Source organism: Dendrobates tinctorius, unplaced genomic scaffold (genome assembly GCF_039654945.1).
Source record: "Dendrobates tinctorius isolate UK_male_01 unplaced genomic scaffold, ASM3965494v1 ptg000086l, whole genome shotgun sequence".
Taxonomy (NCBI): domain Eukaryota; kingdom Metazoa; phylum Chordata; class Amphibia; order Anura; family Dendrobatidae; genus Dendrobates; species Dendrobates tinctorius.
The window spans coordinates 12,023,596-12,311,953 of NW_027361754.1; the positions used below are offsets into that span (position 1 = coordinate 12,023,596).

Here is a 288,358-nt window from a genome sequence, read left to right on the forward strand (position 1 = left end):
CCACAACATCTGTCCCAGAGAAGCGACACTGCAGCGCTGGTCAATCTGATCAGAAACCACAGGTGGCATCAGGTATCATTCACCTATAAACGTTATTCACCCCTTTGCATGGGCGCCCAGGGCCACGGACCGGATTAACACCACCGTGACACATCCCTCTGAGACACCGGCCCGGTACCGATTAACCCCACTGCCCTGGCTAGCGACCCACACTCCATGTCAGATTCATCTTGGACTGGGGAATTCACGATTTGACTTGATAACCCAGGCATGGTACGTGAAAAGAGCTCCATGGAGTAATCTGTAGTGTGGCCTGCCACATCCTTCACTTTTGCTAGGGGTGAAGGACACAAGGAAAGGTGTTGTTCCTGACCAGGAGCCTCCACTGACGACTCAGTGCTTTTATTTTTTGAAACTTCAGAAGAGGAGGTGATAGAGCTGGAGGCTGTGTCAGCAATATAAGCCAAAACTTGTTCCTGAAGCTCCGGCTTTAAAAGCGGTTTACCTACTCCCAGAAAAGGGAGCCTTCGAGGCCTTGTGGAGCCAGGCGATGACGCAGGCTCAACACCTCCTGCCTTAGGTGCTATTGTGCTTTTGCCACTACCAGCAGTTGCACCACCACCATCACCACCATCAGTACCAGCTGGCAACCCCCGCCCACATTCACGGCCTCTTTCACCATACTTCCTCATTTTTGGGAAAATGTACCCAAAATACCACCAGCTATATGGTACTGTAAAACAAGGTACAAGGTGTATATAGTATTGGGGAGAATTTGAATCTCCCTAGAGATTTTAAGAGGCTGAACTCTTATCTCAGGCCCACTATAGATTACACCCCAATTTAACAGGCTGAAATTGGCTGGTGTATGACAAAGTACAAGATGTATATAGTATTGGGGAGAATTTGAATCTCCCTAGAGCTATTAGGAGGCTGACAATGATGCTCTCAGTGCAAGCATGGCAGCAGGCTCCCTAATAAGCAGGACTGCTACACACAAAAGTGTGGAAAAATGAACCTTTGGTAACTGTGCAGAAAAGAGGAAGAAAAGTATTTTTGCTTTTAAAAAAGCAGTTTGCACAGCAGTGTGCAAACAACAATGCAGCTATCAGGGAGCCTTATAAGGCAGCCTAATAACCAACAGAGCTGATGCACAAAAATATAGCCTCCCCTGTCACTGCACACAAACTGATGTGCTGTACAGTGAAAATCGCTACTAGCAGAAGCAGTTTTTTTGTTCTTCTTCCCTGCCAAATGCTCTTCCTTATTCAGAATCAGCAGCAGCAACCTCTCCCTATGCTAAGATCGGCAGAAGTAAGATGGCGGTCGGCATGCATGCCCTTTTATAACCCCTGTGACGCCACACAAAGCAAGCCAATCACTTGCATGCCCTTGTCAAAGATGGTGGTGACCGCTGCCCATGTCATCGCGTTGCCCACAGTGTGCGTCCTCCATCACTGGCTGAAAATGGGAGCTGGAAGCATAATTTGAGACGCGACTTTGGCGCTCTGGTCACCGACCTCATGGCCGACCTCACGCTATGGTCGGATTTTGTTTCATGAAACCCGACTTTAGCGAAAGTCGGCGACTTATGAATTTGACCGACCCATTTCGCTCAACTCTACGACCTACACCTCGTCCAAAAATGATTGCAACCTGAATCCTCCGCCCCAGAAGAGATGGTGGAGAGGGTTATTATGGACAGGATAATAGACTCCCTGCCAAGGCAGTTGCAATCCTGAGTTTCCCACTGAGATCCCCATAATGCTGATGACCTAGTAAGCCTAGTGGAAAGGTACCAGGTGGTCGAGAATTCTGTGGGGTGGACCATCCCCATACTGGGGTTCCCAAAGCGGGGCTGACACCCAAAAGAGGGAAGCTAGAGCCACACCTGGGGGGCTTCCAAGAGCACCGGAGTTAGTATCCAAGGTCCCTTTCCATTGTGTAATTGTTGGAGGTGTCATACCCCTGGCTATGGTGTAGGGAAGGTGACCTGACGGACGGACAGACTTGTCAGAATAGAGAAAGGAGGGTTTGCACAGTTTAGACAGGTGTCAGTTACTACAGTGAGGAAACAGCTGAGAAAGTGTAGTGGACGTGCAGTACCTTGGGTTGACCATTAGAGGGCAGGGAGGAGTGTGAGCAAAGGACTTGACATCAACTTAGGGCTTAGGAAACTGTTGGTAATGGGGGGGCGGAGTTTCAGGGAACCGGGAATGATATAAATTTGACAGGAGGGTTCCAGAAAGTTCCAGTCCCCAGGGGGAGCTCCAGTGACAGGAGGACTACGACAGTTTGTGCACTGTGAGGAAAACTAAACCAGGGGGACTGAGGAGAGAGAAAGTCATGGGGGTGGTCCTGACACAAAAGTACCGCAGTATAGACGAGACACTGAGGTAAAGCATACCGTATTGAGAGAGACGACTGATCAGGAAAAGTACTGTTGGTTTACAGGCCTAAGGCGGCCACAGAGGTGGATCTGACAGGAGCGTCGAAGAGTGAAGAGGGGATGGTGCGTATATGTATGTCCCCGGTGTAAAGTACGGTGTGCGTGAAGCGGCCCTGGAAATGGAGGGCCGATAAGTGAAGTGAAGTAAAGTGCGGTGTACTTCGGAGGCCGTCAGGCGGATGGCAAGGAATAAACTTGGACCTGTTGTACCCGACACTTGCCTCATCGTGTCTCTGTTACGTCTCTGCGCGGCAAGAGAGGGACCACCCCCCAGTCCGGCCCACTGACCCTACACTTGGCGTAGTCGGCAGGATCGCCGCCGTTAATATGTCATCTTCTGCGGCAGGACTGCCCTAAAGAATGGAGAAAGACTTGGACTACACTGCTTGGATTACAAACACCTGTGGATTACAAATTACCCACCTGTGGAGTACAAATTAGGAACGCTGTGGCGGATCTGAGCTGCCAGCAGAGGATCCGGGGCGGTACCAGGTGCTGTGCAGTATGGGCTTGTTGCTTCAGCGCAGAGGAGAGGTCCAGGTGTTTGCAGTTGTTCTGAATGGACTGGGACCCCCTCCAACGTACCCCAGGGGGAAGCGGTATGTACCCGGAGGCCGACGCTCCCATATACTGGACCCTGGCAGATGGGTGGAGAGGCCTGCCATCGCCCCAACCAGCAGAGGGAGTGGCACAGAGGAAAAGCCTGGCTGCGGCTGCTTGGCGCCATTCGACTGCTGCCCAAAGGACGTTATAAAACACTGCGGGTGTCGAGGCATCAGGCGCCTGGAGTGGCGATGGTGGCAGGAGGTCGAGCTTCGCCAGAAAGCGCCCCCTCAGGGCCACGGGCAGGCAGCTGGTTGTTGATTGGAGAAGCGGAGCCTGTGCGGAACCAGTGGGAACGGCTGCCAAAGTTACCAGAGGAGAGCCTCCCTGCGGAGCCCCTGAGCCTGGAGGCTAGCCCCACCGGATGGCGGGGTGAAGAGCGGAGACTGCGGTAAGAACCGCGTGATGACGTGACGGAGGCCACGGCGCCGGGGAAGGTGAGAGTTCCCCCGGCCCCGACACTGGCTCCGCAAGCGGCCCCCACCATTCAGCCACAGCACGCGGCATCCTATGTCCCTGAGAGCCCGGCCAAGGAGAGCCATACCATATACGCAGAACTGAGCAGGGCCTCCGCTCCTGGTCCCGAACCACTCCACCCGGTGGCGCCACGCCCGGTGTCGCTGGTGCGCAGTCTGACCATAGAAGACACTGTTGCATCCCCTCTGCCGCTAGCGACAGCATCTTCAAAGGCGGCCGCTGCCCCGGCTCAGGATGAAATTGCAGGTACGGCCTACCCTGCGGCCGCGGCTGCTGTGCTGGCACTGGAATCGACTGCGGCCTGTGTGACAGGCCCTGTGGCCCAATCTCCTAAGAACATGGCCGCTCCCATCCGCCACCCAGCCCCTGCGGCTGCTGGGCCGCTGACATCATCGGCCGCCTCTGCCCCGATCTCTTCTTCAGTGAAGCCCCGCCCACCGGACTCCAGAGCCTGCGCTGTACCCTCCGTCTGGGTTGCGGAGGTTATTAAGAAAAAGAAGGCCCGGGAGCAGGAGATATGGAGCTTGCTCCATGAAAAGGGAGAGGCAGGAATGGCGGCTAAGAGATCTATGGGACGACTGGTGTATACCAACATCGCCAAAGAATAAGGCTTTATTTGGGATGAGACTGGCCAGAAACTTCATGTAAACATGACTTCCATTCGTCACGGTCGGGCTTTGGAAGAAGGAGACTTAGTGTCGTGCTACAAAGAGTACTGCCCCCGCGGTTATTATCCAGTGGCCGTACTTGCAGAGCCCCAAGGATGTGAACCCCGTAAAGAGGACTTGTGTGGACACCCTTGGTATCCCAGGAGCTCCCCGGCTGTGGAGCCCCTCACTTCTGACCACTAAAAGTGGGTTAGACTGTCGGGAGTTCGATGCACCGTTGTGCAAGTCATATGGACAGTTATGTTTAAGAAAAAAAAAAACACAAAATGTTTTTGTTGTTGTGGTTTAACTGTTGTTTCTATTTCCTTTTTCTTTTTTTTCTTTTGGTCTATGTTCCTTTTAAAGGAGAGTATTCGTAAATATGTTTGCCTGACAGAGCGGGGATACGAAGAAAAGAGGGAGTGTCCGTGTCCAAGGAAGGGGGGGGGGAAGGAGATATGCAATGTTATGTTGTTATATGTTGGTTTTAAAAGCAAAGGAAAATGAAAAAAATATATATAAAAAATGGGGTACTTGTGATATTGTAAAGTTATTTTGTTGTATAATATGCACAAGTAAATGCAACAGGTCCGGGTAAGAGAAGGTCTGAGGGACCAAAGGGAAGTGTGAGATCCGAAAGGGGTCTATGTGTAGAGAAGGTCTGGGAGACCGAGACGCCGACCATGACATGTAACTGAAAGAAAGGTAAAAGAGATGGAAGACGTGAGAAAGACAGTGTCCTAGGTCAGGTCCCCGACACCACGGACACCCCTGAAGGAGGAAGGTGGACGCCGGCAATGATCTGGTAGGTGTGAGACCTCAATCATGGCGTACCAGACAGTGGAAGGTGACAGAAGGGGAGAGTAGGGGAAGGTACATGCCATAGAGAGAATATGGGTGTACCTAGCCCAATTTGAAAGACGTTGTCATGTGGCGTGCGCGCTGGTGAGTAGCAGTAGGCTGCTCAGAGCATGGTGCTCCCAGTATGGTTCGGCCCTGCGGGTAGTGGGTTTGGCCCAACAACTGGTCCGACAACAGAGTGTAGGTGAAGCTTCAGAACGACGAAGGCAGGGATTACGATTGTCGAGGACGACAATAGACAAAGGAAGGTAGAGTGTAGGGAAGGTGACCTGATGGACGGACAGACTTGTCAGAATAGAGAAAGGAGGGTTTGCACAGTTTAGACAGGTGTCAGTTACTACAGTGGGGAAACAGCTGAGAAAGTGTAGTGGACGTGCAGTACCTTGGGTTGACCATTAGAGGGCAGGGAGGGGTGTGAGCAAAGGACTTGACATCAGATTAGGGCTTAGGAAACCGTTGGTCATGAGGGGTGGAGTTACAGGGAACCGGGAATGATATAAATTTGACAGAAGGGTTCCAGAAAGTTCCAGTCCCCAGGGGGAGCTCCAGTGACAGGAGGACTACGACAGTTTGTGCACTGTGAGGAAAACTAAACCAGGGGGACTGAGGAGAGAGAAAGTCATGGGGGTGGTCCTGACACAAAAGTACCGCAGTATAGACGAGACACTGAGGTAAAGCATACCGTATTGAGAGAGATGATTGATCAGGAAAAGTACTGTTGGTTTACGGGCCTAAGGCGGCCACAGTGACGGATCTGACAGGAGCGTCGAAGAGTGAAGAGGGGATGGTGCGTATATGTACGCCCCCGGTGAAAAGTACGGTGTGCATGAAGCGGCCCTGGAAACGGAGGGCCGATAAGTGAAGTGAAGTAAATTGAAGTGCGGTGTACTTCGGAGGCTGTCAGGCGGACGGCAAGAGAATAAACTTGGACCTGTTGTACCCGACACTTGCCTCATCGTGTCTCTGTTACATCTCTGCGTGGTAAGAGAGGGACCACCCCCCAGTCCGGCCCACTGACCCTACAATTGGACAACGGGCGGCTATGTAGACAGGGGTATGACACCTCCAACAATGCACTGCAGCACAGGAAGGCACTGCTCGTATTTTGCATACCCTGCCTGCAGTGCTGTTCCCCAAACTGAAGAGGGGCCGCAAGTATGTCCCGTAACAGTAAACGGGGTGCAAATGACTGGTCTACTGGAGTCAGGTAGTTTAGTAACCCTAGTGAGAGCCACAATTCCCCATCGGCTGATTCCTGGAAAGAGGGTGGGCATCCGCTGTATCCATGGTGACACTAAGGACTATCCTGTGGCCCAAGTGAGTCATCATCATAATGTCAGGAACACAGCACTGCACTTGCTCACTGAGCCAGTGCGCGTGTCCTGAGTACAAAGACTATGCCCAAAGATACCTGCGGAGCGGGGTCTCAGTGGTGACAATGCATGCTCCAAGCTCACAGGACCAGAAGCATGTGACTGCTGGGGGCGTGGCCTCAGCGTCACAGAGCCAGGAGCTGCAGGGAAACTCCTAGAAAGGTAACTACTGGACAATGTAACCAAGGTGCATAGCCAAAGACAGAAACCAGATCAAGACGGGTCAAAGCACAAGATAGCAATACAGTACCAAAGGGTTAGACAGAATGGATAGTCAGGACGTAGCAATAGATCAGAAAACCAGAATGGGCAATAGACGGTACAATAGGGACAAACTGTAATGGAGTAACGATAGCCAAGCCAGGAGGTCAGAACCGGAAAAGACAATAGTGCCAAAACGAGAAACGGAGTACAGAGTGAGGGAACAGACCGGGTCATACACGGGAAGCAAACAAGCAACACAGAATACACGCACACCAGGGGTAGACACACCAGAACAACAGAATAGCTGACAGAGAACCCTGGTAAAGAGTAAGTATGAATACCCCTCCCAGATCCAGAAAGAGGCCACAAACACTTAACCCTGTTCAAACCATGACACATAAACTGTGGCACCGAGTCCCATGAGGTCGGCATGGTCAAGGACCTATTGCACCCAATTATAATAGGACTGGACTTTGTCTTATTTTGGGACTTGGGAAAAGGGAGGATGTCTGTTGTCTGGACAACAGCCAGGTTGCTCCCAAAGAAACCCTGTTGCAGGTTGCAGATGTCAGGTTTTCATTTTGTGTGCTTGTTGGTGATGAGGATGAGGCAGCATCCCCTGAGGCCAATGTCCCTAAGCTGGAAGTGTCCGGGGAAACTTTGGAACTGCCCAACTCAGGGCACTGCTGCCCAGCATCGAGGTGTCATTCGAGCGGATAGCGATGGACCTGGTGGGACCCCTGATAAAGTCCAAAAGAGGACATCAATACATATTGCTGGTCCTGGATTATGCTACCCGGTACCCAGAGGCGGTACCCTTAAGTGCCTCTGCCAAGTGTATCTCTAAGGAACTGATCCATATCTTCTCCTGAATCAGGCTATCGAAAGAGATACTAACGGACCAAGGGACCCCGTTCAGGTCAGAGATCATGAGGGAGCTGTGCAAGTCCCTGCAAATTTCCCAGCTCAGAACCTCAGTGTACCATTTGTGTGTAGGTGTGGAGACCTCCACTATGTGTGAGCTTAAGACACTGACCTGAGCGGGCAGACCTGCAGTACTATATGGACTGTTTATTTTTGTTTGCTACTTTGTGCCAGAAAAGGCTTTTCGTTTGTTTTCCCATCCAGACCAGTTTATTCCATTTTAATAAACTTTCCTGGACATTTCAACAATACTGCTTCCTGTGCCTACCTCAGCCGCAGATGAGTGAGTACAGATCCCTACAATTGGTGCTAGAAGCACGGGCATGAATCCCAAGAGACAGTGTGACTGCCAATACCACATGTCCTGGGTGAAAGCGGCTGCAGGAGGGAAATCTGAAAACATGGATGAACTGCTGATTCCTACAAAGTAAAAGTATATAAAGAACCAAATAAAACAAAAAATACAAAAATATCAGAATTTGTAATTTTTTAAAATGAGGAAAATGATCCAGTTTCACGTCTGTAAATGGCAGAAGTATGTGAACCTTTGCGTTCTGTTTCTGATGTGACCTCTTGGAATGGCAATAACTGCATCCAAACGTTTCCGGTAATTGTTGATTAGTTTGCAGTGTTCCAGTAGCCTTCTGGCTTGTCCAAATGATTATTAGCAAACTGCAGACGGAAAGCAATTTTCTTTTTGCCATACACATCATCCTTCTTATGGTGGACTCATGAGAATTACCATTAGCAAATGTGAGAGAGGCCTTTAGTTGTTTAGTGGTTACCTTGGGTTCCTTTCTGACCTCATGGACTATTTTACAATTTGCTCTTGGAGTGATCTTTGTTGGTTGACCACTTACTTATGAGGCTCGTAATTATGGTCTTAAATTTCCTCTATTTGCACATAATCTGTCAGACTGTGGGACTGATGGAGTCCAAACTATTCAGAGATGATTTTTGCAACATTTTCCAGCCTGATGAGCATCAATAACGTTTCTTATGAGGTTCTCAGAAATCTTGTTTGTACAAAATACACTTCCACAAACTAGTGTTCTGAAGATCAGACTGTGATGGATCCTTACTCTTTAAATAAAAAAGGTCACCCACTCACTCCTGATTGCCATCCCATTGATTTTTACCTTCAAATGATCCACTGATCCCTAGGCTACATTCCTACAATATAGAAGTAGCAGCATTTTGGATGCATCGTTTGCTACGTCCAAAATGCTGTCATCTAGCGAACGCAGGTAAATCCGCATGTGTTCACTGATCTGTGCAGATCATCCACTACATTCTCTCCGCAAGAGAAATTGACATGCTGCAGTCCTGGAAGATGCGCGGCATGTAAGTTTCCGCAGGTGATCCGCAGGCACACATGCACAAATAGTGGACATGGTACTTCTAGAAATCCCTTTCACTATGCTGTAACCTCTGGTTGCTGCGGGTTTGATGCTGCATATAAACGCAGCATCAGACCCGCAGCAGTTCCTCATCACGGGCACGTATCCTAAAGGTTCACATACTTTTGCGACTCACAGACATGTGATATTGAGTCATATTGAATGAGGAAAACCTCATTTAAAAAATGACAAAGTCTAATATTTGTGACTCATTTGTTTGGTTTGATTCTCTATCTAGTTCCAGGACTTGTGTGAATATCTGATTTACAGTGGGTACGGAAAGTATTCAGACCCCCTGAAATTTTTCACTCTTTGCTTCATTGCAGCCATTTGCACCCCATCTTGACTGAAAAAAAGCAGAAATGTAGAAATTTTGGCAAATGTATTAAAAAAGAAAAACTGAAATATCACATAGTCATAAGTATTCAGACCCTTTGCTCAGTAATGAGTAGTGTGGTGTAGTGACCACTATATCCGCTAGGGGGCGCTGTGTGGGTGTCCCAGGACAGGCCTGCAGGCATATCCATTGTGGTAATGGGTATAGGATGCTGAATGACCGCTATGTATCCCAAGGTAGGTGGCCTTGAGATGCAGGCTCGAGTATTGATCAGCAGAGGTACTGCTGACGTTTCCGTTACAATGTGTCAGGGAAGCCTGTGTGTGTATGTGTGTAATAGGACCTTTAGTGAGGTCATGGCCATGTGATCACCTGTGGGTGTGGTTATGGACCATATAAGGTACCTGAGGTCTGGTCACATGAGAGAGAGTGCATGGATCTGATTGAGCCATGTGGAAGGTCCAGGCAGGCCTAGGTGGAGGAAGGTGTGCTACCTTCCTGAAGACCACGTGCTGAGGCTGCTGACCCGGTGAGGCCTATGTATGCTGGCTGTATGTGAGGAGGGATAAGCCTCCTGTGTTTTACTGAGGCTCCAGGACTGAGCCTGAAGTAATGGACATTGTTATGCTTGTTTTCGCCTGAGCTAAAGGCTATTCCTGTGTCTGGCTGCAGATAGACCTCTGCTATGGAAATTGCCCTGGCCTGTGTGTGAACAGGGCCTGAGGGAACACAGCCCAGCTAAGGACTGTTTATGTTGTTTTTGACTGCTGTAAAGGCTGGAAACCGTGCTTTGTTACTGTGAGGTTTATGGAGCAAATAAACCGAAAGGAATCATTTTAACTCTGAATGTGCCAGTGTTTACCTCCAAGACCTGCAAAGTGGGTAATCCTCGTCCACAGACAGTGTGGAGCGTTACAGTAGAAACATCCTTTTGAGGTAATACAGCCATGAGTCTTCTTGGGAATGATGCAACAAGGTTTTCACACTTGGATTTGGGGATCCTCTGCCATTCTTCCTTGCAGATCCTCTCCAGTTCCGTCAGGTTGGATGTGAACGTTGGTGGACAGCCATTTTCAGGTCTCTCCAGAGATGCTCAATTGGGTTTAGGTCATCTTTTTTTCTCATAATCTGGGAGTCCTTCATGTGTTTTTTAGCAAACAATATGCTGACTTTCATATGTCTTGCACTGAGGAGAGGCTTCCGTCGGGCTACTCTGCCATAAACGCCCAACTGGTGGAGGGCTGCAGTGATAGCTGACTTTGTGGAACTTTCTCCCATCTCCCTACTGCATCTGTGGAGCTCAGCCACAGTGCTCTTGGGGTTCTTCTTTACCTTTCTCACCAAGGCTCTTCTCCCACGATTCCTCAGTTTGGCTGGACAGCCAGGTCTAGGAAGACTTCTGGTGGGCCTAAAACTTCTTCCATTTAAGGATTATGGAGGCCATTTGCTCTTAGGAACCTTGAGTACTGCAGAAATTCTTTTGTAACCTTGGCCAGATCTGTGCTTTGCCACAATTCTGTCTCTGAGCTCCTTGGCCAGTTCCTTTGACTCATGATTCTCATTTGGTCTGACATGCACTGTGAGCTGTGAGGTCTTATATAGACAGGTGTGCGCCTTTACAAAACAAGTCCTATCAGTTTAATTAAACACAGCTGGACTCCAATGAAGGAGTAGAACCATCTCAAGGAGGATCACAAGGAAATGGACAGCATGTGACTTAAATATAAGTGGCTGAGCAAAGGGTCTGAATACTGATGACCATGTGATATTTTGTTTTTTCTTTTTTAATAAATTTGCAAAAATTTCTACATTTGTTTTTTTTCAGTCAAGATGGGGTGCAGTGTGTACATTTGAGAAAAACGTGAACTTTTTTGAATTTACCTAATGGATGCAATGAAACAAAGAGTGAAACATTTCAAGGGGTCTGAATACTTTCCATACCCATTGTAGTTTTAGGTCAAATCAGTAGCGTAGCTACTGGGGGGCAGAAGGGGCTATCTCCCCAGGTCCCGTCACATGAAGGGGCCCACCGAGAGTGACTGTGACTTTTTTGATAATGCAGAACACCGCACAGGAGGAGAGCAGGAAAATGCCTGCTCCCCTGCCTGACGAAGATTCTGCACGCCAGCTATCACAGTGGACAGCTGCAGAGTTTACCTCCTGGCTCCTGCAGTGAGTGTACAGTGCCAGCTACTGACCTAATGAGCTTCTCCAGGGTTGCAGTTTTGTGCACATTGGCATTGGCTCAGGCCCGCTGGGTCCTAGTGCCCACCCTGCATTGGACACAGACACTTCCTGGTGGTCATGCCTCACTGCCTACAAAGTAACCTGGTAAGTGGGGATGGAAAGTAAATGTAGATTGATTAAATGTAGGCATGTCATGGTCACTGGGGGGTGAATGTGAGAGGATGAGGGTATTGTGAGGGCTGAAGTGGGGGACAAGGCACTGGGGAGTTAATGTGAGAGGATGGGGATATTGTGGAGGAGGAGGGGCAAGGCACTCAGGGTGAATGTGAGAGGATGGGTTTGTTGTGGGGGCTGAAGTGGGTGAGGGAGGACAAGGCACTGGTGGGCTGAATGTGAGAGAATGGGGGTATTTTGAGGGCTGAGGGGCTGATTGTCAGGGTATGTGCGCACGATGTGGATTTGTGTGTGGGTCCGCAGCGGATTTGGCCCTGCGGATCCGCTGCAGATTCTCATGCGGTGTACAGTACCATGTTAGGCTATATAAATTAAAATCTGCTGTGCACATGCGGAAAATTCCGCGCGGAAACGCATGTCAATTCTTTGTGCAGCTTCCGTAGCGTTTTTACACCCATTCCAATATATTTATCCGCAGGTGTAAAAATGCAGGCGAAATCCGCACTAAATCTGCAGGAAATCCGCAGGTAAAACGCAGGTCATTTTACCTGCGGATTCTGCAGAGTCCATGCGGAAAAATCAAGGAAACGTGTGCACATACCTTTATACTGCTTTGTTAGTAGATTATATGCACTCTATTACATGTAATAATTGCTGTCTGGGGGCTGAAGATGGGGAGGTAGGGGGCTTTAGATACCAGCTGGGTCTTATACAAGTACTAGAGGTGTGCCCAATGCTATCACATCGGGAGGGAAGTGTGTGAGTGGGGTGTGTGGGTGTAGGTAGGGTAACCGACTGGGGGGGGTGACCCACTTCTTGCCGCAGACAGACACGAGACGGAGACAGAATTTGTATTCAACAGGTCCGTTTTTATTGGCCGCCCTTCTGTCGACCACAGGAATACACCACAGCAGCTTCACATTTCTCCATATACAGGCCCGGGTACCTTCACTTCTTTGATACTGTAGTCGTGGCGTCTTTCGTGGCTCTTTTCACTGTGGCTGCCCTAGGCCCATCCACCACAGCACTTCACCAGTCTGAGCACGCCGTCCGTTTGATACCCTCAGGCCGTCTTTGTCTGCGGCTACTGTCCTCTGGGCCACCCCCGTGACCGCCTCAACTGTCAGTCCCCTCTGGAGCCTTTCTACTGTCTCCTTCTTCTCAGCAGAACTTCCTCTCTGCTGTGCTCCTATCGCTGACTGGACTTTCCAGAACCTTCCCTCAGCCTTTTATACTTCCAGTCCTGGTTACCAACGTAAACATCGGGTTTCTAAGGGCTGTGTTGCCCTTAGAAACCCGATGTTTACCCTAGATACCAGCGTGCACTGCAGGCAGGGCGGGAGATGGAGGCAGAGGGGCGCACAGACCGGAGTAGCTCTGCTATCTGCTACTCCAGTCTGTCAGACCGGAGTAGCAGATAGCAGAGCTACGCCGGTCTGTCTGTGCCGCTCTGCCTCCATCTCCCGCCCTGCCTGCAGTGCACGCTGGTATCTAGGGTAAACATCGGGTTTCTAAGGGCCCCGCAGCCCTTAGAAACCCGATGTTTACGTTGGTAACCAGTGTCGCTGGTCCTGATCGCTGGAGGGACTGTCTATGTGACAGCTCACCAGCGATCAGCTAACAATGTCCCAGCGATCCCATCCACGTCGGATCGTAGGTGGGATCGCTGGGACATCGTTATGTGTAACGGTACCCTTAGCTGTAGTAAGGATTACCTGATTAGGGGCCACTCAGATTTTTCACCCCCCCAGGCTGAAACCCTAGCTACGCCTCTGTTAAATGCATGAATCATAGAGACAGAAGTTCTTTGTCTTCATTCACATTCACCACACAGAAATTACTCATCCCCTCTACGTGGTGAAAACTTGGAGGTCGTTTCACACTTTGTGGCTTTATAAATGGAGGCCACATTATTTGTCCTTTCTATAGATGGAAGATGACCGTGCCACATTGTTGCTACATACAGGCTTGGACTGACCCACAGGAGAACAGGAGAATCCTCGGGTGGGCCGCTATGCAGGAGTGGGCACCACCTTCTTATATGAGCAGCACTCGGCACAATATACATGAATCACTATGTACAAAGATGGCATCTTATACATGTAACAATCTACCCAGATCATTGTTATATAAATTGGTGACTGATGATGTCACATTTGCATGTAGCTGGTGGCCCTGGAGTTGGTTACTGGTGAGCCCTTGGCACCCCAGTCCGACACTGACTACATATCATCACATCACTGTTTCCCTCTTACTTAGCAGGTAGATATAATTGGTCTGTACCATTTTGGCCTTGTATTTAAGCACTGTCATCCACATTAGGTAAATCACATGTGTGAATATTTTTTTCATCCCCTCATAAAGGAAATCTGTCAGCAGGTTTTTGCTATGGAATCCGAGAACAGCATGATGTAGGGGCTGAGAACCTGATTACAGGTATATGTCACTTAATAGGTTGTGTGTGGCTGTTTTAATAAAATCAGTGTTTTATCAACAGGAGATTATCACTGCAGGACTAGTTGTCTCATGCCTTCTAGTCCAACCACGCCCCCACCACTGATTAGCAGCCTCTATACAGTGTACACAGAAAGCAGCCAATGAATGTGTGGCGCCCCTGAGGCTCAGTCGCCACAGAGGTACTGCACCTTCTCCTAAGGTGTAGTGCCCCACCGTCCAGGTAAGGTGGGAACTCCTTTCCACACTCCAACACTCGCACCCCATACAACAGGGTAGTTCTGCACAACCACATTGCGGCTCAGTGCTTAGAGAGTAGCAGAGCACCTTTGGTGGTTCCCTGCTTGGAACACTGGATGTACTGGGAGGTGGGTGGAGTTAGGCTATATAAAAGAGTGGGAAAGTGTAGGATTACAGGTCAGTCAGTGAGAGAAGTGAGTCTGACAGGAAGCCACTCGGGAGGAGTGAGGATCCCTAGAAGAAGGGATGGAGGAAGGAGTGCTGCAGCTGCCTCAGTGATCTGAGCCAGCTGGCACGGGAAAGGAACAGAAGGAGAAAGACGTAGAACTGCAACCTAAGCTTCCATAAGAGAGAGAAGGATCAGTACGGAATGAAGGAGTAGGAGAACAGAGAGGAGACGTGGGTTGGAAGAGGAACCCTGCCTATAGGTTCTCAGCGCAAGGCCTGGGCCCAGTCCCCGAGGTTGTATGGACACTTATGGTTCTGCAGCAGACATCGGTGGAGTAGTTGGCTGTAAATGCATTACTCCCATCTAAGACTTGGGGCACAACAGCAACCGATTAGAGAGCCGGGACTCAGGAGAAGGGGGTCCCCGAACAGGCTACAGCTGTCTGCCATACAAGTAGAGTTCTTGGGAACATCTGCAAAGAGGAACTCCAGGGTACCACGGTACTGGAGATCTTCACACCTTAAGGCGCAATAGAGGAGTCGTTCAGGAAAGATACACGTTGGTGGAGTGTTGGAGAGGAGCTTTTCATCTTGCCTGGAGGTTGGCTGAGTCTTTGACCCGGAGGACACGGCTCGGAGGCAGGCACCCTTGTGTACCGCAGACTGTGAGTAAAGCCTTGGAACTGCAAGCTTCGGTGTCCTCCATTCATTCTCGCGCCAACCCGCTCAGCACTGCTACATCTGGGTATCATCCTTTACACTGCCTGTGCCTCTCCATAACCATTACAACTACACTGCCCTGGGACACCAGCCCTGCCTGTGGAGGGCTATACCATCACTGCTGCACCACACCATCTGTCCCAGCGGAGCTGTCTGCAGCGTCGGCTTAACACCTCCCTTGCCGAAAACCACAGGTGGCGTCACAAACTATCCATTAGTTCCTTTCCATTAACTACAATTAATATATCGCCATTGACTTAGGTGCCCAGGGCCACGGACCGGGTCACCGCTGCTGTGACACATGCCCCCTGATACCGGCCCGGTACCGATTACCCCGCAGCCCTGGGAGGGCGACCCAAATGATGTGGGCGGAGTTATACACAGCTCAGCCTTCTAAGCTCTGCAAGATCTGCAGCAGATAAATTAATGATTGTATCAAAATGAAAGCAAGCAGATTAGCAAGTGAAACATTGCAGGAATCAGGGTCTCAGCGCCTACATCATGATGCTCTAAGACTGTAGGAAACTTGCTGACAGATTCCTTTTAAGGCTCATGTTTCTTTTGTGATATTAAATGCCCTCACCTTTTGGCCATCTGTAGTTTTACTTTACAAGATAATAATATTAATATTAAGAAACAAATGGAGAGGAGGGGGATTCTGCTGCAATATCATTCTCTCAATGTCTGGGTGCTGTGAGAGGGAGGAGAGAGGAGAAAAACTACATTCGGCAATTACGTCTATATAGGGGATTTTGCAACAAATCGTTATAATGGTGAGATCTCCAAATACCTTGCATTGACCTAGAGTTAAATGACATTATTGCTGCCTGCAGCCTCCACTAGGGGGAGCTCACTGAAAACTGTGTTATTTCTGAGTTTACAATGAGCTCCCTCTAGGGGTGGCTGCAGGCAGCAATAATTATATCTGCGCAGGGGATTTGGAGCTGTGTACCAGAACTCTTACCACCATAAATGTATATTAGGAAATGAATGTTGGAGCAACGTTCTACATAGAATGATTATATTATTATGGTGTCGGTGAGGAGCTGAGATCCTAACTTGTTACTAATACAATAGGACCACATTGCTGTTTACTCACCCTCACATCATAGTGGAGTTCCCTTTAAGACACCATGTTTGTTTGGAAGTCTGTATTGTACGTCTGTATTTGGGATGCAGGTGTAACCATGTCAGGTATTTCCCACCTTATCTGATGATACAAAATCCTTTTTTCAGCTGAATTTCTTCTCTAAGTCTGGGGATCTCATTAAAAAGGAGTCAGGAATATGACAATTCCCATTCACATTAAGATGCAATTTTTTGTCCCGGAGCCTCTTCTATAAATCCCAAATGCAGAAAGCAATTATTTCCTGCTGATGATTTCATTGTACGTCTTCCATGCAGCTGTTTGCTGATGTCAGCTGAAGACTCACAGATATCATTGGTTCACATCAATAGTTATTAGATGGGGATCTATCCTGAGGCAGCGTACAAGGACCACCGGCTCTCGTACCATGAAGTGTGCACAAGGTGGGCATTTGGAGATGGATGGGAGAACGTCTGGATTCCACATATCGTTGTACTTCTTAAAAATTAGTTAGCTATACTTTTTATTTTACACGCTTATATAGCGCCATTGATTCCACAGCACTTTACAGACATCACCTCTATCCCCATTGGGGCTCATAGTCTTAAATACCCATCAGTATGACTTTGGGAGGAAACCGGAGAACCTGGAGAAAACCCACCAAACATGAGGAGAACATACAAACTCCTTGCAGATGTTGTCCTTGGTGAGATTTGAACCCAGGACCCCAGCGCTGCAGGACAATGATTGGGAACAAACATCCATTGTGTTGATTGCTGCATCATGTAAATGAGCCTAATATTCATACTGATAGGGAAGGTGAGAGGTGTTCTGGGGCTTTCTCGCTTTTCCCCTCGAATAGACCTTTTATGGCTTGGCCTCACTAGTCCTTGTAAATGATTACTCACTAATCCCTACACAACCCTGACATCATTGCTCATATCTGGCACACAGCTAGTAGTGTTTCATGGACCTTGAGCTTTGGAAAGAACAGAACAGATCACAGAAATAAAAGTCATGGACCGTGATCAGCAGGGCATCGTTCACATTGTGATTCAGATGACAATGTATGTCTCTCTCTACATTGTAGAATAGAGGTAGATGTAATTCCTGGTGGCCCCAAAGATATATGATGGTTGGGGCGACAATGGTGGGTTTGCCATTATTGATAGTCCTTTGATGCATTCTTGCATGCTTGGAGTGAATTTTTATAGGACAGTGACATAGTGCTGTGGTTTCAACTAAATGAAGAGGAGCAAATCAAATTCTCAGAATTTTTCAGGATTTGATTCACACAAATATAGCAAAATGGCAGCCAGTCAATGGCTATTCAGCTAAATTTTTTATAGGGGTGGGAAGAGGTTAAAAATAAAAAAACAATTATTCTTACCTGTCATAGACCCACTCCTGGACTGTCCACCACAGCTCCATGCCCAGTCTTTCGTTCACTTCTCTTCTTCGGACATCCACACTTTTCGACTTTGATCTTCCACTCTTCATTTCTTCAATTTTCCACTTTTCTCATCTTTTCCTCTTCAACACTTTTCATATACGGTCTTCAGTCCAAGATCCCAGACAGGAGACCAAAGACAAGAAGAGTAGAAGATCAAAGAAGAGAAGATCGAAGTCAAGAAGAACTGAAGACGGAAACAAGAGTGGAAGACCTGAAGACCAGAACCAAGAAGAGTGGAAGACCTGAAGACAAGAAGACCAGAACCAAGAAGAGTGGAAGACCTGAAGACCAGAACCAAGAAGAGTGGAAGACCTGAAGATGAGAAAAACAGAACCAAGAAGAGTGGAAGACCGAAGATGGGAAGAGAAGGGTTGTCCATGGCATTGGCTTTAATGTTATGCTTTAGGCGATTGAGATACTGGTCAGTGGCACGAGATGGTTCAGATTTTAATTAGCACCCATAAATATCATAAATTGTAGTGGTGATTATCATATTGCTGTCGCTTACGCTTCTTCAATCCTGGATTTGGCTCCTTTCATATCATCACCCTTTAGTGACGGTAGCTGAATTATTGCCTTGATGAACACCAAAGTCCTATCAGAAGTCATTTTCCAGCGTGTCACCTCCTTCTATGGTGCCTCTTCCTCGCCTCGTAATAAACGCTCTGTTCTTCGCAGACCAATATTCTGTCTCTCAGCCGAAGCCCACACCGAGATAAACCATTCTGGAAAATTTCTGATGAATAAATAAAAAGAAGAGGCAACTCTGCTGAGGTCAAAGAGGCTCTGAAGATTGAAATAACCTGCGGACGGCAGATCATAAAGCGTCTTGAGGTGTATGTAGATTTAGGATTTTTTAAATCAAGAAACATCTCACATTTTTTGGAATTGTTTTCTAAAATCATGGTTAATTTGGAAATGTTGGCAAATAAGAGCTGCTAAACAATAGGACATCTTATACGTAGTAATATGGAGCATGCTGGTGTAACCAGGGATCTTCTGTATGTAATACATTTGCAGCCGATTGAACTCCTCCCTTATGGTATTACATGATGGATAAGTATCTGCTTGTATTTCTCAGCATTGAGGACATCAAGAAATGGGCAACATTTTAGACATAGTTAATTCTGACCAAATCTCCAACTTCATTTACTGAAATACAAGGGCCCTCCCCGAGATTCACTGTTCTTGTAGACCCTCGTTATTCTGCTGCTCTCCAGCCCTTTAGAAACACTCTGCCTTCTGTTACAGCCAAATATGTCACATTGTCACTTCTCAGTACAGAACACCGGATACCATTTTTCTGCATCCCACCCCAATTCCTATGTTTGTATGTATAATTAAGACGGTCGCCTTGTTTCCATGTGGAATATCTGATTTTTGGCCATTTTTCCTCCATGATGACCACTTATGGCCAGACATCTCCAAACAGTAAGAGTGTGGCTGGTCCCAATGGTTACTGCCAGTTCTGAACTGATGGCACTGCTGGCCATCTTCTGTTTTTAAAGGGAGGTATATTGTGTCTTTCATCTGCTACACTAAGTTTCCTTGGCTGATCTATGCGTTTACGATCCTCAACGATGCCCATTTCTTGATGCTTCTTTAATAAAGCTCGTTCAGAACAACCTGAAACTCCAGTCTGTTTTGATATATTTTCCTCTGAGAGACCTTGCTGATGCAGGATAACCACTTGTGTATTGTTGCTGTCCTCAGTCTTGCCATGGTGTATGACCTGTGACGTGAAACTGTCTTCCACAACCTCACGTTTTGGAGCAAAGTTTGGTTTTTCCTCACCCATTTTAAGTTCCTACACTGCTTTTTCTGTTTCAGTTAATGACTATGGTTCAACCTACAAGTGAAAATTATTATTATTATCACCTGTTTGGTATAATTGGTCACTCATACACCTGACTATAAATCTTACAAAAGAACTGATGCTTTGAAAACAAAAGGACGGTCACCAAATACTGATGGGATTTACATTTCTCTTCTGTTCATTCATTTTGCTAATTGTAGATGGTAAGCTTTTTCTCTGCTGCATTGTTTCCACACGTGCCTAAAACCTTTGCACAGTCCTGTGTATACGTACAGCTGGTATTAGTTAGACATCTTCTTGCATCCAATGATATGGATAATTGTGGGACATGAAGTGTGGCTCGGTGCTCTGCATGATGTCTGAAGATGCAAAATCTGAGCATTAAAATGTAAATGTGAATTATGTGCGGAGCCGGCTTCCATCTGCATCCTCGTGATTTATTGCAGCTTCACTCATTTTATTTCCATGGTTGGACAGAATTTCATTCATCTCCTTAGAGTGGTGTTGTGAGTCGGAAATGCAAAAAGTAGGCAGGCGGATGATTGACAAGCGGCTGGTGAAAGTGGGCAGTACCCACCGCGGCTCTTCAAATGTCTGGTCTGATGGAACCTGTATCAGCATTTATCGCTGCCTTCCATCATTATGGGGATGTTTTCCGCGGCATCTTCTTGGATTCCCACAATCAGCGACTAACTGAAAAAAACCCTATAAAAAATATAACTTTTATTAAGTAAAAGAGATAAGGTATAACAGTTAAACCAAATCTAACCAGCTGAATCTGACAATACAATCGTATGGTCAGAAAAATCTGAATCCAAGCAGTTAAAAACTGCAAAATAATATTCTAGCCTAAAAACCTCAAAAAATGGAAAAAAGGGAAATGGACATAAAGAAAATATATAAAAATTGATAAAATTAACTGTTATACCTTATCTCTTTCCAGCATTATAATAGCCTGTTTTTTACTAGGCTTTAAAATAGGGGACATCTGTGCAATTTTATATTGTAATTTTTGTACTTAATAAAAGTTATATTTTAATAGGGTTTTTTTCAGTTAGTCGGTTATAGGTAACCCTTATTCACATTATATTTGTAAGTTGATTCCCACAATCAGCTCTAGGACTAGTGCAGGGATAGCAGCGAAAACCTACAAGTCTGTGTGCCCACGTTGCGTTTTTTTTTTAAGCGTTTTTGATGCGTTTTTGGGGTCAGACCACATCAAATACGCTTAAAAGAAGTATCCCATTTATTTTAATGCATTTTGGCCTTTTTGTGCCAATGGATGCGTTTTTTACCGCTAAGGAAACGCTTAGCAGTAAAAAAAACGCAGCATGTTCATTAATTTCTGCTTAGGTCCGCGTTTTTGGCTATTTCCTATAGTCCAAAAGATGCGCGGAAAAACGCATCAAAAACGCGCGGCTTTTGCACAAAAATCACAGAAAAAAACGCGCGTTTTCTGGGAAAAAGACCTGTTTCCTAAGCGTTTAAAAACGCTACTGTGGGCACATAGCCTTACTGCTCCACTGCAGAAAGCATGAATCTCCCTCCAGTTGCACCTTCATCACTCTGCAGTTCCATCCCCAAAAACCAGGCTGTCCCCGACACCCGCTCAGAAGGCAGCCCCTTATCTCTGGATTCTGCCAAATTTGTAGTCCGGCCTTTTTTCTTGCTATATTTGCCCTCTAGGAGGACGGATGACACTAATGTCAGCATTATTGCTCCTGTAGGTGGATATTACCCAGATTTTTCATGCTCTATTAGTCAGATGAATGTCATTAGTCATGGAGGGACACTGGCTTGTACTTTTAATAAAGTGCTCTGTATGGCACTTTCATGGGGGGACACTGACTTGAACTTTTAATAAGGTGCTCTGGATGTTAATATTCATGGGGGAAACAGCTTGTACTTTTAATAAGGTGCTCTTGATGGCACTGTTCATGGAGAACACTGGCTTGTACTTTTAACGAGGTGCTCTATATGGCACTGTTCATGGGGGACACTGGCTTGCACTTTTAATAAGGTGCTCTGGATGGCACTGTTCATGGGGAACACTGGCTTGTTGTCATGGTTAGGACATGGTTAATGTCCTGTTCTCACAGGGTTAACTTTTGCCGGTCTCTCTTTGGATCTGGGAGGGGTATTTATACTCACTCCAGACTAGCATTCTCTGTCAGCTATACTGTTATTCTGGCTGTGTGTCTGACCGATCCCCCTGGTGTGCGTGTACTGCATTGCTTGTTTGATTCCCGTGTATGACCCGGCCTGTCCCCTCACTCTGAACTCCGTCTCATGTTTTAGGTACTATTGTCTTCTCTGGTTCTGACCTCCTGGTGTCATGGGAAGCCTAGGTAACTTTAGGCTGAAACCCCGGGGCCCCTGCGGTGTCCCTCAGACTAGGGGAAACCCTGTCTGTCCCTCAACCTAGGGTATACACTGAAGGTGTGCCTGCCTGGGCCTCCACCCTGTCCTTGTCTCTTGTCCAGCCCTAAGCTGAACCCACCACCCTCCACCCAGTGAGGAGACCAAACACCAGACCCCACAAATAAGTATGGACAGGGATAACGGAAATGCACCACACCGCGTACACACAGGGGAATACAGTAATGTGCAAGGGCAACCAAATAATACAACACAGGAAGGCAAAATGGCAACAATGGAATATACTACACCAGCAACCGTATGCTCCTTAGACCACCACTCCAGACCCGTATCGCTTAGCACAAGGCAAGAGCTATAGTCGGCGACGCCCATAGTCACACAGGGCAATTTAAAGACAGAGGGCGTGGTTAAGCCCTCAGCCAGAATGACCTCCTGGTTAACCCAATCCAAGCCGGATCAGAAGAGCAACCAGCGCCACTGAGAACCATGTGGTAGGATGGGGTATTACCGCTGTCTGCCGGACACCCTGGTGCGAACAGTGTCCGACATGACACCTGGCTTGGCTATTGTAACTCCGCTACCATTTGCCCCTATTGTACCGTCTATTGTCCGTTCTGGTTTTCTGATCTATTGCTACGTCCTGACTATCCGCTCTGTCTAAACCCTTTGGTACTGTTCTGCTATCTCGTGCATTGACCCCGGCTTGATCTGGTTTCCGCCCCTGTCTATGCCCCTTGGTAACTTGTCCCGTAGTTACCTTTCTAGGAGTTTCCCTGCAGCTCCTAGCTCTGTGGAGCTTAGGCCATGCCCCCAGCAGTCACGTGCTTCAGGTCCTGATAGTTTGAAGCACGCATTGTCACCGCTGCTGCCCTGCTCCACAGGTATGTTTGAGCACGGTTTTTGTACTCAGGACATGCGCACTGGCTCAGTGAGCGAGTGTAGTGCGGTGTTCCTTCCTGACACTTGTACTTTTCAGGCTGAGTTCACACGTGGCGTTTTTTTCACGTTTCCGCGGCGGTTTTAACCGCGCGATTTTGCCGCGAAAACGCGAAAAATAAGCATCCCATGCATTCCTATGGGATTCCGCAATGCTGTACTAATGCTGCGGTTTTTACCGCGGCGAAATCGCTTCGCGGTGAAAACCGCAGCATGCTCATTAATTTGCGGAATCGCGGCGATCCCGCACCCATAGGAATGCATTGTTCCGCTTACTTCCCGCAAGTGGCTGTGCACACCATGCGGAAAGTAAGCAGAACATTTGCGGATGGTACCCACGGTCCGGAGGAGAGGAGACTGTCCTCCGGGCTGTGGGTACCATATCCCTGTAAAAAATAGAATTTAAAAATAAAAAATATTGTTATTCTCACCCTCCGACGTCCCGCGCAGCCTTCCCGCTTCTCTTCACGCTCTTGTTCCCAGTAGTCCTTTGCGAAAATGCCCGCGATGGCGTCCGTTCTCGCGGGATCGCGAAGTCTCGCGGTCATTCACGCGACGTCATCGCGAATGACCGCGAGACGTCGCGATCCCGCGAGAACTGACGTCATCGCGGGCATTTTCGCAAAGGATTACTGGGAACGCCTGCGCGGGACGTCGGAGGGTAAGAATAACACTATTTTTTATTTTTTTTTTACATTCTATTTTTTACTATTGATGCCGCATAGGCGGCCTCAGTAGTAAAAAGTTGGTCACTGGTTGTGACCAACCTGTCAATCAGTTCTCCAAGCGATGCTACAGATCGCTTGGAGAACGCTAGCATTTTGCAAGCTAATTACGCTTGCAAAATGCTAGTTTTTCCGCGGGAAAATCGCGGGAATTTAAAATGCGATTTTCCCGCGAACTGGAATTCCGGAATTCTCGCAGTAATTTCCGCGAGAGTTCCGGTACGTGTGCACTTAGCCCAACAAGGTGCTCTGGATGGCACTGTTTATGGGGGACACTGGCTTGTACTTTTAATAAGGTGCTCTGTATGGCACTGTTCATGGGGGACACTGGCTTGTACTTTTAATAAGGTGCTCTGGATGGCACTGTTTATACATGCAATCTGGTTGGAATTGTTAATGGGGTACAAATATTTGGGTATTCTAGATGCCACTGTTCATGTAGCAGTAACCCCTGTTACAGCTAGGGGGCGCTGTGTGTTTTCCACAGGATACGCATGGAGGCGTATTTAGGCTATGGGAATGCATTGAGGTCACAGGCGCAGCTGGGATTGCAATTGTGAAGCAGTGACTGATGTCACAGGTAGCGGTCGCTGTGTAGTCTCCCCAGGATATGCACGGAAGTGTATGAAGGCCATAAGTGTGCATGGTAGCTGTGACTGCAATGTAGACAGATAATAAAAGTAATTGTTAGTCTTGGACATGTTAGTGTCCAAGGCAGAGGTACGAAAAACCTGCTTTGGATTTTGTGTTTGAAACAGATTGCAGTATGATAGTGTTGCAGTCTGTTCCATTCTGGACCCAGGTTTTAGATATGGCTGAAAGCTACAGGTTGCTATATTAAAAGCCTTGCAGGAAATGGTTAGTGAGTCTGAGGAGTCTCAGGTGTGTCAGGGCCAGTGAGGCCTAGAAACCCACAGCATACACAGTGGTGCTGCCATCCACGATTACTTGTGCCCGGAGGTGAACCGGAGGTAGACTGTCCTGTGCCTGAAGGAAGGACTGGCGTGTGTCACAGTTGCAGACAGGAGCATATCGAGGACTGTGTACGGCTGTGAGTAGAGACTTTGATACAGCAGTGCATGACTAAGGGAGCCTAGTCTCCAGAAATGCGTTGATATCACCTTCTGTCATTTACTGCACTGAAGATTTTATCCTCTATGTAACAATTTATGTGAATAAAATTTAATCTTCACGGAATCAGTTGAGATGGACTTTTCTCTTTTCTCTGGATGGTTAAACGCTTGTACACAGCGGGTCCGTGGTCCTGACGACGGTGCAATGCAATCACGGGTGAGCTGGAACTTTCTACTATCCCAATATTATGCCTGTTTTTCTAAAAGTTCTCCTACAATTGTCTAGTCTTCAAGATCTCTGCTTCCTATAAGTATTGTGGTCAATTGGCTCACTTGGCTGCTCATAGAGGAAGACACAAGAACGCTGTATCTTTAAATTTTCCACTGGTTTACTGAGGTACAGCATAAACCAGGGTAGGGTTAGCAACATAAATATGGCCTTTCTGACCTAACGAGAAAACAAATGGCACAGCCTGTGTTGCTGCTGTGATCCGTCCGCTCAGAAAACATAGAAAAAAAGATCAACTTTCCTTATCTGAATGAGCCAGAAAGCTGTGTATTTAGCCTCTGGACCCCACCCTTGGGTGGCGATATGGTGAACAGCCTCCCACCCACTCTTCAGATGTTCACTAAACCTAGCCCTAAACATGGTCAATTAACCCCTCTCAGCACTTAGTGTGCTGGAGCATTTTGCTAGGTTTATATCACTGAAGCTAATAACCTCAGTGACACATAGCTTCCCTCCAGTAGTTTGCCAGTGACTTTGTCACAATATATGAAAAAGATATGTAGAGACGTCAGTAAATTAGTGCTAAAAAGTCACCTGTCTAAAAGCAGAGCTTTAGGGGACAATACCTCTGTAATTTGACATTGGATAGTGAAATAGGAGGCATATGGAGATGCAGTCGGGGTGCGCAGGTTTCTGCAGGTTTCACACATGTATTAATAGTAATGGGGGAAGGCTGAGCATAATTCTCAGTATATAAATCTGCTTTCCAATTACCATCCTGATATTGCCTCTCCGACGCGCGGCCGCTCTCCATCCTCACTCTCCAGGTTACATGATGATAATGTTAGCTGGAATCACAAGATGTAACTCTCAGCTACAATTTCTGGTCAATATGTCTCACATTTCCTCAGAGACTGAAGAGCGAAGAAAGTGATTTATACCGGGAGCTCCAGCAATCAGAGAATTATAATCTCATAAACAAGAAGCAGGAGCCGCGGGAATCAACTTTTCAGCCCGGCGGCCACAAACCTGGCCTCTCGGCCGTGACGGATCCTCCGACGTAAACAAGAATGGTTCCATTCACTGACAACAATTAGATCAGAAAACTGGGTACAAATGCGCACGTCTGTGACATTAGTATATTTCTACCCAGGCTTTAAAGGGGTCTTCTGACCGCTGAGATCACCATTAAAACACAGAGGGAGACTTTGGTTCCTGCTTGTTAGCCGGTCAAGCCTCCTTTAATGGAGAGAGCTACACACAGACATGTTCACTTCGCTTCCCCCTACATGTGGAGGTCACTTTGGATTGATGGGAATAATAATAATCTTTATTTATATAGCGCCAACATATTCCGCAGCGCTTTACAGTTGAACAGTTTTAAACACAATAGTCATAAGTAACAACGTTAACAATACAATAATTAAAGCGAAATAAGATGACCCTGCTTGTGGGAGCTTACAATCTACAATGAGGTGGGGGAGATACAAAGCACAGGTTTGTATTTACAATGATGTATTTACAAAGGTGGTCCAGCCATCTTCAGGGGGTGGGGTTTAGATGGAGATAGTGAATGGGCTACACACACACACAAACATAACATGACTTTGATTACTGAATGTGATAGGCCGCTCTGAACAGATGTGTTTTGAGCGAGCGCCTAAAACTATGCAAATTGTGGATGGTCCTAATATCTTGGGGTAGAGCATTCCAGAGAATTGGCGCAGCACGGGAGAAGTCTTGGAGTCGGGAGTGGGAGGTACGGATTAGGGCAGAGGTTAGTCGAAAGTCATTTGCAGAGCTCAGCGGTCGGTTAGGCTGATAGACAGAAATGAGGGAGGAGATGTAAGGGGGTGCCGCACTGTGGAGCGCTTTGTGGGTGAGAACAAGTACTTTGAATTGTACCCTGTAATGAATTGGCAGCCAGTGTAACGACTGGCGAAGAGCGGACGCGTCTGAGTAACGATTAGCCAGATGGACAACCCTGGCTGCTGCATTAAGGATAGACTGGAGAGGGGAGAGTCGAGTGAGAGGGAGGCCAATTAATAGAGCATTACAGTAGTCCAGGCGGGAGTGGATCAGGGCGACAGTGAGAGTTTTTGTTGTTTCCATGGTGAGAAAAGGGCGGATTCTAGAGATGTTCTTTAGGTGTAAGCGGCACGAGCGGGCAAGAGATTGTATATGGGAGGTGAAGGAGAGATTGGAGTCAAACATAACACCCAGACAGCGCGCCTGCTGTCGGGGTGTTATTATGGTGCCACCCACAGAGAGGGAAATGTCAGATTTAGGGAGGTTGGTAGATGGTGGGAGCAGAAGAAGTTCAGTTTTGGAGAGGTTGAGTTTCAGATAGAGAGCAGACATGATGTTGGAGACTGCAGACAGACAGTCAGTGGCGTTCTGTAGTACAGCGGAGGTAAGGTCAGGGGATGATGTGTACAGTTGTGTGTCATCAGCATAAAGATGGTACTGAAAGCCAAATCTGTTGATGGTCTGTCCAATTGGGGCCGTGTAGAGAGAGAAGAGAAGGGGGCCAAGGACTGAGCCCTGAGGTACCCCGACAGTGAGAGGAAGAGGAGATGAAGTGGAGCCAGAAAACAGAACACTGAAGGAGCGGTCGGAAAGATAGGAGGAGAACCAGGAAAGAGCAGTGTCCTTAATGCCTAGTGACTGGAGCCTAGAGAGTAGGAGAGGATGGTCAACAGTGTCGAAAGCTGCAGAAAGGTCGAGAAGAATGAGCAGAGAGTGGTCACCATTACGTTTTGCTGTCAGAAGGTCATTGGTCACTTTGATGAGTGCAGTTTCTGTCGAATGTAGGGGGCGGAAACCGGACTGTGAAGGGTCTAGGAGGGAGTGAGTGGAGAGGTAACGGGTAAGGCGGGAGTATATCAGGCACTCCAAGAGTTTAGAGATGAAGGGGAGATTGGAGACTGGTCTGTAGTTGTTTGTGCAGGATGGGTCAAGGGTGGGTTTCTTTAGTAATGGAGTAATGATAGAGTGTTTGAAGGAGGAGGGGAAAATGCCAGAGGAGAGGGAGAGATTAAAGATTGTAGTTAGGTGAGTTGTGGCGACTGGAGAGAGAGACTGGAGGAGATGTGAGGGAATGGGGTCGGTTGTGCATGTAGTCGGACGAGAACCTCCAATTCCCCAATAGGATGGGGATTCAGAGGTATGCATGCCATGAATGTACCTCTTTGTAAAAGCCCTTCTCTTTGGATGGTGCTTCAAGGTGTGATGAGAAGGGTCTAGACTTCATCTGCCGGAAGCTCTCATCTATATGGCTTTGTTTGGTAATGTGACTTAACCCAATTCCATGGTGGGCTTGTGCCTTATATATAAGAATCAATCTAAATAAAATCTGCAGTGTAAGCATGGGGGAAAGACAGAACAACAGCCTGAGACTGGAGGTGGATTTCAGATCTGTCACTCGTGTTGGGAATTGTAGTGAAGGAGCCATAATTCTTGAGCAAGCCTATGGCTTTCTCATACTCACCAACTTTCAAGGATGCTGTTCCAAGAGATTTTTGATTGCCCAAATTTTCTTTTCCTCTCCACTTCCATTGAATGACCCGATACCCTTGGTGCATTTGAAAGCCAGGACTGCATTAGATGAAAGTACCACTCAGGTGTCACACATAAAGGAGTCTTCCTGTAGATGCTGCTTCCAGGAGGCCATCTTTTCAGCAGGACTAGGTCTCTTTTCCTGGAGCCTACCGGTCATTCGGGGACAATTAGTTAGTATGCTTTGGGGTGCCAAGTGCTGAACCCTAATACCAAAGCCATAAAAGGCTAAAAACCTCCAAAAATTAAGATTAAACAGCAGAAAAAAAGCGGTGCTGCCTTTTTTTCTGCTGTTTAATATGAATTTTTGGAGGTTTTTAACCTTCTTTTGTGGCTTTGCTATTAGTTTAGTGTTAGGGACTCGTAAGCGTAGGGACCCTGCTGCTGCTGGTGAGCATCCTGTATCTTGTAGCCCCTTTCTTGGAAGTAAGCCGTGGGGTAGGGATGGGGGGGGGAGGGCACAAGTGGTTGACCCAGGTGCAAAAAAATATTAGCGGTGCAAAATTTCAAAAGAAAGTAAAAGAAAGTACTACTTTTTTCTTTTGATATTTTCCACTTTTAACAAGTGGCATCGTGAGTGCCGAAAATCTTGGATAGTGCACATGCGCCATAATTCTGGCCAGCAAAGTTGGATCCTGTGGTGGACGGGAGATTTGTAGACTGCTTGTTCCACCACTCTTTTCTGTGGGTCTATGCTGTACAAGACAGATCCCAGGGCCGGCAACAAAATATTTTCACTGTATTGCACCGCTGGTGCCGACCTGCTCATTGTACAGGAGAGGACTACGAGGCTCGATTGTAAGACGAGTATAAATACGGTAAATTTTTTTGGGTGGCAAAAACGTGGCAGGGCTACTTTTGGAAATGGCATTCACGGGGCATTGTTACTTTTTATGGGAGCACTAATACTTTCTAAAAAGAGCATTATTTGTTTTAAGGGGAATTTTTATTTCTGTTAGGGGGCGCATTTGACTTGCATTGGGTGCTGGCATCCTCTGCTCTGTTACTGGATACGGCACGTCAGGACTTTTGTCTATTTTCTATTTAATTAAAGTAAAAACAAAAAAATTCCATTTTTCCTTTTACCGATAGAAAAATCCAATGTAATGAGAGGTTTTAGGAGTCTTTATTTGCATGAGTGAGATACGGCACAGAAGACCTGATCGCATCCATCCGTCTGTCCGTCCGCCGCCTGGAACATTACGCTGGGAGTCAATTTGAGCTTCTCATTTTGATAAACCATCCATCGCATTGTATTCATTCCTTTATGAGCGGAATATTTACTCGATGACTTCCACAGCGCCTCGTCATTCAGCCGTGTGTTATAAATGGCCTTTATAGAACTGCGGATGGGATCCACACAGGGTTCTTTATGACTGGTCTGCTGATAAAAGTGGGGAAAAATATGACCGGTTTTCCACCCCTCTGAATAGTAAAACGTGATGGTGTCCTGCAGCCATAATTTAACATTCAATTCGACTCCTTGATTTTTCTCTTATGGGGTGCAATGTCTCTATACTGGGCACAATGAGAGAAGAGATCATGTTACTTGTATAATTACCGCTGCTCGTAGATAATAAAATTACAGATGTGCACATTTGATGCCTTCATCCATAATTCGCAGAAGATAGTGAGACTACATGGTCAAATATATGGGCACCATTGCTTTTTGACAGCTACTTGGCATTCTTCCTTTTTGGCATCCCAGTCTTCTCTGGCGGCACATAGAAGGGCCCATATCATACTGTATATGGGCAAGAGTACCATAAACCACCGCCACTTAGTCTTTACTAAGACAGGAGATGACCTTCAGACGACCATAGACTCCAGAAGACAATGCAGCTGAGCTGGCGTCAATGATGCCGTCTGTCCTAGAGAACTCGTATGTTGGGGCTCGTATTGCAGACAGTGGCTTTACGGATCTTTCTCTTTATGGACTCCGTGGTTAAGGTGTTTTATGATGGCATAATTTATACGCCGTTCTGTAATTTTGGGTTCTGCAAATTTTTATTTTTGCGGATTCCAATTTTCCTCAGTGCAGCGACAAAAAAAGAAAATAATATGATCTCCCCCTGGCCTGTTCACAAGTGCTGATTAGAACTTAGAGGTCATAATAGTGATTTACGAGCACTTCAGCTTACAGAGCTTTGGCAGAAAAATGGAGGGAGGCCGGGATGGGTATGGGCCAACTTTTATAAGTTTAGATAATTCAGGATGCAAAAATGCACAAAAGGAACAACTGGTGAGGTCAGTCCTAGACCTTCTCCAAAAATACAGAGAGACGTAGGTATTCTAACCTTATAGCTAGACAGATCATTCCTAGGAAACCAATAACTAAACCCCCTTAACTGAAGTTTAGGAAGGCTTAATCACTTGGGTTCTGGATGGAAGAGATGTCATAAAGTGTTATCAAAACATACGGTGGTCATGAAAGAGCTATGTCCGTTACATGTAACACTATCAAGTCCAATGTTTGGAACACTCCTAGCAATTCATAGGCAGTTTTAGTTTTACTATAGATCATACGGACTTACCAACTCTTCTGGAATATCCAGAACACCCTATAAATAGTGGAGACCTCGGGGACCTCCAGAATTGGACTTCTGGGCAAATCTTCCCAAAAGCTTCTGAAAAAAATCTCTTCCACCTTTTTTTTGTTTTTGAGAATGGGCAGAGAAGAAACATGTAAAGGGGTAGAACAGCCACAGAGGGAGTTTGGCTGTGGTTAAAAAATTTCAAGGGATGCATTACATCCCAACTCTGGGTTTCTGCATTTCACCCTTGACCTACAATAAAAAGTGGAGACCTTCCAAACTCACGAAAGAGTTGGCAAATCTCTCAGGTGCACACAAAGTTTGCCAGAAAACTCCTCGGAAAGAATATTTCATGGATGGGGACATGGAAATGGAGTGGAGGGATGTAGCCTGAAAAGTGGTGCAACTACAGGTGAAAATTTTCCGATAACGCCTCCTATGTTCTCTCAAAAGAAATTGGCAAAATGTTAATCTTGATTTTACACCCTCACCACCATCTCTGTAGTTCTTCTTTGTGGCACCAGGTAGGTTGCCCATGACAATGTGGAAAGTTGGATGCATGATGGGATGGTTGGTTGGGGGTAACACCTGGTGAGGCCGGAAAAATGTATATCATGAGAGTGGCTTTAGGGATTGGAGATAATTCACTAAGCAATGATTTAAGTCCTCTCAACAATACGATCACCCCTTGGGAATCCATATTATAATTCGGTGGAGTATGGGTTACAGAACATTGGTAGAACTATGGTAGATATTACAAGACAGATCTTTGCAGTCAAGAGTTGATATTAAGAGTTAAATTATGATCCCTCGAGGATGCCAGGAGGAGTAGACATATTTTATGAGTCATTTCATACAGGAGGAAGCATCTTCTAATTTCATTCTTGCAGTAATAACGCTGTTGAGAAATGTTCCAGAAGTCTCATACTTCTCCCTTCACAACCAGGAACACACTCTGTCCAAAATGACCAAATTGCCTATTTATCAAAGTCTCAGTAAAAAGGCAAAAAAAAAAAACACCTATCGGCTCCCAGAGTGCAGAGCTCATAATCTTGACGTCTATTACAGTACTCCAAGTAACGTCTGCAATATACTTATCTGTCTGCCAAACTCTGGTCAAGATCCTTAAATGCATAAATTACCTGGATTTACCTACATCTTGAGGTTCTGAACAATGAATATAAATTCTGAAATAAGAAGATTAGCGGAAAAAGCTCCTCATGTAACAGAACTGCATTCACCTAGCAATCCACACAGCAGAGAAAGCCATTATCACAGCAACAGCAGGTTTTCTGCATATTTAGAGAATAAAAGTGAACATTTTAATAAGGTGTGACTCCGATAATATGTCATCTCCTCCACGAAAATGCCATAAAGCCGACTGCAATACACCGAGTGTTAGCTGTGCTGTTAGGGTGTGTGTCCTCACAGTCTGCTGACAAAATCTCACTGGCATTTGTAAGAATTTCTACATTCTAACTAAAAATATAACTCGCCCTTCCCTAAGAAGGACATACCAGTAACCATTAAGCTGTGTGCACACTTAGCTTTTTTTTGCATTTTCACTGCGTTTTTATCGTGCGATTTTGCAGCGAAAACGCAAATAAAAAGCATCCCATGCAATCCTATGGCATTCCGCACATGCTGTGCTAATGCTGCTTATTTTTCCGCGGCGGAATAGCATCGCGGAAAAATACGCAGCATGCTCAATCTTTGTGCGGAATCGCGGGAATTCCGCACACATAGGAATGCATTGATCCACTTACTTTCCGCATGTGGCTATGCCCACCATGCGCAAAGTAAGCGGATCATGTGCGGATGGTACCCACGTACTGGAGGAGAGGAGACTCTCCTCCAGGCTCTGGGTACCATATACCTGTAAAAAATAAAAATTAGTGATATACTCACCCTCTAGCGGCCCCCGGAGTCCTTCCCGCTTCTCACCACGCTCCCGACATCTTCCTGCCCCAGTAATGCTTTGCGCGAATGACCGCGATGACGTTGCGCTCTCGCGAGCGTGACGTCATCTCAGGTCCTTCGCGCAAAGCATTCACCCCTTGTGACTCACCCTGGCCACATATCGTTCATAGCCACGCCCACTGGGTCACATGACTGACCTCATCACAGGTCCTTCAGGCATTTTCACACTCTTTACAACAGTGCTTTAAACACATCCCCTGGGTGGGTTTGTAGGTAACCAGGCCCCCTCAACTCTCTAGTTTCCTGGAGACTTCTTGACACCTTGAGACAACACCTCAGCAATATCATTGCTGATCAATACGCATACATAAGTCTCCATCTCAAGGCCACCCACCTTGAGATACATAACCATCCTTCAGGATTCTGCCCCTCATCCTTTCTCTTGGGACATCCACACAGTGCCCCCTAGCGGACACGGTGGTTACTACACCACTATATATATATATATATATATATATATATATATATATATATATATACACACACACACATTGTAATACTACTGCCCCTATGTACAAGAATATAACTACAATAATACTGCCCCCTTTGTACAAAATTATAACTACTATAATGCCCCTTTCATACATGAATATACAGTAACTACTATAATACTGCCCCTTTCATTCAAGAATACAACTACTATAATACTGCCCCTTATGTGCAAGAATATGACTACTATAATACTGTCCCTATCTACAAGAATATAACTACTATAATACTGCTCCTATATACAAGACTATAACTACTATAATACTGCACCTATGTACAAGAATATAACTACTATAATACTGCCCCCAATGTACAAGAATATAACTACAATAAAACTGCCCCTATATACAAGAATATAACTACTATAATACTGCTCCTATATACAAGACTATAACTACTATAATACTGCACCTATGTACAAGAATATAACTACTATAATACTGCCCTCTATGTACAAGAATATAACTACTATAATACGGCTCCTATGTTACTGCCCCTTTCAAACAAGAATATTACTACTATAATACTGCCCTCTAAGTACAAGAATATAACTGCTATAATACTGCCCCTTTGTAATAATAATATAATTACTATAATACTGCCACCTATGTACAAGAACATAATACTATAATACTGTTCCTATTGTAAGGCAGCGCCTCCTGTTTGTGTTGGGGGACACTCACTTGGCTGCGATATTGATATGGTCAGACACAGGTTTTTTTCATAAAACAGTCCATACGGTTTATTTTATACAGCATAAACCGCACCGTAGGTCATGTTGCACATCACAGACCTAACTCAGGTGTTTACTAGTCACGCCTGACTTTCTCCAGTCACTGGGTGAACGCACAGTTCAGTAACGGAGCATTGACAGTGCACACAGTTATTTCCCTCTGTCCGGGGTTACCTCTCAGGAGCTCCTGCTCCACAGACTGACCTCCTGTCAGACCTGGTTCCTGGGGAAGCTGCCGAACTGGGATCACCGTCCTTGTGTCCAGTGCACCCACCAACAGTCCAGATCCTCAGATGGAGGGTAGCTCCCCCAAACGCAATGCCTTCAGATGCCGCAAAGACACGTTGGCTGTCCGGGTGCTATTCAGGACACATTCGTCCAGCACCCAGGCCGCCAGGTCCAGGACCTTACCGGGTGCCATCCAGGGATCCAATCCTACTCCCAGGATCTCCCAACACACTGGCCTCTAGGTCCAAAGTCTCACCACGTGCTCCAGGGATCCGGTCCTACTCCCTGGATCTCCCAACACAGACCTTCAGAGGACCTTGCAGCCTGAACCATTCAGGTACACACACTCTGCCGATGTGACCCACCCTGGTCACATTATATGGTCCGTAACCACACCCACAGGTGAGGTATGGATCACATGGTCATGACCTCACTGCAGGTCCTATTACACACACACAGCCATACACATACAGGCTTTACTTTGGGCATTCAGACACAAGCCTGTTGTGAATTCTCTCTCTGGCTTCCCTCTGGTGATTACTGAAGGTAGTGGAGCTGGTCAGATTGACAGAGGGGTTGCGAGTTCTCTTTCTTGGCTCCCTCTGGTGGTTACTGGAGGTAGTGGAGCTGATCTGAATGACAGAGGCTTGCCACCTGAAAATGAGGAAGACGATTGGAGATGTGGGGTTTCAGATTGGGATTTAAGACAGCCGACTCCCTCTATCCCTGCTGGTGATTTTCTTTCTGTGCCTCCTGAGGTCTGATTTCTCCTGCTCTGTCCCTGCATGTTCAGCTAAGTGGTTCATTTGCTACACTGTTTGCATTTGATCTGGTTTTGTCTATCTCTGCTTTGTGCGGGTCAGCCAGCTCCGGCTGGGGCTGTGCTGAATCACCGCCCATATGTTACTGCTTATGCCAGTTTGTTTTGTCCCCCGTTATATTGGTCTCTTTTGCTTTGCTTTCAGAATATACCAAAGGGCTGATATAATGGGGGTGAAGTCGTGCGACTTCAGTGTTTTTTGTGCATCAGACGTGTTGGACTTTTGCAGGGTTTTTTGCGTGATTGCAGACAGTGTCTTTCCTTTCCTGTCCTGTCTAGTCAGTGCGGGCCCCATCGTTTTCTCAGTCTATTTTTCTGCCTGCGTTTGTGTTTTCATCTTATCTCACCGACAATATATGTTTGGGGGCTGTCTATTCCTTTGGGGTCTGCTCCGGGGCAGTTTAGATTTCCCCTTTCTTGCTTTAGGCTTAGTTAGCTCTCTGGCTGTGCCGAGGCGTCTAGGATCATCGTAGGTACGCTCCATGGCTACTACTAGTTGTGTGGACAGGATCAGGGGTCTGCAATCCGCTTAGATACCAACCTCTCTGGTTTTCTGTGGCTTAGCCTGGGCCTGCTATCCTCCTCGGTGACCCATTCATAACAGAATCACCAGCCAAACTGTAGACTCTCGGGTACTCTACAGAAGGAAAGAATTTAAAAAAAAAAAGTGTCAGAATTTTTTCATATATTTTTTCCTCTGGGGCTGTAGGAGGATATTTTTTATCTAAATGGAGACTAAGCAATTGTCTGATCGTGTTGAGTAGCTCGCTGCTGAAGTGCAGGGAATTTCTGCCTATCTCGCTCAATTATCTGCTGTTGAACCAAAAATCCCTACTCCTGATGTGTTTTTTGGGGATCGGTCTAAATTTTTGAATTTTAAGAATAATTGTAAACTATTTTCTGCTTTGAAACCTAACTCATCGGGAAGCTCTGTGCAGCAAATTAAAATTGTCATCTCCTTGCTGCGCGGCGATCCCCAGGATTGAGCCTTTTCTTTGACACCCGGAGATCCTATTCTGGTTAATGTGGACACATTTTTTCAAGCCTTGGGGTTGTTGTATGATGAACCTAATGCTATTGATCAAGCTGAGAAAACTTTATTGGCATTGAACCAGGGTCAGGATTCTGCAGAGTTATATTGTCAAAAATTCCGAAAGTGGGCGGTCCTTACTAAATGGAATGACGATGCCTTAGCAGCTCTCTTTCGGAAGGGTTTGGCAGAAACCGTAAAAGATGTTATGGTGGGATTTCCTGTTCCCTCTGGTCTTGACGACTCTATGTCATTTGCCATTCAAATTGATCAGTGTTTACGTGAACTTAAAACTTCACGAGAGGCGTTGCCGCCTTACGAATGAACTTCTGAAACCATGCGATAGGGTTTTGTCTAGGGCGCAACGTCAGGAGTTTAGAAGGCATGATAAGTTGTGTTTTTTCTGTGGGGACGCCTCTCATACTATTGCTGTCTGCCCTAAATGAGAAAAGCGTTTTGCTCACATTTGTGGTGGGCAGTGTACAGCCTAAGTTCCTTTTGGCGATTACCCTGATCTGCTCCTTCCTTGCCTACATTTTCCGCTAAGGCTTTTGTTGATTCAGGAACAGCTTTGAATCTGATGGATTTGGACTTTGCTAAACGTTGTGGTTTTCCCATGATACCCTTGCGGACTCCTATCCCTTCGAGGGGTATTGATGCTACTCCTTTGGCGGAGAATAAATCCCAGTTTTGGACCCAGGTGATAATGCAGGTCGCCCTGGACCACCAAGAAGATTGTAAATTTTTGGTGTTGCATAATTTGCATGATACTATTGTTCTGGGTTTCCATTGGTTGCAAACTCATAATCCTGTTTTAGACTGGAAATCTGTGTCTGTGGTGAGTTGGGGTTGTCAATGTGTTCTTAGTGACACTCCTGTTTTCTCCACCTCTCCCCAGTCTCATGATATTCCTGACTATTTGGCTGATTTTTCTGATGTATTCAGTGAGAGTAAGTCTGCGTCTTTGCCTCCTCATAGGAGTTATGACTGTGCAATTTCCCAAGGGTCGGCTTTTCAACTTATCGGTACCCGAACATGATGCTATGCGATCTTATATCAAGGAGTCGTTGGAGAAGGGTCATATTAGACCATCCTCTTCACCTTTAGGTGCTGGGGTTTTTTGTGGCCAAGAAAGATGGTTCATTAAGGCCATGTATTGACTATCATTCCCTTAACAAAATCACTGTTAAATATCAGTACCTGTTGCCCCTGATTTCTGATTTATTTTCCAGAGTTAAAAGTGCCTGTTGGTTTACCAAGCATGACCTCAGGGGGGCGTATAATCTTATTCGTATCAAGCACGGAGATGAATGGAAGACGGAGTTTAATACTCCGGAGGGACATTTTGAGTACGTGATGATGCCTTTTGGGCTCACTAATGCCCCTTCTGTCTTCCAGTCTTTTATGAACGATATTTTCCGGGACTTTGTGGATAAGTTTTTGATCATTAATCTGGATGATATTTTGATCTTTTCCAGTGAGTGGGATTCTCATGTGAAACATGTCCGGACTGTGTTCCGGATTTTGAGGGAAAATTCTCTGTATGTTAAGGGATCAAAGTGCCTCTTTGGTGTACAGAGAATTTCATTTTTGGGATTCATTTTGTCCCCGTCTGCTTTTGAAATGGACCCGGCCAAGATACAGGCCATTTATGATTGGGTGCAGCCCACTTCTTTGAACGCTCTCCAGAAGTTTTTGGGTTTTGCTAATTTCTACCGTAAATTTATAAGTCAGTTTTCTGGTATTGTTAAACCACTGACTGATTTGACCAAAAAGGGCGCTGATGTGGTGAATTGGTCTCCAGAGGCAGTTTCGGCATTTCAGGAGCTTAAGCGGAGATTCACTTCTGCTCCGGTTCTACAGCAACCTGATGCCTCACTCCCATTTCAGGTGGAGGTAGATGCTTCTGAGATTGGTGCAGGAGCCGTTTTGTCCCAAAGAGATCCTGTGACTTCTAAGATGAATCCCTGTGCCTTCTTTTCTCGAAAATTCTCCCCATCTGAACATAACTATGACGTGGGGAATCAGGAATTGTTGGCCATGAAATGGGCATTTGAAGAGTGGAGACAATGGTTGGAGGGAGCTAAACATCAAGTTGTGGTCCTCACCGACCACAAGAATTTGATTTATCTTGAATCAGCCAAACGCTTGAATCTTTAATTTTGTGGTCTCTTTTCTTCCAGGCACTAAGAATATTACGGCAGACGCCCTTTCTAGGAGTTTCTTTGCGGATTCTCTTGATGTGACCGAGCCAACTACCATTCTAAATGAGGGTGTAGTTCTTTTCGCCATCTCACCCGATTTGAGACGTGCCCTGGAGGAATTTCAGGAGGACAAACCTGAACGTTGCCCTATGGGAAAATTGTATGTCCCTGACCAGTGGAGGAAAAGAGTAATGTCTGAGATTCATTGCTCCGCGTTGGCTGGTCATCCAGGTATTTTTGGTACAAGAAATTTGGTGAGTCAGTCTTTTTGGTGGCCTGCCTTATCTCGTGATGTCAGGAATTTTGTGCAGTCCTGTGGGACTTGTTCTCGGTCCAAGCCCTGTTCTCATTCTAGTGGGTTGTTCATGCCCCTGCCGTTGCCGAAGAGGCCATGGACTCATATCTCAATGGATTTTATTTCTAATCTTCCTGTCTCTCAGAGGATTGCTGTTATCTGGGTGATCTGTGATAGATTTTCTAAAATGGTCCTTCTTGTACCACTCCCAAAGTTGCCATCTTCTTCTGAGTTAGTGCCCTTGTTTTTACAACAGGTGGTTCGGTTGCACGGGATTCCTGAGAACATTGTGTCGGACAGACGAGTCCAGTTTGTTTCCAGATTTTGGAGAACTTTTTGTTCCAAACTGGGAATTCAGTTATCTTTCTCCTCTGCATTTCATCCTCAGACCAATGGACAGACTGAGATAACAAACCAGACTTTGGAATCTGATTTGAGATGTTTCCTATCTGCTGATGAGGATGACTGGGTCTCATTTTTGCCCTTGGCCGAATTTGCGCTAAACAATAGGGCTAGTTCTGCCACTTTGATGTCGCCCTTTTTCTGTAACTTTGGTTTTCATCCTCGATTTTCTTCAGGGCAGGTGGAATCTTCAGCCTGCCCAAGTGTGTATTCTGTGGTAGAGAGAATGCAGCAGATTTGGGACCAAGTGGTGGAGAAGTTGTCTCTCTCTCAGGAAAAAGCCCAACGGTTTTCCAACCGGCATAGGACCATTGGTCCCCGGTTTAAAGTGGGTGATATGGTTTGGTTGTCTTCAAAGAATATTCCTATGAAGGTTGCGTCTCCAAAATTCAAGCCAAGATTCATTGGACCTTATAAGATTTTGGAAATCCTTAATCCCGTTTCTTTCCGCTTGGCTCTTCCAGTTACGTTTAAGATTCATAACGTGTTCCATTAATCCTTGTTGAAGAGGTTTGTAGAGCCAATAGTTCCCATGGCGGCGCCTCCTGACCCTGTATTGGTTAAAGGTAATTTGGAGTATGAGATAGAGAAAATATTTTATTCTCGTTTGGCTAGACGGAGACTCCAGTACTTGGTCAAATGGAAGGGATATGGCCAGGAGGATAATTCTTGGAACTCTGCTTCTGACATTCATGCCGAAAGATTGGTTCGTGCTTTTCACCGGGCCCATCCTGACCGGCGTGGCGTGGATGAGGGTTCGGTGACCCCTCCTCAAGGGGGGGAGGGTACTGTTGTGAATTCTCTCTCTGGCTTTCCTCTGGTGATTACTGAAGGTAGTGGAGCTGGTCAGATTGGCAGAGGGGTTGCAAGTTCTTTCTGCGCTCCCTCTGGTGGTTACTGGAGGTAGTGGAGCTGATCTGATTGACAGAGGCTTGCCACCTGATAATGAGGAAGACGATTGGAGATGTGGGGTTTCAGATTGGGATTTAAGACAGCCGACTCCCTCTATCCCTGCTGGTGATTTTCTTCTTGTGCCTCCTGAGGTCTGATTTCTTCTGCTTTGTCCCTGCATGTTCGGCTAAGTGGTTCATTTGCTACACTGTTTGCATTTGATCTGGTTTTGTCTATCTCTGCTTTGTGCGGGTCAGCCAGCTCCGGCTGGGGCTGTGCTTAATCACTGCCCATATGTTATTGCTTGTGCCAGTTTGTTTTGTCCCCTGTTATATTGGTCTCTTTTTGCTTTGCTTTCAGAATATACCAGAGGGCTGATATAGTGGGGGCAAAGTCGTGCGACTTCAGTGTTTTTTGTGCATCAGACGTGTTGGACTTTTTAAGGTTTTTTTGCGTGATTGCAGACAGTGTCTTTCCTTTCCTGTCCTGTCTAGTCTGTGTGTGCCCCATCGTTTGCTCAGTTTATTTTTCTGCCTGCGTTTGTGTTTTCATCTTGTCTCACCGACAATATGTTTGGGGGCTATCTATTCCTTTGGGGTCTGCTCCGGGGCAGTTTAGATTTCCCCTTTCTTGCTTTAGGCTGTTAGCTCTCCGGCTGTGCCGAGGCATCTAGGATCATCGTAGGTACGCTCCATTCCATGGCTATTGCTAGTTGTGTAAACAGGATCAGGGGTCTGCTATCTGCTTAGTTACCAACCTCTCTGGTTTTCTGTGGCTTAGCCTGGGCCTGCTATCCTCCTCGGTGACCCATTCATAACACACGCCCCTGGGTAGGTTTGTAGGTGACTGGACCCTCCCATCTCTCCAAGTCACCTGGAAGCCGCCCAAATTAAAACCAGACCATCATCAGTAGATCTGCTGATTAACACATGTTCCGGCTTTCATCACAGGGCACCCACCCCTGTGATACATATTGGCCATTTACAACCCTGCCGCTCACCATTTCCCCATCACAATAAAGGAAACGCCTGCATGCATGTCCTGGGCAGCCCATACAGCGCCCCCTAGCTGTCACAGGGGTCACTGCATCACATATCCCCCTCCTGTTCAAACTTGTGGGGTTGAACACTTGTCAGAAACCAGGGGCCTCGAGACCGGGCACCCATGTCACCTTGCCTTACCAGTCGAAAGGGCCCTTTCAGTCGTCTTTGAGCGTCAGCTCCCGAGACATAGTCCATCACTGTCACTGTATCCCTCTCTGTGACCAACACATTATCAGGCTTTGTCCTTTCCCGTTTCAGAGTATATCTGTTAGGCCTCCCCTGCCCCCAGCGGTCCTTATGTCGGCCTTGAGCTTTGGTCCTTATGTCGACCTTGAGCTTTAGTCCTTATGTCACAGTCCAACTGTGTCACCAGACCCTTTTTAGTCTCCACATTTCTTCAGTATGCTCCGTCACTCGACCTTTCTCTCAATGGTCAGCTCTTCCAGTTGGTAAGGTCAGAAGTCCTACTTACAGTCGAGTCAACTGTCTGGCCTGAGTCTGACCCATTTAGTACATCACATGAGCTACTGTCCAGGTTTCTCAGTTTCGTACTGACAGTAGAACTGCCACTTGCAGATTCTCTACATTCTTGTCTTGCTGAAAGTCTTCGGCTACCTGCCATTTCATTATTTGGAGGATCACTTCGGGTCCTTATACCTTGGGTTGGAGTCGGCCGCCACCTGATGTTCTGCATCTGTTTCTTAGTCTGCAGTCGGTCCAGTCTTAACTGCTTTATCTCCTTCAGGTATGCTACCCGATATTCCAGTTGCATTCGGATGTTCCTAAGGCTTTCCACGGAGCCAACAGCAATGACTGGAACCATGTCATCTTCAACAGCTACTTGAATTTCACCAGCAGGTGGGATCCTCACTCTCTTCACACACCGATCTATTCACCATCTCCTGCATCACCCTACCAAGTCTTCGGATGACTTTCCCCACCAGATTTTTGGGTAACAGAATGATGTCTTCCACAAAGCCCAGCTGATTTTGAGCTTCCCTCGCAAGCTCCAATCGTCGATCGGCTTTCATATTACTCAACATGATCATCTGTTCCGTGTGGAGACATTGTAGATGCATATCCCTCAGGACAACCACCCGCTTCTGTGACTTCCCTTATCCGTCAGTATCACCAACTGGTTCATCTCTGGTGCCCAGTTCACACTACATGCTCTTACTGCCTTTTTAAAGGCCTCATGCACACCCTCACTGGCACACGCTTCTCGCATATCTTCGGGTACCTCCATCACGTACAGTTGTGGCCAAAAGTATTGACACCCCTGCAATTCTGTCAGATAATACTCAGTTTCTTCCTGAAAATGATTGAAAACCCAAATTCTTTGGTATTATTATCTTCATTTAATTTGTCTTAAATGAAAAAACACAAAAAGAATTGTCCTAAAGCCAAATTGGATATAATTCCACACCAAACATAAAAAAGAGGGTGGACAAAAGTATTGGCACTTTTCGAAAAATCATGTGATGCTTCTCTAATTTGTGTAATTAACAGCACCTGTAACTTACCTGTGGCACCTAACAGGTGTTGGCAATAACTAAATCACACATGCAGCCAGTTGACATGGATTAAAGTTGACTCAACCTCTGTCCTGTGTCCTTGTGTGTACCACATTGAGCATGGAGAAAAGAAAGAAGACCAAAGAACTGTCTGAGGACTTGAGAAACCAAATTGTGAGGAAGCATGAGCAATCTCAAGGCTACAAGTCCATCTCCAAAGACCTGAATGTTCCTGTGTCTACCGTGCGCACTGTCATCAAGAAGTTTAAAGCCCATGGCACTGTGGCTAACCTCCCTAGATGTGGACGGAAAATAAAAATTGACAAGAGATTTCAACGCAAGATTGTGCGGATGTTGGATAAAGAACCTCGACTAACATCCAAACAAGTTCAAGCTGCCCTGCAGTCCGAGGGTACAACAGTGTCAACCCGTACTATCCGTCGGCGTCTGAATGAAAATGGACTGTATGGTAGGAGACCCAGGAAGACCCCACTTCTTACCCCGAGACATAAAAAAGCCAGGCTGGAGTTTGCCAAAACTTACCTGAAAAAGCCTAAAACGTTTTGGAAGAATGTTCTCTGGTCAGATGAGACAAAAGTAGAGCTTTTTGGGCAAAGGCATCAACATAGAGTTTACAGGAGAATAAAAGGCATTCAAAGAAAAGAACACGGTCCCTAGCCAAACATGGCAGAGGTTCCCTGATGTTTTGGGGTTGCTTTGCTGCCTCTGGCACTGGACTGCTTGACCGTGTGCATGGCATATGAAGTCTGAAGACTACCAACAAATTTTGCGGCATTATGCAGGGCCCAGTGTGAGAAAGCTGGGTCTCCCTCAGAGGTCATGGGTCTTCCAGCAGGACATTGACCCAAAACACACTTCAAAAAGCACTAGAAAATGGTTTGAGAGAAAGCACTGGAGACTTCTAAGGTGGCCAGCAATGAGTCCAGACCTGAATCCCATAGAACACCTGTGAAGAGATCTAAAAATGGCAGTTTGGAGAAGGCACCCTTCAAATATCAGGGACCTGGAGCAGTTTGCCAAAGAAAAATGGTCTAAAATTCCAGCAGAGCATTGTAATAAACTCTTTGATGGTTACCGGAAGCGGTTGGTCGCAGTTATTTTGGTTAAAAGTTGTGCAACCAAGTATTAGGCTTTGTCTGGCCCATTTTTGGAGTTTTGTGTGAAATGATAAATGTTTTGCTTCATTCTCTTTTGTGTTTTTTCATTTAAGACAAATTAAATGAAGATAATAATACCAAAGAATTTGTGTTTGCAATCATTTTCAGGAAGAAACTGAGTATTATCTGACAGCATTGCAGGGGTGTCAATACTTTTGGCCACAACTGTACTTGAAGAGCGAAGCCTCACTTTCTTTATGGCCAGATGGCTCCTGGTTTTCCTCAGACACTTCCCTCAAGACATCTGTCATGACCGGGTGACTGTCTTGTTCAGCTCTTAGCTCAAAATCTTCCTGAGATTTACTCTCTTCAAGACCCCTTGCCAAGATGGGCATTGGCAGCCCCGCTTTGTTATCACTCGGACATGGCCACTGTAAGTCTTCGACCACCAACTTCTCCTCCTGCAGAAGACCTCTTACTGCTTCTCTGAGCACTTCCACGTCCTCCCTTAGGGTCTTATTCACACTTTGCCACGTTGACAGGTGACCTCTGAGCTCAGAGACTTCCTTCTCCAGCTCATCCACTCTGTGCGCAGCCGTTTGTCTCAGGGCCTTTTCTTGTACGATATGCTCTTTAATTGTCTTTAGTTCGGCCTGTTAATCTGCCACCTTTCGCTTTTCACAAGACCACTTTTTAACGAGGTTCTGGAACTCCTGTGCTTCCTTCTCTCCAAACTGGGCCTTGACTGCCGCAAACTCGGACTCCAGGTGGCGCACCCGATCCAACTGCATGGAGTTGGCGACTTCCATACTCGCCACCTTCAAACACTACTTCGCCAGCCGTTGACAGATCTCTTCGCGCTCTCTCCAAGTTTTGTACGTGCGCTTCTACCTGGTAAAAACTGTCAGCTCGCTCTTTCCACAAGCACATTTCCTTATTCAGTTTATCAACTTGACCGTCTAGTTTTTGGGTGATAGCGGTCAAATTGGAGAGCTTCTCCTCTTTAGCTTCTCATAGGGTGCAGTTTGTTCAGCCCCTTTCTGGCCTTTACCCCTCAGGTGACGGGAGGAAGACTTGCCACTTAGACCTGAGTCAGTCTTACTGCACTTCTATCCACTGTCGTCACCGTCTGAATGGGGGTCCCCACCACCCGATCGATCATCCTGTAAGCAGCGGTCCCCATTTCTAACGGACCCCCCTCCCAGAGCTTCCCGGTCTTCAACGGTCACACATTCTGGTAGGACTACCCGCGTCATCCTGCCTTCACCTTGTGGAGCACTGTCATTACACTGGGTCCGAGCTTCTGTCTGGACATTGTTCTCCGCCCTAGTGATTGCTAATGGCAATAACACGTCGCAGTCACCGGTTCCTGTGTTACACCCCACAGTATAGTAAACGCTCAAGTTGCTCACTGTTTTGGTGTCAGCTCCACTCTTTTTAATTACCACATTACTATCAGTCACCCTGTGGTACCCGTCAGGTGACATCATGTCCGTAAGTTGGGCAGACGCACACTTTCCTCCGGTCACCCAGACGTCAGTGTTGGGATGTGTTACTGCCTTCATGTACGCAGCTCCATCAGGAGTGAGTCCTCCATCCTCCTGCTGTAGAGGAATTCCCTTCTCCCACATGTCTGAGAACAACTTAAGAGTCCTGGCCTATGATTACCGGACAAGATAAATTCGGGACTATAGCGACATCCTGTCCTGTCCCAGACCGTCTCAAGGATCACCCTGGCCACTGGATAGTCCTTAGTGCTCCCATGAACGCAAGTGATCCCGACCTTCGTATTGGGTATTACAAATCCCTGGGGCGCCACCCTCACTAGAGTTACCGAGCTCCCAGAATCGACCAGTCCGCATATTTCCTTCTCGTTCATCTGCAGGGCACACCCACATAGCATATTGCAGGGTGGGTTTATATAGCAGACTGGACACACATAGTACACTTGCCCCTGGAAACCGTGTGTCTGCGCTACCCCTTTAACTTCAGGATGCTCCACCCCAATTTCCTGGGACTCCACCCCTTTTTGGGCAACTACTCCCTTTAGGGACACCGCCCTATTTTGCCACTCCACCCCTTTTTGGACAACTACTCCCTTTTGGGATACCGCCCCTTTTGTGACTCCACCCTTTTTTGGGCACCCATTGCTGTTTTGTGTTACCGTACCCCTTTTGGGACACCACCCCTTATGTCTTTCTGGGGCTGGTACTGGCCCTTTAAGAGGCTGCACACTCTGAACCTCTGACGTCCTTAGGGCACCTCACCAGCTCCTACTGGCACTGCCACAGCTCCCGCTGTAGCCACAAACCTCCGGCTGCCGCTCACAAGTAGCTGCTGGTGTCACTGCAGCTCCAGCTGCTGCAGAACCTCTTGATGCAACTTGCAACTGCAACTTCCACTGTGCTGTCTTCGTGGACCCGCCGATCCACAGCAACCTTCGTAACCCCGCCAAGTTACAGCCAGACACTTGTCACCTTCGTGACCCCACCGAGCCACCGCAAGCAGACTTGAGAAAAAAAAAACTTTGTGACCCCACCGAGTCACAACAAAACACCTCACACGTGCCTCCTGGATCATTGCCCACAGTCTATCACCATATGTAAGGCAGCGCCTCCTGTTTGTGTTGGGGGACACTCGGCTGCGATATTGATATGGTCAGACACGGGTTTTTCTCATAAAACAGTCCATATGGTTTATTTATACAGCATAAACCGCACCGTAGGTCATGTTGCACATTACAGACCTAACTCATAGTCCATAGCTTATCACATAAGGCTTTATCAGGCGTTTACTAGTCACGCCTGACTTTCTCCAGTCACCGGGTGACCGCACAGTTCAGTAACGGAGCATTGACAGCGCACACAGTTATTTCTCCCTGTCCGGGGTTACCTCTCAGGAGCTCCTGCTCCACAGACTGACCTCCTGTCAGACCTGGTTCCTGGGGAAGCTGCCGAACTGGGATCACCGTCCTTGTGTCCAGTGCACTATCGACAGTCCAGATCCTCAGGCGGAGGGTAGCTCCCCCATACAAAATGCCTTCAGACTCCGCAAAGACATGTGGCCTGTCCGGGTGCTATTCAGGACACATTTGTCCAGCACTCAGGCCACCAGGTCCAGGACCTTACCGGGTGCCATCCAGGGATCCGATCCTACCACCAGGATCTTCCAACACAGACCTTCACAGGCCCTTGCAGCCTGAACCATTCAGGTACACACACTCTGCCCATGTGACCCACCCTGGTCGCATTATATGGTCCGTAACCACACCCACGGGTGAGGTATGGATCACATGGTCATGACCTCACTGCAGGTCCTTTTACACACACACAGCCACACACTTACAGGCTTTACTTTGGGAGTTCAGACACACACACCTGGGTGGATTTGTAGGTGACTGGACCCTCCCATCACTCCAAGTCACCTGGACACCTCCCAAATTAAAACCAGTTCATCAGCCTTAGATCTGCTGATTAACACACGTTCTGGCTTCCATCACAGGGCACCCACCCCTGTGATACATATTGGCCATTTACAACCCTGCCGCTCACCATTTCCCCATCACAATAAAGGAAACGCCTGCATGCATGTCCTAGGCAGCCCATACAGCGCTCCCTAGCTGTCACAGGGGTCACTGCATCACACTATATACAAGAATATAACTACTATAATACTGTTCCTATGTACAAGAATACTACTACTATAATATTGTTGCTATGTACAAGAATACATCTACTAGAGTACCGCTCCTATGTACAAGAATATAACTACTACAATACTGCCCCTATATACAAGAATATAATTACTATAACACTGCCCCTATGTACAAGAACATAACTACTATAATACTGCCTCCTAGGTACAAGAATACAAGTATAAGTACTATAATACTGTTCCTATGTACAAGAATATAACTACTTTAATACTGCCCTTAAGTACAAGCGTATAGCTACTATAATACTGCCTCATATGTACAAAAATATAACTACTCTAATACTGTTCCTATGTACAAGAATATGCTATAATACTGCCCTCTATGTACAAGAATACAACTACTATAATACTTCCCTGTGTACAAGAATATAACTACTGTTACACACAATTAATATTGCCTCCTTCCACCATTATTCTGTTTCATGTGTCTATTTCTTCTTTAAAAACTTTTTCTCTAATCCTCCTGCTCTTGGACGTTATAACTTGGCTCGATAATCACTGCCAATAGGAACTTGGCACCAGAACGTCTTTAATTAGCCTTCAGTACACGGGTCTTTTCAGGTTTTGCTTTAATTGAACAAATTACAAACTGAAGAGTCTACAGTCTGTTCATTATCAAAACGATATTGGTTTTCCCAGTAACGATTTAGAGCGGCGCCACAATTGTGCTTTATAACAAAGAGTCTGGATTATCAGTCACTGTGACGGGCTGTATCCATGCATCTCCTATTCGGCTTTTCTAAAAAGTTTCCAACGCAATCTCCCTCGTGGCCAATCTTCATTCCTGGCATCTTGTATCGCCAGCTCCTCTGTCAAGATTAGGCCTTTGTTTCGAATTGTGCCAGTAAAAAAACAAAGGAGTCGGACCATCTGCTTAAGAAATAACCATGGCTCATTAGGAATTCGTTTTGAACAATAGACAATGTGATGTGTTAAACATTAACAAACATTTGCCTCGATTTTTAAAAAAATCACTTCAGAAATGATCTTAGTGGTGAATGCAGTAACGTACGTAGAAATCAAAATGCTGTTCCTTCATTGTGATGACTTTACAGTGAGGAATGGCCTGGCAGTTGCTTTCCTCTCCACTCCTTTCCGTTACCCTTGGGCCCATTTCCCCATCTTCCTGTGAGGACTTCTTTCTCCGCACTGAGAAAACATGCCACTTGGCCTAACTGAGTGTTCATTTTTAAGAGGCAATCAGGAGAGATAGCTGTTGGTCTATTGATTTCACTAACAGCTGGGCACCATATCCATTAAGAAAACTAAGAAACCAGTTGGACAACTGAAAGAAACATCTATAGGCTGACATCGTTTTAATTGGAATTCCTAATCTTATTTTTCACTGTTGGATATTTGGGCACGTTAAGAAAACCGGGCGATAATCAATATGACCCTCTTTATCTTACCCATAGCGGTCCCCCAGACTCTAGAAATCTATCTGGTTAAGCAGCAATAGACCCAATGTTCCTACAGTGATGTCTAAATAGGAAAATTTGCCCTTTAGGACTCTGAGAAAGTGTGTGGGGACCACCCACACCCGTGAGTCCACGAGAAGATACAATCCTAAGAACCCAACTCTGATCATTACAGGACAACTGTGAGGTCTAGTAGGTTGTTGGTTAGCGATACGTGGATCTGTTCAGGCTCATTTATAGAGCTCCAGGAAAGGTGTTAATAAAAAAAATATCCACCTCTTCTACATTCACATGTCAAGTATCCTACTCTTTGGTCCTCCCCTCCGCCCGGCCTCTTCTTTCCTCAAGCACTCTTTGGGCAGCTTCACTAATGTGAATATGTCTCTGACATTACAGCATGTGCCATCTGAGCCTACTTGATGGCCAAAGAGGATGTCACACACCAGAGAAAAAAAAAAAGAGGCAAGACACAGTATTTGTGTTCATGCATTACACCCTACTTATGTTATGTTCTGGGGTCTGGTGAGGCCACAGAGCATAATAAGGAACATTTGAATTGTATTGAATAACTTTGGCGCAAATCAAATTTTCTTTCCAAATTCGAGAGATCTGCCGCATTGGAATTCACTCATCACTATTTCTTGTACATTGTCCTGTAAGAAACAGACCCAAGTGATTGCTCTCCAGTCACCTCTAAGTTGAGGTTGTCTTCTGATAGACCTTCGGGTCTTCTGATTGTTTCAAAGAATTGAACCACTGGAGGATCCTCGGGTGTTCAGGGGTTGTCAACATGGCGGACTTGCCCACCAAAGTCTAAATCAGATGGAACTCAAAAATCATATAGAACCCCTATAAAACATATACTATTATTGCTATTAAAAAACCAACAAAGTGGTTCACACCACAAAATCACAAAAACCAAAACGTGCCAGAAAACCTTCACAAAGAAACACACTAGGGGATAACCTTAACTGATGCCAGGTGCACATGTAGTAAAAATAAAAACAACTGAATCACTATCTTTTGATGGGTCATATAGGGACCTTGGTACTTTCTAATCATCTTTCCTAAGTATTGTATATACCATATATCTATTGATCCATTTAAGACCACTGGCCAATTATGCCTGAACTGGTCATTTTCAGATTCTTTGAAAAAACAAATATAGGAGGTTTTCGTTTCCTCAATAATATCATCCTTTGGTTCTTGTTCAAGACCTGAGAAGTGTGGAAAGATTGCATCATCTCTTGCATTATCAATGTCACGAATGCCCAATTTCTTCTTCACTTTGGGTTTATCTTTTCGGGTATAGGGTCCCTTTAGACATAGGAGTGATCTATGTATTTTGTTAGGAGTTCCCTTATTATCTGGATAGAGGGATCCCATATTGGCTGCAGGGTTTAATCAGGGACCCTAGGGATAGTCAATGTTGAGTAGGGGCACCAAATCGTTCCCCCCTAGGGTGCCAACCTCCACAGCCAGGAAGGTATGAGCTAAGGCAACATACCAGGGACTTATAGGTTATCTCCTAGTGTGTTTCTTTGTGAAGGTTTTCTGGCACGTTTTGTTTTTTGTGTCTTTGTGGTGTGAACCACTTTGTTGGTTTTTTAATAGCAATAATAAAGTATATGTTTTATAGGGGTTCTATATGATTTTTGTACTTGATACCCTATTGATATCCTGAATTTAATATTCAGATGGAACTCAAGAACTAATATTGAGCAGTCTTCATTTTGGGGAGAAATATGCCCTTTACCAAAGCCTACAGACTAATAAATGTTGCATCAGCAATATTTTTGTAAAAATTTTGATGAATTTGTGCCAATGTAATGATATAAAAATCAGTAATTGCACTATAAAACGTAAGGAACTTTCCATAGCATTGGTTATGCAGGGTTAGTTCTCTGTTGCGGGCATTAGGAAGCGGCTATTATAGTTATGGTTGGTATTTATAACTAAAAACCCTTCCAGAGGGCAAAAAAGTTCACACCAACGAAATTCACTACAGCATTCGGGACAAGCCATGTCCGGGAATAGGGTTATCAGGATTTCTACTCAAGTCCCATAAAAATGGATGAATAAAACCATTTTCCAGACCTTTCATAGTAAATAAGGCCACGAATGCTGCATTAGCATTAAAGAAATGTCCTTGTGGAGGGCGGTCCGTGTGCTTGCCCCCGGGTTCTGCATTGCAGTGACGCCATGTCTGCTGTTGTACGCATCATCCAAGTAAAGAAAAAAATAAAAATAAAGTGCATCTGTAGTAAAAGAAAATCGCACAGTGTTGCTGCTTCTGTCCAGGGTTTACAATTGAATTTCCGACAAAAACTTTTGTTTAATACAAAAAATGTCTACAAAAAAAGTTTGCCCTATGGCGGGGTCCCATTGAGAAAAGGGATGGTTAACCCTGTTTTGAGCAGGACTATGTAAACAATGACACTCCCAGCGGCGCAAAGGACGACCACCAGAGTCGCTTTAAGGAAAGAAGTTCTGCTCCTGACGAAGGTACTGGGAGCCATGACAGTCAACAGGGCCGTGCTCACGGCTAAAGTGTACACTATGGAAATGCCAGTATTTAAAGCTACAATCTTTCCAAATTTGGCGAAAGGGGCGATGATGCAGAAGAAGAGAGGAATTGTGGCTATGACTGTTGTTATCGCACTGGACACGATGGCTACACCAACATGGTTGACGGCTTCTCTCACCCTCCATTGACGACACGCCAACTGATCCTAAAAAGGAAGACCGATAATTATTTCCTGGTTTGGCAGGGTGATTCTAAACTAAAGTCTTGGGGGGTTTTATGATAAGGGGTAATGAATATCAGTAGGCTCCCAGTTTCAAAAGCATTTACGCATGTAAAAAATACAAAACATTTCTGCAAAGGACTGAGCTTATGAATATCTTGGCTGAACCTTCACCAGGCCATCACACGCGGTCAATGAATAAATTCTACATCGCGGCGGTATATTTAATGCTTTGTTTTGAATTTCTGTACACTAATGACTTGTAATGCTGTGATGGACATTACAATCCCAGCCCATTTACAGCAAAAGGAAGGAATGTAAATTTCCTGAACGTTTGGAGTAATGCACTGAGACCGGCTCACACTGAGGCTTTGATCTGGTGAAAGTCTGAAGCTGCAGGATGGCGGGCTGGCTGTAAAATAGCAGAATAAAGATCAGAGATTGGTTGGAGGTCTTTTTAGTGTGTATAAAGGAGATTAATAAAACATATGGTATGATCTTGCTTTGAGCTGAAGGGTAATGAGTATTGGTGGACTAGTTAATAAAAATATTTTTAGAAATTTGGAATCAGTTTGTTTTCTATAATACTATAATAATGGTGCAAGAGTAATCAAACAATTTACTCGTAGGTAAACTCTGGTGTGCATATGTATATGTTGGGCGAGAGGAATAGCTTACTGTCAACTAGTTGATCAATCAACAGCTGTGTTTGGCTACCTTAAAACAACAGGACAGACTATGACATTTGGAATATCCCAATTCCTAAACTATACACATGGGAAACATATATTAATTAGATGTAGTACCGCAATATTATAGACATTCTGAAAATATAAGAATGTCAGGTAACTGGGGTGAAATATGACCCCATTGTGGTTCCTAATTTCATACTTATTATTTGTAAGATTGATTATTTGTCCACAAAAACTCTCTGAAGCAGTTATCAGTCAGAAAATGTTTTACCTAACTGATCCATAGTGGAAATGCCTAGTTGTTAAACAAACACTATCCATCAAAAGGAGTAAATAATACTGAGGAAATGAGCGGTAAGTTGTCAACAAATTAACGTCTTTGATTTTGAGTCATTTGTTTCCTCCCTAGTCTTTGCTTTAGGAGTATCCCATGATCTTATGGAATATTTTGGAACTCTAAAGCTGTGTATGCATTTTTGATATATGTCGGTCAAACCCACAATAGAAAAAAGATCTGGACATCTGCCGTTGGGTGAGATAAAGAAGAGGCATCTGAATTACAACATGCCTGATTCAGGAGAGTATGACAGCACCGTACGCTCCTCTTCCTACTGAGAACACATGCACCATGACCAAGCCCATTGAGCATGTGTAAGGGGCAGTTAGTAGATACAGTTTGGTCGGCAACTATCCAATGTGCATGGTATCCCTAAGGATGTGCAAGATCATTTTTGACCAGTCATGCATGCGTTGTATTGCATGCGTTATAAACTGGGAACAGGGAAAACCTGCAGCCAGACATCTCTCGCAATTACCGTATATACTTGTGTATAAGCCGACCCGAGTATACGCCGACCCCCCTAATTTTGCCACAAAAACCTGGAAAAACTTATTGACTTGCGTATAAGCCTAGGGTGGAAAATGCAGCAGCTACTGGTAAATTTCAAAAATAAAAATAGGCACCAATAAAAGTAAAATTAATTGAGACATCAGTAGGTTAAATGTTTTTGAATATCCATATTGAATCAGGAGCCCCATATAGTGCTCCATACAGTTCATAATGGCCCCATAAGATGCGCCATAGAAAATACACCCCATATAATACTGCACAAAAGGTTAATAATGGCTCCATAAGATGCTCCATAGAATAATATGCCCCATATGCTGCTCCATAAAGGTTATGGCCCCATAAGATGTTCCATAGATTATGCCCCATATGCTGCCCCATAAGATGCTTCATAGATTATGCCCACATAATATGCCCAATAGATTATGCCCCCATAAGATGCCCCATAAATTATGCCCCCATAAATTGCCCCCATAAGATGCTACATAGATTATGCCCCCATAAGATGCTCCATAGATTATGCCCCCATACGATGCCTCAGATTATGCCCCCATAAGATGCCTCATTGATTATGCCCCCATAAGATGCCCCATAGATTATGGCCCCATAAAATGCCCCAGAGATTATGGCCCCATATTCTGCCCTCATAAAATGCTCCATAGATTATGCCCCATATGCTGCCGCAAATAAAAAAAAATGACATACTCCCCTCTCCTCGCTGGAGGCCATGTGTCGGGTCCTGAGCAGGCGGGGACACCGGCACGCTATGGGTGACAGGTGTCAGTGTCACCGCTGGCTCAAGACCCGGCGCCTGAGATATTCACCTGTCCCCAGTCCATCGCTGCTCGTCGCTGTCTGCCGTGTCCTCTGTCAGTGACGTTCAGGCAGCAGAGGGCGCGGCGCACACTAACTACGTCACCGCACCCTCTGCTGCCTGAACATTACAAAGGACGCGGAGGACAAAGCGGCGAGCAGCGTTGGAATGGGGACAGGTGAATATCGCATATACTAACCTCCTCATGGCGCGATCTCTGCAGCCTTGCTTCTCCCACGGTCTCCCTTCCTTCAGCGGTCACGTGGTACCACTCATTAAAGTCATGAATATGCGCATATTCATGAATTTAATGAGCGGTACCACGTGACCGCTGAAGGAAGGGAGACCGTGGGAGAAGCGGGGGGCTGCAGAAACGTGCCGGGGGGGGTCAGTATGACATGACACCCCTTCTCCCCCGCCGACCCCCTGGCGTATATGACTCGCGTATAGGCCGAGAGGGGGACTTTTAGCCCCCAAAAAATGGACTGAAAATCTTGGCTTATACGCAAGTATATACGGTAAATACCTCCCTATGGGAGTGGATGATTTGGCATGTTGAAATACAATATGCCTGATCCTTCTTTCCCCATATCTCCCCTTCATTGGAGACTGGGGACACCCCCATTCACAGTCACCTGGTTGTGACGGAATTAGGGTTCAACCAACTTTCCTCTGATGTGTTCAGGCATCTTTGAAAGAGTTTTTTTGGTATCCAACCAGATATGCAAAAAAACATGTCCTGGAATAATATTTTATTTACCTCCATGAGATGAAGAGGAAGATTTTCTCCTGCCAGAAGATATCCTTCCACCAAATGAACACAATAGTCCACGGAAGATCCCACAAGTATTGATAGAGAAATGGCTTCAACTGCTCCCATCTCCCATCCCAGCCAGTACATGATTGTCACCACGAGGCACACGACACCTACAGCAGAGCAGAAGAGCTTGTCACTACAAATCATCTTAAGTCATCTGGTGCTGGGCAATGGTTAACGTGATGTTGTCTGACATTACAGATTCTCATGCCGAAGGATTATATTGGACAACTGTGTGTAACAACCATAATGTTGCCATGACAGCTTCTATAGGGATAGTTGCGTAGATTTCTTAGAGTTGGAAACACTCTTACCTCTACAGTCACCTAACTCTCCCAAAAAGTAATTGCCTACACAAACTCTTTGAGCTTATCTCTTATTGATTGGGCAGACACAGAGAATCACAGTAACTGTATAGTTTCAGCTTTACAGTTCTCTCCCTCTCCTTTCTGCATAGGAGAGATAGAAAACAGAACCATCTTCTGTTATAGACTGGACAACGCTGGAGCCACAGAAGGTGAGTAACCCCCTGGACACTGGGTTTATAGCATTAACCCTTTCAACACTCTCAACCAGGGATATTAATATTAACTATCTGACTGCCCTAGACCACCAGGGATCTGTAGGATAACCGCCATAAACAATCAGGAAAACTAGAGTTACCCTCCACACTGCCGTAGACCACCAGGGATCCTTACATTGTCTATGGTTCATCAGGAATACTGGATTTATGTTCCTCACTGCCCTAGAACACTAAGTTTAAGCATTGACTATTTCACTGATCTAGACCACCAGGGATCCTTACATTAACCCCTTCAATTCCCAATGCCACCCAGGACACTCAAATTGACTTCCAAACTTTTTAAGCCCCCAGGAAATCTGACATTACCTCTTTACTACCCTAGACCACCTGGAGTATTGACATTAACCTCTAACTGCCTAAGACCACCAGAAAAGAGTTGAGCGACTTTGGTGGTCATCCGCTCAATGCCGACTTTTATTCCCCATTGACTTGCATTGGGGTCGGGTTTCGGACGAAACTCCCACTTTTTTTGCCCTAGTCAGACCAGTTTCATCCGACTCTAATTTTGTTTCATGAAACCCGATCCGACCAAAGTCGCTCAACTCTACACCAGAGATGCCTAAATATAACTGCTGAGCATTGTACCCATGTACAAGCTCTACCCTGATTTCTCCTTCCCATCCCCCTCTCTACAGTCTTGTGTATGTGACTTCTGCTGCCTTCTTTAATCACCCTGATTGATACACTGGGGCAGAAATATCCACATGGCAGTCCACATTAAGACTACAAGCTGGCAATGCACACCCCTCCACTTAGTGTTAACATTCATAACAAATTAACAAGATCGGCAAGTAAATAAAACATGAAAATAAAGCAAAGCTTTGAGCTTGTACCGTCCACATGAAAGCCCACAAGCCCAGCAGGTACTAGTGATACAAGCTCAATCTGATTGTTGCCAAACGTTTCAACCTATTATATAAATCGAATGAAAGGGCCGCAGAACGGCACAAGAAATGCTGAACGCGCAGAACGATACTGTATATCTGGGCATTATCTATCGGAGAACATATTAGTGGATCCTCCCTTCATTTTGTTTCTGTTTGCAGAATTTACAGCAGTGACAATTTTCCGAATAAATATGACGCTCTGCTCCAGCGGCTGCTAAACAGACCCGAGGCCTCATCGTATCTGCAGATCATCGGCTTGTAATAGACCATAAAGCATCAACTGCACGAGAACCAGCGCAACATCCGAAAAAGGACACTAACCCAACGAGGCTGATTACAGACGACTATTATCCTGAAAGTAAATCATGGCTCATACCGAAGATAGTGAGCAGCACCGGGATCAGGAGCAGGATGTGCGTAGTGAAGATAGCCACCGCCGTCACACAGATGACGAGAGAGAGGATGAGTCCATATAAGGCGCTCTCTACCCCTGAAAGATGGAACGAGAATAAGCATGGTACAGCACTGACAACCTTCTGGGCATGTATCCTGTACATAAACTCCTATAATATACTCCAGAGCAGCACTCACTATTCTGCTGGTGCAGTCACTGTGTACATAAATTACATTACTGACCCTGAGTTACATCCTGTACTATACTCCAGAGCTGCACTCACTATTCTGCTGGTGCAGTCACTGTGTACATACATTACATTACTGACCCTGAGTTACATTCTGTTTTATACTCCAGAGCTGCACTCACTATTCTGCTGGTGCAGTCACTGTGTACATACAGTACATTACTGATCCTGAGTTATATCCTATATTATACCCCAGAGCTGCACTCACTATCCTGCTGGTGCAGTAACTGTGTACATACATTACATTACTGATCCTGAGTTACATCCTGTAGATCTTTTATTATAAAAATGAAAAACATAACAATAATAATAACAGAAACATAACAGGAATATCAGCCAGAAAATAATCCGCATACTGAACACTGGTCCAGCCGCTCATTCTCTCCTGTCACACATATTATACGTATATACAGAAAAATAACTAATATTAAGTACTTACACCTTCTGGTCTGGTCACCAACAAACTTTTAATAAAATAAAGAATAGCAAACAAAAACTATATACATACTTCTTTTTTTTTTTAATTTTTAAATAAAATAACCACAAACTATACAAATATACGAGGGGCGATCCAAAAGTAATGATAATCGGTTATTTCAATAGCACACAAATATTGAAATAAAATGTTTTCTTCTCTGTTAGGTACCCACTAGTCCAGGAAAAAAAAATCACTTAAATAGGCCACGATTCCCGGGAGCTACATTCATTTGAATATGAACTGCCAAGGAGTGAACATCAAAATGGAAAAAAACGAGCTCAGAGCTGTCATCAAATACCTCTGCTTGAAAAAAATGTCTACTAAAGACATACACAGCGACTTGGTGGAAACATTGGGGGACTCTTCTCCTCCATATTCCACAGTTGCACGCTGGGCCAAGGAATTTAAGCTGGGAAGAACATCGACGGAAGATGAACATCACGAAGGACGCCCATCCACGTCCCTCAATGAAGAAAATATGAAAAAAGTTGAAGAAGTTGTGTTGGCAGATCGAAGAGTGACTATCAGGCATGTAGCTGAGGTCACAGGGATCTCACATGGCAGTATTCAAAGAATCCTTGCAAAAGAATTGCATATGAGAAACGTCTCCGCGCGTTGGGTGCCAAAAATGTTAACCGACGAGCAAAAGAAGAAACGAGTTGACATTTCAATAGCAAATCTCGAAAAGTTCCAAGCAGACAAGGAGAATTTTTTGTCACGTTTTTTGACCATGGATGAGACCTTAATCCACCACTTTGATCCCGAAACTAAACAACAATCGATGACATGGAAACGAGCCGACGAACCGACGCCGAAGAAATTCAAAGTGTCAAGCTCAGCAGGGAAGGTTATGGCGTCCGTTTTTTGGGACGTTGAAGGAATTATTATGGTGGACTATTTGGAGAAGGGAGCCACTATTACGGGCTCCTACTACGCAGAACAAATAAGAAGATTGCGGGAGGATATCAAGGAGAAAAGGCGCGGCAAACTGTGGGCTGGAGTGCTGTTTCACCAAGATAACGCACCGGCTCACAAAGCTGCAGTTGCCATGGCTACCATTCAAGAAGCGGGCTTTGAACTGGTGGAACATCCCCCCTGTTCGCCAGATCTAGCCCCCAGTGACTTCTTTCTCTTTCCTCGGCTCAAGGAACACCTCCGGGGCAAGAAATTTGACGACAATAGCGACGTGATAACCGCTGTTGGGGAGTTTTTTGAGGGTCAAGATCAAGAATTTTTTTCGAAGGGAATTCTAAGTTTAGAAAAGAGATGGACTAAATGTATAGACTTGTTAGGAGACTATGTAGAAAAATAATTTATTTTTTTACTATATTCATTGTGTTTATTATTGATTATCATTACTTTTGGATCGCCCCTCGTATATACAAGACTAAACTAAACACCCCACACACAAGGCCACCATTCCCAACCCCCGTATTGACCTGAGAGCTGGTCCTGCGTCTCATGCCTCAGTCCATGTCCAACGTCCATAGGCCAGATCAGGCAGTGCCAGTGTTTCCCCAAACACTCCAGTGTCCCATAGTCCCACAAGATAAACCCACCTCCCCCCTTTTCCCACCACCCAACCTAACACCTACACCCAAATCTATATCCCTATATACAATATATACAGAAATAAACACTACAACACCCACAAATCACAAAGCCCAAGTTCAGCACCTGCAGCCCTACATCACTGTATACCGATCACAAAACAAAAATCTACAGCGGCAGCCTACCACCAGGAAAGGAGATGACCAGACTAGGGCACACTAAAAGAAAAGCCCCTCCAGAGGAGAGCGGCCCTACGTGTGCCCAGTATCTCATACTCCAGAGAGCGCACCTTCACCAGGTCACCGAGTATGGTCCTAAACACATCGTCCACTGGGAGGATTTTCCGGTGCGTCGATACTAAGCACCGTGCGTTCCACGTGTGATACCTAATCACTGCGCTGACTAGAAATAATGTGCAGCGGTCCCGGCCACCAAGGTCTCTGAATACTCCATAGGCCCACTCCGCATAGGAGTGACCGGCCAGCTGAGACCAGCCAATGGAGGCGCCCACCCTGTTGTACACCTCTGTGTTAAAGGACAATGAAGCAGGAAATGGTCCATGCTTTCCAGCACGGTACCACAATGCTCCCGAGGACAGTTCCTGTCCTCAGAGCTCCTACACTTCACATTGTCCCTCACACACAGTTTCCCATGGAAGCAGCGCCAAGCCAAGTCCCAAAACTTCGAGGGGATCCTGATAGAATTCAAAAGATGCAAACCCACCCCAAGGTCCCGACTTGGGCAATCCCTGAGCACCAGAGGCCTCTGGAAATTGGTCAACAGAACCCTATTGTCAAGGAGTTTCCCTGGCAGAGTCCTGATCTCCCACATTCCCAGACCCCACCGGCGAATTACCTTCAGAACCAAGGTAGCCGGAAGATGTCCATGCGTTGTGCGAAGATCCTTCACTTGCCCTCCTGTCTCCCATTCCTGGAAGAAAGGCTGAAACCATCCCCTACAGGAGAATACCCACGGAGGAGCCCTCTCTTTCCAGAGGCTTGCAATATTGATTTTAATGAAGGTATCCACAAGGAATACCACAGGGTTGACCATACCCAACCCTCCTAGTCTCCTCGTACGGTAAGTAACCTCCCTCTTGACCAGGTTCAGTCTATTCCCCCATAACAGTTGGAAGAACAAACTGTAGACCCGGGTCCAGAGAGACTCCGGCAAGATGCACACAATGCCCAGATAAATCAGTAAAGGGAGCAAATAAGTTTTGATCAGGTTTACCCTTTTCCTGATGGTCAAAGACCAACCCTTCCATTGGTTCACCTTCTGAGTGGCAATCTCTAGCCTGCTGTCCCAATTTTGTTTGGGGTAATCCCCCTGGCCAAATTCGATGCCAAGGACTTTTGCAGAGACTTTGCGTCCTGGCAGGGTGTCCGGGAGATCAAAACCAGGATCTCCTCCTCCTAACCAGAGACTCTCACACTTATCCCGGTTGATCTTGGACCCGGATGCCTCCGAGTAGCGATCTACCTCTGACATCAGCCACCCTGCCTCCTCGTGAGAGGAAACAAAAACAGTAACATCATCGTCATACGCCACCACCCTCAGAGTGGCTTCCGGTGCTGCCTGGTCCATCCCGATCCCGGCCACCCTCCTAAGAAGTGGGTCAATCGCAAACACGTACAGCAGGTCCACCTGGACCTGTTGAAGCGTCCGTGTACGCGAAACGGCTGTCGTCCGTCTTTTTTCCCTGCATGCCTCATGTTATCTGCCCGTCCTTTATTGTGTGACCTTTAATGGTTGAATAAAGAAACACTGCACTGCAAATCTGGGTGAGTGCCGCATCTTTTTCCTTCTTTTACAAATTTAGCATGTTTTTTCTGATGCTGAGCACCGTTATTCCCAGCAGTGTTTTACACACTGTGTGCCTGTGATTGATCCTCGACTTGTTGCTGGTGGATTAGAGCCTTGGTGCCGTTCATCTGGGTTTTCTTTGAATTGAAGACCAATAGGAGGGCCCGAGTCTCCACTTCCTCTTGGCTTTGAACACATCTGCCATGTTTGGCAGTCTGGTCTCTTGCAAAAAGAAAATGTCAGCTTCAACACGGCTGAGAAAATCAAAGGTCGCAAATCTGGCTGTATTTGAATTTATGCTGGCGACATTAATGGACGCCAGCGTCAACGGAGTGGGCACCGCCATCATTGGTGATTGAGTTAGATGGCTTTTTTCTTCCCACTCCCCTTATCCTCTGCCTCAGAGGAGGAATACTTCTTAATGACAGAGAGGTGTCCATTCCCACTTGATTTTTCTTTTTGTCATCCTCGTCTCCGGACTCTGGGCCATTCCCTCCCTCCAGGGACCTTACATTCCCAGAAGAAGGAGACTCGGCACCCCCTGTAAGCGCCGCCGAAGCCGGAACCTCACCCTCAGCTTCCTCCTCAGAGGAAGAGATGTTCTCAAGGGCTTGGAACCGGTTAGAAAGACCAACCAGAGGCGAGTCAGTTTTTCCTTCCTTAGGTACCTTGGTCAGAGCGGGAGAAGATGTTTTATCTCCCTTCTTTCTCTTCTTTTTGGTGCCGAGCTTACGCTTGTTCTCTAGCCACTGCCTATTATCTTCATCCATACTTTCATAATGGGAGGATTCGGAGGCAGTGGCAGTTTCTTACCTGTGGATCCTCCTGACCTCCTCATCCAACTCATCATCCCTCGGGACCTCAGCAGCAAGACTGGCATCCAGGACAGGAGTCACCGCAGTAGCCCGGGGCTCGCCCAACTCCCTCTCCTGTCTGCGCTTGTCTAGACGCCTCAGCTGGGCAGGCGTCTTTTTATTGCTTTTACTCCTTGGCCCCTCAGCTCCCCCACCCCTGCTAGTCCCTTCCCCAGCAGAATCAGCCTCACGGCTTTCTCCCACCGGGGTCACAACTGCATTAACGAAGAAGCGAGGACAACGGCTGAATGGGTGACCTAAGTCACCATACAGGTGGCACCTACTCTCCACCCAAGATGCAGCAAGATGGCCGATATCCCCACACAATGCACATTTCTGCACAGTGCAGTTTGCACTGAAGTGTGTGGGGTCGCCTCACTTGTGACAGAGCTTCGGCTGCCCCTGGAAGAAGACCTGGATACGATCTCTACCCAGGAAGGCAGATGATGGAAGGTGGTCAACCGTACCATCTGAACGCTTAAGTTTTACCATAAACGTCCAGGCCCCTGACCAGATACCATACTCATCGTGGTTTTTCTTTGGCATTTCCACCACTTCTCCATATCTGCCAAGCCACGTCATGATGTCATAACAAGAAAGCGACTCGTTACAAGTCATCACGGTCTTGATTTTGGCGAGACACCGCCTGGATGGCAAAGTCTCGCCAGCCGGGCTAATTTTTTGCCAACTCATAATTCGACCAGAAGAGCTCAAGCCCCTCTGGCCGAACAAAGCTAACATCAAACTCAGGCATGGAATAGGGATGTATCAAGGTGTAGATGTCAATTGCCTTGAAGCCCATCTTCAGCAGGAGCTCCACAACCTTAGACCTTGGAGGACACGCATCACTGCCCCTCCACCGAAGACGGACCACATTCCTACGCACACTACCTGGCCCGGCTGTCGGAAGGGACCACACTGTATTTCCCCCATTTTGCTCTCGGAAGGCCCCGGGGCCATGCCTCTCTATCCAGAAGGATAGATCTACCTCTCGACCCTCTACCGTTAGTGATCTCTCCCCCTTCTTTAGAGCCTCCAGGAGACGCCGCTGCAACATGCCGTCCCCAGAGCCCGGAGACGAGGAGGATGCCCTATTTCCCCCGGAGGTGACAGCGGCATAACTACTAACGGGTACTGCCACCACCGGGGGGGCAACTGGACCAGTGATCACATCAACACCAACAGTATCACTATTACCCACCTCCATAACACCCTCACACTCCACCAAACCAGCAACCACACCACTAGACAAAGAAATTTCCTCATCCACACCTCCAACCACATTCACTCCTGCTGGACCAGTGACAACAGGGGGTGGCATTTTGACCTCCGCATCATCAGGCACAAGGGGCTCAGTCTCCTCAACAGAACTGGAGGAGACCTCACCCCCGGACTTACGGGTGCCCTCCTCATCATCAGTTGGTAAGTTTCTTTGCTTCATTAGGCGCCGCTGATCTTTTGCTGCTGTGAGGAGCTGCTGATCCTTTACATCAGGATCTTGCTGACTGGCAGCGCCAGCACAGAACAGGATCTTGGGAGGATCGGAACGCCCAGCCCCAGCAGCCCCCTCACACTGCGGCCGCTTCTCAACTAAGTGATCAGCGGCAACAGCATTCAGGGGCGCCGAGGCTACCGGAGCTGCCCCTGACACTGGGCCGCTCCCCCCTCCCACTGAGGAGCGCACCACAGCTTCGTGGCCTAACCGTATACCTGCCGCGGGCCGCCCTCACTGTCCAGCCTCTCGGCTGATACACCTGCTGCTACGTCCCCACTACTACAAGCAGAGACAGAGCTCTGCGCCTCACTACCGTGCTCTGTACTCTCCCCGCGCCTTTGCACCGGATCCACAGCAGAACCTGGGCTGGGCTGGGCAACGGGGCTTATGCAGCAAGCTGACCCTGTAGCTGACTCAGGGGGTACAGGGAGGGGGGCATATACAAAACTCACCGCTTCCTGGAGCTTCGGCTTGTTCTTCTTTACCTTTTTCTTCTGGTCCCCAGGTGCCTCCTCTGGTAAATCATCACCAAGATGGAAGTTCTGAAGGCACACTGGGGACTCCAGGAGCTTGATCTCCGCCATTAGAGCCCCTCCCTGGCCGCTGTTGTCACTGTCCTCCCCAGAGCCAGCAGAACTGGGACCAGATGCCAATGTCGCCTGTCCAGCAGGGAGCTCACTGCACGTGGCCTGCGGGTGACTTTGCAGGCTGTCAGGTGGGGCGGCTGCCAGGTGGGGCTTTCTGCTGGTCATCATCATCATCATCATCCACCTGGCTCTCAGGCTGCAGCCCCATCTGCCTTTGCTCTCTGTTATCAGCCATTTCTCTAAATCTGTCCTCATTTATTAGTTTTTCTTTAAATGGTCCACTCTTCTCTCTTAGTAACGCTTTCCTCACCTCCAACTCATTAATATCCAGCTTTATTTGCTTTACCTCCGCTTGGAGTTGGGTCTTCCTGGGTCTGCAGGCACCTGCAGCTTTGGGGCTTGTGCAGCGCAGCTCCTCCTGGAGCCTCCTGATGGTCTTACTCGCCTCTTCATACTCACGGAGGTTGCTCATGACCCGGGAGGCATAGGTGGACACAGACTCTTTTGGTTTCTGCAGCCCCCAACTTTCCTCAGCGAGGTCGTCCTTACCTCCGTGAGCACTCAGCTTTCCTCCGGAAGGACCGCCATCTTGCACGCTGCTAGCAGTCTTCTCCTCCATGTTGGAAGCCTTACGGCTTCTCTGGTTCTCTGCAGACCTGGGGGGAGTAGGAGTCACATTGCTGCGACTCCTGGTGGAGTATCTCACCCCCGAGTCCTCTGATGTGCAGGCCGGTTGCTGGTTTCTTCTGTTCCCTCCCGGCCTGGATCGGGAAACAGAAGCCTGGGAGTTGGCTCCTTCACTCATCCCAGGAAACCCACCCCTCCCTGGGTAAGAGAGAGAGCAGGTCTCCGGGTGGAGAGGTGTTGATTCTCTGGAGTTCAGGAGCACACAGCAGGATCAGTGTCGACCGCACCCACAATTAGCACAATGAGCAGCAGCTGAACAGAGATGCACTCACTGTTCTGATGGTGCAGTAACTGTGTACATACAGTACATTACATTACTGATCCTGAGTTACATCCTGTATTATACCCCAGGGATGCACTCACTAAAATGCTGGTGCAGTAACTGTGTACATACATTACATTACTGATCCTGAGTTATATCCTATATTATACTCCAGAGCTGCACTCACTAGTCTGCTGGTGCAGTCACTGTGTACATACATTACTGATCTCGAGTTACATCCTGTATTATACTCCAGAGCTGCACTCACTACAGTATTCTGCTGGTGCAGTCACTGTGTACATACATTACTGATCCTGAGTTACATCCTGTATTATACTTCAGAGCTGCACTCAATACAGTATTCTGCTGGTGCAGTCACTGTGTAAATACATTAAATTACTGGTCATATATCGATGCTAAGGATATTTCCTTATCTTAAAGTTACAGAAAGTACCTTTAAGCACTAGTAGTAATGTCTGGTTCAACCTCCTTACTGATGGTTTCCTTCTTTGTTGTTAAATTACTATCACGGCGGCTCAGTGGATAGCACTGCAGCGCTGGAGTCCTGGATTCGAATCCCACCAAGGACAACATCTGCAAGGAGTTTGTATGTTCTCCCTGTGTTTGCGTGGGTTTCCTCTGGGTACTCCGGTTTCCTCCCACATTCCATAGACATATACTGATAGGGAATTTAGATTGTGAGCCCCATTGGGGACAGTGTTGATAATGTGTGCAAACTGTAAAGCGCTGCGGTATATGTTAGTGCTATATAAAAATAAAGATTGTTATTATTATCCTATGTTGCCTAGAGAAGACAATATCCACAAGATATTGGCACAAGAACAGAATTCCAGATGGGAGGCAGTGACCCCCTACTTGCCTACGATCTCCATAAAGATCTGCTTCCAGTGCTCGCATGTCTGGAACCCGTGTGTCAGCGCAGAGTCCGCGGGGAGGCGCAGCAGCTGCTGTTGTAGGAACGACTCCCACATCAAATAATCTTTATACGTCTGGAAGGAGGATTTACCCTTGTAGGTCGTCTGTGTGGAGACATGGAAAATACATTAGGTGGACATCACGTCCTCACCTGCAGCCACGACACAGGGGTGATGTTCTCTGCTGTTACCGGGAGGCTGAGGATTCTCATGAAATCATAATAGCAAGATGAATACGGCAAAAGCACAGGCAGTTCTGGCTGCTTTGGGGAGGCAGGAGATCCGCCTGGCAATTTAAAGTAGACAGCGCCCAAATAGAAGGTAAATATCGAAGTCAGGACAAAGGTGGATGCAGGTGAGGGAAGAAGTGAGGATGGGGCTGAGGACGAGGAGATGATGGAGGTGAGAGCAGAGATGAGGATAGAGATGAGGATGGAGGTGAGGATGGAGATGAGGGCAGAGGTGAGGATCGAGGAGAGGACAGAGGTGGATGGAGGTGAGAGCAAAAGAGAGGATAGAGGTGAGAGCAGAAGTGTGGACAAAGATGAGGATGGAGGTGAGAGCAGAGGTGAGGACAAAGATGAGGAATGGATGTAGGTGGGGATGGAGGTGAGGACCGAGGTGAGGATGAAGGTAAGGTCAGAGGTGAGGACGGAGGTGAAGATGAATGTAAGGGTGGAGGTGAGGACGAAGGTGAGGAAGGAGATTAGGAAGGATGTGAGAACGAAGATGAGGGTGGAGATGAGGACGGAAGTGAGAGAAGAGGTAAGAACAGAAGTGAGGGCAGAGATGAGGATGCAGGAGAGGACAGAAGTGAGAATTGAGATGAGGACAGAGGTGAGGGCAGAAGTCAGGATGGAAGTGAAGATAGAGGAGAGGACAGAGGTGAGGATGGAGGAGAAAACGGAGGTGAGGACAGAAGTGAGGAAGGAGGTGAATGTAGGTGAGAGCGGAGGTGAAGACAGAGGTAGGAGGTGAGAACAGAGGTGAGGAGAGAGGTGAGGGCAGAAGTGAGGATCGAGGAGAGGACAGATGTGAGGATGGAGGAGAGAACGTAGGTGAGGTGTGATGTGTGGACGGATGTGAGGAGGGCAGAGATAAGGACAGAGTGAGGACGGAGGTCAGGACAGAAGAGACAACTAAGGTTACAAGGAACGGAGTGAGGACAGACAGAGGTACAAATTGTTGTGTGGATGGAGGAGCAGAGCAGCTCAGAAGCCAAATATACTCAAAATAATGAATCCTAAAAGTTGTCAAAGAGTTTTCAATAATTCTACAAATGTATTACCATATTCTGTTTTTTCTGCCTCTGGGAAAATCAGTGTGGCGAGCAGTATAGTGCACAATCCCAAACAGGCAGTGGTGTACATAAAAGATAAGGGGCACTATAATCCAGTCCACATGGGCCCAGTTTCTTTGGAAGCAGGAATTCTGTATAGATTCTCACTACTATGTAAAAAAAGAGAATGGGGACGACCACAGGGGCCGGGCGCCGACTCTCCGGGGTCTTATAACTGCCACATTGTCTACTGGCAATGTGAGCATTTTACTGCATAGACTTCCAGGATCCAGACACAATAAAGGGGTTGAACACTGACTTATAGGGCTGCCTCCTCCAGTAGATGGCACTAGTGAGCATGTTATTTCCTTCCAGAAGAGAGATAATTTGCATACTTTTTTCACAGGAAGCTTCATACACAGCAGGAAAATCAGTCCCCCCAAAGACAGAAAACCCAGAGGAACATAACTTGTTCTTACAGATTCAAATGCCATAGAGATCCACTGGACCTTCCCGTCTTTCACACCCACGGCCCCATGGGAGAGCTGACCGGGGAGAAGGTTCGGCTCGGGGATGTTCTTGCATTCAGGGTGCAACATCTGAAGAAAGGAGGATATACTGTAACCTGGGGAGACAAATCATTGTGGGATACAGACAATGAAACAAGCTGGCGAAAGTAAAGGATCGCAGATTATTAAAGGGTCTGATTCGGGGATCTCACTCAGAAGAAGGGGTCAAGAAAATTAGGGGTGACTTCATGAAGGGCTCTCCAATAATGCAGAATATACTGGTGGCCATATTATGGTGTACCATCAATCCTAAGAAATATTGGGGGCGATTAAAGGTCTGCTAGAGGCCAAGCACCAACCAGCGAAGACATCAGCAACATCAGGACCAGCTCACCTGATGGGAGACACTGCGCTCCACCCGGCTTCACCAGGTCTCTGTTACTGGCTATCACCTTGCACAGTCTGCATAGATTACCGATTTCTTTAAAGAGGTCAAACTCATCATCGTAGATCACCCTGCCCTTTCAGAAAAAGACAAGAACAAGGCAGTAGAAAGATGTGAGGCACGAATTTATAGAACAGTCATATTTAAAGGGTAAATCCATGCTAAATCAATGATCGATTCAGACCAAGCAACTCCCTATTGAAAGTCTTAGACGCCTAAAAGTATATTGTAGACCAAGAGCGTACCTACGAAGGAGGCGGATACACAACTGATGTAGGACAGAGCATCCTGAAGCCACCACTAGAGGGAGCTCATTGCATACAGATTAAAACTAGTGGTAAAAATCCAAAGGCACTTGGCTCCTCCTAGAGGTGGCTGAAGACTGTGCGAATATCACTAAAGCTAAAAGTGATGGTGCACATTGCCTTTAATTAAGCGAGACAACAAAGCTATGTCACTATAGTGAAAGCAACTTCAAAGATGGCAATTGGAAATTAAGTGAACAAATGATATTAACACATACATCGCCATAACAGCAAAACCCTTGCAATTTCCACAACACCATTCTGTGGCCACCAGAACCGTCTTGTAACGGAGTATCCAGAAACATATCTGTAATTGCAGTTTACGTTTCCTACCAGTTCTCCAAGCACGTGGTTATCTGGGACTCTTGTCCGATTAACTCCGTGAATTCCGAAGACAACAAACACCATGGCCCCAGTGTCCACAAGGGGGCGGACTGCCGGCTTCCCACATGCTGTGTTCAAGCAAGGATTGAAATTTAACGTTGGAGACAATTTCTTTGGCGCGCCTGAAACAACAGCAGACAACCAGGATAACTGTACATTGCCAATAGAATAAACCTTAAACGTGAACAGCAAACTTTGAATGCCATTTTTTATTAAACAGATAACAATTTCTCCAAATCTTCAGTATAGACAAAGGGTGAAATACCAAAATTTGGGGAGCTCCCTGTATACAGAGATACATGGTAAGATCCTGTCTGCAAGCCACCACTAGGGAGAGCTCCCTGTATACAGAGATACATGATAAGATCCTGTCTGCAGCCAACACTAGGGGAAGCTCCCTATATACAGAGATACATGATAAGATCCTGTCTGCAGCCAACACTAGGGGGAGCTTCCTGTATACAAAGATACATGATAAGATCCTGTCTGCAGCCACCACTAGGGGGAGCTCCCTGTATACAGAGATACATGATAAGATTCTGTCTGCAGCCACCACAAGGGGAAGCTCTCTGTATGCAGAGATACATGACAAGATCCTTTCTGCAGCCAACACTAGGGGGAGCTTCCTGTATACAAAGATACATGATAAGATCCTGTCTGCAGCCACCACTAGGGGGCGCTCCCTGTATACAGAGATACATGATAAGATTCTGTCTGCAGCCACCACTAGGGGGAGCTCCCTGTATACAGAGATACATGATAAGATCCTGTCTGCAGCCATCACTAGGGGGAGCTCCCTGTATACAGAGGTATATGATAAGATTATGTCTGCAGCCATCACTAGGGGGAGCTCCCTGTATACAGAGATACATGACAAGATCCTGTCTGCAGCCAACACAAGGGGGAGCTTCCTGTATACAAAGATACATGATAAGATCGTGTCTGCAGCCACCACTAGGGGGAACTCCCTGTACACTCCCTGACAGAAGTTATGTCGCTTGTCCATGTTATGTAAATAAAAGCTTATAACCTGACCTTAAATTCATCCATTGGTTGTATAAATTATTTTGAAAGCTGAAACCCTTCGAAATGTGGTTTAGGTTAAGAAAATAAATTGCCATCAATGCAGAAATATTGATCATTTAATGGACACAGAATGGTCAGATTTTGGCAAGACAAAAGTTTTGTCGGTCACAGCAAGTAATGTTATATTCAAATAATTAACTTAAAATACAAATATATGTTGCATAACATTGGTGAATGAAGTTGTGGTGCTAATAGTCATATTTAATATTTTGTGTGACTTCAATGAGCTTGAAGGACTGCATCCATGCGGTTCAACAATGATTCATACAATTTATTAATGACGTCATCAGGAATAGCAAAGAATGCAGTCTTAGGCCATGTGCACACGATGCAGATTTGCAGCGTTTCCGCAGCGGATTTTACCGCGCAGAAACGTTGCATATCCGCATTGTGATGTACAGTACCTTTAAAATGAATGAAAAAAAAACGCTGTGCAGACGCTGCGGATTTTTCCACGCGGTTTTCCTGCGGTACAAAATCCGCAGCATGTTACTTCTTTTGTGCGGTTTTCTATCTCCCCTGTTACCAAATCCGCAGGGGGAAGACCGCAATGGAAAACCGCATGAAAACCGCGTGAAAACCGCGTGAAAAATGGAAGAAATCCGCAGGAAAAATGCAGGTCATTTGACCTGCGGTTTTCTTCCATTCTGCACGGAAAAATCCGCAGGGCTCAAAACTCCGTCTGCACTCAGCCTCACACACCTCCCAGAGTTCATCTAGATTCTTGGGTTTTGTCTTCCAAGCTTCCTCTTTCATCCTACCCCAAACATGCTCAATGATGTTCATGTCTGGTGACTGGGCTGGCCAGTCCTTGAGCACCTTGATCTTTTTTGCCTGGAGGAACTTTGTTGTAGAGATGGATGTATGAGATGGAGCACCATCCTGATGCAGAATTTGACCCCTTTTATGATTTGGAATATAAGAGGTAGCTAATACTTCTTGATATTTAGGCTACTGATATTGCCTTCCACCTTGCAAATGTTTTGCACACCCCCATACTGAATGTAACCCCAGACCATTATCTTTCCACCAAACTTAACTGTTTTCTGGGTGTATTTTGGATCCATGCGGGCTCCAGTAGGTCTCCTGCAGTATTTGCGGCAGCTGTGGTGTAATTCTACTGAAGATTTTTCAGAGAAATCCACCTTCTTCCACTTTTCCAGCGTCCATCTGTTTAGCAGGCTGTGGGACTTTGCAAATGCCACAGGGTTTTTTATTTGCCTTTTGTTTAGTGCTGGCTTCTGGGCACTGATTCATCCATAGAGGCCATTTCGAGACAGAATCCTACAAACTGTTCTAGCTGACAGAGGGACTTGAGGGGACCAGGCCTGTTGGAGCTCTGCTGCAGTGGAAGAGGGGCTTGCTTTGGATTTTCTAACAAACAATTGTTCCTCCTGAGCAGTTGTCTTGCGGGGTCTGCCGATCCTTGGCTTGTCAAACACATCTCCAGTCTCTTCAAATCTTTTTTTTAATTCTTTGTACTTGACGCTGAGACACATTAAAGGTGGCAGCCACCTCTGCAGTGGATGTGGTCTTCAGCCTCTTGATAATCCACGCTTTGGTTGCAGGGTGAATTTTTGGCATGTTGTTAGAGCTTAAGGTGCAGCTCAAGTGAAGGTAGAGGGTGCTGGGTTTCTTTTTATACACACCCACTAATTAACCGATCATTTACTGAGCACAGGTGAGGATATAAACTAGGATTGGGTGCATTATATGACCAGGCGACAAAACTTTTGTCTTGCCAAAATCTAACCACTCTGTGCCCATTAAATGATCATATTTCTGCATTGATGCCAATTTACTTTCTTAACCTAAACCACATTTCAGAGGGTTTCAGCTTTCAAAAGAATAATTTATACAACCAATGGATGAATTTAACGTCAGGTTATAAGCTTTTATTTACATCACATGGATAAGCGACATAACTTCTGTCAGGGAGTGTATAAATACTATAAACTGAATGCAATATTAAAGGGGCTGTCCGGGCTTTTCACATAATCTCAGTGCATATCTGGGCTGCAGAATGCTGACAATAAGTAATTTACCTTCTGTGGCCAGTATTCAGCATTTGCTAGATATCATCTCTTGCTTGTAAGAAAAATGTCCAGGGGGGGGTGTGTTCTGGCATTGAAATGAGAACTGGTCGTTTCCTCCTCACTAGTTTCACTTTCCATAGATCACTGTTCAGCCTGTGTCTGGGGGAGGAGCAGCTGGGTGGTCTGCTCTCTGCACTGAGGCTGCTAGAGGGGGAGGATTTGTTACTGTGTGAAGAGGGATAGGCTTGTTCATGTGGTCGGGGAGGGCCTGTTGCTATGGAGGGTGGGGTTGTTGCTACAGAGGGCAGGTTTTTAGTAGAGTAGGAGGAAATGACCAGTTCTCATTTCAATGCCATAACACACCCCCCGGGATGTTTTTCTTACAAGCAAGAGATGATATCTAGCAAACGCTGCAAACTGGCCACAGAAGGTAAATTACTTATTGTCAGCATTCTGCAGCCCAGATATGCACTGAGATTATGTGAAAAGCCCGGACAACCCCTTTAACCTCCTAACGTCCAATGACGGACACGCCCTCATCAAAGTCGGGACATGTCTGCTGTTTTGAATAGCTGACATGTGCCCGCAATAGGCGCAGGTGGAATCGCGATCCACCTGCGCCTATTTACTAGTTAAATGCCGCTGTCAAACGCTGACAGCGGCATTTAACCGGCGCTTCCGGCCGCTCGGCTGGAAATGCGCGCATCGCTGACCCCTGTCACGTGATCGGAGGTCAGCGATGCGTTGGCATAACAACCAGAGGTCTCCTGGAGACCTCTATGGCTGTTGATGCCTGATTGCTATGAGCGCCACCCAGTGGTCGCCGCTCATAGCAATGCTGTATTTCTGCTACATACAGTGGGAAACAAAAAAGTATTTAGTCAACCACCAATTGTGCAAGGTCTCCCACTTAAACAGATGACAGAGGCCTGAAATTGACATCATAGTTAGACACAACTATGAGAGACAAAATGAGAAAACAAATCCAGAAAATCACCTTATGGTGGAAAATAAGTATTTGGTCAGCTAAAAACCATGCAAGATTTCTGGCTCTCACAGACCTGTAACTTCTTTAAGAGGCTCCTCTGTCCTCCACTCATTACCTGTAGTAATGGCACCTGTTTGAAGTTGTTATCAGTATAAAAGACACCTGTCCACAACCTCAAACAGTCACACGACAAACTCCACTATGGTGAAGACCAAAGAGCCGTCGAAGGACACCAGAAACAAAAAATTGTAGCCCTGCACCAGGCTGGGAAGACTGAATCTGCAATAGGCAAGCAGCTTGGTGTGATGAAATCAACAATAAGAAAATGGAAGACATACAAGACCACTGATAATCTCCCTCGATCTGGGGCTCCACGCAAGATCTCACCCCGTGGGGTCAAAATGATCACAAAAACGGTGAGCAAAAATCCAAGAACCAAACGGGGGGACCTAGTGAATGATACTAAAGGGGGCTACCAATAATAAAGCTCATCCATTAGGACAATATATATACAAACCAAAAAAGAATGGAACCAAGAGCAGTAAATAGATAAAATGTATAATTTTATTGTTATCCAAAAAATTGATAAAATAAAAATTTTGTATGAATCAATCACAAAATATGAAAAAGGGAATAAGCAACCCCCAGTTACCACACACAGATGAGGGAAGGTAAAAATGGCAATATATAAAAACAATTGCATATAATAATTATAGCCTGATGGAATACTCAAAATGATATAGGCAGTATTCAAAATCTATTACCCATCACAAATAAGGAGGGGAGACGGTACAAAAATAATTATATATATACATATATATATATATACGGTATATATATATATCTTCTTGTGAAAAGACACAATTTATTCTCAGTATTTATATAAAGTGCAATAGTGCATAATAAGGTGATCCACAAAAGGACCTACAAATGAACAATAGTAGTAGATGATTATGACCAAATGGAGTGCACAAAAAGATATAAATATCATCCAGAGTTACCCGCCACAAGTGAGGGAGGGAAAAGGAGGTACAAAAAAAATATATATATATGTATGTGTCTATCTCTATATCCTTTATGTGAAAGGGTATAATTCCTTCTCATTAGTCATATAAAGTGCAATAGTGCATAGAAAAGTATATCAAGAAAAGGAACTAGACATGGAGCATAGCCCGATATCAAGTGTAGCTGCTGCCATAAATAAATCCACTAGACTGGAAAAAAATCAATTAAAGTGATCCTGAGACCAGGATCTACCATATAGTTTCAGACAAGGGGGTCGTAAACCAATGTAAGATAAAGCTGTTATCCAAAGATATTGAACCAAGACTTAGATATATGCAAAAAGTAACATAATGAGCTTGTTGCCAAAACCAATCTTTCTGTAGTGTGGGCTGCGGGACCCCAATGCACGTTTCGCTACTTGCTTCTTCGGGGGGCATAATGACCTGCACAGAGCTGGGACCATCGTAACAAAGGTTACCATCAGTAACACAATACGCCGCCTGGGACTCAGATCCTGCAGTGCTAGATGTGTCCATCTGCTTAAGTCAGTACATGTCTGGACCTGTCTGAAGTTGGCTAGAGAACATTTGGATTATCCAGAAGAGTATTGGGAGAATGTCATATGGTCTGATGAAACCAAAGTAGAACTGTTTGGTAGAAACAAAACTCATCGTGTTTGGAGGAGATAGAATGCTGAGTTGCATCCAAAGAACACCATACCTACTGTGAAGCATGGGGGTGGCAACATCATGCTTTGGGGCTGTTTCTCTGCAAAGGGACCAGGGACGACTGATCCATTTACATGAAAGAATGAATGGGGCCATGTATCATGAGATTCTAAGTGCAAACCTCCTTCCATCAGCAAGGGCATTGAAGATGAAACGTGGATGGGTCTTTCAGCATGATAATGATCCCAAGCACACCGCAAGGGCAACAAAGGAGTGGCTTCATAAGAAGCATATGAAGGTCCTGGAGTGGCCTAGCCAGTCTACAGATCTCAACCCCATAGATAACCTTTGAAGGGATTTGAAAGTCCGTGTGCGTGTAGCCCAGCGACAGGCCAAAGACATCACTGCTCTAGAGGAGATCCACATGGAGGAATGGTTCAACATACCACCAACAGTGAGTGCCAACCTTGTGAAGACTTACAGAAATCGTTTGACCTCTGTCTTTGCCAACAAAGGATATATAACAAAATATTGAGATGAACTTTTGTTAATGACCAAATACTTATTTTCCACCATAATTTGCAAAATAAATCTTGCCAAATCAGAAAATGTGATTTTCTGGATTTGTTTTCTCGTTTTGACTCTCATAGTTGTGGTCTACCTATGATGTCAATTACAGGACTCTCATCTTTTTAAGTGGGAGAACTTGCACAATTGGTGGCTGACTAAATACTTTTTTCCCAACTGTATAAGCGATCTGAGCATCGCCTCTATGTAGCAGAGCCGATCAAGCTATTGCAGCTTCTAGTCTTCCATGGAGGCTATTGAAGCATGCCAAAAGTTAAAAAAATGTAGTACAAAAACTTGGCACTCAAAAGAAAAATTGATTTGACAGTTCCTTTATTGTAAAAGGCATCCAGTTAAATATACTTCTTTTACTTCTTTAAACGTTTTCGGTCATACAATTGACCTTCATCAGAAACAGAATTTTTTCACAGTTGGTTTTAACTGGGTATATTCATTAATAATGTGGAGAAACAGACGTCTGGGAAGCAGCAGCTACTGAGAATGAAAGGACACCATTCATGTAGGAAATCACCAGACCCACGGGTTTGACACCTTGGGTTATACAGGGACCGGTAGATCCAATAATTGGTGTTGGTGTCCAGAAATTTGTACTGTAATATATTCAGGAAACTATCCTGTATTGTTTGTGACAGGCATGAATGTCCACAACTGGGTGCTGTGATTTTCCAAATGGTCTGTCCTGCCCAGGGAGGCAAGTGTGTCACAGGGAGAGTGAACGCGCTGTTCAGGAGAAGCACTGGGTGTGCAGAGGAATAGCGCTTGGTCTGTGGCTGGACGCATGTGCTGCTGGTATGAGAGACGCTGACCAGTTGTGGACATTCATGCCTGTCACAAACGTTTAAAGAAGTAAAAGAAGTATATTTAACTGGATGCCTTTTACAATAAAGGAACTGTCAAATCAATTTTTCTTTTGAGTGCCAAGTTTTTGTACTACATTGTTAGTTGGCTGGATACCCGACTTGTGCACCTCTCTCCACACTGAGTGCCGTGTTTTTTCTATTTTGCAAAAGTTAAAAAAAAGTTTTTAAAAAATATGAAAAAAATTAAAAAATATATAAAAAGTTAAAATCACCCCCCTTTTGCTCCATTCAAAATAAAACAAACAAACAAAAAAATCAAAACATAAACATAATTGGTATTGCCGTGTTCAGAATCGCCCGATCAATTAAAAAAAAGGATTAACCTGATCGCTAAACGGCGTAGTGAGAAAAAAAATCAAAATGCCAGAATTATTTTTTTTGGGTTGCCACAACATTGCATTAAAATGCAATAACGGGCGATCAAAAGAACGTATCTGCACAAAAGTGGTATCATTAAAAACATCAGCTTGGTGAGCAAAAAATAATCCCTCGCCCAACCCGAGATCACGAAAAATGGAGACGCTATGTGTATCGGAAAATGGCGCAATTTTTTTTTTATTAGCAAACTTTGGAATTTTTTTTCACCACTTAGATAAAAAAGAACCTAGACATGCTTGGTGTCTATGAACTCGTAATGACCTGGAGAATCATAATGGCAGGTCAGTTTTAGCATTTAGTGAATCTAGCAAAAAAGCCAAACAAAAAACAACTGCGGGATTGCACTTTTTTTTTGCAATTTCACCACACTTGGAATTTTTTCCCCGTTTTATAATACACAACATGGTAAAACCAATGGTGTCGTTCATAAGTACAACTCGTCCCGCAAAAAATAAGCCCTAACATGGCCACATTGACAGAAAAATAAAAAAGTTATGGCTCTGGGGAGGGAAAAATGAAAATGCAAAACCAAAAATACCCTAGGTCGTTAAGGGGTTAACACAGTATGCAGTGAGCTCTTCAGCTCCTCCTAATGGCAGATAAAAGCTCTGCATGAGAAAAATTACTATAAAAGCACAGAATTTAAGTGACATTGTTATGGGAAAAAAAAAATACAAAATACGCTGTGGAATCCATTGAATTAAAAACTGTAGTAGGAGGCACTTTCATCTCCATCTCCCAGGGTGCATGTGGGTTGTTTTGCAGGTGATTATTCCCCCTTTACTACTCTAGTCTATGCTATGAATATAGCAACAAAGTGTAAGAGAAACATTAGATTCCACTACAGATCGGGACCCCCAAATCACGAGGTAGGTGGTCTGTTTTCGAGGCTTGCTGCATAATTCCACTACTTAGAGTCCTACTGGGATATTATTTCAGCGTATTACATGTGATCACATGTAGTTTATTTTTCTTGGCCGAGGCTGCGAATACGACGGCTGATTCCCTTTGTCGTTAATGCAACGGGACACAGTTTTCGTTTCTTAATTAGCTGCTGTATTAATTTGCATAACTCTGGAGATAAAACCATATCTGTGTCTGACGGCTCGTATGTCAGCGCTCCGGATTCTGGAGGAGGCTCACATGTGGCTTATGTTGAGTCGATTAGCGAGTTTTGGGCTGCAGTAAAAGAACGTACAATTGTTGTGCTTAAAAGCTGCAACGTGGCAGAAGTTACCCTCAGGCTGGAGTCACACTAACCTGCGCAAAATACGGTCAGTATTTTACATGCGTAATACGGATGACAGACCCCTAAACAGTGCTCTGTATGTCATCCGTAATCAAGGTGTGGTCGCGTATTTTGCGCATGTGAGCATCCGTATGTAATCCGTATGGCATCCGTATGGTGAGATTTTCTCGCAGGCTTGCAAAATGGACATATAATGGAGCCCTATGACAGTTTTAATAAAGAAATGAAAGAATAGATATAGACACATAGAATGCATGTATATATTGATATATATATATATATATGTATTCTATGTGTCTATATCTATTCTTTCATTTCTTTATTAAAACTGTCAGTGTGAGTTTACTGTATAGCGCACTGAATTGCCGGCTTTGCTAAAAGACACCTGGTGCGTATTTCTCGCAGGTCACATGTGTGCTCCGTGTGTAATCCGTATTTTTTGCGCACCCATAGACTTGCATTGGCGTATTACGGCCGTAGTACGCTGACAATCGCAGCATGCTGCGAGTGGCACGGAGCGTAGGATACGGAGGAGAAATATACGGCTGGTGCGAGTGACCCCATAGAGAATCATTGGTCCGTGTCTAATGCGTGCTTTTTGCGCCTCTCACGCACCCGTATTCCTCGCCAGTGTGACTCCGGCCTCATAAGCGTGCTCAGGTATAGGATACACAGAAGTCTGTCACCTGTTCATTGGGGGCTCCAGAATCTATGGTAGGACATGTTAAGGCTTTTTTACCATACTTTAGCAGTATTTCTCCATAGAACAGCCATTTAAGAGCAGGAAGAGTAAATGTAACATCACTGGGCTGCAGTCTCATCTCACATTACTTAAGTCAGCATCATTATTTGACTCCCTTTCTTTGTCCTCTTATGCTCCTGTCTGTTAGGACTCCTGCTCTTCTGTCTTACACTACAAGCCTGCAATATTGTATCAGCAAGTTTCCTGGTCCCTTATCCTTCCTTTTGGGTGCATAGAGCCACATTCTGAGAAAGTGGGTAGAAGACTCTACAGAAATTATCCCACCCCAGCAGCATGAAACACAGTAACTTACAGTTCTACATCAATGTCCCTGAGAAGGAAAGTCCCAGCAGGACACTGCATAGATGTTTCCTGCCTCAGAACACCATCATAGAAATCATAGAATGGTAGAGTTGGAAGGGACCTCCTGGTCCAACCCCTTGCTCAAAGCAGGATTCACTAAATCATCCCAGACAGATGTCTGTCCAGCCTCTGTTTGAAGACTTCCATTGAACTAGAACTCACCACCTCTCGTGGCAGCCTGTTCCACTCATTGATCACCTTCACTGTCAAAAAGTTTTTTCTAATATCTAATCTGTGTCTCCTCCCATTCAGTTTCATCCCATTGCTTCTAGTCTTTCCTTGTGCAAATGAGAATAAAGATAATCCTTCTGCAATGTGACAGCCCTTTAGATATTTGTAGACAGTTATTAAGTCTCCTCTCAGTCTTCTCTTTTGCAAGCTAAACATTCCCAAATCCTGCAACCGATCCTCACAGGACATGGTTTGCAGACCGGTCACCATTCTGGTCGCTCGTCTCTGAACTTGCTCCAGTTTGTTGAGGTCTCTTTTAAAATGTGGTGCCCAAAACTGGACACAGTATTCCAGATGAGGTCTGACCAAAGAGGAGTAGAGGGCAATAATGACTTCACGTGATCTAGACTGTATACTTCTGTTAATATATCCTAGAATTGCATTTGCCTTTTTCGCTGCTGCATCACACTGTTGACTCCTGTTCAGTTTATGCTCTGTTAGTATACCAAAGTCTTTTTCACATGTGCTGTCACTTAGCCCTATTACATCCATTCTGAATATGCTTTTTCATTTTTATTGCCCAGATGCAGTACTTTGCATTTTTCCCTGTTAAAAATCATTCTCCTTTTGGAAGTGCATTGAGCAGCAGGGTGGTGTACTGGTAAAAGGGAAAAAAAAAAAAATCTTTTAAATCTTCTACCTGAGCGAGTGTGAACGAGCTGAGTGTGACCTGAGCGTAAGTGCGAACTGTGGTAAGTGTGTGACTTGAGATTCAGTGATTTTGGATTCAGGGAGTTTCCAAGGGAGGTATTACTGAATTGCTGTTATATTTTATTAATACTTTTTATTTATTTTTGCTTATCTTATTGTCTGGTGCAATCCCCATTAGGATGTGCTCCACTATTGCCAATGCCATCCAGTGCATGTCTTGCCGCATGTATGAAATCCTTGAACAGCTGGTCGAGGGTGCATACTGCTGTGCGAGATGTGAGCAGGTTGTGCATTTGGAAGCCCAGATACTGGATCTAAATGTGCAGCTGGCAACACTGAGATCCATAGACAATATGGAAAGGAGTCTTCTGCTCACTGAGCAGATGCTCAATGGGATAGATGAGGGGGGGATGCTAGGTTGGAGCTGCAGGACAATGAAGCAGCTAGCTGGGTGACAGTTAGAAGGCGGAGTAGAGGGAAGAGCACCAGGGAGGCTAGTCCTGATCTGGCACACCCCATTAAGTTTGCTAAGTTGGCAAATGAGGGGAGTGTTAGTACAGGAGTAGCACTGCTGCAGCAAGGCATGTCCTCTGAAAGCCGGAGGAGTGTCTGCTCCAGTAAGGGGGGAAATAGGAGAGCAGGGCAGGCCAGACAGGTTCTGGTAGTGGGAGACTCAATTATTAGGGGAACAGATAGGGCAATCTGTCACAAAGACAGGGATCGTAGAACGGTGTGCTGCCTACCTGGCGCTCGAGTCCGACACATCGCTGGTCGGGTTGACAGATTACTGGGAGGGGCTGGTGAGGATCCAGCAGTCATGGTGCACATTGGCACAAATGACAAAGTTAGAGGTAGGTGGAAGGTCCTTAAAGATGATTTCAGGGAATTAGGCTGTAAGCTGAAAGCAAGGACCTCCAAGGTGGTCTTTTCGGAAATACGTCCTGTACCACGTACCACGCCAGAGAGGCAACGGGAGATTAGGGAGGTTAATAAGTGGCTCAGGAATTGGTGTAGGAAGGAGTGGTTTGGGTTCCTACAGAACTGGGCCGACTTCTCAGTTGGCTGCAGGTTCTACGCTAGGGACGGGCTGCACCTCAATGGGGAGGGTGCATCTGTGCTGGGGGAGAAAATGGCTAGAAGGTTGGAGGAGTGTTTAAACTAGGGACGGGGGGAGGGTATTCCTTTTATAGGAGGGGAAGACAGTGCAGATAGAGTCCTGGGCACAAATAATGAAATTGGGGGGTGGGGGTGGGGTTAGAACAGTTAATAATTTAAGAAAGAATAGAGGTACAGAGAGAGATACATAAAGTGCATGTATACTAATGCCAGAAGCCTCTCCAACAAAATGGAGGAATTGGAGTTAATGTTGTTGGAACATAATTATGACATGGTGGGGATATCTGAGACATGGCTGGACGAGAGCCATGACTGGGCAGTTAATTTACAGGGCTATAGTCTGTTCAGAAATGACCGTACAAATAAACAAGGGGGAGGCGTGTGTTTATATGTAAAATCATCCTTAAAACCCATCATTCGTGATAATATATATGAATCTAATGAAAATGTAGAGTCCCTGTGGGTAGAGATAAGGGGAGGGGGGAAAAATAATAAATTACTGATAGGGGTTTGTTATAAGTCTCCAAAAATAATGGAAGCAACAGAGAATATCCTCATGAAGCAAATAGACGAAGCAGCGACTCAAGGAGAAGTCATTATTATGGGGGACTTCAACTACCCTGAAATACATTGGGGAACCGAAACCTGCAGTTCCAGCAAAGGTAATGGGTTTTTGACAACTATGAGAGACAATTACCTTTCACAACTGGTTCAGGACCCAACAAGAGGGGGGGCACTGCTAGACCTAATATTAACCAACAAGCCAGACCACATATCAAATGTAAGGGTTGGGGGTCACTTGGGTAATAGTGATCACAAGTTAATAAGTTTTCATGTATCCTTTAATAAGATGTGTAGTAGAGGTGTTGCAAGGACACTAAACTTAGGGAAAGAAAATTTCCAACGGATGAGAGATGATCTTGGTGCAATTAACTGGGACGATATCCTGAGACATAAAAATACACAAAGAAAATGGGAGACGTTTATTAGCATCCTGAATAGGACCTGTGCACAATATATACCGTATGGGAATAAACATGCTAGAAATAGGAGGAAACCACTAAATAGAGCTGTAAGGGGTGCAATAAGAGATAAAAATAAAGCATTTAGGGAATTAAAGCAAGTAGGTAGTGATGAGGCATTAACTAAATACAGAAGATTAAATAAATTCTGTAAAAAGCAAATCAAAATAGCAAAGGTTGAGACAGAGAGACTTTGCCAGAGAAAGTAAAAATAATCCCAAAATATTCTTTAACTACATAAATAGTAAGAAACTAAAAAATGATAGTGTTGGTCCCCTTAAAAATAGTCTGGGTGAAATGGTGGATGAGGAAAAAGCCAATATGCTAAATGACTTTTTTTCAACAGTATTTACACAAGAAAATCCCATGACGGATAACATGATCAGGGATAAAAATTCTCCATTAAATGTCACCTGCTTAACCCAGCAGGAAGTACGGCGGCATCTAAATCACTAAAATTGACAAATCCCCGGGCCCGGATGGGATACACCCCCGAGTACTGCAGGAATAAAACACAGTCATAGATAGACCATTATTTTTAATCTTTAAAGATTCCATAATAACAGGGTCTGTACCACAGGACTGGCGTATAGCAAATGTGGTGCCAATATTCAAAAAGGGGACAAAAACTGAACTTGGAAATTATAGGCCAGTAAGTTTAACCTCAACTGTGGGTAAAATCCTGGAGGGTTTTCTAAGAGATACTATACTGGAGTATCTGGAGAAGAATAACCTCATGACCCAATATCAACATGGGTTTACAAGGGACCGTTCCTGTCAGACTAATCTGATAAGCTTTTATGAAGAGGTAGTTCCGGACTGAACCAAGGGAATGCAGTGGACGTGGTGTACATGGACTTTTCAAAAGATTTTGATACGGTGCCACACAAAAGGTTGATACATAAAATGAGAACAATGGGGATAGGGGAAAATATGTGTAGGTGGGTTAAGAGCTGGCTCAGGGATAGGAAACAAAGGGTGGTTATTAATGGAGCCCACTTGGACTGGGTCACGGTTAGCAGTGGGGTACCACAGGGGTCAGTTTTGGGCCCGCTTCTTTTTAACATATTTATTAATGACCTTGTAGGGGGCATAGAGAGTAGAATTTCAATATTTGCAGATGACACAAAACTCTGCAGGGTAATCAATACAGAGGAGGACAATTTTATATTACAGGAGGATTTATGTAAACTAGAAGCTTGGGCTGATAAATGGCAAATGAGCTTTAATGGGGATAAATGTAAGGTTATGCACTTGGGTAGAACGAACAAGATGTATAATTATGTGCTTAATTGTAAAACACTGGGCAAAACTGTCACTGAAAAAGACCTGGGTGTACGACAAACTCACATTTAGTGGCCAGTGTCAGGCAGCTGCTGCAAAGGCAAAAAAATAATGGGATGCATTAAAAGAGGCATAGATGCTCATGAGGAGAACATAATAATTTTACCTCTTTATAAGTCACTAGTGCGACCACGCTTAGAATACTGCATACAGTTCTGGTCTCCGGTGTATAAGAAAGACATAGCTGAACTGGAGCGGGTGCAGAGAAGAGCGACCAAGGCTATTAGGGAACTAGGGGGTCTGCAATACCAAGACAGGTTATTACACTTGGGGTTATTTAGTTTGGAGAATCGAAGGCTTAGGGGTGATCTTATTAAAATGTATAAATATATGCGGGGACAGTACAAAGACCTTTCTAATGATCTTTTTACTCTTAGACCTGTGATGGGGACAAGGGGGCATCCTCTACGTCTGGAGGAAAGAAGGTTTAAGCATACTCACAGACGCGGATTCTTTACTGTAAGAGCAGTGAGACTATGGAACCCTCTGCCATATGATGTTGTAATGAGTGATTCCCTACTAAACTTTAAGAAGGGACTGGAGTCCTTCCTTGAAAAGTATAATATTACAGGGTATATACACTAGTTTCCTTAATATTGCGTTGATCCAGGGAGCTAGTCTGATTGCCGTATGTGGAGTCGGGAAGGAATTTTTTTCCCCAATGTGAAGCTTACTGTTTGCCACATGGGTTTTTTTTGCCTTCCTCTGGATCAACATGTTAGGGCAGGTTAGGACAGGATATGGGTTGTACTAGATGGACTTAAAGTCTCCCTTCAACCTTAATAACTATGTTACTATTCTGTTAGTTGCTGCCCACTGCTCCAGTTTATTTATATCCTTTTGAATTCTCTCTCTTCTCTAGTATTAGCTATCCCTCCTAGCTTTGTGTCATCAGCAAATATAATCAGTGTACCCTCAATTCCTTCATATAAATCAATCATTTATAAAGATGTTGAGCAATACAGGGCCCAGGACAGAACCCTGTGGTACCCCACTTGAGACATTCTTTCAACTGGATATGCAGCCATTTACGACCACTCTTTGGGTCCGATCACTAAGCCAGTTATGAATCCACCTAACAGTTGCCTTGTCCATTCCATACTTAGTCATTGTTTCAATAAGGATGGTGTGAGATACTTTGTCAAATGCTTTGCTGAAGTCAAGATATACTATATCTACAGTATTTCCCTGATCCACCCAGTCAGTGATTCTGTCATAGAAGGAAATTAAGTTAGTCTGACATGACTTATTAGTTACAAACCCATGCGGACTCTGGTTAATCACTTCATTGTTATCCAGGTACTTACATACATGTTGTTTAATAATTTGCTCAGAGATCTTTCCTGGTATAGAAGTCAGACTCACAGGCCTATAGTTCCCTGGGTCCACCTTCTTCTCCTTTTTGAAGATAGGAACATTTGCTCTCCTCCAGTCTTCTGTGACTTCACCTGTTCTCCAAGAATTTTCAAAGATTATGGAGAGTGGTTCAAAAATTTCTTCTGCTATTGCCTTCAGTACTCTGGGGTGTAATTAATCTGGATCTGGAGACTTGAATTCATATAGGTTAGCTAAGTATTTCCTCACTATATTTCTGTTTATAGATATCCTGGATTCTTCTATTCCTTTAATAGGACAGTGAAGATCAGTTGATGTTACATTTCCTTTCTGAGAGAAAACAGATGCAAAATAGGAATTTAAAAGGTTGGCCTTCTCAACATCCTTTCTTACCATTTCATCATTTTCATCCTGTAAAAATCCTATAGCATCTATGACTTTTCTTTTACTTTTGTCATATTTCCAAAATCCTTTTTTATTGCTTTTGACGTCTCTTGCAAGCCTTAATTCATTGTCAGCTTTAGACAATCTGATTTGTGCCCTGCAGGTTCTGCAGACAGCATTATATTCTTCTTTAGATATGACTCCCTCTTTCCATTTGATAAACATTTCTTTCTTCCTTTTTAGCATGTATTTAAGTTCTGTGTTTATCCATCCTGGTTTCCTTAAATGCTTTGTATTGTTTCCTCTTTTTGGAATTGTTAACGATTGCGCTTTGAGAATCTCATTTTTCAAGATTTCCCATCCTTCCAGGACGTTTTTGTCCTTAAGGATATCCAGCCATTGGATCCCTCCGATTCTCTTTCTGAGTCCCTTAAAATCTGCCTTCTGAAATCTAACCTTGAAGTCATCAATATCTATTGAGTTAACACCAGAAAGAATAAGACAAACTAGATGTCTTCTTGGGCTGCAGTCTGGTCTCCTTTCTGGAATAACAAGCCTTCATGTTTTCACTAATGTTCCCTGGACTCCCCATTCTTGTCTGTCATCTCATTAGGTTGCAGTCTAGTCTCCTTTCTGAAAGCCTTCATGCTTTCACTAATGTTCCCAGTACTCCCCTTTCTTCTCTCATCTCATAGGGTTGGTCTCCCGGACTCCAGACTCAGAGCACAATCCTGCATAACATTGCCATTTTGGCTGGATTCTCCAACATTGTGCTTTCATCTCCTTGTGTTATAATAATAATACAAAAAACTTTGCAGAGAAAGTGGGTAAAAATAGTGCGGATTGCTGGGAGAGAGGTGAATATAAGTGCGACACTGTAAGGCATGGGACTGTCGTAGCTAATGACGCGGCACTCACTATGCCAGTCGCATGCCTTACAGCACCGCACTTATAATAATAATCTTTATTTTTATATAGCTCTAACATATTCCGCAGCGCTTTACAGTTTTGCACACATTATCATCACTGTCCCCGATGGGGCTCACAATCTAAATTCCCTATCAGTATGTCTTTGGAATGTGGGAGGAAACCGGAGTACCCGGAGGAAACCAACGCAAACACGGGGAGAACATACAAACTCCTTACAGATGTTGTCCTTGGTGGGATTTGAACCCAGAACTCCAGTGCTGCAAGGCACTTACATTCTCCTCTCTCCCAGCAATCAGCAACATAGTGATGAAGGTTCGGATGTTGGACCAAAAAGTCAATATTTATCTTTCCTATTATATTTACGGATTGGATCGTACTCATGCAAAGCACTGAATGGAATATAGTTAGCTGCTGTTCATTTTCTTGTGTGAAATCTCACAGGGCTGCAGTCTGCTCTCCCAGACCCTTTCTTATGTAACGGTGCTCATGGCCGCACCTTTGGAGATACGAAACCCCCTCATTTGTATAAGGCTTAAAAGTTATTTTCTTACTGTATAGTTAATCTAAAAGGCATTTTGAAGTGTGACGCACTTCCTTTAAGAAAAGATCCGAACACGACTGTCTATAATAACTGAATTCAGACTTACCTTTCTCGGTGGGTACGTAAAAAAAGCCTCTGTTTGACACTTCTGACCCCAAACCAGGACACCCGGAGGCAGCAGCGCACACTCGGCCATGTGTGGGGTTTTTATGCACCAATGTGAAAAATAGTTTTCTATAAAGAGAGGAAAATAAGCAAAAAAAATGTATCAAACAAAATAAGCAAATAAAGAATTGACAGCAAACATCCCAATAGTCTGACTACTGCCTAATAAATATTCCTACTGGTTATAGGGGCAACAAAGTTGTCACTCTCCTCCCAAAATGTCAATAAAGAACAAAAACCTCGATCTATCCCTGGAGGAAATTTGTTTCTGAACCCCAGAAATGAGTGATAATCTGGGAGAAATCCTGGCAGCAAGTGTTCAATTTCTCTGCAGCACCCCCAGAGGAAAAATGGAGTATTACAATGTGCTCACTGATATTAATGGGCTTTCTGTGCACTGCAGGACAGGAGCACTGCTCCAGAGAAAGAGATGCTCCTTGTATCTGCACTCCACTCCAAATGTAGAATACTAGACATTCCCTTTAAGCATTACTCTGCAGGCCTCATGATCCAGCTCCTTATGTGACCGGTGTCCAGCAAATGGACAGATTGCAGTCACAGCTGTCAACTTATCCCAGGCCGCTCAACACTATGATGGCGGCAGGCTCGGCTTTGTGATTTCACATGCTGTAAAGTTTGCATAAATGTTTTATCAATTCAACATCGAATATTCTGCAGCAAGACATCAAAAACAGCAGCGCAGGCCCCTCATTCATGCATGTCACAAACAGCCTGCAATGTGCTATTAAAGGGGATTGCCACTGTTAGGGTAAATGAATGAATGACCAGGAGAGAATTGGGAAAAAGTTCAAGACCCTCGTCACTTTCTGAAAGAGGAAAGGTAAAGTAAAGAGGGTGTGATCAAATAAACCCAGCTAATCTATGAGCAGAATAGTGAGTGCAGCCCTGGAGTGTAATACAGGATGTAACTCAGGATCAGTAATGTAATGTACTGTATATACACAGTGACTGCACCAGCAGAATAGTGAGTCCAGCTCTGGGGTATAATACAGGATGTAACTCAGGATCAGTAATGTAATGTATGTACACAGTGACTACACCAGCAGAATAGTGAGTGCAGCTCTGGAGTATAATACAGGATGTAACTCAGGATCAGTAATGTAATGTATGTACTGTACACAGTGACTGCACCAGCAGAGTAGTGAGTGCAGCTCTGGAGTATAATACAGGATGTAACTCAGGATCAGTAATGTAATGTATGTACACAGTGACTGCATCAGCAGAATAGTAAGTGCAGCTCTGGAGTATAATGCAGGATGTAACTCAGGATCAGTAATGTAATGTATGTACACAGTGACTGCATCAGCAGAATAGTAAGTGCAGCTCTGGAGTATAATACAGGATGTAACTCAGGATCAGTAATGTATGTACACAGTGACTGCACCAGCAGAATAGTGAGTGCAGCTCTGGAGTATAATACAGGATGTACCACAGGATCAGTAATGTAACGTGTAGTGACTGCACCAGCGGAATAGTGAGTGCAGCTCTGAAGTATAATACAGGATGTAACCCAGGATCAGTAATGTAATGTATGTACACAGTGACTACACCAGAATAGTGAGTGCAGCTCTGGAGTATAATACAGGCTATAACTCAGGATCAGTAATGTCATATTTTTAAAACTGACTGAAAGGTTTACATAGATTATAGATCAGGCCCTTTATGTTCCTCTCTGGTTTATGGGTCGCTCTGGATATTACTTCTAGGACGCTGCCTATTGTATCTTCTGTAGGTTTAAGATGTGGCACACTATGGCAGTAATATTACCTTGCATAGGACTGCTCTTTATCTGCAGCATAGAAACTGAAGTCAAATTTCCATCCTCTCCGTGTGTCACACCCTGAGGAGGTGATCATCCATTTCTTGGGACAGATTTCTGTCTGCAGCCCTATGGTGGACATACAAGCTGTCAGCTTCCAGGTGTAGTTACCGTAAGGAATCTTATACACCTAAACAATGGATTAATGAAAACAAACATTTACAATGTGGCACCCTGAGATCTGGGCTCCTGAGAGCCCCACTGACACACTAACACAGGGGGCGGCACAGAGGGGGCACCGGAGCTGCGCGAGATGCTCTTAAAGGGGAACTCCACCAACTACACTGCACTACTAGTGTCCGGTATCACTGCCTGAGCCGGAGGTTTCGCGACCATTTGGATGCTTTTTTAAACTATTTTTATGCCTTGAATTTATAATGAAAGTCTCATCACACTTTGCTTCTAAAAGATCCATTTTTTTTTAATTTAGGTTGTGACAGCTCCACGTGTAGACTGTGCAGCCGCGGTGCGGAGCCCGCATGGTGAAGCTTCACCCACTTACAGTGGACAAATGGACCCACGATTAAAAAAGAAAACCTCTCAAACTTAAGGTTCATTGTGGATCTGAAATGCTGCATACCATTTTGTTCCACAAAATTAAATATTTCACCCAGACAATTATTACACTGGTTTATATGTTTATTTCCTTTGTGTGTATTGGAACAACACAGAAAGAAAAAAAAAAAACAGACATTTTTTTGTTCTGGGAGAAATACTTTATTTTCTGGAAAAAATTCAAGGGTGTCAACACTTTCGGCCATGACTGTATCTATCATCCCACATTTCAGCACCAGCTCTGCACACAAAAACAGCAACATTTAGCAGATACAAGAAGAATTAAATAATAATGCACATATTACAAATTATCTACAGAGTGTCAGGTCTGTATTCATGCACTCCACTCAGAAGGGACATTACAGTGGGTACGGAAAGTACAGTCATGGCCAAAAGTTTAGAGAATGACACAAATATTATATTTTCACATGATCTGCTGCCCTCTGGTTTTTATGTGTGTTTGTCAGATGTTTTTATCACATACAGAAATATAATTGCAATCATATTATGAGTAACAAAAGGTTATATTGACAGTTAGAATGAGTTAATGCAGCAAGTCAATATTTGCAGTGTTGACCCTTCTTCTTCAGGACCTCAGCAATTCTCCCTGGCATGCTCTCAATCAACTTCTGGATCAAATCCTGACTGATAGCAGTCCATTCTTGCAAAATCAATGCTTTTATTTTGTCTGAATTTGAAGGTTTTTGTTTGTCCACCCGTCTCTTGATGATTGACCACAAGTTCTCAATGGGATTAAGATCTGGGGAGTTTCCAGGCCATGGTCCCAAAATCTCTATGTTTTTTTCCCTGAGCCATTCAGTTATCACCTTTGCTTTATGGCAAGGTGCTCCATCATGTTGAAAAAGGCATTGTTGATCACCAAACTGCTCTTGGACGGTTGGGAGAAGTTGCTCTTGGAGGACATTCTGGTACCATTCTTTATTCATGGCTGTGTTTTTAGGCAAGACTGAGAGAGAGCCCATTCCCTTGGCTGAGAAGCCACCCCACACATGAATGGTTTCAGGATGCTTGACAGTTGGCATGAGACAAGACTGTGGTAGCGCTCACCTGGTCTTCTCCGAATAAGCCGTTTTACAGATGTCCCAAACAATCGAAAAGGGGATTCATCAGAGAAAATGACTTTACCCCAGTCCTCAGCAGTCCACTCCCTGTACCTCTTGTAGAATATCAGTCTGTCCATGATGTTTTTTTCTGGAGAGAAGTGGCTTCTTTGCTGCCCTCCTTGAGACCAGGCCTTGCTCCAAGAGTCTCCGCCTCACAATGCGTGCAGATGCACTCACACCTGCCTGCAGATGCACTCACACCTGCCTGCTGCCATTCCTGAGCAAGCTCTGCACTGCTGGTAGCCCGATCCCGCAGCTGAAACACTTTTAAGAGACGGTCCTGGCGCTTGCTGGTCTTTCTTGGGCGCCCTGGAGCCTTTTTGGCAACAAGGGAACCTCTCTCCTTGAAGTTCTTGATGATGCGATAGATTGTTGACTGAGGTGCAATCTTTCTAGCTGCGATACTCTTCCCTGTTAGGCCATTTTTGTGCAGTGTAATGATGACTGCATGTGTTTCTTTAGAGATAACCATGGTTAACAGAAGAAAAACAATGATGCCAAGCACCAGCCTCCTTTTAAAGTGTCCAGTGGTGTCATTCTTACTTAATCATGACAGATTGATCTCCAGCCCTGTCCTCATCAACACCCACACCTGTGTTAATGGAGCAATCACTGAAACGATGTTAGCTGGTCCTTTTAAGGCAGGGCTGCAATGATGTTGAAATGTGTTTTGGGGGATAAAGTTAATTTTCTAGGCAAATATTGACTTTGCAAGTAATTGCTGTTAAGCTGATCACTCTTTATAACATTCTGGAGTATATGCAAATTGCCATTAGAAAAAATGAAGCAGTAGACTTTGTAAAAATTAATATTTGTGTCATTCTCTAAACTTTTGGCCATGACTGTAGTCAGACCCCGTTACATTTTTCACTATATATATCATTGCAGCCATTTGGTAAATTCAAAAAAGTTCATTTTTTTCTCATTAATGTACACTCTGCACCCCATCTTGACTGAAAAGAAACAGAAATGTAGAATTTTTTGAAAATTTTTGCAAATGTTTTAAAAAAGAAAAGCTGAAATATCACATGGTCATAAGTATTCAGACCATTTGTTCAGACACTCATATTTAAGTCACATGTTGCCCATTTCCTTGTGATCCTCCTTGAGATGGTTCTACTCCTTTATTGGAGTCCAGCTGTGTTTAATTAAACTGATAGGACTTGATTTGAATAAGGCACACACCTGTCTATATAAGACCTCACAGTGCATGTCAGACCAAATGAGAATCATGAGGTCAAAGGATCTGGCCAAGGAGCTCAGAGACATAATTGTGGCAAGGCACAGATCTGGCCAAAGTTACAAAAGAATTTCTGCAGCACTCAAGGTTCCTAAGAGCACAGTGGCCTCCATAATCCTTAAATGGAAGAAGTTTGGGACCACCAGAAGTCTTCCTAGACCTGGCCATCCAGCCAGACTAAGCAATCGTGGAAGAAGAGCCTTGGCCTTGGTAAGAGAGGTAAAGAAGAACCCCAAGATCACTGTGGCTGAGCTCCACAGATGAAGTAGGAGGATGGGAGAAAGTTCCACAAAGTCAACTATCACTGCAGCCCTCCACCAGTCGGGCCTTTATGGCAGAGTGGCCCGACGGAAGCCTCTCCTCAGTGCAAGACATATGAAAGCCCGCATAGAGTTTGCTAAACAACACATGAAGGAATCCCAGACTATGAGAAATAAGATTTCTCTGGTCTGATGATATGAAGATAGAACTTTTTGGTGCTAATTCTAAGCGGTATGTGTGGAGAAATCCAGGCACTGCTCATCACCTGCTCAATACAATTCCAACAGTGAAACATGGTGGTGGCAGCATCATGCTATGGGGGTGTTTTTCAGCTGCAGGGACAGGACAACTGACGGAACTGGAGAGGATCTGCAAGGAAGAATTGCAGAGGATGCACAAATCCAGGTGTGAAAAACTTGTTGCATCATTCCCAAGAAGACTCATGGCTGTACTAGCTCAAAAGGGTGCTTCTACTCAAAACCGGGCAAAGGGTCTGAATAGTTATGGCCATGTGATATCTCAGTTTTTCTTTTTTAATAAATTTGCAAAAATGTCTACATTTCTGCTTTTTTTCAGTCAAGATGGGGTGCAGAGTGTACATTAATGAGAAAAAATTAGCTTTTGAGTTTACCAAATGGCTGCAATGAAACAAAGAGTGAAAAATTTAAAGGGGTCGGAATACTTTCCGTACCCACTGTACATAAGGAAAAGCTTTTTGTATCAAGAGGAACGTGTTGTTCCCACTTTGGGTCCAGAGGGAATAACTTGGTGCTCTAAATCCAAAAGCAAAATCTGTAAACAGAAACCCCCAACTTTTAATTTTTCATTTATTACAGCCGTGCTCAGCATGAAACAGTAACCTCTGTGTCCCCGACTCTCCTTCTAACAGTGTAAATGGTTGGGGCAATCCATTCAGTCTCTTGAATTTCATCACCTATGATATCTCACTGGACTAGAGAGAAGCAGCGGACCGGCACAAGTCTCCTTACCTGCCTGGATTGGTTTTTTACAACTTTTTTTTTTTTGCATCAATCATCCAAAATATAAAATGAGCCAACTGCGTGTCCATGGTTATTTATGATAACCCTATACCCATCCTGCTGTCCCAGACTCTTCTATGTGTCCTATAGGTTTTGACCGAGAGGAGACATGGATTGGCACCTGACTACAGAATCAGACTATGTAGGTTTTGTTTGTAGTCTGTTACCATGGAGACACATCAGTCAAGCCAAGGAATTGTATAAACAGAATGGTCATAAATGTTTTAATCAATACTAAATGCATAGTAGATATAATGAAGCATTAAAAAGAACTGGTTGCATAAGTATGCATACCCTTTTAGCAATAGCTGGATAGAATTTGGTTGATAACCACCACCGAAATGCTACAAAAATGCATTTTCATTCCAACCCACGGACAGACATGACAATCGGTGCAAGCTGCTTCCTGGCACAATCTCTCCATCAGTGTTATCTACATGGATGCAAATCAGTACTCGGGGTTCGGGCACACTTGCGCTGAAAGCCTGGCAAGATACGAGCTGCTTACAAGAGCTCCGCAGATTTCTGCCAAGAAAATCGTTATCCTTCGTGTCACATTTGCCTGTCCTTAAGCGTTGAAGCTAATCCTCAGGTGCTCATCCGTAGACGTGACCCCCTCGGGCCCCAGCTCTAATAATAGGTCTGCACAATGGCGGAATTATTCTAAACAAGGGAGACGCGTCCATGTTATAATGTAACACTTCATCATTCCCGGCCCGACGAGTGCGGAGAAGCAGCCGCCGGGCGGCAGCGCTAAAGAGATGTCAGTCTTTAGTAATGAGAAAACACAGAACATCAACACGACCCCCCGAGCTCAATCTGCTCATTGCCGTTTACTGCTCGCTGCGCGGATCACAGCCAAACTGAGCCCAGCAGGAGATAATGCAGAGTTTTTGTACTTTTTATTATTTTAGTTCTATGATTTATGGCAGAAATATAAAAAGGATAAATGTAGCGTGGATCAATGGTGCAATTTATGCGGAAGAGAAATTTGCCCAATATTTGATCACTTTTTTGACCTCCGACGCCCAGACCCTGAGCTGTCAGAGAGCACCTTTTGGTCCAAGATCAGGTGATCATCCTGTAATACGCAGTACAATACACCCCTCCGTAGGGGAAGCCAATCCTTCAGCTGCGATAACCAAAATGTTGTAAAAAGGCCATAAACTAGAGGAGAGATGTACAATCCCTTTAAATGTCGTGGGCCGCACAATGCTCACTCTTAACTCTTCACTTCCCAGATCTGCACCGTTTCAGCAGACTATTACGATTACCCATTAGGCCTGTTTCACACTTCCATTTGTGACCATCAGTCAAAATCCGCCGTTTTGCAAAAAAAACGGATCCGCCATTTTGTTTTGTGGATCCGTTTTTTTTCCCATTGAGTTGCATTACCGGCGGATCTTGACGAATGGCCATCCGTTGGATCCGCTTTTTTGCGGATCCGCCAAATTTTTTGCGTCCGCCGACATGCCCGGACGGAACATGCAACGTTTTTTTGTGCTGCAGGATCCGTATTTTATAGTGCGCATGCCCGGAGGAAAGAAGTCAGCTGGAAATTTAACCCTGAAATCATCTCCGGCGGCCAGAATTTTTTTTATTTCTCTCTCCCCCCCGTCAAAAAAAACGGTCCGGTGGCATCCGTTCACATCAGTTTAGCTACGGATCCGCTTTCCGCCATTTTGGCAGATTTTAACTGACACAAAAAACTGAAATGTGAAACAGGCCTTAGTGTGGGTAATCATAATGTATCGTTCAAAGCTGAATGTTAGATACATAAAGAACGATAGTTGGGCATCTGATTTCTTACCTGAAATGAGGTCACGTCATCATCCCCGGGCAGGGTAGATTGCCAGGGAGGCGTAGCTGAACCATTAAGGGACAGTCGGTAAAGGGTAGCTCGTCCTTCCCATTTACATCTGGTGACATACACCGTTCTCTGCAAATCTGGGGAAGTTACAGAGGATCGGGTGAAATTAAGCCATGTAGAAATATATGCATCAATTTCATCCTATTCTGATCCAGGAGAAGACAACACTCCCCAGGAGGTGGTCAGCCTCATATCAATTGGGGAAAATAACCACCCACCTCCAAACAACCAGAACCAATGACCCATCAATTTACCTACGGTAAAGATGTAAAGATGTAATGCAAAAGTACGTTCCACTGGGTCTCCTTGGGCACCAGGACCCTTATATTTGTACCCTTGCACCCCCTATATTCATACATTTGTAGCAAATATCATATATGAGAGATTACAACCCAACTCACCCTCATGTCCAGTGTCAGCCATGGCCATTTTGCTATTCCATGTAGCCAACGAGCCTCTCTTCTTCTTGTCTGATGAGGTACGAATATTGTTTTGGAGGCTCCGGGGTTTCTCCTGGAACAAACCTACAGCACAGACAGTAAAGATGACCATTAAGAATCCAACTCTTCATTATGAAGGGGATTTAGGGCCTTATGACCCTCAACAGCCGATAAGAGCCTTCATATATTGTCTCAATCAAGTCTTTCCGCACTACAGGGCTCCATCTCCTTACCTAAGCTCCTTAGTCTTCACAGTGCCAGGAGACCACCATCACCTACATATGATTGGTCATCCCTTTATTTATTCATATATATCTGTGCCGACTCCAATCCCTTATTGGACACTTTTTTGGTTGTCCACCTTGATGTAGACCAGAGAGTACCATTGCTTTAAGAAGTAACACTCATCACTTATATAAGGTCTTCCTTTTTTTGCTCCTCCATTAAGCTAAGTAGATATTAAGCTAACTACCACCAAAATATGGCACTTGTAAAACAGTTCTCTATCCTTCTGAGAGAAAACTAATCTGCATGTTTAGCTTGAGGCATTTCCAATAAGACTCAATAACCAGCAAGTCTCTTTAAGAAGGGCCAGTTTCTCCAGAAAGTGCATCAATGGCTTCAAATTCAACCTAACTCTGATATACACTGATGAGGGGCAATTACCCCACAACAGATGTCTTAAGATGGGGGTCCAGCTTGTCTACCTTCTGTAGTTGCGTTCTAACGTTCATTATTGGGTCAGACATTGACATTCAATGGAAGTCTTCAAACGGAGGCTGGACAGACATTGAATCCTGCATTGAGCAGGGGGTTGGAGGTCCCTTCCAACTTTAACATTCGAGGATTCTAAGGTCGCTACTTCCAATAGGTGGCACCACCTACATCGTTCCTACTGGGAGTGAGCTAGTTTGCAAGCCATTGTAGAAGAAGATTGAAATCTCCTTGAGATGACCACACTCTGATCTTCTCAAAGAAGTCACTAATATATACAAAAGAAATGAAAATTTGGCACAGAACATGGGGTCTTCTAGACTGGTTAAATCCATGAACCATTTCATAGACCAACTTTTCAAACCAAAAACATTCGATTGCTACAAGGATTTGGTGGACATTTCCATCTGGAAGACCCTTACGGTCATCAAACAGGAGCACAAATGTCAATGTTACTGAGTCCTTCAGTGAACACTTTTTTCAGAAAGTACCGGAGACCCTTTTTGTAAATTTATCTAAAAGCAGGGTCTCCTTTTAAACATAACAGTACTGTGGTTCCAATCCTTCTGCATTTACAGCTCTACTGCCTTAATGAAAAATATCATTTGTGAAAAACCCTACAAAAAAAAAATCGATATTCTGTATGAAAAATCTAAGAATAAGTGCTTGATGAAAAGTTTCCAACGTGAGGACTCTAGGGCTCGTGTCGGGTAACGTCTGTACGGCAGACTCTGGGCAGAGTGTTCCCGGCCCTGGCGCCTCTCAGAACTCATCTGCTTCAGCTCGTCTCCCTTAGGCTTGTGGTTCCCTTCATTTCACTTCTCTTATTTCCACTTTCAGGAAGAGCAGAAATTAAGTCTTCTGCCAGGAAAGGTTTTAATAAATGATGTTCTGAGTTCAAACATCTGCAGCCAGTCACTGGATATGGGTTCACGCTGGTCCATGCGCTGCCTCTTCACAGCCTGGCTGGCTCGGAGGGAGATGAAGCAAGGGGCAAGGGTCTCTCTAATGTATAGTGTGGTGCCCCAGAAAGTACATTAGATGAACCCTGTTAGATTGAGTATGAGGTTTATGAGCTCGGCGTCTCATAACCAAGGACAATGTTCAGTTCTCTGCCCTAGGCTTATATCTACAGCATAATCTCGCCAAGGCAAAAGTGGTTTGTTTTCATCCATCATCATGTGGGACAAGTCTTGCCAGAACTTCTTCTAGTGGTTTACGGACATAAATGAACCATTTATGGACATTCATCTTCCAAACTATTATCGTACACCGGATCTCTATCACAGGCTACTCATAGTCCAACCAAACATATAATTCCCCTATCGCTCTATACTGTAAAGCGCTGCGGAATATGTTAGCGCTATATAAAAATAAAGATTATTATTATTATTGCCCTGTTACACTTGACATTGCTTTTGGCATCAAGATAATTAACGTTCATGAGATCCACCATGTCACACACCAGTTATGATGACTCAATGACCATTGGATGCAGCCTATGATGATCCATCCATACTGGTATAGTATTCCTTCTCCATAGCAAAAGTGTAGAGAACAACTGACACCGGAGAACATATTTAGGCCGGGATCACACATGCGAGAAACACGGCTGAGTCTCGAATGTTAATACCCAGCACTGCCACTGACACTCGGGAGTGGAGCGTTCTGCTGCATGTATTGCTATGCGGCTGCGCACTCCGCTACCCGAGTGCTGGCAGTAGTGCTAGGTATTAACATGCGAGACTCGGCCGTGTTTCTCGCATGTGTGATCCCGGCCTTAGACTTTCTCTATGATGCTTCATCCATAATGGCACAATATCCCCTTTCCTCCATGGGAGTAGATGAAGCTGAAGAAGATCTGTTCAGAACCCCTTGTTCTTAACCCTTTATAGAGATATAGTCTTTGTTGTAGAGTAATTCCTAAAATACATTTAACAGAATGGGCTTGGCTCAATGGCACCCAAACCCAAGGAACCTGCAAGTGAGTGCTCAACCATAGAGGGTCAGAGGTCCTATCTCAAGGAACTTGCAGGTGAATGCTCAGGCACAGAGAGCCAGAGGTCCTAACTCAAGGAACCTGCATGTGAATGCTCAGCCATAGAGGATCAGAGGTCCTATCTCAAGAAATCTGCAAGTGTATAGAGATAGAGGGTCAGAAGACCAAACTCAAGGAACCTGTAGATAAATGCTTAGTCAGTTCAAGAAAAAATTTGCTTCCCCCAATGGAGATTTGCTTACACCTCTAAGAATGATGCCTACGTTCCCTTTTTTTTTATTCTTAAAGTGACCTTTATAGTCCATAACAAAGGTTACACCTAGAAATCCTCTCTGAACGATTTAGTAAACCCCAAAGTGACCAATTACCAGAATAAAATGAACACCAGTTTCTTAGATCAATGCTCAGCTTATTGAAAGTCTCTGTGGAACAGAGGAGACGTCAATACCGTTATCGGAGAAGATTATTTTTACTTCTCAGCCGGGTGTGATGTCTTCCCTGGCACCGAGCCTCAGCTTCTCTATGCTGGTGCAGTCACTGTGTACCTACATTAGATTACTGATACTGAGTTATATCCTGTAGTATACCCCAGAGCTGCACTCACTATTCTGCTGGTGGAGTCACTCTGTGCATACATTACATTACTGATCCTGAGATACATCCTGTATTAGACCCCAGAGCTGCACTCACTATTCTGCTGGTGCAGTCACTGTGTACCTACATTAGATTACTGATACTGAGTTACATCCTGTATTATACTCCAGAGCTGCACTCATTATTCTGCTGGTGCAGTCACTGTGTACATACATTACATTACTGATCCTGAGATACATCCTGTATTAGACCCCAGAGCTGCACTCACTATTCTGCTGGTGCAGTCACTGTGTACCTACATTAGATTACTGATACTGAGTTACATCCTGTATTATACTCCAGAGCTGCACTCATTATTCTGCTGGTGCAGTCACTGTGTACATACATTACTGATCCTGCACTGATCCAGAGCTGAACGTACTAAAGACGACCCTTCCCAGAATCTCCAGAGCAGGGGCACCTGCAGACCCTGGCCTTGGAGGGAATCCCCCGCTCCTCTCACACGATAGAACTTCAGGACCCCTGTAATATTTCGGTCTCCCTCTGGGCTACACAGCCGCGGCTGGAGGCCAGACTGAATGCAGATGAATGATTCCCGCTGTGCTTAGATTCTGATATATCACAAAGAGGGAGAGGAGAAACAACGTGAGTGTCAAAAAGGGGGGACACAGTCCAGATGGAGAAAGGGGCGTACAGTCTGTAAAGAGTGGGTGATGAGAGAAGCGAAGGTGCCGCAGGTCAGGGTGCCTCCATCACTATAACACATTGGCAGGAGTCTGATCCTTGCATGATCACTGAGCCACCAGTGCCAGCACTGTTACTGCCACTACTATGGGGGCACTGTAACCATTATTGGGGGGCACTGTGCCTGCCATTACTATGAAGGCACTGCGGCTGTAACCGATATTGGGAACACTGTAGCTTTCAATTTATGAGGGACAATGCATCTGTCACCACTACAGGAGCACCAAGACTGTCACTGTTATGGGGGCACCAAGGCTGTCACTGCTATGGGGGCACCGTACCTGTCACTGCTATGGGAGCACCGTGCCTTTCACTGCTATGGGAGCACCGTGCCTGTCACTGCTATGGGAGCAGTTCAGTGTTATCTTTTGAAGCTTTTTCTCATAAGAAGATAATTATAATAACACCGATGTGATTGTGTAAAACAAGGTGAAGACTCCAGGACTCCACGCCGACCACAAATATATTTTTTAATTTTAAGGGCCTCGTCCTCTATCACCCGGGCGGCCGCGCAGCCTCTGAGATCTCCCCGCGCCGCACACTTTTTAATTTAATGAAATGTCAAACCTATTTGAGTTCAGAAAAGGCAGAAAGCGTCCGTGGTGACATTCACAGTAATATGGCGCCCGAAGGACGGATGGCGGCTCTGATTGCTTATAGCGGAAGGTCATCAGCCATAGGGCGGTCCGGGATATAACGGACATGGCACACAATAAAAGGCTGAGCTCGGAAATCGCCGGGGACAACTCTAAGGCTTTGTGCACACAGTGGTTTCAGAACAGAAACTGAGCAGAACCTCCAAGCTTTAGACCCGGACTTCTTCTAGGATACATTGTAGTCAGCCCTTACCGGAGCATGTCACGCAGGATATTCCCTCCGCGCTCAGATTGTACTTCAGGTCTAGGAGCAGCTGGATATTAGTGTCCGGCCTGAAGAGGACAGGGGCTCGGCTGGCCGGATGAAGACGGGATGCAAAAGATATAGAGAGGATGAGGACCGCTACAAAAATACCTAAAAATGAGGGAGGGGCAGAATTAGTTCCATTTGCTAAAGATTCAGTTGCTTTTGTATCCCTGCAATCGCCAACATTTGAGGGGGTCTTAAAGTGTAACTGTGGTCTCAGGAGAGCCTGCTGCAGAACGTCCATATCTGCCTCCAGCTCCTCCCACTCCTTTCCCTTCTCCATAGATTCTTAAGGGCAGCAACAGTCAGCTCCCTTCTCAATAATAGGGAAAAGTGAAAGCTCAGTCCAAGAGGAGAAAGAAGCAGATGTCTCCGATAAGATAGAAGACAGAGTTTCATAATTTCATGTGTACTATTGATTTATGTAATAAAAATTAAAACGAAAGTTACACTTTAAGTCTCACCCAAAACCCACCCCCAAAATTCCTTCCATGAACACACCCACCCCAGAACATGAACACCTCCTGAGACCTAAGAATCCAGGGAAATCCAGGACAGCTCACAATTATGTCATTGCAGTTTTACCACTTAAACACCCCAGGAAAAGTCAGTGAATGAGGGGAATTTATCAAGGACTTAATACCACTTTTAGGGATCAAAACTAGTAGCAAATTTCTGCTGTGAGCTACTTCTACACTGCAAAATTTGCAATATTTAAAGGGGTTATCCACCTTTCAGGACAACTGTTCATTTTTCTCACTTAATTACACATATTATGGACTAAAAATATTTATTTTCATTAAAAATGTTGCCCCGTTTGCCTTCTATATAGACTCTGTGTTTCACTGTCTATTGCTGGCTGCAGAATGAGTTAACTGAGGATCCATCAGTGAACTCAATATGACAGTCTTATGGGGAGTTTGTAACTTTTGTATGTCTTTTTCTGAGCTCCTCTCGGCTGATTTATCACGGCAGACCACATCAACGTTGAATGTGGACGGAAACCAAGAACCTGTAAAGCCAAGGGTGTAAAATGAAACCCAATTGCAATAATGATTTTTAGCCCCAAATACATGCATTTAAGTTAAAAAAGGGTCTCCAAAAAGTGGAAAACCCCCTTTAAGCTCTGCCTTTACAAATGCCTAAAACACTCAGGAAAAAAATAGAAAAATGGCTTTTTTTTGCTGTGGTTTTGCTAAGCACTATCCATTTTGTGGCTTGGTTCATTGGACTGTTCCACCAAAAGAGCAAGACTACCAGTCAGTATGGTAGGAACCAAATGTGCGGCGCATCATAAAGGGAACCAAAATACTTGAGTGACAGTGTGTTCACCCCGCACATTCTACAACAAGTAAAATTGGGTATCCTAGATCAAAACTGTTTGAGTCTAGCTGCAGTTTTCCTTTAAGGAAAAGTTCTTCTTACCCACGGTGATGTGCCGGCCCTTATCAGACGTCCACAGGACACAATGGTGCACGACGGTGTGAAACCATTGTAGGACTTGGTCTCTTCTGTCTACGTCTGACTTCTGCTCAAAACCATCCGGTAGCACAGAAACCAGAGGAACGTCCCCGAATTCAAGAGCCACTGCAAAGAAAACATAGAAGGTTCAGAAAAACTTCACCTTGATTACATCAGCCAGAGATGGCTCCTATGACCTCAGTCACACCTGTGAAGACTTCCCTATAATGATTTGCAGCTATCCCATCGTATGGTACAGCACAGCTAACTTTCTGAGCCACTATAAAAGCAGAGGGAGGGAATGCAGCAGCCATTTTAGGGTGAATCAAGATAGTGAGAGGACGTCACAGCTCAGCAATACATATAGGGTGAGAAAGCTATAAAGCACTAAATAAATATTACAGATAGTGTGTGACAGCACCTCAATATAGAACGATCTCCCGTAGCCATATATGCTTAGGTCACTTCTGAGCTTGAAAATTATTGGATGCAGTTCTAGGAGACCTCATTCACATCTTCTCACAACAATTAGGCCGTTTTTCGATTTGCCGCAAATCAAATTTTTGGGAATTTGGCAAATTCTAAAAATTTGCTCAACTTTATGGACTAACAGGAGGCTGGGAAGACAATGGAAGCCCAGAGACCCGGACCATAGAACCATCACTATAAACCTACCTGCATCATCTTCCACTGACAATAGGGGAATGTCATCATCCAGGTACGGGACTGTGCCAGGGACTGGCCTGGAGTAGGGGTCCTGGCCTATTAGAAGATCCTCGTGAATGTCTAAGCTGTTTTTCTTCAGACATCTTTCACTGCAGCTGGAGACAAGAACAAGAACCTTTGGGGGATCTGATAGGCTGACGGGTAATCCACAGGGTGTTCTCCAAATCTGCAGCCTGAGACGTGATGTTCCAGGTATGCCCATATTTACCGGAAGAACTAACATAGGGACAAACACTACAGACCTGGTGAGGAACGAGCTCTGAGGATGACGCCATTATCACAGCTCTAACAAAACCCGACCCTGATCATTGAGGTCATTGTTTATCAGTTTTCCATAGAATCTTGTTACGTTTTTATATCTTCTATAATTCCATGACTTCACAAATCTTTACAGTTTTCATAGTGTTTAGCCTAATGTTATAGGCGATGATTGCTGGAGGTCCGATCGCTGGGACCCTTGCTGATCCTGAGAGTGATGCTCAGTAATGCGATATTGGAGTGGATGAGTGGGCCAGAATGTGTGGCGAATGGCGATAACAGAGTGCACGCTCCATTGTAGGGGTCCACGGGGGGTTTCAGAGATCGGATCCCAGCAATCAGCCTGGACTGTGGATAGGTAACTGCTTGCTAAGATTGGCAATCCGGAGATGATCACAATGTGCGGGCTGCGCTTATGGAAACGACGAGATCCGGAAAGTATATGCAAGATTTTTATATTCACAACAATGCATTTCGAACACGGTTTTATTTATCTTTTTACCTTAAGAAAGGTATCGGTCTGGCACCGAAACGCATTGGTGCGAATAAAAGAACCTTGCTTATACTCTCAGGATCGCATTCTCTCTCTTAGAAGCATACATAAAAAAACCTTCCAACACGTTTCGCAGCACAAACTGAATGGAGAAAAATCAGCATATCCAAAAGCAATTAAAACTATTATTACCCAGATGATGTAAGTATAGAATCCAGGACAGAAATATTTTGCCTTTAGAACTCATTAAAAACTTTGCCATCAGTTTTCTCCAATATGATTTAAAGAAAAAGGCAAAATTTGATTAAAATTCTCCTAACGTTTTGTGTACACAGCTCCTATGCCAAGCTATGTGTCTCCATGATGACAGACTACAAATAAACCCTGGCTAGTCTGATCCGCCTCCTTCACACTTGGATGAGACTGCTGTGCAAACACATTGCTCTGCATAGGAGCTGCATACGCAAATGGGTAGTGAGTTTTTAATCCAGCTGAAATGCACACTTGCTACATTTTTATTACTGATGCATTGAAACAATAAAAATGTGGATTCTCCCCAGGCTGTGTCAGATTTACAGTGCGTCTAGATGAGTAAGGACTTGTGCAATACTCACTTTGAATGACATGATGTCTCCAGTGAAGAGATGTGGGCTCCCCATATACCCAGCGCGGCCGGCATAATAAAAAGAACCGCTACCCAGCAACAGGAGACAATGAGTGACATGAAGAGGCCAAAGTCATGAACAGCGGGAATCTGCAGGGAGACAGGAGATGACGGTGACTCAGACTGTCACATCGCAGCTGCCTGTAAACATTCACGAGTCTGAAAGCAAAAATTCATCTTCTCTGTGAGCTGTAATCATCATCAGCAGCAGCAGCTTTTGGGTAAATCCACAGGAGTCAAAAAATTCTGCAACAAATCCGCAGCTGAAAAATCTACGCCAAAAAGTGCTGATTCTGCTCTGGATTTACCGTAGATTTCACGCTTAGTGGATGTGAAAATTTCAGTGTCCGTCAATTTTCACTGCAGATTTGTGATTGCAAGGCGTGGATGACACTTTCTATACTCATACATAATTCTGGAACTGGAATAAAGCAGCAGAATTCCAAGTGATGCAGATTTTCCAGTTCACTGTATGTGTCAATTACTTCTGCCGAATTTATCGCGGATTTCACCCTTTCCACTGCAAGGCAATTCCGCAACAAATACAAATTTTGCGACAATTTTGCAGAGAAATTATTTGCGGATTTGGTGCAGAAAAAACAGCCAGGAGCACTCATTACACACAGATTTATACAGCCACCAATGGGGGGGGGGGGCTCACTACATACAGTTATAGAACCACCACTAGAGGGAGCTCACTACATACAGATTTAAACAGCCGCGACTAGGAGGAGCTCATTACATACAGATTTATGAAAAAAGGAGATAGACGGCACTTCAGGAATAAAGAAAAAAATATATATTTTATTGTGGCAAATTAAGCCATATTAAAATCAAGTTGCCTCGCTCCATACAGATTTATACAGCCACCTCTAAAGAGAGTTCACTACATACAGATTTATACAGCCACCACTAGAGGCAGCTCACTACACACAGATTTATACAGCCACCACTAAAGGGAGCTCACTACATACAGGTTTATACAGTCACCACTAGAGGGAGCTCACTATATACATGTTTGTACAGTCGCCACTAGAGGGAGCTCACTATATACAGATTTATACAGTCACCACTAGAGGGAGCTCACTATATACAGTTTTATACAGTCACCACTAGAGGGAGCTCACTACATACAGATTTATACAGCCACCACTAGAGGGAGCTCACTACATACAGATTTATACAGCTACCACTAGGGGGAGCTCACTGTATACAGATTTATACAGCCACCACTAGGGGGAGCTCAATGCACACATATTTATACAGTCACCACTAGGGGGAGCTCAGTACATACATATTTATACAGCCACCACTAGGGGGAGCTCACTACTTATAGATTTATTCAGCCACCACTAGAGGGAGCTCACTACATACAGATTTATACAGCCACCACTAGGGGAAGCTCACTACATACAGATTTATACAGCCACCACTAAGGGAAGCTCACTACATACAGATTTATACAGCCACCACTAGGGGAAGCTCACTGCATACAGATTTTTTCAGTCACCACTAGGGGGAGCTCACTCCATAAAGATTTATACAGCCACCACTAGAGGGAGCTCACTACATACAGATTTATACAGCTACCACTAGGGGGAGCTCACTACATACAGATTTATACAGCCACCACTAGGGGGAGCTCAATGCATACATATTTATACAGTCACCACTAGGGGGAGCTCACTACATACATATTTATACAGCCACCACTAGGGGGAGCTCACTACTCATAGATTTATTCAGCCACCACTAGAGGGAGCTCACTACATACAGATTTATACAGCCACCACTAGGGGAAGCTCACTACATACAGATTTATACAGCCACCACTAAGGGAAGCTCACTACATACAGATTTATACAGCCACCACTAGGGGAAGCTCACTGCATACAGATTTTTTCAGTCACCACTAGGGGGAGCTCACTCCATACAGATTTATACAGCCACCACTAGAGGGAGCTCACTACATACAGATTTATACAGCTACCACTAGGGGGAGCTCACTACATACAGATTTATACAGCCACCACTAGGGGGAGCTCAATGCATACATATTTATACAGTCACCACTAGGGGGAGCTCACTACATACATATTTATACAGCCACCACTAGTGGGAGCTCACTACTTATAGATTTATACAGCCACCACTAGAGGGAGCTCACTCCATACAGATTTATACAGCCACCACTAGAGGGAGCTCACTACATACAGATTTATACAGCTACCACTAGGGGGAGCTCACTACATACAGATTTATACAGCCACCACTAGGGGGAGCTCAATGCATACATATTTATACAGTCACCACTAGGGGGAGCTCACTACATACATATTTATACAGCCACCACTAGTGGGAGCTCACTACTTATAGATTTATACAGCCACCACTAGAGGGAGCTCATTACATACAGATTTATACAGCCACCACTAGAGGGAGCTCACTACATACAGATTTATACAGCCACCACTAGAGGGAACTCACTACATACAGATTTATACAGCCACCACTAGGGGAAGCTCACTACATACAGATTTATACAGCCACCACTAGAGGCAGCTCACTACATACAGATTTATACAGCTACCACTAGGGGGAGCTCACTGCATACAGATTTATACAGCCACCACTAGGGGGAGCTCAATGCATACATATTTATACAGTCACCACTAGGGGGAGCTCAGTACATACATATTTATACAGCCACCACTAGGGGGAGCTGACTACTTATAGATTTATTCAGCCACCACTAGAGGGAGCTCACTACATAGATTTATACAGCCACCACTAGAGGGAGCTCACTACATACAGATTTATACAGCCACCACTAGGGGAAGCGCACTACATACAGATTTCTACAGCCACCACTAGGGGAAGCTCACTACATACAGATTTATACAGCCACCACTAGGGGCGCTCCCTGCACCTAGTTCTGTACAACTAATTGTAAACCCAATAGGAGCTATATAAATCTAAGTAAATCTTCAACCTGGGAGAAGACGTTAGCTGCATAAGCAGATGCTGTTGTCAGCGAGGTGAAGAAAGTCGCTTTCCCAGCAGTCTGTACAGTGTGGATCATCCTCTGGCGAGGGTTGCTTATCTGATTCGCCTGCCGATAGGTGTTTATAAACACAAACACATCGTCGACCCCTATAAGGGAAGCCACAACATGAATTACAGCCTTCAGTGCGTGTCACAAGCAGCGACATTTTTGAGTTTTTTATATACTGTACAACACTTAGGCCTCTTTCACACTTCCGTTTTTTGTAGTCAGTTTAAATCCGCCAAAATGGCGGAAAGCGGATCCGTTTGTAACTGATGCAAACGGATGCCATCGGACCGTTTTTTTGACGGATGCGTTGAATGCATAATTTTAAAGGAAAGGGAAGGAGAGAGAGAATTTTTTTCGTCCGCCAGAAATTCAGGATTAATTTGCTCCCTCACTTCCTTTCTCCGGGCATGCGCATTGGAAAATGCGGATCCTACAACAAAAAAAACGTTGCAGGGTCCGTCCAGCCATGCCGGCGGACGCAAAAAATTTGGCGGCTCCGCAAAAAAACGGATCCAACGGATGGCCATCCGTCAAGATCCGCCAATAATGCAACTCAATGGGAAAAAAATGGCGGATCCGTTTTTTTCAAAAACTGGCGGATTTTGACTGATGGTCAAAAACGGAAGTGTGAAAGAGGCCTTAGATGGAAGGTCTACACTGGTGACTGTGATGGGCATCAAATCATTATATGGCAGTGTTATAATAACCAGGACACATACAGCCAGTGCAGCATTTTAAAACAAGGACATGTACGGTCAGTGCAGCGTTACAAAAACGAGGACACATACGGTCAGTGCGGCGTTATAATTACCAGGACATGTACGGTCAGTGCGGCATTATAACCAGGACACGTATGGTCAGTGCAGTGTTATAATAACCAGGACACATACGGTCAGTGCGGCGCTATAATAACCAGGACATGTACGGTCAGTGCGGCGTTATAACCAGGACACGTATGGTCAGTGCAGCGTTATAATAACCAGGACACATACGGTCAGTGCGGCGCTATAATAACCAGGACATGTACGGTCAGTGCGGCGTTATAACCAGGACACGTATGGTCAGGGCGACGTTATAATAACCAGGACACGTACGGTCAGTGCGGCGTTATAATAACCAGGACATGTACGGTCAGTGCGGCATTATAACCAGGACACGTATGGTCAGGGCGACGTTATAATAACCAGGACACGTACGGTCAGTGCGGCGTTATAATAACCAGGACATGTACGGTCAGTGCGGCATTATAACCAGGACACGTATGGTCAGTGCAGCGTTATAATAAACAGGACACATACGGTAAGGGCGACGTTATAATAACCAGGACATGTACGGTCAGTGCGACGTTATAACCAGGACACGTATGGTCAGTGCAGCGTTATAATAAACAGGACACATACGGTAAGGGCGACGTTATAATAACCAGGACATGTACGGTCAGTGCGACGTTATAACCAGGACACGTATGGTCAGTGCAGCGTTATAATAACCAGGACACATACGGTCAGTGCGGCGTTATAATAACCATGACATGTACGGTCAGTGCGGCATTATAACCAGGACACGTATGGTCAGTGCAGCGTTATAATAACCAGGACACATACGGTCAGGGCGACGTTATAATAACCAGGACACGTACGGTCAGTGCGGCGTTATAACAACGAGGACACATACGGTCAGTGCGGCATTATAATAACCAGGACATGTACGGTCAGTGCGGCATTATAATAACCAGGACACATACGGTCAGGCGACGTTATAATAACCAGGACACGTACGGTCAGTACAGCGTTATAATAACCAGGACACGTACGGTCAGTGCGGCGTTATAATAACCAGGACACGTACGGTCTGGGCGACGTTATAATAACCAGGACACATACGGTCAGTGCGACGTTATAACAACGAGGACACATACGGCCAGTGCGGCATTATAATAACCAGGACATGTACGGTCAGTGCGGCGTTATAATAACCAGGACACGTACGGTCAGTGCGGCGTTATAATAACCAGGACACGTACGCTCAGGGCGACGTTATAACCAGGAAACGTATGGTCAGTGCAGCGTTATAATAACCAGGACACATATGGTCAGGGCGACGTTATAATAACCAGGACATGTACGGTCAGTGCGGCGTTATAACAACGAGGACACATACGGTCAGTGCGGCATTATAATAACCAGGACATGTACGGTCAGTGCGGCATTATAATAACCAGGACACATACGGTCAGGCGACGTTATAATAACCAGGACACGTACGGTCAGTACAGCGTTATAATAACCAGGACACGTACGGTCAGTGCGGCGTTATAATAACCAGGACACGTACGGTCTGGGCGACGTTATAATAACCAGGACACATACGGTCAGTGCGACGTTATAACAACGAGGACACATACGGCCAGTGCGGCATTATAATAACCAGGACATGTACGGTCAGTGCGGCGTTATAATAACCAGGACACGTACGGTCAGTGCGGCGTTATAATAACCAGGACACGTACGCTCAGGGCGACGTTATAACCAGGAAACGTATGGTCAGTGCAGCGTTATAATAACCAGGACACATATGGTCAGGGCGACGTTATAATAACCAGGACATGTACGGTCAGTGCGGCGTTATAACAACGAGGACACATACGGTCAGTGCGGCATTATAATAACCAGGACATGTACGGTCAGTGCGGCATTATAATAACCAGGACACATACGGTCAGGCGACGTTATAATAACCAGGACACGTACGGTCAGTACAGCGTTATAATAACCAGGACACGTACGGTCAGTGCGGCGTTATAATAACCAGGACACGTACGGTCTGGGCGACGTTATAATAACCAGGACACATACGGTCAGTGCGACGTTATAACAACGAGGACACATACGGCCAGTGCGGCATTATAATAACCAGGACATGTACGGTCAGTGCGGCGTTATAATAACCAGGACACGTACGGTCAGTGCGGCGTTATAATAACCAGGACACGTACGCTCAGGGCGACGTTATAACCAGGAAACGTATGGTCAGTGCAGCGTTATAATAACCAGGACACATATGGTCAGGGCGACGTTATAATAACCAGGACAAATACGGTCAGTGCAGCGTTATAACAACGAGGACACATACGGTCAGTGCGGCGTTATAATAACCAGGACATGTACGGTCAGTGCGACGTTATAATAACCAGGACACGTACGGTCAGGGCGACGTTATAACCAGGACACGTATGGTCAATGCAGCGTTATAATAACCAGGACACATACGGTCAGGGCGACGTTATAATAACCAGGACACGTACGCTCAGGGCGACGTTATAACCAGGAAACGTATGGTCAGTGCAGCGTTATAATAACCAGGACACATATGGTCAGGGCGACGTTATAATAACCAGGACAAATACGGTCAGTGCAGCGTTATAACAACGAGGACACATACGGTCAGTGCGGCGTTATAATAACCAGGACATGTACGGTCAGTGCAGCGTTATAACAACGAGGACACATACGGTCAGTGCGGCGTTATAATAACCAGGACATGTACGGTCAGTGCGACGTTATAATAACCAGGACACGTACGGTCAGGGCGACGTTATAACCAGGACAAGTATGGTCAATGCAGCGTTATAACAACGAGGACACATACGGTCAGTGCGGCGTTAAAATAACGAGGACATGTACGGTCAGTGCGGCGTTATAATAACGAGGACACGTACGGTCAGGGCGACGTTATAACCAGGACACGTATGGTCAGTGCAGCGTTATAATAACCAGGACACATACGGTCAGGGCGACGTTATAATAGCCAGGACAAATACGGTCAGGGCGACGTTATAACCAGGACACGTATGGTCAGTGCAGCGTTATAATAACCAGGACACATACGGTCAGGGCGACGTTATAATAACCAGGAAAAATACGGTCAGTGCAGCGTTATAATAACCAGGACACATACGGTCAGGGCGACGTTATAATAACCAGGACACGTACGGTCAGTGCGGCGTTAAAATAACCAGGATATGTACGGTCAGTGCGACGTTATAATAACCAGGACAAATAAGGTCAGTGCAAAGTTATAATAACCAGGATACATACGGTCAGAGCGGCTTTATAATAACCAGGACACATATCATCAGTGCAGCCTTATAATAACCAGGACACATACGGTCAGTGCGGCATTTTAATAACCAGGACACATGCAGTCAGTGCAGCGTTATAATAACTAGGATACATACAGTCAGAGCGACGTTATAATAACCAGGACATGTACGGTCAGTGCGGCATTATAATAACCAGGACACATACATCAGTGCGGCATTATAATAACCAGGACAAGTACGGTGAGTGCGGCGTTATAATAACCAGGACACGTACGGTCAGTGCGGCGTTATAATAACCAGGACACATACGGTCAGTGCGGCGTTATAATAACCAGGACACATACGGTCAGTGCGGCATTATAATAACCAGGACACATAAATCAGTGCGGCGTTATAATAACCAGGACATGTACGGTCAGTGCGGAGTTATAATAACCAGGACACGAACGGTCAGTGAGGCGTTATAATAACCAGGACACATACAGTCAGTGCTGCGGTATAATAACCAGGACACATACGGTCAGGGCGACGTTATAATAACAGGACAAACACGGTCAATGCAGCGTTATAATAACCAGGATACATAAGGTCAGTGCGGAGTTATAATAACCAGGATACATACGGTGATTGCGGCTTTATAATAACCAGGACACATATCGTCAGTGCAGCGTTATAATAACCAGGGCACATACGGTCAGTGCGGCGTTATAATAACTAGGATACATACGGTCAGTGCGGCGTTATAATAACCAGGATACACACGGTCAGACCGCCGTTATGTGTCCTGGTTATTATAATGCTACACTGACTGTATAATATCCGGCTCATTGTCACTGCAGCATTATAATAATCCTGCCTGTGTCGGTGAATTACAGGGGTATAAATCTGGATGGGGTTATAAAGAACCCTACGAATGTCGGTTTTGTGTCTCAGCTCTTAAAGTGAAATATTACGTTCTATCAAAGTGCAGAATATGTGAATTTTTCCATGGAAAAAAAGACAGAAATCGATGCTCATCTAAAAGCAGCTGCGTGATAAAAGTGAAATGTAATATAAACACAAAGCAGCCAGACACCGAGGATTTCACTGCGGGATCACAAATGCCAAACTCCTATTTTTTTTATTAGATTTTATGCCAGAGAATCAAAGATTACAACAAATGAAACTGCAAAAACAGAAATGTAAAATTATTCTGTGTACTGGAATATAAAGGAAAGCCAGGCAGGCCAAGGATGTCTCAACAGGCATTGTTCTGGCAGAAAGAACCGTGGAAACACCCGATAAAACACAAAGGACAGGGAAATAATGTAGAGACCGAGGATAAGAGAGAGATAGGAGGAGGGGGATGGAGCTGCAGAATCTCAATAGCAATATATGTGTAATACCTGTGCTGTGAGAGGGGAGAAGGAGCGGCAACTGAAGGAAAAGGAAGAGAGACGGAGATGGGAGGAGGGGGATGGAGCTGCAAAATCTCTATATCAATATGTGTGTAAAACCTGTGCTATGAGAGGGGAGAAGGAGCAGCAACTGAAGGAAAAGAGGAAAGAGGGAGATGGAAGGAGGGTGATGGAGCTGCAGAATCTCTATATCAATATGCGTGTAAATCCTGTGCTGAGAGAGGGGAGAAGGAGCAGAAACTAGAGAAAAGAGGGAGATGGGAGGCGGGGGATGGAGCTGCAGAATCTCTATATCAATATGTGTGTAAAACCTGTGCTGTGAGAGGGGAGAAGGAGAAGCAACTGAAGGAGAAGCTAAGAGGGGGAAATGGGAGGAGGGGAGTGGTAGTGTAGTGTAAAACCTGTGCTGTGAGAGGGGAGAAGGAACAGCAACTGAAGAAAAAGAGGAGAAGAGAGGAAGAAGGGAGGGGGCGGTGGGGGTCCTGCAGTCTCCTTGCATCATCCTCCGCTGTGGGAGGTAAGAGGGAGCAGTGACTGAAGATACAGAGGTGAAAAAAGAAGATGCTAGGTGAGAGATCGTACTGTACTCTATCTGCCAACTTGTGCTTGTGCTGTGGGAGGGTTCTACCACGGGACGCCATCTGGTCCAGTGGCAGCAATGGTAGGTCGATGTTGGGCTTGTGATGTTATTGTATGGTAGACGGTGGGCACACTTTGTTTCCCGAGGGTACACACACCATCATCCTGGTGTTGCTGTGATGGTTTATGATGATGAATAAACCGCATGGACTGCTATGTTTTGATGGAAAACCTGTGCCGGATGTGGTTTGTTCGCTGCCTAGCAAGAATCTCCTAACTAAATGACAGCGCTACCTCACATTTGGTGGAGAAAGCTATGGGCATTGTTGTAGCCTTGTTGCTGGGAGCAACGGAAGAGGACTGCAAAGTTTCGGTTGCTAAGGGAAACGGTTTCCAAAGGCGTATGTTGTAGTGCAGGCAACGCTGAGCCAGGAAGGCTGACGGTTGGGGAAGCCACTGCCCGGCTGTGGTTCTAGAACCGTGGGGCGGCCTAGTGTGTAAGGCACTGTCCGGATCGGTGAGCCCAGTGCGGCCGTTTCCCCAGGAGAAAGAGACTGGTGATTGCTATAGGGTGCCTCTGTGGAGAAGAGGTACCCGAGGACCTGTGTGGCTGACACAGGTAAGGGACAGGTGTCCGTGTTGTACTGACCGGGGTCAGTGATAAAGACTGTGTACCTGGAGGGTTCAGTGAGCAAGGTCCTGGAGGGTCAGTGTTGGGAGATTCTAGGAGAAGAGTCGCATCCCTGGAGCACGTGGTATGACCTTGGACCTGGTGAGGTGTGAGTGTTGGGCAGTCTCAGGTGGAGACAGATGTCCTGAAGAGCACCCGCTGAGCCCCTGGACCTGGTGAGGCAGGTGTGTTGGGAAACCCTGGGAGGAGGGTCGGCTCCCTGAATAGCACCCGGTGCGCCCTGTGTTGGACGGTCTCAGGCGGAGACGGTACGTCCTGAATAGCACACAGACAGGACACGTGAGGTTTTGGAGTTCTTTTTTGTGGTGTGTTTTTTCTTCTTTTTTCGACTCTGCCTGCGGTGGCTCAGTGGGAGTCAAGAAGGTGACAAGCGGCTTCCGGTAACTCGGCGGGGTTACGAAGGTGACAAGCGGTTTCCGGTGAATCGGCGGGTCCAAGAAGATGGCGCAGCAGGTGCTGCAGGGACACCAGCCGCTGTACAGCAGCCGGTGGTGTCGGTGATCGGTGACAGCAGGAGCTGTGGTGGTGCCAACAAGGACTTGTGTGGTATCGTTACGACATAAACTGTGTTGTGTGAATTGTGGTCTGAGAAGACCGGTAAAACGGACATGGGGGGATCGCGAAACGGGGTGGAGTCCCAGAAGGGGACGGTGACCCAAATCGGAGTGGTAACCCAAAAGGGGGTGGAGTCCCAGAAGGGGGCGGTGACCCAAATTGGGGTGGTAACCCAAAAAGGGATGGAGTCCCGGGAGGAGTTCAATAACCCAAATTGGGGTGGTTCAGGAAATGGCAGCACTGGTTGACTCAGTGGGTATGACTGGAGTACCGCATGTGTATGTCTTGGTTAGAATGTGGGATATCCTTTCCGGATAGTAATGATGGGCCGCAGGTGTGTACCGTGATGCTGTACCAGGAAGGAGTCCCTGGTAAGCTGGACTCAAGGAGTCAGGTGACTCTGACAGGAACTCCGCTCGTTATATCTCTGACCGAGAAAAACGTCAGAGTTCACTGCGTCCACGGGGTCATTGTGAATTATAAGGTGGACAGAGTCCTGATTGAGATGACAAAGGGGGAGTGCCAAGGTGGTAGTATGCCACCAAACTTAGTGCATACCTTTGAGAGGCGCCGGGACTTTGTCATATTTGATGATGTGGGGCAGGAGGATAGAGACGTTTCTACTGTGGGGCTAGCAGACACTGAGACGCTGACGCCCCCTAACGTGGACAGGCCAGATGTAGGGGCGACCGGAGAAAGAATGGCGTCGGATGAATTTACTGACCTGACGTCACCTGAAGGGTACCACAGTGTGAATGAGAAGTGTGTGGTAAACAAAAAAGAGCGGAGCTGACACACGGATAGAGAGTGCCTTGGGAGTTTACCGTAAGGTGTGGTGTGACTGTGACGTGTTGTTTCCAGTAGCCACCACTAGAACAGAATTTAGTGCTGTGCTGACTGAAACTCGTGACAGGACTGATGGTAACCTGATCGAGAAGATAATGGGTATAGAGACACAGTCAGAGGGTAACTGGGGGGTTCACTCGACTGACGGGACTAACCCAGGGGTACCCTTTGACGATATAATTAAAGAAGTAATGGTGCAACATATGCTGTCCAAAAGAGAACAAGAGCAGGAGATACAGTTAATAAAAAGACAGTGGAGGAACATCTCGAACGAGAACGAGTGATGAGACAAACGGCCAAGCACAGAGTGGAGGAGCTCGAGAGGGAAGTCCTGGAGCTCAGAGGTCACCTGTCAACGTGGCACAGAGTGAACAACACCTTAAGAGAGGATGTGGAAGGGCTTGAGAAAGAAGTCTTGGAGCTCAGAGGTCACCTGTCCACCTGGCAAAGTGTGAACAAGAACCTCAAGGAAGAGATGGAGGAACTCAGAGGAGTAGTTAAAAGTCTTCTGCGAGAGAAATTGGACGAAGACTTACCGTGCATGAGCGCAAGTGGTAATAGGACAGAACTGCCAATAGCCCTCGGGGAAAAGGGTCATGAAGTGACCAAATCGTGTGAAGTTGGTGAGATAAGAACTGAAGAAGACAGTCACCCGGTTGGGTCAACTGTAGTGAGGGAAGTGTCCGTGGTAAAGCTAGAGCCTTCGGTCCAGGAAGAGAGCAAGACCACAACCTTCCAGTTTGTGATTGATGTAACAGAGGACATGCAAGAAGCCTGTGCGGAGGAAGGTGTGCATGAGGCTTTCAAAGAGGCGGTCAAAGCGTGTAAGGTGCGCTGGGTACCCGAGACTCGGCAGTTGGTGATAGTATCGGACAGAGAAGATACATCAAACCGAGTAGCTGTCCTGAAAGAGATGCATCTACAATGTCTCCACACCAAACAGCGGGTCAGGCAGAGTAATGTGAAGGCTGCTCAACGCCTAGACTTAGCAAGGGAGGCTATGGATCAGCTGGGTTTGCGGAAAGATGTGGTGCCGGTACCCAAAGCTCTGATTGGGAGAATCATTGGAAGATCCGGGAAGGTAATGCAAGACCTTGTGAATATCTCCGGTGTGGTGAGAATGAGGATCCCTCCTGATGATGAAGACCAAGTATCCAGTGAAGTGGGTAGGAATCCCATCCTGGTGGTTGGCTACGTGGAGAGCCTGAGAGACTTATGGATGCTCTTGGAGTATCGAGTGGGGTACCTGCAAGAGATTGAGCAGCTGAGGCAGGACTGCCGGCGAATTAATAAAGAAGCACGGAATACCAGGTGGCGGCCGCCTGCAACCCAACAAGATGTAAGGACCCGAAGAGTTCCGCCAAGAACTGACAGGGCAGATGGCCGAAGAATGTCAGCAAGTGGTAGTTCGACTGGCAGGATGACGTTGAGGGACCGTAATTCCTGTGAGACCCTAAATGAGTCAGACTCAGGCCAGACAGTAGGCCTGTTCAAGACTGATGACAGTACCAACCGGGGGAGCTGGTCGGGGAACAGAACAAACAGAGAGAGGAAGGTGGTGACTAGACAGTGTCTGATGACGCAGACAGACTGTAACTGGAGGGTCAAAGAGCAGGACCTGTTATGAATGGGAAACCGAGGAGGGAAAAAAGACAACAAGCCAAGTCTCAGAAAACCAGAGAAGTTGGTAACTATGCAGATTGCAGATCCCTGATCTTAACTGCACAACTAGCAGCAGTCGTGGAGCGTTCCTACGTTGGTCCTAGAAGCCTCGTCACAACCGGAGAACTACATAAGCCTAAAGCAGGAAAAGAGGAAAACTAACTGCCCCAGAGCAGACCCCAAAGGAAAGACAGCCCCCCACATGTACTGATGGTGACACAAGATGAAAATACAAACAAAGGCAGGAAAATAGGCTGAGGAAACGATGGGGCCCGGCTAACTAAAAAGGACAGAAAAGGAAAGACACTGTCTGCAATCTGCCCAAAAAACCTACAAAAATATTGTCCAACACTTCTGATAGCAAAATTAACCCTGAAGTCACTAGACTTCAAAACCTATATCAGCACTCTGAAATATTCTGAGACAGAGCAAAAAAGAGGCCAATCTAATAAGGGACAAAAAGCAGATTGGCAAATACTGATTAATAGGAGTGGAATTTCAGCATAGCCCCAGCAGGGGCAGGCTGATTACACAAAAAACTGAATTGACCAACAAGCGCAAGTGAGAACAAAAGCAAAAAACAAACTTAACTTGAGAAGACTGGAAGAGAGCTGAAGTCCAGGACCTAAGAAGCAGACTGAATCACCAGCACCCTGATAGGACGTCGGCAGTCTTATATCCAGTCTGATGCTCCAGAGATCCAATCGTTATCTTCCTCATCAAGTGGCAGATCACTACCACCTAAACCAACCGCACCACCTCCTGTCACCACCAGAGGGAGAACGGAAGAGGAACTCTCAACTGGTGGAGCAGAAAATGAGTTCATGACAGTACTCCCCCCCCTTGAGGAGGGGTCACCGAACCCTCATCCATGCCACCAGTCTGATCAGGATGGACCCGGTGAAAAGCACGAACCAATTTATTGGCATGAATATCAGAGGCAGAGACCCAAGAATTATCCTCCTGGCCATAACGCTTCCATTTGACCAAGTACTTGAGTCTCCGTCTAACCAAACGAGAATCCAATATTTTCTCTACCTCATATTCCATATTGCCTTTAACCAATACAAGATCAGGAGGTGCCGCCACAGGAACTACTGGCTCAACAAACCTCTTCAACAGTGACTTGTGAAATATGTTATGGATTTTGAACGTAACTGGAAGAGCCAATCGAAAAGAACCAGGATTAAGAGTCTCCAAAATCTTATAAGGTCCAATAAATCTTGGCTTAAATTTTGGAGATGCAACCTTCATAGGAATATTCTTAGACGACAGCCAATGGTCCTACGCCGGTTGAAAAAACGCTGGGCCTTTTCCTGAGAGAGTGACAACTTATTCACCACTTGGTCCCATATCTGCTGCATTCTCACAATCACAGTGTCCACACCTGGGCAGGACGAAGATTCTACTTGCCCTGAAGAGAATCGAGGATGAAACCCAAAATTACAGAAAAAGGGTGACATCAGAGTGGCAGAACTAGCTCTATTGTTCAGCGCAAATTCGGCCAAGGGCAAAAATGAGACCCAATCATCTTGATCAGCAGATATAAAACATCTTAAATAAGACTCCAGGGTCTGGTTTGTTCTCTCAGTCTGCCCATTGGTCTGGGGATGAAACGCGGAGGAGAAGGATAACTGAATTCCTAGATTGGAACAAAAGGCTTTCCAGAATCTGGAAACAAACTGGATCCCTCTATCGGACACAATGTTCTCAGGAATCCCGTGTAACCAAACCACCTGTTGTAAAAACAAGGGCACCAACTCAGCAGAAGATGGCAACTTTGGGAGTGGTACAAGATGGACCATCTTCGAAAATCTATCACAAATCACCCAGATAACAGTCATTCTCTGAGAGACAGGAAGATCAGAAATAAAATCCATTGAGATATGGGTCCATGGCCTCTTGAGCACCGGCAGGGGCATCAGCAACCCACTAGAACGAGAACAGGGTTTAGACCGAGAACAAGTCCCACAGGACTGTACAAAATTCCTGACATCACAAGATAAGGCAGGCCACCAAAACGACCAACTCACCAAATCTCTGGTACCAAAAATACCCGGATGACCATCCAATGCGGAGCAATGGACTTCAGACATCACTCTCTTTCTCCACTGGTCAGGAAAATACAATCTTCCCATAGGGCAACGCTCAGGTTTATTCTCCTGTAATTCCTCCAGGGCGCGTCTCAAATCAGGCGAAATGGCAGAAAGAACTACCCCCTCACCTAGGATAGTAGTAGGCTCGGTCACATTAAGAGAATCAGCAAAGAAACTCCTAGAAAGGGCGTCTGCTTTAACATTCTTAGTGCCCGGAAGAAAAGAGACCACAAAATTAAAACGCGTAAAAAACAAGGCCCATCTAGCCTGCCTAGGATTCAAGTGTTTGGCCGACTCCAGATAAATCAGATTCTTGTGATCGGTGAGGACCACAAATTGATGTCTAGCTCCCTCCAACCAATGTCTCCACTCCTCAAATGCCCATTTCATGGCCAACAATTCCCGATTCCCCACGTCATAGTTGCGTTCAGATGGGGAGAACTTTCGAGAAAAGAAGGCACAGGGATTCATCTTAGAAGTCACAGGGTCTTTTTGGGACAACACAGCTCCTGCACCAATCTCAGAAGCGTCCACCTCCACTTGAAATGTAAGTGAGACATCAGGTTGCCGTAAAACTGGAGCTGAAGTAAATCTCCGCTTAAGCTCCAGAAATGCTGAAACAGCCTCAGGAGATCAATTCAGCACATCAGCTCCCTTCTTCGTCAGGTCAGTGGTTTGACAATACTAGAAAAATTACCTATAAATTTACGATAGAAATTAGAAAAACCCAAAAACTTCTGGAGAGCCTTCAAAGAAGTAGGCTAAACTCAATCATAAATGGCCTGTACCTTGGCCGGGTCCATTTCAATAGTCGATGGAGACAAGATAAATCCCAAAAATGAAATCCTCTGTACACCAAAGAGGCACTTCGATCCCTTAACAAACAGAGAATTCTCCCTCAAAATCCGGAACACAGTCCGGACATGTTCCACATGGGAATCCCAATCACTAGAAAAGTCCAAATCCATCCATCCAGATAGATGATCAAAAACTTAGCCACAAAGTCTCGGAAAATATCATTCATAAAGGATTGGAAGACTGAAGGGGCATTAGAGAGCCCAAAAGGCATCACCAGGTACTCAAAATATCCCTCTGGAGTATTAAACGCCGTCTTCCATTCATCCCCGTGCTTAATGCGAATAAGATTATATACCCCCCTGAGGTCAAGCTTAGTAAACCAGCAGGCACTCTTAACTCTGGAGAATAAATCAGACATCAGAGGTAACGGGTACTGATATTTAACAGTCATCTTGTTAAGGGAACGATAATCAATACACGGTCTTAATGAACCATCTTTCTTGGCCACAAAAAAAACCCAGCGCCTAACAGTGACGAGGATGGTCTAATATGACCCTTCTCCAACGACTCCTTAATATAGGATCGCATAGCATCATGTTCGGGTACAGATAAGTTGAAAAGCCAACCCTTGGGAAATTTACACCCAGGCATCAACTCAATTGCACAGTCATAACTCCTATGAGGAGGCAAAGACGCAGACTTACTCTCACTAAAAACATCAGAGAAATCAGCCTGATAATCAGGAATATCATGAGACTGAGGAGAGGTGGAGAAAACAGGAGCGTCCCTAAGAACACACTGACAACCCCAACTCACCACAGACACAGATTTCCACTCCAAAACTGGGTTATGAGTTTGCAACCAGGGGAACCCTAGAACAATGGTATCATGCAAATTATGCAGCACCAAAAATGTACAATTTTCTTGGTGTTCTGGGGCAACTCGCATTATCACCTGGGTCCAAAACTGAGGTTTATTCTCCGCCAAAGGAGTGGCATCAATACCCCTCAAACAAATGGGCGTCTGCAGAGGCGTCATGGACAAACCACAATGTTTAGCAAAGTCCAAATCCATCAGATTCAGAGCTGCTCCTGAATCCACAAAAGCCTTAGTGGAAAATGTGGACAAGGAGCAGATCAGAGTAATTGCCAAAAGGAACTTAGGTTGTATACTGCCCACAGCAAATGTGTGTGCAAAACGTTTCTCTCGTTTAGGGCAGACAGAAATAGTATGAGAGGCGTCTCCACAGAAAAAACACAGCTTATTATGCCTTCTAAACTCCCGACGTTGCGCCCTAGACAAAACCCCATCACATTGCATAGGTTCAGACATTTGTTCAAAAGGTGGCAGCGCCTCCCGTGTAGTTTTACATTCACGTAAACGCCGATCAACTTGAATGGCTAATGACATAGAGCCATCCAGACCAGAGGGAACAGGAAATCCCACCATAACATCTTTTACGGTCTCTGACAAACCTTTCCGAAAGAGAGCTGCCAATGCACTATCATTCCATGTAGTAAGGACCGCCCACTTTCGGAATCTTTGACAGTACAACTCTGCAGGATCCTGACCCTGGTTTAATGCCAACAGGGTTCTCTCAGCTTGATCAACGGCATTAGGTTCATCATACAACAACCCCAAGGCCTGAAAAAATGCATCCACATTAGTCAGAATAGGATTTTCAGGTGTCAGAGAAAAAGCCCAGTCTTGGGGATCGCCGCGCAGCAAGGAGATGACAATTTTAACCTGCTGCACAGAGATCCCCGATGGGTTAGGCTTCAAAGCAAGAAATAATTTACAATTATTCTTAAAATTCAGAAATTTAGACTGATCCCCAGAAAACACATCAGGAGTAGGAATCTTGGGTTCAGCAGCATGTGACTGAATAAGGTAGGTGGAAATTCCTTGTACATCAGCAGCAAGCTGCTCCACACGATCAGACAGTTGCTTAATCTCCATTAGGAAAAAAATCCTCCTACGGCCCCAGAGAAAAAGAGGAAAAAGTACATAATAAAAAAAAAATTCTGACACTTTTTTTTTTTTTCCTCTAACAATTCTCTCCTGCTTTTGAGTACCCTAAAATCTGCGGTATGGCTGGTGATTCTGTTATGAATGGGAAACCGAGGAGGAAAAAAAGGCAACAAGCCAAGTCTCAGAAAACCAGAGAAGTTGGTAACTATGCAGATTGCAGATCCCTGATCTTAACCGCACAACTAGCAGCAGTCGTGGAGCGTTCCTACGTTGGTCCTAGAAGCCTCGTCACAACCGGAGAACTACATAAGCCTAAAGCAGGAAAAGAGGAAAACTAACTGCCCCAGAGCAGACCCCAAAGGAAAGACAGCCCCCCACATGTATTGACGGTGAAACAAGATGAAAATACAAACAAAGGCAGGAAAATAAGCTGAGCAAATGATGGGGCCCTGCAAACTAAAAAGGACAGAAAAGGAAAGACACTGTCTGCAATCTGCCAAAAAAAACCTACAAAAATATTGTCCAACACTTCTGATAGCAAAATTAATCCTGAAGTCTCTAGACTTCAAAACCTATATCAGCACTCTGAAATATTCTGAGACAGAGCAAAAAAGAGGCCAATCTAATAAGGGACAAAAAGCAGATTGGCAAATACTGATTAATAGGAGTGGAATTTCAGCATAGCCCCAGCAGGGGCAGGCTGATTACACAAAAAACTGAATTGACCAACAAGCACAAGTGAGAACAAAAGCAAAAACAACAAACTTAACTTGAGAAGACTGGAAGATAGCTGAAGTCCAGGACCTGAGCAGACTGAATCACCAGCACCCGGATAGGGCGTCGGCAGTCTTACATCCATTCTGATACTCCAGAGATCCAATCGTTATCTTCCTCATCAGGCGGCAGATCACTACAACCTAAACCAACCGCACCACCTCCTGTCACCATCAGAGGGAGAACGGAAGGGGAACTCTCAACTGGTGGAGCAGAAAATTAGTTCATGACAAGGACCGATATTTTGACCGCTGGGGGTGGGGGAGGCCTAACATAGAGAGGAGGCCGTATGACAGATGGAAAAGGTTCTCTCGACCTGTGGGGCAATGTTGTGAGTTCATTTTCCCCTTCACCATTGAGGTCTGATGAACTCCCTCTTCTGGTGAAGTAAGGTAGTGGGGCTGATTACCAAGCACCTGGGCAGGATGATGATGACTGGGTGACGGGAATTACTGACTGGATATAAGGCAGCCGACGCCCTTCTGCCTTGCTGGTGATCTCTCTGAGGGACTCTAGGAGACCAGTCTGATTCCTGCTCCTCAAAGCTAAGTTTTCTGCTCTACCTTTTGCATTTCTGTTTTGGTTTTGTTTTGCATTGTTTTCCTTGATTTCTGCCATTCCCTGCTGGGGTGAGCTGAATTCCTTTTTGCTCTGTCTTCAGAAAATACCTGAGTACTGATATAGTCTTTTTGAAGCCTAGCGTCTTCAGGGCATTTTTCCCTATCAGCTGTTGGCTCTTGTTTTTGATAGGGTTTTGGCGGATTACAGACAGCAGCTTTTCTATCCTGTCCTATCTAGTTAGCTTGGGCCCCATCATTTTCTCAGCCTATCTTTCTATCTGTGTGAGTGTTTTTTCATCTTGCTTCACCGTCATTATATGTTGGGGGCTGCCTATTGCTTTGGGGTCTGCTCTGGGGCAGTTTAGATTTCCCTTTCTGTCTTTAGGCTATGTAGTTCTCCGGCTGTGATTGAGGGGTCTAAGGCACCGTAGGAACCCCCCACGGCTACTGCTAGTTGTTGTTGATAGGTTCAGGGGTCTGCAATCCGATAGCTGCCAACTTCTCTGATTTTCTAGGACTTAGCTAGTATTTCTGTTTTTGCCTCCTATGGTGACGCATTCATAACAGAATCACCAGCCATACCGCAGATCCTAGGGTACTCAATAGCAGGAAAGAATTGTAAGAAAAAAAAAAAAAGGTGTGTATATTTTTTCCTCTATATCTCTGAGGCCGTAGGGGGAATTTTTTTTTTTCTCTCAATGGAGATAAAGCAATTGTCTGATCGTGTGGAGCAGCTTGCTGCGGAAGTGCGGGAAATTTCCGACTACCTTGCTCATTCACATGCTGCTGAACCAAAGATCCCTACTCATGATGTGTTTTTTGGGGATCGGTCTAAATTTTTGAATTTCAAAAATAATTGTAAATTATTTTTTGCCTTGAAGCCTAACTCATTAGGGAGCTCCGCACAGCAGGTTAAAATTGTCATCTCTTTGCTGCGTGAAACCAGATGATCCTATTCTGACTAATGTGAACGCATTTTTTCAAGCCTTGGGGTTGTTGTATGACGAACCTAATGCTATTGATCAGGCTGAAAAGACCCTGTTGGCATTGAGCCAGGGTCGAGATTCTGCAGAATTGTACTGTCAAAAATTCTGAAAGTGGGCGGTCCTTACTACCTGGAATGATAATGCCTTGGCAGCTCTCTTTTGGAAGGGTTTGTCAGAAGCCGTAAAAGATACTATGGTGGGATTTCCTGTTCCCTCTGGTCTTGACGATTCTATGTCATTAGCCATTCAGGTTGATCGGCGTTTACGTGAACGCAGGACTGCACGAGAGGTGTTGCCACCTGTTGAACAAATGTCTGAACCTATGCAATGTGATAGAGTTTTGTCCAGGGAGCAACGTCAGGAGTTCAGAAGGCGTAATAAGCTGTGTTTTTTTTGTGGAGATGCCTCGCATATTATTTCTGTCTGTCCTAAACGAGTGAAACGTGCACACACGTTTTCTGTGGGTGGTGTTCAACCTAAGTTTCTTCTGGCAATTACTCTGATCTGCTCCCTGTCCACATTTTCCGCCAAGGCTTTTGTGGATTCGGGAGCAGCCCTGAACCTAATGGACTTGGATTTTGCTAAACGTTGTGGATTTCCTATGACACCTCTGCGGACGCCAATCCCTTTGAGGGGGATTGATGCTACTCCTTTGGCGAAAAATAAACCTCAGTTTTGGACCCAGGTGGTAATGCGGGTCGCCCCAGACCATCAAGAAAATTGCAGATTTTTGGTGTTGCATAATTTGCATGATACCATTGTTCTGGGGTTTCCCTGGTTGCAAATTCATAATCCAGTTTTGGATTGGAAATCTGTGTCTGTGGCGAGTTGGGGTTGTCGGTGTGCCCTTAGTGAGGCTCCGTTTTTTTCCACCTCTCCTCAGTCGCATGATGTTCCTGACTATTTGGCAGATTTTTATTATGTATTTAGTGAGAATGAGTCTGCGTCTTTGCCTCCTCATAGGAGTTATGACTGAGCAATTGAACTGAGCCCGAGGTGTAAATTTCCCAAGGGTCGGCTCTTCAATTTATCTGTACCCGAGCACGAGGCTATGTGATCCTATATTAAGGAGGTGTTGGAGAAGGGTCATATTAGACCATCCTCTTCACCCTTAGGTGCTGGGTTTTTTTTCATGGCCAAAAAGGATGGTTCATTAAGGCCTTGTAATGATTATCGTGCCCTCAACAAAATTACTATTAAATATCAGTATCCGTTACCCCTGATTTCGGATCTATTCTCCAGAGTTAAAGGTGCTTGCTGGTTTACCAAGCTTGACCTCAGGGGGGCGTATAATCTTATCCGCATTAAGCATGGGGATGAGTGGAAGACGGCGTTTAATACTCCGGAGGGACATTTTGAGTACCTGGTGATGCCTTTTGGGCTCACTAATGCCCCTTCTGTCTTCCAGTGCTTCATGAACGATATTTTCCGAGACTTTGTGGATAAATTTTTGATTATCTATCTGGATGATATTTTGATCTTCTCCAAGGATTGGGATTCTCATGTGAAACATGTTCGGACTGTGTTCCGGATCTTGAGGGAGAATTCCCTGTATGTCAAAGGATCGAAATGCCTTTTTGGGGTACAGAGGATTTCTTTTTTGGGATTTATTTTGTCTCCGTCAACTATTGAAATGGACCCGGCCAAGGTACAGGCCATTTATGATTGGGTTCAGCCCACTTCTTTGAAGGCCCTCCAGAAGTTTTTGGGTTTTGCTAATTTTTATCGGAAATTTATAGCAAAATTTTCTAGTATTGCCAAGCCATTGACTGATCTGACTAAGAAGGGTGCTGATGTGTTGAATTGGTCTCCGGAGGCTGTTTCTTCCTTTCAGGAGCTGAAGCGAAGATTCACTTCTGCCCCGGTTTTGCGGCAACCTGATGTCTCACTCCCGTTCCAGGTAGAGGTGGACGCTTCTGAGATTGGTGCAGGATCTGTTTTGTCCCAAAAGGATCCTGTAACATCTAAAATGAATCCCTGTGCTTTCTTTTCCCGAAAGTTCTCTCCATCTGAACGTAACTATGATGTGGGTAGTCGGGAACTGTTAGCCATGAAATGGGCATTTGAGGAGTGGAGACATTGGTTGGAGGGAGCTAAACACCAAGTCGTGGTCCTCACTGACCACAAGAATTTGATTTACCTGGAGTCGGCCAAACGCTTGAACCCTAGAAAGGCTAGGTGGGCCTTGTTTTTTACACGTTTTGATTTTGTGGTCTCTTTTCTTCCTGGCACTAAGAATGTCAAGGCTGACGCTCTCTGTAAGAGCTTCTTTTCTGATTCTCCTGTGGTGACCAAGCCTGCTACCATCTTATGCAAAGGGGTAGTTCTTTCTGCCATCTCGCCCGATTTGAGACGTGCTCTGGAAGAGTTCCAGGAGGACAAACCTGAGCGTTGTCCCAGTGGAAAGTTGTATGTTCCTGACCAGTGGAAGAAGAGAGTGATGTCTGAAGTTCATTGCTCTGCATTGGCTTGTCATCCAGGTATTTTTGGTACTAGAGATCTGGTGAGTCGGTCTTTTTTTTGGCCCGCCTTGTCTCGTGATGTCAGGAATTTTGTGCAGTCCTGTGGGACTTGCTCCCGGTCTAAACCTTGTTCTCGCTCTAGTGGGTTGTTGATGCCTTTGCCGGTTCCCAGGAGGCCATGGACCCATATTTCAATGGATTTCATCTCTGATATGCCTGTCTCTCAGAGATTGACTGTTATTTGGGTGATTTGTGATAGGTTCTCTAAGATGGTTCATCTTGTACCACTCCTTAAGTTGCCATCTTCCTCTGAGTTGGTGCCCCTGTTTTTGCACGGGATTCCTGAGAACATTGTATCTGACAGAGGAGTTCAGTTTGTGTCTAGATTTTGGAGGACTTTCTGTTCCAAGCTGGGAATTCAGTTGTCCTTCTCCTCTGCTTTTCACCCTCAGACCAATGGGCAGACGGAGAGAACAAACCAGACCTTGGAGTCGTATTTGAGATGTTTTATTTCCGTTGATCAGGATGATTGGGTTTCATTTTTGCCCTTGGCCGAATTTGCTTTAAATAATAGAGCTAGTTCTGCCACTTTGATGTCACCTTTTTTTTGTAACTTTGGGTTTTATCCTCGATTTTCTTCAGGGCAGGTGGAGCCTTCTGCCTGCCCAGGTGTTGACACTGTGGTGGAGAGAATGCACCAGATCTGGGACCAAGTGGTGGATAAGTTATCTCTCTCCCAGGAAAAGGCCCAGCGGTTTTCCAACCGACATAGGACCATTGGTCCCCAGTTTAAAGTTGGTGATATGGTTTGGTTATCATCAAAAAATATCGCTATGAAGGTGGCTTCTCCTAATTTTAAGCCAAGATTTATTGGACCTTACAAGATTTTGGAGATTATTAATCCGGTCTCCTTTCGTTTGGCTCTTCCTGTTACATTAAAAATCCATAATGTGTTTCATAAGTCCTTGTTGAAGAGGTTTGTTGAACCAGTAGTTCCTGGGGTGGCACCTCCGGACCCTGTATTGGTTGAAGGTAACATGGAATATGAGGTAGAGAAGATACTGGATTCCCGTCTGGTTAGACGGAGACTCCAGTATTTGGTTAAGTGGAAGGGTTATGGTCAGGAGGATAATTCCTGGGTCTCTGCCTCTGATATTCATGCCAAAAGATTGGTGCGTGCCTTTCATCGGGCTCACCCTGATCGCCCTGGTGGCGTGGATGAGGGTTCGGTGACCCCTCCTCAAGCGGGAGGTACTGTTGTGAGTTCATTTTCCCCTTCACCATTGAGGTCTGATGAACTCCCTCTTCTGGTGAAGGAAGGTAGTGGGGCTGATTACCAAGCACCTGGGCAGGATGATGATGACTGGGTGACGGGAATTACTGACTGGATATAAGGCAGCCGACCCCCTTCTGCCTTGCTGGTGATCTCTGAGGGATTCTAGGAGACCAGTCTGATTCCTGCTCCTCAAAAGCTAAGTTTTCTGCTCTACTTTCTGCATTTGTGTTTTGGTTTTGTTTTGCATTGTTTTCCTTGATTTCTGCCATTCCCTGCTGGGGTGAGCTGAATTCCTTTTTGCTCTGTCTTCAGAAAATACCTGAGTACTGATATAGTCTTTTTGAAGCCTAGCGTCTTCAGGGCTTTTTTCCCTATCAGCTGTTGGCTCTTGTTTTGATAGGGTTTTGGCGGATTACAGACAGCAGCTTTTCTATCCTGTCCTATCTAGTTAGCTTGGGCCCCATCATTTGCTCAGCCTATCTTTCTATCTGTGTGAGTGTTTTTTCATCTTGCTTCACCGTCATTATATGTTGGGGGCTGCCTATTGCTTTGGGGTCTGCTCTGGGGCAGTTTAGATTTCCCTTTCTGTCTTTAAGCTATGTAGTTCTCCGGCTGTGATCGAGGGGTCTAGGGCACCGTAGAAACCCCCCACGGCTACTGCTAGTTGTTGTTGATAGGTTCAGGGGTCTGTAATCCGATAGCTGCCAACTTCTCTGGTTTTCTGGACTTAGCTAGAATTTCTGTTTTTGCCTCCTACGGTGACTCATTCATAACAGGGCAAGGTGTGATGAGTGCCCGGTCTCGAGAGCCTGATGTATTGTTGTGTGCTCAACCCCACAAGTTTGAACAGAGGGGCGAGGTATGTGGTGTAGTAACCACTGTGTCCGCTAGGGGGCACTGTGTGCAGGTTCCAGGAGAAAGGATGAATGGCAGAATATTGAATGGCTGTTTGGTATCTCAAAGTGGGTGGCTTTGAGATGGAGACTTATAGGTGTGTGATCAGCAAGGTCTTTGCTGAGATGCTGATTTAATATGAGAGGGAGAAGTTTCCAGGTAACTAGAGAGATGGGCGGGTCTGGTTACCTATAAACCCACCCAGAGGTGGGTCTGAAAACGCCTGTATTAAAAGGCTATGTGAGTGTGTGAAGGACCTGTGATGAGGTCAGTGTCATGTGACCCGGTGGGCGTGGCTATAGACCATATAATGTGGCCAGGGTAGGTCACAGGAGGTGAATGCTGGGATCCGGTTGGTCCAGTGTGTGAAAGGTCCCGCTAGGAGAAGCATCTCCTGGCTAACAGCCTGTGGAGTGGCTGTGTGTAATGGCTGCCAGCACCTGTTAGTTCCCTGGAGGGAATGAAGGTCGGCTGCATGATAAAGGAACCGTGAGGTTACCCGGACGTGGGTGAGATAACTTGGGGCTAGGAAGCCTGCACATTGAATACTGCATAGCCTATATGACTATAGGACATTGCTAACAGAGGGAAACTCTGTAATGGACGCTACGCTGACTATGCTGTTAAGTGAACTGTCTGTTGCTGTGATGGTTTATGATGATGAATAAACCGCATGGACTGCCATGTTTTGATGGAAAACCTGTGCCGGATGTGGTTTGTTCGCTGCCTAGCGAGAATCCCCTAACTAAATGACAGCGCTACCTCACAATATATATATATATATATATATATATATATCATTAAAAGTACATGGTCACATTTCCGCTCTCTGTCCCTTTAGCAGCACGGTGTCAGCCTCGCCATGTGTCATCATAATCTGTGTGAAATGTCTTGTTCTAAGCAGCGAATCCAGCCCGGGAACGACACCGATCATAGAAGCTCATAGTGTCACAGAGCAATTACCCCTCTGATCTTCCCGGCGTTATCTGCTGCCAGATACATCACTTTCGAGGCTTTGTCTTCCTCCTCCCTGTTTAGACGTCGGCTGCCTCACACACTGTCACTGCTGTGCGGATGTAATGAGTCCAAACACTGAAGTCACAATCATCCTTTTACATTAATTTCACTCGTATATAATAGAAGTGTGTGAAATAAAAATAATACCGCCAAGTAATATCATGTAAATAGTATTCACATACACTCTCTGCATATTAAATGGCATACAGTGAAGAAATAATACCGCTATACAGGCAGCTTTCAGTGTTCGTGAACCCCCTGTCCACCTAACTATTTGCTTGATACACGTAAAGAACATCTCCTGATACCTGTGGGTCACCTTATACTTTTTGGGTCCTGGCATATGCCCAGTTTGCTTTTTATGTGGTGCCATACAGTGCACATATACCTAGCAAAGTAATACAGAAATGGTAAGTATCACGCAAAGGGGGCAATTGCTGTCCTTATAATTACCCACCCTAATAGACCACAAGAGAAAAGTGCAGAACATGCTGCCCAGGGTGGGAGGGCGGGTGGATTATTTGGTTCTTCAAAATTTCCAAACAAGGGAGAACACACAACTTATACAAGTCTATTCAGAAACATCAAACACTCACCGATCCCAACAATGACAAAAGCCGCCACGCCATTGAGGATTCCAAGATATTGTATTCCGAAGGCCACGTGATACAGGAACAGGGCAACGAAGCAACTCAGACCGATGCTGGCAATGCCAAAGAAGGTGAGGAACGCTGCAGGAGTTAGAAAGAGAAAGAGAGAGTGAAGTTGCGAGATTCAACACCACTAATGAGCGATTCTAGCAATCTTTAGTTTGTGACCCTGTGACACCGCCCATTAATCAGCTCACTATAGTGATTGGTCAGATGTCTGCATATCACTAAACGCCACAAACAAGTCAGAAGGTAATGGGAATAAAGGCAACAACAGAAATAAGAAGAGGAGAAAGGAGAAGATGACAGAGAAGAGGGAATAGCAACAGGAAGAGAAAGAGCAGCAGAGGGAAGAGAAAGAGCAGCAAAGGGAAGAGAAAGAGCAGCAGAGGGAAGAGAAAGAGCAGCAAAGGGAAGATAAATCAGCATAGGGAAGAAAAAGAGCAGCAGAGGGAAGATAAATCAGCAGAGGGAAGAGAAAGAGCAGCAAAGGGAAGAGAAAGATCAGCAAAGGGAAGATAAATCAGCATAGGGAAGAAAAAGAGCAGCAGAGGGAAGAGAAAGAGCAGCAAAGGGAAGATAAATCAGCAGAGGGAAGAGAAAGAGCAGTAAAGGGAAGAGAAAGAGCAGCAGAGGGAAGAGAAAGAGCAGCAAAGGGAAGATAAATCAGCATAGGGAAGAAAAAGAGCAGCAGAGGGAAGAGAAAGAGCAGCAAAGGGAAGATAAATCAGCAGAGGGAAGAGAAAGAGCAGCAAAGGGAAGAGAAAGAGCAGCAAAGGGAAGAGAAAGAGCAGCAGAGGGAAGAGAAAGCAGCATAGGGAAGAGAAGGTGCAGCAGAGGGAAGAGAAAGGAAGATCAATTAAAATAGAAAAAGGAGCATTGGTAAGAGACGGAGAAGCAAAGAAGAGAGATGGCAGAGCCAACTAAAATAAATGGAAACGTGGAAGAGAAAGGAAATAAAGAATGCTAAAAAGAAGGTAAGAATCAGAAGAGCAAATATGAGGGAAAGGGAGAAAACATAAAATAAAGGGAGAAGGAGAAGCAAAAAAATAGAAATAGAAGGAAAAGTGGCAGGAAAAGTAGAAATAGAATTGGACTGGAAATCAAAAATAGAATAGCGAAAGAAGTGGAAGGAGAGAGGGGGCAAAGTAAGACAGAGAAAATTAAGGAGGCTCAAAACAAGAATTACAGATATAATGAAGACAAAGTAGAAATAGAGGGAGAAGAAAATGTTAAAAAAAACATTAAGAGAAGGGAAAGCAAAAAAGGATAGAAGAGAAAGAGGAAAGAAGAAACGGAGAGAATAGAGGGAGCAGTAGTGGAGATAGAAGGGACCAAGGAACAAAATAATAATTACAGTTGTGCTCAAAAGTTTACATACCCCGGCAGAATTTTTGCTTTCTTGGCCTTTTATCAGAGAATATGAATGAAAACACTAAAACTTTTTCTCCACTCATTGTTAGTGGTTGTGTGAAGCCATTTATTGTCAAACTACTGTGTTTTCTCTTTTTAAGTCATAATGACAACCCAAAACATCCAAATGACCCTGAACAAAAGTTTACATATCCTGGTGATTTTGGCCTGATAACATGCACAGAAGTTGACATAAATGGGTTTGAATGGCTACTAAAGGTAACATCCTCACCTGTGACCTGTTTGCTTGTAGTCAGTGTGTGTGCATAAAAGCTGAGTGCGTTTCTGGGATCCAGACAGACTCTCGCATCTTTCATCCAGCCACTGACATTTCTGGATTGTGAGTCATGGGGAAAGCAAAAGAATTGTCAATGGATCAACGGGAAAAGGTAGTTGAACTGTATGAAACAGGAAAGGGATACAAAAAGATATCCAAGGAATTGATAATGCCAGTCAGCAGCATTCAAACTATGATTAACAAAATCGAAAATCAAGGGCTCCGTAAAAGTAAATCCACGGTCAGGTAGACCAACAAAAATTTTGTCCACAACTGCCAGGAAAATTGTTTGGGATGTAAAGAAAAACCCACAAATAACATCAGCTGAAATACTGGACTCTCTGAAAACTAGCATTGTGGCTGTTTCTAGATGCACAATAAGGAGGCACTTGATGGAAAATGGGCTGCATGGTCGAGTCTTCAGAAGAAAGTCATTACTGCACAAATGCCACAAAGTAGCTCCCCTACAATACGCAAAACAGCACAGAGACAAGCATCAAAGCTTCAGGAACTAGGTAATTTGGAGTGATGAGACCAAAATTGAACTTTTTGGCCACAACCATAAATGTTACATTTGGAGAGAGGTCAACAAGGCATATGATGAAAGGAACACCATTCCTACTGTAAAGCACGGAGGTGGATCACTGAAGTTTTGGAGATGTGTGAACTACAAAGGCACAGGAAGCATGGTCAAAGTTGAAGGAAAGATGAATTCAACCCCTTATCAGCAAATACTGGAGGCAAATTTACAATCATCAGCCCAGAAACTGTACATGGGACGTACCTGGACGTTCCAACATGACAACGATGCAAAACACAAGGCCAAGTCGATCTGTCATTGGCTACAGCAGAACAAAGTGAAGTTTCTGGAGTGGCCATCTCAGTCTCCTGACCTCAATATCATTGAGCCACTCTGGGGAGATCTCAAGCGCACAGTTCATGCAAGACAACCCAGCAATTTACAGTAACAGGAGGCTTTTTTGCCAAGAAGAGTGGGCAACTTTTATCATCTGAGAAAATAAAGAACCACATCCACAACTACCACAAAAGACTTCAAGCTGTCATTGATGTTAGAGGGGGCAATACACTGTATTAAGAAATAGGGTATGTAAACTTTTGATCAGGGTCATTTGGATGTTTTGGGTTTTCATTATGATTTAAAAAGAGAAAACACAACAGTTTGACAAAAAATGGCTTCACCCAACCACTAACCATGAGTGGAGAAAACGTTTTGGTGCTATCATTCATATTCTCTGAAAAAAGGCCAAGAAAGCAAAAATTCTGCCGGGTATGTAAACTTTTGAGCACTACTGTAGAAGAGAAAGGAGAAAAAAATCAAAAAAGGAGAAGCAGAAGCAGAGAAAGAAAGAGGAAATAAAAGAAGAAGGTGCAGCAAAGGGAGAAATAGAAAATGTGAATCAAAAGAAAAAAATTGGAGAAGCAAAAAAATTAGGGAGAGGAGAAACATAAGGAAATATAGAGGGAAGGAGAAATAAAAGTAAAAAGATAGAAAAACAAGAAGCAGAAGAGGGAATGGGAAAGAAGGAGAGCAAAAATTAATAAGAGAAGGAAGAGCAAATGTCAAAAGAGGGAGAGAAAGATGTGAAAAAGTAGAAAATGTGTGATGAGACACTGACCGGAGAAGGAGGTAAGGATATACACCAGGACGGCGATACAGCTGCTGCTGATGAAGGCCAGTAACATGTCATTATTGAATGTGGTTCTCACTTCATAGTCGAACAGGTCAGTCCCCCCGTACAGCACCTGCACTTTACTGACAACAGGAAAAATCAAAAGAAATGATACAAATAAGAAGACGCAATAGTAATATGTTCTCACTCTGAGCCGACCTGTAGCGATAAAGCAGCTAAACTGTGTGAAGATGCACAATCTACAAACAATCAGAGCCCGAGAGACATCATTTACTGCAGCAAAAACTGCCGTTCGCGGCATAACAATGTATTTGCCTAAAAAGTCCCAGAAATGATAAATAATGAATCCTCAAGAAAATGTTCCAAAAATATCTTGTACGTGTAAAACTAAATCAGAGGAACACGGTGTCAGTCTGATGTATCGCTCTGCTCCGCCTAATAATGTCACTTCTCCGATAACAATCAGAAGAGTGAGGGATTGTGGGTATTTATCTACGCGGCCCAAGGTGACTGATCAGGAATCGGATTCATACTCAGCATCATAAAGACAGAAGGAAACACAAAATGACTGGAGATATGAGTACAGGGTGGATTCATATTAAGACGAGTTATAAATCGGGAAGCTCTTTATGATCGCAGTACCCACATCCGACCAGCGGAGGCAGCAGAGAAACAAGATCCAGATTCAATTTCCTTTATTACATCTTTTAAAAATGTTTTACTGCCGCCTTTTACTGCCACTTGTTAATGGGCCGTTAGTATCCACTTAATGGCTTAGGTTTCACTAATTTATCTTATGAGCCTACTTGTGAAAACGGATTTTCTCCTCCAATAATGGTCTACAAAGAGAATGCATACATAAAGTCCGCCGTATAACGCAAGATATTGGAGACAGCGTTCGACTTCACGCTGCTAATTATTTTACTTAATCATTTATATGGTAAAGACGGCATTGTATATTTATGGTTTATTAGGATTCACTTTTAATCGTTGCTGCATTGTCTGACATTACATTTCATACTTGCTCTGTAGGATGAGGACCGCATTAAAGGGGCTGTCCTGTTCAGATGGGCTTAAAATAATAAGTTACGCAACATAGTACTAGGCTTCCATTACCACAGATGCCCCTCTGACCCCCATCTTCAGGTCTACACTTTGGTTCCAGATTCATCAGCTTTATTCAATTTATTGCAAATGCAATTCTAGGATGTATTAACAGAAGCATACAGTCTAGATCACGTGAAGTCATTATTGCCCTCTACTCCTCTTTGGTCAGACCTCATCTGGAATATTGTGTCCAGTTTTGGGCGCCACATTTTAAAAAAAGACATCAACAAACTGGAGCAAGTTCAGAAAAGAGCGACCAGAATGGTGACCGGTCTGCAAACCCTGTCTTATGAGGAAAGGTTGCAGGATTTGGGATTGTTTAGTTTGCAAAAGAGAAGACTGAGAGGAGACTTAATAGCTGTCTACAAATATCTAAAGGGCTGTCACATTGTAGAAGGATCAACTTTATTCTCATTTGCACAAGGAAAGACTAGAAGCAATGGGATGAAACTGAATGGGAGGAGACACAGATTAGATATTAGAAAAAACTTTTTAACAGCGAGGGTGATCAATGAGTGGAACAGGCTGCCACGAGAAGTGGTGAGTTCTCCTTCAACGGAAGTCTTCAAACAGAGGCTGGACAGACATCTGACTGGGATGATTTAGTGAATCCTGCTTTGAGCAGGGGGTTGGACCAGATGGCCCAGGAGGTCCCTTCCAACTCTATGATTCTATGATTCTATGATTCCTCGACAGCATTATCTACGTCATCACTTCAAAAGTGGCTGGCAGATCGATTTCCACAGTCAGCCTCATTCTCGGACTATGCATTGGTCAGTACTGACAAGGGGGCTGGCTTAGCGCTTTCAATGATCGACCAACCCCCTAGGTACTGGTCACAGAAAGGGTAAGTTCACATTAGCCGTTTTTTCCAGCTTATTTTCTGCAGCAAAACCGGATGTCTTGACAGGAAAGAAGCTGTGGAAATAAACACGTTCTCCTTGGTTTGTTTTGCAGCGGTTTTGGCATGCTAGATTTGTCTCTTGTGCACACTGATAAAGTTTAGTGTTGAAAAAAAAAGTCCTATTCTATAGAATCAGGTTTCGGCACAAAAAAATGCAGCAAAACCTGATACCTGCGTTTTTGGTGCATTTTTTTAGCATTTTTTCACCATTCATTCTAGTCAATGGGTGAAAAACACCGAAAATCCGCTGAAAAATTGACATGCTCTATGTCCAAAAAAATGTGCAAAGCACAAAATACTGATGACAAAAACCCAATGTGTGTGCATGAGATTTCTGAAATCTCAGACTTTGCTGGAACTGAAAAACGCAGCTGAAAATTAGCAAGAAAAAGCATAAAAAGCGCCCAGTGTAAACGTAGCCTGAAGCCTCTTCTGTGTCAAGAGTAAGCCAGATGTGGAACCAAGATTGTGATGAAGCAGAGCAGGAACCCCAAGTCCTCCTATAAAACGGCTTTATCTAGGGTTTGATAGAATAAAGTTTATGAACATTCTAATCTTATACCTAAGATCAACCTCAATCCAATAACATAAATAAACTTTTGCACAGGGCGTACAAAGAAAAGTATGGACCCAATAATAAAAATCAAATGAGGTCTCCTCTAAGACTGAACACTCATCGATTCCGGAAGAGGAGACATCGAAAAGTACTCACCTTCCTTATGGAAGAAAGGAATAATCTTTTCACTGGCTTCCCCCATCCTAGTTCATAAAGTAGCGAAGTTCTGCAGTTTCAAGCTGTCCATGGGTAAGGGGCAATAGGGCAAAACAAAGTTGGGTCTTAGCTGCCAGAAATGGGGTTGTTGTCTGTTTTATCTTTCTTTTGGTCAACCAAGTAGATAAGGTAGAGGGGATACAGTGTTTCATACTATCATACCCTAAGTAAAAATGACCCCAAATTCTTCCTCAATTTGCTTGCCATCCACTCCAGTCATATTGTGTCAATATAATCAGAAGGGGAACCCTGTGAAAGTTCCCAAGTCCATAACCAAGGGAGGTAAGTCTATCCCACGCTGAGCCCCTCATCTCGTAGGCTGCATAGACACTTATGTATCTATACCCCAAGACTAACCGGTACAAGACTCTTATTACAAAAAAGCAACCTGAGAGGCTGCTTCTTTCCGCTCTGCTATTTCCTTGGCTTGTCAGGCTCGTCAGGGAGTTTTTCTACTTTGTTCTGTAGAAAATTGCTGATGTCTACAGAATAGGAGCTAGAGCTAGAAATTTTCAGGAGAATGTTGGAAGTTACATTGAGACAGTCCTATTTAAGTGAATAATACAGCATCAATCCGGAGAAAAGCAGGTGAGGTCTACACTACATTGTCAGCAAGACGAGAGACGACGGAATAAAGGAGTGACATCTGTGCCGAGTTCAGGACGACTGCCAGGAATTTTACTTAGAGAAGAGTCTTTTTTATATCACAGTAACACATCCCATTATTCTATCACCTGAGTTTATAAGTGAGGATCCCTGCTGATACCAAAACTTAAGGGATCTCATAGGTTAATATAATGCCGTTAAGTTTAAAAATTGCCCCGACCTCTGTAGAGTGCTTGGACCTAGAGGCGAAGCCAAAATATAGAGCACCTGGACTTCTACGAGCAGTCTATTAAATCACTGAACTGCTATGAAAGGTCTATTAAGTTTCTGATCATCTGTGAGAAGTCCATTAAGTAAATGGCTTTTGACAAGAGGTCTATTGAGTTAATGGACTTCTATGACAGATCTATTAAGTTAATGAACTTTAGGGGTGGTCTATTTAGTTCCTAGACTTCTATTAGAGATTTAATGAGTGAATGGACTTCAACTAGAGCTCTATTAATTCAATTTACTTCTACTAGAGGTCTATTAATTCAATGGACTTCTACAAGAGATCTATTGAGTCAATGGACTTCAACTAGAGGTCTATTAATTCAATGTACTTCTACTAGAGGTCTATTAATTCAATGTACAGGGTGGGCCATCTATATGGATACACCTAAATAAAATGGGAATGGTTGGTGTTAAAGTGGATTGGTCGTTGTGGGCCAGTTGAATGGCCACCAAGGTCTCCTGATCTGACTCCCTTAGACTTTTATCTTTGGGGCCATCTGAAGGCAATTGTCTATGCTGTAAAGATATGAGATGTGCAGCATCTGAAACAATGGATATACTGGAAGCCTGTGCTAGTACTTCTTCTGCGATGTTGCTATCAGTTTTGCCAAGAGTGGGAGAAGAGGGTTGCATTGACAATCCAACACAAAGGGCAGCATTTTGAACACATTTTATAAGTGGTCATAAATAAATAAATCACTCATGAAAAATAAAGTTATGTTAAAACCAAGCACACTATTGTTTTTCTTGTGAAATTCTCAATACGTTTGATGTTCACATGACCCTCTTCCCATTGGAAAAAATAAAGTTGGATCCAAAATGGCCGATTTCAAAATGGTCGCCATGGTCACCACCCATCATGAAAAGTTTCCCCCGTCCCATATACTAATGTGCCACGAACAGGAAGTTGATCACCAACCATTCACATTTTATTTAGGTGGATCCATATAGATGGCCCACCTTGTACATCTACAAAAGATCTATTAATTCAATGGAGTTCAACTAGAGGTCTATAAATTCAGTGGACTTCTATGAGACATCTGTTCAGTCAATGAACTTCTACGAGAGATCTACTCAGTCAATGGACTTCAACTAGAGGTCTATTAATTCAGTGGACTTCTACGAGACATCTATTCAGTCAATGGACTTCAACTAGAGGTATATTAAGGCACTGAACATCTATTGGAGGTCTATAATGTCAATGGATTTTGACAAGAGGTCTGTTGTGTCAATGGACTTCTACAAGAGGTCTATTAATGCACTGGGCTTTGACACGAGGTCTCTTGAGTGTCTGAATACCTATGAGAAGTATCTACAGTGCCTGGACCAATATGAAGATCTATACGGTGTGTTGAGTTCTATGATAGGTCTGTAGAGTCTATGAGCATCTACAGGCAGCCTAGAGAGTGTCTGAACCCTTATGAAAGGTCTATAAAGTACGTGGACTGGTCCAAGAAGTTTGCAAAGTGTGGGTTGCTATGAGAGGTCTAAAGTTTGCCTCAATATTTATTAGAGGTCCTAATGGTGTCTCAACCCATCCCAGAGGTTTATAAACTACCTACAATGGAAAAAGAAGTCTAAGGAGTTACAAAAATACTGAGAGATGTTTATACTTTTAAGCCAACTCAATAGTGTACTTCAAAATCTATGAGAGGTCATAAGAAAGTCTCAACCACTAAAAGATGTCTATAGAATTCTCGGACCTATATGAGAAGTTTACAGAGTATCAGGACTATAAGAAATGGTCAATAGAGGATCTGGACTATTAAGACTAATTTAAAGAGCCAATTAACCACTAACATAGGTCTGTAGACTTTACAGAACCCTAAAATTCTATTTAGAGTTCATGAACCACAATCAAAGATCCATAGAATCAAATCAATAGAATCAATCAAAGGACTGCTATGAGTGAACTTTAAAGTGCCAGGAATACTATGAGGTCTAAAAAAAGTGTGCGGATACATGTAATTGAGGTCTAAAGACCTCCCTCCCTGACAAAGCAACATGTGAAACACGCGCTGGAGTGTGAGCTAGCGGTGCCAGCATACACAGCATGAATCCAGGTCAGTAGCTCACTGAAATTTCCACTCTGATGGTTAAGTTACTCACAGAATGAAATTTGCACTGTGTACTTTATGTTTCTTTACTGATCATGACGTCTTACTTTGATTTTTTTGTGATGGACTATATATTTTTGCATGAGTCTCTGGAATAATGGGCAAAGCAGACTTAAAATGAATATTATGTACATATGCACTGCTCTTTAAATTGAATATTATTATTTGTATTCTGCTTCCCTATATCCTTGATATGTCATACTTTTGAGATCATAATCCTTTATATATCCTGCTGTGTGTGTTGACCTGCTTCTTCTAGGTTTTATCATGTGTCTTTTTATTGTTATGACTTTTTAAATTTTCAGGTTTTTGTTGGTGTCTATATGTAATTGAATAAAATTTAATATATTTACAATTGTAATCACTCTAAGAGTTTTTATTTTTAAGTAGTCTTTTTGGTCTTTGAGGACTAAAGAGTGTCTAGACCCCTAAACGAGGTCTAAAGAGTGCCTGAACCTGTTTTTCTATAGCATGTACGAACCACTACAGAAGACCTACAGAGATTCTGGACTGATATGAGAGGTGTAGAGCATGTGGGGACCCTTATGTGAGGTCTATTGACTGATTTGACCACTATTAGAGGCCCATAAAGAGCATTGATTTCGATGAGAGATCTGAAGAGATTCTGGACACTAATGGATGGTCTGTAGAGTCCATGGGCTCTTATTAGACTAAAGTAACAGTACTACTATCAGTAGACTACACAGTGCTTGGATCTCTGCAAGAGATCTGTAAAGTGCCCGGGCCCCCATGTAAAGGGTTGAAGTATTGTGATTACAAATGTCTCCATTGAATTGATCTAATATACAACTTTTTTGTCAGAATGGATTTGAGTACAACATCTCAATCTTACCCATTGGTTTGTCGTTGTTGGAATTTCTGATTTCACCAAATTGATAGAAACCTGTCCCTCCAGAGCCACCTAACGAAAACAGCTAATCTAGAAGTCTATGATTTTAAGCCAATAGCTGACCTTTCAATGAGCAATAAGACCAAGGATAACAGACAAACCACAGTCTTCTCCACCAATATTCATCAAAGAGAATTCCAGCTAAATTCATCAAAGAGTCATTATGGTGGAAAAGTGAATCACAGAGGTCCTGCCAGCTACAAAACAATAACCAAAGCTCAGATCTATGTATAAATAAATGTTACATAGAAACAAAACCGAAATCCTGCACCTTCAACATAGAAATTCCGGATATGTGTACGTTAAACAAGTGAGTGGTAGTAATTAGGAGTCAATTCTAATCACATGAAACAAAGCAGTAATTGTCTCCGAGAACGTAAACTCGTCACAAATTTCTAAATTAACCTCGGTGATCACTTCACATTAGTGTCTTCTCCAAATCTTCCGCAAAGAAGTGATTACATCATGTCACATATAGCCAAAATTCACCGCACACTCTAATGTTTAGGTGATGCCTGAAAATCATATTTATTATAGTCTGTGGTGAAAACAGGCAACAATAGGCAATATGCAGGAAAAAATTACAGAGCGACTATACTCAATTGTAGTAGATGTTTCGACCTGTCCTAGGTCTTATTCATTACGTCGTTGTATGACAATGGAGATAAAGGTAACAGTAGTCTGTAACGGGACAGTCCCCAGAATGCAAAATAGTGCGTGCAAAACTGTATAGTCCTCAGTTCATAAGGGAAGTTGTGGTTTGCTGTTGATTGAGATAATGGCGGCGCTTCAGAGTCTTGCCCCCTATTGCTGGCTGCGGTGAATTTTGACTAATGGTCTAAGGGTCATCTGGCCGATTACACCAGCACCTCGCCACGTGACAGAGTGCAGGCCAAAACCTCCTCTTCAAAGTACACCATGTCACACACATAATCAGCTCTGCGTATCTCTCCAACATGAAGTACAAGATGATACGAAGACAACAGATATCTGAGATCAACTATTTAACAGATCAATAAACGGAAAAACAGCAACAATATATCCTAGTGCATAGGGACAGTATTATAGTAGGTATATTCTTGCACATAGGGGCAGTATTATAGTAGTTATATTCTTGAACACAGGGTGCAGTATTAGAGTAGTTATATTCTTGTACATAGGGGCAGTATTATAGTAGTTATATTCTTGTACATTGGGGCAGTATTATAGTAGTTATACTCTTGTATACAGGGCAGTATTATAGTAGTTATATTCTTGTACATAGAGGATAGTATTATACTAGTTATATTCTTGTATATAGGAGCAGTATTATAGTAGTTATATTCTTGCACATAGGGAGCAGTATTATAGGAATTATATTCTTGTACATAGGGAGCAGTATTATAGTAGTTATATTCTTGTACATAGAGGATAGTATTATACTAGTTATATTCTTCTATATAGGAGCAGTATTATAGTAGTTATATTCTTGCACATAGGGAGCAGTATTATAGTAGTTATATTCTTGTACATAGGGAGCAGTATTATAGTAGTTATATTCTTGTACATAGGGGTAGTATTATAGTAGTTATACGCTTGTACAAAGGGGCAGTATTATAGTAGTTATATTCTTGTACATAGGGAGCAGTATTATAGTAGTTATATTCTTATACATAAGGGGCAGTATTATAGTAGGTATATTCTTATATATAGGGGGCAATATTATACGTTATTTTCTTCTACATTGATGACAGTAGTTACATTTTGTAGATTTTGTATTTTTGGAATACTACTATATTATATAATACTACCTTGTAGATTCCTTTGACAATATGCTTATGTAGGAGATGACAAAGTTTTGAAACTTCCTGTGCTGCTCTTCCCATCGATCTTCCACTGAGTAGTAATTCGGTAATGGAGCGCCAAACAAGATTTCACTTCTCAAAAGCGAGCTCTTTAAGTTTTCTGTAGTGAGAGCCTCATCTACAAACCAGTAGAACTCCGGATGGGTCATTGCCAATTTTAGTGATCCTTAAAAAAAAAAAAAAAAATATTAGTCTACATAGAAAAAATATACACCTTATAGACTATAGACTTCGCAGCCAATGTATACCGGAGACGGATCACCATATTTTTGTGGAGCTCTGATGGTGCCAATATACCAGAGAGAACAGTAGAGTAACACATATTAATGAACTGGAGGGAAGCAAGCTACTTTTTGGACAATTTGTTAGAATTCTTCCTATTAGTGAACAGATCATTAAAATTTTTGCAATTTTATTATTATTATTATTATTATTTTTATATATTTTTGGTTGCCACACATCTTGATCCAGTATAACATGGCCACCATTAGCAGGTATGTAAAGCCTCTAATAAAGAGTTGCTGGGAAGGCTGGCAAGGTTTTCCTTGGTTGGGTTGATGTTTTTGAAAAACTGATCTCCAAAATAGAAGGTGAAGAGACTTACCGTGTACATTGGCCAAATCTTGACCCATTCCATCGTAGTAAATTTTTCCTCCTTTTTCAGTGGGGAAGAAGTAAGTGAGAAGAGAACTTGGAGGTGAGCAGTAAGAGTATGATCCAAGCGGTAGATCCTTAAGAACCTCATGAGGTTTCCAACAAAATTCCCGGAAGTGTGGATGATCCATGATCTTCCTCTCAATCTTGTGGATGGTCATCAAGCGTTCCTTTGTAAATATGTTATTTTCCTCATCTCCTCTGGCTAAGAAAATAAGCTCAATCCGCCAATGCGCATGGCTCTGAGTGTTAGGAGTCACGTAAACACCTGAAAACTCCTTAACGGAAGCCCCACGAGGGTGACGGGACTGGTTCATGGCAGAGGACAAGGTCATTGAAGAGTCGGTGGCTGTGAAATTAGTTCTCTTCTCTGTACTATTGTGCCATATAGAGTTCCTTTTAACCCTTATGGGATTATCAGCCTGAGATGTGTTCAGATGGAGCTGTTGAAGCTGCTCGAAGATTAATCGTTGCAACGTTTCGGAGGTGAAATCTGCTACGTCCCTCCTGTTCCTCCCCCAAGTGCCAAACTGGGATTTCAGAGCAAGAGTGAGTGCATCGAACCTTTGGGAGGACTCGTGGTTGCGTATCTCAAAAGCATTGTAAGAAATGTCAATGTCAAGGGTAGGGTAATGTACAAACATAATGATGGAAAGGACCACAGGGACTAGACATCCTAAAGCCAAGAGAAAGGTGGCACAATAAACATTTGTGAATATCCATCCCACTATGTTCCAAAATTCACAGGTTGGCATGGAATCGTATAAAGGTTTAGAAGTCCACTGGCAAGGGTTACAAATGGGTGATTTGAAGGACATCTCATCGTCTTCATCATCATCAAACCAAGCATCTTGTAACAAGGGGTCATCTGTGTCCATAGTCCCTGAAGAGCAAAGGACATGAGGAAAATCCAAATATTAATACAAGATGAGGAACATGATTAGCAAAGTAATATTTTACAAACATTACAGAGAAAATGGATCATGTATAAATGACTACATTTCTACTGCCTTCAACAAGAAGTCATCATTAATCACTTATGGCCAAGAAACTTCATGGCTTCTTTACTGGAGGGTCTAAGGATGACTTTGGAGTAACATCTGAGAAAATTATGGTTCCTGACATAATAGTTCCCCTACTAGCTTAGTCAGCGAAATTAAGAAGTTGGAGTCTGTGGTTTGGCTTACCGACTCCACAGCCCTGCCTGAGAAGATTGTCTTCAACCAAAATTTGGGAAACATAATTTTTAACCAATGTTTATGGTATTTAATGCTAATAAAACAATGGAGACATAGACGGAGTAGGGGTTCATTTTGGACAGTCACTTATTGTTAGGATGCACAAAAATAAGGCAATCATAAGGCCGATATGTCAACCAGCAATCAGCTGCTATCTGCAAGGGAACATTAAGGGAAGTCTTCAATCATCCAACAGTGCCCCCAGAGGGGACATTAAATATTACATGTAGTTTATTAAAACTGTGTAAGGCAATAGACATGCTGAGTCCTCCAGAAGATCTTTTGTTGAAGACTTTCACACTGGAAAATAAATGGGGGCTCAGAAAAAATATTGGGTCCCTGGAGCTCCAGCGATGGACAATCCATCTAGAGTGTCCTATGCAGCATTGCATTAGTCCTTGCTGTTAATGCCACCGATGTGCGCAATTGTTAAAGTGGAGTTTACATTGAATAGGTGGGACCTCCAGCTTTTTGCGCTCTGGGGCCCTCGGTAACTCATTCCAGCACTTCAAAGGTTAATTAGAAATGGCAACATTCTCGCTCCTGTATACATTTATTGCTTTTTTTATACAATTTGCCAGGGACTAAATGTCAGCCGGATTCCTGCTTTTTGCAGCTGCATTTCCATTACAGATCTCTGCTCGCTACAATAAAATCTAATCAGTTGACGCACCAGAACCTTTCCTGGCCTCCTGATTTATATATGCATTGTGCAGAAAACAGGACCTGATTTATGGCTACAATATTTTATATTTACAGATACAAGGACGCTTATCTAAATGCTGGAGGAATAAAGAAGAGCTTCTCTCTGCACCCAGAGATTCTGCAACTCTGCACAAAGAACAAGGCATTATATGGCTGGGATATGCTACATATAAAGTAACATATGGCTGGGATATGCTACATATAAAGTAATAAATGGCTGGGATGTGCTACATATTAAGTAATATATGGCTGGTATATGCTACACATAAAGTAATAAATGGCTGGGATGTGCTACATATAAAGTAATATATGGCTGGGATATGCTACACAAAGTAATATATGGCTAGAATATACTACACATAAAGTAATAAATGGCTGGGATATGCTACATATAAAGTAATATATGGCTGGGATATGCTACATATAAAGTAATAAATGGCTGGGATGTGCTACATACTGTATAAAGTAATATATGGCTGGGACTTGCTACATATAAAGTAATTAGATGTGTGCCCGATGCTTTCGCATCGGGAGGGCAGTAACATCACGATGGGGGCAGCTTTGTGGCGCTGGGGGTGGCGGCCCACCCACTTCCGTGCAGTCACAACCGGCAGGAAAGACTGTGTTTTGCGGCATGTATTGGAGATGGTGTGCGGCGTCACCAGAGGGTGGCCGCACCCAATCTCCAGCACAGGCCTCAAGCCGCGGTCTTTCCTGCCGGCAGTGACTGCACAGAGGAGGGTGGGAAGGCAGCGGCAGGATCTGGCGTGGGTAGTCAGGCGGTGGGTCCTGGCAGGGGTCCGGCGGCGGCATCCCTCTCATTACTGCCCCCTCATTACACCCCTCTCACAGCTGGCAGGAAAGACGGTGTTTTGCAGCCTGTGCTGGAGATGGTGTGCGGCGCCACCAGAGGGTGGCCGCACCCAATCTCGAGCACAGGCCTCAAGCCGCAGTCTTTCCTGCTGGCTGTGACTGCACAGAGATGGGTGGGCAGGCAGCGGAGGGATCTGGCGCGTGTAGTCAGGCGGTGGGTCCTGGCGGGGGTCCGGCAGCGGCTTTTCATTACTCTCCCCCTCATTACACCCTCTCATTATACCCCTTTCATTACACCCCTCTCGTTATATCCCCTCGTTACACCCCTTTCACAGCTTCGTGATCGCAGCGACGGCCTGGATCCGAGCGGCTGCTGGGATGCCAGCAGCGGTCGGGATCGCAGCGGCGATCGGGATCGTAGCTGCGTCCTGGATCCCAGCGGCATCACTTGGGTGTTCCAAAATGGCGATCGATGTACTTCCGGTGCGGCGCAGTGGATTGTGGGATTCGGGGACATCCAGACGGAAGTGGATGACAGACAATTTAAGGCAATTATATATATATATATATATATATATATAGATATATGGCTGGGATATGCTACATATAAAGTAATATATGGCTGGGATATGCTACACATAAAGTAATAAATGGCTGGGATGTGCTACATATAAAGTAATATATGGCTGGGATATGCTACATATAAAGTAATAAATGGCTGGGATGTGCTACATATAAAGTAATATATGGCTGGGATGTTCTACATATAAAGTAATATATGGCTAGCGTATGCTACATATAAAGTAATATATGGCTGGGATATGCTACATATAATGTAATATATGGCTGGTATATGCTACATTTAAAGTAATATATGGCTAGGATATACTACATATATAGTAATATATGGCTACAATATGCTACATATAAAGTAATATATGGCTGGGATATGCTACTTATAAAGTAATATATGGCTGGGATGTGCTACATAGAAAGGATACGGCTGGCATAATATAATATACTGCCAGGATATGCTATATATAAAGTAATACAGTATATACATAGCATATGCCATACACAAGGCATTAGGCTGGTTTCACACTTGCGTTTTTTTTCGCGGTATTTTAGCGCTAAATAGCGCATGCGTTTTTTTTTCCTATACTTTGCATGGGATGCGCTTATGTGCGCATACACATGCGTTTGTACGCGTTTTACCGCACATGCGTTTTTTTGCGGTATGCGCTCGGGCGCACAAAATGCAACCTGTTGCATTTTTTGGTGCGTCCGACTTGCCTCAAAAAAAACGCATGCGCGCGCAATGCGTTTTTTTACAGCAAGACACCCATTATAGTCTATGGGTGCGCATATGTGCGCATTGGCATGCTTATGTATGCGTTTTTTTGCACATGCGTTTTTTTTTGTTAACCATGGAATTTAGGGGTTTGGGTTAGAGTTAGGGTTAGTTAAGGGGGTTTAGGGTTAGGGTTAGGGTCAGGGTTAGGGTTAGGTTTAGGGTCAGGGTTAGTTATGGTTTAGGGTTTGGGTTAGGGTTAAGTATGGTTTGGTTAAGGGTTAGGGTCAGGGTTAGGGTTAGGGTCAGGGTTAGGGTTAGGGTCAGGGTTAGGGTCAGGGTTATGGTTAGTTAGGGTTTAGGGTTTGGGTTAGGGTTAAGTATGGTTTGGTTAAGGGTTAGGGTCAGGGTTAGGGTTAGGGTCAGGGTTAGGGTTAAGTATGGTTTGGTTAAGGGTTAGGGTCAGGGTTAGGGTCAGGGTTAGGGTTAAGTATGGTTTGGTTAAGGGTTAGGGTCAGGGTTAGGGTTAGGGTCAGGGTTAGTTAGGGTTTAGGGTTTGGGTTAGGGTTAAGTATGGTTTGGTTAAGGGTTAGGGTCAGGGTTAGGGTTAGGGTTAGGGTCAGGGTTAGGGTTAGTAAAGTCATGGTTTGGGTTAGTGTGAGGGGCCACCTAATGTTGGAAAAAAACGCAAACGCGGTAAAAACGCACTAAAAACACATACAAATGCATAAAAACGCTGCGTTTTTTTCATGCATGCTCATAAAAATGCTTGAAAAAAACGCAGCAGTTGTATGCTTTTGTATGCGTTTTTTCAATGCGTTTTTTTGCGGGAAAACGCGCTGCAAAAAAAAGCAAGTGTGAAACCAGCCTTATATGGCTAGGATATGCCACACACAAGGTATTATATCACTAGGTATTTTATATGAGGAACCTGCTTGTAAATGGCTGCTCCTAAGGCTAAGTTCACACTAGGCGTATTTGCTGCGTTTTTATGCTAATTTTCAGCTGTTAAGCACACTACCCAAACCCATTTCCCTTACCAAGGGATTGGTCACACTTTAAATATCAATGAAACATACTGATCTTTGTAGATAATACGCTACATCTAGATCAAAAAAGTGTGATAGAAACACTCATTAATTCCAATTTTTATTTCAACATATAAAATAAAGTGCCTCATACCATACAAAAGATCAAAATTTAGCGAATACAAAAGTTAAGGAACATGAAAGAGAGACATATATTGTAAGCTGCATATCAAAATTGTGCATAAATATTTTCTGCAATTTCTGTGGAATTATATTAGAAAATATAAGACAAAAAGGTATCATTGAAAACACACCATATAATTATTATACAGAGATAAATTATCCTCTTTAAATTTAGTTTTATATTTCTCAATAAAATCTTCCTTTTTTCATAGATATTGCAACAAACCGCATGGCCTAATTGGTAGTGATTCATATGAAATAGATTCAAATTAACGCTACACTACTAACAAAATAGAATAGTGGAAAACCGCATCAATTTGTAAATTGTATGCTCCGCATATATAGAGATACTCCTCTTATACCATAGAGAGAGTGCCACCAAAGTTTATCAACCTTCTATTTTGTTTATATATTCATTGGAAAAATTCCTTATAGCATAATCATTCTGCACAAAAAAGACAAAAGGCACACTAAGGCAGTTCCCGATACTGCTATGTGCTTTGCACAATGCAAAGTCTCATTAGAAATGCAGACCGAAGCAAATAGTTACAGCTGCATATACTGCCGTTGCTTTGCACATAACGCTACATTATATCACGGATCACAACCAGACATATCAATCATATTATAAATGTCTCATAAATATATATTACCTGTTCCCAGCTCTTGCCACATAAATGCCAAATGGCCCGCTAAAGATCCTAAACCCCGACGCACGTTTCCCCCTGGAGGAAGCATTGACAGCAAAAATGCTTAGTGTGAACTTAGCCTAAATGTGTCCATTCACCTCTGCATCACTGATACTTGCATGCAGTGATCTAACAGTCCAATGTGTGTGCCTCTGAAATGAATCGTCCCATGTGCCTGTACCAGAATTCATCTGATCTGCGATATAGTGAGGTCGCTCAGTGTAGACGACTTAGGTGACAGCGGCCACATGCATTGGAGTCAAAGGGGCTGGATTCTGCCGCCTCTCAAACTGTTCAGCCATGATTTCCTTATGACGTGGGAGAAGTAAAGATATGCCAGGCTGTTCGGGTGAATCGATTGCCTCACAGCTTCTCTACTGACCTGTCGATGATCCAGTCTCCATATCGGCTCTTCGAGGAATGACCTTCTTCACTATTTCACCTTGTCTGGTCGCGACATCCATTAGGGATCAGATTCGGATCTTCACGCAGAGTGAAAATAGAGTCATCTTACTGTCAAAATTATCATCTTTGGACATGACAGCCAGGTGCTAAACTGACCTAGACCTGCCAACTGTCAGTCTCACATTGGCACCGGCTCGGCACACGCGCCTCTGATGGCTCTATATAATTGATCTCGCAGCTTCCAGCTCAATGTATTTAATAACCATGAATCTATTCGAAAGGAGGCAGCGTCTCGTCTTTGGGGGTGATCCGGCCTCAGAGTTCTGCTCATCCTTGTAGTATGTAAAATAATCAATGAAACTCGATGTATTCTCTCCACTCGTAACAACGTGGCTGTTCAAATCAGGAGAGGGCTGTCTGCAAAATGCAGGATGACAGCATGGCTCTAATGAGCTCCTCCACCAAGCACAGGTTCATGGCTGCAAATTAGTCTCAGTCTTGTTCTTAGTGTCGTTTCTGGGAGAAATGTGAATTACACTTGTCGTATGTCTGCCGCGCTTCTGACACAACAGATGCTTCTAGGATCAAGGACACCAATCTAATACATGTACTGAGAAGGGAGTGCGGTATAGCAAGGCCAACATGCCTTCGGATGAAGGTCTATAGTCTTCTATGAACAATTCCGAATACCTCTCCCATAGATAAACATAGAGGAAGCACCACGGCACCAGTAGCAGTCATCTCGCATAGATACCCATACAGGGGGCACCACGGCACCAGTAGCAGCCATCTCCCATAGATACCAATGCAGGGGGCACCACGGCACCAGTAGCAGTCATCTCCCATAGATACCCATAGAGGAGGCACCACTTCACCAGTAGCAGCCATCTCTCATAGATACCCATACAGGGGGCAGCATGGCACCAATTTCAGCCATCTTCCATAAATAGCCATAAGGGGGGCACCACGGCACCAATAACAGGCCATCTCCCTTAGATACCCATACAGGGGGCACAATTTGTGGCAGAAGGCCACAATCATGTTCCAACTATTTAAATATCTCAGATTTTAACCTGGAAGGTTTCTGTGAGTGACACAGGAAACTTTTTACCCATAGCCAGACCCCTTTTTCCAGGTTGCACCCCTCCATAACAAGCGCACCGTGCACAAGAAGCCTTCTGGAATTATTGCCTTTTTTTATTTTTTGGGATGTTTTGGCACTGGCTCAGAAATTTATCAACTCTTACCCGAGTCCTCTTTTTCCAGGAGTCTTCCAGTTCTGGGCACCACATTTGAAAAAAGACAATGAAAAACTGGAGCAAATTCAGAGACGAACTACCAGGATGGTGAGCGGATTGCAAAGTATGTCCTACAAGGAACGGTTAAAAGATCTGGGAATGTTTAGCTTGCAAAAAAGAAGGCTAAGGCTGGGTTCACACGTAACGGAACTCTCGCGGAAATTACCGCGAGAATTCCGGAATTCCATTCCGTGGGAAAATCACATTTTAAATTCCCGTGATTTTCCCGCGGAAAAACTAGCATTTTGCAAGCGTAATTAGCTTGCGGAATTGCTAGCGTTTTCCAAGCGATCTGGAGCATCGCTTGGAGAACGGATTGACAGGTTGGTCACACTCGTCAAACATAGTGTTTGACGAGTGTGACCAACATTTTACTATTGAGGCCGCCTATGCGGCATCAATAGTAAAAGATAGAATGTAAAAAATAATGAAAAAGAATATTGTTATTCTCACCTTCTGACGTCCCGCGCAGCCTTCCCACCTCTCTCCACGCTCCCAGTCCCAGTAATCCTTTGCGAGAATTACCGCGATGACGTCCGTTCTCGCGGGATCGCGACGTCTCGCAGTCATTTGCGATGACGTCGCGCGAATGACCGCGAGACTTCGCAGTCCCGCGAGAACGGACGTCATCGCTCGCAAAGGCTTACTGGGACCGGGAGCGTGGAGAGAGGTGGGAAGGCTGCGCCGGACGTCGGAAGGTGAGAATAACAATATTTTTTATTTTGAATTCTATTTTTTACAGGGATATGGAACCCAAAGCCCGGAGGACAGTCTCCTCTCCTCCGGACCATGGGTACTATCCGCAACTGTTCTGCTTACTTTTCGCATGGTGTGCACAGCCACATGCGGAAAGTAAGCAGAACAATGCATTCCTATGGGTGCGGGATCGCCGCGATTCCGCGAAACTAATGAGAATGCTGCGTTTTTTACCGCTAAGCGATTCCGCCGTGGTAAAAACCGCAGCATTACCACAGCATTGCGGAATCCCATAGGAATGCATGGGATGCTTATTTTTCACGTTTTCGCAGCAAAATCGCGCGGTTAAAACCGCCACGGAAACGTGGAAAAAACACCACGTGTGAACTCAGCCTAAGAGGAGACTTAATAGCTGTCTAAAAATATCTGAAGGGCTGTCACAGTGTAGAGGGATCATCCTTACTCTCATTTGCACATGGAAACACGAAAAGCAATGGAATGAAACTGAAAGGGAGAAGATACAGATAGATATTATGGAAACTTTTTGAGCAATGAGTGGAACAGGCAGCCACGAGAGGCATTGTACTTACTTTGTCATTTGAGAACCTAGTGACCCAACCAGAGACACCCACTTTTGGGTGGCTTATAGGTAAATGACACCCCTTTGACATTGGACTTTCCCTGAAGTGCAGACTGAGGGACCACCCTGGTATTAACCATTTTACCCTTGTAAAGGTGGGCTTGGTTTCCCAAAAACAAATCCTCAGGGTCCAACATGTGATCCTTGAGCCTCATTCAGACATGTCAGGATCAGGGCAGGGGGATGTCATTCAATATAATAATGTGGCAGGAGGTCAGGGCAGGCAGCAGACAAGAAACAAGATCAGGAGACGAGTCGGAGAAAGAAGAAAACTAAGTAGACCACCCTTGATCAGAAAGAACCCTAAAATAGAAACCTAATTGGTCAGACAGAGAGCAACAGGAGAAGGTCCCTTAAGTATTCCAGAAATGGTGTTAGTTTCCGTGCAATCAAGTGGCAGCATCAGAATTCCAAGAAAAGAGAGAGTGTCAACTGTTATGAACGGTGGAACACTCTAAATAAAAATATAAATAAAGTATGTTCGCCGCTCGGGGTCCACCGTGCGGTGGATGGAAAAACCGCAGCTAGGAGATGACAGAGCACTATGGCGATAGTGTGCACAGGGTTTGATTTCACCCAGGTGCCACAAGCAATCTCTGTTGAAGACACAGAGCTGCTATAACAAATAATAAATAACGCAACGCTGAGCCTGTTATCAGCACAGGGACTCAGCGACACACAATTGGTAAAGGGTCACGGGAGTAGCCAAGACCGACTGTTAGTGTGAATAGCGTTGCTACTGCCAATGCACAACAAAAGGCTGCTACAGCAGCGCGGCGTAGAGGAAGCCGCAATATAACACCGCAGTAACGCTGGCGCGATGTTAGACGCTAGCAGGTGTTGCTGTGAAGCTATGGCATGCTGGCGCTAATACTGGCTCTAACTCAGTCCCTCACACATTCGTAATATCATAGAAATGGGGTTTCAAATGAGTCATTCACCAGATCATGCATCCATCAACAAACACACAGCCATGCGTGCCTTTTATAGCAAACGGGATCTTACAGAAGTCTCCAGAACTCTGAGCTGGACCAATGGAATCAGGAGCAGGACCTGAGAACCTGACTCCTGAACTCCAATGGGAGATTGTCCCACGAGCATGCTCAGAGGATGGAATGAAGGACTTAGCCTCCGGAGAGAGTTGCTGCAAAGCAATCCCCACTGCAATCTCTTCTGCAGTGGACAGAGAGCAGGAGACTGCAGAATGTGAGGGTCTAGATTCCTGCATAGTAAGGGCAGAAATCTGACTCCTAACATCAACAGCCAGGTGAGAAAGAGATGGAGCCAGTTGATGGACAGTGGTAAGGAATCATGAAAACACTGATCAATTAACAGATTCCTCTGCGGTAAAACTGAAAATGTAAATTCCCTTTAATGACGCCATCCTGGCAAAATGCACTCCATAAAGACATTCCTTCTGGAGTTGTTAGAACAGGGGTGAGGAATCTTTTTTCTGCTAAGGGCCATTTGGATATTTATACCATCCTTCGGGGGCTGTGCAAACTCCGCCCACAAAGTACATCCTGACTCAGGCAATAGTGTCAGGACGTAATCTTTCATTGTATAATCTTCAGTGTTCAGTAGTGAACACTGCATGTGTATGCTCACAGAGCAAGAAGAAATTAACAAGCTGGTGGCAGTCAAAATACAACTCCCTGCCAAAGCACTGCAGTCCCTTAGAATCTGCCCGGGTGCTGGACAAAAGGTCATTAAGGGCGTTAAATGGCCCTGGGCCTGAGGTTCCCTGCCCCTGTGTTAGAAGGACCTACAGAAACAGGCTGTTCTGGTCCTGGGACCTCCTGAATCACCTGGACTTTTTGCAGGAACAAGTGGTTCATTTTCTAGCAGCCCCCCACCCCCCGCAGATGAAAAAAAGTACTGCACGGCTCTAAAATAATATCAATGGGCGATATGTGTAATTCACAGACATGTGGGGTCTTCCAGAAATAGACAATATTTGTAGTCCACTCTGAATGGGGGATGTAATTTGGAATCCTGGGTTGTAATGGGGTCTGTTTACCATACCAGGCCGCCGCTTTAAGACACTGATGACTCATCCTGATTACAATATATGCTATCGTTCACACCTTGTGATTGTCATCCCCTCTCTGTAATGTCTCTATGACTAGGTTGTTGGTAATTTATGTAAATTCTTTGCACTCCCTCTGCGAACCGGCACTTGTGATGTCTCCACACCTTGCCCTTCCACACTTTTGTTCTGAGATCTGACAGTTCTACGTCAAAAGATATTTCTAGAGTCAGAACTGACTAAACTTTAAGCATTTGGCAAGAAGAACGCAGATAGTTTAGTCTGCGAAGCCAAAGAGGAAACTTTCTATTGTATTTTTTAGAAATATATAATTGATGGGTATTTGTCATATTCTAGGCTTCATATTTTCAGGAAAAATAATCTAACAACACCTCTCTACCCCAAAAAATACTCCCAGAAGAATGATTTTTTTAAGCAACAGTATATGTGGCGCCCCTGAGGCTGTTGCCACAGAGGTACTGCACCTCCTCCTGAGGTGTGGAATCCCACCATCCAGGTAAGGTGGAGACACCTGACCACACTCCAACACCTGCACCCCACACCACAAAGTAGTGTAGCAAAGCACCTTCGGCAGCTCCCTGCTTTGGGTATAGTAAAGCACCCATTGGTGGCTCCCTGCTTGGAACACGAAACGTGCTGGGAGGTGGGTGGAGTTAGTTTACATTACAAGGAGCGGGAAGAGTTTAGGATGAGTAGTCAGGAGTTGGTCAGAGAGTTGGAGAGAAGAAGATCCCCGGAGAGAGGGATAGATGGATGGAAGTGCTGCAGCAGATCCCAGTGACCTGGGTCTGCTGGCACAGGAAAGGAAGAGAGAAAGAGCAACATAGACTGAAAGCCTGACTCTCCATAGAAAGAAAGGTTAGTACGGAACGTGAGGAGTAAAAGAGAACAGAGGACATGGGTTAGAAGAGAACCCTTCCTAGAAGTTCTAAGCGCAAGGCCGGGGCCCGGTCCCCGAGGTTGTATGGATACTAATGGTCCTGCAGCAGACACCAGAGGAATAGAAGTAGTGACCACATTATTCCCACACCAGACTTGGGGGTACAACAGCAACTGGATAGTGAGCCGGGACTTAGTAGCAAGGAGTCCCTGAAGCAGGCTACAGCTGTCTGCCGTACAAGTAGAGTTCATAAGAACATCGGACAGGAGGAACTCCAGTGTAACTCAGTACTAGGAGTACTTCATTTATAGCCGCTATAAGAGGTGACGTTCAGAAAGGCACATGTTGGCGGAGTGTTGGAAAGGAGTAGTCCATCTGGCCTGGAGGTTGACTGAGTCCCTGACCCGGAGGACACGGCACGGAGGCAGGCACCTGTTTGTGCAGCAGACTGTGAGTAAAGCTTTGGAACTACATGCCCTGGTGTCCTCCACTCATTCCTGTGCCAGCCCGTCCAGCACTGCTACATCCCTTGTGCCAAACACTACACCATCTCTTACTCTGCCCTGGGACTACAGCCCTGCCTGTGGAGGGCTATAACATCATTGCTGCACCACACCATCTGTTCCAGAGGATCTGTCTGCAGCGTCGGCTTACATCTCCATTGCCGAATACCACAGGTGGCGTCACGAATCACTTATAAACTTTCACCACAATAAGCACACTGCCACAAACCCCTTTTACAATGGGCACCCAGGGCCACGAGCCAGGTCCCAGCTGCCGTGACATCTCCCATTGAAGCTCATCGGGCCCGGTACCGAGTACCCCACAGCCCTGGGAGGGCGACCCATTTTTGGCGTCATGAACATGATAACGAGACCCGATGCCATCAGGTTCTGTGTGCCTAAGGCTCAGATCTTTTGAAAATGTGCAGAAGACCTAATTTAATAGACTGTAAAATGAACACTAAAAATGGCCGCCGGCGCGGTGAAGAAGGGCGTGACAACCTGGGTGGTCCTAGGAAAAGACCGCAAACTGTCCTGGGCCTCCCCTGTCTGAACTTCTATGCGACAGCAACATGGCCCACCCCCGAGGGGTTCGTATACTGGAGGAGTAGGGAGAAGACGCCGCCCTCAGAAGGAGGGGCGAGAGCCAGTGGCGGGAAAAGAGCCCAGACAGGAAGAACGCCAGAACGCCATATTGGAAGGAGAAGGGAGGAGGCCTGCGGAGCGCGAGGAAGTTGAGCCGAGTCTCCCCGACGCAATGGCTGAAGGCTCTGACCCGGCTTCCAGGATGAACTGTCAACAGATAGAGGAGGCGACTGCCCGGTTGACTAACGAACTGCGGCTGAAGCAGGAGGCACTCTGGAAGTGGCAGCCCGCCATGAAGGGGCCTACACCCGCGGTACCCCAGTCACCGGTACAAGCCGTCGCTGCACCGGATCTTCCCCAGGCAAACCTTGTAGAGCCTGTGACCGCTGCAATACCACCGGCAGCGTCCCCTGCAATCTCTCCGTTACCACCGCCGCTGTCTGATGCTTTGGGAGCTGAAGCAGAGGAAGCGGAGTTCCCGTCTGGACCTGACGCAGCAGCGCAGGTCCCACCGGAGACCCCGTGGACCAGACAACCACAACTACCACCGCTACCCCTGTGGATACCCCTGCAGCTGCCCACCGTCTCAGGCCTGCACCAGAACCGCAACACCGCCAGGAGGCACCAGGTATGGCTGTCGGCCCTGAAGTTAGAGAAGCCACTGGACAGCCGCCGGACAGGTGGTGCTGAACTTGCTTTGGAACCGGGATATCAGTCCCCGGGGGGAAACATTTGAACCCCTGACAGTGGTGTCGCGGTCCACGGTGGGCAGGGGCCGGTCCCGGGAGGAGGAGGAAGGTACAAGGGACTACTGTCAGGAAACCATCCGCCAACTGGCAGCCGAGCAGCGGGAGAGAGAACAGCGGAGGTTGGCTGTGCTGGGCCCTGACCTGGACCGCAAGGAGAGAGCCCGTGCGGGTCACTATGGGTCCTGGGATTCGGCAGGATGGGGCCAGGTCCTTAATGTGACTCACGAACGGTTTGGCTTCATCGCAGACCCTACACGGATATTCGACCTGTTCTTTAGCCGGAGAGATGTGGAGTCTCATCTCTAGAAAGGACACCCTGCTCGAGACCTGCAACCGGGGGAATATGTGACCTTCACACGGCATGAAGGGCTCCGTGGTTGGTACGCTTTAAACGTACGCCAGATACCAGAGGATTTCCTCGCCACCTTCAGGAAGGAAAAGGCCTGCACTTCCCCGGTACCTCCCACCATGATCACCAAAACTGTGTTGGTACCCATGCCCGTAAGCCAATCTGTACCAATCCAGCGTCCCTGGGTACCAGTCACCACCCCTGCTGTACCTCAGGCAGCATCCTTGATCACTGCAATCGCATCTGGAGGACACCTAGAGCATCTCCCCTGGAAGCAGCCCAAACAACCAGCTTCCAGAACCCCAGGAGGGGATCATTAGCCATAATCTTGATTTGAACTAACTTTTGTTGCCCAGGAGGGTATTAGCAAGTTTCCATTTTTTTTTCTATTTTTGATTATGATGTTTATCTGTTGATCCAGTTGTTGCCCAGTTTGATTGGCAGCGTTTTTCATACTTGAACTGTGGAGATCATGGACGCTGAGTGATCCAGAACAGTCATTGTAAATAGTTTGCACCTCTTTAGGTGCCTTCTCTTCATTTTACATAGGAACCTTTCCCTTGGAACAAGGACTACCTCGTTATAAGGACATTTCTAGACATGATGGCCGGTCCAATGTCTATTCTTTGAACTTATGAATAATGCTTAGTATTTTTGAGCAAGAAACTAGAAAGTGATAATGTGTAGTAAAAGTATTAATGACAGATTTTATAGGGTCCAATTGAGAAAGAAGTATAGTGAATGTTTTACCATGTTTGAATAAAGATGTGAGAATAGAGTAAAAATATGCAGATGATGAATCAGACACCAGATGTCACTTAAGGGTAAGAAGAAGAAAAGTAGAAAATGTGAAAGATAACAGAAAAGCAATGTGTTGCTAGAAAATGTGTTCTGATAGTGAATTTGCTTCCATAGCACTTTGAATTAGGTAGCATAACTTTAAATATAGACAGTTAAATTGTTTGTAACGTTCAAGAAACAGTGCCTCCCACATTGGGAAGTTTAGTATAAGACATGTTCATTATGCAATATAAAAAGTTGTATGTTCCTGTATTGTCAACTTTGTTTGCTTGCAGCCCGCGGACATGCTGTGTTTAACGGGGGGTATGTGGCACCCCTGAGGCTCAGTCGCCACAGAGTTACTGCACCTCCTCCTGAGGTGTGGTATCCCACCATCCAGGTAAGGTGGAGACACCTGACCACACTCCAACACCTGCACCCCACACCACAAAGTAGTGTAGCAAAGCACCTTTGGCGGCTCCCTGCTTGGAGTATAGCAAAGCACCCATTGGTGGCTCCCTGCTTGGAACACGAAACGTGCTGGGAGGTGGGTGGAGTTAGTTTACATTACAAGGAGCGGGAAGAGTTTAGGATGCGTAGTCAGGAGTTGGTCAGAGAGTTGGAGAGAAGATGATCCCCGAAGAGAAAGATAGATGGATGGAAGTGCTGCAGCAGATCCCAGTGACCTGGGTCTGCTGGCACAGGAAAGGAAGAGAGAAAGAGCAACATAGACTGAAAGCCTGACTCTCCCTAGAAAGAAAGATTAGTATGGAATGTGAGGAGTAAAAGAGAACAGAGGACGTGGGTTAGAAGAGAACCCCTCCTAGAAGTTCTAAGCGCAAGGCCGGGGCCCGGTCCCCGAGGTTGTATGGATACTAATGGTCCTGCAGCAGACACCAGAGGAATAGAAGTAGTGACCACTTTATTCCCACACCGGACTTGGGGGCACAACAGCAACTGGATAGTGAGCCGGGACTTAGTAGCAAGGAGTGTTGTGAGTTCATTTTCCCCTTCGTCACTGGGGTCTGGTGAACTCCCTATTCTGGTAAAGGAAGGTAATGAGCCTGATTATCAGGCACCTGAGTCTAATGAGGATGACTGGCTGAGTGGAGTCACGGACTGGATATAAGGCTGCCGACGCCCTTCTGCCCTGCGGGTGATTTCTCTGTGGACTTCTAGGACACCAGTCTGATTCCTGCTCCTCTCAAACTAAGTTTTCTGTTTTGCCTGTTATCTTTTGGTTTTGTTTTCCTTGCTTTTCAGTATTCTGCCATTCCCTGTTGGGGTGAGCTGAATCTCCTTTTGCCTGTAGCTCTGTCTTCAGTATATTCCTGAGTACTGACATAGCTTTTTTGAAGCCTAGCGTCTTCAGGGCCTTTTTCACTGTCAGTCTGTTGGCTCTTATTTTCATAGGGTTTTTCACGGATTGCAGACAGCAGCCTTCCTGTCCTTTTCTATCTAGTTAGCTTGGGCCCCTCTTTGCTGTCTATCTTTCTGTCTGTGTTAGTATTTTCATCTTGCTTCACCGTCATTATATGTTGGGGGCTGCCTATTGCTTTGGGGTCTGCTCTGGGGCAGTTTAGATTTCCCCTTTCTTTCTTTAGGCCTATTTAATTCTCCGGCTGTGATCGAGGGGTCTAGGGCATCGTAGGAACCCCCCACGGCTACTGCTAGTTGTGTTGATAGGTTCAGGGGTCTGCAATCGGTTAGCTGCCAACTTCTCTGGTTTTCTGGACTTAGCTAGCATTTCTGTTTTTTGCCTCCTACGGTGACTCAATCATAACAGAATCACCCGCCATACCGCAGATCCTAGGGTACTCAATAGCAGGAAAGAATTGTGTTTAAAAAAAAAAGTGTGTGTCTATTCTTTCCTCTATATCTCTGAGGCCGTTGGGGGAATTTTTTTTTCTCTCAATGGAGATAAAGCAATTGTCTGATCGTGTGGAGCAGCTCGCTGCGGAAGTGCGGGGAATTTCCGCCTACCTTGCTCATTCGCATACTGTTGAACCAAAGATCCCTACACCTGATGTATTTTTTGGGGATCGATCTAAATTTTTGAGTTTCAAAAATAATTGTAAATTATTTTTTGCCTTGAAGCCTAACTCGTCAGGGAGCTCCGCGCAGCAGGTTAAAATTGTCATCTCTTTGCTGCGTGGCGATCCCTAGGATTGGGCGTTTTCTGTGAAACCAGATGATCCTATTCTGACTAATGTGAACGCATTCTTTCAAGCTTTGGGGTTGTTGTATGACGAACCTAATGCTATTGATCAGGCTGAAAAGACCCTGTTGGCATTGAACCAGGGTCAAGATTCTGCAGAGTTGTACTGTCAAAAGTTCCGAAAGTGGGCGGTCCTTACTACCTGGAATGATAATGCCTTGGCTGCTCTCTTTCGGAAGGGTTTGTCAGAAGCCGTAAAAGATACTATGGTGGGATTTCCTGTTCCCTCTGGTCTGGACGATTCTATGTCATTAGCCATTCAGGTTGATCGGCGTTTACGTGAATGCAGGATTGCACGAGAGGTGTTGCCACCGGTTGAACAGACGTCTGAACCTATGCAATGTGATAGAGTTTTGTCTAAGGCGCAACGTCAGGAGTTCAGAAGGCGTAATAAGCTGTGTTTTTTCTGTGGAGATGCCTCGCATATTATTTCTGTTTGTCCTAAACGAGAGAAACGCTTTGCACACACGTTTTCTGTTGGTGGTGTTCAACCTAAGTTTCTTCTGGCAATTACTCTGATCTGCTCCCTGTCCACATTTTCCGCCAAGGCTTTTGTGGATTCGGGAGCAGCGCTAAACCTAATGGACTTGGATTTTGCTAAACGTTGTGGATTTCCGATGACACCTCTGCGGACGCCAATCCCTTTGAGGGGGATTGATGCTACTCCTTTGGCTAAAAATAAACCTCAGTTTTGGACCCAGGTGGTCATGCGGGTCGCCCCAGACCATCAAGAAAATTGCAGATTTTTGGTATTGAATGGTCTGCATGATGCCGTTGTTCTGGGGTTTCCCTGGTTGCAAATTCATAATCCAGTTTTGGATTGGAAATCTGTGTCTGTGGTGAGTTGGGGTTGTCGGTGTGCCTTTAGTGAGGCTCCGGTTTTTTCCACCTCTCCTCTGTCACATGATGTTCCTGACTATTTGGCGGACTTTTATGATGTATTTAGTGAGAATGAGTCTGCGTCCTTGCCTCTTCATAGGAGTTATGACTGTGCAATTGAACTAAGCCCGGGGTGTAAATTCCCAAGGGTCGGCTCTTCAATTTATCTGTACCCAAGCACGAGGCTATGCGGTCCTATATTAAGGAGGCGTTGGAGAAGGGTCATATTAGACCATCCTCTTCACCCTTAGGTGCCGGGTTTTTTTTTGTGGCCAAAAAGGATGGTTCTTTAAGGCCTTGTAGTGATTATCGTGCCCTCAATAAAATTACTATTAAATATCAGTATCCGTTACCCCTGATTTCGGATCTATTCTCTAGAGTTAGAGGTGCTTGCTGGTTTACCAAGCTTGACCTCAGGGGGGCATATAATCTTATCCGCATTAAGCAGGGGGATGAATGGAAGACGGCGTTTAATACTCCGGAGGGACATTTTGAGTACCTGGTGATGCCTTTTGGGCTCACTAATGCCCCTTCTGTCTTCCAGTGCTTCATGAACGATATTTTCCGAGACTTTGTCGATAAATTTTTGATTATCTATCTGGATGATATTTTGATCTTCTCCAAGGATTGGGATACTCATGTGGAACATATTCGGACTGTGTTCCGGATCTTGAGGGAGAATTCCCTGTATGTCAAAGGATCGAAATGCCTTTTTGGAGTACAGAGGATTTCATTTTTGGGATTTATTTTGTCTCCGTCAACTATTGAAATGGACTCGGCCAAGGTACAGGCCATTTATGATTGGGTTCAGCCCACTTCTTTGAAGGCCCTCCAGAAGTTTTTGGGTTTTGCTAATTTTTATCGGAAATTTATAGCAAAATTTTCTAGTATTGCCAAGCCATTGACTGATCTGACTAAGAAGGGTGCTGATGTGTTGAATTGGTCTCCTGAGGCTGTTGCTTCCTTTCAGGAGCTGAAGCGAAAATTTACCTCCGCCCCGGTTTTGCGGCAACCTGATGTCTCACTCCCGTTCCAGGTAGAGGTGGATGCTTCTGAGATTGGTGCAGGAGCTGTTTTGTCCCAAAAGGATCCTGTAACATCTAAAATGAATCCCTGTGCTTTCTTTTCCCGAAAGTTCTCTCCATCTGAACGTAACTATGATGTGGGGAATCGGGAACTGTTGGCCATGAAATGGGCATTTGAGGAGTGGAGACATTGGTTGGAGGGAGCTAAACATCAAGTTGTGGTCCTCACTGACCACAAGAATTTGATTTACCTAGAGTCGGCTAAACGCTTGAACCCTAGACAGGCTAGGTGGGCCTTGTTTTTTACACGTTTTGATTTTGTGGTCTCTTTTCTTCCTAGAACTAAGAATGTCAAGGCAGACGCCCTCTCTAGGAGTTTCTTTGCTGATTCTCCTGTGGTGACCAAGCCTGCTACCATCTTAGGCGAAGGGGTAGTTCTTTCTGCCTTCTCGCCCGATTTGAGACTTGCTCTGCAAGAGTTCCAGGAGGACAAACCTGAGCGTTGTCCCAGTGGAAAGTTGTATGTTCCTGACCAGTGGAAGAAGAGAGTGATGTCTGAAGTTTATTGCTCTGCATTGGCTGGTCATCCAGGTATTTTTGGTACTAGAGATCTGGTGAGTCGCTCTTTTTGGTGGCCCACCTTGTCTCATGATGTCAGGAATTTTGTGCAGTCCTGTGGGACTTGCTCCCGGTCTAAATCTTGTTCTCGCTCTGGTGGGTTGTTGATGCCTTTGCCGGTCCCCAGGAGGCCATGGACCCATATTTCAATGGATTTCATCTCTGATATGCCGGTCTCTCAAAGAATGACTGTTATTTGGGTGATTTGTGATAGGTTCTCTAAGATGGTTCATCTTGTACCACTCCCTAAGTTGCCATCTTCCTCTGAGTTGGTGCCCCTGTTTTTGCAACAGGTGGTTCGCTTACACGGGATTCCTGAGAACATTGTATCTGACAGAAGAGTTCAGTTTGTGTCTAGATTGTGGAGGACTTTCTGTTCCAAGCTGGGAATTCAGTTGTCCTTCTCCTCTGCTTTTCACCCTCAGACCAATGGGCAGACAGAAAGAACAAACCAGACCTTGGAATCGTATTTGAGATGTTTTATTTCCGCTGATCAGGATGATTGGGTTTCATTTTTGCCCTTGGCCGAATTTGCTTTAAATAATAGAGCTAGTTCTGCCACTTTGATGTCACCTTTTTTTTGTAACTTTGGGTTTCATCCTCAATTTTCTTCAGGGCAGGTGGAGCCTTCTGCCTGCCCAGGTGTTGACACTGTGGTGGAGAGAATGCACCAGATCTGGGACCAAGTGGTGGATAAGTTATCTCTCTCCCAGGAAAAGGCCCAGCGGTTTTCCAATCGACATAGGACCATTGGTCCCCAGTTTAAGATTGGTGATATGGTGTGGTTATCATCAAAAAATATTGCTATGAAGGTGGCTTCTCCTAAGTTTAAGCCTAGATTTATTGGACCTTACAAGATTTTGGAGATTATTAATCCGGTCTCTTTTCGTTTGGCTCTTCCTGTCACATTTAAAATCCATAATGTGTTCCATAAGTCCTTGTTGAGGAGGTTTGTTGAACCAGTTGTTCCTGGGGTGGCACCTCCAGACCCTGTATTGGTTGAAGGTAACATGGAATATGAGGTAGAGAAAATACTCGATTCCCGTCTGGCTAGACGGAGACTCCAGTATTTGGTTAAGTGGAAGGGTTATGGTCAGGAGGATAATTCCTGGGTCTCTGCCTCTGATATTCATGCCAAAAGATTGGTGTGTGCATTTCATCGGGCTCACCCTGATCGCCCTGGTGGCGTGGTTGAGGGTTCGGTGACCCCTCCTCAAGGGGGAGGTACTGTTGTGAGTTCATTTTCCCCTTCGTCACTGGGGTCTGGTGAACTCCCTATTCTGGTAAAGGAAGGTAATGAGCCTGATTATCAGGCACCTGAGTCTAATGAGGATGACTGGCTGAGTGGAGTCACGGACTAGATATAAGGCTGCCGACGCCCTTCTGCCCTGCGGGTGATTTCTCTGTGGACTTCTAGGACACCAGTCTGATTCCTGCTCCTCTCAAGCTAAGTTTTCTGTTTTGCCTGTTAGCTTTTGTTTTTTTTTTTTGTTTTCCTTGCTTTTCAGTATTCTGCCATTCCCTGCTGGGGTGAGCTGAATCTCCTTTTGCCTGTAGCTCTGTCTTCAGTATATTCCTGAGTACTGACATAGCTTTTTTGAAGCCTAGCGTCTTCAGGGCCTTTTTCCCTGTCAGTCTGTTGGCTCTTATTTTCATAGGGTTTTTCACGGATTGCAGACAGCAGCCTTCCTGTCCTTTTCTATCTAGTTATCTTGGGCCCCTCTTTGCTCTGTCTATCTTTCTGTCTGTGTTAGTATTTTCATCTTGCTTCACCGTCATTATATGTTGGGGGCTGCCTATTGCTTTGGGGTCTGCTCTGGGGCAGTTTAGATTTCCCCTTTCTTTCTTTAGGCCTATTTAATTCTCCGGCTGTGATCGAGGGGTCTAGGGCATCGTAGGAACCCCCCACGGCTACTGCTAGTTGTGTTGATAGGTTCAGGGCTCTGCAATCCGTTAGCTGCCAACTTCTCTGGTTTTCTGGACTTAGCTAGCATTTCTGTTTTTTGCCTCCTACGGTGACCCAATCATAACAAAGGAGTCCCCGAAGCAGGCTACAGCCGTCTGCCGTACAAGTAGGGTTCATAAGAACATCGGACAGGAGGGACTCCAGTGTAACTCAGTACTAGAAGTACTTCATTTAAAGGCGCTAAAAGAGGAGACATTCAGAAAGGCACATGTTGGCGGAATGTTGGAAAGGAGTATTCCAACTGGCCTGGAGGTTGACTGAGTCCCTGACCCGGAGGACATGGCACGGAGGCAGGCACCTGTTTGTGCAGCAGACTGTGAGTAAAGCTTTGGAACTACATGCCCTGGTGTTCTCCACTCATTCCTGCGCCAGCCCGACCAGCACTGCTACATCCCTTGTGCCAAACACTACACCATCTCTTACTCTGCCCTGGGACTACAGCCCTGCCTGTGGAGGGCTATAACATCATTGCTGCACCACACCATCTGTTCCAGAGGATCTGTCTGCAGCGTCGGCTTACATCTCCATTGCCGAACACCACAGGTGGCGTCACGAATGACTTATAAACTTTCACCACCATAAGCACACTGCCACAAACCCCTTTTACAATTGGCGCCCAGGGCCACGGGCCGGGTCCCAGCTGCCGTAACATCTCCCATTGAAGCTCATTGGGCCTGGTACCGAGTACCCCACAGCCCTGGGAGGGCGACCCATTTTCCTAAAAAATAATAATAATAATAATAATAAAAATTACCCGACAATAAACAGAACAGTCTTGTAGAAATTATTCAAGTATTACTCCTTCACCTCTTGGCTTTCCTTAGGGCTTATAGGTAGGGCTTATATATAAGAATGGGGGCTTAGCTTCCGTGGCAAGGGAAGAAGTTTCTGCTGCAGTATGCTGCCTCCCAGAAGGAAGCAACATGAACGTGTCCAAAGAAATATGTAACATCAGCTGATCAAGAAGGATGATAGGATGATATTCTGAGACTTACTCCTTTTTAGGTCATTGTATTATGTTTTATTCCCCTGGGAAACGTGTACAGATAAAGTGCCCTTGAGGATAGGACATGCAGTTTGCTATGTAGGCAGCACGATATACACAAGAAGGAATAGACTAATATAAAGTATTGTGGGACAAGTTTTAGTATAAAAGGTAATATCTTCACTTTCATTTTTGCTTATTTTGGGGTTAGTGGTCCAGCGGGCGGTCCTACTCACTGATTGACAGCTATCTTTTCAACACCCAATGAACTCCTAAGCAGAGAGCTAATTTGCAAATTTTTTCCCAAAAACTATTTCCATATCAGCATTTCTTCTGTGAGAGCCAATAACCCTCGCGTGATATCATATAGAAACCTAATACTCACCGAGCTTGGTACTTCCCCACTGGAAATTTATCCCAACTGGTGCAAAAGAAAAGCAGGGTCGTCACTCATTAGCAATCATTTAGCTATCTGCTTTCCGTTGAATGCTGAAAGGTTAGTTGCCTTCCACCAGTTTTGATCCATGTCCGGCAAAATTTATTTATAAGCTATACTGATTCTTTTCCCACAAGCCTGTTATTCCAGTGTGCTGGCTCCAGGACAAGGCTTTGCTTCCTTCTTCTATGGCTCCCTCTGTACTAGTTCAGTTTGGTTACCAGACTACAGACACCTTTGACATCATCACCAAAGGCTTTCTAAGGCCGGATCACAGAGCTGCTTGAGTATTCAGGAGAGTGGAGCACTTAGATTTCACATGCTCTTGCCGGATTAAAGCTATATTCATATTGTGTTTTAGCATGCGATCAGTGGCTTCATCGAGGTTTATTTATGTCTTTATCCCTGAACATTTCAGTCGATGAGGCTATTGCCTATAATGATGCAGATGGAGTCACTTTGTGCCCTGTCGGACATCAATTTTGTCCATATCCGCCTATTTGAGGTAAGCACCAAGATGCAGTTGACCAAGTCACCTGATTGCACATACATCTTTGCTATTAACAATCACATTTCTGCAAGTACTTGACTGCATACTTGTCTTTGCTGTTAAACATATCCCTGCTTCTCAATACCTGATTGTGTATAGGTCTCTGCTATTAACTATATTTTTGCTGAAAGTATCATATTTCTGCTATTAACCTTGTCCTTGCTGCAAGAAACTGATTGTGTATATGTCTCTGCTATCAGCCATATTCCTGCTGCAAGTACCTGGCTGAACATACATCTCTGATATTAACCATATTCCTGTTGCAAATACCTGATTGTATATACAGTGGGTACGGATTTTCAGACCCCTTTAAATTTTTCACTCTTTGTTTCATTGCAGCCATTTGGTAAATTCAAAAAAGTTCTTTTTTTTCTCATTAATATACACTATCTTGACTGAAAAAAACAGAAATGTAGAAATTTTGGCAAATTTATTAAAAAAGAAAAACTGAAATATCACATGGTCATAAGTATTGAGACCCTTTGCTCAGATACTCATATTTCTGTCACATGTTGTCCATTTCCTTGTGATCCTCCTTGAGATGGTTCTACTCCTATTTTTTTTTGCTTCAATAAATTTTTATTGCATATTTTTGAAAAAGAAAACATATAAGCAACAACACCCCCAGTGTAGGGGTTTAAACAAGGGAAACATAAGCATAAATGCGCGTACTCATAGACTGACAATGTATAAAACAGAAAACATATCGACACTTGCATAAAAAAATCATATGAAAAGACATATATCTTCAATGCAAAGGGGCAGACCTCTGACTAAGTAACCACGGTTCCCATATTTGATCAACCTTTTTCTTGGTAACTGACGAGTGCGCCAGAGTTTGTTCATATTGACAATGTATATTGATTTTGTCCACCACTTCTCTCATGGTGGGAAGAGACATCCCCTTCCATTTAGCAGCAAAGGTGAGCCTAGCCGCAATCAGATTACTGTATGTGACACTATACCCGATATCGAAAGGAAAATCAGTTGTCCCTGTAAGCAACAGTCCCATTGATGGTGTCAAGTTAACCTGAATCCCAGTCACCTCCCTTAACAACATATTTATAGTATTCCAAAAACCAATCGCCACTGGACAGGACCACCACATGTGGCTCAACGATCCCAAACCACCGCAACCTCTCCAGCAAGCCGAAGTCTGGTTTGGCCCATAATGTACCAGTTGTCTTGGACACCTATACCACCTAAGATTAGTGTTAAGCGATACCTTCCGATATCGGGAAATATCGGATCGGATTGGATCGGACCGATACCCCAAAAATATCGGGTATCGCCGATTCCGATACTGGAAACCCATGCAAGTCACTGGGGCACAAATATCGGAATGAAAATAAACCCTTTCTTTCCTTGCACATCCAGTTCGGGAGGGGGGAAGAGTGTGGGCGGTGCGTGGGTGGAGACTGTGCGTGTGTGTGTGTGTGCGGGCGGAGTCTGTACGGGCCTCTCGGGGGGTCTGTGCGGGCCTGCCGGGGGTCTGTGCGGGCTGCCAGGGGTCTGTGCGGGTCTGCTGGGGGTCTGTGCGGGCTGCTAGGGTCTGTGCAGGCCTGCCTGGGGTCTGTGTGGGCTGCCGGGGGTCTGTGCGGGCCTGCCGGGGGTCTGTGCGGGCCTGCCGGGGGTTGTGTGTGTGTGCAGGCATCGTCCCATGGGACTACAAATCCCATTGGGCTATGTCTGCTACAATGACAGTGATTGACACATTAGCCAATGATGGGACAGTAGTAGTCCCATCATCTGGCTAATGTGTTGAATGTAAAAAAAAACAAAAACATACATACTACATACATACTACATATATACAACATTCATACATACTACAGACACACTTCATATATACTACATTCATACAACATACATACATACTACATTCATACAACATACATACTACATTCATACAATACATACATATAGACATACAGTACATATAACATAGAGTACATACTCACCATCACTTGTCACTTTGATCCCCGAAGCCAGTGTCATCTGTAAAAAAATATTAAAATAACAAACAACCAATATACTCCCTGAACCGCAGAAATCCACGAGTGTCCCACGACCATCTCCCGTGGAGAGCAGCAGCATCAGCTGATGTGACCGCTCTCTAGGGGCTCCAGGAATACAATGACGGGAGGTAGGTATCCTTCCGCACTGTATTCCTCCGCCACTGTAAAAAAAAATAGTCCCTAGTCTCACTTTTGGCATTGCTGTGTGAGAAAGTTCCCACGCAGCTTTTGCCATAAAGTGAGACCAGTGAACAATAGTAACCTCTCAGTGATGCACTGCAGGAGATCGTCGTGGGACACTCGTGGATTTCTGCGGATCAGGGAGTATATTGGTTGTTTGTTATTTTATTATTTTTTACAGTGAGATGACACTGGCTTCGGGGATTATAGTGACAAGTGATGGTGAGTATGTACTCTATGTTATATGTACTGTATGTCTATATACATGTATTGTATGAATGTATTGTATGCAGTATGTATGTAGCATGTTGTATGTATGTAGTAAGTATGTAGTATGTATGTATGTTGTATGAATGTAGTATATATGTAGTATGTATGTTGTATGAATGTAGTATATATGTAGTATGTATTATGTAGTACATATGTATGTTGTATGAATGTAGTATATATGTAGTATGTATGTTGTATGAATGTAGTATATATGTAGTATGTATGTATTATGTAGTACGTATGTATGTTGTATGAATGTAGTATATATGTAGTATGTATGTATTATGTAGTACGTATGTATGTTGTATGAATGTAGTATGTATGTATTATGTAGTACGTATGTATGTTGTATGAATGTAGTATATATGTAGTATGTATGTATTATGTAGTACGTATGTATGTTGTATGAATGTAGTATGTATGTAGTATGTATGTTGTATGAATGTAGTATGTATGTATGTTGTATGAATGTAGTATATATGTAGTATGTATGTATTATGTAGTATGTATGTTGTATGAATGTAGTATATATGTAGTATGTATGTTGTATGAATGTAGTATGTATGTATGTTGTATATATGTAGTATGTATGTAGTATGTATGTATGTTTTTTTTTACATTCAACACATTAGCCGGATAATGGGACTACTACTGTCCCATCATTGGCTAATGTGTCAATCACTGTCATTGTAGCAGGCATAGCCCGATGGGACTTGTAGACCCCCGGCTGGCCCGCACAGACCCCCGGCAGCCCGCACAGACCCCCCCAGCAGCCCGCACAGACCCCCGGCAGGCCTGCACAGATCCCCTTCAGCCCGTACAGACCCCCGGCAGGCCCGCACAGACCCCCGGCAGGCCCGCACAGACCCCCGGCAGGCCGCACAGACCCCCGGCAGGCCCGTACAGACCCCCGTACAGACCCCCTCCGATACAGGGAATATCGGCCGATACCCGATATTTGCAGTATCGGAATGCTCAACACTACCTAAGAGGCATCTTTTTTAACTGTTCTAGGTGACCAATGCAAGATGACACTCTAAGTATTTCTCTTAAACTATCCCTCCATTCCTCTGGATCCCACGTTGTTCCCATTTCCTCCTCCCATTTTAGCAAATATGATAATTTAACATCCACCTCTGGATCATTTAATACACTATAGAGGATTGAAACACCTTTGGGGCCTGATTCAGGTCGTAGGAGGAATCCCATGGCTTTGTGATTCACAGGGGGTTTAAGGAAGAGGGAGTCTGGCATAGTTTGGAGCAGATGTCTGATCTGTAGGTATTGGTAAAAAAAGACGCCTAATACTAGGGAATTTGGAACAGAGTTGATCGAATGGGATAACACGAGAGCCATCTATCAGGTTCTGGAGGGATTCAACTCCTGCAGTGGACCAGCGTTGTAAGTTAATAAAGGGGATATGCATTTCCAAAGCTTTTAAGGAAATATTTGTTAAAGGAATATTTAGAAGGCTTGAAGCAAATTTCCTCCAATAACGTATTGCTGTTGATGCGGTAGGTAGACATGGGGTGTAGTTACTAAATTTAATAGCTTCCATTTCCAACGTAAGCCGTATCGAGGTCAATTTAGAATAAAATGACTCAATCTGAAGCCACTTATGTGTCTTATCTAATAACCACCAGTCTCTAATACCCGTTAATACCGCCGCTTTATGGTAAGCATGTAAGTTAGGGGCACCCATGCCCCCAAATTCATAAGGATAATATAGTAACCTACCAGCCACTCTTGGTTTTTTATATGCCCAAATGAAGTCATTAGCTATTTTTTGAAGGGATTTAATTATCCTAAGAGGAATCTGGACAGGGATGCATCGAAAATAATATAAAACCTTGGGATGACATAATAGCTGTACATAATTCGTCCAGACTCCTCCTAGATTCTTGTATCAATTTTGAGAAATTCCTTTTCACTAATTGCATAGAATTAGTGAGGGCTATGCCTAAATATGGGAGTTCATCACTCACCCACTTAAAGGAATACTCCCGCTCCAAAAATTCTTGAATTGTGGGTGGAACCAATACAGGAAAGACCAAAGATTTAGCAGCATTTAGTTTATAGTATGAGACATTAGCAAACTCCTCCAAAGCAAGGATAATAGCACGGAAGGAGGACTCTACATTAGTACAAGAGATAATCACATCATCTGCGTATAATCCAATCTTGTGAGACACCTGTCCAACTCTAATACCTGCTATATCCTCGCCACTCCTTATTTTTTCCGTCAAAGGTTCCATGCACAAGGCAAAAATAATAGGAGACAATCGGCAGCCTTGATGTGTACCATTCGATATACAAAACGACTCTTAAAGGAACCCTGATGATAAAACTTTGGCAGAGGAATTCGAGTACATAGCACATATCGTCGAGTAAATGGGGCAAGAAGAAATGCATAGAGCAAGACAGGGAGGGGGGGGAGCAGGTGAATAAGCCCCGCCCATCGGACCGGACAGCGGCAGTTTACATACATCTGAATCGATATAAAAAAGGTATTTATGCATGAAAGGTGCGGGGTCAGGGGGAAGCAAAAGTACTAAGAGAATCCTTATGTGACACACAATTGAATGATATCATTATATCTCAAAAAAGGGGTGACAGATTCCCTTTAACCATATCCCTGCTGCAAGTTCCTAAGTTCATATTCATCTATTATTAACCCTATCCCTGCTGCAAGTTCCCAAGTTTATATACATCTGTTATTAACCATATCCCTGCTGCAAGTTCTAGACTTCATATACTTCTCTGCTGTTCCTGTGTGTGACTGCTATGTGCGACTGCTTTCCAGCCTCATCTACTACTTCCAACTTTGCTTGTCCATCTGCTGTCCTGATCCTTGTTGATGCATAAGCTGTCCATCTCTACTGAATCAGGGTGTCTGGCTTAGGCCGAGGTCAGACATGTGTGAAACTCGCACGAGTCTCGCATGTCAATACCAGGCACTGCCGCCGTCACTCCGGAGCGGAGCGTGCGGCTGCATGTATTTCTATGCGGCCGCACTTTATAAGGTATTTATTGGATCTTTGCTTGTTGTTACACCCTTTATTACCATTCAGAAGCAGCAATCCTGTACCTAAACTAGTCCTGCTCTCAGCTAAGAAGTGGATACCAGTGTATCCACTGTAGATAATGTATGTGAGATAAACATCCTGAAATCCAGACTGATACATTGTAGCAAAATAGCAGAGAGATTTCTGCAATTGTTGCTGATGTGTTTAGCTCAGTGCTTTATGAGAGAAGAACTAGAATAGAACTTGGAAAGGTTGAGGAATTGAAACAAAGATTATTGAAAAGTTACAATGATCAAGCTTTATTTACATGATCAAGGACAATCATTTTCATTGTGATGCCCAATATCTACTAAGACCACTCTATTGACAGCGCTTACACAACCAGAACCTGCCTCGATCAGCAGTGGTCTCAGTAGCTCCAGTTGCAGGTGTTTAATTGCTCAATAACCAACAGTAACATTTAAGCGTCACAATTAGCGATGAGCGAGTATACTTGTTACTCGGGTTTCCCAGAGCATGCCCGAATGGTCTCCGAGTATTTTGTAGTGCTCAGAGATTTAGTTTTCGTCGCCTCAGCTGCATGATTTGTGGCTGCTGCATAGCCTGAATACATATGAGGAATGCATTTGTTCGTCAATCTCCTCATGTATTCAGCCTGTCTAGCAGCCGCAAATCATGCAGCTGAGGAGTCGAAAACTAAGTCTCCGAGCACTACAAAATACTCGAAGGTCACCCGAGCATGCTTGGGAAAACCCAAGTAACGAGAATACTCGCTCATCACTAGTCACATTGAAGGGTAGGGATCCACTCTGGGATCCATTGGTAAGAAAAGTTACAGCTCTTGGAAGGCAGAAGAAAAAATGAAAGTGTAAAAACAAAAATTAGCTCCAAAAGTCTTAAAGATGGCGTCTGCGACAATGTAACTCTATACAAATACAGACCTGGAACCCGTCATGAGCAGCGATGGCAATTCCTCCACCTGCTCCTCATGTCAAATTTTGGAAATCTACAATTTGATAGACGCACAAAGCTGCAGTTTGTCACTCCAGAATGTGGCTTTGTGTTCCCAGCAAATAACATTTTTTTCGTACCGCTCGCTGACAAATCAGAACCGCACTAATTCAATTTCCCAGGCGATAATGGACGGCCCATCGCTCTTATTAGGATTTTTTTTTATTATTCTCAGACACTAAAAGCCTCCTTGTTCTTCGTGTTCCCGCTTTCACTTACACATCACGTTCAGCTCTATGTTCAGGTTTCTAAATCTTTCGCAGCAGCCGGGCGCAGCCGCGTGTCTCATATTGTAGCAGAACCCACCGAGCTGGAGAAAGGTGAAAAATAGCGAACGTCGTCCTGAAAATGTGACTGCTGCTGATTAAGAGATCTTATCGCTGTGATTGCTGATAAGAATAAGCAGAGCGTCGCCCCCTGGGTCCAGCAACACTCTATTTATAGGCTCCGATACATACGGCTCCTCTGTGGGGAACTGTGCAGAACAGCGGGATGTGAGCGGTGTCATTTACAATGTATGTAGTGTGTAGAGCGTGCTGGTATAACCTGGGTATCTCCTGTATATAGTTATATATGTACTAGATTGTGGCCCGATGCTATCGCATCACACCTCTTTCCATGTTAACCCTCAACACACACACTCCTCTCACCTTTCACCATCTCCACTCACTCTTTCACTCCACATACGACCCCTTCTCTCACTCCGTCTCTCATACTCACGCCGTCATCGCCGCTGCTCCACGATCCCCGACATCTTCTTCCGCCGTCGCCATCCTGGATCCAGACGTTGTCCACGCCGGCGACATGTTCTTGCGGGGACGCCATTTTGAGTATCGTGAAATCCCGCGATAGTCAAGATGGCGTCGCCGGAAGAACATGTCGCCGGCGTGGACGACGTCGGGATCCAAAATGGCGTCGGCGAAATCTCGCGAGTTTTCGCCAACGCCATTTTGGATCCCGACGTCGTCCTCGCCGGCGACATGTTCTTGCGGCGACGCCATCTTGACTATCGCGGGATTTCGCCGATCCAAAATGGCGTCGCCGCAAGAACATGTCGCCGGCGTGGAGGACGTCTGGATCCAGGATGGCGCCGGCGGAAGAAGATGTCGGGGATCGTGGATCAGCGGCGATGACGGCGTGAGTATGAGAGACGGAGTGAGAGAAAGGGTCGTATGTGGAGTGAAAGAGTGAGTGGACGTGAGTGGAGATGGTGAAAGGTGAGTGGAGTGTGTGTGTTGAGGGTTAACATGGAAAGAGGTGTGCGGTGACGTCACCGGTTACAACTGGACGGAAGTTGTTGCAACCGGAAGTTGCTTAGGGCATTTATTATTATAGATGTACTGCTGGTGTAACCTTGGTATCTCCGGCATATAATTATATATGTACAGCTGGTATAACCTGGGAATCTCCTGTATATAATTATATATGTACAGCTGGTATAACCTGGGTATCCTCTGCATATAATTATACAGTCGGGAAAAAAGTATTTAGTCAGCCACCAATTTTGCAAGTTCTCCCACTTAAAAAGATGAGAGAGATGTGTAATTGACATCATAGGTAGACCACAACTATGAGGTCAAAAGGAGAAAACAAATCCAGAAAATCACCTTGTCTGATTTGGCAAGAATTATTTTGCAAATTATAGTGGAAAATAAGTATTTGGTCATTAACGAAAGTTCATCTCAATATTTTTTTATATATCCTTTGTTGGCAATGACAGAAGTCAAACATTTTCTGTAAGTCTTCACAAGGTTGTCACACACTGCTGGTGGTATGATGGCCCATTCCTCCATGCAGATCTCCTCTACAGCAGTGATGTTTTGGGCCTATCGCTGAGCAACACAGACTTTCAAATTCCATCAAAGCTTTTCTTTGGGGTTGAGATCTGGAGACTGGCTAGGCCACTCCAGGACCTTCATATGCTTCTTACAAAGCCACTCTTTCATTACCCTGGCAGTGTGCTTGGAATTAAAATCATGCTGAAAGACCCATCCATGTTTCATCTTCAATGCCCTTGCTGATGGAAGGAGGTTTGCACTCAAAATCTTACGATACATGGCCCCATTCATTCTTTCATGTACACGGCTCAGCCATCCTGTCTCCTCCAAACACGGCAAGTTTTGTTTCTACCAAACAGTTCTACTTTGGTTTCATCAGACCATATGACATTCTCCCAATTTTCTTCTGGATAATCCAAATGGTCTCTAGCAAACTTCAGACGGGCCCGGACAGGGTGGGTCTATTCAGACTGATATTTTTAGGAAAGCTACTTCCACTAACATGCTGCTCTATGCCTCCTCCTGTTATCCTAAACTTATTTAGATTAAAGCAATCCCTACCGGTCAGTTCCTCCACCTTTTTCATATCTGTTCGACAGATAATGATTTTGAGACACGGGCGGAGGAACTGAAAATGCGTTTTTTAGAGCGTGGTTACAGCACGCATACTATAAAGCGTGCCTATAATAGGGCTAAACATGCATCTCGTAACTCTCTACTCCACAAAAATGGACACACAAATTAGGTTCATCATTATCATTCTCAAACTATGTGGGTTAGGGAAGCCTTACAGAGAGCATGGCCAATACTGAAGGTTGACCCAATTAGTGGCAAATTTCTATCTGACAGGCCAGTTATCACCTTTAGACGTGCAAGGAATCTACATGACCACCTCACCTCACCAAGAAGGTCACCTTCTAGGATAAATTTTGAACGTGGGGGTGGATGTGTCCCATGTGGACACTGTGTAGCCTGTCCCAACGTGGATCGATGTAATTATTTTGTTGAGTTTTGTTGGTACCAAAAATTTTACAATTAAAAAATGAATCACATGTACAACTAGATTTGTTATAAATTATGCCACATGTCCATGTGGTTTGATCCACGTCGGTCTAACCACACGACAATTGAAAGTTCGCATAAGAGAGCACGTATTGGGCATCCAGGCCGCAGTTGACCACACGGACACATCCACCCTTAAAACTCTACCACGTCATTTTAAGATCTTCCACCAATGAAACATTACATTGTTACGGGTTAGAGGCATTGATGCCTTGAATATTGGAATCTGCGGCGGCAATGTGTCCCAATGTTTGGGTCAAATGGAGACCCGGTGGATTGGGACTCTACAGACTATCTAACCACAGGGATTAAATGAAAATATTAGTTTACCGTAGTTCCCTTTCTGTGATCGCCTCACTGCTGTGCACATTATGGGGTTACTATACACCCTTGCTTTTTAATTTTTATTTAGTGTCTCTGTTATTTTCTTAAATGTTTTTTAATCTGTGTAGGCTGTATCAATTGTTTCCTATATCCATCTATGGCCATACATATCTCCAATGGACCAGGTATTCATCTTGGACTGCTTATCAACTGGAAATTTGCTGATATTACCAGTACTACCTGCAATGAATATATTTACATACCTCCCTGTATATAACTGTAATCTAGTATATGTGGTTGTATCCACATTTAATCTAAGGTATTTTACCTCTATTTGTATTCTATTCTTTAATCAATAATGCCATATTCTCTGGTTGTAGACTTCTAGATCTTATATACTGCAGTGCTGCACATACAGTATATTTTGGCATTTGCCTTTATGATCCTTTCAAAATATAAAAAATGTGTACAATGGAACACTTACCTTGGTTTATATGTAATTTTTCACTATACATTAGTATCCTTTATGATGCCCTGATAGCCATCTGATTATGTTGCAATTTGGATAATATGTGCATGCCCATTCTATATATGAGCATTTTGTGTGTGTATATATTCCCTTTAGATATTGTACATCTTACAACAATTCATATTAATTGATATTTCATGATAATCATTGTGGGTGCTGTTGTAGTTTTGTGTTAAATTTATATTTATCACGATATTTACATCTATTTGACTAAATTCATATGCTGTAATAGTGTTGGCCGTGTTTTGATATTTGCCCATGTATTCTTCTGCCTGTTTCCTGGTTTGCCAGCACTTCATATGGCCGACCGACAACTATTTGGCGCTTTCATCGCTGCCTCCGCCGGCTTTCTGTACTCGCAACGCACCCGGCGTCCGATCACGTGGGGCACAAGCCCAACACCGTGCGGCCCTCCAAAGAAATGCCACCCCACACCATTACTGACCCACTGCCAAACCAGTCAGCTGAAGGATGTTGCAGGCAGCAGATCGCTCTCCACGGCGTCTCCAGACTGTCACGTCTGTCACATGTGCTCAGTGTGAACCTGCTTTCATCTGTGAAGAGCACAGGGCGCCAGTGGCGAATTTTCCAATCCTGGTGTTTTGTGGCAATGCCAAGCGTCCTGCACGGTGTTGGGCTGTGAGCACAAGCCCCATCTGTGGACGTCGGGCACTCAGACCATCCTCATGGAGTCGGTTTCTAACCCTTTGAGCAGACACATGCACATTTGGGGCCTGCTAGAGGTCATTTTGCAGGGCTCTGGCAGTGCTCCTCCTGTTCCTCCTTGCACAAAGGCTGAGGTAGCGGTCCCGCTGCTGGGTTGTTGCCCTCCAACGGCCCCCTCCACGTCTCCTGGTGTACTGGCCTGTCTACTGGTTGTGCCTCCAGCCTCTGGATGCTACACTGACAGACACAGCAAACCTTCTTGCCACAGCTCGCATTGACGTGCCGTCCTGGATGAGCTGCACTACCTGAGCCACTTGTGTGGGTTGTAGAGTCTGTCTCATGCTACCACAAGTGTAAAACCACAACCAACATTCAAGTGACCAAAACATCAACCAGAAAGCATTGGTACTGAGATGTGGTTTGTGGTCCCCACCTGCAGAACCACTCCTTTATTTAGGGTGTCTTGATAATTGCCAATAATTTCCATCTGTTGTCTATTCCATTTGCACAACAGCATGTGAAATTGATTGTCAATCAGTGTTGCTTCCTAAGTGGACAGTTTGATTTCACAGAAGTTTGATTTACTTGGAGTTATATTCTGTTGTTTAGGTGTTCCCTTTATTTTTTGAGCAGTGTAATTATACACTGGGAAAAGAAAAGATGGAAGCCCATCAGATGGATGAATTAGGGTTATACAACGTAGCAGCGCTGGGGTCATGCACCAAGTTGCATTGCTGTGCCCATCAAATGTGGCATATCCCACAGCAAAGGCATCACCAACACATCCTCCCACAGACCAACTCATACAAACTAATAAAAGGGTCACCTATGAGAAACTACGCTGGCCCAGGCCTACAACACTGGAGAGGGTTTGAGCAGCCATCAAGATGCTGGTGTTTGGTTTCATCTTCCTAATGCTCTTGGGTAAATTCCTCTTCAAACAATGTAATTTTTCTGGAGAGGGAAGTCGTTTGCAGGTTCGTATCCCCCTGCTGTAAAGGGGATAGGAGGTCTGTTCAGTAGTGGACATCCTCTATTCAAGGGCCACATGTTGAGTTTGTAAAGATACAATGACTCTTGTACAGGCTCCCAATGTTCTAGAGATAGTTGATATGAGAAGATGGAATGGGCACCATTCGTATTGAAACTGGACCTGCACGAGACCAGACTGCTCTCAGAGGAGACAGATGAGGTTAAGAGATTGTCTCCAAACCATACAGGAGAAGGTGCTTGTAGAGGAAACACTCTCACGTTGTGACTTGGGCTCTTAGGGCATCACATCGAGATCTAAGCCCATGAAAATGGTCTAAGGAAGATTTCGACCTAAATAAGAAAATCTGTGAGCGAGCAGGAAAATTCCGCAGAGAAAGAATGTACTCGTGTCTGATTTTCCAATCAATCAGGTGTAAAGAGGCCGAATGTAGCGCCTCACGCGGGTTCGGACAGTGCCGTCAATTACCATCCGTTCCGCTATTGCCAATTATGTCAGCCTTTAGCGTTGCGTAAAGGAGTTAAATGGGAAATCAGCAGTTGGTCTGGCCTACTTTCCACTCATTATGTCAATAAGATCTCCGTTCTATGATGAGAACGTTCCGACCTGGTTTACTACAGAGAGATTTCGGCTGCCTGAAAGCGAAGCTGCAAAAAGAAAAAAAAAAATGGAGCAGAAAAGCGTCTGCACACAGGATTCATGACTAATTGAAAACTTCCAGTCATGTGGTTTCTACGTTGCTCATGTTGTTAGATGTGTCGATATCTTAACTACAGATGAGCACATCATAGCGCCTGAACCGGGGAAGGGACTGCGCTGCCGCTCAGCTGATCCCATTAAATACCAGCTATGATTATCTACGATGTGATAAGCGCCTGCGAGAGGATAATGCCGCAGTGTGCTGCACCGAGCTTTGTTCCCTGAGGGAAGTCGAGAGACACAGCCTCTAGTAATGCCACACAATGCAGGAGTGCGAGAATGAGAGCACTCACTGCCGCTCTTGTATCATTGAGGTCACAAAAGCTTGCGGAATTTTAAGATTTGCTAGCAGCTTTTAGAAATCGGTAGGGTTCTCCATTTTTTATAAGGGTCTCTTCATCAAAACTAGATCACAGCGTGTCCGCAAGCGATCAACAGTAATCTATTTGTAAGTATTTAATTAGCCTGCAGTGCCCCTAGAGGTAAGATTAAGCATTACACATTCAAATCAATTGGTAGTCCCATCATATGATCACGCTATGTGATGACGGTGGGTGTGGACCCACTGCGCCACTGGCCGGGATTACCCTGGAGGGGCGTGACTAAATGACTACTTGGTCTTCACTAGAGCCCCTGTTGTGAGTTCATTCTCTGGTTCACCAGTTGTGAGTTCTCTGTTGTTCCCTTCACCGTTGAGGTCTGATGAACTCCCTCCTCTGGTGAAGAAAGGTAGTGAGGCTGATTACCAAACACCTGGGCAGCTAGATGATGACTGGGTGGCTGGAATTGAGGACTGAATATAAGGCAGCCAACGCCCTTCTGCCTTGCTGGTGATCCTGCTGGATTCTTGGAGACCACCAGTCTGATTCCTGCGTCTCAAAGCTAAGTTTTTCTGCTTTGCTTTGTACACTTCAGTTTTGTTTTTGTTTTGCCTTGTTTTTTGGGAGTTCTGCCATCCCCGGCCGGGGGTGAGCTGAATTCCATTTTTGTCTCTGATCTGTTGATCTTTTGCTCTGTCTTCAGAATATACCTGAGTGCTGATTTAGTCTTTTGAAGCCTAGCGACTTCAGGGCCTGTTTTTCCTATCAGTCGGTTGGCACATTTTGGATAGGGTTTTTGCGGATGGCAGACAGCAGCTTTCCTATCCTGTTCTATTTTAGTTAGCTTGGGCCCCATCATTTGCTCAACCTATCTTTCTATCTGTGTTAGTGTTTTCATCTTGCTTCACCGTCATTATATGTTGGGGGCTGCCTATTGCTTTGGGGTCTGCTCTGGGGCAGTTTAGTTTTTCCCTTTCTGTCTTTAGGCTATGTAGTTCTCCGGCTGTGATCGAGGGGTCTAGGGCACCGTAGGAACCCCCCACGGCTACTGCTAGTTGTTGTGGATAGGTTCAGGGGTCTGCAATCCGATAGCTGCCAACCTCTCTGGTTTTTCTGGACTTAGCTAGTATTTTGTTTTTTCCTCCTTCGGTGACTCATCATAACAGTTCTCCTTCCAGACTCCCTCTGGTGGTAACGGGAGGTAGTGAGGCTGATTTGATCGGTGGAGATCTGCCACCTGAGAATGAGGATGACGACTGGATCTCAGGAGTCTCAGATTGGATTTAAGACAGACGACGCCCTATTCAGTTGCTGGTGATTCCTTCTGCTTGTCAGGTCTTGGTTCTCAGCTCTGTTCCAGTCAGCTCAAGCTAAGTTTCTCTGTTAATGTTCACACTTGATTTTGTTGTTCTATTCAGTTTTTTGTGTGGTCAGCCAGCTCCGGCTTGGGCTGTGCTGAATTTCCACTCTTATTTATCTGTGTTTGCCAATTTTGCTTTTTGTCCCTTATTAGATTGGCCTCTTTTTGCTCTGTCTCAGAATATTTCAGAGTGCTGATATAGTGGGAGAAGTTTAGTGACTTGAGGGTTAATTTTGTTATCAGAAGTGTTGGACATTATTTTGTAGGGTTTTGGGCAGATTGCAGACAGTGTCTGTCCTTTCCTCTCCTTTCTAGTTAGTTTGGGCCCCATCGTTTGCTCAGCCTATTTTCCTACCTGTGTTTGTGTTTTCATCTTGTTTCACCGTCAATACATGTGTGGGGGCTGTCTATTCCTTTGGGGTCTGCTCTGGGGCAGTTAGTTTTCCCTTTTCTTGCTTTAGGCTTATTTAGTCCTCCGGGGGTGACGAGGTGTCTAGGTTCATCGTAGGCACGCTCCACGGCTGCTGCTAGTTGTGTGGTAGGATCAGGGATCTGCAATCTGCATAGTTACCAACCTCTCTGGTTTTTCTGGGCTTAGCATGTTTAGTTTTTTTCCTCCTCGGTGACCCATTCATAACAGAATTACCAGCCATACCGCAGATTCTAGGGTACTCAAAAGCAGGAAAAGGTTGCTTAAAAAAAAAGTGTCAGAATTTCTTTTCATATATATATTTTTTCCTCTTTTTTCTCTGGGGCCTTAGGAGGATTTTTTTTTTCTTTTTCCTAATGGAGATTAAGCAATTGTCTGATCGTGTGGAGCAGCTGGCTGCTGAAGTGCAGGGAATTTCCACCTACCTCATTCAGTCACATGCTGCTGAACCTAAGATTCCTACTCCTGATGTGTTTTCTGGGGATCGGTCTAAATTTCTGAATTTTAAGAATTGTAAATTATTTCTGGCCTTGAAGCCTAACTCATCGGGGAGCTCTGTGCAGCAGGTTAAAATTGTCATCTCCTTGCTGCGCGGCAATCCCCAGGATTGGGCTTTTTCTCTGACACCTGAAAATCCTATTCTGACTAATGTGGATGCATTTGTTCAAGCCTTGGGGTTGTTGTATGATGAACCTAATGCTGTTGATCAAGCTGAGAGAACCCTGTTGGCCTTAAACCAGGGTCAGGATTTTGCAGAGCTATACTGTCAAAAATTCCGAAAGTGGGCGGTCCTTACTACATGGAATGATAGTGCATTGGCAGCTCTCTTTCGGAAGGGTTTATCAGAGACCGTAAAAGATTTTATGGTGGGATTTCCTGTTCCCTCTGGTCTGGATGATTCTATGTCATTAGCCATTCAAGTTGATCGGCGTTTACGTGAACGTAAAACTACACGGGAGGCGCTGCAACCTTTTGAACAAGCGTCTGAACCTATGCAATGTGATGGGGTTTTGTCTAGGGCGCAACGTCAGGAGTTTAGAAGGCGTAATAAGCTGTGTTTTTTCTGTGGAGATGTCTCTCATACTATTTCTGTCTGCCCTAAAAGAGAGAAACATTTTGCACACACATTTGCTGTGGGCAGTGTACAACCTAACTTCCTTTTGGCAAATACTCTGATCTGCTCCTTATCCACGTTTTCCACTAAGGCTTTTGTGGATTCAGGAGCAGCATTGAATCTGATGGATTTGGACTTTGCTAAACATTGTGGTTTTTCATGATGCCTCTGCGGACGCCTATTCCTTTGAGGGGTATTGATGCTACTCCTTTGGCAGAGAATAAACCTCAGTTTTGGACCCAGGTGACAATGCGAGTTGCCCCAGACCACCAAGAAAATTGTAAATTTTTGGTGCTGCATAGTTTGCATGATACTATTGTTCTGGGTTTTCCTTGGTTGCAAACTCATAATCCAGTTATGGATTGGAAAGCTGGGTCTGTGGTGAGTTGGAGTTGTCAGTTTGTTCTTAGGGACGCTCCTGTTTTCTCCACCTCTCCTCAGTCTCATGATATTCCTGATTATCTAGCCGATTTTTCTGAGGTATTTAGTGAGAGCAAGTCTGCGTCTTTGCCTCCTCATAGGAGTTATGACTGTGCAATTGAGTTGATGCCTGGGTGTAAATTTCCCAAGGGTCGGCTTTTCAACTTATCAGTACCCGAACATGACGCTATGCGATCCTATATTAAGGAGTCATTGGAGAAGGGTCATATTAGACCATCCTCGTCACCTTTAGGTGCTGAGTTATTTTTTGTGGCCAAGAAAGATGGTTCATTAAGACCGTGTATTGATTATCGTTCCCTTAACAAGATGACGGTTAAATATCAGTACCCGTTACCTCTGATGTCTGATTTATTCTCCAGAGTTAAGAGTGCCTGCTGGTTTACTAAGCTTTACCTCAGGGGGGCGTATAATCTTATTCGCATCAAGCACGGGGATGAATGGAAGACGGGGTTTAATACTCCGGAGGGACATTTTGAGTACCTGGTGATGCCTTTTGGGCTCACTAATGCCCCTTCTGTCTTCCAGTCCTTTATGAATGATATTTTCCGTGACTTTGTGGATAAGTTTTTGATCATCTATCTGGATGATATTTTGATCTTTTCTAGTGATTGGGATTCTCATGTGGAACACGTCCGGACTGTGTTCCGGATTTTGAGGGAGAATTCCCTGTTTGTTAAGGGATCCAAATGCCTCTTTGGTGTACAGAGGATTTCATTTTTAGGATTTATCTTATCTCCATCGACTATTGAAATGGATCCAGCCAAGGTACAGGCCATTTATGATTGGGTTCAGCCTACTTCTTTGAAGGCCCTCCAGAAGTTTTTGGGTTTTGCTAATTTTTATTGTAAATTTATAGGTAATTTTTCTGGTATTGTCAAACCACTGACTGATCTGACCAAGAAGGGCGCTGATGTGCTGAATTGGTCTCCTGGGCTATCTCAGCATTTCAGGAGCTTAAGCAGAGATTAACTTCAGCTCCAGTTTTACGGCAACCTGATGTCTCACTTTCATTTCAGGTGGAGGTAGATGCTTCTGAGATTGGTGCAGGAGCTGTTTTGTCCCAAAAAGACACTGTGACTTCTAAGATGAATCCCTGTGCATTCTTTTCTCGAAAGTTCTCCCCATCTGAACGCAACTATGACGTGGGGAATCAGGAATTGTTGGCCATGAAGTGGGCATTTGAGGAGTGGAGACATTGGTTGGAGGGAGCTAGACATCAAGTTGTGGTCCTCATCGATCACAAGAATTTGATTTATCTGGAGTCGGCCAAACGCTTGAATCCTAGACAGGCTAGATGGGCCTTGTTTTTCACGCGTTTTAATTTTGTGGTCTCTTTTCTTCCGGGCACTAAGAATGTTAAGGCAGACGCCCTTTCTAGGAGTTTCTTTGCCGATTCTCTTAGTGTGACCGAGCCTACTACCATCCTAGGTGAGTGGGTAGTTCTTTTTGCCATTTCGCCCGATTTGAGACGCGCCCTGGAGGAATTTCAGGAGGATAAACCTGAGCATTGCCCTATGGGAAAATTGTATGTTCCTGACCAGTGGAGAAAGAGAGTGATGTCTGAAATTCATTGCTCCGCATTGGCTGGTCATCCAGGTATTTTTGGTACCAGAGATTTGGTGAGTTGGTCCTTTTTGTGGCCTACCTTATCTCGTGACGTCAGGAATTTTGTACAGTCCTGTGGGACTTGTTCTCGGTCTAAACCCTGTTCTCGTTCTAGTGGGTTGCTGATGCCCTTGCCGGTGCCCAAGAGGTCATGGACCCATATCTCAATGGATTTTATTTCTGATCTTCCTGTCTCTCAGAGAATGACTTATCTGGGTGATTTGTGATAGATTTTCGAAGATGGTCCATCTTGTACCACTCCCAAAGTTGCCATCTTCCGCTGAGTTGGTGCCCTTGTTTTTACAACAGGTGGTTCGGTTACATGGGATTCCTGAGAACATTGTGTCCGACAGAGGAGTCCAGTTTGTTTCCAGATTCTGGAAAGCCTTTTGATCCAATCTGGGAATTCAGTTATCCTTCTCCTTCGCGTTTCATCCCCAGACCAATGGACAGACTGAGAGAACAAACCAGACCTTGGAGTCTTATTTGAGATGTTTTATATCTGCTGATCAGGATGACTGGGTCTCATTTTTGCCCTTGGCCGAATTCGCACTGAACAATAGAGCTAGTTCTGCCACTTTGATGTCACCCTTTTTCTGTAATTTTGGGTTTCATCCTCGATTCTCTTCAGGGCAAGTGGATTCTTCATCCTGCCCAGGTGTGGACACTGTGGTTAAGAGAATGCAGCAGATATGGGACCAAGTGGTGGATAAGTTGTCACTCTCTCAGGAAAAGGCCCAGCGATTTTCCAACCGGCGTAGGACCATTGGTCCCCGGTTTAAAGTGGGTGATATGGTTCGGTTGTCGTCTAAGAATATTCCTATGAAGGTTGCACCTCCTAAATTTAAGCCAAGATTTATTGGTCCTTATAAGATTTTGGAAATTCTTAATCCTGTTTCGTTTCGATTGGCTCTTCCAGTTACGTTCAAGATCCATAACGTATTTCACAAATCTCTGTTGAAGAGGTTTGTTGAGCCAGTGGTTCCTATGGCAGCACCTCCTGACCCTGTGTTGGTTGAAGGCAATGTGGAATATGAGGTAGAGAAAATATTGGATTCTCGTTTGGTTAGACGGAGACTCTAGTATTTGGTCAAATGGAAGGGTTATGGTCAGGAGGATAATTCTTGGGTCTCTGCCTCCGATATTCATGCCAATAGATTGGTTCGTGCTTTTCACCGGGCCCATGCTGATCGGCCTGGTGGCATGGATGAGGGTTCGGTGACCCCTCCTCAAGGTGGGGTACTGTTGTGAGTTCATTCTGTGGTTCACCAGTTGTGAGTTCTCCTTCCAGACTCCCTCTGGTGGTAACGGGAGGTAGTGAGGCTGATTTGATCGGTGGACATCTGCCAACTGAGAATGAGGATGACGACTGGATCTCAGGAGTCTCAGATTGGATTTAAGACAGCCGACGCCCTATTCAGTTGCTGGTGATTCCTTCTGCTTGTCAGGTCTTGGTTCTCAGCTCTGTTCCTGTCAGCTCAAGCTAAGTTTCTCTGTTAATGTTCACACTTGATTTTGTTGTTCTATTCAGTTTTTTGTGTGGTCAGCCAGCTCCGGCTTGGGCTGTGCTGAATTTCCACTCTTATTTATCTGTGTTTACCAATTTTGCTTTTTGTCCCTTATTAGATTGGCCTCTTTTTGCTCTGTCTCAGAATATTTCAGAGTGCTGATATAGTGGGAGAAGTCTAGTGACTTCAGGGTTAATTTTGTTATCAGAAGTGTTGGACATTATTTTGTAGGGTTTTGGGCAGATTGCAGACAGTGTCTGTCCTTTCCTCTCCTTTCTAGTTAGTTTGGGCCCCATCGTTTGCTCAGCCTATTTTCCTACCTGTGTTTGTGTTTTCATCTTGTTTCACCGTCAATACATGTGTGGGGCTGTCTATTCCTTTGGGGTCTGCTCTGGGGCAGTTAGTTTTCCCTTTTCTTGCTTTAGGCCTATTTAGTCCTCCGGCCGTGACGAGGCGCCTAGGTTCATCGTAGGCACGCTCCACGGCTGCTGCTAGTTGTGTGGTAGGATCAGGGATCTGCAATCTGCATAGTTACCAACCTCTCTGGTTTTTCTGGGCTTAGCATGTTTAGGTTTTTTCCTCCTCGGTGACCCATTCATTACAGCCCCTCATGGTGAGGATAGGCTTTGGATATTAGGATACAACAAGAAAACACAGAATAACAGATTTGCAAAAATACTCTGCAATAAAAAATGGCAGTAATCAGCAAGTGCTGGATAACAAATACAGGGTATTTAGTCGATACGTTTTTTTGTGCAAAAAAATGTCCACCAAGCTGCTCCACCACGTCAAGGTAACCCCTATCGAAGCAGTCTCTATCTAATGTATTAAAAACCTGAACATGTGAACAGTGTCTAATATGAACAGGATTCAGACAGGCCGCTCCCTAGTATGGGCTTGTGGTCTGAGACAGCTCTTATGTGCACGTCACACAAGAGAGGGGTGGGGTCTCCCAAACCATGCTAAGCAAGGAAAAAAAAACGGATTAAAAACACACATGTGACATGCACAAATGTGAACACGTCGATCAGACAATGCTCACACCACCAAATGGTGTATTTGTTATCCAGCACTTGCTGATTACTGCCATTTTTTATTGCAGAGTATTTTTGCAAATCTGTTATTCTGTGTTTTCTTGTTGTATCTCAGCTAGTGGGTCAGTATATAATATAACCAACCAAGCGTGCGGAAGTGGGGATTCGGGTATCGAGATAAAAGAGCTGCCCAAGATTAATTTTATATTTAAATGCCAAAAAGGCGCACTAGAAATATACAGGTATATATTTACAGAGCAATATACAAGTATATAGTCAGGAGTGTAGTACAAGGATAGGGTATAGATAGGTTGCAATTACTGTGTTATGTAGCATGCGACCACAGGGAGGTGCTGAAGGATCACAGGTCCAAATCTTAGTTACAGGCTTTCCTTGGCCTCATCATGTAATGGAGCCTCCTGCCATGAGAAAAAACTAAGTCCAAAATGAGGGGCTGCCTTATATCTCCTAGGCTGGTCCCTCCCACACTCTGCTCCCACCCCTGGGCTTGTGCAGCCTCTCTCCTCCCATATCTGAGAATATGATTTTCTGTCCCGAACTGTGGATGGCCCATAACTTTCCACTGTAAGGTAGCGCTGTTATTCAAGTAGGGAATACTCGTTTAGCCGCCACAAAACCAGATCCGGCACGGGTTTTCCATTAAACAATTATAGTCCATGCAGTTTATTCAGCATCATAAACCCACAGCAGTACCATAAAGTTCATCACATCAGCATAGCGTCCATGACAGAGTTCAGCTCTGTAACCCCTGTGGTCACACAGGTAAGGCATACACAGGCTCTTCAGCCTCAGTTATCTCACCCACATCAGGGTTTCCTCATGACTGCTTCACCTCATCATGCTGCAGACGTCCATTCCCTCCAGGGAATCATCAGGCACAATGCAGCCATTCAACCCAGCATTCACGTGCTGTCAGGAAAGGAGACACATCTCCCAGCGGGACCTTCCACAACGGACCAACCGGGTCCCAGCATTCATCCATGTGACCTACCCTGGCCACCTTATATGGTACGTAGCCACGCCCACTGGGTTACATGGCTATGACCTCATCACAGGTCCTTGAACCATTCTCCCACTCTTTACAATATAGTTCTTAACCACACCCATGGGTGGATTTGTAGGTAACTAGTCCTGCTCGTCTCCCCAGGTACCTGGAGACTTCTCCCAGACTCATTGAAACAGCACCTCAGCAGTATCACTGCTGATCAACACACACATAAGTCTCTATCTCAAGGCCACCCACCTTGAGATACACAACGATCATTCAGTATTCTGCCATTCATCCTCTATCCTAGGACATCCACACAGCACCCCCTAGCAGACACAGTGGTCACTACACCACACCACCCAAGCTCTGAATGGGTTGACGGCGCCGCCACTGGGTTCTGCTGGATTTTATCTGCGCATAGAGACTAAATATGCCTACCGTATGCAATTCCTGGTAGCTATGCTTTATAACTCAATAACGCAGAGTGCTACAGGTGGCTGCCGGACACAGGCGTGTGGGAGAAGGAATGTCGATTCCGATTATGTGCTCGGCTAGTTTCAGAGATATTGCATCCTGTTATTATAGGTCATTTTCCAGATTCAATACCTCCGAGACTTGCTGTGACCTATAATTCCACGCTGTCTCCATGTGCTTGAGTCAGACAAAAGAATCCAATTTGTCTGTAGCTGCAGAGAGCTCACATCCTGTGCTAATTGGTGGGGGTCAAGCTTCAAAGAGCTTCTTGCTGGAGAGTATTAAGGAACACATTGCATTGCTTTTTATGGCCTGGGGGAATGCAAGGGTGGGGGCACATTTCACGAGTGGAGGGGAGATCTCCCTCACAATGAGTAAACAAGCTGGGTCAGTAACAGGAGAGTCAAAGCAAGAATTCACCCAGAAAGGAAACTGGAGACTAACTGCAATGGAACCTAAGGTCAAACAAGGTGTGGAGGGAGGACCTGCTTAATATAAGCCCTGGTGGCAGGGGATAGGCCAGGGAAGCAACATTCTGCAGGACACAGAGGGTTAAATTCTTGCAGAGTCTGGCCGCCTCCATATAGCCAGGTGGAAGGATGCAGCAATATCGGGAGTACTGCAATAGGCAGCTCAGCGAGATGGCCTGACACTGAGAGGCGCAGTGCAGCAAACGCAGTGCGTAGGACTGCACCCACTAACCGTTCGAGTCACAAGCAGGGCACACACAGACAACAACAGCGTGCATCAGCTGTTGCAGGTCCGGTCACTGCCCTGGAATGACACCTGGATGCTGCAAGCAATCTGCCTCCCAGCCAGTGGTACAGTATTAATCTCTGGAAGACAAAGGGGAGGAGACACAGCAGAGTTAATCAATTTGAACTATGATATGGGAGAAGAGGACATGAGTTAAAAGATTTTTCCAGCAGATTTTGCATTTGTTTTAAAAGGAGAATTTTAGTTTTTTTTGCAGCACTTCTAAAACAAAACTTATTAAAGTTCAAATCAATACATTATTGCCAATTCAAAGCTTTTATGAAGATGATAGAAAATGTTTTTGGGGATTACAATTATTGATTGACAGCAGCTCCATCCACGAGATTCCTTATTTTTCTATTATTATTGTGTTTTTTCACCACCTTACAAGTATACTTTGATCATCAATGTCTTCATTTCAGCTCCACACAACTGCTAAGGGATCATCACCAGAGTTACATCTACCATAACCAGGGATTGTCTCGTAGGTATAACCTAAGCTTCCCATCATCTAGAAATCAAAATATGTAAACTATTTCTATTATTTTATGTGTTTCTACAGAGTAGATCCATTCACAAGCTAATCTTCTACATTGATAATCAGCTCTGGAGTATAATACAGGAGGTAACTAAGGATCAGTACAGGATCAGTAATATAATGTATGTACACAGTGACTGCACCAACAGAATAGTGAGTGGAGCTGTGCTCAGCTGTTGCTCGCTGTGGTAATTGTGGGTGCAGTTGCCACTGATCCTGTTGTGTGATCCAGAGAACCACCACCTCTCCACCAGGGTACCTGCTCTCTCTCTCCTACCTAGCAAGGGAGTGGGTTTCCTGGGATGAGCAATGGAGCCAAGTCCCAGGCTTCTGTTTCCCAATCCAGGCCGTCGGGGAGCAGGAGAACATAGCAACCAGCTTGCACATCAGAGGACTTGAGGGTGAGACGCTCCATCAGGAGTCGGAGCAATTTGGTTCCTACTCTTTCCGGGTCTGTAAAGACCTAGAGAAGCCGCAAGGCTTCCAACATGGGGAAGAAGTCTGCAAGAATGCATGATGGCGGTCCTTCCGGAGGAAAGCTGAGTGCTCATGGAAGTGAGGCCGACCTCACTGAGGAAGGTTGGGGGCTGCAGAGACCCCAGGAGTCTGTCCCCACCTATGCCTCCCAGGTCATGTACCACCTCCGTGAGTATGAAAAAGCGAGTAAGACCCTGAGGAGGCTCCAGGAGGAGCTGCGCTGCACAAGCACCAAAGCTGCAGGTGCCTCCAAACCGAGGAAGATTCAGCTCCAGGAGGAGGTAAAGAGGGTGAAGCTTGAAATTAATGAGCTGGAGGCGAGGAAAGCATTCCTTAAAGAAAAAAGTGGACCACTTAAAGAAAAACTACTGAATGAGGACAGATTCAAAGAATTGACTGATAACAGAGAGCAAAGGTAGATGGGGCTGCAGCCTGAGAACCAGATGGATGATGATGAGGAGGAGGATGACCAGCAGAAAGCCCCACCTGGCAGCCTGAAAAGCCACACACAGGCCACGTGCAGCGAGCTCCCTGCAGGACAGGCAACATTGACATCTGGTCACAGTTTTGCTGGCTCTGGGGAGGACAGTGATAACAGCAGCCAGGGAGGGGCACTAATGGCGGAGATCAAGCTCCTGGAGTCCCCAGTATGCCTTCAGAACTTCCATATGGTGATGATTTACTAGAGGAGGCACCTGGGGGCCATAAGAAAAAGGCAAAGACCACCAAGCCAAAGCAGCAGGAAGCAGAAAGCTATGTGTACTATGTACCCCCATAGTCGGATGCAGGGTCAGCTCACTGAATAAGCCCCATTGCCCAGCCCAGCCCGGGTTCTGCTGTGGATCCGATGCAAAGGCGCAGGGAGTTTACAAAGCATGGTATTGAGGCACAGAGCTCCGTCTCTGCTTGCAGTAGCAGGGACGTAGCAGGAGGTGCATTAGCCGAGAGGCGGAACAGTGAGGGCGGCCAGGCGGCAGGCAATCGGTCAGGCCACGATACTGTGGTGCGCTCCTCAGTGACAGGAGGGAGTGACCCAGTGTCGGGCGCTGCTCCGGTAGTCTTGGCGCCCCTGAATACTGTTGCTGTTGATCACTTAGTTGAGAAGCGGTGATAATGTGAAGGGGGTTGCCTGGGGCTGGGAATTCCGGTCCTTCCAAAGTCCTATTCTGTGTTGGCGCTGGTGGTCAGCAAGATCCTGATATAAAGGATCAGCGGCAAAATATCAGTGGCGCCTGGTATCAACAGTGAAGCAACAGAAAATATCACCTGATGATGTGGAGGGCACACGTAAGTCCAAGGGTGACTTTGCCTCCAGTTCTCTGGATGAGACTAAGCCTCTTGTGCCCGATGATGTGGTGGTCAAAAGGTCACCCTCTGTTGTCACTGGTCCAACAGGAGTGAATGTGGTGGAAGGTATGGATGAGGAAAATTCTTTGTCTAGTGGTGTGGTTGCTGGTTTGGTGGAGGGTGAGTGGGTTATGGAGGTGGGTAACAGTGATACTGTTGGTGTTGATGTGGTCACTGGTCCGGTTCCCCTCGGTGGTGGCAGAACCCATCAGGAGTTATGCCACTGTCACCTCTGGGGGAAGAAGGGCATCCGCCTCGTCTCCGGGCTCTGGGGACGGCATGTTGCAGCGGCGTCTTCTGGAGGTTCTAAAGAAGGGAGAGAGATCACAAATGGTAGAGGGTCGAGAGATTGATCTATCCTTCTGGATAGGGAGGCATGGCCTCGGGGGCCTTCCGAGAGCAAAAAGGGGGGGGGAGCAGTGTGTTCCTCCCAACAGCCGTGCCGGGTAGTGTGCGAAGTAATGCAGTCCGTCTTCGGTGGAGGGGCAGTGATGCATGTCCTCCAAGGTCTAAGGTTGTGAGCTCCTGCTGAGCATAGGCTTCAAGGCAATTGACATCTATGCCTTGATACATCCCTATTCCACACCTGAGTGTGATGTCAGCTTTGTTCGGCCAAAAAATGAGCCCGGATGGCGAGACTTTGCCATTCAGACGGTGTCTCGCCAAAACCAAGTTAAGAAAGTGACCGTAACAACTTGTAACGAGTCGTTTTCTTGTTATGACATCATGACGTGGCTTAACCAATATGGAGAGGTAGTGGAGATGCCAAAGAAAAACCATGACGAGTATGGTATCTGGTCAGAAACCTGGACGTTTATGGTAAAACTTAAGCGTTGAGGTGGTACGGTTGCCCACATTCCATCATCTGCCTTTCTGTGTAGAGATCGTATCCAGGTCTTCTACCAGGGGCAACCGAAGCTCTGTCACAGGTGCGGCGACCACACACACTTCAGTGCAGAGTGCACTGTGCAGAAATGTGCATTGTGTGGGGATATCGGATGCATCTTGTGTGGAGATTAGGTGTCACCTGTGTGGTGACTTAGGTCACCCATTCAGCTGCTGTCCTCGCTCCTTCGCTAATGCAGTCGAGACCCCGGTGGGAGAAAGCCATGAGGCTGATTCTGTTGGGACTAGCAGGGGTGAGGAAGCTGAGGGGCCAAGGAGGAAAAGCAATAAAAAGACGCCTGCCCAGCTGAGGTGTCTAGACAGGCGCAGACAGGAGAAGGAGCTGGGCGAGCCCCGGGCTACTGAGGTTTCCCCTGTCCTGGACTCCAGTCTTGCTGCTGAGGCCCCTAGGGATGATGAGTTGGATGAGGAGGTCAGGAGGATCCACAGGGAGGAAAGTACCATTGCCTCCGAGTCCTCCCATTATGAAAATATGGATGAGAATGTTAGGCAGTGGCTAGAAGATAAACATGAGCTCAGCACCAAAAAGAAAAAAGGGAGCCAAAAGATCTTCTCCCGCTTTGACCAAGGTACCTAAGGAAGGAAAAACTGACTCCCCTCTGGTTGGTCTTTCTAACCGGTACCAAGCCCTTGAGTACACATCCTCCTCGGGGAGGAAGCTGAGGGAGAGGTTCTGGCTTTGGCGGGGTTTACAGGGGGTGCAGAGTCTCCTTCTTCTGGAGATGCAAGGTCCTTGGAGGGAGGGGCTGGCCCAGAGTCGGGAGACGAGGATGATAAAAAGAAAAAACATGTGGGAATGGACGCCTCTGTGTCTTTAAAGAGGGGGAAGGATTCCTCCTCTGAGGCAGAGGATAAGGGGAGTGGGAAGAAGAAAGCCATCCAACTCAATCACCAATGATGGCAGTACCCACTCCGTTGATGCTGGCGTCCATAAATGTCACCAGCATGTGAAGTCAATTACAGCCATATTTGCGGGCTTTGATTTTCTCAGCCGAGTTGAAGCTGCCATTTTCTTTTTGCAAGAAACCAGGCTGCCAAACATGGTAGACGTGTTTAAAGCAAAGAGGGAGTTAACACTTGGGCTCTCCTATTGGTCTCTTTCGGCCGAGCCGCATAGCAGAGTGGCGGTCTTTTTTACCATAGAAGTGGAATGCCCAATGGATTATTGAGTTAGAAATAGGGAGGTGACTGATCTTAGATGTCTTCATGAAGGTACAAGAGCTCCGGTTCATTAACATCTATGGTCCCCAATCTAAGTGGGACCAGAAGTGTCTCTTTATGAGGATCAAACCTACCTTTTTACAAGTTGGCAGGTTGTCTTTGACGGGGACTTCAATATTGTCATGAGGCCCCGAGATAGAGGAAGTTCCAGAGACAAGCTGACTTATGATAGCGTCGCCCTTAATAGTATAGCTTGTGAGGCTTACCTGGTGGATGTCTACATTCGGCACACCCCAGGCCACGAGGGGTTCACCTATCATAGAGGTAACTGTAGGTCCAGAATAGATAGGTTTTATTTAAAGGAGGAAGATGTCTCTTCAGCAGTGTCTGTTGTTGAGGTGGAGTTCTCCGACCACTATTTAATTTTGTTTTCTCTGAATGTTACAGAGACCCTCCGGATGGGAAGAGGCTTTTGGAGGCTCAATTCGTCTCTCTTGGAAGAAGAGGACATAAAACAGTCGTTTGAGGATTTTCTTCAGAGCCAGGTACCCTTACTGGATCTTTGTAGTAGTAAGTCAGAGTGGTGGGAGATGTTCAAGAAAAGAGTAGCGAGATTCTTCCGCCAGCTCTCGAGCCTCAGGAGTCTGAGCAGGTGCCGCCTGTATCAGGGTCTGAGGAGGAAACTCGAGCATCTTGTCTCAACTGGAGGTAGCTGCGAGGAGATCTCCAGAGTGAAATCTTTGCTCATGAGGTGTCAGTACGATAGATACGCATCTTTGGTTTTTGAGAGGGATTACGGGAAGTACTGCTCGCCAGACCTTTACAGAAACTGCAAGATGTCAGTGAATAGTAAAGTGGTTACAGGACTGGTCGACACTACGGGTGTTAGGAATCTGTGTCCTGCCATACTTATGCAGAGATCCAGATCCTCACATTTGTCTCCAGAGGCTAAGTCCTTTCAGCCAGCTTCTGAGCATGCTCCTGGAATGAGCTCCCACTGGAGTTCAGGAGTCAGGTGCTCAGGCCCTGCTACTGATTCCATTGGTTCAGCTCAGGGCTCTGGAGATTTCCGGAAGGTCCCGGTCACTATAAAAAGTGCGCATGGCTGTTCCGCCATGCGCTAGTATTTTTCATACTTGCTGCTGTGTGTTTGGTGATGGATGCTTGGACTGGTGACTGACTCATTAAATATCCCCCTCCTTGGTTATTACGATTGTGTGAGTGATTGGGCAGCCGCCAGTAGCAGCGCTAGCGCCAGCGCGCTCCAGCTATACCTTCTCAGCAGTCAGCGTCCTGCATCGCGCCAGCAATATTGTGGTGTCTCCTCAGTGGCTCTGTTCACACCATGCTGCGATTGCAGTTCTCCCGTGTCTGCAGTTGCGACGCCTCCTGTCCTATTTATTGGTAGGTCTAGAGGGAGTAGTCCAGTGGCCTAAGGCTACTTCTGTGACAATTAAATACCGTGACAGTTTCGCTGTTAGTCTGTGTCCCTGAATAGACTCAGCGTATTTGTTTTTACTTTTGCCTGCAGCTCTGTGAGCATAACAGAGCTCGCTTCAGTGCACTTAGGGTGCAGTTAACCCCGTGCACATTACCGCCACAGTGCTCTGCCTCTCTAGCAGCAGTTATATCACCTGCCGCACGGTGGACCCCGAGTGGCGAAGGCACTTCATTTATTTTTTATTTAGTGCCTTCCGCCACTCGTAACATAATACTAGCGGCAGGGTCTGGCTAGAGATGGCAGATCAGCAGCAGCTGTTACAGCTTGTGCGTCCGCTCGAGGCTCGTCTTGCTACCCTGGAGAGGTCTCTCGCAGCTGCGCAGGCTACAGATGCTGCTGTCCAGGCACTCACAGATGTGGTAGGAAGTATGTCCATGTCCGCCCTTGCACCGACAGTTACCAGCCTCCCGTTGCCCGATAAATATGCTGGGGATGGCGCCTCCTGTAGGGGTTTTATCAGCCAGTGCTCGATACACCTGGAGCTGCTGGCTGTGCAATTCCCTACGGAGTGGGCTAAGGTGGCTTTTGTTATCTCCCTACTGTCGGGCAAGGCGCTGGAATGGGCTGCGCCTCTGTGGGAGCATGGTGACCCCGAGATTCGGTCCGCAGCTAACTTGCTAACTGCCATCAGGCAAGTTTTTCTCGGTCCTCGGGTCACGCATGATACGTCCCTGCAGTTACTCGCCGTTACTCAGGGGTCATTCTCGGTTAGCCAGTATGCCGTCCGTTTTCGGACACTGGCGTCCGAGTTGGAATGGTCCGACAAGGCCCTAATCCCCGATTTTTGGCAAGGTCTAGCGGAGCATGTGAAGGATGCTCTCTCTACTAGAGAGATTCCCACTAGCTTGGAAGAGCTAATCTCAGTCTCCTCACGTATCGATCTCCGTCTTTCGGAGCGCGGTATGGAGCGGGCTCACTCCAAGCGCAAATCCGTTTCGGCTCCCAAATTTTTTGTACCCCTTGAGCTAGACGAGCCGGAGGTTTTACCTCCTGAGCCCATGGAGGTGTCTCGCACCAACTTTAATACAGACTCTGACCAGGAATCCATCTGCGGTTGTCACCATGTCTGTGCGGTTTCTCCGGAAGCCGGCTCCCCGCAAAGGTTGGCGTCTGAACCGGCTATCGAGACCTTTGTCCCTCCTCATCTCAGGGCTCAGGTGCTCACCTGGGCGCAAGCGCCTAACACGCACCGCCATCGGGGCTATATGCAGGTCTCAAAACTGTTGGCTGATGCGTATTGGTGGCCCCATAGAGCTCGGGACATAAAAAAAATTTATTCAGGCTTGCACCTTATGTGCTCAGCCTAACCCTCCTAGACAGAGGGTGACGACATCTGCCGACACGCGGCAGCGTGCCTCTGTCACTCCTGCTCCTACTATCTCCCAAGTGTCCCTCTTGAAACCTGGTGACCTCGGTTCCTCTGATACCTTCCAGGTGTCTCGGGTTACTGTAACCCCTACCTGGACACCAAGCTCACCCTCGGACGAGTTTGAGCCCTATGCCACTGTAGGGCACAGGGTATTCGCCCGGAGGGCTCGGGGAGGAGGGGGCTTTAGGAGGGGGGGGTAATGTTAGGAATCTGTGTCCTGTCATACTTATGCAGAGATCCACATCCTCACATTTGTCTCCAGAGGCTAAGTCCTTTCAGCCAGCTTCTGAGCATGCTCCTGGAATGAGCTCCCATTGGAGTTCAGGAGTCAGGTGCTCAGGTCCTGCTCCTGATTCCATTGGTTCAGCTCAGGGCTCTGGAGATTTCCGGAAGGTCCCGGTCACTATAAAAAGTGTGCATGGCTGATCCGCCATGCGCTAGTATTTTTCATACTTGCTGCTGTGTGTTTGGTGATGGATGCTTGGACTGGTGAGTGACTCATTAAATATCCCCCTCCTTGGTTATTACGATTGTGTGAGTGATTGGGCAGCCGCCAGTAGCAGCGCTAGCGCCAGCGCGCTCCAGCTATGCCTTCTCAGCGGTCAGCGTCCTGCATCGCGCCAGCAATATTGCGGTGTCTCCTCAGTGGCTCTGTTCACACAGCGCTGCGATTGCAGTTCTCCCGCGTCTGCATTTGCGACGCCTCCTGTCCTATTTAACGGTAGGTCTAGAGGGCGTAGTCCTGCGGCCTAAGGCTACTTCTGTGACTCTAAATACCGTGACAGTTTCGCTGTTAGTCTGTGTCCCTGAACAGACTCAGCGTATTTGTTTTTACTTTTGCCTGCAGCTCCGTGAGCATAACAGAGCTCGCTTCAGTGCACTTAGGGTGCAGTTAACCCCGTGCACATTACCGCCACAGTGCTCTGCCTCTCTAGCAGCGGTTATATCACCTGCCGCACGGTGGACCCCGAGTGGCGAAGGCACTTCATTTATTTTTTATTTAGTGCCTTCCACCACTCGTAACAACGGGTCCCTGAGGCGATCCAGATGAGGGATCCTGGAGGTTGTCAGATCCTTCTACTCGCACCTCTTGGGGAAGAGGGATCTTATTTGGGATGAAATGTCGGCTTTCCTAGCGGAAACTGTCCCCGAACCAGGGGTAGACCCCTGTCTTGACATTTTGACAGAGGAGATCAGGGAATAGGAAGTTAAGTTGGCGATTGAATGGCTTGCCCCCCCCCCCAAAAAAAAAAAACAAAACGCCCGGTCCAGATGGCTAAACATCTGAGTTCTATAAGACCTTTAAGGATGCTTTGGTTCCCCTCTTGACTGAGTTATTCTTTGAGGGTCTTTCCTCGGGCACTCTTCCAAAGTCATTGAGGAGGTCTGCCCTCATCATCTTGTCAAAGGGTAAGGACCCATCTTGCATTGAGAATTGGTATCCCATAGCGCTTCTCAATGCAGACAGGAACGTTCTGGCAAAGGTGCTGTTTAATCGGCTGGTGAAATTTGCACCCCAACTCCTTTTGGAGGCCCAGCATTGCTCTGTTCCAGGCCACAGCACATTTAGTGCTGTGCTCTGTGTCTGAGAGGCAGTGGAGCAGGGTAGGGCTGGTCACTGGAAGGGGTACATGCTGTCACTAGACCAGGCAAAAGCCTTTGATCGGGCAATTCATGAGTACCTCTGGTTTGTCCTTCTGAGATATGGCTTGCCGGGGGGGGGTTGTTGATTGGCTTAAGTCCTTGTACAATGGGGCAGAGAGTTTCCCGCTTGTGAACGGTTGGATCTGGTGTTCACCAGGGTTGTCCCTTGTGCCCGCTGCTGTATATGTTTGCGATTGACCCACTTCTTTTGATGGTGGAGGGTGGACCGTTGGCTGGGATTGGGATGGACCGGGCAGCACCGTAACCCACTCTGAGGGTGCTGGCGTATGCCGATGAGGTCACTGTTTTTGTTTCCTCGAGGAGGCAGGGTGGCTGATGTCAGAGGTAGATCGCTACTCGGAGGCATCCAGGTCCAAGATCAACCAGGATAAGTGTGAGTGTCTCTGGCTGGGAGGAGATCCTGGTTTTGATCTCCCAGACACCCTTCCAGGACTCAAAGTTTCTGCAAAAGTCCTTGGCATCGTTGTTGGTCAGAGGGATTACCCCAAACAAAATTGGGACAGCAGGTTAGAGATCGCCACTCAGAAGGTAAACCAATGGAAGGGTTGGTTTTTGACCCTAAGGGAAAGGGTAAACCTGATCAAAACTTACCTGCTCCCTTTACTGATTTATCTGGGCAGTGTGTGCATCCTGCCGGAGTCCCTCTGGACTCGACTCATCAGTCTGTTCTTCCAAATGTTATGGGGCAATAAAATACAGAAAAACACAGAATAACAAACGTACAAAAATACTCTGCTGAAAAAAAGTAACAGTAAAGAGCAAGTGCTAGTAAAAAGATGATAACAAAACAGGGTATTTGGTTGATACGTTTTTTGCAAAAAATGTATTCTAAGCCGTTCTACCAAACGTCAAGGTATACCTATATCATACTTTTTTACAGCAGAGTATTTTTATACGTTTGTTATTCTGTGTTTCAGTCTTTTGGTGGTGTTATGGGGGAATAGACTGAACCTGGTCAAGAGGGAGGTTACTTACCGTACGAGGAGACAAGGAGGGTTGGGTATGGTCAACCCTGTGGTATTCCTTGTGGATACCTTCATTAAGATCAATATTGCAAATCTCTGGAAAGAGAGGGCTCCTCCATGGGTATTCTCCTGTAGGGGATGGTTTCAGCCTTTCTTCCAGGAATGGGAGACAGGAGGGCAAGTGAAGGATCTTCGCACACAGCATGGACATTGTTATGCGGGGCTTAGGTCAAAGGAGGCTGACAAACCCGGGCCCCTGCGGAGTCCCTCAAACTAGGGAAAACCCTGTCTGACCCTCAACCCAGGGTTTTTGCTAAAGGTGCAAATGCCTGAGCCTCCAGCCTCTCCTTATCTCCTGCTCAGCCCTAAGCTGAACCCTCCACCCTCCACCCAGTGAGTTGTAAAACCACCAAAGCCCACACCATAATGACAGACAGGGAGAACTCAAACCACACCGCGCCGCAACCACACAGGACAATACTATAATGTGAACAGGGCAAAACAAAGCACAAATATAGGAAGGCGAAAAGGTAACAACGGATCATACGACACCAGATATGAATTTCTCTCTCCAACACCTCCTCTCCAGCCCGGAACCACTTGGCACAAAACACAAGCTATAATCGGCGACGCCCACAGGCCAGCACGACTATTTAAAGACCGTGGGCGTGACCAAACATCCCACCTGATTTCCAGCTAGATTAACCCCAGATAACCTGAGTAAAATCAAGCCGGCGCCACTGAGGCTATAGTGGACGGAGATGGAACTACCGCTGCCTGACGGACGCTGTGGTGTGAACAGCGTCCGACATGACAGTACACCGTCTTCTACGAGGGACCCCAGGACCCTCAAGACTCATAGGACCCGGCTTGTCCGGATGACGGCGGTGAAAGGAACTGACCAGCCGATCCGCATGTATGTCCGAGGCTGGTACCCAAGACCTCTCCTCCGGACCATACCCCCGCCAGTGCACCAAATACTGAAGAGTACGGCGCAGTACTCGAGAGTCCACCACCTTGGAGACTTCAAACTCTAAATCGCCATCCACCATGACTGGAGGTGGCATCGGCGTCGTGTCCACAGAGCCTACCACCTTTTTCAATAAAGACCTGTGAAACATGTTGTGTATCTTGTATACCGCAGGAAGCTCCAACCGATAAGCAACCGGGTTAATGATGGCAGCAATCTTAAAAGGGCCAATAAATCTTGGACCCAATTTCAAAGATGGAATTTTGAGTTTTATATTTTTAGTAGCTAACCACACCCAATCACCCACACACAGGTCCGGACCTGGCACGCGTCTAGAGTCAGCCACACGTTTGTATCTTGCGCTCATGCTCAGCAATCGCTGTTTCACACTCCTCCAGACCGATGATAGTTGAACTCCTAACCGGTCCTCCTCTGGGACGCCCCCAGAGCCCCCCTGACGCAAGGTACAAAATTGAGGATGGTGCCCATAAACACAAAAGAACGGAGACTCTCCCGATGATACTTGGCGGTGATTATTTAATGCGAACTCGGCCAAGGGAAGGAACGTCGACCACTCCTCTTGGTTGTCAGACACAAAACATCGCAAATACTGCTCCAGATTTTGGTTCATGCGCTCAGTTTGACCATTTGACTGCGGATGAAACGCCGACGAATGAGACAACTTGATCCCCAATCGTGAGCAAAAAGCTTTCCAAAACTTCGCCACAAACTGGGTACCCCTATCAGACACTATGTCCGACGGAACTCCGTGCAGTCTGACCACCTCCTGCACAAAGACCTGAGCCAACGTCTTCGCGTTGGGCAAGGAAGGCAACGACAAAATGCGCCATCTTCGAAAATCGATCAACCACCACCAGGATGACCGTGTTCCCCGCCGAGGCAGGCAAGTCTGTGATAAAGTCCATGGAGATTTCTGTCCATGGCCTACTAGGTATCCCCAGAGGCTGTAGCGTGCCAGCAGGACGGGTTCTGGGCGACTTGGCCCTGGCGCACGTGATGCAAGCTGTCACGTACGAAACCACGTCCTGCCGGATTTTTGGCCACCAGAAGCGGCGCGATACCAGTTCCAAGGTGCCCCTAACCCCTGGATGACCGGCCAGGACCGAGTCGTGGTGTTCCCCCAACACTTTAAGACGAAGATGAAGGGGTACGAACGACTTATTAGCGGGAAGTCCTGGTGGTACCTCCTCCTGGGCCTCGGCAATCTCCGCCTCTACCTCAGTCGTGAGAGCCGAAACCACTACACCTTCCTGGAGGATGAGTACCGGATCTTCCCGAGGTTCTCCCCCCGGAAAACACCTGGACAAGGCATCCGCCTAGGTGTTTTTCGCCCCAGGACGGTAAGTCACCAGGAAGTTAAAGCGTGTAAAAAACAATGCCCAGCGAGCCTGCCTGGGAGACAGACGCTTGGCCGACTCCAGATAGAGCAGGTTTTTATGGTCGGTGATGACTGTGACCTGGTGGGCCGCCCCCTCCAAGAAGTGTCGCCATTCCTCAAAAGCCAATTTGATGGCCAACAACTCCCTGTTGCCGATGTCGTAATTCCGTTCGGCTGGCGACAGCTTCTTGGAGAAGTAGGCGCATGGACGCAAATTGCTCAAGGACGAGCCCTGTGACAGTACTGCCCCCACTCCCACCTCAGACGCATCGACCTCCACCGTAAAAGGTTTAGATACGTCCGGTTGCACCAGAATGGGGGCTGAAGCAAAACGGTTTTTCAGAAGCTCAAATGCACGCACCGCATCCTCAGACCAGATAGCGAGATTGGTACCTTTTTTCGTCATGTCCGTGAGCGGTTTGGCTATAGTAGAGAAATTCTTAATAAACTTCCTATAATAGTTAGCAAACCCGAGGAACCGCTGGAGCGCTTTTAGATTACCAGGCCGTTCCCATCGCAGCACCGCTTGCACCTTCGCGGCATCCATTTTAAACCCTGCGGCGGACACAATATATCCCAAAAAAGGCAACTCTTGAACAAAAAACATGCATTTTTCAAGCTTAGCATAGAGCTTATTCTCACGGAGCAGCTGTAACACCTGCCTGACATGCTCTAAATGAGTGTCCTGGTCGCTCGAATAAATGAGGATATCATCCAGGTACACAATCACAAATTTCCCCAGCACATGAGCAAATACATCATTTACGAAATGTTGGAACACAGCAGGCGCGGTTGTCAACCCAAATGGCATAACTAGGCTTTCAAAATGACCCTCAGGGGTATTAAATGCCGTCTTCCACTCATCCCCCTGACGGACCCTTATGAGGTTATATGCCCCCCTGAGGTCAAGTTTGGAAAACCACTTCGCACCAGCCACCTGGTTGAACAAATCAGGGATCAGAGGCATCGGGTAGGGATCACGGACCGTAATCTGGTTTAACTCCCGGAAATCCAGACACGGGCGTAACCCCCCATCTTTTTTCTTAATGAAGAAAAACCCCGCTGCTACAGGTGAGGATGAAGGCCGGATGTGCCCTTTACTTAAACTCTCCGCAATGTAGTCCTTAAGAGCTTGTCTCTCCGGACCAGAAATACTAAACATCCTCGCCTTTGGCAATTTAGCCCCGGGTTTTAACCTAATCTGACAGTCATAGGCTCGATGTGGAGGCAGTTCTGAGCAACCCCTCTCAGAGAATACATCCGCAAAATCCAGCAATGCCTCCGGAAGGCTGGACTTCACGGCGGACACACATGTGGCCAAGCAATTTTCCTGGCAGAAACTGCTCCACTGGACTATGTCCTGGTTTCTCCAGTCAATCACCGGGTTGTGCTTAGACAACCATGGGAAACCCAGGACTATTTGTGCTGGGAGATTATTGAGTACCTTACATGTAACCCACTCAGAATGTAGGACCCCAATGTGGAGTTTAACCTCAGCTACAAACTCAGTAATCTCCCCCTGTGGGAGGGGAGCGGCATTAATGGTAACCACGCGAATAGGATGAGGGAGTTTTTCGATCTTGAAACCTGCCATGCGTGCAAACTCCTCATCCATGAGATTGGTGGCTGAACCGCTATCCACAAACACTGATATTGGTAGCTCTCTGCCCGCAATAATAACCCTGGCAGGGAGCATACATTGAGATACCATCATGGAGGATATGCATACGCTCAGTTGGGCCTCCTCCATACCCTCTGAGCTTACCAGTTTTCCGCCGGTGCGACTTTCTTTGGTAGCACAGGACAAGCATTTACATAATGATCTCTTTTACCACAGTAAAAACATGCTCCATGCTTCCTGAACCCAGGAACGCGACGCTGCACAAGCGATACCCCAGCGATTTGCATAGGTTCCATGGGCTCACCTGCAGCAACCACACTGGCACCCCTGCTTTCCCCCAGAGGCAGCGTCTCCTGCGCCCCTTGACGCAAACGGCGATCAATACGAATAACCAAACTCATGGCAGATTCTAACGATGCAGGAGTCTCATACATCAGGAGGGCCTGTTTAACTCTTTCTGAGACCCCATGAATAAACTGACTCCGCAGCGCTGGGTCGTTCCACTGTGTGTCTACTGCCCAACAGCGAAATTCTGACTAGTCTTCCGCCATACGTTCCCCCTGACGGAGGGCGCGGATCTTAGATTCCGCCAAAGCCAATCTGTCGGAGTCATCATAAATGAGCCCGAGTGCTCAAAAAACATTCTCAACAGAATGAAACGTAGCAGAGTCGGCTGGTAAGGAAAACGCCCATGCTTGGGGGTCCCCACTCAGTAAAGATAACACCAGACCCACCCGCTGAGCCTCATTACCTGAGGAGACCGGGTGCATGCGAAAGTATAACTTGCAGGCCTCCCGAAAGATGACAAATTTGCTGCGTTCCCCAGAAAATCGTTCAGGCAGCGGAATCTTAGGCTCTGCACCTGCACCTGCAGAAGCCGCTTGCACATTAGCTACAACCAGGCCCTGCTGCTGAACTGCCCCCTTCAACTCGGTGACCTGTACGGACAGCGCCGCCAACTGGCGGTTTATGGAAGTCATGGAATCCATGGAAAAATGTTGGGCCGATTATAATGTTATGCGGGGCTTAGGTCAAAGGAGGCTGACAAACCCGGGCCCCTGCGGAGTCCCTCAAACTAGGGAAAACCCTGTCTGACCCTCAACCCAGGGTTTTTGCTAAAGGTGCAAATGCCTGAGCCTCCAGCCTCTCCTTATCTCCTGCTCAGCCCTAAGCTGAACCCTCCACCCTCCACCCAGTGAGTTGTAAAACCACCAAAGCCCACACCATAATGACAGACAGGGAGAACTCAAACCACACCGCGCCACAACCACACAGGACAATACTATAATGTGAACAGGGCAAAACAAAGCACAAATATAGGAAGGCGAAAAGGTAACAACGGATCATACGACACCAGATATGAATTTCTCTCTCCAACACCTCCTCTCCAGCCCGGAACCACTTGGCACAAAACACAAGCTATAATCGGCGACGCCCACAGGCCAGCACGACTATTTAAAGACCGTGGGCGTGACCAAACATCCCACCTGATTTCCAGCTAGATTAACCCCAGATAACCTGAGTAAAATCAAGCCGGCGCCACTGAGGCTATAGTGGACGGAGATGGAACTACCGCTGCCTGACGGACGCTGTGGTGTGAACAGCGTCCGACATGACAGACATCTTCTGGCTTACGCTACCTTGGTTCTGAAGGTAATTCGCTAGTGGGGTCTGTGTTATGATTAGGTAACCGAGGAGGATAGCAGAGGACTAGACTAGGCAACCAGATAACCAGAGAGGTTGGTAACTTAGCGGATTGCAGACCCCTAAACTGACGACACAACTAGAATTAGCCGTGGGACGTACCTACGGTGCCCTAGAGGCCTCGACACAGCCAAAGAGTTAGCTAAGCCTAAAAAGAGAAAAGGGAAAGCTAAACTGCCCCAGAGTAGAACCCCAAAGGAATAGATAGCCCCCGAACATATATATTGCCGGTGAGACAAGATGAGGCACAAAACACAGGCAGAAAATAGAGTAAGCAAATAATGGGGCCCAAATTGTCTAGATAGAACAGGACAGGAAAGGATACTGTCTGCAATCACACAAAAAACCCTAAGAAAAAATACAACACGTCTGATATGCAAAAATACTGAGGCCACACGACCTCTCCCCCATTAACTCTGGTGTGTTGTGAACTCATTTTCTGGTCCGCCTCTGGTTTCGGGTGAGGGAGCTGGTTGTGCTGACAGAGGAGTTGAGTTCTCTTTCCGGGCTCCCTCTGGTGGTGGCAGGAGGTAGTGAAGCTGATCTAATTGACAGAGACCTGCCACCTGATAATGAGGAAGAGGATTGGACATCTGGAGTCTCAGACTGGATTTAAGACAGCCGACTCCCTATTCACATGCTGGTGATTTTTTCCTGCCTCCTGAGGTCTTAGTTTCCAGCTCAGTTCCTGCCTTCTCAAGCTTAGTTGTCTTTGCTAATGTTCACATTTGATTTGGTTTGGTCTATTCAGTTTTTTGTGTGGTCAGCCAGCCCCGGCTGGGGCTGTGCTGAATTTCCACTCTTATGTCACTGTATGTGCCAGTTTGCTTTTTGTCCCTTATTAGATTGACCTCTTTTTGCTCTGTTCTCAGAATATGCCAGAGTGCTGATATAGTGGGAGAAGTCTAGTGACTTCAGGGTATTTTTTGCTATCAGAAGTGTTGGACATTTTTGCAGGGTTTTTTGGCATGATTGCAGACAGTATCTTTCCTTTCCTGCCCTTTCTAGCTAGTGTGGACCCCATCGTTTGCTCAACCTATTTTCCTACCAGTGTTCGTGTTTTCATCTTGACTCACCGTCAATACATGTGTGGGGCTGTCTATTCCTTTGGGGTCTGCTCTGGGGCAGTTTTAGTTTTCCCCTTTTCTTGCTTTAGGCTTATTTAGTCCTCCGGCTGTGATGAGGCATCTAGAATCATCGTAGGTACGCTCCACGGCTGCTGTTAGTTGTGTGGTTAGGATCAGGGGTCTGCAATCCGCGTAGTTACCAACCTCTCTGGTATTTTGTGACTTGGCTTGGTCTTGTTTTCCTCCTCGGTGACCCATTCATAACACTGGTGTGAACTGGACGCAAAACAAGAGATACTGATATAACAGGGGATTAGAAATACTGAAAAGACTGACATGAGTTGTGGCATATGGAACAGAGTCCAGCAAAGGTCCCAGCAGGGGACAAGGCTGAAGTCACACCAGCAAAGCAGAAATCACAGGAAAGCAAAAAATGGATCAAATGCAAAAAGATTCAAGCAGCCAAATAACTTATCTGAAAGATGCAGGACAAAGCAGGAGGCAAGCAGACTTCCAAAATGCTCAGGAAGAAAACCAAATCACCGACAACAACTGAGGGAAGGTTGCTCACTTAAATCTCTCCAGTCTGTAACACCTGACCTCCAATCATCCTCCTCAGGTGATTGACTTCTGTCAGACACACCAGCTCCATTACTAGCAGCAACCACCAGTGGGAGCCCAAACTCAGAAGCCAGGTCAAAAGTGTTCATAACAGGTCTGGCAATGTGGGAGATCAGGACTCTGCTAAGGAAACTCCTTTACAATAGGGTTCTGTTGACCATTTCCAGAGGCCTCTGGTGCTTAGGGATTGCCCAAGTAGGGATCTTGGGGTGGGTTTGCATCTTCTGAATTCTATCAGGATCCCCTCGAAGTTTTGGGACTTGGCTTGGTGCTGTTTCCATGGGAAACTGTGTGTGAGGTACAATCTGATGTGTAGGAGCTCTGAGGACAGCAACTGTCCTCGGGAGCATTGTGGTACCGTGCTGGAAAAGATGGACCACTTCCTGCTTCGTTGTCCCTTCAACACAGAGGTGTACAACAGGGTGGGCGCCTCCACTGGCTGGTCTCGGCTGGCCAGTCTCTCCCATGTGGAATGGGCCTATGGAGAATTCGGAGACCTTGGTGTTCGGGACTGCTGCACTTTATTTCTAGTTAGCGCAGTGGTTAAGTATCACACGTGGAACGCACGGTGCTTAGTATCGACACAACGGAAAATATTCCCAGTGGACGATGTGTTTAGAACCATATTCGGTGATCTGGTGAAGGTGCGCTCTCTGGAGTATGAGAGACTGGGCACACATAGGGCCGCTCTCCTCTGGACGGGCTTTTCTTTTAGTGTGCCCTAGTCTGGTCTCCTTTCCTGGTGGTGGGCTGCTGCTGACACTGTAGATTTTTATTTTGTTTGATCATTATACAGTGATGTAGGGCTGCAGGCGCCAAACTAGAGCTTTGTGGATATTGTAGTGTTTGTTTCTGTATATATTGTATATAGGGATCTATATTTGGGTGGTGGTAAAAGGGGGGAAGGTGGGTTTATCCTGTGGGACTATGGGACACTGGAGTGTTTGGAGGAAAGAGTGGCACTGCCTGTTCTGGCCTATGGATGTTGGACATGGACTGAGGCATGAGATGCAGGACCAGCTCTCAGGTCAGTGCAGGGGTTGGGAATGGTGGGATTGAGTGTGGTGGTTAGTTTAGTCAGTATGTATTTGTATAATTTGGTTATTTCATAATGTATATATATTTAATTAAAAAAATGTTTCTGTATATATTTGTCAGCTTTTGTTTATTTTATTTATTGTTGTTATTTTTTATTTTGTTTGGTGACCGGACCAGAAGGTGTAAGGAGTTATTATTAGTTATAATTCTGTATATATGTATAGTATGTGTGTGAGGAGAGAATGAGTGGCTGGACCAGTGTTTATTATACTACCGTAATTATGTTCTGGCTGATATTCATGTTATGTTTCTGTTATTATTATTGTTATGTTTTACATTTTTACAATAAAAGATCTACAGGATGTAACTCAGGATCAGTACAGGATCAGTAATGTATGTACACAGTAGCTGCCCCAGCAGAATAGTGAGTGCAGCTTTGGATCGTAATACAGGGTGTAGCTCAGGATCAGTAATCCCTGTGAATCTGGTAGCTCAGAGCTCAGTTCCAGGATGTCTGGAGACATATTCGTGTAAAAAGAAAGAACAGATTCCATTATTTGTGCCATTCTCTGAGCCACGGACGACACGGGGAAATATGACTAATTGAATATTGACCAGAAATGCGTCAGTCCATTAGATGTTCAATGAACACAGCGCACATTGTTCTGCGCAGTCGATATGTGGCCGCACGAAGGAATCTGGCAGTGAAGTTGAGCACATTAGCAGCTGCAACAGGAAATTATCAATAGATTCATCCTCGATGTGACACCGTCGGTGATCTCACAGAAACTTAAAGAACTGATGAAGGAGGTGACATGAAATAGTCTCCACTAAGTGGCTCTGAAACAGTTGCAAAATTACACTTCCCAGTATGCCCTGATCTCAGCATGCTGAGAGTTGTAGTTATGTATCAGCTAAATAGCCACAAGTTGCAAACCACTGACCAAATACTGATCTGTTACAAAACTACAACTTTCAACATCATGAGCGTTGTACTGTAGTTGTGCAGTAGCTGATGGTTACTACTCATTTACCATTTATGTAAGTCTATCACTCCCAGCATGCCTGGACATTGAGAAGTTAGAGGTTGTAGTTCTGGAAAAGCTGACCAGGCATCACACATGGAGGAGTGATCAGATCACAGCCATCAGAGGTGAGGTATTACCTGATTATCAGCAGCATGTTGCAGTGCGGCAGGTGTAAGGCACAGGAGAGGCAGGAGACAGCGTCCTGTGCAGCAGCGCTCATGTCACAGGCTTCCATCTACCACTGATCTATAGGACGCCTGAAAGTAACCTGTATATGCATGTGGTAAATGGACCGGTCCGTTCTGTAACCGAAGTCAGCTGAGTTTTGGGCTCCATTCACACAGCTCCTCTGTTACATATTAGGATAGCAGCTGAGTTTTGGGCTCCATTCACACAGCTCCTCGGTTACATATTACGAAACCAGTATTATTCTACTCCTCCTTATGTGACACATCTCGGAACCTGGAGAAGCCTTCACGAAACACCGTGACATCTACAATTGAGAGGGCAAATAGAACAAAGCTGGATCATTGTCTTTAAAAAAAAAAAAAAAAAAAAAAAGTGGTGAGGTGTTCTATTATGGGTGAGATCAGAATAGTTTCATGCGTTCCCCAATAAATACTGCAAGGAATTCTTAAAAGGGACATCTAACTTTCACATTTTTTCTTCCCCCCCCCCACCCTGAAAACATAATTTATGCTCATAACCTATATGAAAAAAATGATCCTCATTATGGGATCAGGGTTTAGAGAGAATTAAAGGGGCTGTCCATCCAGGATTAAATAATACAATATATACTTTTCAGAAACAGCTCCTCTCCTGGCTGTGTCTGATACTGAAGCTCATTGAGCCGCAATGACACAATGTAGCAAGGTGCTGTATATGGAGAAGTAAAGTGGACTTTTTTATATTTAGAAATCTTGGCAGCCCCCTGGAAAGGATCTTCGAGGTCTCCCACTTTTACTATTTGGATCAGTCGATCCGGAAGTGGTCAGTGTCACTAATCATTTACATAAGGCCTGTATTTTGGATGCTGCCCATTAATATGCAGCCAGAGCGCTGGCACAAAAGCATATTGAAGAGTCTGTGAGAGGTTGGCACAAATTATAAGATTATGTATCACTTTATATGCGTGCTACATTTATAATTCACTTTATATTCATTACTTCTAGCAATAATTACACATTGTCACTCATATCGTCCTTGAACTTTGAAACAAGGTAATAAGACGGGATATTAACTTTTAGAGAACAGACGTCTACTGTAACATATAATAAGGGGAACAGTCCTTAAAGGGGCCGTCCACTCAGGACAATCCTTTTTGCTTTTAAGGTCCACCAACTATAGACTGATCTTAAGAGATCCTGCAATCATCTGTGGTTCTGGGAAAAAAGAATTTAGTTTTACAACAGTGCCGTCACAGGGGAAATGAAGAAATACACAATGCCTATTAAAGCAATGGTGTATCTGTATAAAGCCTGGACATGCTGGGTCCTCCAGGGAGAAATCTGCTCTTTGGCTAATATATGATTGTCCTGAATTTGGATTCCCGCTTTTGGGCTGTCACTGCCCAGTGGTCACCATCAGTCTATGTATAATGGCCAAACAATCATTGGCCTTAGTGGTCCAGGGTTATACATTGATGAGGCCAGTGTTTAGCAGTAAAATGTCAATGCCATCGCTTTTCCCAAGTCACCAAACACCATTTGGGACCATCTACTGCGGGCCACCATCCCACTCAATATTAGATCCGTCAACAGCATTTTATTAATGGTTTCCAAGTGGCAATATACTAGTTTTACTACTAAGAATAAGAGAATCTGTCTATTCCAGACCATACTTGCCAAAGTTGGGATCCGGGAGACCTCGCTCCTTTGCAAGCCTTGACTATCTATGCCTGTTCTCCGTCCATCTCCTAAAATCGTCTGGATCTGTCTTCCCGAGATGCTGGCGCAAAAGAAACCTTGTGGCAACACAGCTTTGTGGAAGGTTTCAGCAACACTGGGAAATTTGACGACTCTTTCGAGAGTCCTGGAGGATCTCCACGTTCTCAAGGATTCACCAAAAAGTTTAGAAGTTGGTGAGAATGACTTTTAAACTTCCTTTTAGTTAGAAATGATCTTATGAAAACTGCTGCTGCGTCTCATCTGCAGAGGAACCGAGAAGTAAGAATTTAATTCCCTTGCTATGCTCCAGTCGGGTCTTCTGGAGATGGGCGCTGCATCAGGCTGCCAGGACATGCAGGGAGTCAACGCTTCCCTCCTACATGTGCTGATAATTTTTGGACTATTGAAAAAGCAAAATAATAAAATTCCCCACAGTGTCTTTGTCCACATGATGAAGAGGTGTTCCTGGTCGGTCACAGACTCCTCTGATTGTATTCACTACAGAACGTCTTTTACTTGGACGCTGGAAATAACTGCAGAGAAGCAGAAAGCCAGAGACATGCGGACGGCATGCGATGGGCATTTTTGTTTTATTATTGGATAACTTCAAGTGGAATTACCGTATATGATCCCAACTATGCCCTCAGGCACACAGAAAAGCGGCACATGAAGTCCCTATCGTTCACCACCATGGAATGTGCCATATTTCAGAAGACCGTTGTTGGCAGTAGTGTGATGGCATGCTCTGTAGCTGCGGTCCTAGGAGTTTAACCAATTCTAGTTTACTAGAACTGCAGACACTTTCAGGGAAAGCAGAATCGCACATTGACCGACAGATTGCCGTATAATGGCACACTCTATAGTTAAAGTGCTATAGAAGACTGGTACATGTTTGTTTAGAACTGTGGACAATTGACCATGGCATGCTGTCACTTGTGTGTTGGAATTTTGGAGATTTGATGAGCCAGAAGAATCAAACAAAGACTCTCTAGGTGCCAGTAAGACGGCACACTCCGAAACCTAAGATGATGAAACCATGATGCTTGGACCATGGAAGAATGGCACACACGTGTGGGAATAATGGACATTTGACCATGGCACGCTGGCACTTGTGTGTTGGAATTATGGAGATTTGATGAGCCAGAAGAATCATTAACTCTTTTAGGTGACAGTAGGATGGCACACTCCAGGACCTAAGATGATGGAACCATGATGGACCATGGAAAAATGGCACACACGGGTGGGAACTATCGACATAGAGGAATCGAGCACTTTAAAATGCCAATAGGATGGCTTGCTGTATAGTAAGGGTTCTGAGACCATGGCACATTCTATGTTAGGACTGTACCTATTTGTGAAGTCAGAAGAATCGAGTATTAACCCTTTTGGTGGTAGTAGACTCTATAGTTGGCCCTTTTTGTCCAGGGGCCAGAAAGATGGAAGACTCTGGGACATAGGACAGTGGCACACAGGTGTTTGGTGCTAGAACTATGGTCACTTATGGAAAAAGAAGAATTTGACATCAAACCTTTTGGGTACCAGTACAATAGCACAATATATAGTCCAGGTTCTAGAACACTGCTGCTTCTATGTTAGAACTATAGATATTTGAGAAGTCAGAAGAATCAAGCACTGATTCTTTCAGGTGGCAGTAGCATGGTATACACTATAGTTTTAGTCCTAGGAACCTAGAATACTGGCAATTAGTTGTCAGAACTGTTAGACTTGATGAACTAGAAGAACTGGGCAATGACCCTGGTATGTGTCATGGAGATGGGGCACTGTATAGTCAGGGTATTAGGACCCTCACCCTGGCAAACTCAAACACAGGTTACCAATAAACACTTGAGGAGTCAGGACAATCAAGACCTGACTCTTTTAGGCCGGCGTCACACTTGCAAGAAACTCAAACGTGTCTCACGTCTCAATATCTGGCACTGCCGCCGGCACTCGGACCGGAGCCTTCAGCTGTATAGAAATACATGCAGCCGCACCCGGGTATTGAGACACGGGACTCGTGCCAGTTTCTCGCAAGTGTAACCCTGGCCTTAGAGTCATATACTTTATGGTCAGGACCCCAGGACCATGGCACCCTCGCTCTTAGGTATTAGACCTATAGATACTTAAGGGATTAGAAATATTTGGCACTGATCATTTAATTTCCGAGTAGGATGGAAAATTCTACATTCATTGTTCTAGAACCTTGGAAGACTGACACGTGGGAGCTAGAACTACGGGGTACTAGCACTGTACACTATGGACTTGGGGAGCTGAAATAAAGGCTACAGACTTTAGACACTTATTGATGTTGATCCTTGCAGTCCCAGAACAACGTCACAGCCACTTGGGGTCTCACAACAATGGCAACCCACGGCCCCTCAATACCAACTGTGAACTATTCTGAAGATGACAATGCCCCAAACAATTATGGAAAGGATCACAGTTTTTGTTGATATTAAAAAAAAAAAAAAAAAAACTCTCCCTAAAACAGCACCCAATCAAGACTGATCTGCAATACCAGACCCTGTCAATGGACAAGGGTGGCAGTGTTCCTGCCTAAAATAACAAAAATGTAGAACAATTCTATGTATTCCACACACGAGTCCAGATATAAACGCAGCATTTGTAGCTTGGGCTTAATTGATTCCCCGAGCCGAACACTCAATGTAAATATCAGGTCTGACGCCAGCACAGGTTCATTTACATAAGAAAAGACTCCGCAAGCAAAATCACGAAGAATACGCCCTTGACAGCAGATATTACAGCATTCGTCCTGACAACCTTGGACAATCAGTCATCATGGTGGCTCCTCGTATTGTCTGTCCTTGTATACAGTATAAGGAAATAGCACTAAAACATTCTCAGCGTCTCGTTCTATTATCCGCAGCTTGTATTAGATCGGACAATCAATGACACTGCTAAAAAGTTCTGTCACTTCTAGAACTAAACTTATATCCATCATATGGACTGCGCAGAAAGCATTAACCATTAATTACACAAAGGAGAAATCAGCCAACAGCCACTTACTACCTAGGTTTTTTTCTTTCTTCTATGTGCCGTAACTTGGAAACCATCAGCAAGATGCTACTGACAGATATGTTAATCTCAGGTGTGCATGGGCTGAAGCTTGGAATTAATCGTCAGGAAATTGTTATATTTGATATGGGGTCTGAATAATAAACACAACTTATCAGCTCCTCTGGAACAGTTGGGAGACTCCCGGAAAAAGGGACGACCTCCTGGACTCTTGGAAGAGTTGCGAAAAATGTGAGATGCCACCTAAGATTTCCGAGAAACTCCCAGAAGAAAGCTCTTCCAGAAGCTTCCTGAGCCTGGCGGTGGGATGATCCATCATCCAGCTGCTCCTCTGCGTCTGGATGCACATTAAAGGGGTTGTCCAGGATTTTCACATAATCTCTGTACATATCTGGGCTACAGAATTATGACAATAAGTAATTTACTTTCTGTCACTAGTTTTCACAGTTTTCTAGATATGCTGAACAGAACGTCCAAGGGGGGGTGTTATGGCATTGAAATGAGAACTAGTCGTAACCTCCTACTCTACTCCAAACATGCCCTCTCTAGCAACAACCCCACCCTCCATAGCTACAGGCCCTCCCCGTCCACGGGAAGCAGGCCTCATCACACAGTAACAAATTCTTCCCCTCCAGCAGCCTCAGTGCAGAGAGCAGAGAGCTGCTCCTCCCACAGACACACACTGAACAGTTATCTATGGAAAGTGAAACTAGTGAGGAGGAGGGAAAATCGTCCTGTATTCTGGGCCACTCCATGATTACAATACATAACTCATTATCAGTGAGGCTGGGTTCACACGTAGCGGAACTCTCGCGGAAATTACCGCGAGAGTTCCGGAATTCCATTCCGCGGGAAAAAAAAAAAAAATCGCATTTCAAATTCCCGCGATTTGCCCTCGGAAAAAAATAGCATTTTGCAAGCGTAATTAGTTTGCAGAATTGCTAGCGTTTTCCAAGCGATCTGTAGCATCGCTTGGAGAACTGATTGACAGGTTGGTCACACTCGTCAAACATAGTGTTTGACGAGTGTGACCAACTTTTTACTATTGAGGCCTATACGGCATCAATAGTAAAACATAGGATGTAAAAAAATAATAATAAGAAAAAAAAAATATTGTTATTCTCACCTTCCAATGTCCCGCGTAGCCTTCCCGCCTCTCTCCACGCTCCAGGTCCCAGTAATCCTTTGCGACAATTACCGTGATGACGTCTGTTCTCGCGGGATCTCGAAGTCTCGCGAATGACCGCGAGACTTCGCGATCCCGCAAGAACGGACGTCATCGCTCGCAAAGGCTTACTGGGACCGGGAGCGTGGAGAGAGGTGGGAAGGCTGTGCGGGACGTCGGAAGGTGAGAACAACATTTTTTATTTTAAATTCTATTTTTTACAGGGATATGGTACCCAAAGTCCAGAGGACAGTCTCCTCTCCTCCGGACCGTGGGTACCATCCGCAAATGTTCTGCTTACTTTTCGCATGGTGTGCACAGCCACATGCGGAAAGTAAGCAGAACAATGTATTCCTATGGGTGCGGGATCGCCGCGATTCCGCAAAATTAATGAGCATGCTGCGTTTTTTACCGCAAAGCGATTCCGCCGCGGTAAAAACCGCAGTATTAGCACAGCATTGCGGAATCCCATAGGAATGCATGGGATGCTTATTTTTCGCGGCAAAATCGTGCGGTTAAAACCGCCGTGGAAACGTGAAAAAAACGCCACGTGTGAACTCAGCCTAATTCCTTCCCTCACTGTCCCAGGCTGCTGGCAGCACTGAGAACAGACTGTTTGATGGCCAGTGATGGGGGTCTGCTGCTTCTAATCTGCTCTGGGGATGGCAGTCACTGATGTAATCTGTTCTGTGACAAAGCCTCTGCTGTGTGAATGAGACAGCTCTGTGTCACTGATGTCTTCACACAGCAGCAGATTTGGTGCAGTGTATGTGCGAAGCCCCAACAAACTCCCAGCAAGCTCCAGTGACCAGCACCACCCACTGCCCACTCATTGGCTGGCAGTAAACTGCATCAGCACTCATCTTTATCATCATTCCAGCACTGGAAAGAACATAGCAGTGATCCTGTATTTGTGAAAGCAGCACAATACATACATACATACACCCCCCAACACTTCACACTGTTACAGCTGCTGATTGGATAGGTTGCTCCCATCAGTATTTGTGTCATTAGAGACACAGTGCTCACACATACACTGAACCAAATCTGCTGCTGTGTGAAGACATCAGTGACACAGAGCTGTCTCATTCACACAGCAGAGGCTTTGTCACACAACAGATTACATCAGTGACTGCCATCCCCTGTGCAGATTATAAGCTGCAGGTCCCCATCACACAGTCTGTTCTCACTGCTGCCAGCAGCCTGGGACAGTGAGGGAAGGAATTACTGATAATGAGTTATGTATTGTAATCATGGAGTGGCCCAGAATACAGGACGATTTTCCCTCCTCCTCACTACTTTCACTTTCCATAGATAACTGTTCAGTGTGTGTCTGGGGGAGGAGCAGCTCTCTGCACTGAGGCTGCTGGAGGGGAAGAATTTGTTACTGTGTCATGAGGGCTGCTTCATGTGGACGGGGAGGGCCTGTAGCTATGTAGGGTGGGGTTGTTGCTATAGAGGGCAAGTTTGGAGTAGAGTAGGAGGTTACGACTAGTTCTCATTTAAATGTCATAACACACCCCCCCTTGGACGTTCTGCTCAGAATATTTAGAAAACCCTGCAAACTAGTGACAGAAAGTAAATTACTTATTGTCATAATTCTGCAGCCCAGATATGTACTGAGATTATGTGAAAAGCCCGGACATCACAACCCCTTTAAGGTGGTGGGAAATGGATCGTGGACGATGGTGGGCTCTACAAGGTCATGCATCAACCTCTACTGTTTTAGAAAACAGTAAGGATAAACTACCTGTAGTCCATGTCAAGGGTGTGACCACATTGGTGGAAGGGTTGGAACCTCTGGAGGGTCAAAAACTCTTTTTTCCACTAGGAGAGGACCAATATTATTACATTTGAGGGTCCTGTTGGAGATTTTGCATTTTGACCCATGAACTTCAGGTTAAGCCTATGGTCTCATACTGCAGAAATATCCAAGAGCCACCAGCGATATCTCTGGAGTTGTCACCATTGCTCCAAAACTACTGTTTCCTCCCGTGGCTATGTTGTTCTGTCCCAATGCAAAAACTGTCCTAAGTTCCCCTATCTAGAAATGACTGATGGCCTCTTAGGGGTAGTGAGACTTTTTGCCCCCCTCCGGCAGCAGGTCTGAGTGTCACTGCTACCTCTGCACCCTACAGTTGTACTCCTGGACATCAGCATCGATTATGAGAACAGCACACTAAGCTCCAGTGGTAAATGAAGGGGTTAATCCTGATTTCTCTTCCTGCAGCCATTACTTATGGATGGAGCCACACAGACTCGTCCTTCACGGAGGATGCAGCCGACACAATGGAGCTAGTACTAAAGGACAGAGGCTTTTATTCTCCAATTCCCTGGTGGCTGCAATGGGACTGGGCGCCTGTATGGCAGTGGATCCGGGCACGTTAGTCTGGCACCGAGAATCGGTGTTAATTGCAAAGGCTAAAATGTGATTATGAGGGTAATGAGAGGAAGTCAGTAACTAGCCCGGCGGAGCATTAATATGCATGTCACTGTGTACAGAAGACACAAGCTCCGCGCCGTCTCCACGCTGCTGTAACGAGGTCAAACGCTGGATTACAAGGGGGGGGTGGACATGGCACCCTGTCAGGACGGGAAGTCACAGAGTGCACCGAAAATGAGAGACATGGCTATCAGAAGCAAAGACTGCGCGTGACGAGATGTCAGGACAGTGCGATAAACCCATTACACCGCAGCCCATCCACTGCCAGGAAAACACCAGGGCACTGCCAGAGTGAGGACCCCCCACAGTGAGCCGAAGACGAGGACACCCAGAGGAGGCGAGTCAGGCAGGATACCCAGGAGTGCACCGAAACAGAGTATACACTGAGACAGAGAGTGTACACTGAGACAGAGAGTGTATGCACCGAGACAGAGTATATACTGACACAGAGTGTATACACCGAGACAGAGGGTATACACCGAGACAGAGGGTATACACCGAGACAGAGAGTGTATACACCAAGTCAGAGAGTATATACCGAGGCAGAGAGTATACAATGAGACAGAGTATATACTAAGACAGAGTATACACTGAAACAGAGCATATACACCGAGACAGAGATCATACACTGAGACAGAGAGTATATACCGAGACAGAGAGTATACACCAAGACAGAGTACACAATGAGACAGAGAGTATATACCGAAACAGACAGTACACACCGAGACAGAGAGTATATACCGAAACAGACAGTACACACCGAGACAGAGAGTATATACCGAGACAGAGAGTAAACACCAAGTCAGAGAGTATACACCGAGACAGAGAATATACACTAAGACAGAGAGTATATACCGAGACAGAGTATACACTCAGACAGAGTATACATCATGGCAGAGTATACACCGAGACAGAGAGTATACACCGAGACAGAGAGTACACACACCGAGACAGAGTACACACACCGAGACAGAGTACACACACCGAGACAGAGTACACACACCGAGACAGAGAGTATGCATTGAGACAGAGTATGAAATGAGACAGAGAGTATACATTGAGACAGAGAGTATACACTGAGACAGAGAGTATACACCGAGACATTAGATCCTGAGATGTTATACTGAGGGTCTACAACAGGACATGTTATCCAAATACATTTCATCCTGATACAAAATATCCAGCGACATTATATCCACTATATGGAGACGTTATGTACTGAGACGCTACATAGCGGCATTATATCTATATACATTGTATAAAGACATATCGGGGGACATTATACTGGGACACAGGAGATTCAGTTTATTAATCCTGGGTCAGATTTGTCCCCCAAATTTAGTATATATTAGTGAACCGGGAGGAAAAATGTAATGGGCTTTAAAACATATTGGGCCCCTCTATAAAGTACTGGAGCCCCCAATATACCATCCATGTGGCTTTGCCCCTCTATAACACAGCGGATCCCCTAGTATACCGTCCATGTGGCTTTGCCTCTATATGAAGCAGTGGAGCCCCCAGTATACCGTCCATGTGGCTCTGCCCCTATATGAAGCAGTAGAGGTAGAGCCCCCAGTATACCGTCCAAATGTTCTACCCCTCTATAAAGCAGCAGAGCCCCCATTATACCGTCTGTGTGGCTTTGCCCCTAGATTAAGCAGCAGAGCCCCCATTATACCGTCCATGTCGCTCTGCCCCTCTAAAAAGCAGCAGAGCCCCTATTATACGGTCCATGTGGCTTTGTAGACAAAGGAGGCTGCACTTCTCTGAGCACAAACTTCCAGTGTCTCCGCAGCTCCCGCGCTCGGTGCCCATAGTATTATTAATAGTGGTGTTACATAGTATCATACAGTATTATAATATAGCATTCTATACTATCATTATCCTGCAGTGACACTGAGTATTGTGGGATTATTGTGACCCCGTCTGACCTATGTGTATGACAGAACCCTATAGCCCCCATGCGCAGAGCACCAGCGACAGTATCCCGAGACCTTCTGCCCTGCGCCCTTGTTATACATGTGCAGCACTAATATATATATATATACACACACACACACTTGTGCGCGTATATCCTCCCTATACATCACATACATACATGATCCATATCTACAAGCGCCTTTAATATATAAACCCCCCATATACATCTAAACATACAAACATACAGATTGAGCTCTTACTATATATTCCTACACATAAGGGAATAACCTCGCACAGCACACACCTGCACATGCTCATATATACACCTATATGGATATTAGCCCCCAGATCTCACTATTAGCCCCTAGTCCCTCACTTACATTAATATGATCCCGCTTACATAGTTAGACATTGATAATAATCTCCTATAACTATACCGGCTCTTCTACAGCCCCCATACAATGACACATGGACAGTAATTGCCCTTATACATTGCACATGTGTATGTTCAGTTACCCTCAATACCCTCATACACAAGCATAGAGCCCGCTATACCCTCCTACCTGCATGCGCACACAGAAGACCACAAAACCCTATACATACACTCACCTACACATATAGCCCCCTATAACCTCATACACTCACTTGCATACATAGGTGTCTGCAGACACCCATACATATAGTTGCGTACAGTCACCCCCATACATACTGCTACCCTCATTTTCACCTTATACACACACCTACATACATATAACTCCCCTCTATGCCCTGATATACAGCACACACATATAGGTACCCCCATATAGATACATAGCACCCCTACACCTTCATACAGATACATATAGTCCCCCTATATCCTGATAGCTGCACTTACACATAGTGATTTCTAGTAGCCTCACACATACCGCATCCAGTCACATATAGATGCCCCCTATAATCACAGATACTCCATACACACATATTGTTACCCCTCACAGTCACATATTGTTCTTCTTGCCCTCAGACATATAGACATCCCATACAGTCACATACAGCTCCCCCTGCCCTCACATATATGTAGTTACCCCATGCAGTCACACAAAGTTACCCCTTATACCCTCACGCACACACACAGTTGCCCCCATGCCGTCACACACAGCTCCTCTGCCCTCACATATAGGTAGTTACCCCGTATAGTCACCCCTTATACCCTCACATATACAGTCATGGCCAAAAGTATTGACACCCCTGCAATTCTGTCAGATAATATTCAGTTTCTTCCTGAAAATGATTGCAAACACAAATTCTTTGGTATTATTATCTTCATTTAATTTGTCTTAAATGAAAAAACACAAAATAGAATGAAGCAAAAAGCAAAACATTGATCATTTTACACAAAACTCCAAAAATGGGCCGGACAAAAGTATTGGCACCCTCAGCCTAATACTTGGTTGCACAACCTTTAGCCAAAATAACTGCGACCAACCGCTTCCGGTAACCATCAATGAGTTTCTTACAATGCTCTGCTGGAATTTTAGACCATTCTTCTTTGGCAAACTACTCCAGGTCCCTGATATTTGAAGGGTGCCTTCTCCAAACTGCCATTTTTAGATCTCTCCACAGGTGTTCTATGGGATTCAGGTCTGGACTCATTGCTGGCCACCTTAGAAGTCTCCAGTGCTTCCTCTCAAACCATTTTCTAGTGCTTTTTGAAGTGTGTTTTGGGTCATTGTCCTGCTGGAAGACCCATGACCTCTGAGGGAGACCCAGCTTTCTCACACTGGGCTCTAAATTATGCTGCAAAATTTGTTGGTAGTCTTCTGACTTCATAATGCCATGCACACGGTCAAGCAGTCCAGTGCCAGAGGCAGCAAAGCAACCTCAAAACATCAGGGAACCTCCGCCATGTTTGACTGTAGGGACCGTGTACTTTTCTTTGAATGCCTCTTTTTTCTCCTGTAAACTCTATGTTGATGCTTTTGCCCTAAAAGCTCTACATATGTCTCATCTGACCAGAGAACATTCTTCCAAAATGTTTTAGGCTTTTTCAGGTAAGTTTTGGCAAACTCCAGCCTGGCTTTTTTATGTCTCGGGGTAAGAAGTGGAGTCTTCCTGGGTCTCCTACCATACAGTCCCTTTTCATTCAGACGCCGACGGATAGTACGGGTTGACACCGTTGTACCCTCGGACTGCAGGGCAGCTTGAACTTGTTTGGATGTTAGTGTAGGTTCTTTATCCAACATTCGCACAATCTTGCGTTGAAATCTCTTGTCAATTTTTCTTTTCCGGCCACATCTAGGGAGGTTAGCCACAGTGCCATGGGCTTTAAACTTCTTGATGACACTGCGCACGGTAGACACAGGAACATTCAGGTCTTTGGAGATGGACTTGTAGCCTTGAAATTGCTCATGCTTCCTCACAATTTGGTTTCTCAAGTCCTCAGACAGTTCTTTGGTCTTCTTTCTTTTCTCCATGCTCAATGTGGTACACACAAGGACACAGGACAGAGGTTGAGTCAACTTTAATCCATGTTAACTGGCTGCAAGTGTGATTTAGTTATTGCCAACACCTGTTAGGTGCCACAGGTAAGTTACAGGTGCTGTTAATTACACAAATTAGAGAAGCATCACATGATTTTTCGAACAGTGCCAATACTTTTGTCCACCCTCTTTTTTAAGTTTGGTGTGGAATTATATCTAATTTGGCTTTAGGACAATTCTTTTTGTGTTTTTTCATTTAAGACAAATTAAATGAAGATAATACTACCAAAGAAATTGTGTTTGCAATCATTTTCAGGAAGAAACTGAGTATTATCTGACAGAATTGCAGGGGTGTCAATACTTTTGGCCATGACTGTAGGTAGTTGCCCCGTGCAGTCACTCACAGCTTCTCTGCCCTCACACACACAGTTGCCCCTCACACACACAGTTGCCCCCATACAGTCACAGACAGCTCCTCTGCCCTCACATATAGGTAGTTGCCCCGTACAGTCACATATAGTTGCCCCTCACACACACAGTTGCCCCATACAGTCACACACAGCTCCTCTGCCCTCACATATATGTAGTTGCCCCGTACAGTCACATATAGTTGCCCCTCACACACACACAGTGGCCCCCGTGCAGTCACACACAGCTCCTCTGCCCTCACACACACAGTTGCCCCCGTACAGTCACATATAGTTGCCCCTCACACACACAGTTGCCCCCGTGCAGTCACACACAGCTCCTCTGCCTCACACACACAGTTGCCCCCGTGCAGTCACATATAGTTGCCCCTCACACACACAGTTGCCCCCGGGCAGTCACACACAGCTCCTCTGCCCTCACACACAGTTGCCCCCGGGCAGTCACACACAGCTCCTCTGCCCCCACACACAGAGCTGCCCCCGTACAGTCACATATAGTTGCCCCTCACACACACAGTTGCCCCCGGGCAGTCACACACAGCTCCTCTGCCCTCACACACAGTTGCCCCCGGGCAGTCACACACAGCTCCTCTGCCCCCACACACAGAGTTGCCCCCGTACAGTCACATATAGTTGCCCCTCACACACACACACACACATTTGCCCCCGTGCAGTCACATATAGTTGCCCCTCACACACACAGTTGCCCCCGTGCAGTCACACACAGCTCCTCTGCCCTCACACACAGTTGCCCCCGTACAGTCACATATAGTTGCCCCTCACACACACAGTTGCCCCCGTACAGTCACACACAGTTGCCCCCGTACAGTCACACACAGTTGCCCCCGTACAGTCACACACAGCTCCTCTGAACTCACACACACAGTTGCCCCCGTGAAGTCACATATAGTTGCCCCTCACACACACAGTTGCCCCCGTGCAGTCACACACAGCTCCTCTGCCCTCACACACACAGTTGCCCCCGTGCAGTCACACACAGCTCCTCTGCCCTCACACACACACAGTTGCCCCCGTACAGTCACACACAGCTCCTCTGCCCTCACACACACACAGTTGCCCCCGTACATTCACACAGAGTTGCCCCCATACAGTCACATATAGTTGCCCCTCACACACACAGTTGCCCCCGTACAGTCACATATAGTTGCCCCTCACACACACAGTTGCCCCCGTGCAGTCACACACAGCTCCTCTGCCCTCACACACACAGTTGCCCCCGTGCAGTCACACACAGCTCCTCTGCCCTCACACACACAGTTGCCCCCGTGCAGTCACACACAGCTCCTCTGCCCTCACACACAGTTGCCCCCGGGCAGTCACACACAGCTCCTCTGCCCCCACACACAGAGTTGCCCCCGTACAGTCACATATAGTTGCCCCTCACACACACACAGTTGCCCCCGTGCAGTCACATATAGTTGCCCCTCACACACACACAGTTGCCCCCGTGCAGTCACACACAGCTCCTCTGCCCTCACACACACAGTTGCCCCCGTACACTCACATATAGTTGCCCCCTCACACACAGTTGCCCCCGTACAGTCACACACAGTTGCCCCCGTACAGTCACACACAGCTCCTCTGCCCTCACACACACAGTTGCCCCCGTGCAGTCACATATAGTTGCCCCTCACACACACAGTTGCCCACGTGCAGTCACATATAGTTGCCCCTCACACACACACAGTTGCCCCCGTGCAGTCACACACAGCTCCTCTGCCCTCACACACACAGTTGCCCCCGTACATTCACACACAGTTGCCCCCATACAGTCACATATAGTTGCCCCTCACACACACAGTTGCCCCCGTACAGTCACATATAGTTGCCCCTCACACACACAGTTGCCCCAGTGCAGTCACACACAGCTCCTCTGCCCTCACACACAGCTCCGCTGCCCTCACACACACTGTTGCCCCGTGCAGTCACACACAGCTCCTCTGCCCTCACACACACAGTTGCCCCCGTGCAGTCACACACAGCTCCTCTGCCCCCGTGCAGTCACACACAGCTCCTCTGCCCCCGTGCAGTCACACACAGCTCCTCTGCCCCCGTGCAGTCACACACAGCTCCTCTGCCCCCGTGCAGTCACACACAGCTCCTCTGCCCCCGTGCAGTCACACACAGCTCCTCTGCCCCCGTGCAGTCACACACAGCTCCTCTGCCCCCGTGCAGTCACACACAGCTCCTCTGCCCCCGTGCAGTCACACACAGTTGCCCCCGTGCAGTCACACACAGTTGCCCCCGTGCAGTCACACACAGCTCCTCTGCCCTCACACACAGTTGCCCCCGTGCAGTCACACACAGCTCCTCTGCCCTCACACACAGTTGCCCCCGTGCAGTCACACACAGTTGCCCCCGTGCAGTCACACACAGTTGCCCCGTGCAGTCACACACAGTTGCCCCCGTGCAGTCACACACAGTTGCCCCCGTGCAGTCACACACAGCTCCTCTGCCCCCGTGCAGTCACACACAGTTGCCCCCGTGCAGTCACACACAGTTGCCCCCGTGCAGTCACACACAGTTGCCCCCGTGCAGTCACACACAGTTGCCCCCGTGCAGTCACACACAGCTCCTCTGCCCTCACACACACAGTTGCCCCCGTGCAGTCACACACAGCTCCTCTGCCCTCACACACACAGTTGCCCCCGTGCAGTCACACACAGCTCCTCTGCCCCCGTGCAGTCACACACAGCTCCTCTGCCCCCGTGCAGTCACACACACAGTTGCCCCCGTGCAGTCACACACAGCTCCTCTGCCCTCACACACAGTTGCCCTCGTGCAGTCACACACAGTTGCCCTCGTGCAGTCACACACAGTTGCCCCCGTGCAGTCACACACAGTTGCCCCCGTGCAGTCACACACAGTTGCCCCCGTGCAGTCACACACAGTTGCCCCCGTGCAGTCACACACAGTTGCCCCCGTGCAGTCACACACAGTTGCCCCCGTGCAGTCACACACAGTTGCCCCCGTGCAGTCACACACAGCTCCTCTGCCCCCGTGCAGTCACACACAGTTGCCCCCGTGCAGTCACACACACAGTTGCCCCCGTGCAGTCACACACAGCTCCTCTGCCCTCACACACAGTTGCCCTCGTGCAGTCACACACAGTTGCCCCCGTGCAGTCACACACAGTTGCCCCCGTGCAGTCACACACAGTTGCCCCCGTGCAGTCACACACAGTTGCCCCCGTGCAGTCACACACAGCTCCTCTGCCCCCGTGCAGTCACACACAGTTGCCCCCGTGCAGTCACACACAGTTGCCCCCGTGCAGTCACACACAGTTGCCCCCGTGCAGTCACACACAGTTGCCCCCGTGCAGTCACACACAGCTCCTCTGCCCTCACACACACAGTTGCCCCCGTGCAGTCACACACAGCTCCTCTGCCCTCACACACACAGTTGCCCCCGTGCAGTCACACACAGCTCCTCTGCCCCCGTGCAGTCACACACAGCTCCTCTGCCCCCGTGCAGTCACACACACAGTTGCCCCCGTGCAGTCACACACAGCTCCTCTGCCCTCACACACAGTTGCCCTCGTGCAGTCACACACAGTTGCCCTCGTGCAGTCACACACAGTTGCCCCCGTGCAGTCACACACAGTTGCCCCCGTGCAGTCACACACAGTTGCCCCCGTGCAGTCACACACAGTTGCCCCCGTGCAGTCACACACAGTTGCCCCCGTGCAGTCACACACAGTTGCCCCCGTGCAGTCACACACAGTTGCCCCCGTGCAGTCACACACAGCTCCTCTGCCCCCGTGCAGTCACACACAGTTGCCCCGTGCAGTCACACACACAGTTGCCCCCGTGCAGTCACACACAGCTCCTCTGCCCTCACACACAGTTGCCCTCGTGCAGTCACACACAGTTGCCCCCGTGCAGTCACACACAGTTGCCCCCGTGCAGTCACACACAGTTGCCCCCGTGCAGTCACACACAGTTGCCCCCGTGCAGTCACACACAGCTCCTCTGCCCTCACACACAGTTGCCCCCGTGCAGTCACACACAGTTGCCCCCGTGCAGTCACACACAGCTCCTCTGCCCCCGTGCAGTCACACACAGTTGCCCCCGTGCAGTCACACACACAGTTGCCCCCGTGCAGTCACACACAGCTCCTCTGCCCTCACACACAGTTGCCCTCGTGCAGTCACACACAGTTGCCCCCGTGCAGTCACACACAGTTGCCCCCGTGCAGTCACACACAGCTCCTCTGCCCCCGTGCAGTCACACACAGTTGCCCCCGTGCAGTCACACACAGTTGCCCCCGTGCAGTCACACACAGTTGCCCCCGTGCAGTCACACACAGTTGCCCCCGTGCAGTCACACACAGTTGCCCCCGTGCAGTCACACACAGCTCCTCTGCCCTCACACACACAGTTGCCCCCGTGCAGTCACACACAGCTCCTCTGCCCTCACACACACAGTTGCCCCCGTGCAGTCACACACAGCTCCTCTGCCCCCGTGCAGTCACACACAGCTCCTCTGCCCCCGTGCAGTCACACACACAGTTGCCCCCGTGCAGTCACACACAGCTCCTCTGCCCTCACACACAGTTGCCCTCGTGCAGTCACACACAGTTGCCCTCGTGCAGTCACACACAGTTGCCCCCGTGCAGTCACACACAGTTGCCCCCGTGCAGTCACACACAGTTGCCCCCGTGCAGTCACACACAGTTGCCCCCGTGCAGTCACACACAGTTGCCCCCGTGCAGTCACACACAGTTGCCCCCGTGCAGTCACACACAGCTCCTCTGCCCCCGTGCAGTCACACACAGTTGCCCCCGTGCAGTCACACACACAGTTGCCCCCGTGCAGTCACACACAGCTCCTCTGCCCTCACACACAGTTGCCCTCGTGCAGTCACACACAGTTGCCCCCGTGCAGTCACACACAGTTGCCCCCGTGCAGTCACACACAGTTGCCCCCGTGCAGTCACACACAGCTCCTCTGCCCCCGTGCAGTCACACACAGTTGCCCCCGTGCAGTCACACACAGTTGCCCCCGTGCAGTCACACACAGTTGCCCCCGTGCAGTCACACACAGTTGCCCCCGTGCAGTCACACACAGCTCCTCTGCCCTCACACACACAGTTGCCCCCGTGCAGTCACACACAGCTCCTCTGCCCTCACACACACAGTTGCCCCCGTGCAGTCACACACAGCTCCTCTGCCCCCGTGCAGTCACACACAGCTCCTCTGCCCCCGTGCAGTCACACACACAGTTGCCCCCGTGCAGTCACACACAGCTCCTCTGCCCTCACACACAGTTGCCCTCGTGCAGTCACACACAGTTGCCCTCGTGCAGTCACACACAGTTGCCCCCGTGCAGTCACACACAGTTGCCCCCGTGCAGTCACACACAGTTGCCCCCGTGCAGTCACACACAGTTGCCCCCGTGCAGTCACACACAGTTGCCCCCGTGCAGTCACACACAGTTGCCCCCGTGCAGTCACACACAGTTGCCCCCGTGCAGTCACACACAGTTGCCCCCGTGCAGTCACACACACAGTTGCCCCCGTGCAGTCACACACAGTTGCCCCCGTGCAGTCACACACAGTTGCCCCCGTGCAGTCACACACACAGTTGCCCCCGTGCAGTCACACACACAGTTGCCCCCGTGCAGTCACACACACAGTTGCCCCCGTGCAGTCACACACAGCTCCTCTGCCCTCACACACAGTTGCCCCCGTGCAGTCACACACAGCTCCTCTGCCCTCACACACAGTTGCCCCCGTGCAGTCACACACAGTTGCCCCCGTGCAGTCACACACAGTTGCCCCCGTGCAGTCACACACAGTTGCCCCCGTGCAGTCACACACAGTTGCCCCCGTGCAGTCACACACAGTTGCCCCCGTGCAGTCACACACAGTTGCCCCCGTGCAGTCACACACAGTTGCCCCCGTGCAGTCACACACAGTTGCCCCCGTGCAGTCACACACAGCTCCTCTGCCCTCACTCCTGCACCCTCACACAGTTGTCAGCTGCTCGCACACGCACAGTTGTCAGAACTTGCCGCCGTCATTGCTGCTCCGCTCACATCCTCCGGTGCTTACCTGGAGCCGGGGGCTGTGCCGCGGCTGCTGCGGGCTCCCTGCAGGACCTGGTGATGGAGTAGAGCGCCAGCTCCCTGCCTGTCCGTGCTGTCGGTGCCGTCGGTGAGGTCGCTGCTGTCCGTGCTGCTCCCTCCGCTGCTATGGCTTTTATGTGGCGCTCTCCTTTGTTGTGATCCCGGCTCCTACCACTGCGCCGCACGACAGAGGGGGCGGCTCCTTCCTTCCTCCTGGCTCCGGTGGCTGCACAGGGCGGTGGCGGGAGCTGTCCGTGGTGCTGATGGCAGCTGCCCCTGGAGGAGGCTGCACCTGGGGCTCCGGCGGCCACTCACCTCCCGGCCCTGCCGGCGCTTGTCCCAAGCCCCTGTATATATATACACTGCTGTGCACACGGGGGGCTCACAGCAGACCGGGCTACACGGAGGACGACCCTGACAGCGACCACCGCCGGCTCTGCTCCATGTGCAGGTAGCGCAGGTCGCCATATGGCAGGGTGGGCTTCACTATGGTGGCCTGCACTGGGGGGGCCTCCATGTGTGGACAAGCAGGGGGCATCTCTGACCCAGCACATTGGTGGCCTCCAGCTGTCCCATGAACAAAACCCCAAAATGGTGCAAGTTCGGGGCTATTGGGGGCTCCCTAGACCCATCCAAAAAAGAGGTAGAGTGCAGCAAACCTCTGCAGGAGAGACCCCCTAATAGCACAGGATAGGGGTCCTAGTCCCACCCTGTGGCCCACAAAGGCTGGAGAGCGTGATTCTCTCTGTCCACACCTTTCACAGGAGAACCACCGATTTATTGTGGACAGTGTAATACTCCTCACCTGTGGGGGCGCTGCAGAGAATTCGGTAAATTCCTCCACTGAAAAAAGCTGATCCCTGGTGGATACCGCGGGGTAACATGGAATCAGATTATTATTATTTATTTATTTTTATTTTTTGAGGGGGATCTTAAAAAAATAGTTCAGGCATGCAATGTTAGAACATGATAAGTGCAGGCTGGATGGGACGCCAGGCGGGCTCTGCTTTTCCGAGGGAGCAGGTGGCGGCTGATGGGTTGTGTGTGCACATGAGGGTCCCTGGATGACTTTTAGCTCCGGGCAGTCTCTGTTGCTATGGTTACAGTGGTGGTCAGTTAGGCTCAGTGGGCAACATGGCGGACACAGCTCTATGGGTGGGGAGCGGTCCTGATTTTCTAGGACATTTTCTCATTTTGCATTAACTCCTGTCTTCCATTCTCAGCTCTCCATAAACTAACATTAGTGACTTTTGTCAGATAAAATTCCAAGGAAGTGTAGACTTCTGCAATCCAAAGTCCAGTGTGGTTGCTAGAAACAATCCTGAAAATATATAAGGGTGTCATACTTAAAGGGAATGTGTTGTCTGGAAATGGCGTATTGTTTAGATCAGGTTTTTCATATCACAATATTATACAACAAAATTACAAATCTTGCAATTTTTATATTCACAATAGGTGATGTCACAGCTCACCTCCTCCTCCTGTACAATGACTGATAACACCTCTATATACAATAGATAACACAGCATCCACCATTCACAATAGGTGATGTCACAGCTCACCTCCTCCTCCTGTACAATCACTGATAACACCTCTATATACAATAGATAACACAGCATCCACCATTCACAATAGGTGATGTCACAGCTCACCTCCTCCTCCTGTACAATGACTGATAACACCTTTAAATACAGTATTGAAATCCTAATAGCCTCCTCTATCCCTACTTCAAGAGGAGACCAGAAAAAGCACAAGATCCACACAAATTATCAATAAAATTTCAATATTTTATTAAATATACAATATAGCCAAAATCATTAATTCAATAAAAGGAATGCCTCCAATGTGAGGAGTTTCTATGTCAAAGGACACCATTAAACACTTAATATATTTCTTAATTACAAAACTATAAATGACAACTGAATCTGGAATTAGATCTCCCACCAATTAAAAAAAGGCCAATATAATGCCAAATATATAATAATAAATATCAAATGTATTAAAGTGTCTATGCTTATTATAAAACTGAGCAGCCACCTAGGTATCCACCACCATAATGTCTATAAAATAGGAGATGGAATGCCCAGCAACTCAAAACAATTGATTACACTCACCTATAAATTAAGGCTATGGACTATAAACAAATTGGTCACCGATCAAGATAGTCATGATATCAAAGATTCATAATAACTTACAAAAAGTGTGATGTCCAGTCCTCATTCCTCCACCCCGACGCGCTTTTCGTCCCACACTTCCTCAGGGGGCATGTTGGGGAAGAGGGATGCTGGACATAATATATTCTTAACCAGCCAATCAGAATCCAAAGCATGGGTCACATGTGTTTCCAGCATTAAACAGTAGCTTGCTATGGCGTGCCGTACGTCACTACCACGATCCTGAAAGTTACTCATCACCTATGGTCTTTGGATCGCAAGCACTCAGGCGTCATGGTAATATATGCAGTGCGTGCCAGCTGATCACATGATGCCGGAGAGGAACGAACATGTAAGCGGTCAGAGGCTAACAGCGCGCACCCTCCTGTTAATCCGAACTCTAACAGGCTAAAAATAATAAAGTGCTGTGATAAGAGCAATTAATTCACTGAATATTACAATTACAATATTACGAATTGTAATTGTAATTAGCACTTTTTGCTGTATTACTTATGCATTGTAATATTCAGTGCAGTAGTGGTCAGGGTCTGCAATATTTTCTAACAAGTAGAGGGCAGGGTCAGGCCGGACTGTACGACCATTATCTGGACCGTCAATGACCAGTAATATTTAATCCTATATTGGCAAGGAAACGTTATGACAGGTTCTGGCCAGCAGAGGGCACCTGTATATGGCGAGAGGCTGCCAATTTAGTAACATAAAAAAGTGAGTCTTCCCATGCAGAATCATCATGAGACTCGGAGAAGAGTGTTGACATATCGCCGAAATACACTATATCGATTTGCCATCAAGTAGGGGACACAGCGAGTGCATGTGGAAGAAAGAGCTCTGCTCAGATGAGACTAATGTAGAACTTTTGGGGTTAGATGAAAAACGCTATTTGTGGCAGAAAACTAACACTGCACATCACCCTGAAAACACCATCCCCACCATCACACATGGTGGCAGCATCATGCTGTGGGAAGGCTTTTCTTCAGCAGGGGTAGGGAGGCTGGCCAGAGTTGGTAGGAAGCTGGATGCAGCTAAATACAGGGGGGTAATCCTAGAGGAAAACCTGATAGAGGCTGCAAAGACTTGAGACTGGAGCGTAGGTTCAAGTTCCAGCAGGACAACGACCCAAAACATCCTGCCAGAGCTGCAATGGAGGGTTTAGAGCAGAGCATATTTCTGTGTGTGAACGGCCCAGTCACAGTCCAGACCCAAAGCCCAGAGAATCTCTGACAAGACTTGAAAATTGCTGCTCACAGACGTCTCCATCCAATCTCAATGAGCGAGAGCGTAAAGAAGGGGCAAAATGTCTTCTCTAGATGTGCAATGACCCCACATGCCATTGCATTACACAGACCCCTATTGATTCCACAGAGAACTGTGTAAGTTTCCCCTGTGTGAGGCACTGCAGGGAAATTAAACACAGATCACAAGAGGCGCAGCAGCAGCTGTCTCCTAAAATATAGTTCAAAGTGGAGAATCCCCTTAATAGTACGGTGGTCCTATCTCTAAGTCTCGTGTGAATGGACCCCCATTTTCATGATCTCCAGAGGTCCGAGTAGTCGCCCCCCCGTGATCATCCATTTATACTATGGATAGATGATACATTTATATGGTAGAATGGTGATGTCCATACATAAGGGCATTCTGGTACTTGTGGTTCCACACTGCTTGCCGATTCACTCCACTGTGGATATTCTGCCGGTCTGATGAATGCAAATGAAGAGGAATTGGACGTCTGCGCGAGTGAGCAGAAAATCATTGGCGGGACGATTTCATTAGGAGATGTGGTTATCGGTTGAAGGTCTTCATTACGCACTGCTTATCATCCATTTAGGAGGACTTTGTTTTGCAGAGGGGATCCCTCTTTTCGCACAGAAGCGCGCCGCAGATAATGATTTGTTTGTGTCAGCGGCTGCTGCCGACAGCTGTTTAAGGGATTGTACAGCAATTTAAAGCAGATAAACCACGGCGGAGGGAGGCGGAAGACGGCAGATCGGGGCAATCCCATAGTTATATTACCATATAGGATTCTGACACATCTGGCCGAGAAAGAGTTAAATGAGGCATAAAGGGGTATTCCCATCAATATGACTCTCCATCACCATATGATTGATGGGGATCTGCTCTGATCCTGGGGATATGGACAGAGATCTGCTTATAAATCAAACCTAAATTTGATCCCGTAAAGGATATGGATGCCATCGGGCACAATTATTTACTATTATATACAAGATATTTTTTTACAATTGTTTTTAATTTAAAAAGTTACTCAGTTTAAGCTTTTACAGGCTCTTTGGTTCCCTACGCATCACTGGCTGCAGAATGAGTTAACTAAGGATCCAACAGTGAGCATGGGAAGTTTATAGCTCTTTTAATCTTTCTCTTTGCTGCTTTATGACCACAGATCACATCAAAGTTGAGCTGAACTTTGATGTGGTGGTTGTAAATCAGCAAAAAGACAGACAGAAGAGTTACAAACTCCATATCAGAAGGAGCTCACTGTCTGATTCTTCGTTAACTCATTCTGGAGTTAGGAAAAGTATCGGGAAACAGAGCCTGTAAAAGCCAAACGGTATATTATTATTTTTTTTATATCTAATTTGAAAAATAGCGTTTATTCCACCCAAAAAAATGCATTTAATAAAAGAAAATTCTAAATATTCTAATAGGGAGGCAAGACCCCTACCACTCATGATAAGATCAGAATACCCCCTCAATCATTGTAGAATGCAATTAGTTTTAGCCTTGGCGCATTACAAAACTGCAGTACCGGGCACAGCCACATATAGGGAGGCGCCATTGTGAATGTTGCAGAATCCCAGTAATCGCTGCCCCTTCATTCTGCAGATTGATGAGGTCCCGGGGGGCAAATGCGGGATGATGACTGTCAAGATATATTCCCAGAAATCCCCTGTAACAAAGGATATCCCCTCAAACACAAGACACATATTAAATAAACAGCCTGAATATCTTATCCACATGACTAAATCCTACAATTTTCTCAATCAGAAAGTGTCAGGGGAAAGCGAAGAAATATTGAAATGTAAAATGCCCTGAAAGCATCACAATCCCATCACCACCGGGGACCTCCGCCGCCAGAATGCAGAGATGTTTCCATTCATCTGCATTTTTATTTAATTTCGCATTTTTAGGTATTTGTGGATACATTTCTCACCGGAGGCGAAGATTATATATTAGATTGTGCTAGAAAATATCATAAAATGTGTAGTGTTCCCTGAAAGGATACCATCAGTGATACCATCTCACCACTCCTTTCATGTCCTGATGTTGGGAGTTGTAGTTTTACATCTGGAGAGACTTAGCCTGAAGACCCCCAAGTTAGGACCCTTGCAGTTATGTAGAAGAGGGGTCAATGTGCTGAACCTTGTCCAATCCTGCTGTTCCCCTTCTGAATGGCGTGGCTGCCATATGCACCATCGGCCAACGACCACATCACTGGGGCGAGGTATTACAGGGATCCCTTCTCGGGGTTATTGGGGATCCTATGGATGATGACTTGATAGCTTGCCTTTAAATTAATGGGCAGCTCTGAGTACCACCACCCCTTTGGCATGCTAGGCTCTCTGCCTCTGGAACCTGTATAAATCTGCTGTGGAGGCTCTAGTTTGTGGTGGGATTACAGTGTCCAAACTCAGAGACTGTGCAGAATGGACTGCCGGTGACATCAAGTAAATCCTAAGATCCAACGTCCCAGTGACATAGTGTGTAGGGGCCACAGGGCATAAAATCCCCCTATTTACCATCACGGCACTGGCTACTTTGTGCAGTATGTGCCTGACCTGCAGAGCGCAGAAGTCGAGGTCACTTGGTCATCAGCTGCTGTGCTCTGCATACAGTTGTGGCCAAAAGTATTGACACCCCTGCAATTCTGTCAGATAATACTCAGTTTCTTCCTGAAAATGATTGCAAACACAAATTCTTTGGTATTATTATCTTCATTTAATTTGTCTTAAATGAAAAAACACAAAAAGAATTGTCCTAAAGCCAAATTGGATATAATTCCACACCAAACATAAAAAAGAGGGTGGACAAAAGTATTGGCACTGTTCGAAAAATCATGTGATGCTTCTCTAATTTGTGTAATTAACAGCACCTGTAACTTACCTGTGGCACCTAACAGGTGTTGGCAGTAAGTAAATCACACTTGCAGCCAGTTGACATGGATTAAAGTTGACTCAACCTCTGTCCTGTGTCCTTGTGTGTACCACATTGAGAATGGAGAAAAGAAAGAAGACCAAAGAACTGTCTGAGGACTTGAGAAAGCAAATTGTGAGGAAGCATGAGCAATCTCAAGGCTACAAGTCCATCTCCAAAGACCTGAATGTTCCTGTGTCTACCGTGCGCAGTGTTATCAACAAGCTTAAAGCCCATGGCACTGTGGCTAACCTCCCCAGATGTGGACGGAAAAGAAAAATTAACAAGAGATTTCAACGCAAGATTGTGCGGATGTTGGATAAAGAACCTCAACTAACATCCAAACAAGTTCAAGCTGCCCTGCAGTCCGAGGGTACAACAGTGTCAACCCATACTATCCGTCGGCGTCTGAATGAAAAGGGACTGTATGGTAGGAGACCCAGGAAGACCCCACTTCTTACCCCGAGACATAAAAAAGCCAGGCTGGAGTTTGCCAAAACTTACCTGAAAAAGCCTAAAACGTTTTGGAAAAATGTTCTCTGGTCAGATGAGACAAAAGTAGAGCTTTTTGGGCAAAGGCATCAACATAGAGTGTACAGGAGAAAAAAAGAGGCATTCAAAGAAAAGAACACGGTCCCTATAGTCAAACATGGCGGAGGTTCCCTGATGTTTTGGGGTTGCTTTGCTGCCTCTGGCACTGCACTGCTTGACCGTGTGCATGGCATTATGAAGTCTGAAGACTACCAACAAATTTTGCAGCATAATGTAGGGCCCAGTGTGAGAAAGCTGGGTCTCCCTCAGAGGTCATGGGTCTTCCAGCAGGACAATGACCCAAAACACACTTCAAAAAGCACTAGAAAATGGTTTGAGAGAAAGCACTAGAGACTTCTAAGGTGGCCAGCAATGAGTCCAGACCTGAATCCCATAGAACACCTGTGGAGAGATCTAAAAATGGCAGTTTGGAGAAGGCACCCTTCTAATATCATGGACCTGGAGCGGTTTGCCAAAGAAGAATGGTCTAAAATTCCAGCAGAGCATTGTAAGAAACTCATTGATGGTTACCAGAAGCGGTTGGTCGCAGTTATTTTGGCTAAAGGTTGTGCAACCAAGTATTAGGCTGAGGGTGCCAATACTTTTGTCTGGCCCATTTTTGGAGTTGTGTGTGAAATGATCAATATTTTGCTTTTTGCTTCATTCTCTTTTGTGTTTTTTCATTTAAGACAAATTAAATGAAGATAATAATACCAAAGAATTTGTGTTTGCAATCATTTGCAGGAAGAAACTGGGTATTATCTGACAGAATTGCAGGGGTGTCCATACTTTTGGCCACAACTGTAGGTAGAGACTGAAATTAGAAACCTCTTAGTATCATGAAGTGGCCTTTGACACCTTGATCACAGCCACTGCAGAGCACAGCAGCCTATGACAAACATCTCAACTGCTGCGCTCTGCATAAGCAAAGGACAAGATGACAGACGATGAACAGATAATGATTGCGTGGTGGGTGACAGTACTGAATCATGAACATTTTTAGGCCCCGATTCATCAAAGCTTTAAAAGTCATAAAATTTGGACACAACGCAAGGCTGTACAAAATCTTTGCGACTTTTGGTATTTGCACACCATTTTCTCCATGTTCCTACAAAGTGTGCAGAACTGGAGCAGGGAGGTGGAGATGACCACTTTTGATATTCTTGACGAATGGTGCAGTACCTATGCCGCAAATCTTACTACGGCGAGGTGCTCAGGGGTGCATGCCACTTTGCGCCTCTTAATGAATCAGGCACTGTGAACTCCACACTGCTCCCTCATCAAGACTAGCCTATAAACACCAATATTGATGAATTGAGCCTTAGACATTTTCTAATCCTAACTAGAGTTAAGTGCCCGTCACGCTAGCGATCTCGCTAAAGCGTCACCGATTTTGTGACGCAGCAGCGATATTGCTAGCGATATCGCTATGTGTGATACTTACCTCCGACCGGGTCCCCCGCTGATTATCGCTGATCGCGTGAGAACGTCCTGGGCCGTTTCTCGTCGGCTGCTTCCAGCTGGCGCCGACGAGCGACGCATGGACGCGGGCGGGAGGACATCTTCATCGCCACGTCTGACAGGTAAGTAACAACCGCCGACCGCTGCTATGTCGCTGGTGAGATCTGCCTGTTTGGCAGCTCACTAGCGACCATTTAGCGATGCACCAGCGATCCTGACCGGGTCGTATCGTTGTCGGGATCGCTGGTGCATCGCTAAATGTGACGGTACCTTCAGGCTTAAGGCAAGGGTAAGGGCCCCGTCACACATAGCGATCTCGCTAGCGAGATTGCTGCTTATTCACAAGTTTTTTGACACAATAGCCATCTCACCAGCGAGATCACTGTGTGTGACAGCGATCAGCGACTGTCCCCCTGCCGGTATCGCTGATCATTGCAAGAAACCTATGGACATTTTTTTCGTCGCTGATCTCCCGCTGGCCAGCACGCATCGCTGCGTGTGACAGGCGGGAGACCAGCGATTAGCTGGTAACTAACGTACACATCGGGTATCCAAGGGACACGCGTCCCTTGGATACCCGATGTGTACGTTAGTTACCAGCAAGTTACAGGTGCCGCCACCGCCTCACGCTGGGGACCAGGAGCCCGCGGAGTGTGTACCTCAAGTTTGCCGCCGCCGCCGCACGCTGGGGACCAGGAGGCAGCAGGACGCCGCCAGGAGAGGCCGGGGATGCATGCGCGCCCTCTGCTGGTGGAGGACTGGAACAGCAGGCACACTTGTCCGCTGCTCCCGGGCTCGCTTCTCACCTCGGCATCCGCGTGCTGAACGCTGGTGAAGCTGTCTGTGTGACAGCTCACCAGCGATCACATAGCGACTTACCAGCGATCCTGACACGTTGATATCGTTGTCGGGATCACTGGTAAGTCGCTATGTGTGACTCCAGCTTAAGAGATAGAGTTATGTTTAAGTAGGGTTTTCGCTAGGGTTAGAGATAGTGTTAGGTTGGGTTAAAGATCGAGATAGGGATATGGCTTGGTTTAGGGCTAGAGTTAGAGTTAAGCATGCTCATGACTAACGTTAGGGATAGAATTAGATTTAGGTTTGTTTATGACTAGGGATAGGAAAAGAGTTAGGTTTAGGTATAGTTACTGTATGGCTAGGGTTAGCGATACAGTTAGGTTTAAGTTGTATTAAAAATCAGGATAGGAATATGGCTAGGGTTAGGGGTAGCGTTGGGGTTAAGCATGGTTATGGCTTGGGTTAGGGCTACAGTTAGGGTTAGGTATGGTCATAGCTAAAGTTATGTTTTGGTTATGGCTAGGGTTAGGGCTAGAGTTAGGTGTAAGCATGGTTCTGGCTATGATTAGTGATATAGTAAGGTTTAGATATGGTTATGGTTAGGGTTAGGCCTGTTTCACACTTCCGTTGTTGTCTGTCAGTTGTTATCCGCGAAAATGGCGGAAAACGGATCCGTGATCATTGTGAGATCAACGGGTGTCACCAGACCATTCTTTTGACGGATCCGGCGGAAGTGAAATTTTAAAGGAACCGCAGCCTGGAAGGAGAGAGAGAGAATGAATTTTTTTACGATCTCAGAACGGCATTACTGGGTTAAAATTGATCCCGGAGTGAAGCTTCCGGACATGCGCACATGAAAATAGCGGACCGTCAAGAAGAAAAAATGTTGCAGTGTCCGTCTCATCCACCCGGGAGCCAGAAAAATTTTGGCGGATCCGCTAAAAAACGGGGGTGACGGACGACCATCAGTCAAGATCCGCCAATAATGTACGTCTATGGGGGGAAAAAATGGATCCGGCCCTTTTTTGGCGGATCCGTTTTTTTCAAAAATTGGCGGATAATGACTGACGTGAAAAAACTGAAATGTGAAAGAGGCCTTAGGGAAAAAGTTAGGTTTAGGTTTGCTATGGCTAGGGTTAGCGATAGAATTAGGGTTAACAATGGTTATGGCTAGGGTTAGTGCTAGAGTTAGGTTTAAGTATGGTTAGGGATAGAGATATAGTGAGGTTTAGGTAGGGTTAGGGTTAGGGATATAGTTAGGTTTAGGTACGGCTAGGGTTAGGGATAGAGTTAGGTGTAAGCATGGTTATGGCTAGGGTTAGGTATGGTCATAGGTAAAGTTATGTTTTAGTTATGGCTAGGGTTAGGGATAGAGTTGGGTGTAAGCATGGTTATGGCTATGGTTACGAATTTAGTGAGGCTTAGGTATGGTTGTGGCTAGAGTTAGGGAAAAAGTTAGGTTTAGGTTTGTTATGGCCAGGGTTAGGGATAGAGATAGGGTTAAGCATGGTTATGGCTAGGGTTAGGGATATAGTGGGGTTTAGGTGTGGTTATGGTTAATGTTAGGGATTTAGTTAGGTTGTAATGATTAAGATTAAGGATAGGGATAGCGTTATGGCTAGGGTTTGGATTACGGATAGGTTTAAGTAGATTAAGTATAGGCAAAGGGTTAGTGATAGGGTTAGTGATTGTGCTAAGGTTATTAAATAGATAAATTAAAAAGCAAACAAAAAATAAGAAAAATAAATAGTAAACAAATGATATAAGAGCATAAAACTTTATTTGCAAAATGGTATGTCTGAATTCAGCAAAAAGCAGAACAAATAAAGGGTCAAGGAACAAACTGCAATTACAACAGTATTTTCCTCCAAATACAACAAATTTACTTAAGGGTTGAGGGTTCTAAACTAGTCTGTAGGAAGAGACTCAGAAATGCCAACAGTTCATTGGTTAGGGGAGAGCAAAACTTGCCTTTCCCCGGGCTCAGGCAACCCACATTACACCACTGCCACACCACAAGGCTTTTTTTGGTTTGGGGCATGAAGGACAAGAGATTTGGTTCTTGTTATTACAACCCATTTAATGATGACAAATTGACATTTTGCGCCTAGTAAATACTATTAGCTCATGATCAGGGCCGGGAAATAGAAACATCTATAAATTCAATGTAAAGCAGGCAGACCTGAATATGACTTTGCTACACTCCTCTGCTCTATACTTAACAGTGACGGCCAATGATTTCATGGTCTGTGGGTTTCAAGATGTATTTTAGCCTTGGAGATTGCAGAAGACTTGGCCAAGGTCATTCTCTTCTAGAGCCGCAAGTGAGCTCAACTTTATGTACATCGTAAACTTTAGATACAGATTCAGGAAAATGATCTACAGCGAAGGAAGAACTTTATGAATCTTCGTTTATGTCCGAGACAAGATACAAAAATGTATCTGATGTAACAAAGAGAATCTGGAGCTCCACTTCAAGGGGTTTCCACAACTCTGACAACTCCTTACAGGACTATATTTCCAGTGCTCGCGTGACATTGTTATGAGCTGCTTTGCTAACACTTCCCTAAGACAGACATTGGAGGGGAGTGCGAGAGCAGCAGCCAGGGGCATATATAGAAATCATGAGGCCCCATAGCAGAAGATCTAAGTGGGTCCCCCCCCCACAAACAAAATAAATTAAATAATTGCTGAGGTCACAGAAGAGCAAATCTCACTACTTTCCAGACTATACAAAGTAATTTTACCTGCTGAAGTCCTAGACACCTCTTTCATTGCCCTAATAAAATATGATGCCAACAAAAGTTCCCCCCCACCAAACACAGTATGATACCCCAATGGTGAAGTCCTCCACATTAGCCTATATGCACAGTATAATGACCCTACTGTAGTCCCAAGGCAAAGTATGGTGACCCACAACACAGTATGATCTCCCCACTGCCCTTCATGCAGTATAATGGCTCCACACTGTACAATGACCTGCACTAGCCCTCCACACAGTATGATGGACCCCACACAAACCTTCACACTGTATAATTTCTATCAAACAGTATAATGGCCCCCACATAGCCTTCCATATAATATAATGGACACACATAACCTTCCTCATACTGTAATGTGACCTCCAATCCTCCATATAGTGTAATACGCTCCCCATAATCCTCCATATAGTATAATGTTCCCCCTATCCTCCATATAGTGTAATATGCCCCCATAATCCTCCATATAATACAATGCACCCCTCATAATCTTCTGTATAGTATAATGCACACCCCATAATCATCCATATAGTATAATGCACTTCCCATGGTTCTCCTTAGAATATTAATGCACTCCCCATGGTCTTCCACAGAATAATGTGCACCCCACATGGTCCTCCATGTTATAATGAACCTCCTAAGGTCCTCTATACAATATAATGCACCCCCATTGCCCTCCATACAGTATAATGCAGCTCCATGGTTCTCTATACAATATAATGCACCCCCATGGTCCTCCATAAAGTATAATGCACCCCACATGGTCCTCCATATAATAGAAGGAATTTCCTATGGTCCTACATATAGTATAATGCACCCCCATGGTCCTCTGTTATGAATGAGTCACCGTAGGAGGCAAAAACAGAAATACTAGCTAAGTCCAGAAAACCAGAGAAGTTGGCAGCTATCGGATTGCAGACCCCTGAACCTAACAACAACAACTAGCAGTAGCCGTGGGGGGTTCCTACGGTGCCCTAGACCCCTCGATCACAGCCGTAGAACTACATAGCCTAAAGACAGAAAGGGAAATCTAAACTGCCCCAGAGCAGACCCCAAAGCAATAGGCAGCCCCCAACATATAATGACGGTGAAGCAAGAAAAAACACACACAGATAGAAAGATAGGCTGAGCAAATGATGGGGCCCAAGCTAACTAAATAGGACAGGATAGAAAAGCTGCTGTCTGCAATCCGCCAAAACCCTCTCAAAACAAGAGCCAACAGACTGATAGGGAAAAAAGCCCTGAAGACGCTAGGCTTCAAAAAGACTATATCAGTACTCAGGTATTTTCTGAAGGCAGAGCAAAAAGGAATTCAGCTCACCCAGCAGGGGAAGGCAGAAATCCAGAAAAACAAGGCAAAACAAAACCAAAACACAAATGCAAAAAGCAGAGCAGAAAACTTAGCTTTTGAGGAGCAGGAATCAGACTGGTCTCCCAGAATCCCTCAGAGAACTCACCCGCAAGGCAGAAGGGTGTAGGCTGCCTTATATCCAGTCAGCAATTCCAGTCACCCAGTGATCATCATTCTGCTCAGGTGCTTTGTAATCAGCCTCACTACCTTCCTTCACCAGAAGAGGGAGTTCATCAGACCTCAATGGTGAAGGGGAAAATGAACTCACAACAGTCCTCTATACAATATAATGCATCCCCCATGGCCCTCCATATAGTATAATGTACCCCCATGGCCTGCCATACAGTATAATGCACCCCCATGGCCCTCCATACAATATAATGCACCCCCTACCCTATGGCCCCCCCATACGATATATGTAATTCACCCCCCATGGTCATCTATACACTATTATGGCTACTAGTCACTGATTTCAAAAAAATATATATAATATTCACCCCTTCTCGTTCCACCCGATACTCCGGTCTGCTGAGCCTGTGATGTGAAGTGCCAGACATGTCAGAACAGCAGGCGTGCTTTAATGACATTATCGCGCCTGCTCCTCTGACACGTCAGACGCCAAGGAAGAATGATGGAGGAGGGAGCGCCAGCAGAGCCTTCTACCCTTATCATTCTGTGCTAACAGGTGGAGGGGGGGGCAGGTGCGAGCACTGACACAGGCCCCTAAAGCCCCCAATAGCAGGGGTATCGCCTGCAGCCATTGGCGACCACTGACTGGCTGTTTGCAGCTTAATGACCATGCCAATTTTTACAATTTTGACCACTGTCCCTTTATGAGGTTATAACTCTGGAACGCTTTAATGGATCCCGCTGATTCTGAGATCGTTTTTTCGTGACATATTTTACTTCATGTTAGTGGTAAAATTTCTTTGATAAGTCTTGTGTTTATTTATGAAAAAAACAAATATGGCGAAAATTGTGAAAATTTTGCAATTTTAAAACTTTAAATTTTTATGCCCTTAAATCAGAGAGATGTGTCACACAAATTTCTTAATAAATAACATTTCCCACATGTCTACTTTACATCACCACAATTTTGGAAGCAAAATTTTTTTTTGTTAGGAAGTTATAAGGGTTAAAATTTGACCAGCGATTTCTCATTTTTACAACAAAATTTACAAAACCATTTTTTTAGGGACCACATCATATTTAAAGTCATTTTGAGGGGTGTACATGACAGAAAATACCCAAAAGTGGCACCATTCTAAAAACTAGACCCCTCAAGGTGCTCAAAACCACATTCAAGAAGTTAATTAACCCTTTAAGTGCTTCACAGGAACTAAAGCAATGTGGAAGGAAAAAATTAACATTTAACTTTTTTTGCAAAAACTTTACTTCAGAACCAATTTTTTTTATTTTCACAAGGGTTAAGAGAGAAAATCAACCACAAAATTTGTTGTACAATTTCTCCTGAATACGCCGATACCCCATATGCGGGGGTAAACCACTTTTTCAGCACATGGCAGAGCTCGCAAGGGATGGAGCGCCGTTTGACTTTTTCAACGCAGAATTGGCTGGAATTGAGATCGGATGCCATGTTGCGTTCGGAGAGCCCTTAATGTGCCTAAACAGTGGAAAACTCCAACAAGTGACCCCATTTTGGAAACTAGACCCATTAAGGAACTTATCTAGATGTCTGGTGAGCACTTTGAACTTTCAAGTGCTTCACAGAAGTTTATAACGTAGAGCCGTGAAAATAAAAAATCCATTTTTTTTTCACAAAAATGATTTTTTCGCCCCCAAATTTTTATTTTTACAAGGATAACAGGAGAAATCATACCCCCAGAGTTGTTGTGCGATTTGTCCTGAGTACGCCGATACCCCATATGTGGGGGGGAACCACTGTTTGGGCGCATGGGAGAGCTCGGAAGGGAAGGAGTGCCGTTTTGGAATGCAGACTTTGATGGAATGGTCTGCGGGCGTCATGTTGCGTTTGCAGAGCCCCTGATGGGCCTAAACAGTGGAAACCCCCCACAAGTGACCCCATTTTGGAAATTAGACCCCGCAAGGAACTTATCTAGATGTGTGGTGAGCACTTTGAACCCCCAAACGCTTCACAGAAGTTTATAAACGCAGAGCCGTGAAAATAAAAGGTATTTTTTATTTCCACAAAAGTGATTTTTTTAGACCCAATTTTTAGACCCCCAAAGTTAGTAAATAGTGGAAACCCCTCAATTCTTGCTCCAACCCTAACCCCAACACACCTCTAACCCTAATCCTAACCCTAATCCCAACCCTAATCCCTAATCCTAATTCTAACCCTAATCCTAGTTCGCCCTAACCCTAATTCTAACCCTAACCCTAGCCCTAACCCAACCCTAACCCTAGCCCAACCCTAACCCTAGCCCTAACCCTAACCCTAATGGAAAACTGAAAAAAAAATATTTTCTTTATTTCGCTATGTTGGCCTAACTAAGGGGGTGATAAACGGGGGGGGGGGGATTATGTACTATTTTGTTTATTTTGATCACGATGATAGTTTATCATCATAATCAAAATGAATGAATGGAATCTGCCAGTCGAAGCCTGCAGATTCCCGGCGGGCGCACTGTGCATGCGCCCGCCATTTTCTCCGGATCCAAGATGGAGGCGCACACCGGAGGACGCCGGTGGGACGCGGGACCACCGGGGGGGACTCTGGACCACGGAGAGGTACCGGGGGGGGATAGGTGACCCTAGTTCTCTCTCCTCTGATATGCGATCACATCAGAGGAAAGAGAAATTTAATGCACAATCGCGGCTTTTTTTTTTTTGCGGTCGCCGTTATAGGGTTAATAACGGTGATCGCAAAAGTGGGGGTAAAAACCGACCGATTCATGTTCTCTGGGGTCTCGGCTACCCCCGGCAGCCGAGACCCCAGAGAAAATCCGACACTGGGGGGCGCTATTCACTTTCTCCACAGCGCCGTGAATTAGCGGCGCTGTGGTTTTAGTACAGTTAAATACCGCCGTTAAAAGGTGTATTGGCGGTCGCTAAGGGGTTAATATAGACTTTTTTGCTTATCAACATGTCAGTCAGTGATTGGCAGCAGTGGTCACATGGCAGCCACAAAAACTGGCCACAGCAGTGATGACTTAACCACATGGCTGCAAAATCTGACTGTTGTAGCTTTGACAGTTACATAAAAAGACAGAAAACTCCTACAATTTGGTGTATAAAGCTCCTATGCAGACTTATATGTTTAAGTACAAGTTCTCACTAAATTAGAATATCATCAAAAAGTTAATATATTTCAGTTCTTCTATACAAAAACTGAAACTCATATATTATATAGAGTCATTACAAACACAGTGATCTATTCCAAGTGATTATTTGTGTTAATGTTGATGACAAATTACGGTGGCTCAGTGGTTATTATTATTATTATTGTTAGCACTGCAGCTTTATAGTGCTGGGGTCCTCGATTCAAATGTAAGGAGGAAGACCGGGCTGCGGGTACCTGTACCAAGCTGGGTCCGGAACTGTTGAGGCTGCCTCCCATGTTGCCTGGGGAAGAAATGAGGGACCGGACCAACCTCATGACCTGGGTAGGAGGGGCCAGAAGAAAGAGAAAGCGCGCGCGGTGGCAGGGATTTAGGCAAGAACCAGCAGCGTGCAGCAGGGTGAGCAGTGTGCTCCATATCCTGAGCACCGGCGCTGCGACAGGCTGTGTTTGTCGGCTCCCACCGTCTTCAGTGGGACCGTTGGAGAGAGAGGTGCTGTGCGCTCAGTGACTGTAGGAGAGAGAGGTGCCGTGCGCTCAGTGACTGTGAGTACCGCACACGTGCGGAAGGGAGAAAACCGGGTGTCGGACATGCGCTTACGGCCTTCCCTGCCAGTTGCTTTACGCCAGTCCACGTTTGACTCTGGGAGTGCTGTTTGCTTCAGCCGCACGAGCTATTGGACTAGGGGCTCAGCGGAAAGTACCGAAGACCGACGGCTGCCGCCAGAAGACAAACCATCGTTTAAGGATCCCATCTGTGGACATCTTCCCGGTCATTGCTGGTGCTACAACCCCTGTGGGATCATCTGTAGAGGAGGAAGCTAAAGGACATGATAAGTTTAACAATTGGACTGCTGCTATTCTGCATTTTGTTCCCTTGTTTTGTTTCTTATATTAACTCTTTAACCATTAATCTCCCTGCGAGGAGCTTATTAAATTGTTAAATTTGTTAACCCTTGCTCTATCTCCTGTTTGTCACTGCATCCCGCAACTTGCTTACACAAATCCCACCAAGGTCAACATCTGCAAGGAGTTTGTATGCTCTCCCCGTGTTTGCGTAGGTTTCCTCCGGGTACTCCAGTTTCCTCCCACATTCCAAAGACATACTAATAGGGAATTCAGATTGTGAATCCCATCGGGGACAGTGCCAACAATGTCTCTAAAGCATTGTGGAATTAATGGTGCAATATAAATTAGTAAAACAAATAAATAAATGATTAAGGCTTACAGCCAATGAAAACCCAAAAGTCATTGTCTCAATAAATTAGAATAATTAGCAAAACACACCTGCAAAAGCTTCCTAAATGTTTAAAAAGGTCCGTTAGTCTCTTTCAGTAGGCTCCACAATCATGGGGAAGACTGCTGACTTGACAGATGTCCAGAAGGCAGTCACTCCACAAGGAGGGTATGTTAGGAATCTGGTTTCTACCATGCCTATGCAGGAATCCAGATTCTCACATTTATCTCCAGAGGCTAAGTCCTTTGTGCCATCTTCTGAGCATGCTCACGGGACAAGCTCCCATTGGAGTTCAGGAGTCAGGTGCTCAGGTCCTGCTCCGGATCCTATTGGCTCGTTTTGGAGACCTGGAGATTTCCGGCAGGTCCCGTACGCTATAAAAAGTGCGCATGGCCGTTCCGCCATGCGCTAGTATTTTCATACGGCTGCTGTATGTATGGTGATGGATGCTTGGACTGTTGACTGACTTATTAAGAACCCCTTCCCTCTGAAAATACGTCTGTGTGAGTGTTAGGGCATCAGCCAGTATTAGCCCCAGCGCGCTCAAGCTTCATCTTTGCCAGCAGCTAGCGTCCTGCATCGCGCTTGCAGCATAGCGGTGCTTTCTCTGCGGTTGCAGTCTGTCGGGCGTTCGCAATTGCAACGTTCCGCATCCTATTTTTACGGTAGGTCTAGAAGGAGTAGTCCTGGTGTTTATGGCTACTTTTGTGACCTTTAATACCGTATCTGCATCGCTGGAAGTCTGTGACCCTGTACAGACTCAGCGTTATTTATGCTTTTGTTTGCTGCTCTCTGCATATAACAGAGTCTGCTTCAGTGCACTGGGTGCAGCTAAAACCCTGTGCACATTACCGCCTTCGTGCTCTGCCTGTAACGTCCGTCTGTAAGTCTGGGCTGCAGTAAGACAGCACCCCGAGCAACCCCGATACCCTTTACCCCTATACAGGGATCTGGATTTACAGCAGAGCCCAGGAGGTAGCTGTCTGAATATGAGCAGTGGCCAGAGCAGGACGGTCGCCAGAGAGGGGTTAAAAAACGAGACCAAAAGCGTAGTCGGGAATCCGAGTCTAAACCAGGCGGGCAGCAGAAGTACAAAAACGGCAGGCAATAGCAGAGTCAAATTCAGGCCAAGGTCAGAGTCATAAACCAGGAGGACGGCAGAGGTACAGAATCGTCAGGCAATAGAGGGGTTAGAAATCCAGGCTGAGGTCAGAGTCAAACAATAGTCAATCACACAGTAGCACATAGGGAACCAAGAATATATCCGGCGGCCTGCAAGTCCAGACCCAAAGTATTTGAGGGATCAGGTCATCCCTCACAGGCTCCCGGAATGCTGATGTCATCCGGACCGCCCCCAGGACCAGGTCGGATGGTGATGCACCAGCCCCTTCATGACTGACCGAGGAGCGGAGCCTGCATCCAGCGGATGCCTGCGCAAGAGCCTCATCTCTATTGCCGCCATTACTCGGGGGTGAAGCACATCGCCTCCCAGTGACCGAGGCAGGAACAGCAGGCCGTGAGTCAGCCGGTGATGGGACAGTCCGGCGCCTCCTAGTGGCCGAGGCCGGGATAGCAGTCCCTGAGTCAGACCGTGATGTGACAGTCCGGCGCCTCCTAGTGGCCAAGGCCGAGACAGCAGGTCCTGAGTCTGACGGCGACGTGACACTGCCTCTTTTAGCAGTGGTTATTCCATCCACCGCACGGTGGACCCCGAGTGGCGAAGCCACTTTATTTTTTATTTAGTGTCTTCCGCCACTCATAACAGGGTAAGCCACAAAAGGTCTTTGCTTAAGAAGCTGGCAGTTCACAGAGTGCTGTATCCAAGCATATTAATTGAAAGTTGAGTGGAAGGAAAAAGTGTGGTAGAAAAAGGTGCACAAGCAACCGGGATAACTGCAGCCTTGAAAGGATTGTTAAGAAAAAGCCATTCAAAAATTTAGGGGAGATTCACAAGGAGTGGACTGCTGCTGGAGTCATTGCTTCAAGAGCCACCACACACAGACATATCCAGGACATGCGCTACAAGTGTCGCATTCCTTGTGTCAAGCCACTCATGACCAATAGACAACGCCAGAAGCGTCTTACCTGGGCCAAGGAGAAAAAGAACTGGACTGTTGCTCAGTGGTCCAATGTGTTGCTTTCAGATGAAAGTAAATTTTGCATTTCATTTGGAAATCAAGGTCCCAGAGTCTGGAGGAAGAGTGGAGAGGCACAATCCAAGCTGCTTGAGGTCTAGTGTAAAGTTTCCACAATCAGTGATGGTTTGGGGAGCCAAGTCATCTGCTGGTGTAGGTCTTCTGTGTTTTATCAAGACCAGTCATCTACCACAAAATTTTAGAGCACTTCATACTTCCCTTTGCCGACAAGCTTTTTAGAGTTGGAAATTTCATTCTCCAGCAGGACATGGCACCTGTCCACACTGCCAAATGTATCAGTACCTGGTTTACAAATAACAGTATCTCTGTGCTTGATTGGCCAGCAAACTCGCCTGACCTTAACCCCATAGAGAATCTATGGGATATTGTCAAGAGAAAGATGAGACACCAGACCCAACAATGCAGACGAGCTGAAGGCTGCTATCAAAGCATCCTGGGCTACCATAACCCCTCAGCAGTGCCACAGGCTGATCGCCTCCATTTCACGCCGCATTGATGCAGTAATGGATACAAAAGGAGCCCTGACCAAGTATTGAATGCATTTACTGAACATACATTTCAGTAGGCCAATATTTCGGATTTTAAAATCATTTTTCAAGCTGATGTTATAAAGTATTCTAATTTACTGAGATAATGACTGTTGGGTTTTCATTGGCTGTAAGCCCTAATCATCAACATTACCAGAAATAAACACGTGAAATAGTCAAATATATGCAAGAAAAGGATATATACTATACACCAGGGATCACCAAACAGTACAATTAGTATAAAAAAATTCTTTATTTAAGTAGTCTTAGAAAAACCACACACACCAGCAAATAATTAAAAACAATTAAAACAGGACAAAAAAGCCCCCATGAGATGTTATATACCCCCTGAACACAATCCGGTCAATCCCATATGGAACCTATACATGGTAGGTTAAACACTGAATGGTGAGGAAACACAATGAGAGGGATACTTACTGTATACATGCATAGGAGAAAACTAAATCATTTAAATAACAAAGTATCACAATATGAGAGTAGATCCCCCAAAGGCCTAGGGAAGAGAAATTCCTCCAATAGCAGACTTTTCATAGAGAACTGAAAAAATGGCTAAAAAGGCAGCAGTGCCGATTCTAACACCCTGATATGGTAACCAGCCACTAGGTGGCTACTAGAATCCTGCATACAAATCAATACATGAAGTATTTTGTGATGGATTGGGACACATTGGAGAGGATGATTATAAGTGTGTGAACCAATACTAGAAGGTTAATGGCAGCAGTATCACAATAGATAAAGAAAAAAAACAACAACCCAAGAACAGAGGGAGGAATGATTCCAATAACCCTCTTAGCAGGAAAATAAATTGCAGTAGCAGGATAAAGGTTCACATACTAAAACATTAACAAGAAAAATGGCCACTAGATGGCTATCATAGATCCAAAACAGAGTCTGTGCCTAAAAAGCCTATTACAGAGATTTTAAGAAAAATATACACAGGAGATGGAGATGGTTAAACCTATGCAACTAGGTGGAAAAATTTCAGAGAACCAAACATGATAGATTGAGCATAACCAGGATGTTACCAAGACGGAGGGTCAGGGGCATTAGCCCAACGCGTATCTCCACATCAGTGGCTTCATCAGGGGCAGTTCTCTATGTAAAGTCTGCTATTGGAGGAATTTCTCCTCCCTAGGCCTTTGGGGGATCTACTCTCATGATTTTGTTTTTTCCTATGCATGTATAAGTATCCATCTCGTTGTGTTTCCTCACCATTCAGTGTTTAACCTACCATGTATAGGTTCCATATGGGATTGACCGGATTGTGTTCAGGGGGTATACAGTATAACATCTCATGGGGGCTTTTTTTGTCCTGTTTTAATTGTTTTTAATTATTTGTTGGTGTGTGTGGTTTTTCTAAGACTACTTGAATAAAGAATTTTTTTATACTAATTGTATTGTTTGGTGATCCCTGGTGTATAGTATGTCTCCTTTTCTTGCATATATTTGACTCTTTTTGACATACTCCAGGTCGATACACCATAGCTTATGGATATGTGATGGTGCCCTCCACCCCCCTTCTCTCTAAACACGTGAAATAGATCACTCTGTAATGACTCTATATAATATACTGTACAAGTTTCACTTTTTGTATTGAAGAACTGAAGTAAATTAACATTTTTATGATATTCTAATTTTGTGAGATGCACTTGTAGTTTCTGACTATGTGAAGCAGAGAACAGCTGCAGTGGTGTAAAATCCAGGATCAGACTACTATAACACCGGAGACACATAAATCCACATGGGATTTGTATACTGAAAACAAAACAGGAAAAGCAAACTATGTATTTTACATAAATTTATGCAATAAAAATTGGTGCAAAAGTGTTCTTTTTGGTTAATTAAAGTGTCTTTCTAGTCACATAGATGCCCCTAGCATAGAATGGGTTAAACACATGGGACCTCAGATTACATCTAAAATCCGAAAAGGAAGCATATTTCGATCTTCTACCAGAAACAGCTCCACACATGTCTACAGGTGATGTCTGGGATTGAAGTAAATGGGGCTGAGTTGCAATGCCAGACACAACCTGCAGGGCTATTGTTGTAAGTAGCCATATTTCTCTACCCTTGGATAATTCCCCCTTTTTAAAGCCCTCAGTATAAAGTCTAGGAATGTTAAGCATTCGCTTATGTTACATTATTTCATTCATTGGCATTGTTTTTCTGTTTGTGTGCCAGGATCAGACAATGGAGACTGCGGCCGATTATAGTTTATATTGAGCCGTGCCATAAAAATATTTAAAAAATTAAGTAAATCAGAATTTTCTGTGTGTTTTAGAAGCAGCTGCACGTTCAGAAATGCTGCCAGAGATCGAGAGCGACATGGAGCAGGAAGAGACGGAACAATTACCTCTGTTCAGTAATAGTGACGGAGCCCCAGCTGAGCATCCGCGCCACCAATGGCCAACACTTCCCGGCTGCGCCAAACTCTGTGCAGCACCATCCATTATTCTCCGGAAGAAGAAGAATTCTGTACAAGACGTGATTATAAAAAATAATAAAATTACATCTTTTAAGGTTCTCTATTTCTTATATACAAGATAGCTGATACATGTATGATCACTGGGTTCCAACCACTGGGACCCCAACTAATTATTAGGATAAGGTCCCAAAGTCATCTGTGTAGATGGAGCAATAGTGAGCACGAGTGGATACTGCTCCATTCACTGTATAGGAGTGGTGATTGCACATGCTCATAGAATGGTAGAGTTGGAAGCAACCTCCTGGGTCATCTGGTCCAATCCCTGCTTAAAGCAGGATTCACTAAATCATCCCAGACAGATGTCTGTCCAGCTTCTGTTTGAAGACTTCCATGGAAGGAGAACTCACCACTAGTGATGAGCGAGTATGTTCGCAACTACTCGGTACTCGCCCGAGTATCACGCTACTCGGTGTACTCGACGAGCACCGAGCATTTCCGGGATTACTTGGCGGGAACTAGGGTCTCCACCCAGTTTTTTGGTGGACTTAAAGACCCAATCATGATGCAGGGATTGTCTGCCAGGCAATGAAACGCCGCAGCCATCTTTGTTGAGGTCGTGCAGTGATTGGCTGGCCGCACAGCATCATTAGGGACCGGATGCCACCCTGCTCGGCGCATTCAGCTCCAGATTTAGTGTAGGGAGAGCTGCTTCTGAGATAGAGTCAGATTTGTGGATTTATTAGTCAGTGTGGGGTCTACCATTGTAAACTACTGAAATCCAACTAAACCAATAGTCCTTTTAACGTCTAAAGGACTAATTCCAGAGTATATAGGTTGCAGTGTTAGGTAGGCAGGGTAGTGTACATCGCTCTATACATATCAGTGCAAGGCCTGCAAGCACTGTATGTGCGTATATAGATATCATTGCATACATCAAGAGGGTCCATTCCCTTCCTGTGTGCTGCTGCTACCTGTAGGATATATTGACCATATATACCTAGCCCCAGGTCTAATTGGTTTGGAAAAAAAATTTGGCCAGGGTTAATAGAGCTTTTTTTATTGCAAATCAATCCTGAGCCCTTTTTTTTATCTCCATTTGCTTTTTGACAGTGCACAATACAGCCAGATCCTTTTCCTAGCACAGCGTGAAAATCCTGCAATTTTAAAGGGGTCCCAAAAATCACTAATGACTGCGCAGAGAAATATTTATTTTTTTATGTGGTACGGTAGAGTAGATTTTTTTTGCAGTGTCTTACACAATTTCTTGGCACCATTTTGCTGAACCCCCCCCCCCCAAAAAAAACCCATAAGGGCCACATATTTTACAGTGCCGTATATTGTGGCACGCCTCATCCATCTGTCTACAGTGTGTCACTGTACTTATATACAGCACTATTTAGCCAAAAAATACAGGCCACACATTTGTTGGTATGGTATCTCCGTGCCAGCTCATATCTGTGCGTGCTCCAAGTTTGGGCAGTTTAGGCCGGTTTTCCATTTTTGTCCTGTGTGTCACTGTACTTATATACAGCACTATTTAGCCAAAAAAAAGCCAAAAAATACAGGCCACACATTTGTCAGTGTGATATCTCTGTGTCAGCTCATATCTGTGCGTGCTCCAAGTTTGTCCAGTATAGGCCAGTTTTCCATTTTTGTCATGCGTGTCACTGTACTTATATACAGCACTATTTAGCCAAATAAAGCAAAAAAATACAGACCACACATTTGTCGGTGTGGCCTCATTTATCTGTGCCAAAAATTTGGCAATTTTAGGCCTTACGTATTGTAGTTTTTTTGCAGTCTGTTACTGTACTTATTGACACACATCTGATAAGCCAAAAGACATTTTTACCTACACTCCAGATAGGTAAAAGTGTGGCTTTCACGCACACGTATCACATACAAGTTGCCTCCCAAATCACCCTTTTGTAGTGAACGTGTATAATATTCTAGTCCATTTACAATGGGCAAGGCGCGTGGCAAGGGACGGGGAAGTGGACATGATGGTGATGGTGCATGCCAAAGCCATTGCCAAGCTGAAATTGGGCCACCGAAAACACCCACATCTTCTCGCTGGACCTTAGTGTCCGAAGTCCTAGGGGACTGCGGCAAGACAGCACTATTGAAGCCCGAGCAGTATGAATAAGTTGGATGGATAGCGGATAATACTTCCAGTTACTTAGGATACTTTCACACATCAGTTTTTTCCCGTCAGGCGCGATCCGGCGTGTCGCAGGAGTGCCAGATCCGGCGCCAACCGGAAGAAACGGATGCGTTTTTCTGCCGGATCCGTTTCGTCCGGTTTTTAATCCGTTTTTCGCCGGATTACGACGGATCCGTTTTGTAAAAACACCCATGGGGGTGCTCAAAAACATGATTGGCTACGGAAAACCTATTTTTACAGTGTTCCCAGCCCATCTTTCACAGTTTGTAGAGGAGCAAGTGCAGGTTGGAGAGAGAGAAGAGAAAGTAGCTGGCTGGCGAAGATGGACGTTGTGATAGCAAATATTCTGAAGAATTTGGTGGATTTCAATGTTGAGGCGAATCGTTTGAAAGCAGTTGTTCTTGAGAAGGAGAGAAAGAGACAGCAGCACATCATGCGTCAGCGCCGACGACGTTTGTGGATCCACCCCATCACAGCCCAAAGAATGACACGTGGGGTTTATTCTACACTGTACATGGAGCTAAGAGGAAACCCTGAGAAATTTTTCACATATGTTAGGATGAAAATGGAGAACTTTGATTTATTGTTGGAAAGAATTGGACACCTTATCAGAAGAAGTGACACATATTGCCGCTTCTCCATTTCACCGGCAGAGCGTCTGATGGTTACTTTTCGGTAAGCCATATTTAATTTGATCTGCTTGCTTGAGAGCAAAATTGCACTGGAATGTTGTTGAGGGTCATTTGGAATAATTGTTTTTATAGGATCCTCAACTGTTGTATTTTACTTATACAGTTGTGGCCAAAAGTATTGACACCCCTGCAATTCTGTCAGATAATACTCAGTTTCTTCCTGAAAATGATTGCAAACACAAATTCTTTGGTATTATTATCTTCATTTAATTTGTCGTAAATGAAAAAACACAAAAGAGAATGAAGCAAAAAGCAAAACATTGATCATTTCACACAAAACTCCAAAAATGGGCCAGACAAAAGTATTGGCACCCTCAGCCTAATACTTGGTTGCACAACCTTTAGCCAAAATAACTGCGACCAACCGCTTCCGGTAACCATCAATGAGGTTCTTACAATGCTCTGCTGGAATTTTAGACCATTCTTTGTCAAACTGCTCCAGGTCCCTGATATTTGAAGGGTGCCTTCTCCAAACTGCCATTTTTAGATCTCTCCACAGGTGTTCTATGGGATTCAGGTCTGGACTCATTGCTGGCCACCTTAGAAGTCTCCAGCGCTTTCTCTCAAACCATTTTGTAGTGCTTTTTGAAGTGTGTTTTGGGTCATTGTCCTGCTGGAAGACCCATGACCTCTGAGGGAGACCCAGCTTTCTCACACTGGGCCCTACATTATGCAGCAAAATTTGTTGGTAGTCTTCTGACTTCATAATGCCATGCACACGGTCAAGCAGTCCAGTGCCAGAGGCAGCAAAGCAACCCCAAAACATCAGGGAACCTCCGCCATGTTTGACTGTAGGGACCGTGTTCTTTTCTTTGAATGCCTCTTTTTTTCTCCTGTAAACTCTATGTTGATGCCTTTGCCCAAAAAGCTCTACTTTTGTCTCATCTGACCAGAGAACATTCTTCCAAAATGTTTTAGGCTTTTTCAGGAAAGTTTTGGCAAACTCCAGCCTGGCTTTTTTATGTCTCGGGGTAAGAAGTGGGGTCTTCCTGGGTCTCCTACCATACAGTCCCTTTTCATTCAGACGCTGACAGATAGTACGGGTTGACACTGTTGCACCCTCGGACTGCAGGGCAGCTTGAACTTGTTTGGATGTTAGTCGAGGTTCTCTATCCAACAGCCGCACAATCTTGCATTGAAATCTCTTGTCAATTTTTCTTTTCCGTCCACATCTAGGGAGGTTAGCCACAGTGCCATGGGCTTTAAACTTCTTGATGATACTGCGCACGGTAGACACAGGAACATTCAGGTCTTTGGAGATGGACTTGTAGCCTTGAGATTGCTCATGCTTCCTCACAATTTGGTTTCTCAAGTCCTCAGACAGTTCTTTGGTCTTCTTTCTTTTCTCCATGCTCAATGTGATACACACAAGGACACAGGACAGAGGTTGAGTCAACTTTAATCCATGTCAACTGGCTGCAAGTGTGATTTAGTTATTGCCAACACCTGTTAGGTGCCACAGGTAAGTTACAGGTGCTGTTAATTAGACAAATTAGAGAAGCATCACATGATTTTTCGAACAGTGCCAATACTTTTGTCCACCCTCTTTTTTATGTTTGGTGTGGAATTATATCCAATTTGGCTTTAGGGCAATTCTTTTTGTGTTTTTTCATTTAAGACAAATTAAATGAAGATAATAATACCAAAGAATTTGTGTTTGCAATCATTTTCAGGAAGAAACTGAGTATTATCTGACAGAATTGCAGGGGCGTCAATACTTTTGGCCACAACTGTATGTTATGTTATTGCTGTGAATTGGAAATCATTTTAAACTTTTTTTTTTTTCACTGATTCCTTGCAACTGGAGAATCCCTTTCGTCACTCCATTTCCAGTACAGACTTGGGATTTCCACCATATCTGGAATTGTGAAGTACACATGCCGTGCATTGTGGGACTCTTTAGTTGACAAATTTATACCAGAGCCCACAATGGAGAGATGGCTTGAAATTGCTGACAAGTTCCAAAAAATATGTCAGTTTCCTAATTGCTTGGGTGCAGTGGACTGGAAACATATCCGCATCATCAAACCTGCTAGATCTGGATCGGAATATTTTAATTACAAGAAGTATTTTTCCATTGTCCTCATGGCCATCGTTGATGCAGAATACAAATTTATAGCGGTTGATATTGGGGCTTATGGCCGGTCCAATGATTCCCAAGTCTTTAAATTGTCAGCAATGGGCTGGCATCTCTATGGAAACACCTTCCAATTCCCTCCCCCTAGACCGCTGCCTGAAACATCAGGCCCATCAATGCCTTTTGTTTGTGTAGGGGATGAAGCCTTCCAGCTCTCAGAACACCTATTGAAACCGTACTCCAGCAGTGCATTGACACCTACAAGAAGAATTTTTAATTACCGCCTCACACGAGCACGAAGAATGGTGGAGTGCGCTTTTGGTATTCTTACAGCAAAATGGCGTGTTCTATTGACCGCGATCAACCTCAAGACTGAAACTGTGGACGAGGTGATGAAAGCTTGTGTGGTCCTGCACAATTTTGTTATCTGCAACGAACACATTTCCAGTGAGGACCACTCTGAAGAAACCACCTTGCATGATTACCAGAACATTACCTTTAGAAGTTCTGTGGCTGTTTCCAGAATGAGGGACAAATTTGCTGAATACTTTAATTCACCTGAAGGACGAATTGACTGGCAGGATGACAGAGTTTGAAAACTTCTTCCTTTACCTTTTTTACCCAAATTCATGTACCTTGTGTAACCACATTATTTGAAATTTTTAACAAATTGTTGTACCTTGCTGTTACCTACATGATGTTACCTTTTAACCAAAGTTGGGTACATGGATGTGTATTTCACCACAATATTTTTACCTTGTTGGCAAAGTTGTGTACCTGGTTGTGTATTATACAGTATTTTAATTTCTTTACCTAAAGTTATGTACCTGGTTGTGGATACCCAATCAATTTAACCCCATGTAAAGACATTTTTTAACCTTTGCTTTACTATTTAACCTTTGAAATAAAAGACAGACAACTTTTTGAACCAACAAAATATTTTTTTATTGAATTGTTATTAATCATTTTTTCCTGAAAACGATTTTTATTACTCAGAAAAAATTATGATTTTTTAATTGCAAAAAACTATAAATTAACATAGTGTTGGGTGGAGATAATGCTGGAGGGGCTTTGGAACACTTCGACATTGGGAGTGTGGAGAGAGGACAGGGATGGTGGTGATGGTGGGGAAGGATCGGTAGGTAAAAGAGGTGAAGGGGTTGAAAAAGAATAAGAATGGGAGGACATGTGGGAGGCAGAAGAGGTGGTGGGTGGTGGAGAGGATGGTTGGGCAGGGACTGGAGGTGCAGAAGATGTGGTTGGGAAATGGTACGGTGAAGGATGTTGGAATGTAGCAGGTTGGTGGTACGGGGCAGATTGGTGGTATGGGGGAGGTTGCTGGTACTGGGGAGGTTGCTGGTACTGGTGAGGCTGCTGGTACTGGGGAGGCTGCTGGTATTGAATAGGAGGGGGAGGGGGGACAGAGGCTGAAGCGAGGGCAGGTGTGGGTGGAATTACCGGGGTTGGTGGAGGAGCTTGGGAGGTAACCTGCGCTAGAGCAGCGTGGCACGACTGCATTACATGCATCTGCTGGTCAGGAGATAGTCCATCTCTGCGCTCCACTACAGACCTGAAAAATGTGTGGTTTGGAGTTTGTCTTGCATCTGAGTGCATGCTTTGCAAAAGTGTTTTGACCTCAAGAATGCTGTTGCTGAGCATATTAAAGCCTGCGGCAATTTGCTCAGACAACACTTTGAAACAGTTTTGAAAAGATGCATTCAGATGCAAGAATTCTGGTGCATAGCTCCTTTCCTGACCCCTCTGCCGCTGCCGCTGAGTACCCGCAGGTGTACTAGAGGTGGCAGCGGCAGAAGGGTGGGGTAAAGGGAAAGCTATTTCCTCACCAGCAGATTCATGGAATGGAGTTGGCCACGATGCTCCAGCGCTGGTGGATGGGATGGAGGGATCACTTGTGAGGGCAGGCTGTGAAAGTGCAGATGGGCAAGGGCAGTCGAAGTGTCCCTCGGTGGCGGTCTCGTGAAGGATAGCCCCAGAAGGGTCCAACTGTGCAGGCTCCTGAATGCTGCTCACGGTGCTGATGAAGAAAGAGAAAAAACAAAATTAATATATTGCTATTGCATGTCCCTGGCTGGAAAAAAAAATAGTTATACATGTTACATTTTTTTTCTACATGGGGTTTTAAATATTTACCTTCTGGTCACCATTGTTATCCAGAGGAACGACAGGGCGTGCGCATACTTGTACTTGCTCCTGCGTCCTCCAGAGCCACTCGGGGCCTGCATTTCTTTGTTGAACTCCTTCTTGAAGCGATCCCTGATAGACCACCATCGCTTCACAATTCTCTCCCCTGAAAAGAGAAAGCACAAATTGGTTATTATACAACATCAGGGTTTCCCAAATTCCACTCCTCAAGTCCCCCACGGGTCATGTTTATAGGATTTCCATAGTGTTGCACAGGTGATATAATCACAGATACCTTGATGATACTTCCACCATCTGCGCAATACAAATGAAATCCTGAAAACGGAACCCAAATAGGGTCCACGAGGACTGAAGTTTGGGAAACACTGGTTTACATGCAGCCACATTACTGAAATGTGTATACTTACGGTTTTGAATCTTGGCCCGAGCATCGAGGTCCTCCCAGTTGGCCACAAGTTGGGCACAGATTTCCTCCCACATCCTCCGTGTCACTATGAGATCGACATGTCGGCGTCACCCATGTTCCACAGCGGCTCCCTTTCTCGGACCAGATCAATGAGGAGGTCAATGTCCAGCCCCCCTCCTCACCGTCCGAGTCAGGAGCATGCTGCGAATCCTGTTAAAGGAAAAAAAAAAAAAAGTTACCCTCAAAACTAGACAAAAAAAAAACATCAAAAAACATTCTACCAAAAAGACAAAAAAAAAATTTTTTAAAATAAGTATCAAAAAATGTGTAATTTTTTTTTAAAAAAAATTAGAAAAAAGGCCAATAAAATTATTTGGAAAAAAAGGCCCCAAAAAAAAAAAAAAAAAAAAAAATTATAAAAATGCCAAAACTATTTAAACCAAAAATTTTGAATAAATTGAAAAAAAAAAAAAAAAAAAGGGGGAAATAATAAGGGGAAAAAATTATTAGAAATAATTAAAATAAAGGTGAAGAAGAAAAAAAAGGTACTTGCACGAGGACGACCGCCGTGTTGCATATGCCGACTGCCCTGGGAGGCACTTGGAGGACCTCTTGAACGACCAAAAGATTCCGAAGACTATAATAAAAAGCATAAAACAAAATACATTTGTGCTTGGATGTAGGCATATGTGCTGTGTGCTGTGTGATATCTGCAATCATCTAGTTTTATTTGTTGTCTGCAGTGTGGTGTCTGTACTAAATAGTTTTATATGTGTTGAGTGTACTGTGATGTTGTGTTTCTGTGATGTATGCAAGAAACTTACGAATTGCGAGCCCACTCCAGGTATCTCTCCACCCCTTCTTTCTTCTTCTGGGAGGACCTCTTCAGCCACCTCTTCATCTTCAAAATCCTTTCAATAAAAAAATAAAAAAACATTAAAAAATATATTAATCTATATAAATATATATACAGTTGTGGCCAAAAGTATTGACACCCCTGCCATTTTGTCAGATAATACTCAGTTTCTTCCTGAAAATGATTGCAAACACAAATTCTTTGGTATTATTATCTTCATTTAATTTGTCTTAAATGAAAAAACACAAAAGAGAATGAAGCAAAAAGAAAAACATTGATCATTTCACACAAAACTCCAAAAATGGGCCGGACAAAAGTATTGGCACCCTCAGCCTAATACTTGGTTGCACAACCTTTAGCCAAAATAACCGCGACCAACCGCTTCCGGTAACCATCATTGAGTTTCTTACAATGCTCTGCTGGAATTTTAGACCATTCTTCTTTGGCAAACTGCTCCAGGTCCCTGATATTAGAAGGGTGCCTTCTCCAAACTGCCATTTTTAGATCTCTCCACAGGTGTTCTATGGGATTTAGGTCTGGACTCATTGCTGGTCACCTTAGAAGTCTCCAGTGCTTTCTCTCAAACCATTTTCTAATGCTTTTTGAAGTGTGTTTTGGGCCATTGTCCTGCTGGAAGACCCATGACCTCTGAGGGAGACCCAGATTTCTCCCACTGGGCCCTACATTATGCTGCAAAATTTATTGGTAGTCTTCAGACTTCATAGCGCCATGCACACGGTCAAGCGGTCCAGTGCCAGAGACAGCAAAGCAACCCAACAACATCAGGGAACCTCCGCAATGTTTGACTGTAGGGACCGTGTTTTTTTCTTTGAATGCCTCTTTTTTTCTCCTGTAAACACTATGTTGTTGCCTTTGCACAAAAAGCTCTACTTTTGTCTCATCTGACCAGAGAAAATTCCTCCAAAACGTTTTAGGCTTTTTCGGGTAAGTTTTGGCAAACTCCAGCCTGGCTTTTTTATGTCTCGGGGTAAGAAGTGGGGTCTTCCTGGGTCTCCTACCATACAGTCCCTTTTCATTCAGATGCCGACGGATAGTACGAGTTGACACTGTTGTACCCTCAGACTGCAGGGCAGCTTGAACTTGTTTGGATGTTAGTCGAGGTTCTTTATCCAACATCAGCACAATCTTGCGTTGAAATCTCTTGTCAATTTTTCTTTTCCGTCCAAATCTAGGGAGGTTAGCCACAGTGCCATGGGCTTTAAACTTCTTGATGACACTGCGCACGGTAGACACAGGAACATTCAGGTCTTTGGAGATGGACTTGTAGCCTTGAGATTGCTCATGCTTCCTCACAATTTGGTTTCTCAAGTCCTCAGACAGTTCTTTGGTCTTCTTTCTTTTCTCCATGCTCAATGTGATACACACAAGGACACAGGACAGAGGTTGAGTCAACTTTAATCCATGTCAACTGTCTGCAAGTGTGATTTAGTTATTGCCAACACCTGTTAGGTGCCACAGGTAAGTTACAGGTGCTGTTAATTACACAAACTAGAGAAGCATCACATGATTTTTCAAACAGTGCCAATACTTTTGTCCACCCTCTTTTTTATGTTTGGTGTGGAATTATATCCAATTTGGCTTTAGGACAATTCTTTCTGTGTTTTTTCATTTAAGACAAATTAAATGAAGATAATAATACCAAAGAATTTGTGTTTGCAATCATTTTCAGGAAGAAACTGAGTATTATGTGACAAAATTGCAGGGGTGTCAATACTTTTGGCCACAACTGTATATATATATTCATTTTATCATGTCAGGTGTGTCTGTCTGTCTGTCTGTCACAAAAATCACACGTAGGTGCTTGGTTGGGTTCCGCTAGGGCGCGACAAATCAGTGACAGACGCAGACGCAGTCTGGAGTTCTAAAGACGCACGCCACCACTAACGTCGGTTGATCAGCGGCACTAGAAAAACATACAATAACAAAGCAAAAAAGGAATATAGTCACCATCCAACAGCCCCCAGACTCTGTCCCTTCTCTCACCACGCACCAGGCATCTTCCAGTCACAGTATATGCTTTGCTCAAAACGCTGATGATGTCACTCTCACCCAACGTCATGAGCAGTCTTTGGCGCAAAGCATTACTTGGAACAGAAGATGCAAGGAGTGTGTAGAGAACAAAAAGAGTCCGGAGGCCATCAGATAGTGAGTATGTAATTTTTTTTTAAATGTTTAGATCCTATCTTTAACTATTGAAGCTGAATCTACTTTACCAAAAAATATAAAAAAAATTAAAACATTTTTTACCTGTAAGCGCTGTCGATGCGAGGGAGGGCTCCCAGAAGAAGAAGACATTTCCTCTACTGCTGGCGGCATGTGATGACGGTGGCAAGCGTCTGATGCTGGTGGCGTCTGCTGCTGTGCGGCGTCTGGTGCTGGGAGCGTCTCGTGCTGCTGCCCGGCGTCTGCTGCTGGCGGCGTTGGCTGATGCTGGGCGGCATGTTCTTCAGCTGCGCGGCGTCTGCTACTGGCAGCATGCACTTGAGCTGCGCGGCATCTGCTGCTGGCGGCATGCACTTCAGCTGCGTGGTGTCTGCTGCTGGTGGCGTTAGATCCTGTCCGCCATCTACAACTGTTGCTGGCAGCATCTGCTGCTGCTTGCGGCCTCCGCTGCTGGCTGATGCCTTGATGGCCTTTGGGATGCTTCCTTGGCAGGCTCGATGGTAGTGGCTGAGGGTGATGGCCCCACTGGCATAATATATGTTTCCTGGGGGTTGGCCAACTTCTGAGCATGCTCAGACGTAAAAACCGGATCCGGCCACCGGATCCTTCTTTTGTCAAAACCGGCGCATTGCAGCGTCCATAGACTTCAATTGTAGCAAAAAACTGGAATCACCAGATCCGGCGTTTCCGGCATTTTTGCCGGAGAGAAAAAACGTTACTGTCACTGCCCCTTTTTCCAGACGCCGGAATGCAATGTTTCGCCAGATCCGGCAAAAAACGGACGAAACGCAATGCCATGCGGCACGATCCGGCGCTAATACAAGTCAATGGGTAAAAACCGGATCCGGCTTCAGATTTAGCCGGATCCGTTATTTAAAAAAAAAAGCCGGATCGCGCCTGATGGGAAAAAACTGATGTGTGAAAGTAGCCTTATCCAACACCACCAGCACCCTGTCTTGCACACGGTCAAGTCACAGTAGCCGTGAATCTGGACTGCATATTCCTTACCCTGATCCTCCTTCCTCCCACCATGCTGAGTGCCCTTAAACTACTGATCCCACACTCAGACACTATGAAGAGCTTTTCAGTATTCCATTTGGAGATTCGTGCCTCTCGTCCGGTCCACTTGAAGCGGGACAAGATGATATTCCATGTAGCAATGCACAAATATTTGAGCAGCCAAGGTCAAAAGAGGTGGACGATGATGAGATACAATTGCCGGAAAGTTAGGAGGAGGACCAGCGTGTGGAAGTGGAAGATGAGGAGGTGGTGGATGATATAGTAACAGACTCAACCTGGCAGGAGGACATGCAGAGCGAGGACAGCAGCACACAGGGGGAGGTAGGTGTAGCACCACTTCAGTCAGGAAGAAGCAGTGTGGTGGCTGCAGACAGAAGGTGTACCACTGTTCCCTGTAACACCAACATGACTTAAGTTGTCAGTCCAACTGTTAGGTCTTCCTGAGTCTGGTTATTTTTTAAAGACTCTGCTGATATCCCAAAACAGGCCATTTGCAACACCTGTTATGCCAGCATCAGCAGGGGTAGCAAAACGATCAACCTTACCACCACCAGCATGATCAGGCACATGGAAGCCAAGCATCCGACTTTGTGGGCCCAACCGCATGCTGCACTGTTGTGCATGTGTAGGGGGTGGAATGACTTATGGACCTGTCTGATAAAGAGGAGAATGTGAAAGAGATGATGCATACAATGCTTTATTCTGACTTGTATGTAGATGTGTGGGACAATAGCTAGAATTAGTGAAAGATGGTGTAGTACCCGGTTTTGGAGTAGAGTAGTGTCATGAACTCATTTTCTGCTCCACCAGTTGAGTTCCCCTTCCGTTCTCCCTCTGGAGGTGACGGGAGGTAGTGCGGTTGGTTTAAGTGGTAGTGATCTGCCACCTGATGAGGAAGATAACGATTGGATCTCTGGAGTATCAGACTGGATATAAGACAGCCGACACCCTATCCGGGTGCTGGTGATTCAGTCTGCTTCTCAGGTCCTGGACTTCAGCTCTCTTCCAGTCTTCTCAAGTTAAGTGTGTTTTTTGCTAATGTTCACACTTGCGCTTGTTGGTCAATTCAGTTTGTTGTGTCATCAGCCTGCCCCTGCTGGGGCTATGCTGAAATTCCACTCCTATTAATCAGTATTTGCCAATCTGCTTTTTGTCACTTATTAGATTGGCCTCTTTTTTGCTCTGTCTCAGAATATTTCAGAGTGCTGATATAGGTTTAGGAGTCTAGTGACTTCAGGGTTAATTTTGCTATCAGAAGTGTTGGACAATATTTTTGTAGGTTGTTTTTGGCAGATTGCAGACAGTGTCTTTCCTGCCTTTGTTTGTATTTTCATCTTGCTTCACCGTCAATACATGTGGGCGGCTGTCTTTCCTTTGGGGTCTGCTCTGGGGCAGTTAGTTTTCCTCTTTTCCTGCTTTAGGCTTATGTAGTTCTCCCGTTGTGACGAGGCGTCTAGGACCAACGTAGGAACGCTCCACGACTGCTTCCAGTTGTGCGGTTAAGATCAGGGATCTGCAATCTGCATAGTTACCAACTTCTCTGGTTTTCTGAGACTTAGCTTGTTGTCTTGTTTTTCCTCCTCGGTGTCACGTCTCCGTCAGATTTGGGGCCTGCTGTTCCGGTTGCAGCCACTAGGAGGCGCCGGACCGCCACTTCGCCGTCAGACTCGGGGACAGCTGTTCCTGCCTCGGCCACTGGGAGGCGCCGTGGTTCTATTACGTCACCGTCAGACTCAGGGCCTATGGTCCCAGCTTTAGCCACTAGGAGGCGCCGGTCTGTCACGTCACCGTTGGATTCGAGGCCTGCTGTTCCGGTCACGGCCACTAGGAGGCACCGGACCGCCACTTCACCGTCAGACTCGGGGACGGCTGTTCCTGCCTCGGCTACTGGGAGGCGCCGTGGTCCACCCGTGAGTTATGGTGGTGACAGAGAAGTGGCTCCTGCTCAGGCATCTGGTGGGCGCAGGCTCCGCCCCTCTGTCAGTCATCAGGGGGTTACTGCATCACCGTCTGGCCTGGTCCTGGGGGCGGCCCTAATGACATCACCAGTCCAGGAACCTGTGAGGGATGACCTGATCCCTCAAATACCTTGGGACTGGTCTTGCAAGCCGCCGGATATATTCTTGGTTCCCCTGTGTGTTACTTAGTGATTGATTTCTGTTTGACTCTGACCTCAGCCTGGATTTCTGACCCCTCTTTTGTCTGACGATTCTGTACTTCTGCTACTCTCCTGATTTGTGACCTTGGCCTGGATATTCTGACTCTGCTACTTCCTAACGATTCTGTACCTCTGCCGCCCTCCTGGTTTTTGACTTTGACCTTGGCCTGAAATTGACTCTGCTATTGTCTGCCGTTTTTGTACTTCACTCTGACGACCGTCCTGCTCTGGCCACTGCTCATATTCAGACAGCTACCTCCTGGGCTCTGTTGTAAATCCAGATCCCTGTATAGGGGTAAAGGGTATCAGTGTTTCTCGGGGTGTTGCCTGGCTGCAGCCCAGAACCGCAGACGGACGTTACACTCGGTTTCCCATTCATAACAGAGTAGTGAGAGAAGGACTTAACAGCAAGCCTTAGGCTAGGGAAACCGCATAGTCATAGTGGGCGGAGTTACGGGACTGAGAAGGGGATTTCTAGAAAGAGGAGATATAAGGAAGGAGAGTCCCAGGGGTAGGGCAGACACCCAGGAGGAAGAGAGAAGAGGGAAGAGCTTAGGAGAGGATGGAGGAAGGAGAAGCTCAGGAAAGGCAGAAGAGAAAGAGACAGTTACGCAGAGAAGGGAGTGGCTCTGAGAGGCAGTGACTAATGGAAGTCTGGGGTACAGGACAACTGGACACCAAAGAGTGAGTAGGTGTAGCCGCAGGCAGATTCGATCGGGGGAAGCGCTGTGGCCGTGGGCCTAACGGCAGCCACAGTGAAGGAACCTAGGGTTCCTCACCGAACAGCAGCAGAAGGAAGGTGACGGGTACCCAGGCCAGGGAACAGAAGCTGTTGTGTTTGCTGTGGATGTCAAGAGGACATCCAATAATGTTTGGACCTGATTGAACGGATATCTGTGTCTGTCTCCCGTCTCTGCAGCCGAAAGGGACCACCCCCAGTTGGCCCATGTACTACAAAGTGGCGTAGTCGGCAGGGTCATCCTAGTCGCCTAATACACCAACGCCAGGGGTGAGACCGCGCCGAAGATTAAAAGGACCTGAGCTGAACAGGTTGAAGATTGTGCCTGAGTGGATTACAATTTGAACTGTGGGTGGAATTGCCGGATTTGACCCAGAGTAACACAGCTGGAAAAGCTGGGTGCCGTTGCAGAAAAGTTGGGTACTCTTCTACATTAACAGACTACAGGCCGGATTTCACTAAAAGAAAAGAAAAGAAAAAGAAGGAATCCTGAAAGAGACTTTGTGCACCTCTAGAGATGGCGACTGTTGGGAAGGAGGAGGTTGGCGCTAAATTGGACAACCAGGGGCAGCTAAGCTGAGCCCGCCCCTGGGGGGAGCCGTGCACATCGAGTGACAATCGTCCCATTGGGAAAGCTGGGTGCCGCCGCAGGAAAGCTGGGCACCCTCCCACATAAAAGGACTACAGCAGGGGCTGGGAGCCATTACAAAAGCAGCAAGCTCTCACTCGTCCTAAAGACCCACCGCAGATGGAGTCCTCGACATCTGAGCCTGCAGCCTTGGAGCTGGATCACCTAGCGGAGGTGTGCCCACACTCTCCAGCGTTCAAGCCGGAGTCGAAGGCAGCGCGGGAAGTGGGACCCCCTCTTCAGCCATTGGAGCAGCCATCATTGACGCGTCCTGCGGAACCATCGGGCCTGGAGGCCGGTCCAGCCGGACAGCGGGATGAAGAACAGCAGCGGACACCAGGCGACAGAACCGGAAGCAACAGGGACCCTTCCCGCGGGTGATGGCTGACGACATCGAGCCCGTCCAGCGGGAGGAGGCTGGTGGCATAGTGGAAACTCCGGTCGCTCGGGTGCCCGAGTCCAGGGAGGAGCAGCGGAGCAGCTGGAAGGAGGTCGCAGCGCCGGGGAAGGTGAGCATCTCCCCGCCCTGGCCGGCGGCACCACCGGCAGCCCCCGCTTCCCCATCCCTGTTAGTGATTTCCGGCCTCCTGCCCGGCCTTCCATTTGCAGCATCACCGGCAGAAGCTGAGGGCCTGACGGAGCGGAGCCGCGACATCAGAGGGGGTGAATGCATCCTTATCCCGGCCGGTGACAGACCGCGTAGCCTCAACGCTGTCCCACTGCAGGGACACGAAGCCCAAGGTCCGCGTCACTGGGCTCCCGCTCGGCATCCCCTGGAACCACCTTGCCCTCCGAAGAAGACGTCGGTCCCCGTGCGGAGGCAGTTGCGGATGCCTCAGCCGCTTTCTTCCCCTTGGTTTGGGGGCTCTGCGGGTGCAGAGTCCTCTTCGGCCCGAGCCAGGGCCCGGGTCTCCCGCAGGGATGCGGCTGGTGACATACGCCATGGAACCCTTCTAGTGCATGTTTATATCATCTAGGACTGGCACGCATTCCCCCAGGATAATAAACCCTGCAGTGCTCATCTGGAGAGTCCATGACGGTCCATGGGACCTGAGGAAAATTGTTTGGGGGTGCCTGTTGCGCTCCTGTAGCAGAAGTACTACTGGGGAAGTGGACACTCAAGGCCCAGGAACTGCCAGACATCCCGGGGGCCCAACGGCTGTGGGTTGCCCCTCTACAGGTGGAGAACATCGTCCATCAGGAGATGGCCCGGAGCACCGTTGATGTTCACAGACTACCAGGACTGCCTCGCACCATTGCGCAGCTCAGGGGACTGTTCCGCGTCTCCTTGGGGGTAAGAAACCCTATTCCTGATGCAGAAGGGATGTGTTGGGGGTACTGCTCACAAAGGAAGGGGGCGCTCTTGTATTTACAAATGTTTTCGTAATCATTGATAAGGTCTATATAAAGATTTGGGGGGTTATTATTATGTCGAGGGATATTAGTAGAAATGCTAAATAGCTAAGAGGGAAAGAGTTAATTAATAATAATTGATAAAATAAATGTTTAAAGGTAGAGGTAATGAGCGTATTAACAAGAATAATTCAAATGTTGCCGGAAAGTTGGTTAAATTGTTATATTAGAAAATATGTTCAAGAAGTAGGTCCAAAATGTGAAGAAGTGGAAAAATGCTTGCCATGACTAAATTATAAAAGAAGGGGTAAGAGAGTTTGTGATTTGGAACAGACAGCGGTCCACAGGTCAGATCCTAGGTGGAGAATACCCAAAACGAATTAGGGGGGAAATGGTGACCTGGTAGGCCAGAGCCTGGGTCCTTTCGCTCCAGGGGTGAAAACGGTTCTGAAAGTGAGAAAAGTGGGGAGAGCCCCAGTTGAGGAGTCCGGGTGGTCCTACCCCAATGAAAGGAAATTGTCATAGAGGCGCAGGTGCCTGTGGGTAGCCGTAAGCTACTCGGAGCATGATTGCTCCTGGCTCTGTCCAGCATCCCGTGTAGAGCTAGAGGGCTCTGGGCTCTGCTCAGCATCCGGCCACACAAACAAAAGAAAGTGGGGAAGTACTAAAAGGGAAAACGAAGGGTACGGGATTGTCAGGGATGACAATGGTCAAAGGAAGGGAGTATGTAGGGGAGGACTGACTTATGGACCTGTCTGATAAAGAGGGGAATGTGGCAGACATGATGTATACAATGCTTTATTCTGACTTGTATGTAGATGTGTGGGACAACAGCTAGAATTAGTGAAAGATGGTGTAGTACCGGGTTTTGGCCACAAGATGGGGACATAGAGTAGTGAGAGAAGGACTTAACAGTAAGCCTTAGGCTATGGAAACCGCGTAGTCATACTGGGCAGAGTTAAGGGACTGAGAAGGGGATTTCCAGAAAGAGGAGATATAAGGAAGGAGAGTCCCAGGGGTAGGGCAGACACCCAGGAAGAAGAGAGAAGCGGAAAGAGCTCAGGAGAGGATGGAGGAAGGAGAAGCTCAGGAAAGGCAGAAGAGAAAGAGACGGTTATGCAGAGAAGGGGGTGGCCCTGAGAGGACAGCTGCAGGACGGGTCATGCAGTGACTAACGGAGGTCTGGGGTACAGGATGGCTGGACACCGAAGAGTGAGTAGGTGAAGCCGCAGGCAGACTCGGTCGGGGGAAGTGCTGTGGCCTTGGGCCTAACGGCAGCTACAGTGAAGGAATCTAGGGGTCCTTGCTGAACAGCAGCAGAAGGAAGGTGACAGGTACCCAGGCCAGGGAGCAGAAGCTGTTGTGTTTGCTTTGGATGTCAAGACGACACCCAATAAAGTTTGGACCTGATTGAACGGATTTCTGCGTCTGTCTCCCGTCTGTTCCGCAGCCGAAAGGGACCACCCCCAGTCGTCCCATGTACTACACATGCAAGCCAATCCCCTGTCCACGGTGCATGCGAAGATGCCTCCTGCCCTGCACCTGCCATTGCCCACAGTCAAATTGCACCTTCATCAAGCACGTCCACATCATTGTCCCAGTGCAGCCTTCAGTTGTCCATACCCCAGTCATTGGAACGTAAGCGTAAATATACAGCCTACGCCCCACCGGCCACAGTACTCAATTCTCATATTTATCATCTGCTTGCACTCAAAATATTGTCTTTTAGGCTCGTGGAGACAGAAGCTTTCCGCCTCCTGATGGTGGCAGCCGTTCCAAGGTACTCGGTCCCCAGGCGCCACTATTTCTCCCACTGTGCCGTCCCAGCATTACACAAGCACGTGTCCCACATTACCCATGCCCTCAACAATGCAGTTACTAGGAAAATACACCTAACCATGGAAACGTTGACAAATCCTTGTGGCCAGGGATGGTACATCTCGCTGACGGCACACTAGGTTAACATAGTGGAAGCCGGGACCCAGTCAGACCTTGGGATGGAACACGTCCTCCCGATGCCAAGGATTGCGGGCCCTACTTCAGTTGGGGTTGCCCCCTGTAACAACCCTGCCGGCATCACTGCATGGCCTCCCATCCCCCACACACCAACTTACTCACTACTGCAGGCCATGTGAGTTCTGTCTGCCGCCGAGTCCATGCTGTGTGCCTCTTGCTTCCTGCCTGCTCTCTGCATGCTTCCTGGCTGTGTGCATAGGGGGGGCGGCACAGGCACTCTCTGGTTCTTATGGAATCAGTATGCACCTGCCTAATGTGTCCCTGGCCAATTACCAAGAAGCCTCTAGTACTTAGGGCAGCTCCACCCAGTGGAGCTGCCTGAGCAAAGCCTTAACTTAGTGTCTTGCTGCTGAGTTACCAGGTCCTGTCCTGTGTTTCTCCTTCTCTGGAGGCTTGATTCCTAGTCCTGTATCTGTGCCTGTCTGTTCTGCCCTCCAGGAGGCAGAATATCCTGGTCTCTGTGTCCTTGTTTCTAGCCTTGCCTTGTACCTGTCCTTCTGAGCTCCAGGAGGCAGAATATCCTGGTCTCTGTGTCCTTGTTTCTAGCCTTGCCTTGTACCTGTCCTTTCTTCTGCCCTCCAGGAGGCAGAATATCCTGGTCTCTATGTCCTTGTTCCTAGCCTTGCCTTGTACCTGTCCGTTTGCCCTCCAGGAGGCAGAATATCCTGGTCTCTGAGTCTTTGTTCCTAACCTTGTCTTGTACCTGTCCGTCCGCCCTTCAGGAGGCAGAATATCCTGGTCTCTGAGTCTTTGTTCCTAGCCTTGTCTCGTACCTGTCCTCTCTGCCCTCTTTGAGGCACTATATCCGGGTCTCTGTGTCTTTGTTCCAGTATCTAGTCTCGCACCATTACCTTGTCTGAATTCAGTCCTGCCTCGGTCTCCTTGTCTGTGGCTCCTTTCCCTGCTGTGTCTATCCTTGTGTCTTCTCTATCTGCTTGTGCTCCGCACTCTTGCGACTCTGCTTGTGCTCTGCACTCTTGCGGCACTGCCCATGCTCCAAACTATTGCGGCTCTGCCAGTGCTCCGCACTCCTGCGGTTCTGCTTTGTTCTGCGTCTGCTACTGCAGAACCTCTTGCTGCTAACTGCAGCTCCTCTCCGCAGCCTTGCGGTTCTTCTCCAGTGTGAACATGTCCAAACCTGTTCCTTCATACCCATCTATATTTCCATCCTTCCTGTACCAGTACCTGCACCTCCTGTGTGAACAGGTCTCTACCTATTCCATACACCACCCCTTCTTGCCCGTGTCCCTGTCTCTCAGCCATGCCCGCTTGCCAGTGTCTCAGCCGTGCCCACTTGCCAGTGTCTCAGCTGTGCCCGCCTGCCTGTGTCTCAGCCGTGTCCGCCTGCCAGTGTCTCAGCCGTCCCCGCCTGCCTATGTCTCAGCCGTGCCCACATGCCAGAGTACCAGCCATGCCTGCCATGCTCACCTGCCTGTCTTCTAATTGTGCCTGTCGCCTGCACCTGTCCTAGCATTCTGTTCCTCAGTGGGATCAGCAGCCACAGCCAGACACCACCCTGGAGTGGCACCTGGCAGTTACCTGCCGCACAAGCCTGACCTCACCATCAGAGGCTCCAGAGAAGGCCAAGTTAGCTGCATTAGTTATGCCCCTTCCAGGGTAGTCTGGATTGTGGCACAGTGGGTCCAAAACCAACCTCGCTTGTACAACCTGCCAAGGCGCGAGAGTGACACCTCCACTGTGCACAGCTCCTGCACCTCCTCCTCCTCTTCAGACTCCATCTCTGAAATGAGCACATCAGTCACAAGCTGGAAGCACTGCAGCACTGCCAAAGCCAAGCAGCAACAGGCTGTGCTTAAGCTAATTTGCTTAGGTGACAAACCGCACAATGCTGAAGAGTTGTTGACAGCTCTGAAAGAGCAGGCAGATGTGTGGCTGACACTGGTGAATCTCCAGCCAGGCATGGTTGTGTGTGACAATGGCAGGAACCTGGTGGTGGATCTGAGGCAAGGCAAACTGACAAACGTACCATGCCTGACCCCAGGGCTGCCACTAGGAATTTCGAGGCTCATACTGGCAACATTTTCTGGGCCCCCTTGAGACTCCGCCCAGGCTTCACCCCAGCCCCGCCCTCCACCCCTCGAACTGTCCACAGTCCCACCGCTCTCTCTTGTAAAAATTCGACTTCTCACCAATCACACATTAACAGTTCCCATCTCCAGATTACACACATAGCCAGTAGCTCTTGTTTTGGCCAAAAGATTTTTTTAAATTTGCCACCATGACAAGGTAGACTCTTTTGGCCAGGCCCTACTCTACTCTAACTTATTAAACATTTGTTAAAATATCCAATACAGTTTAGGTATATTTTTAATTTATTTTCAATTTTTAAAATGACCAATAATATCACATCCAAAGGGACAAATACCACCGCACCATGCCCAGACCACATATTACCACCACATGGTGACTGAATACTACAATACTGATCATTAATAAAAAAAACATAATACTATCACCATAAATGCCATACACAGGAGATCTGTACATAGTATGCAGTGTCTGTGTAAGGTAATACAGTGATCACCAGTGACATTCTGAACAGGACCTCTGTTTATAGTGCCAGTGTATAGGTAATACAGTGATCACTGGTGACATTGTACACAGGAACTCTGTATATAGTGTATAGTGTCAGTGTACAGGTAACACACTGACTCACCAGTGATGTCTCTAGGTGAAGTCCTACAGCTTCGCTTTTCATCTTTTATCCTGGACAGACCGCCATCACGTCTTCCAGCCAGGGCTCGTCTCTGCAGGAAATAACACAGTTATCTAGAGCTCCACTTGCAGAACACATATTAATTAATTTTTTCCCAACTTCTACAATACACCAGATGAAAAAAAAAAAGGCGAGATAGTGTTGCTCTGCACAGTGATAGGACCTTCCCCCATTTAAAACAGTATCCTCAAAAAAATAAAATACATCACTGCAGTAAAAATATCCCTCAATTAGCCCCTATGGTAATAATATCCCCCATCCTGGCCCCCGTGAGTCTCATTCCTGGCTCCAGCCATATTTTCTCTCATTCTGCCTCCTCCTGTGTCACACTATCACATTCTTCCCCCTCCTGTGTCTTACTGTCACATTCTGCCCCTGTGCCTCACATTCTGCCCCCTCCTGTGTCTCACTGTCACATTCTTCCCCCGTGTCTATTCTGCCCCCTCCTTTGTCTCACTCACATTCTGCCCCCCCCGTGTCTCACATTCAGACTCGTGTCTCACATTCTGCCTTGTGACTTACATTCTGCTCCCATGTCCATTCTGCCCCCATGTCTCGCATTCTGCCCCATGTCCATTCTGCCCCCATGTCTCGCATTCTGCCCCCGTGTTTCCTCGCATTCTGCCCCCGTGTCTCAGACTGCCCCCGAACTGCTGCTTTCAATAAAATAAAAAAAACAAAAAACAAGTTCTTCTTACCTGGTCGTGTTCCTGTGGCTAAGCTTCCTCCACGCAGCTGAAGCGTGCATTCGCCGGCGACTGACAATGACTAGCAAATAGTAACTTGGCACTCAACTTGAATGATCCTTTTTGAAAGAAAATTTTATTATGTGCAGTCTCAGAAACGTTTCGGCCCACAACAGGCCTTCGTCGGTCTGCCGACTGATGTCACAGTATGGTGACTGAATGCAGGTCCAAAATTTCGTATATATTGATTCCTGCTATCAAGGTTGGTGCAGGTGTGCACTGTGCACTCACTTGATACTGTTTGCGTATGGACTGGTAAACTAGCCAGACTCAATATATATTGATTTTGGTGCGGTATCTAACTCCTTGGATTCAAATTAGGATGATGCACATTGTGAGATGCTTGGCCATAAAAAACAGGCGTTTGATATGGAAAACTAAGTGCTCTTGAACCATAGGTCCATCCAGGACTGTAGCTGAGAGGGAGCACAAGATAAGCAGTGTAATCAATGTAGTGGTATCCCCTAAAGCTTGTGAAGGTCGGTTTGGGGTGTGTAGATCAAAACGCGGTATGACAGCGCTGCGGCTGACGTCAGCTGCCAACCTCCAATTTGCTGGCGGCTGTTAACTATTGATGTGCAGGCCCAGGCCCGCAGCGCTGCACTGCTAAGGGCCCAGTTTACCCGGCCGGTAAGGCCCGATGAGCAGATGAGACGGGGCCCGATGCGGGCCCCCTCTGCCCTCCGGGCCCCATACGCCAGTCGGCAGTAATGCCCTGATGACAGTCCTGATTACATGGCTTCCAGGGTATGCTGTGATTAGATGTTTTCCTGACAGTAATTAATGAGTACAGGACAGCAGATCTCTGCTTGTGATTCCACAGTTGCAGCTTATACTGAGCTCTCACCACATGAACTATTTATTTGGGCCGTTTGATGGAACAAATGGATCCTCACAATTCTGTATCCACATGACAGAAGCCTCCAGCGGCCGCAGATCTCATGCAGAACACTTGACTGTGTCAGCTGGTAAATAATGGATCCATTTATGTGCTGAAGAATATAAAACATAGAGCTTATCCTTCCAGTGCTGGACAGGTGCTTAAGGGAATCTAGGAAAGATGTATATCTTTGTACCGTGTTAGCCAGTAGATAGAAGAATATTCAAAATTGAGAGTCTTCAGTGGTTGATACCTTTTAATGGCTAACTGAAAAGATGGTAACAAATTGCAAGCTTTCGAGACTACTCAGGTCTCTTCATAAGGCATTGACTAATACAAAATCTGAAGAATCACATATTTATGCACAACACAGCACAGAAAAAAATGCACTAGATAAGACAAGTGACGTGAAGCAGAACTATCATTATGGGAGAGGGATAAACATAACTATTGGACCAGTTCATAGATAATAATAATAATCTTTATTTTTATATAGCGCTAACATATTCCGCAGCGCTTTAAAGTTTGCACACACATTATCATCACTGTCCCCGATGGGGCTCACAATCTAAATTCCCTATTAGTATGTCTTTAGAATGTGGGAGGAAACCCACGCAAACACGGGGAGAACATACAAACTCCTTGCAGATGTTGTCCTTTGGTGGGATTCGAGCCCAGGACCCCAGCGCTGCAAGGCTGCAGCGCTAACCACTGAGCCACCGTGCCGCCCCATAGATAAGGAGTGAAAGTTTTATTGTCCTCTGATTGGGGTCTGGTTCTGTGTAGTGTGATGACCCCAGAAGGTCTGAAGAGCAAATTCCTTAATTGATGTAAAAAGACATAAATCCATGTGTCAAGGTTCGTCATGAGCTTGTACTCCCAGACTTTTCTGTCAACTATTTTTTTGACTATAAGATGTGGCCACCGCTATCTGTAATGCTGTAGATAAGCCCCCAATGTAACCTGAAAGAGAAGATAAACAAGTTATACTCACCCAGGGGCGGTCCGGGTCCGGTCCAGGTCCGATGGGTGTCGCGGTCCGGCGCCTCCCATCTTCTAGTGATGACGCCCTCTTCTTTGCTTCCCGTCGCGGCTCCGGCTCCGGCACACTGCTCTGCCCTGTTGAGGGCAGAGTACTACAGTGCGCAGGCGCCGGACCTCTCTGACCTTTCCAGCGCCTGCTGAACAGGGGCTTATATTGGGGGCAGCGCATTCTCCACAGCTCCCAGTGCTGGACAGGGTCTTATCAGGGCCGCACCTATAATGAGGCGATTTGCACCAGCTGCTCAAGCGGCAGACAGCAGGGGGTGGCATTATGCGCTCCTCTACCCACAGCATCTACAATTTAGCCTCTGCACGCTGATGCTGCGGTCGTGCAAGAGGCGGTATTTGATGACCCATGACTCCTCCCCTCCTGTGACCTCCACAGGTCTGTGCACAACATTCCTTGGTTTATGCAGGACTGCTGTCTGTCATCGTGAGTGAGCTACTTGTGTGTGTGAGCTGTGATATATGCGTGTGTGAGCTGTGTGTGTGATATGTGTGAGCTGTGTGTGTGTGATACGTGTGAGCTGGGTGTGTGATACGTGTGAGCTGGGTGTGTGATACGTGTGAGCTGGGTGTGTGATACGTCTGAGTTTTGTGTAATACGTTTAAGCTGGGTGTGTGATATGTGTGAGCTGTGTGTGTGTGATACGTGTCAGCTGTGTGTGATACGTGTGAGCTGGGTGTGTGATACGTGTGAGCTGTGTGTGATACGTGTGAGCTGGGTATGTGATACATGTGAGCTGTGTGTGATACGTGTGAGCTGGGTGTGTGATACGTGTAAGCTGGGTGTGTGATACGTGTGAGCTGTGTGTGATACGTGTGAGCTGTGTGTGTGTGGTACGTGTGAGCTGTGTGTGTGTGCGGTACGTGTGAGCTGTGTGTGCGTGCGATACGTGTGAGCTGTGTGTGATACGTGTGAGCTGTGTGTGATACGTGTGAGCTGTGTGTGTGTGATACGTGTGAGCTGTGTGTGTGATACGTGAGAGCTGTGTGTGTGATACGTGTGAGCTGTGTGTGTGTGATACGTGTGAGCTGTGTGTGTGATACGTGAGAGCTGTGTGTGTGATACGTGTGAGCTGTGTGTGTGATACATGTGAGCTGTGTGTGTGATACGTGTGAGCTGTGTGTGTGATACGTGTGAGCTGTGTGTGTGTGATACATGTGAGTTGTGTGTGTGTGTGCGATACGTGTGAGGTGTGAGCTGTGTGTGTGATACGTGTGAGCTGTGTGTGTGTGATACGTGTGAGCTGTGAGTTTGTGTGTGCGAAACGTGTGAGCTGTGTCTGTGTGTGCGATATGTGTGAGCTGTGTGTGATACGTGTGAGCTGTGTGTGTGATACATGTGAGCTGTGTGTGATACGTGTGAGCTGTGTGTGAGGTGTGTGTGCGAAACATGTGAGCTGTGTGTGTGTGTGATATGTGTGAGCTGTGTGTGTGATACGTGTGAGCGGTGTGTGTGATACGTGTGAGCTGTGTGTGCATGTGATACGTGTGAGCTGTGATACGTGTGAGCTGGGTGTGTCATAGGTGCGAGCTGTGTGTGTGTGATACGTGCGAGCTGTGTGTGTGATACATGTGAGCTGTGTGTGTGATACGTGTGAGCTGTGTGTGTGATATGTGTGAGCTGTGTGTGTGTGCGATACGTGTGAGGTTTGAGCTGTGTGTGATACGTGTGAGCTGTGTGTGTGTGATACGTGTGAGCTGTGTCTGTGTGATACGTGTGAGCTGTGTGTGTGTGTGATACGTGTGAGCTGTGTGTGATACGTGTGAGCTGTGTGTGTGTGATACATGTGAGTTATATGTGTGTGTGCGATACGTGTGAGGTTTGAGCTGTGTGTGTGATACGTGTGAGCTATGTGTGTGTGTGTGTGATACGTGTGAGCTGTGAGTTTGTGTGTGCGATACGTGTGAGCTGTGTCTGTGTGTACGATATGTGTGAGCTGTGTGTGTGTGATACGTGTGAGCTGTGTGTGTGATACGTGTGAGCTGTGTGTGTGTGTGCGATACGTGTGAGCTGTGTGTTTGTGTGTGCGATACGTGTGAGCTGTGTGTGTGTGCGATACGTGTGAGCTGTGTGTGTGTGTGATATGTGTGAGCTGTGTGTGATATGTGTGAGCTGTGTGTGTGATACATGTGAGCTGTGTGTGATACGTGTGAGCTGTGTGTGATACGTGTGAGGTGTGTGCGAAACATGTGAGCTGTGTGTGTGATACGTGTGAGCGGTGTGTGTGATATGTGTGAGCTGTGTGTGCGTGTGATACGTGTGAGCTGTGTGATACGTGTGAGCTGTGTGTGTGTGATACGTGTGAGCTGTGTGTGTGATACGTGTGAGCTGGGTGTGTGATACGTGTGAGCTGTGATACGTGTGAGCTGGGTGTGTCATAGGTGCGAGCTGTGTGTGTGTGATACGTGTGAGCTGTGTGTGTGATATGTGTGAGCTGTGTGTGTGATATGTGTGAGCTGTGTGTGTGTGATACGTGTGAGATGTGTGTGTGTGCGATACGTGTGAGCTGTGTGTTTGTGCGATACGTGTGAGCTGTGTCTGTGTGTGCGATATGTGTGAGCTGTGTGTGTGATACGTGTGAGCTGTGTGTGTGTGATATGTGTGAGCTGTGTGTGTGATACGAGTGAGCTGTGTGTGTGATACGTGTGAGCTGTGTGTGATACGTGTGAGCTGTGTATGTGTGTGCGAAACATGTGAGCTGTGTGTGTGCGATATGTGTGAGCTGTGTGTGTGATACGTGTGAGCGGTGTGTGTATGTGTGATACGTGTGAGCTGTGTGTGCGTGTGATACGTGTGAGCTGTGTGTGTGATACGTGTGAGCTGTGTGTGTGATACGTGTGAGCTGTGTGTGTGTGATACGTGTGAGCTGTGTGTGTGTGTGATACGTGTGAGCTGTGTGTGTGTGTGATACGTGTGAGCTGTGTGTTTGATTCGTGTGAGCTGTGTGTATGATACGTGTGAGCTGTGTGTGTGATAAGTGTGAGCTGTGTGTGTGTGATAGGTGTGAGTTATATGTGTGTGTGCGATACATGTGATATGTGTGAGCTGTGTGTGATACGTGTGAGCTGTGTGTGTGATATGTGTGAGCTGTGTGTGTGTGCAATACGTGTGAGCTGTGTGTTTGTGTGTGTGATACATGTGAGCTGTGTGTGTGCGATAAGAGTGAGCTGTGTGTGTGTGATATGTGTGAACTGTGTGTGTGATACGAGTGAGCTGTGTGTGTGATACGTGTGAGCTGTGTGTGATACGTGTGAGCTGTGTATGTGTGTGCGAAACATGTGAGCTGTGTGTGTGCGATATGTGTGAGCTGTGTGTGTGATACGTGTGAGCGATGTGTGTATGTGTGATACGTATGAGCTGTGTGTGCATGTGATACGTGTGAGCTGTGTGATATGTGTGAGCTGTGTGTGATACGTGTGAGCTGTGTGTGTGATACGTGTGAGATGGGTGTGTGATACGTGTGAGCTGTGATACGTGTGAGCTGGGTGTGTGATACGTGCGAGCTGTGTGTGTGATACATGCAAGCTGTGTGTGATACGTGCGAGCTGTGTGTGATACGTGCGAGCTGTGTGTGATACGTGTGAGCTGTGTGTGTGATACGTGTGAGCTGTGTGTGTGTGCGATACGTGTGAGGTGTGAGCTGTGTGTGTGTGCGATACGTGTGAGCTGTGTGTTTGTGTGTGCGATACGTGTGAGCTGTGTCTGTGTGTGCGATATGTGTGAGCTGTGTGTGTGATATGTGTGAGCTGTGTGTGATACGTGTGAGCTGTGTGTGATACGTGTGAGCTGTGTGTGTGTGCAATACGTGTGAGCTGTGTGTTTGTGTGTGCGATACGTGTGAGCTGCGTGTGTGTGATATGTGTGAGCTGTGTGTGTGATACGAGTGAGCTGTGTGTGTGATACGTGTGAGCTGTGTGTGATACGTGTGAGCTGTGTATGTGTGTGCGAAACATGTGAGCTATGTGTGTGTGCGATATGTGTGAGCTGTGTGTGTGATACGTGTGAGCGGTGTGTGTATGTGTGATACGTGTGAGCTGTGTGATACGTGTGAGCTGTGTGATACATGTGAGCTGTGTGTGTGTGTGATACGTGTGAGCTGTGTGTGTGCGATATGTGTGAGATGGGTGTGTGATACATGTGAGCTGTGATACGTGCGAGCTGTGTGTGTGATACGTGCAAGCTGTGTGTGTGATACGTGCGAGCTGTGTGTGTGATACGTGTGAGCTGTGTGTGTGTGCGATACGTGTGAGGTGTGAGCTGTGTGTGATACGTGTGAGCTGTGTGTGTGTGTGATACGTGTGAGCTGTGTGTGTGTGCGATACGTGTGAGCTGTGGTGTGTTATACGTGTGAGCTGTGTGTGATACGTGTGAGCTGTGTGTGTGTGTGTGCGATACGTGTGAGCTGTGGTGTGTGATACATGTGAGCTGTGTGTGATACGTGTGAGCTGTGTGTGTGTGTGATACGTGTGAGCGGTGTGAGCTGTGTGTGATACGTGTGAGCTGTGTGTGTGTGTGATACATGTAAGCTGTGTGTGTGTGATACGTGTGAGCTGTGTGTGAGCTGTCTGATACATGTGTGTGTGTGTGTGTGTGTGTGAGCTAAAGCAAAAGTTGGCATAACCTGCCAGTGTTCTACGATTTGGGTGAGGACATTCATTGTATGTGGGCTGGTGAATTTCTTTTTGTGTCAGGGCTGCTTTTTGGTCTCAGCCCGGCCCTGTGTAAGGAGCAGAGCCGCGTGTGTACGAGGTTTACGGAGCGGAGCCGTGCGTGTGTACGAGGTGCACGGAGCGGAGCCGCGCGTGTACGAGGTGCACGGAGCGGAGCCGCACGTGTACGAGGTGCACGGAGCGGAGCCGCACGTGTATGAGGTGCACGGAGCGGAGCCGCACGTGTACGAGGTGCACGGAGCGGAGCCGCACGTGTACGGAGCAGAGATGTGTGTGAGGTGTAAGGAGCAGAGCCGCACGTGTATGAGGTGTACGGAGCAGAGTCACACATGCGTGAGGTGTACGGAGCCGCGTGTGTACGAGGTGTACGTAGTGGAGCCGTGCGTGTGTAGGAGGTGCACGGAGCGGAGCCGTGCATGTGTACGAGGTGCACGGAGCGGAGCCGCACGTGTACGAGGTGCACAGAGCGGAGCCGCACGTGTACGGAGCAGAGATGTGTGTGAGGTGTAAGGAGCAGAGCCGCACGTGTACAAGGTGTACGGAGCAGAGTCGCACATGCGTGAGTTGTACGGAGCTGCGTGTGTGCGAGGTGTACGGAGCGGAACTGCCAGTGTACAAGGTGTATGGAGCAGAGCCGCATGTGTACAAGGTTTACGGAGTGGAGCCATTTGTGTACAAGGTTTACAGAGCGTGGCCTCGTGTGTACAAGGTGTACGGAGCAGAGCTGCATGTGTATGAGGTTTACGGAGTGGAGCCATGTGTGTACTGAGTGGAGCCGTGTGTGTGCGAGGTGTATGTGGCGCCCCTGAGGCTCAGTCGCCACAGAGGTACTGCACCTTCCTCTCTCTCTTTAAAGGTGTAGTGCCCCACCATCATTCAGGTAAGGTGGGAACTCCCTTCCACCTCAACACTCGCACCCCACACAACAGGGTAGTTCTGCACAACCACATTGCGGCTCAGTGCTTAGAGAGTAGCAGAGCATCTCTGGTGGTTCCCTGCATGGAACACTGGATGTGCTGGGAGGTGGGTGGAGTTGAGATATATAAAAGAGTGGGAAACTATAGGATTACAGGTCAGTCAGTCGGGTGCAGTCTGACAGAAGCCACTCGGGAGGAGTGGGGATCCCTGGAAGAAGGGATGGAGGAAGGAGTGCTGCAGCTGCCTCAGTGATATGAGCCAGCTGGCATGGGAAAGGAACAGAAGGAGAAAGACGTAGAACTGCAACCTAAGCTTCCATAAGAGAGAGAAGGATCAGTACAGAACGAAGGAGTAGGAGAACAGAGAGGAGACGTGGGTTGGAAGAGGAACCCTGCCAATAGGTTCTCAGCGCAAGGCCGGGGCCCGGTCCCAGAGGTTGTATGGACACTTATGGTTCTGCAGCAGACACCGGTGGGGTAGTTGGCTGTAAATGCACTACTCCCAACTAAGACTTGGGGCACAACAGCAATTGAATAGAGAGCCAGGACTCCGGAGAAAGGAGGCCCCGAGAGAGGCTACAGCTGTCTGCCATACGAGTAGAATTGTTAGGAACATCTGACAGGAGGAACTCCAGAGTACCACGGTACTGGGGATCTTCACACCTTAAGGTGCAATATAAGAGTCGTTCAGGAAAGGTACATGTTGGCGGAGTGTTGGAGAGGAGCTTTGCATCTGGCCTGGAGGTTGGCTGAGTCTCTGACCCGGAGGACACGGCCCGGAGGCAGGCACCCTTGTGTACCGCAGACTGTGAGTAAAGCTTTGGAACTGCAAGCCTTAGTGTCCTCCATTCATTCTCGCTCCAACCCATTCAGCACTGCTACATCTCAGTATCATCCTTTACACTGCCTGTGCCTCTCCATAACCATTACAACTACACTGCCCTGGGACATCAGCCCTGCCTGTGGAGGGCTATACCATCACTGCTGCATCATATCATCTGTCCCAGAGGATCTGTCTGCAGCGTCAGCTTAACACCTCCCTTGCCGAGCACCACAGGTGGCATCACGAACTATTCCATTCCATTAAACTTCATATACATTCCGCCATTGACTTGGGTGCCCAGGGCCACGGTCCGGGTTACCGCTGCTGTGACACATCCCACTGACACCAGCCCGGTACCGAGTACCCCACAGCCCTGGGAGGGCGACCCATGTACAGAGCGGAGCTGTGTGTGTGCGAGGCATAAAAAGCGGAACCTTGTGTTTACGATGTGTGCAGAGCCATACGTGTACAAGGTGTATGATGGGGAGCATTCATACCTCCCAGCGGGACAGTCCCGATTTTGAGAGAGATTCTGTCCCAGTGCTCCGCCTGGGAGCTTACTTTTCCCGCGGACACAGGAGTACACGGCGGACACCCGCGGAGTACTTCAAAATTCGCACATGACGTTCTACCGGAAGTGATGTGCTAGAAGCTGAACGGAAATTAGGTAATTTCGGGAGGAGATTGTGACGGAACCATGGAGGCACTTCAGGGAATGTTTCAGATCCATCACCGTGTCCTCCTCCAACAGCGCGGACAGCAGGATCGCCTTGGACTCGGGGTTGCCGGCCATGTAAGCGGATCATGATATGTCCTGCATCGGGAGGCTCAGGTGGGCACTACAGTGGGAGCCAGGCTGCTATAGTATCTTTATAGAATCTTTCTCTCTCTGTTTCTTTATCTCTCTAATCTTTCTTTTTTTTCTCTCTCTTGGTTCTTTCTTTCTCTCTCTGTTTCTTTCCTTCTTTCTTCTTTCTTTCTTTCTTTCTTTCCCCTCTTTCTTTCTCTCTCTCTCGTCTTTCTTTCTTTCCCCTCTTTCATTCTCTCTTTGTTCTTTCTTTCTTTCGCTCTCTGTTTTTTTTCTCTCTGTTCTTTCTTTTCCTCAGTACCAGTCAGTGTGCCCACAGTACCAGTAGAATAAGAGGGGTAGGAAACTAGGTGGCACTGGTCATATTGAGCCTCTCATACTTTTTACTGGTGTATAATCATATGCCTTGCGCACCCCCATAAAGTGGGCCAGCCCCAGACAACAGAGTACAAACAAATCACTATTACTATCAGTCCAAGTGGACAATTATATACATAAAGTTAATGATGTCCCTGTGCCAAGCAGTGCGGAGGATCAGAATACACGGAGGAGACCAGAGCAGCGGGGTTTGGGGAGAAGAATTATATGGCACCCATTATACTGTATGAAGTAATATATGGTGCTCATTATGCTGTATGAAGTAATATATGGGGACCATTATACTGTATGAAGTAATATATGGTGCCCATTACACTGTATGCAGTAATATATGGTGTCCATTATACTGTATGAAGTAATATATTGGGCCCATTGTACTGTAGGCAGTAATATATGGTGCCCATTATGCTGTATGAAGTAATATATGGTGCCCATTATACTGTACGAAGTAATATATGGTGCCCATTATACTGTATGAAGTAATATATGGGGCCCAATATGCTGTATGAAGTAATATATGGGGCCCTTTATACTGTATGGAGCATTATATGGGGCCCATTATACTGTATGAAGTAATATATGGGGCCCATTATACTGTATGGAGCATTATATGGGGCCCATTATACTGTACAAAGTAATATATGGGGCCCATTATACTGTATGGAGCATCATATGGGGCCCATTATACTGTATGAAGTAATATATGGGGCCCATTATGCTGTATGGAGCATTATATGGGGCCCATTATACTGTACGAAGTAATATATGGGGCACATAATACTGTATGGAGCATTATATGGGGCCCATTATACTGTACAAAGTAATATATGGGGCCCATTATACTGTATGGAGCATCATATGGGGCCCATTATACTGTATGAAGTAATATATGGGGCCCATTATGCTGTATGGAGCATTATATGGGGCCCATTATACTGTACGAAGTAATATATGGGGCACATAATACTGTATGGAGCATTATGTGGGGATAGGGGATGACTTTCTGTTTGTTGTGGATCTGACCGCTGGGACCCCCATGATCCTGGGAAACAGCTTTGAAGAGCACCATGTAAATGGAGCTGTGGTCAGTCATACGCACTGTGGTGCCATTCACATGTGGCTCTTCAAATAACTCCTTAAAGAGAGTGATGAGGGGACAACAAAGTATAGCAAAAATTCACTGATCGGGGTGAGGAGTGTTATAGTTTGTGGGCTGGTGGGATTTGTGTGGCAGGGCTGCTTTTTTGTCCCAGTCTGGCCCTGTGCCAGGCCTACCATTGCCATTAATGACCCTTGTTCTGGATACTTCTGTGTTGTTCTTCTATGTGCGTGTGATGCCACTGACATCCTTGTGTTTGGACACCTTTTTTTTCTATTTATCTAAATCAAAATGTCCACTACTGTACTCAGTTTTACAGGATAGATATGAGAATTTACTGTGTGTGTGTGGGGGGGGCGCCATTTTGCTGTTCTCCTCAGGCAGCAGAGAGGCTAGGTTCACCCCTGGGTCTTATAATGGGTGCAGTGCTTCCTCCTCAGCTCCCAGTGCTGAACAGGGGTTTATACTGGGAGCAGTGGGCAGATCATCCTCCGCAGCTCCTAGTGCTGAAGAGTGGGTAGCACATCCTCTGCAGCTCCCAGTGCTGGACAGGGGCTTATACTGGGGTCAATGGGCAGCGCATCCTCCGCAGCTCCCAGTGCTGGACATTGTCTTATAAAGGGGGCAGTGCATCCTCCTCAGCTCCCAGTGCTGAACAGGGATTTATACTGGGAGCAGTGGGCAGATCATCCTCCGCAGCTCCCAGTGCTGAAGAGTGGGTAGCACATCTTCTGCAGCTCTCAGTGCTGGACAAGGGCTAATACTGGGGCAGTGGGCAGCGCATCCTCCGCTGCTCCCAGTGCTGGACTTGGGCTTATACTGGGGGCAGTGGGCAGCGCATCCGCCGCAGCTACCAGTGCTGCACACTGACTCATACTGACTTGGCAAGTGAAAAGGTTTTAAATACTAGAGTAGGGACTGTCCCACAAGGGTTGCCGTGACGTGGCAGGATGGCTTGTGAATTATTTTGATCAAAATTATGTTTACTAAATACCCTTATTATTATTTCTACCTTTATGCATTATTTGCAGTATTTTTTTTTTTACTCTTTAGTTCAGGATATTTGTGTTTTTTGCTTTTTGTTTTCTCTGGTTAATGGTCATGTGTTAATATGCACTTATATTGTGCATACACATTAACTTATTTTCTCAGTACAGATTTGTTTTTTATTTGTTTTTTATTCAGTGCTGCACACTGACTCATACCCATTTGCGAGAAATACAGACGAGTGCAAAAAAATGGATTGCACTCCGACCAATGTTATCAAATATGTGACATCTCATTTGCAAGTTATTTCTCAGCCGAAATTGGACTGGGCATCTTTGTTGAGACTTGCCAATGCAAGTCAAGGGGTGCGAGAAAAAAATTGGACAGCACTCGCACCATGGTCCCTTTCTAGGCTATTAATATCTGCCCTTAGTCACTAGCTTTCACTCTCTGGCGGAGCAAATTGCGCGGCAACCCACGCAATTTTTTTTTGTGATTATATTCTTTCATTTAACACTTACAGATCCAAAATTTTACACAAACACATTAATAAAATTAGTAGTCACTGACATGTATAAATCTCCCTGATATGCAATGTTTTACTATATTTAAACCATGCCTCATATCCTGTCGGGTTCTGTAATGATTTTACAGAAGCCGACAAATGAATTAACGGCTATTCTGATATATATATATATATATATATATATATATAATATCTTGTCTATCTATTCTATTTGAACCTCTTCTATTCTTTACTGTACGCGGCATCTGCCAGCTTTTAATATATCTATCTATATATCTATCTACAGTATATACACACACACACACATATATATATAATGTATGTTTTGAAGATTATTTTGTTTTAAAACGATGTGTACAGGTTTTTTTTACAATGCTATTTTAACATGAGTTTTTACATTGAGAGAACTGCTGTATGTAAAAGCACATGTTAAAATCGCATTGCATGCACATGTCATACGAATGTCATACGGATGTTCCGTGGAAAAATCGCATTACACTCGCATGACAGTCGCATGACACACGCATAGCACTCGTCCGTTTTTTTTCTTGCAAATGGGTAAGAGCCCTTATACTGGGGGCAGTGGGCTGTGCATAGGAAGCAAAAAGAGTCATACTGTGCAATTCTAATTCTATTTGACAGCTGTAAATAGGGGGCACTATTCTCCTCTGTCCATAAATAAATGGAGATGTCCATAACATGTAAATTAGTGAAGCTTCTTGTTCAGATGTAATTCTCATCAGTTTACAGTGAAAGCAGCTGATATCAGATATCAAAATTATTGGCTATAGACAGGATCACAGGATCTTAGTGATTTATTAAGGTTTTCCAATATGTCCGAATAAATGTCATCAGTCCTTGATTTCTTGATAAACCGCACAGAAAACATAAAGAATCTATTTGGCAAAATGGACTTAGCTCTCAGTATCCTTCACGCTCCTCTCTGGTCCTTCCTGTCGCTGCTTGTCCTGCTAAATATCACATGGGGCAAAAGTATATCACTCTCTCTTTCTCTGAGTCTGTCTCTTTTTTCTTCTTTGTTCAATCTCTCTCTTTCCTCTTTCGTTCCTTGTCTCTTTGCTTTCTCTCTCTTTGTGTCTGTCTCCTCTTTCCCTTTCTTTTGCCTCTCTCTTCCTCTCTCTTAATTCCCAGTTTCTCTTTTCCTCTTTCTTTTCTTCCCCCTATCACGCTCTTATTTCCCTGTCTCACTTTTCCTTTCTCTTTCTCTGTGTCTGTCTCTTATTTCCCCATCTCTCTTTCTGTGTCTGTCTCTTATTTCCGTCTCTCTTTTCCTTCCCCTTTCTTTCTCTTATTTCCCTGTCTCTATTTTCCTCTCTCTGTGTCTGTCGCTTATTTCCCCGTTTCTAGTTTCCTCTCTCCCTCTGTGTCTGTCACTTTTTTCTCCATCTCTATTTTCCTCTCTCTCTGTGTCGAATGCTTGTTTCTCCTTCTCTCTTTTCCTCCCGCTTCCTCTCTCATATTTCCACATCTTTCTCTTTTCCTCCCTTATTCTTTTTCTTATTTCCTTGTCTCTCTCTCTCTTTTCATCTCTTTTTCTCTCTCTTTGTGGCAGTCTGTTTTTTCCCCGTCTTTCTTTCTCTGTGGCAGTCTCTTATTTCCCAGTCTCTCTTTTCCTCTTTCTTTTTCTCTCTGTCTCTCTGTGTCTGTCTCTCTCTTTCTCTCTTTTCCTCTCTCTGTGTCTGTCTCTTATTTCCCCTTCTCTCTTTTCCTCCCTCTCCTTTTGTTTTATTTCCCCGTCTCTCTTTCTTCCCTCTTCCTCTCTCTTATTTCCATATCTCTCTCTTTTCCTCCCTCTTTCTTTCTCTTATTTCCCTGTCTCTCTTTTCCTCTCTTTTTCTCTCTCTCTGTGGCGGTCTGTTTTTTCCCCGTCTTTCTTTCTCTGTGGTGGTCTCTAATTTCCCAGTCCCTCTTTTCCGCTTTCTTTTTCTCTCTGTCTGTCTCTTATTTCCCGTCTCTCTTTTCCTTTTTCTCTCTCTCTGTCTCATATTTCCCCGTCTCTATTTTCCTCTTTCTCTCACTCTCTCTGTATCTGTCTCTCTTTCTCTCTTTTTTCCTCTCTCTGTGTCTGTTTTCTTATTTCCCCGTCTCTCTTTTGTTCCCTCGTTCTCATCTCCCCGTCTCTCTCGCTCTTGGTCCCTACAGACCTACTGCCGGTGTGAGATCTGTTTTCTCTCCACATCCCGGGTTCATGGATTGTACATTCCGATATGTAATTAATGGAATCCGTGTAATTAATTGTGTAGAATAATTAGCGCTGAGGCGGTGGCCTTCGGGTGGCGCTCTGCCTTACACACACCAATTACTTTGGAATAAATATGCATGCCATTAATCGTGATTCGTAACATCTTCTGCTCCGTCAGGTGTTTTATGTAGAAATATTTGAGAAGTTAATAACTGAGATTTATTCTCATCAGATTTGATCACTTAAGAATGAGGACGATGAGGAGACACAGGAAAATGCCGAGATCTCCACCATGATTGTAACAGATGAGCGATCCGGAGAGACCCCATCACTGCCGGCTGCAATCTCGCAACCAACCCCTTGACTCCAGGTCACCGAAACGTAGCACAAACGCTTGGTGAGCGTAGACGTCCATCAATTAGGCGGCGCCAAGGGATGGTCATAGATGAAGGCAAACCAGGTATCGGAATATGGATCCTAAAGGGCATTGTGGCCACACTCAGGCTCAGATTTAGGACTTTAGGCTCAAAACCTGAAGCCACGGAAGGGGGTTAGGATTCAAGGTTAAGGATTTGGGGTAAAATTGTTAAAATTTCAAAAGTGTAAAAAACGAATAACTTTGCAAGTTCTTATAAAACATCTCAGTTCTCAAGAAGGGAGGAATTTTTACTTCTGTAGTGCGCTGCTCATTTCAAAAGTTACCAACAACCTCTGCAGTCTGTCAGAGGTGGCCAGTTTCCTAAGCAATGAGCATGTACTTGCATGCTGTTTGCTATACAGTTTGGAAGCGCTGCTCTGGCCAGGATCGCTGGATCAGACCATCCTCAGAGGTCCTGCTCTTCTCCTATCCTGCAGAGGTAAGTCTGACCCATGGGGTAGCATCAGAGAGCGAACAGTGTGGGCCAATGGCTCGGCCATGCTGTTGGTCTGAATATAGCCACGAGGCAGTGAAGCTGTACATAGGAACCTATTTAATTAATATCAGATCCTTGGTTGCCATATAGACCTCTGTAAGGTCTCACCAGGTGAGGCGGATCATCCAAGCCCCTGGTCCAGGTGGGCACACAGACTCCGGGCATTGGAGCAGCTTCTCAGAGGACGTGTGGAATCAAGTACTTCTATCTGGAATCTCAGGAGTGGTCAGACAGATGGAGTGGAACCCAGCAGGGATGGATACAAGCTGAAAACACAGTAAGTATATGTAATGGAGCAAACCAACCATGGAACACTAGAGTCCCAATGCCAAGACACAGATGTGTGTTACTTAGGCTAGTTTCACACTTGCTTTTTTTTGCAGCGCGTTTTTCCCGCAAAAAAACGCATTGAAAAAACGCATACATAAGCATACAACTGCTGCGTTTTTTTCAAGCATTTTTATGAGCATGCATGAAAAAAACGCAGCGTTTTTATGCGTTTGTATGCGTTTTTAGCGCGTTTTTACCGCGTTTGCGTTTTTTTCCAACATTTTTAGGTGGCCCCTCACACTACCCAAACCATGACTTTACTAACCCTAACCCTGACCCTAACCCTAACCCTAACCCTGACCCTAACCCTAACCCTAACCCTAACCCTGACCCTAACCCTTAACCAAATCATACTTAACCCTAACCCAAACCCTAAACCCTAACTAACCCTAACCCTAACCCTAACCCTGACCCTAACCCTAACCCTGACCCTAACCCTGACCCTAACCCTAACCCTAACCCTAACCCTGACCCTAACCCTAACCCTAACCCTGACCCTAACCCTTAACAAAACCATACTTAACCCTAACCCTGACCCTGACCCTAACCCTAACCCTAACCCTAACCCTAACCCTAACCCTGACCCTAACCCTAACCCTAACCCTAACCCTAACCCTGACCCTAAACCTTAACAAAACCATACTTAACCCTAATCCTGACCCTAACCCTGACCCTAATCCTTAACAAAACCATACTTAACCCTAACCCTGACCCTAACCCAAACCCTGACCCTAACCCTAACCCTAACCCTGACCCTAACCCTAACCCTAACCCTAACCCTGACCCTAACCCTTAACAAAACCATACTTAACCCTAATCCTGACCCTAACCCTGACCCTAATCCTTAACAAAACCATACTTAACCCTAACCCTGACCCTAACCCTAACCCTGACCCTAACCCTAACCCTAACCCTGACCCTAACCCTAACCCTAACCCTAACCCTGACCCTAACCCTTAACAAAACCATACTTAACCCTAATCCTGACCCTAACCCTGACCCTAACCCTTAACCAAACC

The 288,358-nt window shown here is 45.9% G+C and overlaps 1 protein-coding gene across 2 annotated transcripts; it reads right to left on the reverse strand.

Moving 5' to 3' along the window:
* Positions 1-48,021: 48,021 nt before the first annotated feature.
* On the reverse strand, positions 48,022-227,188 carry DISP3 (dispatched RND transporter family member 3). 2 transcript variants are annotated; one of them, XM_073585053.1, is made up of 22 exons: positions 226,953-227,188; positions 141,951-142,883; positions 141,293-141,512; positions 132,799-132,935; positions 129,418-129,552; positions 106,093-106,253; positions 103,051-103,190; positions 101,635-101,780; positions 100,924-101,085; positions 99,445-99,606; positions 94,506-94,628; positions 94,045-94,181; positions 87,963-88,144; positions 86,116-86,243; positions 68,442-68,614; positions 67,753-67,879; positions 67,329-67,474; positions 65,516-65,675; positions 56,651-56,764; positions 54,748-54,914; positions 51,593-51,619; positions 48,022-48,339 (listed from the first exon to the last, which is right to left on the reverse strand). In XM_073585053.1, the coding sequence occupies exons 2-22, from the start codon at positions 142,876-142,878 to the stop codon at positions 48,196-48,198; spliced, it is 3,819 nt and encodes a 1,272-aa protein (XP_073441154.1). In that variant the 5' UTR covers positions 142,879-142,883; positions 226,953-227,188; the 3' UTR covers positions 48,022-48,195. The 2 variants fall into 2 exon arrangements, with proteins under 2 accessions (XP_073441154.1, XP_073441153.1); XM_073585052.1 differs by lacking the exon at positions 48,022-48,339 and having other exon boundaries at positions 50,492-51,619.
* Between the last annotated feature and the right edge of the window lie 61,170 nt (positions 227,189-288,358).

Coding starts and splice junctions, on each gene's coding strand:
- DISP3 (XM_073585052.1), bottom strand. CDS start 142,878: ATGGACACAGATGACCCCTTGTTACAAGATGCTTGGTTTGATGATGAT. Junction 141,513..141,950: donor AGATTTGGCCAATGTACACG/GTAAGTCTCTTC, acceptor TTTTTTTTTAAG/GATCACTAAAATTGGCAATG. Junction 88,145..94,044: donor ATGACGTGACCTCATTTCAG/GTAAGAAATCAG, acceptor TCCATTGTTTAG/GTGTATAAGATTCCTTACGG.